This window comes from Ictidomys tridecemlineatus, chromosome 2 (genome assembly GCF_052094955.1).
Source record: "Ictidomys tridecemlineatus isolate mIctTri1 chromosome 2, mIctTri1.hap1, whole genome shotgun sequence".
Lineage (NCBI taxonomy): Eukaryota > Metazoa > Chordata > Mammalia > Rodentia > Sciuridae > Ictidomys > Ictidomys tridecemlineatus.
Genome location: NC_135478.1, coordinates 119980969 through 120269326, shown reverse-complemented (window position 1 = coordinate 120269326; position 288358 = coordinate 119980969). Strand labels below are relative to the sequence as shown.

General features: G+C 39.6%; 2 protein-coding genes and 3 pseudogenes across 3 annotated transcripts in view; 3 read left to right on the top strand and 2 right to left on the bottom strand.

Annotated features, from left to right (window-relative positions):
- Positions 1 to 86109: 86109 nt before the first annotated feature.
- LOC144375318 (protein TFG pseudogene) lies at positions 86110 to 98351 on the bottom strand (annotated as a pseudogene). The gene is made up of 2 exons (XR_013435004.1): positions 98232 to 98351; positions 86110 to 89539 (listed from the first exon to the last, which is right to left on the bottom strand). The product of XR_013435004.1 is annotated as a protein TFG pseudogene (transcript).
- Positions 98352 to 98651: 300 nt separating this feature from the next.
- Positions 98652 to 250428, top strand: LOC120891272 (uncharacterized). Its single transcript, XM_078039706.1, has 8 exons — positions 98652 to 98786; positions 99434 to 99489; positions 215495 to 215887; positions 216005 to 216156; positions 219354 to 219580; positions 227270 to 227340; positions 240369 to 240529; positions 243354 to 250428. The coding sequence occupies exon 8, from the start codon at positions 245166 to 245168 to the stop codon at positions 246768 to 246770; it is 1605 nt and encodes a 534-aa protein (XP_077895832.1). The 5' UTR covers positions 98652 to 98786; positions 99434 to 99489; positions 215495 to 215887; positions 216005 to 216156; positions 219354 to 219580; positions 227270 to 227340; positions 240369 to 240529; positions 243354 to 245165; the 3' UTR covers positions 246771 to 250428.
- Positions 159073 to 162308, top strand: LOC144370020 (microphthalmia-associated transcription factor-like; annotated as a pseudogene).
- On the bottom strand, positions 174401 to 175081 carry LOC144368519 (testis-expressed protein 38 pseudogene; annotated as a pseudogene).
- A 28315-nt stretch (positions 250429 to 278743) lies between the features above and the next one.
- LOC144368518 (testis-expressed protein 38-like) overlaps positions 278744 to 288358 on the top strand; it is a 10217-nt gene continuing 602 nt past the window's right edge. The window contains exon 1 of the mRNA XM_078027558.1: positions 278744 to 278786. Within this exon, the coding sequence (XP_077883684.1) occupies positions 278744 to 278786 (43 nt within the window). The remainder of the gene's footprint in view (positions 278787 to 288358) is intronic.

Here is a 288358-nt window from a genome sequence, read left to right as displayed (position 1 = left end):
TGCTTCTAGGGATCTGCGATCAACAGGAAGGGAAAGATAAGTCCTGGAAAATCAACTGGAAAGGCGGGCTGTGTTCATATCATGGACTTCCTTGTAGGCCAAGCTAGGAAGCACAGACATTCTGTGGGAGATCAGGAAGAACCACTGAGGATGTGAGCAAAACACACCTCAGGAAAGCCCACTGATAGTAATGTGTTACATGGGTCGAAAAAGATGGAGCTGGGGGAGTAGATCAAGATTAAGCAGTTAATGACCAGATTACAAGATAGAAAAGATGCAACAGGAACCTAGCTTTGGGAACACCAGCAGAAATCAAGAAGAGACATAAAACAAACAGGATGAGAGAAAGCATCTGTAGAGTTTGCAAAAGGATCTCACATTGGGGTAAAAAGAAAGGATCAAATATGCCTCTGGAGATTTGAACATTGATTTAAAGTCAACTAATAAATGGGAGGAATGCAGGAGGAGCAGCTGATAGGTGGAGAGGAGCAGGAGCACAGAGGGCGAGTTGAATTTAAATATGAGATACTGCTAGTGGGACAGCCAGACAGGGTGAGGTGGTAGATCCTAGGCAACTAGTTCTTGAGGTTCAGGTGAGGAAAGAGTATCCCTGACTTGTATCACATGCCTATTTCTGTTGCATAAATAGTGTGGTTAATTTTTGTTCTGTTTATTTTATTTATTTATTTATTTATTCATTTATTTATTTATTTATTCATTCATTCATTCATTCATTGGTACTGGAGATTGAACCCAAGGGCACTTAACCCCCTCAACCCTTTTTTTTAAAAAAATATATATATATATATTTTATTTAGAAACAGGGTCTGGCTAAGTTGTTTAGAGTCTCCCTAAGTTGCTGAGACCGGCTTTGAACTCAAAATCCTCCTGCCTCAGCCTCCCGAGCTTCTGGGATTACAGTCATGCACCATCACTCCTGGCCAGTGTGGTTGTTTTTGAACACAAATGTGACATTACTAACAACTGAACACAGAGTCACAAAGAGATTACAACAATTGGCTTTACAGAGCCAGTCAAGCACAACACTACACCCAGGTAAAAATGTTTAGCAGACATTTTGCAGAGGGGGGATGAGGTTGAGCCAAGAGTGTTCTTTCCTTATCCTCCTGTAAACAAAATGTGGTTCTTTGCAAGACAAAGTTAACACCACAACTACAGACATCCCTGCATGCAATGAGTATCCCTAATGATGTGCTCCGAACTTCAGCCAAAAGCCACAAAGAAGTTCTCTCATTGTCTCTTATAAACATTCATAAAAAACATAATAACAAATGCTGACAGCAATGAGTTTATGCTGGTTTTATTTTTCTTAATGTCCTGGAATGATTCCTCCTTTAAGATTTATTATTGTTTTGCCTACCATAAATGGTACTAAGTGTTTTGCTAAATCAATTTAAAGCTTGCTTTGTTTCACTGCTACCTTTGCAAGTACCTCTGGGCTGTCTACTGTTTTATAATGGCTCATAATGATCCAGCTCAGTCAATCATAGGATGCAATTTGGTCTTTAAAAAAAGAAAAAAAAAACCTTGAAGCTGCTTTCTATCTTTCCAGGTATATAAAATTCCAGCAACATCACTAGATAATGCTGGGGCAGTTAATGATGCTGTGAGGATGATAAGGGGTATTAAGTGGAACAAGATTTAGAAAGTAAGATTAATGAATGGACCATACAATGTTAATGGTTGAAAGTTATGCACTGGGGAAGAAGATAGGAGGAAACAGGGAGAAAAAACATTATCAACAGTGAAAAGTTATAATTTCTCACCTGTGTATTTCCTACTATAGCATGGACATCATCATATGCCTTCCCGAGGACATAACAGTCCGTTAAATATTTTGGGGCATCTATTTATTATAATACTTCGAAGAACAATACCAACAACAACAACAACAACAACAAAAACCTCTTCAATCCCTACATAGCAGCCAAATGTACTTTTAAATGTATTATACATCATAACACTTCTCTAATCAAAGGTTTCCTGAAATATCACACTTAACACAATCTAACTAAGCTCTATTCATGTTCCTCAAGCCCCTGTATGATCTAAGCTCTTCCTACTTTATAATTTCATCTCTTTTTAGCGGACTCAGTCCACTACTTTTAAGCCAGGCTGGTCTTTCTGCTTTTCCTTAAACACACCAAGCTGAATGCTACCTCTGCCTGGAACAATCTTCCAGAATACTGGGGAAGGAGTGGCTCTCCTCTCAAACAAATACCTCCTCCTCACGTGTTCCATCCTTGAGTGCAAGTATGTTTCTCAAGTAATCCTTTGTCCCTACTCCATCATTCTCTCCCAAATCAGAAATTTACCTATTTAGTTGATTGATAGTTTAATTTTGGTCCCACTCTCCAACTTGAATGTTACCATTATGAAAAGCACTGTCTAATTTCTTGCTGAATTTCCAGCACAAGCACATACAAGGTGTTCAGTCAACAAGTGTGAAATGGGGAATTCTCCCACTCCCACTTACTGGACACTTTTTAATGATAAAAGGAAATCTGTGGAAAAAATGATCCCTATTTTTCTTACCATCCTGTCCTTCATTGTATCTAAATAAATCATCCTGACACCATGACGGCATATTAAGCAATGCAATAGAGGGAATAATTCAAATACATGGTTTGGGGTTCTGCACAGGCAGGCAGGCAGGCCATTTTAAAGAAACACAACTAAGAGAGAATGTGCTATTTCTCCCTATTATGCTGCGACCAATTATAGTACCCCAGGAAGACCAGCAGTAGGGCACAGGAAATCTAGGGATGAGTTCCCTCCAGTCTTTCATTCCTCCAACTAGCATTGACTGAGCACCTACTACAAGGATGCGCCATGCTGGGAACTCCCAGTGGTATAAAGATGAGAATTCAAAATCTCCACCTTCAAAGACTTAAAACAGAGAAACAGATGGAAAAAAATTCACTGTGATTTTAATATGTTTTTCGAGATAAACAATATTATAATAGAGACATGAAAACAATACTGAGACAGTGGACGGGGGATGATCAACCAAGTTGGGGGTGTGGACAGTGTATTCTAGAAAACTTCAATGAAGAGAGGACCAATAATCATCTTTCATCAGTTTGAAAGGCAAACAGGGAAAGGAAGGAATACAAGGGAGAATAGCATGCCGAAAGCCAGTAAATCCTGCAACAACAACACCCATTTAGGGAATTATAATTCATTTATGTGGCAGGAGTGGCTGCATGTATATGGGTAGAGCCCATGGTCTTACCAACATATAACAAAAAGAGCAAAGACAAGAGAACTACACATAAATATAAGGGCAAAAAATGCTATATAAATGATATATAAAACATATTCAAGGGGCTGGGATATAGCTCAGCTGGTAAAGTGCTTACCTCGCATGCACAAAGCCCTGGGTTCAATCCCCTGCACCACAAAAAATAAAATAAAATATAATAGTATATTATAAGAATAATATATCAAACTAAATAGTATTCATTTAAGGAGTGTAAGGTATATTTAAAGATATAATTTTTCATATTAATAGATGAAACTATTATATGTTTATGTTTATGACAGATGCAATACATTACATACTACATTCAACATTAATTTTTATTTAACATTTTCTAAACATGGTGAAACCAAAACAAAGAATGTTTATTTAACATTATGAAGAGTCTGTCTCCATTCAGGGACCAGAATTATTCTTAATGATGAAACAGTGAAGTCATGTCAGCAAATTCAAACCAAAGGAAACTTTTTCTTGCTGCAATCAGTATTCTTAAAGTTACAACAAAACAAATAATAGGCTTAGATTTTAGAAAGCAAAGGACAGAATTTTACTTCTTACAAATGATATGTATATAATTGAGAAACCTCAAAACAAAAAGCGGTTGTAAACACCATTTTCCCAAATACCAACAATAATTTCCTAGGAGACACCCTGTACAAAAAGACCCACAACACCAGCCAGTCAGTGTAACAAGAAATAGACTATAAATACAGAACTTGCAAAACAGTAAGCCAAAAGATGTACTCATGTGAATGGAAAGGTAGTTCCTGAGCTAATACAATAGTCTTTTTATTTTTGAATTTTTTTTAAAAAAGGTTATACTGTGTAAGTATCAACATAAGAATCAGAATAACAATAGAAGAAAATAATTTTAAAATATCACTTTGTACAGTACAGTTTGGGAAGAGGAGATGGAGCCCATATACTAGTCCATCATGGAAAGGGATGAAACTGTTGGGGGCAAGCAGACGGAAGCAAAATAGATGATAGTCTACACCAAGGCAATGATGATTGCTAATCAACCAAGGAAACGGACTTTAGATGTGTGGGAGCTTATGCCCACAAGATTCAGAAAGTGTTGAACATTACAGTTAAAATTTTGACAAATATTTACTGAGTACTTTCTATGTGCCAGCACCAAATTAGACTGGGGTACTATGGATAATTAAAAGAGAAGATTCATTAATTCAGTATCTTCCTAGGAAAAAGTAATGATTAAAAGTTTAGTTTCAACCCATGAGAAGTGGATTTAAGAACAAATAAACCAAAAATTCTAACATGGATCCTAATTAGTAGGTAATTATGAAAAATATGCTTTCAAGTGAAATACTAGGCCAGAGGAGACTCTGAATATATTTAATTACTGGATAAGAACAACATAGAATGGCAGGGAAAGGGAGCGATGGCAAACCTATCCACAGATGTGGTTCAGAGCTGGACCCATGATCCAGGAGACAACAGAGTGACTTTGAGATGTGAAAGAGGTCCCATACCTCTTCTCCACTGTCTCAGCCCTAATTATACCTTATAATAACCCCAGAACTTTAGAGAACACTGATGCACATGCCACAACCTGCAGAGATTCTGATTTATATGGTCTAGGAATGGCTACAGCATCCAAAAATAACTCCCAGGTGACCAGAAAGTGCAGTACTGTCCTAGAACTCATCCCAGGCACTGAAGCTCCTGGTTCATGGTCCAGATATTTCTTCTATTCAAGCAGAGCTAATAAGACCCTAATCTTAGTGTCCACAGACTAAACACGAAGCCTATATTCTCCACAAGAATCCTCGTAGTCAGCAAACTCACTTCTTCAGAACCAAAAACTAAGAGATTTTTAGGATCTTCTTAAGTCTAAATCTTCTTTTCTAACTTTGAAAGTGCTGAAAGCACATTACAATCAAATAATTTTCTTCCTACCTCTCTCATATAAATAAAATTGTAGGGTCAAAATGTAAGCTTACATTTAAGGATTATTACTTAATTTTAGAAACGTGGGTTGGTATCAAGCTCTCATAATTTTTTAGTTCTATGCAATATTCTATTAAAATAATATATGATATTAAATACAATCATATGAAAACTGATCTGAGAATTTCTATAGTCTCTAAGAGTAATATTTTCTCACTACCCATTGCACAAGAATCAGGTAAATGTGAGGTAAAAAGTTATTTCGGACCTTTCAAGAAAATCATTCCTGTATAAATATTTTAAACTCAGGAGGAAAATAAATTATTTGGTCATTGTTAAAGACATTTAGAAAAAAAATAACTATAATATTTCCTCGCAAAGTCTTTTACTCACAATTTTCCTTCAACTCAAGATCACAGTAAAACCAAAATTCTCCAGAGAAATCACAAAGGAGCAAAGGGCAGATAACAGAGCTCCAAGAGGTGTCATGTTAGCAGTGATTTTTCTCCAATAAAAGCAATCTCCATTTCTCTGGCTTTGCTCTGTGTGCAGGCAAACCCACTAACAGCTCAAAGTTCAGCTGGCATCTGACCTCGGGACACCTACTCTACTCAAAACTGGCAGTCATGGCCTCACCTGGGCTTCCCCAAAACCAACTGCCTCACATCCTGTGTTTCACCTACCTCAAAGGATTTGACTGTGCACAGAAGTTTGGAGAGCACCATTCTAAAACTGATTTACTGAAAATGCAGTACATATAAAAGCAGCAAAACCATTACCCAGAGCTAGAAGGAAATGCAAATCATTGACTCTGTTCCAGATCTACTTAAGTAGAATCTCTAAGCAGTAAGGTTTGGGCTCCAAGATTTGCATTTTGCCAAATTCTGAAGGGAATTTTTGTAAATAGCGAGGTTTAAGAGGCAATCGTCTAAAACAGGTTTCTCTGTCCCACCCTATCCCACCTCCAAAGCACTGGCCTCAAAGAGTAAAAAAACTCAAAGCCAAGGCACAAGCCAATCCACTAGAGTTTCAAGGGAACTTCTATTTTGTCATTATTTCACTCTATTTAAAAATTATTTCTGCATTTTATAATGGACAATGTACTGATACTAAAGTATATAATTACATGCATGTGTATAATATAAATGTATAATAAATATATATGACCAAACAACTTCTACATAGATGAGCAAGCATTATTTGATGACATTTAGAGACTACTTGCTAACTCCAGTGACTCACTCTGAAACCCAATAGTATGTTGAAATCGGCTTTGGGAGAGATGTCATAATCAATATGTTTCTAATAGTAGTTAAAGTTTTAAAAAATCATAATTTTCTTATTCACAAATTAAAATTAAAATCATATTCAAAATTACCACCATCATAGTATGACTCTTAGTCACTTACATTCTGCATGTTCATCCATTGACCACTTATCCATCCATCCATCCACTCATCTACCCACCTTCCATCATTCCCTGAAAATTATGTGATAATTATGAAATAGTATATTCCAAAATCTGGTAATAAAACAGTGACCTAAGTAGACATGGTCCTGCCCTATGACACTCTTAAACAGTCAACAATCAATCAATTCATCACCAAGATGAGGTGAGGGTTGTGACTGGGAGAATAGATGGAGTTGGAAGGACTAGAAGTGAGAGAAATTTGTTCTAGAACTTGGCGTAGACTCTGAAAAAGTGGAAAATTTGGCCCTAGACCATGGAGTGACTAAATGGAAGAGAAACCTGTTGCTTTAAGACAAGTAATAGTGCATCTCCATCGCTCACCTGTGCCATAACCAGCACCATCTTGATCACCTGAGGATGATCTTCACTGCTTGGAATTTTCACAATAAAATGACATCTTGAAATCTTCCTAAATTGTTTGCAGACTGAATGTTATAATTTGGATCTGGAGTGTCCCCCTACCCCCACTTGCCTTGCATGTTGAAGGCTTGGTCCTTTATACCACAATGTTCAGAGGTGGGGTTTTCAGGAAATTACTGAATCATGAGACTCAAACTTCATCAGTGGATTAATCCATTCAATGATTCATAATTGAATGGACTACAGTAAGCAGTGGAAACTGTAGGAGGTCGGGCCTATTTGGAGGAAGTAGGTCACTATGGCATGTACTGCATTGGAAGGGTTTAACTTATCTCTGATTCCTTACCCTTCACCTTCTCTCCCTCTTTCTCAATTTCACAATGGCTCTAACTCTAGCTCTCACTCTCTACTTCCCAACCACCATAAAATTACCACCTTTCTTCTGCCATGCACTTCTGTCATGATATTCTGCCTTGACTTATTATCAAAGCAATATAGCCAGCCAACCATAGATAGAAATCTCTGAAATGGTGAGCCAAAAATCAATCTTTCCTGCTTTAAATTGTTTTTCTCAGGTATTTGGTTAAAGTGATGAACATCTGACTAACACAGAAAAATTGATCCTGAGAAGTGGGGGCATTGCTATGACTATACCTGACCATGTAGTTCAGAAGCCTTTGGAGCTGGTTTTCAGGAGGGATTTGAAAAAGTGTGGAGGGGCACAATTGTGAAGCCTTAGAAATGTTGCAAGCAGAACTTCATGGGCAATTCTGGTGGGAGCTCAGAAGATCAGAATGTTGGAAGAAAGTGGCCAGGAAAATTCAGGCTCATGAAAATTCAGAAGGAAGGGAGAACTCTGTTGGGAATTTGGCTAGAGGCCATTCATGTGGCATTCTGGCAAGAACTTGTCTATGTGTATTTGAGACTTGATATAAAGCCAAATTGATATAAATCTGGTAGAAGAAATTTCCAGACAGCACAACATTCAGACTGTGGCATGAGTATTCCTCATAACCTTTAGCCATATTTATGGTAAGAATAAGGAGAAAATAGAAGAGTGGAAATGTTTGGGAAACTTGCAGTTTTGGCCAGAAAAGAAGCCCTTGTAAACTCAGAACTGTGGAAGATATGGTTGCTCAGGAGATTAGCCCCATTAAAAAGAAGTCACACTCTTTACACTGGGACAATTAAAAAAGTACTTGAAGCGGATCTTAGGAATTAGTCACCCAGAGCTCAGCCTTCACAAGTTCAAGAGTGAAAATTATAAACTCATTTGAAAGACTCACTTTAAAAAGAGAGATTCTGGGCACCCTGCTCTCAGAAGGCCACCAAGAAATCTTTTCCCCTAAAATTCATATCACTATTCTCAACTGCCAAGACACTCAGAATCTACTGATGCCATGATCTATCAGGGGCCTAGATACTGCTCCCCACCCCAGGCAGCAGACCTTGGCATTGTTCACATGGTGCTAGCTTTGCAGGCATGAAGAATGTAAGAGTTATGGGATCATGGAAGTTTCCACCTAGATTTCAAAGTAAGGGCTGGAAGGCCAGGCAGCATGTGGCAGGGCCAGAATCCCTGCAGGCAGCCCCTAGGAAGGCCACGTGTGAAGCTGTGAAAGTGAATGGAGAAAGTGCAATGGAGACCCAGGAAGGCAGAGATTTCAGAAATGTGGAAGACTTCCTGAGGAAAGTCACAGACAGGTAGCAGAAGTCCTAGAAACAGATCACGTTGGCTGCAACTGGGAAGGCCACAGGGGAGGGACTGCCCAAGGCTTTTGGAGCTCACATTCTGCCACCACATGCCCCAGGACTGGACATGGAGATACAGGATTTAATCATAGGTCTTGCTTTGGTCATATCCCTCCTTTCTATGACCCTATTTCTTCCTTTTAGAATATGAGTAGGATTTCTCTGTGCCATTGTATGTTGGAAATATGTAACTTGCTTTTTTTTTTTTTATCTTTATAGGGGATCAGAGCTAAAAGTGCACTTGAGTCTTAGAGGGTATTTGGGACTTGGACTTTTGAGCACTGCTACAACCATAAAAACTATGGGACCTCTTGGAGATGAATTGAATGCATTTTTTTATTTTGAGATGGTCATGAGCTTTTGGGGTCCAGGGTGGAATATTATTCTTTGGACCTGGAATTCCCCAAAGGCTCAAATGTTGAAGACTTGGTTCTCAATGCAGCAACGTTCACAGTAGAGCTTTCAGGAAATGATTTGATCATGAGAATTCTAATCTCACTAGTGGATTAATCCATTGATAGATTCATAATTAAATGAACTATTGATAGAAAGGTGATAGAAACTTTAAGAGGTGGGGTTTACTGGAGGAACTAGGTTTCCCTTGAAGTATGTCCTGAAAGGATATATCTTTTCCCCAAATGCTTTATCCTCCACCCCTCTGCTTCCCACCCACAATTATGTGGGCAGCTTTCCTCCACCATGCCTTTCCACCATCATGCTCTGCCTAGCCTCAAACCCAAAACAATGGAGCCAACTGACTGTGGACTGAAGCCTCTTAAAGCATGAGTGAAAATAAACCGTACTTCCTTTAAGTTGTTTTTATCAGGTATTTTTGTCACAGAATCAAAAAGGTGACTAATAAACAACGTGGTCTATTCTTTCAAACTCTCTTTTTATCAGTTTTTTTTAATCAAAAGTTTGGATTGTAATTTACTTTCCCAAGAATGTCTCCACTAAAGATGTCTACAGAGGATTAAAAAAAATTTTTCATGATAATAGGAATCTTCTTATACGTGTATCTCTAAAATATCCATATTATCAATGCTGTTATAAAAATATTAATTTGTTCATATTTTCATAATGTACTATTTTAATTTTTCCCATATTTTCATAGAAGATTTAGATGATTTCATAAAGAGGCAGTTGTATTCCTCAAAGAGTTTACTATGTCACTCACTCACTCACTCACTCCTGAATGTGTGCTCATTGTCCTTATGTGCTCATTTACTACCAGAGGACAGTGAGAGAATAGCGAGCGGGCAGACCAGCCCCAGTCCTCAAGGAGCTAAGGATTGGCCAGAGAAGAGCCGTGTAGTTAAGCACATAGCACACTAAGGGATATGTGAAGAGCTACAAGGAATGAGGTAAAATGAACTGCCTATGAGTTTCAACCCTGAACTAAGAGCCCTAGGAAGGAGAACCAAACATGCTCTGGGAAGTCAAGAATGTCAAGGAACTCTGAAGCTGGCCCTTGGAGGAGAAAATATCTCCCATTCTCAGTGACAGATGGCTTGCCTAGCATGTGTGAGAATGTGTGAGGTGCTGGGTTCAATCCTCAGCACCACACAAAAATTTTTAAAAAAAGTCATTTTGTCTATCTACCACAGCAAGAAAAATAAAATAAAATAAACGCAATTATCAATGTTCTGTTATCTCTTTCCAGCTCTGTATTTTCCTTTCTAGGGAAGCCATTTAACTTACCATAGTGTTATGTAGGCAACCAAAAGCAGTAACAATTTTTTTTTTTTTGAAGACGGAAAAAGTCCTTGCCCTGTTTTTCTTTGGGCCTGCACAATGCTTCAGATTTAAGGCACTATGCTGAGCACATGGTAGGTATTCAACAAACATATGTATTACTTGATTGAAAAGTAAAAGGAGGATGAAATGTTTTTTTCCCAAGACCTGGGTAAAAGTCACTGAATGGCAATCACTCTTTAATGCAGAGTGCATTGTGTCATTGATAAGGCTGGATTTGTATTGCAGACTTACACAAAAGGTCCACCTCTGAAAGCTGACTCTATAATTCTTTTTTGTTTAATATTCATAACCAAACTCTTAGGAGCCAAGGAGAAGGGGAGTAAGAATGCAAACAAAGAATAAACCTCGAGAGTGTAAGACTAAAATCAAGTCACATTTCAAGTATAAATAAACCTAGGAGAAAATGAAAGGAATTCAGTTTGGAATTATAAACATGAAAAACTTTTAAACAACAAAAATAAGAAAACCAAAATATTGAAACTAAAATATGAACTTCTAGCTGACATGTAATTCAAACTTTGGTTCATGATGCACTATTTCAAACAGAAAAGAGCAAAGATTAATATAACACACACTTATATACCCACCACTCAAATTAACAAATGTTAACATCTAGCTACATTTGTTTATGTTTTTAAAATAAATTCAATATAAGAGGTATAGTAGAAATCTCTTTGATATCTTCCATTTCTATTTCCATTCTCCTTCTTTCCTCCCTCCACAAAGGCAAATGACTATCCTTTCTTTGTAATAATTTTATTTTATTAGCATACTAAAATTGATATTAAATAATTATTATATATCAGATAATTTATATCATAAAGTATATAAATATAACTTACCTAAACAGAGACTACATGGAAGTATTATCTACAAATAAGTAATTCTTAACATAAAATTACATATTAAGTTATATAGGTTTATTACATATAACTGAAGGTATGGATTATATATGATATTCTTTTATTCTTTTGAGTTTACCTAAATGATCCCTCTGTATATATCCTTGAACTTGATTTTTCTATGAAATAGTGCATTGTCAAAATTTATGCTTGATAATGCAGTTTAGCTAGTTATTCACTTTAACCAATAAATTAATATTTTTAAGATAGTCTCTAATTATGAACAATCATGAATTTTGAATTTCAGAGGTACTGTTCAAAATATTATAGATATACATTTTTGCTTATGTTTTCTTGCTATCATTTTTAAGAATTTTAAAAGTCTAATGGCACTATATGTTACATCAATTGTTGGGATGTGTTGAGGCTTTTTGGAGTCAAATCATAGTGAATGTTGACTTGCTTTAATAAATGTGTACTTTTTCTCTTGAAAATGCTTTTGCATATGTCTTTTAACACACATGATTCCAGTTATTCAAATTTCTAACATTCTTACCAATTTTTCAGCTTGAGCTGTTCATTGCTGACAGTACAGTAAAATATTTACTTATAATGAGAAATTGTTAAATTCTCCATATCACATTGTGTATTGTTTGATACATAGTGTGAAATCAATAGTATTCGGAATGGACATATGCATGACTGATTTTTTTTTTAGCAATACTGTTTCTAATATCACTTTTTACCTGTAATTTCATTTTGTTTATATATTATTGCTATAACAGTTTTCACTGCCTATTAAGACACATTCTTTCTCTATCTTTACTTTCAGTTTTTCTGTGTTATTCTGTTAGGCATTCCTCTTTCAAACCACATTAACCATCTATAACTAGTTTTTCAGAAATTCAGTTTGAGTTTATCCAGTTTTTAATAGGCAGCTTTTAACATATTAATAATTTTTCTGAGCAATGACCTATTAGATTTTCCTCTTTTACCTTTGTGTTTTCTGTGTATAATGGGTTTTCTTCTTTTTTGTTCTTCTTCCTGCCTTCTACTTCCTTTTGGAAAATAAAATGTGTCTATTATTTGACCTAGTAACCTTGTTAACAGTTGTTTGCCCTACAGAAATAAGAGATCAAGAAGCATATGTACATGTAGATGTTCCATGAAAGAGTATCTATAATGTTGAACTAGAAACATGTCAACAACAGAGAAAATGATTAAATATTTTATAATTACTAGAAATATTCTGCAGCTTATATAACATAATGAGAAAATGCTTAACAGTGTTCTTTAGGACAAAAAGCAGAAAACAAAATTCCACATACACTGCATATACCATGATTTCATCCACGACAAAGTACGTTGGTATTTGGCTAGAAGATGTTCTGCCCATCTGGTTCCATTGCTCATCATTGCCCTCCTCTGCCATGGGTGCTCTGTTTACCCTGGCACATGCAATTTGAGCATTTGACTCAGCCTGGGTCACTTATCCCTCAATGCCTTTCACTCTCAGAATTCCTAATCACTGATGCATGTAGTCATCAAAAAAGTCTTCCTGAATTCACTGCATTAATTCTCAGCATTCTCCAAGGAAACAGAACCAGTGTCATGCATGCATATGTGCTATTGTATCACATGTGTGTGCGTGTCTGTGTGAGAAAGAGAGAGGGGTAAGGAGGCAGGGAGATTAGTTTCAAAGAATTTTCTCACAGGAATATGGAAAATGGCAATTCCAAAATCTATAAGGTAGACCAGTGGTCTGGAGACCCAAGGAAGAGGTGATGTTGAAGTTCAAGAGGACAGCCTGCTGGCAGTACTCCTTCTTGTTCAAGGGAGGACAGTCTTTCCTATTAATACCTTTAATTAATCGAATGAGACCCACCCACCTTACAGAGGATAATCTGCTTTACTTAAAGTCTACTAATTTAAATGTTAATCTCATCTAAAATATACCTGCACAGACACACCTAGAATAATATTTGACCAAATACTTGAGAAGTGTTTCCTAGCCAAATTGAAAGATAACATTAACCATCATACTTTGTTCATGCCATTCATTCATCCCCCCATGTAGGCAAAAAAAAACTTTCACTTAATACCAAATATATGCCAAACATTTCTGTCTTCCTACTCCTTCAAGATAATATTCCTTCCTCAAAGCAGAAAATCCCAGATCCACTGACCACCCACCCACCCCCAGGAGTCGGCTTTTGGAGAAGATCTTCTCCTTTAAGCAGGGAAGACCCTTACAAAAACAGAAGAAGAAAGATGCAAATATGAATAGAGAGTATGTAGAGAGGAGGACAATTTCTCTTATATTACCTTCTGTGACTTTAGATTTTATTTTGTTTTGTTTTAATAAAGTGGAATAAATGAATTCAAGGCTTTGTTAAGAAAATGGAAATTGGAAAATGCATCACAAAGAAATGTATTCAAGGTAGGATTTTAGTTCTCAGGGATTTTCAGAGATTTATGTTTAAGTCTTTAACACAAGATATAAAAGTTCTGGAAAATGCTTCCTCATCCCCTCAGGAGGCCTGCACTTACTGCATTAGCAGAATGTCTTTCTCACTGGCCTTACAGGCACCTCTTTGCTGCCAAATTGGCAGAACCCCTTCTATCCCAATCTTCTGTTTCTGGGTGAAAAATGATTTTTGAAGCAAGTTTGGCTTATGCTAAGCAAAGACTTTTCAGAAGCAGCTTCCAAGGTATTCGATAGCAGATGAAAACAATGAAAAAAATATAATAGTAAACAAAGAAATAATAACACTTTTAAAAATCTTACTGCTAGTTATCATATAGATTCTGGGATTGGGAGAATAATTGCATTATTATCCCTCTATAGAGAACCGTATATCAGAGTGATTATCAGGATAATAGCTTATCCCTGTTTCCTAATACATCTGACTTTTTGACCTAGAAGGAGCCTGAGACAAGAAATGGCTCCTTGATATGTCCTTCTGGAGAGCTGAGTTCAGTGCTTCTAACTCTAAACCCTTGAGACATCCTCATGCAGTTGTGAACTTAGTACTTCTGATTCTGGTGGTCTTGTAAAAATGGCTGTGACCAGTGGAAAGAGCACACCTTTATATTTGGAATTATCTAAGATTCTGAGGTAACTTCCCATTGATGAATGAGGCCATCTGACCTTTGGTATAACTGAAGTTCTGACATTAAACTTGATTAATATCAAGTTTGCTCCCAAACTTAAAGGTAGATGAGATTCTGCTGGAGAGGGCATGGATTTGCATTGATTTTTAAAGAATCTTTCCAACATTCAATAATTGTTATCTATATACCAATAAGTATACCCATTAAGAAAAAAATCATGACTTATATACCAATGTACTTCTGAAAATTTATTGATACATGATTGTTGGAACAAGATAACCTTTATTGTTATTGTTTTTTTATTATTGTTTAGATTTGATAAGAATCGTGAAAACAGGTAAGCAGTTCAAAGAATGTGATGATAGTTGTTTGGAAAAATAAAAATAACAAACCATTTAATTAAAAAACTTGATTTCTAGAGTCTCAAAATTCTCTCTTAATTTCCACCAGGTTTGCTATAACCAAAAACATCAAATAATAGCAGGTATTGGCAAGAAGGTAGATAAATCAGAACATGCATATACTCCTGAGGACAAGATAACAGCCACTTTGGGAAACATTATGGAAGTTTTTTGAATAATTAAATATTATAGTAAGCATTCAATCCAGCAACTCCAGTTCTTTCTATAAACCCTAAAGAACTTAAAACAAAGTATTTAAACACATGTGTGTATAGCTCTTCATATGCAAATATTGTATATGACTATTCACAATAGTCAAAAGTGGAGACAACTCAGATGTCCATCATCTAATAAATGCATAAACAAGATATGGAATAACCATGCAATGGAATATTATTTGACTAGTAAAAGAACTGAAATACTGATGCATGCTACAATATGGATGAACCTTGAAAACATCATGATAGATGAAAGAAGCCAGTCACAATAGATGACATATTATATAATTTCATTGATGTAAAATGTCTAGAATAGAGAACTCGATACGACAGAAAGTAGATTAGTGGTTGCTTATGGAGGGGTTTGAGTGTGATAATGGAGATGGGTAGCTAAAGCGCATAGGATGTCTTTTTGAGGCAATAAATATGTTCTAAAATGGATGGTGGCATTGGTTGCACACATCTATAAATGTAATAAAAAATATTGAATCATAATTTTAAATGGGGAATTACATGGGTGTGAATTATATCTCAATGATACTGTATTTTTTTTAAAAAAGGAAAGAAATTATGCTGTGGCTATTGTCTAAAAAGATCAATCACTTCTCTCCTACAACAATCATTCCATCTCTGAACACTTGCACTAGCTTAGCTGCATTCTTGCTTCTATTCTGTGTCATTTTGGCACATATTTATGGTTCTTGGCTAGAATGTAAGCCTAAGAAAGACAGCACACATATCTCCTCCTTCTTGGTAACTCATGAAGCCCTGGTATAAGGTCATTTGTATAGTAAACATTTTTGTGTTACTGAATCATTCATTTGTTCAAAATTAAGAATTATGTAATTTAGTAGTTGCTACTTGGATAATGTTTTGTTTTTGTTTTCTTTGGTACTATGGATTGAACTCAGGGGCACTTGAGCACTGAGTAACATCCCAAACCTATTTGTATTTTATTTAGAGGCAGGGTCTCACTGAGTTGCTCAGCACCTCACTTGTGCCAATGCTGGCTTTGAACTTGTGATCCTCCTGTCTCAGCCTCCTGAGCTGCTGGGATTACAGACATGCACTTCCATGCCTAGCTTGGATAATGTCTTTAAAGGTAGTGAATGACCACCTTTCCCACTCAACATACTTCCTTAACTCCCTCATTTTGTATGGGATGATGATCTGAATTGTGACAATGGTCTATGAAACCTGGCCTGGACTTACCTCTCCAGCTTCATCTTACCCACCTGTCCTCTGCCCTCTCCTTTCATCTCCTGAAATGCATCCTGTATTTTTCTACCACACAACCTTTGCATTTGAGTTCTGCTCTGCCATACCCTGGTTCATGCCCACTTCTCTTTGGATGGCAGCTTAGGTTTCCCTTTCTGAGGATGCCTTCCTTGTTACCCAGGACCACATCAGGCTTATGTTGTAGCATCTCATAACTCCTCCCAGTTTTCCTTATGATACTTTTCACCTGTCAAAGTATGCAAAGATACTTACTCAGGTGATTCCCCGTAATGACTTTCTTCCCTATAAACAGGAAAATCAGTAAGAATACACAGCCTTCCCCTTTTATTTGCATATGCATCTCCAAAGCTTCAAAAGTTCTTGGGAATGAGGAGGTGCACAGAAAATACTTTTGAATGAATTAATGATTGGATTCTTAAGAATCAATAAAATCAAAGTGCTGAAGAACCTCAGTGCTATATGTGAGACTTTATAAATTAATAATACTTGTTTCAAATCTGGTTTGAAGAACAGAAATAGAAAGGGATAATGAGCATCCATAAATGACAAACTGAGGACATGGTTAGGGTCAAAGTAGAGTATTGTAGGACCTTGGAGGGCTTAATTTGCTGCAGCACAATCTGGAAGTTAAATTCTCAGAGCCTTGGACTTGGTGGGAATGGAGGTGAGCTCCCAGAGATCCTGGAAAAAAAGTGCAGATGTTGGTGCTTGTGGTAGAGATTACAAGAGGAAGAGGATGAAACACACCACATGAAGACAGCTACCTAAAAATGGAAAACCAGGCTGGTTATACAGGAATCATCTCCCCATAGATTAAAAGCAGAAAGGCAATAAAAATGCCAATCTAGTCAATAAATGCTGTCAGTAAGAGAGAAGAGGACACCCGTACACATTCACAAAACATCTGCACTTACAAAACCAGTATAAGAAGAATCTGAGGGGGAAAGGAGACATAATCTAGACTGCTATTCCAGCAGCAGGGGGCATGGGCAAGAAGAAGGAGTCACAGAAGAAATCATGCTCCTCACCAAGCATGGGCCACTCAGGAAGACCCCTGGTCCCCATGACACAGCCTTGATAACAAGAGGACATTTATTGTTAGAAGCCCATGAAATAACCCCCACGAAGCTCTTAGCATGCTACTTGGCACATGGTGAAGTACTTAATAGATGTTAATTCTTTAAAAAATTATTATTATTAAGTCCAAGGTTTTAGATTTTATTATACAACTTATTCCAAAACTGCATGGACAACATTTGCTCCCATGTACTGAAAGCATTCTAAATGGTTTAAAAAAATGTAGGCTGACCAAAATAAATTCCAAATGGATTCAAGATTTAAAATAAAATAAATGAAACTATAAAAGTTCTTTAAAAGATTGATGTGCATTTTTTATAAAATCCAGGGGCATATAAATCCCATATAAGCATAAATGCAAAAAAACCCCACAAAGAAAAAATAGATATATATGATTACCAAAATAAATAACACTTGCATATGATAATAAATTCTGTAATCAGAAAAACAAAGGAAAAGGAAAAAAGCAGCATATTGTAAAAGGCTAATATCTTCAATACTTTAAAAAGTTCCTTAAATCAGTAAGAAAATGATGAAAGAATGAGAAATTGATTTTTTTCCTATTATTTTTTTTTTACCATTAAGATTTTTAGAGTTTTATTGTTTGTTTTGATGAAAAAACTATGTTAACAAGGAGGCCTGAAGTAACTGTTTGCTCACATATTACTGATTAAAATTTAAAAATGGCAATTGGTTTGGCCTTTCTGGAGGGGGGTGTGTGTGTATTAAAATTTGCATGTAATTTGACCTAGAAACTCCATTTCTAAAAGTTTAGCTGCCAAATATGTCTGTTGTAATGATAGGTAGATCATCATAAAGCATTAGACATATTCAACATTAGTGGGATGCTAAAATTAACTGTCACATCTATGTTTATATTAAGAGTTAATATTTGTAAATCATTTGGACACATAATAAGCCTTATATAAGTATTAGTGAAATAAAAACTAATGAAATACTGTATAAGACATTAAAAATAATACTACAGAAGAATATTTACTAATATGTAAGAATGTGAATAATATATTACTATACTGTATAAATAGGTCAAGCAGAATATATACTCTGATCAGGTTATTATAAGATTAATGTATGTGTATAGACATGGACATGTGTACCTCAGAATAATAAAAAATAGTGTCTAGGTGAGGTGTTTTAACTTTCTTTCATTGTCTGTTATTTCCTAGATTTCCTGAAGCATTGAGAACATACACATAACACATTTTGGATAATAATGAACTGGTATTTCAACTTGTTAAAAGGAAAAATTGTATAAATCTTATGAACTCCTCCAAAAGTTTAAATGTGAAACTCATTTAAAAGTTTCTATAAATTCTATAAAACAATAGCTATGTCCATGTGCTAGTAACTATTCAGATGATACAAGTGTTTTGTTTTAGGTTCATTTCAGAATTGACAGCAATTCCCAGAGACCATAATTTTTCTATGAATTCTTTTCTCTTCAGGGGTCCAAAAAGGTTCTTAGACTGTGAGATTCACCCAGATTACCAAGGAATTAGTTGTCATCTTGTTATTCCAATGGAGATCCAAACCAAAGTCTTAAATCGGATTTACTCCACCTTGTTATCCTCAAGTGAGATTTACTTTCCACAGACCACCCAACTGCCTTCAAATGACTGTAACATTCAGGCCATGGCCAATCAACAAAGACTTTATGACCCAACTGGATCAACAGCCAAATCCATTTGATTCATCAGGCAGACAAACCATACTTATGGAAAGATAGCAGGTAGGGGGAGAGAAATTAAATGTGAACAATAACAGTTGATGCAAGGCAATGGATAAGTAAAATGTTGGGTACAGCTCACGAGGGCAAAACCCTAATGGATAATCTAGAACCCAAAAATTATACTACTGAGTCTCTGATTTCCCATTTGAAATTCTATGAAACAGCAGGAAATTCCGTGAAGGCTTAGAAAAAGTAATAAAAAGCTGTCTCTCTTCAATAATTTTTCCAACAAGTTGTTAACAGGACCATGCCCTTGAAAAGTAATTTAAGCATCAATCTTTCTTATGGAAATCCCAGCATTCACTTGTGCTGCTTTGCTTTCAAAGCCAGTTCAACTAGTAGACCTAAAAAGAAAACTACTGAACCAGGAGGACATTCTCTCTTGGAAATATTTAAAAAGCAAAAGCAATTTTTTATCTTTCCACAGAATTCATAAAATTCTCTCCTATTCCTTAATCTGGAGGTCTACAAAAAAAAATCTTACCCCACTAAGGTGAACATCAATTATTCCAGACCTCATTTTTCAAACTTTTATCTGACTACTTAATGTGGGTGAATTTCTCTCTCAAATTATAAGTCTTGAAATTAAAAAAAGAAAAGAGAATATGTTCTGGATTAAGAAGAATCATTTTGGGGTTTGGGGCCAGCACCTTTGGCTCCCATAGGAAACCTCCCCAGATGCAGCTAATTCTGGATCTCCTTGGGACACCGCTAAACCTTTTCACCAGAAATCCATTTGTACAGATTCTTCCAAACATCAAGGAACACACAGTATATAAAGCCTGAAAGCACATACAACAGAGATGAGGAAAGTGACAAACACACTGCTCATGTGATTCCAGACCAGCAGGCCAGCCTCTGTTCTCATCACTGCCTCCTTTCTGGAACCCTCCAGAGGTTCTGCAATCTGGTACCAACCCTCAGTGCTAAACTAATCAAACAAGCAGGAAGCAAATGCTAACCTGTGCATCCACTGTCCTTCTCTCCTCCCCACCCCACACCTTCACTTCTGACAAATTCAGACACTGAGCAGGTGAGAAGAGCAGGGCAGGTTCAAGGACAGACCATGGAGAAGTCATTAGAACAGGATGGCTTGATATGGATAGTTTGAGGTGTTATATCTTTGTGCTTATAAAGCCAGGTGTCCTTTGCCTATGAGAAGAGCAAAGATGATAAAAATGCACATGCAGCACAGAGCCAACCAAGGCATGGCCAATAAAGTCCACTCCACCCAAGAGCCAATGGAAACCCTGACACATGGTTCAAATTCAGGGCGCCACTTCAAAATCTCATCAGGAGCATGATTTCATTTGAAATGTTTTTGGGGCAGCCAAGGATTTTCCTTGGATGGTATTCCCCTTCCCCGACACCACACAGAGACTGTCAGCAAGATTCTACATAATGTTAAAAATCAGAAGCATAAGAAGGGAAGAAAATTTTGCAAGGATGAAAAAGAAACTAGAGTGAGCAGAGAAGAAACTAACCCATTGGTACTGGTGAAACCCAATCAAGTTAAATTTTCAAAGAAACCTTTTCAAGGGCTAACATGTTTAGGATTGATTAGATTAAAGAAAACGAATTTCTAAAACGAGGATGGCAGCAGGCATCTGGGTATTATTCTTCAAAAAAAATACCAAAAAAGAAATAGTCTGAAAAATAAATATCCTTTTTCCTATTCTTCTAATCAAGATTTCTGTAAAAGTTTCTAGAGATACCCCCAAGGGAAATTTAGGAACAAGAAGTACCTACCTTTAAATAAGGAAGTCAACAGCAAACACTTACTCTATATTTCACTCAACATATCATGACACTTTCCAACTTAAGCCATTTTCCTAATGGTACATATTAATGATGAAGCCAGAACTTGGGTCCAAATGGCTTGACAATTTGCCCTCCCTTTTAGACATTACACTAAACCTGAATACACTGGAAAAACAAATGTGTACAACCTCACAATGCTGAACACCAAAACTCATACATCACACAGCTTCTGCCAGCTCAGGGTCTGACATGACATGAAATTCAAAGGAGTCCCACTGGAGAAATAATCCTACAACACAGAGATCTGCCCCCAGTTTATTGTTTAAGACCAGAACACAGAAGAGAGGAGAAAAACACCTGGGCCCAACTTAGTTTCATATTTCTAGTTTACTTCAGAAAAAAAAAAAAAAACCTAAATCTAAGTCCAAATTACATAACACTCCAAATGGCTTACTTAGCCATTTGCCTTTATTCCAATTTAGTCTCTGGAGAATGTCAGCTAGAGCTAGGCTCCAAAGTTTGGCAGGAATTATAAAGTCAGGGAGAATTAGCATTCTAATGTCCAGAGGATACAGTGACAAATTAGTTTGCAAATGCTGTTTGGTTAATAAGGTGATTCAAATTGGTTTCTCCCGATTGAGATTAAGATGCTTGCCTGTTAAGCTGCCACACCTACTGCTCATGTATGCTAAAAAATCCCAAAGAATTCTATAAAGGAATGATCTATGCTAAATCACATGAACCTGTCTTGTATCAAACCAACTACTGAGAGTCTCCAGTGCAAGGAAGCTCAGGCTAAGAGAAAGGAAATATAAGTAGGATGTAAACCCTCACTTTGTAGTACTTTTACCCTCTAATTGAGGAAACAGGAAATAAGCTAAAGAAGGGGAATAAGCTAAAGATGGGACAAAGAGCAACACAAGACCTATCAGGTTAAGGAACACACAAACAATTACATAGTTAGGTTAACAAGCAAATCAATGCAGTGGTTAGTTCGTACATGATTTCTTCTGTGGTTGGGATCTAGAATGCACCCCAAAGGTCTATGTGTTAATTGTTTGGTCCTCAGCTTGATTTTATTGGGAAGCAGTACAACTTTTAGAGGCAGGGCCTACTGGGAGGTGTTAGGCCATTGGGGGCATTCCCTCAAAGGGAATTGTGGGACACCAGTCTCTGGTTTTTCTCTTCCCAGCTGCCAGGAGGTAAGCAGTTGCCTCTGCCATGTGCTCCCACAATAATGGGCTGCCTTGCCACTAGCCCAAAATCAGTAGTGTCAACTGACTACAAACTGGAACTTCCAAAACTGTGAGCCATAATAAACCTATCCTCTTTTTAAATTGATTATCTTAGGTATTCTGTAATAGTAACAGAAAGTTGGTCAATACAAGTTAAGAAAAAGCAAGTGTCATGAAATCTGAAATGGAAATGAAAAGATGGGTAGGATTTGGAGAGGTAGGAGAGAAGATTCCAGACAAAAGGCCTGAGGAACAATAGAACCTGGTACACTCATTGTCTGTCAGTCTGACTAGACCAGATGTTTGAGAAATAAATTTTATTTGAAGAGGTAGGCATGGTAGAGATTGAAGTAAAGCTAAGAGATTAAGGTAAAGAGTTTAGAAATTGTCCTACAACTAAGGGTGACCACTTAAGGTTTGGCGAGAGAACCAAAGAGTTTAACCAAGTAGAGAGGTTTGGAGGAGAAGACAATGCTACGGTGTGAATGTGTCCCCTGAAGCTCATGTGCTGGAAGTTTAACCCCTCAATACAATCATTCTGAGAGCTCATAGAAGATGATGAGGTCATGAGGCCTCTGCCTTCATGAACATAATGATGTCCTTGTTGTGGGAGTGAGTTAGTTATCCCAAGAGTGGGCTTGTTCTTAAAGCAAACGCATCTTGCTCCCTTAGCTTTCAGTACATCTTCCTTTCCTTCTGCCTTTCACCATGGGATGACACAACAAGAAGACACTTGCCAGATGCTGGTACCGTGTTCTTGGACTTCTCTGCTTCCCAAACCATGAGTGAAAGAAACTTCCATTATTTATAAATTACTCAGTATCAGCTATAGCAACAGAAAGACAAATTTAGGAAAAGAAGATATGTTAGGAGTCAAGCAGTTGGTGGGAGATGGGGCTTGAGCATTTCAAAGTGTCTCAGGAAGTGAGGAAGGCAGAGAGAGGAGAGCAATACTGGCTGAGCCCTACACCCATGTTCCTCCATACTTTACCTCCATGGTCTCTTTCGGGTCTCTCAACCTCTCAGGGAACAGCACATATCAATCCCACATTGCAGAAAATAAAAGTTCAGGCAAGTTACACAGTGTTATATCCAGTCAATGTAATGTGTGTATAATTTCTTAGACCAATAGACCTTTTAATTGGTTGAAGAGGATAAATTAATTGGTTGAAGAGGGTAAAAGGCAAGACGGAGTCAATTATGCCTATAAAGTTCCAAGCAGAAAAGGCTGAAGATCTTTCCTAGTAACAACATAAACCCAACAAGAATGCATAGGAATATAGGGTAAGCTTTCTAGGGTAGTTTTCCCTTTGAGAGTCTGGAGTTTTCCCCATAAGAATGACAGACAGAACCCCACTCATGCATGAAATTAGCCCTGCCTGGCACCTAGTCTGTGGCACTTGTGCTCAGGCTACTTGGTAAGTGTTTTGCCAAGAAAGGGCAGGACCATATGGAAGAGAGACTATGAGGTCTGGGACACCAAAGGCCCAAATACCAACCCAGTTCTCATTAAGCACACATACGCTGGGAAAGCAGGACTGCAATCTGGTTTTCTATTCCCCTAATTAAAGGTCAGCAATGATAATTAGCTCAATGCTCCTCCAGCTTAGGAACAATGGTGATGAAACAGTGTCTTCCATGCATATGAGAAATAGATAACCTACTCACTTCAAGGAAAAAATGGACATTTAGAAAGGAAACCGCCACCTCTCTTAACTGGGAGCATGAATTCCACGTGCTTCTGCACTTTAATTTTCTGACTCATAGGCTGTACATTTAGAAGGGGCTAGCTTCATCCTCACTGAGGAGTCTACCCATCAAAAGTTATTTCATTTGTCACTGGAAAAATAACAAGGCTCATGAGTCAAAGATCAAACTATTCTCGTGCTTGGTGAGCCCATACATCTCTGATTGGCCTTCCATGGCAAACTTCATTTCCAAGCAAAAATATGATTCCCTTTGACAGGTCCTCAGATGCTTTTAGTTTTCTTCCAACATCATCTAGAGGGGAGGAAGAACAAAGCCCAAATTGAACCTGTCTTCTCAGACCATTCTTAAGAAAAATCCAGTGCAGGACATGCAGGCATGCATTATTCTAGTGGCATGCTCACAGACTGCTGCCAGCCTCTGCCAATGTATGGGAATGTGTCTGGAATTCCCGCAACATGATGGCCCTGACAGCTTCCATTGTACACAACATGTCTCAAATTGTAATTCATCTGTGAGATGAGACTCTCAGAGGACTGGCAGTTAGGAGAAACATGATTCTACCTAACATGCTCACAAAGAGCTATGAACACCAGGCAACTGGTGTGCTCCTTTGCCTCCTCCCTCCTCCCACTGAAGGCTGGGTACCTGCCACCCTCACATAGTCCAAACGTGGCCAATTGATGCTGCATGAGAGATGTAATAACTTCTAATGAAGATAAGATCATTGAACAAAAGAAAGCAAATGAAGGCTGCATGTGTGTAGTAAGGGACATCCCTGGGAATCCACAGATCTTGAAAATGTACCAGCATCAACCCTTCCCATTCCACGTCTAAACTAAAATGTGTTTCTAGACACCCCATACAGGTCTGTCAGGTTGGTGGCATCTCACATCCTTTCTTGCACCTAGTAAGTAGGTGAGGGGAAGACAAGTTCATCCCAGAGGTCAGGGAATTGAGAATATGTAGGAGCAGAATGTGTCTGAGCTCATTTGGGGGCCTCCTTGATCACCACTGTTTACTGAAATTTCAACCCTAGAGGCAGCTAGGTGTTTGGTTGTGTTAAATCATATTTCTCTTTCTCAAAGATAGTTCTGGAAATTTCTACAGAAAGGAAAAGTGTCCCAAGCGTAGGAGTTGCAATTCAGTTGTCCTAAAAGAAAAGAAGCATTTGCATAAAAATTTCTAAAAGAAAGATTAAACAGAAATTGCTTGACAAGTCCCAAGACTGAAATACCCCATAATTATCAGCATGCAACCAAAGCTGAGACTCAGTTCAGCACAACTTCCTCACTATGTCTTTGTTGAATAGTCCTTCTAGCATAGACTGGGGCGTGTTGGGAGGGTGGGCAAGGGACATAAACCTGAATGACAAATGGCTTCTCCCCTCAAGCGCTTCTCTCTCTTGAGGGAAGCTATCATGTAGAGGAATAATGGCAGTATACTCAAGGCCAAGTGGAATTAGTGCATAAAACAGAACAACCAGAGTGTGAGAGAGAAAGAGTGGGGGAGGGAGAACCCATTCATTTTAGCTGAGAAAAAAAATGGTCCTTAGAGTGGGCTGGATCAGGGAGATACAGGGAAGGGAAGTCCCAGCAAATGACATAAAACATAAACAAAGGCACATTCATTGGAAAGCATCTAGGAAATTCAGAGGTTTCTAGACAGAATAGAGAATAATGTAGACCCAAAATGGGCAAATTGGAGAATATAAGCCATGGCCAGGGCCACGAGGCCTGGGAGGTCATGAATGCTCCTGAGTATGAATTTGCAGTTGCTGACTGCTGCTGAGCATGCACGGCAGGCACTGAGCCTTATGACAGCCCCACCACCACCACCACAGATTCAAGGTGTGCTTGGAGCCCTGGGGCGAGCTTGCCCTCCTGAAGGCCCTTGGTTCTCCACATTCATATTTATTGAGAGAGTCAGTCTTACAATTCATTCTCTTGAAGGTCCCAAGAGGTCTCCCTTTCCAGCAGTCCTGCAGATCTGTAAATATGTTCCCTGTTGCCACACCTGCATATGGATTGGAACTACTTTTTTAATGTCTTCCTTTTCTTTGAAGAGAAACTGTGTTTTAAAAATTCAGTGTGTTTCTGAAACTTTTTCCCTGACAGAATTCAATGGTGTTCCCCTTACTCCTCTGCCTGAAGCAGGAGGAATAAAAGAAATGGCTGAACTTCAAGTTCATATGATGCTGAGGGAACCACTCATTTTAAATATGCAGGAAAATAATCTTATGTTAGACTTAACTAGAAAGGAACCCAGACTAGGATCGAGAGGCACTGACTGAAGACATAAGAGTAACATATTCCTGTCTTTGTAAAATATGTAGCTTCAAAACATATGGTTACAGAAAACATGTGGGGCAGGGAGCAAAGATGCCAGGTCCTCACAGAGCCCTGGGCTGGCTCTTTAGTAGTTGGGCATTAATTGAATATAAGGGCACAGTTCACACTCTCTTCATCCATATTTATTCCACCCTATTTCAAATATCTTCCCCTGGCCATGTTGCTCTTGTCTCTCTCACAGTAAAATCCAGCACCCTTACCACCATCTACAAAGCCTATATCTTCTCCTCACTACCCTCCTCGATCCTTCTGGACCAAACATGGTAGACTTTTGTCATTCCACAAACTCTACAAGTTTTTTTTTTTTTTGCACTCTGCTTAAAAAGCATTTTTTTCCCTGTATTTGAGCCCAGATAATTCCTTCACTCCCTTCAGGTACCAGTTTGAATGTTCCCTTAATGGATAGATCTTCCCCGGCCACATCGTGTGAAACAACTCCCTGACTTCAGTGTCATTCTTGATGAAATCACCTCATATATGGTTTTCTTGCTGTCATTCATTCACACCACCCTACCAGGCCAGGGGAACACAAACTTTATCTTGTGATCACTACTGTGTCCCCTGAGCCTAACAGACCACCTGGTACATATTATTAGGAGTTGTAGTTAATTCAGAGCACAACTAGTAGAACACAGGAAGGACTGGAGAGGTCCATTCTCCCTTCTTCAGGCAAAAGTGCACCTAGAATTACGTTGGGAAGACCCCCATCCCCTGCTCTGTGTATGAGTGGTTATGATAAGCCTTGACTGGTCTAAACCAGTGGTTCTCAAAGAATGGTCCTCAGAACCACAGCATTGGCATCACCTGAGAACTTGTGAGAAATTCTCAGAACCCACCTTACACCTGCTGAATTAGAAATTCTGCATGTAGAACCAGCAATACAGGCCTTCACAGACCCTCCAGAGGAGTCTGATGCCCACTACAGTTTGAGAACCACATGTCTCAGCAAAGAAACACATTGTACCTCCCAACCATGGTGACTGATTTAAAGATGGCCACAAAACCAAGTCAGAACCAATGAGGAGATAAGACCCAACGGGGTCTGGGGAAGAAAGACTGGCCCCGGCCTGCATAATTTGTCTGAAGCTGTAATCATACAGAACTGGCAGGAAGACTGAGAGCCTGGGTAGCACTAGAGCCAACACAGAATAAACACATGCAAGAACTGGAGGAAGTACTAACTCAGGGGACCCACTGAAACAAGGAATCAGAACACTTGTGATGTGAAATCCACCCTGGCTTTTTTTGGGTATGTGAGTTTTATAACTTAATCCACTTTAATCTTGGTTATCATCATAAGCAACCAAAACAGAGACTTAATCAATACAAAGTAAGCAGAAGTACATGTAACAGTTAAACTTGAGAAATAAGGGATGCTATCAAATTACAAAGGAAGATGATTGTGTCCCATGAATACATGGATTTCTGTTGCATCCTGTCCCAGGTGTGATTCTCCACCTGAGGAGCCATGAGCCTGGGACTGGTGAGGCAAAGACCTTTTACCCATTGCTGTGGGTGATGCTAAGACCAAGAATATGGAACAAAATGGGTGGTCAGATGACTTGTCACAGTTTTGAAGAATTGAAGGATAGAAATTAGGAATCAGGTACTGGCCTTCACTCTCCAAGAGGAGAGTGAAGGCCAGTACCTGAGAGGACTGGTGCTTGGGGCTGCACTTCACTGGAATGTCATGGCTCAATTTCTGTGAAGAGCTTTGCAAAGCTCAAGCATGAAGCAAATACAAGCAACCTAATGACTTATAAATATTAGCAATTTCACTGATTAGTGCATAATTCCCTTGCCTTGCCCAATTTCTGCATTGTCAATCATTTATTTTAAAAATTCTATCAAGAGATATGCCATCCAATGTAAGTAATGAAGAAATGTGAGTGGCAAATGGGTGACCAGCCCATGAAGGGATGGAAATCTGTCTGCACAAGTGTGGTGGTATACCTTTGGCACCATGCAAGCATGCCCATCTGGTGTACATTAGAGTCAAATTCCAACTGTCTCACAGAACAGTTACCTGGACTCTTTTTCCCTGTTTGGAAAAAAATAGTGATAATTCTATTAAAATATAAAAATCCAAAGCTGTCAATGTGCTATCAAGACTTAAATGGAAGGTTTTGGACTAAACTATTCAACAGTACAGATGAAGCCAGAATGAAAATGGAGACGACTCAACCAGCATCACTCAAACATTAATGCATACACAAATCACCCAGGAACCTTGTCAAAACTGCAGATTCTGATTCAAAGATTTAGGTTGGGGACTGAGATTTTGCATTTCGAGTGAACTCCCATTGCTGATCCAACAGTGGCATTTTGAATCTAAATATCATGGATCTAAATATCATGCTGGTGTAGTGACAAATGTGCATTAGAGAATGGATGCTGGGGGTGTGACTGTGGCTGGGCATTATCTCTATGCATGAGGTATGAGTAGCAAGTGTGTCCTCATCATCCCAGATGCATTCTGAAAAAACAACATACCCCTGACTTCAAGAATACCATAGCAAGTAAAAACAAAACAAAACAAAACAAAACAAAAAACTGGAACAGTTGTTGGAACCTGAGGTCACTGCCCCAGATGGAACAGTCTCAATATAGTAGCCCCCTGGATCTACAGTGTTCATTTACATGGTTTTAGTTCCCCTTATTCCAAGGTGGTACAAAAAGATGAAATGCAAAATTCCAGAAATAAAAATTCACAAGAAGTTCTTAACTGCACAGTTTCTGAGTAGTGTGATGAAATTCCATTCTGTCCACTCCATCCCACCCAAGACCACAGTGCACGTTCTGCTCACCCTTAGTCACTTAGTAGCCATCTTGGTTATCAGACTGCTGCAGTATTACAGTGATTGTGTACAAGCAGCAGCCCCAAAGTGCAAGAGAAGTGATGCAAAAAAGTCATCTGGGCATAAAACTTGGAAGGGTAGAAAAAGGTCATTCCATGTGCAGGACAGACAGGAAAAAAACATAGAGTATACAGGATTCAGAAACATCTGTGGTTTCAGTCATCTGCTGGGGATCTTGGAAGGTATTCCCTGCAGATAAGGAAGACTACTGTATTTTTTAATCCCTTTGAGAGCAAAGAGAAAACTCAACTTTGAAGTTGCATAAGAGGGACTTATCTTGGGGCTAAATGTGATTTGAGCCATAGCGTTAATTAGTCATTGGCCAGGAGAGTCTATACAATGGACTGCATTAGAGAAGCTTAGGAAGCACACCGGATCTGACAGTCACCACACAGGTGGTCTCCATCAGCATTTCAGAGGCTCATTAACATGGCACAACATACCCTGCTAGAGGCCCCTCCCTGCTGTACCTTAAACTGGTTCACTCCAATCTAACCTTTTGATTTCGGCTCAAACATCATTTCCTCGTGGGGGAGCTTTCCTGACCCATCTGCCTCCCCCTCCCTCTACACTGCACACACTGGGTCTGATTTTCTTAAAAATGATCTTATACACCAAACTTTTCCTTTACAGCACATGCATACTATAGCATATACACTTTTATTTGTGGGGATTGATTTTGGGGTTAATATCTTCCTCACGCACTAGACTATTAATTTCATGAACACAGAAACCATGTCTATTTCACTCACCACTAACACACAGCACAGCACTTGGAATTGAATAGGGTTCAAAACATAATTATTGAGGAGTAGAAGAAAGAGAGGATGTAAGGGAGGGAGCAGGGTTTCTTATCCCAGTCTCCACTGACCATGAGACAGAGAACCCCTTATTGTATGTACCCAGGTATGGTCACTCTTCCAGGAAAATGAGTCTCAGCTTTCTTCAGAATCCCCAAATAGATGGTGGGCTCCCTAAAGTTAAGAATCACTAAGTCTGGGCTGGGGTGGTGGCTCAGTGGTAGAGCGCTCGCCTGGCATGTGTGAGGCCTTGGGTTTGATCCTCAACACCACATAAAAATAAATAAACAAAATAAAGGTATTGTGTACAACTTAAAAATAAATATTTTTTTAAAAAAGAATCATTAAGTCACAGTATCACATCAATTGTAAACATTGTACTTAACATGTGAAATTTAAAAGTTACTTTCTTTCTGTAGAAATTTCTAAAGCATAAGAAATTTAAAAAATTTTAAGCAGTCTCTAAGGTGAAAAAAAAGGACACAATTTAAAAATACACAGCATTAGAATTACAGATCCTAGTTCCATGGTAAGCTTTATCTTCCAGAGCTATGTCAGTCATTATTGTGAATTACATCTAGAATTAATAATGTAGAACAGAAAAAAAATGTGCAATTTGAGAAAGGCCATCATTTTTAAATCCATATTGTCTATTTGTCTTTAAAAGACCAATAGGATGAAATGAAATTTGTTTAATTTACATACATTTATTTAAAATTCAACCAACATAAACCACAGCACATTATTTTTAATGTCTGAACAGCAAATTTGGTTGGGAAAAACCTTCTAGAAAATACTTCACAGCGACCAGGTGGAATCCCACCAGCCAAGCCCGCACTGACCCCCCGGGCTGAGTACGGGAGTTTAGACGGGGAAGGAAGCGGTACAGTCCCATCCCCCGCAGCGGACACTCCACCAAGGGAATCAGCAGTCAGCATCTTGAGCAGCTGATATATCCACCCATTCTCCGACAGATCTCAACAACAAAACAGGTGTGTGGCACTCAGCCCATCCCCCATACATCGGGAACTCGCATAAACTCTCTCCTAGGCTTGCCGGGGGAGGGAGAATCAGAGTGAGCCTGCATAAAGACTAGGGGGGAACTAGAGGCACCTGACCTGCAACCCCCCCTACCCATCTGCAGCCAAAAGGAAACCTGTCTGGCTAGAGCTGGGGGTGGGGCAAGCAGGAAAATCCAAAGGACAGAGTGCCTGGGATCCCAATTGCCAACTGTGGGACCCCGGAGATCCAGGCCCACTGATTCCTGCGGCCTGCCCTGCGGCTACAGAAGGCGTGGCGCCCCAGGGAAGCCATTAATTAGCAAGCAGGGAGAGGCTCGGCTGCGACCAGGTGGAATCCCACCAGCCAAGCCCGCACTGACCCCCCGGGCTGAGTACGGGAGTTTAGACGGGGAAGGAAGCGGTACAGTCCCATCCCCCGCAGCGGACACTCCACCAAGGGAATCAGCAGTCAGCATCTTGAGCAGCTGATATATCCACCCATTCTCCGACAGATCTCAACAACAAAACAGGTGTGTGGCACTCAGCCCATCCCCCATACATCGGGAACTCGCATAAACTCTCTCCTAGGCTTGCCGGGGGAGGGAGAATCAGAGTGAGCCTGCATAAAGACTAGGGGGGAACTAGAGGCACCTGACCTGCAACCCCCCCACCCATCTGCAGCCAAAAGGAAACCTGTCTGGCTAGAGCTGGGGGTGGGGCAAGCAGGAAAATCCAAAGGACAGAGTGCCTGGGATCCCAATTGCCAACTGTGGGACCCCGGAGATCCAGGCCCACTGATTCCTGCGGCCTGCCCTGCGGCTACAGAAGGCGTGGCGCCCCAGGGAAGCCATTAATTAGCAAGCAGGGAGAGGCTCGGCTGCGACCAGGTGGAATCCCACCAGCCAAGCCCGCACTGACCCCCCGGGCTGAGTACGGGAGTTTAGACGGGGAAGGAAGCGGTACAGTCCCATCCCCCGCAGCGGACACTCCACCAAGGGAATCAGCAGTCAGCATCTTGAGCAGCTGATATATCCACCCATTCTCCGACAGATCTCAACAACAAAACAGGTGTGTGGCACTCAGCCCATCCCCCATACATCGGGAACTCGCATAAACTCTCTCCTAGGCTTGCCGGGGGAGGGAGAATCAGAGTGAGCCTGCATAAAGACTAGGGGGGAACTAGAGGCACCTGACCTGCAACCCCCCCACCCATCTGCAGCCAAAAGGAAACCTGTCTGGCTAGAGCTGGGGGTGGGGCAAGCAGGAAAATCTAAAGGACAGAGTGCCTGGGATCCCAATTGCCAACTGTGGGACCCCGGAGATCCAGGCCCACTGATTCATGCGGCCTGCCCTGCGGCTACAGAAGGCTAGCAGGAGAAACCAGGAAGCTAGAGGCAAGGCCCTCAAGACTGGGCAGCTGGAAATTGCAGGCCCGCCGGCGACAGTTCACCCACTGCCCGCATAGCTGGGTGGTAGGAGAACACCCGGCCACAGGTGACCGATCACCCGCCCGCGGCCTGTGATACTGGGCGGCTAGAGACCGCCTGCCTGCCGCGACTGGGAGCTGAAATCAAACAGAGACAGTGCAGTCACACCACCTCATCAGGACACCCAGGCAAGGAACTGGGGCCAGTCATAGCAAAGTAGTGTCGTCACTGGAGCTGGGACGTCGGATCTTCCTTCACAGTGGAATCCACGTCAGCAGGCATAGTTTAACAACACTAAGGAGAGGCATCAGAGTAAAACAGAACCAAAACAAATCTATAGAAGAGAACAGAAACACGACAATCAAATAGAGCTGGAAAGCAACGGGGACAGCATGAGAAAACAAGGGAAAAAAGGAGTACAAACAATGCAAGACAACTTAATTCTACAAGAGGACATAGAAACATCAGAAGCAGGGATAGGGAAAGAACTCAAGGCATTCCTAACTCAAATGGAAAGGAATATTAGAGAAGACATGAGACAGCAAGTCCAAGCAATAAAAATATATTTTGAAAATGAATTAAACAAACAAATTCAAATGGCAAAGAACGAGCTCTACCAGGAGATAGAGATCTTAAAAAAGAATCAAACTATAATCCTAGAATTGCAGGAAACTATAAACCAAATTAAAAACTCAAACGAGAATATTACAAATAGACTTGATCAAGTAGAAGTCAGAACATCAGATAATGAAGACAAGGTTTATCAACTTGAAAAGAGTATAGTCAACACAGAAAAGATGCTTAAATCCCATGAGCAATCTATTCAAGAGATATGGGATGTCATTAAAAAACCAAATTTGAGAGTCATCGGGATAGAAGAAGGCACAGAGATTCAAACCAAAGGAATGGACAGCATATTAAATGAAATAATTGTAGAAAACTTCCCAGAGATGAAAGATGGAATGGATTGCCAAATCCTGGAAGCCTACAGGACCCCAAACATTCAAAACTATAATAGACCAACTCCAAGACACATAATTATGAAGATAGCCAACATACAGGACAAGGAGAGAATATTAAAAGCTACCAGAGAAAAGAGACAGATTACATTCAGGGGTAAACCAATTAGGTTAACGACTGATTTCTCAGCACAGACTTTGAAAGCGAGAAGATCCTGGAACAATGTATTTCAAACGCTGAAAAATAATGGATTTCAACCAAGAATACTGTATCCAGCAAAATTGAGCTTCAGATTTGACAACGAAATTAAAATCTTTCACGATAAACAAAAGCTAAAAGAATTTGCAGCAAGAAAACCAGCACTGCAAAGCATTCTGAGCAATATACTACAAGAAGAGGAATTGAAAAATAGTGCCCAAAACTAACAACAAGAGGTATCTCAGTAAAGGAGGAGGAAAATAACCAAAAAAAGTAAAACTAGCCAAACTAAAATAAATAAATAAAGAAGCATGACTGGAAGTACAAATCATATCTCAATTGTGACTTTAAATGTTAATGGCCTAAACTCACCAATCAAGAGACATAGGCTAGCAACCTGGATCAAAAAAACAAATCCAACAATATGCTGCCTTCAGGAGACTCATATGATAGGAAAAGACATACACAGGCTGAAGGTAAAAGGTTGGGAAAAATCATACCACTCACATGGCCCTCGGAAGCAAGCAGGAGTGGCCATACTCATATCAAATAAAATCAACTTCAAACCTAAGTTAATTAAGAAGGATAAAGAAGGACACTATATACTGTTAAAAGGGACCATCCACCAACAAGACATAACAATTATCAATTTGTATGCACCAAACAATGGAGCTGCAATCTACATAAAACAAACGCTCCTCAAGTTCAAGAGTCAAATAGACCATAACACAATAATTACGGGTGACTTCAACACACCGCTCTCGCCATTAGACAGATCCTCTAGACAAAAACTGAATAAAGAAACTATAGAACTCAACAGCACAATCAATAACCTAGACCTAACTGACATATATAGAATATACCAACCATCATCAAGTGGATACACGTTCTTCTCAGCAGCACATGGATCCTACTCAAAAATAGACCATATATTATGCCATAAGGCAAATCTTAGTAAATATAAAAGTGTGGAGATAATACCATGCACCATATCTGACCATAATGGAATGAAATTGGAAATCAATGATAAAAAAAGGAAGGAGAAATCCTACACCACATGGAAAATGAACAATATGTTATTGAATGATCAATGGGTTACAGAAGACATAAAGGAAGAGATAAAAAAATTCTTAGAGTCAAATGATAATACAGACACAACATACCGGAATCTATGGGACACAATGAAAGCAGTTTTAAGAGGGAAATTCATATCCTGGAGTTCTTTCATCAAAAAAAGAAAAAACCAACAAATAAATGAACTCACACTACACCTCAAAAACCTAGAAAAGGAAGAACAAAACAACAGCAATTGTAGTAGAAGACAAGAAATAATTAAAATTAGAGCAGAAATAAACGAAATTGAAACAAAAAAAACCATTGAAAAAATTGATAAAACTAAAAGTTGGTTCTTTGAAAAAATAAATAAGATAGACAAGCCCTTAGCTATGCTAACAAAAAGAAGAAGAGAGAGAACTCAAATTACTAATATACGGGATGAAAAAGGCAATATCACAACAGACACTACAGAAATACAGAAGATAATTAGAAAGTATTTTGAAACCCTATATTCTAATAAAATAGAAGATAGCGAGGATATCGATAAATTTCTTAAGGCATATGATTTGCCCAGATTGAGACAGGAAGACACACACAGTTTAAACAGACCAATAACAAAGGAAGAAATAGAAGAAGCCATCAAAAGACTACCAACCAAGAAAAGCCCTGGACCTGATGGGTATACAGCGGAGTTCTACAAAACCTTCAAAGAAGAACTAATACCAATACTTTTCAAACTATTTCAAGAAATAGAAAAAGAAGGAGCTCTTCCAAATTCATTCTATGAGGCCAACATCACCCTGATCCCAAAACCAGACAAAGACACTTCAAAGAAAGAAAACTACAGACCAATATCTCTAATGAACTTGGATGCAAAAATTCTCAATAAAATTCTGGCGAATCGAATACAAAAACATATCAGAAAACTTGTGCACCATGATCAAGTAGGATTCATCCCTGGGATGCAAGGCTGGTTCAATATACGGAAATCAATACATGCTATTCACCACATCAATAGGCTTAAAGACAAGAACCATATGATCATCTCGATAGATGCAGAAAAAGCATTTGACAAAATACAACATCCCTTTATGTTCAAAACATTAGAAAAACTAGGGATATCAGGAACTTACCTCAACATTGTAAAAGCTATATATGCTAAACCTCAGGCTAGCATCATCCTAAACGGAGAAAAACTGAAGGCATTCCCTCTAAAATCTGGAACAAGACAGGGATGTCCTCTATCACCACTTCTATTCAATTTAGTTCTCGAAGTACTAGCCAGAGCAATTAGACAGACAAAAGAAATTAAAGGCATAAAAATAGGAAAAGAAGAAATTAAATTATCGCTATTTGCAGATGACATGATAATCTACTTAACAGACCCAAAAGGATCTACAAAGAAGCTACTAGAGTTAATAAATGAATTCAGCAAAGTGGCAGGATATAAAATCAACACGCACAAATCAAAGGCATTCCTGTATATCAGCAACAAAACCTCTGAAATGGAAATAAGGAAAACCACTCCATTCACAATATCCTCAAAGAAAATAAGATACTTGGGAATCAACCTAACAAAAGAGGTGAAAGATTTATACAATGAAAACTACAGAACCTTAAAGAGAGAGATAGAAGAAGATCTCAGAAGATGGAAAAATGTACCCTGTTCATGGATAGGCAGAACTAACATCATCAAAATGGCGATATTACCCAAAGTTCTCTACAGGTTTAATGCGATGCCAATCAGAATCCCAAAGACATTTCTTGTAGAAATAGATAAAGCAATCATGAAATTCATATGGAAAAACAAAAGACCCAGAATAGCAAAAGCAATTCTAAGCAGGAAGTGTGAATCTGGAGGTATAGCGATACCAGAGCTCAAACTGTACTACAAAGCAATAGTAACAAAAACAGCATGGTACTGGTACCAAAACAGGCAGGTGGACCAATGGTACAGAATAGAGGACACAGAGACTAATCCACAAAGTTACAACTATCTTATATTTGATAAAGGGGCTAAAAACATGCAATGGAGGAAGGATAGCATCTTCAACAAATGGTGCTGGGAAAATTGGAAATCCATATGCAACAAAATGAAATTGAATCCCTTTCTCTCGCCAGCCACAAAAGTTAACTCAAAATGGATCAAGGAGCTAGATATAAAAACAGAGACACTGCGTCTGATAGAAGGAAAAGTTGGCTACGATCTACATATTGTGGGGGCGGGCTCCAAATTCCTTAATAGAACGCCCGTAGCCCAAGAGTTAATGACAAGAATAAATAAATGGGACCTACTTAAACTAAAAAGTTTTTTCTCAGCAAGAGAAACAGTAAAAGAGGTAAATAGAGAGCCTACATCCTGGGAACAAATTTTTACCCCTCACACCTCAGATAGAGCCCTAATATCCAGAATGTACAAAGAACTCAAAAAATTAAACAATAAGATAACAAATAATCCAATCAACAAATGGGCCAAGGACCTGAACAGACACTTCTCAGAGGAGGACATACAATCAATCCACAAGCACATGAGAAAATGCTCACCATCTCTAGCAATCAGAGAAATGCAAATCAAAACCACCCTAAGATACCATTTCACTCCTGTAAGATTGGCAGCCATTATGAAGTCAAACAACAATAAGTGTTGGCGAGGATGTGGGGAAAAGGGCACACTTGTTCACTGCTGGTGGGACTGCAAAATGGTGAGGCCAATCTGGAAAGCAGTATGGAGATTCCTGGGAAAGCTGGGAATGGATCCACCATTTGACCCAGCTATTGCCCTTCTTGGACTATTCCCTGAGGACCTTAAAAGAGCACACTATACGGATACGGCCACATCAATGATTATAGCAGCACAATTCACAATAGCTAGACTGTGGAACCAACCTAGATGCCCTTCAATAGATGAGTGGATAAAAAAATTGTGGCAGCTATACACAATGGAGTATTATGCAGCACTAAGAAACGACAAAATCATAGAATTTGCAGGGAAATGGATGGCATTAGAGCAGATTATGCTAAGTGAAGCTAGCCAAGCCCTAAAAAACAAATGTCAAATGTCTTCTTTGATATAAAGAGAGCCACTAAGAATAGAACAGGAAGGAAGAGCATGAGGAAAAGACTAACAGTAAACTAAGACGAATGGGGGGAGAGAAAGCAAGAGAGAAGGGAAAACATATGGAAATGGTAGGAGACCTTCAGTGATACACAAAATTATAAGAGGTTATGAGGGGCAAGGGGGTGGGGGGAAAAAAAAAAAAGGGGGAAAGAATTGAACAACAGCAGAGGAGGTAGAGAGGGAAGATGGGAGGGGAGGGGAGGGGAGGGGGGATAGTAGGGGATAGGAAAGGTAGCAGAATACAACAGTCACTAATAAGCCATTATGTAAAAATGTGAGTATGTAACAGAAGTGAGTCTGTATTATGTATTTGGGGAGTACAAAACCCAATTGAGTCAAATGTATGAAAGATGATATGTCTTGAGCTCTGTAATGTTTTGAACAATCAATAAAAAAAAAAAAGAAAATACATCCTTGAAAAAAAAAAAAAAAAAAAAAAAAAAAAGAAAATACTTCACAAAATTAATAGTAGTATGTGAAATGTTTGCAAAGTCCAAGCATTTTAGCTCAGTTTAGAAAGAGGGAAAGCTAGCATCAGAGAATGGTTTAAGAGAAACTATTATCAGATTATGGTGATATTGGTCAAAATCATAATCTCTGGGTCAGCAAACATTTGGTTTCAATCTTGGCTTTGCTTCTTTTTTGCCTTGCTATTGGACAACATTATTAACACCTTTAAGCTGAGTTTCCTGATTCACATGAAGAAATCAATTTGTGTAGATACAGCACTTATCTGTCCCCTGGCACAGAGTGAACACTGGAAAACATGCACTCTTTCTTACTCCCTCATCTGTGACAATTTGTCCATTCTTATTAACACCATAGAGTCTTATTAGACTTCCTCCAAATGCAGGCACTTAATACACACTCAACTAATAATTGCTATTTATTACTTCCTACTTCCAAGGACAGTGGACCCACAGGCCTCCATTTTGAGTTAACATATGATCTCTTTTCTCCTGGAGTAAAATACTAACCTCAGACTTCCCACAGTCCGAGTTTTCTATCCAGGTCAATAAATCCTCACAGTGGCTACAAAACTTCGGGTCAGTATCTGCTTAATATCTTTCCTCCCTGGCTTTGATCACAAAGACAAAATGAAGACTCTAATTTCCTGGTTTCCTTTTCATATGGAAAAGCTTTCAGGGTTTCTAAAAGGTCTTCTGGCCCATGTGCAGCTCAAGTGTATCCTACCTTCTTACTCACACATGGGCCATTTGCTAGGGAGGCAATGAAGAAACCAGCTCGTCCCCTCTCTTTAAACTCCTAATACTAGGTAAGACGGTAAAGATCATAAAGAACAGCTCTTTCATGTTAAAAGAATTATTAATTCCAGTATTGTCACAAGATTTCCTGATTTCCTTGCAAAGTATTTATTTCGCTACTCTCGGTGCCCATTGACCAAACTCTTTAAAAGCCTGATGCTCATAAAAAGGAAACGGAGTGTTACAAACACATCCTGTTGGCTGTTTTGAGTGCACAGGCCTGGGCTCCTAGCTTTGGGCCTCCCCATCCTGCATATGGGGGAGGAGAGGGTCCTGACAGCTCAGCCTCTGCACAGGAATGCTGGGTTTCAACTCTATCCATCAACAAAGCTGCACTGTATCCAGTGTTTTCTCCCCTTCTCTTGCAAGGTCCTGGGTAATTCATCTAAAAGTCTCCAGAGTGACTCCCCATGTAGCACCTACTGTGGGAAGTATCTCCATGACCAGGAAAACTGACTCCAGATTCTAATTCTCTCTCACAAATGACCCAGCTAAGCAAGTCACTAGGAAGTAGTAAGATTATTTTTCTTCCTTCCTTTCTTCCTTTCTTCCTTCCTTCCTTTCTTGTTTTGTTTTGTTTTGTTTTGTTTTCTTTCTTTCTTTCTTTCTTTCTTTCTTTCTTTCTTTCTTTTTCTTTCTTTCTTTCTTTCTTTCTTTCTTTCTTTCTTTCTTTCTCTCTCTCTCTCTCTCTCTCTCTCTCTCTCTCTCTCTCTTTCTTTCTTTCTTTCTTTCTTTCTTTCTTGATATAAAGAGGTTGACTCTGTGCCCTATAATTTAAACTACGCACCAAGAAATTACCACTTTGGTCTAGGTAGACATATCCTTTGTCCCCCTCACTCATGGACTCATTCTAGATTCCACTTGGAGACAGATGATATAGGGACCAAAGAAAATTATGCCCCATCAGTCAAATAAACATCTTTTCAGAAACAAATATTCAGAGAATTAAGTCCCTACAGGAACCTGGATAGATTTTTCTAGTAATCCGTCCACCTGAGGCAATGGTTCTCAGGATAGGATGTGTCCCACTGCTCAGGATTAGTTAGAAATGCAAATTTTCCAGGCTCATTTAGGCCCACTGAATCAGCTCTGTAGGTGGTTCTTATTCTTGTGAAAGTTTAAGAACCCGTGTAATATGCAATAGGTAATTTAAAAACTATTGAGAAATAGATAATAAATCAACGGTCTTGAGCTTTAGTAAACCACTGCTCAGTATGACCTGCTCTCAGGTAAGGGTGAAAGTTATGCCCCATTGTGTCTGATAAACTTGGGGGTGTAAATCCATAATGACTTAGCCTCTGCCTCTGATTTACTGTCCACAAACCTTGACGTCAGTGGCACAGCCCACAGAACTTCTTTTCTTTGGCTGTTGGTTAATCATGCCACCTCCTCCAGAAAGCCACCCCCCGTTACAGTATGGGTTGGGTTGTCAGAGCACCCAGCACATCCTCCATCAGAAACTATCCCTCCTTGCCGACACCTCAGGTCCCTCATCTTTCTTATTCACTTGCCTGACTTGCTAGCTCCTGAAGCCTCAGGACTTCTTTATCTGATTCACTGCCGTGTCTCCAGCACCTTGAACAGCGCCTGTTGTAATGGTGTAATCAATCAATCACAACAACAGAAGAGCCTATGAACATTCTTTTTCACAAGAGGTAATATATACCTACTGTAATTTATTACTGATTGATCGATTGCCTGTTAGACATGAATAATTGACCATTAACCTAGAAAAGAGGTCTGTGGATCAAATAATATAATTTTCTCAGCACTTTCTTTCCCAATAAAATTGCCAACCTCCAAGTCTATTTTTTTTTCTTTTTTAAATATATGCACACTTATGAATATTTGGTATTTAGCAGCACCACAGCCCATCTGTGTATGTGAGTGGTGTGAACAGTTCAGCATCCGCATCCCTGCTGCTCCTCTGACTTACCATGTCAGAGGAGGGATGAGACTGAATATTAGATTTCCATGTAAACTGAGAACTGTGTTGGAGCATCCAGGAATGCAAACACCTCCCTTCAGCCCTGACTTTGGCATATGCCCCACAGAATCTAACTTTGGTCAACTTGATTGGGAAATGAAGAGAGTCCTGGTGGCCTTCAAACCCAGTCCAGATCTGAGCCTTATCCTGGATCCCTGACATTCTCCCAGACAGCACAGGGTCCAGCATGCCTACTTTGAGAAGCATATGATGCTGCCAGAATACCAGCTCATTTCACAAGACGCTGTGTCTGACCATGTGGTTTCTCTGAGTCACGATGCTGGACTTATAACACATCAAAGTCCCAACCAATCTGTATGTGGCTTGATGGAAACCAGCCCACACAGGGCTGCCACTGAGGACACCCATCCCCAGGTGCTCCTGATTCTGAGGAGTCTGGCTGGCACTCCACTGGGCATCTTGACTGTCCAAAGGGCAAGCTGAAACCACAGGCTCAGACGTGAATTCTTGACCAGTGGCCAGTGTCAATAGACTCCTTTTCACTGTGTCTGGGATATACAAGAGAAACCTCATCTAGTCTCATGAGAAGCTCTTGGGTAAAGATATTATCACCACTTCACAATGAAAAAAATAATGGAAGCAGAGAGAGATTAGATCCCTTGCTCATGACCACTGTCACTTATTCCTTAACTGGTTCCAGGAAAGATTTAAGTCAGCTTGCAAAACTACATGCAGAATGAAATACAATGAAATTTAGTGAATGAAGAAAACAGGAAAGAGAAAAATGAAACCAGGCTTGATATTAATTTTAAAATAAAATCCATGCATTAATCTTGTATATACTTGATAGAAATGTTTTACAAACTTGGCCCTGAGTTGTCTGATAACCACTGTGAACAGGAAAGAAGGACAGTCCAAGGACTAAAATTCCTAAGAACTTTTCTCCTAAGAACCTTGGGTCTTCTTTGAGAACCTTTGAATAATTACTTTACAAACAACATTAGATAACACGACTTTCTCTGTCTAAATAAGAGAATAAAATAGGACGGAGAAAGCTATAACAAGAAGACTTAAGCCAATAAAAATATCTAAATACCAAATTGAGCTCAGAGCTGCTTCTTCTCCATCAAGTGTCCACCAGGAAAAACTTGCCTACCTGCAGGTATACCCCAATATTACCCTTGAGTTACTATGTAAAGGTTAAATGAAGCTCATGTCATTAATTTAAAAAAAAAGGAAAAAGGAAACTGGCATCAAAAAGTTAAAATATGTCCAACATTCTTTTCCTATACCCTGTGTCCCAATAAAAATTAAATCCAGACACATGACTTTCTCATCTAGACTTCCACTCTGTAGAGCACAGAGAGGACAAATATATTATTTTTAAGTTCAAATTCATCTTTCAGAATTAAATATTCCTTTTGCACCTTCCCATCCAGCTCAAATAATTTATGAAAAGCACACTGTGGAAATTTTAATTAATTCCAAAGTAGTGTCTGGTTTTGTTTTGTTTTAGGAAAAGTATCAATTACTACACAAGATAGGAAGAAGCTCTTCCAGATGGTCAGAAATGACCATGTAAAATAAAAGAAAAACACTTCTTCAAGTGCTAGCACCAGATGGCATAGGTCACTCTGCAGGCAAGTTCCACACAAAGCAGGTTTATATTGCAGTACAGTGAAATGATATTAATAATAAAACTAGCTTGACTGAGCATAGTCCTGTGCCAGGTCTGGATGAGTCCCTCACAGGGAGCATCTAATGCAGTCCTCACCCCCAAACCATCTGGCCACATGGGAGACACTCCACCTTTCCCCCCTGACACACAGAGCATCCATCCTGGGTGTCACATGTGAACTCACCTGCCCAACAGCAATGACATATAAGTGGGGGAGCTCAGAAGATGACCTGGCCCGCAGCCTGGTTGCAGAGCCTCCTTGACACCCCACCATATTCACTGGGTACCATACGGCGTCTCACTTTCTAAAAGCACCAGCCATGGCAGCCTTCTTCCTGGACTTCAAATAGGCCTTGTCCTTTCCAGCATGGGGCCTACTTCCCATGCCCTCCATGGGCCTCCTCACCAGCTCCTCTCATGGTTGGTGGGCCCCACTCACAGGAGAGTTCCCCAAAAAGGCTCTTCCTGTTCATCTAACTCAAAGTAGACAGACCCCGGTGACACCTATTATATTATTCTATCTCCTCCATTACACTTCCTGCCATTGGAAATGGCCTTATTTCTCATTTATAGCTATGAATTCTCTGACGGAAGAGCTTTGTCTCCCTTGTTTGGTCCCCACTCACCACCCTCTCACCACAGTACCTGACACATAGCTGGGGCTTCATGGAAAGTTGTAGAAAGAAGCAATTTAATTAATATAGTTTTTGGAAGCTCATGACAGAAGCAGGACGTGTGAAAACCTGGGTGGACAATAACAAGATATAGAAGCAGGCATATGTGACAGCCCTGCCACATTCTCTAACAGAACTAGACCAGGTGTTTCTGTCAGGCTAGCTGCTCGGGCTCCTCAGGGGGCCTGGAATGAGTCCTTTCACCTCTTGGTGTCTTGATTAGATCCACAGTGAAATGCGGAAATCATTGCTCATGTCAGGCTCATTCTCACAGAAACAAAGGGCTTTACACACATAAATAATGAATCCATAATGAAGTTACACACATTCTACCTCCTGCTTACTAAGAAGTAATCAAGGAGCTCCCTAAGCAGCCAAGAGAGATGCTACAAAATAATTAGTGTTTTACCTGCTACAATGACACTCATTCAAATCTGTGTTCAAAAGCCTCATCTAATTGCATCTCGGAAGGTAATTTTCTGAGGAGAAATGCCGCAGTTTTCTAGAATGTTTATGCTTAAAATAAACTCAAGCTAAGGGCTGGGGATGTGGCTCAAACGGTAGCGCGCTCGCCTGGCATACGTGCGGCCCGGGTTCGATCCTCAGCACCACATACCAACAAAGATGTTGTGTCCTCCAAGAATTAAAAAATAAATATTAAAAAAAATTCTCTCTCTCTCTCTCTCTCTCTCTCTCTCTCTCTCAAAATAAATAAATAAATAAATAAATAAATAAATAAACTCAAGCTAAAATTATACAATCAAATTGAAATCGCATTTGACCTTGAGCTAGGAAGGTTATATATGAAAAAAATTAACCTTGCCCAAAGAGTTTGGTCTTTGCCTTTGAGTACTAAGAGGTGATCCTTAGGCCCCTGGAATGTTTCGCTTGACAATGACTTTTGGTTTTTTTTTTTTTTTTTGGCCTGAGCACTGTGATCACCAGCGTTTATCAGTGGGATTTAGGATGGAAGCTTTGGGCCATGCAATAACAGTTCCAACCTTCAAAGAAATTGGAGTCCAAAGGTATTACCCACTAGGCCTCTCATAAGGGCTGGAGACTATAGGTCAGCCACAAGGGCAGCATGTGACCAAGTCCTAACAGGAACTCGACTTGGGCTAGCTTCCTGGTTGGAAATACCCAGTGAAAATGGCCACATACTGTGGCTGAGAGGAGTTAACACCAGTCCAGGATGCCATGGGGAAAGAACAGAAAAGCTCTACATTTGGGTACTTCCAGGACCGTCTATCCTATGTGTCCTTTTATATTTTAATCTGAATCCTTTCCTATGTTAAATTGTCCCCATGAGTGTGATGCCTTTTTGTTTGTTCTAGGGACATTATTGCCCCTGAGGATGGTTAGATGAGGCCAAAGTGAGGGTGGCCTTGTGTGGACTGGGCTCTCTCTGTCTCTAGCTGTCAGTTGATTCAATCTCTCCCCCTAGGTTAGCCTGTCTTTTTAAGACAGGTGCAGTTTTCTTCATTTCTTCTTCTTTGAGGAATAGTATTTGTCTCTTCAATATGAAAAATTAAACATGACAAGATTGTAGATTTGGGTAAAAATGAATTTCTAAACATCTTCAAATTTTTCTGAGCATTCACATCTTTCTTTCTACTTTGTCTCTAAGAAAACTGAACTAACCAGGATGGCCCCTTGAAGCTAAACTCCAGGCAGCTCTTGGTCAGTTTGGTGGATCCAACAGGGAAAACTTTACCTGTGGCTAAGGTAGAGTTGAATGAAAGGTTGAAAGGAAACTATCTCAAGGCTTTGGATCTGACCTGGGAAAAATAAATAAATAAATAAATTCAATGACAAGGCAGAGTGATGTGACTTCTCTGTGGGAATGCTTAGTAACACCAGGAAAGAAGACCAGCTGGACTTGGCAAGATCACCTCTTCAAAGGAATAGCCATTGTGCTGCCATGAAAGGAAGTTGATTTTAAGTATTAAGATTTCCTGAGAAAATCCAGGCAAAAACATCTCTGGGTCAAAATACCACAGATGATACCAAGGCCAAACACCAGTGGAGGAATAGAACTGGAGCTAGAAAGTTCAAGTGGCTTACAAGTAAATTGTAACAGACAGAGGCAGACACGGAGGCTCAGAGGTACCACCTGGCCTGCCATGGGCAGATACAGTATAGATTCATCCAGTAATAAGTGTTCAGTTTTTGTAGCATTAAAGATGGCCCAGAGGCCCTGCTAACTCTGACCAGTTTAATCCCTGAAAAGACAGAGACCTGTGTACATTCCAATTATAAGTGCATAATTGAGCATGAAGTTGAAGACCTGAGGTTAGCCCAGAATGGGGACCAGCAAAAGCCACAAGTAGATCCTAGAAGATGCAGCTATGAGGCTGGCTGGGAAGAGCAGCTCTTCCAGGAGTAGTGCTGCGTGAATTGTGAAGAGTAGAAAAAGAAAAGACAGCCTCCATTTCTCAGGGAACCTAAAATCAATGCTGGAGAAAGGCAGTAATAATACAACATAGGATATGTGATAAGTAATGACAAACATGATCAGAGAAAGTAAGAAACTAAAGAAAGAGCATTTATAGAGGCCTGGAATAAAATTGGAATTGTGTCTTCAGCTTAGATCAATGCAGAAAACAAGGACCATCAGGAAGACAGGAGAATGACCAACCCAGATGCAGAAACATATATTGTGTATTTTGATAGTCAAAGGAGTAGCTTAAGGTATAAGTTGAGAGCGAGAGTGAGAATGGAAAGAGAAAACGCTGGGCTAGGGTTGTGGCTTAGCAGTACATTACTCTCCTAGTACCTGTGAGGTCCTGGGTTCAATCCTAAGCATCACATAAAATAAATAAATAAATAAAATAAAGGTATTATGTCCAACTACAACTAAAAAATAAATATTAAAAAAAAAGAAAGAGAAACCACTAACTAGTAGAGAGGATATTTTGAACTTTAAGGACAGAAGTTGGGAGGGGAGAGGAGGGGGGATAGTAGAGGATAGGAAAGATAGCAGAATACAACAGTTACTAGTATGGCATTATGCAAAAATGTGGATGTGTAACTGATATGATTCTGCAATCTGTGTTTGGGGTAAAAATGGGAGTTCATAACTCACTTGAAGCCTATGTATGAAATATAATATGTCAAGAGCTTTGTAATGTTTTGAAAAACCAAAAAAAAAAAAAAAAACAAACTGAACTTCTAAGAGCTGAAGTCTGGTAGGTGGAACAACTGAGGTGTCTACTGCCACCTGGTGTCAGCATACCTTAATTACAGATTAGGGTGACAACTTGTCTTAAAAGCTGAGTCAGCCAAAGGAAAAATAAAAAGTAAGACCTATAATGTCACATTTTAGAATAAAGACTTCATTTGATTTAGAACTCTAGTTTTAGTGGAGATTGGTCTCAACAAGGTAATTAAAAGAGGAAACAAATATGTTCCAAGCAGGTCCTTCTTTGAAGTAAATTGACTCGATTTTAATTAGAGATCAGCAGTAAGTTTTGATTCTCTCACACAGGCACAGAAAATGTGCACTCCTTGCCTGGATCCTCTCCTCTTGTTTTATAATAAATGATTAGCTTCCTTCATAGGGAACACAAAGTGGGTTATTCAGGAAGGCTGTGATCTTCCCCTGGAAGAAAGACTCTGGCAGTCCCAGGATCCCAGTATATCCAACACCATTGTGGCTGTCCCTGTTCCAAGGTTCTCCTCTGCTACCTCCTGTCTCCTACCTCTCTGTACCTCAGCAGGAAAGGACACATCTGTGAATCCTCTGGCGTCACTGCAATTCCTTACAGCTGTAAAAACCACTGCATGCAAAGAAAAGAACATTTCCTAGACTGGGAATCCCCAGACACTTTCCCAAACCCAATGAGTGAACAGAATTGTTGCTATGGTGAATTACAACCCATTAAGGAGAGTGCGGGAGGACAGTAGTGCAGAGAGGCTGGCAGTCTGAATGTCTGGGCTTCACCACACTCCACCTTCACTGTCCTGACTTCTCTGCAATGTGGTCCTGCCTTGATTTAAGAGTCCTGCTTTACTGGCAGGGTATAATCAGTTGGAACTGTGTCATCTGAGATGTGCATCTGAGTTAGGCAGAAAGCCCAAAGCTGGTGCTTTGCAAGCACGAGGAATAGAAGGCCCTCCAGGTCCCCGCCTTGGCCCACACAGCACCAGCCACCCCCCAGCATCTGTACCTTGGGCCTAAGGCAGAAGCAGGCAGATGGGTTTGATATTGGCTCCTGAGGATCTCAATCCCTTTTAGACTCCTCAGTTGGCAACTAGGACACAAAGGAGAAACAGTATGAGACTCAGGGAGGGAAAGGGAAATGAGAAATGAGAAGAGACAGGAACACCATCAACATTTTCTCCTCAGAAAAGCCTGCAAGTCAATCATATATCATCCAAATGACTTCAAATTAATAGAGCCATAGTATACTACGTCTGTACCCAGCAGGAATTTCCCATAGCACACCAATAAAGAAGAATGAAAACAAAATTGCTAAAGGGGATTATTTAATTGAAGGAAAAGGCGATTAGCAAAGCTGAGACTTAAAACATGCTATCAACAAAGTCAGCATTTTTATGTGATTCATTACTAAATTATTTTGTGCCCCCACAGAATCAATGGGTTAATTAAAGGAAATTATCCTGATTACAAATAACTTGGTCATATCATGTTTTTATACCAAATTAGTCAAGAGGGGTCAAACCCATACGCAAATTTTAAAAGTCAGCAAATCTTAAAAAGTTCCTGAAAAAAAAAAAAAGCTATTGACTCACCTGTAAAGATTTCTTATTCACTGACAAATGGTAGTTTTTCAAGTATTTAGACAATGGCAAGTTTTCTATTTTAAAATATAAAAGACCAAAATAAGAGTTACAAATTCTAGACATTTCAAAAATGAACTCTAACTCAGAGGAATATTAATTATGATTTTGATTCTATAAAAGTGTTATATTTGTAATAGAATTTGCCTAGTGGAATGTATCATCTTATTAAAGAAACCCCAAATTGGTAATATTTGTACACAGAAATACCTTCCTTACTTTCTCCCTTCTCTCTGTTGCAAACACAAGCATCTTGAAAAGTTGTATAAATATGTTTAACTACTTTATTCTTTGTCCTTAAAGAAAAATATAGACATTTATGTGAAGGATGAGGGGGATAAAAGGAATCAAATTCCAAGATTACCTATGTATATATCTGTTCATGATATCAAGATAATATTCTTTAGTCCGGTAAGGACTGAGAAAAAATAGATCTCAGCCATGGTCCTGAGTATATTTTCAGATTCCTTTTAGAAATTTCATCAATTATTTTAAATACATGAGCAAAAATGGACATGTCTGTGATGGCATGTTTTTTTCTTTGGGTCAGAGTCATACAAAGCATCAGGGTCACACAGATCAGTTGTCCATGATGAAAGTGGGAGAGGTCTACAAGCAGAAATGTAAGTGGCTGGGGTGAGGGGTTTGAATTTGTCCTTGGAAGACAGGAGTGCAGGACAATGGCACCCAAGCACCAACAGCACACTGTCCATGGACTCTAGCCATCAAAGCAATAGTCCTACCATGTAGTCACTGTCACACAGATGCTATAGATAAAAGATCTGGAACTCAGCTGAGCCTCAGGCTCACACAAATTGAAAGCAGTAGACTCGGAATTGGGTCCAGTCTGGTTTAACCAGGGGCTCCTTCTCAATTCATTGCTTCATAAAAAGTGACCCTAGAATCCCAGATATTTGATCCTCCTGGAACTTCCTTGAGAAGAGAATCACCTTTCTATACAGCACCCTGTTTGTTTTCTTCTCTTGCTGCATAAGTGCTTGGAAGAAAGGAGAAAATTCCAGGGTTTGCCCAATGTGAGCCACCTCACTTCAAAATGCTTGAGAAGCATTGTTTTATTGGAGACTGAGATCAGCAGCAGGGTATATGGGAGACATAACTGCCCTACAGTCTAGTTCTCCCTTCTTGAGTTCCTCTGTCCTTCCCAGGAAAGGGTGGCAGGCTTTGGAGGACACTCTGCTGCTACACCGATGAGCACAGCACAAGCCCACATCCCAACCTCTGAGCCTACATGCACTAAATCCCAAGAGCTTGCTCAGGAGCTTCCCAAACTGAGCACCAAGTCCCTAACTCGTATGAGCAATTTCCACTGTGTATCTTTAGTTTCTGTGGCACCTTTAAAGGGCAGAAGTGACCACCACCCTCTCTGCTCATGCATGTCAAAGTTATCGCTTCTCACAAATTTTGCTAAGACATTCATCATATTCTTGCTGTAGTCCAAGGATCATAGCACTAATTAAATCACCAAATGCCAAAGCAATAGAAATTTGGAAAAAGGGACTAATTTCTGCAGGCCTGCTCTCCAATTTTTGTTTCATGACAATCTTCTGAAATGGGATAAAAACCCAGTGGTAGACAACAGAAGCTCTGGGAGAAGCACAACGTTTCCTCTCTATTTTAAACAGAGAAAAATCCAATCCAAATCTGTGAGTGTAATGGAAGAGCTTCCAAAAGAAACCTTCTTCTTGTTTGTTATTTAAGTGCTATTGGGTGCAGCAGTGAGGTATTGGGGAGCACTCAATGTGTGTGGGCTCTTTGCTGAGCACGTTTTGGCCATCCCACTCAATCTGAGTGGCAATCTTTCAATGCAGCTTCCTTTGTTATTCCCACTTCACAGATAGGCTAACTGAGGTTTGTAGAGCTCAGGTAATTGTTCAAGGCTGTACAACCTGTCTGAGTTTCAGGCTGTGGGAAACCACATAACTCTAATTGCTGTACTCTACAGCTTCCTATCAGATCTTCAAGGGGAGATGTTTAATTCTAAATGAAGCCAGGTTTCTCCAAGCACTTAACTCACTTAGTCTCAAATTCAGATCCTTCGATTTCAGTAGAAGAGGGATGCGGCCCATGTAGAGAGGGAATGCAAGGAGGAGAAAAAAGGGAACCCAGAAAACTCAAATTATAGCAGGAAAATATCTTGAAAGAGCTAAATGTATGACTTGGAGCCAAATGGTTTGGCAGATGCAGCCATGTTCATGGATTTGTGATGAAAGGGATAGTCTTTTTTCCACCCCACTTTAAACTGCCTTTATAGAGCTTTATCTTTCATGTCCAAAGATCAAATTTAAAAATATCACATTTAATGAGAGCTAGGGGAAATAAACTGGTGGCAATTAAAGAGTAAAAATAACCTCTCTGTGGTTGCAGACCACAGGAGTTTCCTAATTTTAAGAGGCACAGGAAAATCACTTAAACAAGGCCTTTTGGGATGTGTTCAGCTCATGTTTCCTGCCCCACCCATCATGGTTAAAGTTATAGGCAGCCATAGCCCTTGAACCTGTGGAATTGTGCAGTAAATGGAAGTACAACCAGGCCAAACTCATCAAGTCACAAATGCAATCTTGTGGCACGGATGTCAAATTCAAGATGTCTTTGTAGCCAGTTGCATTGTGTAGGAGGTAGCTAAACAGAGTCAAAAGAGGTCATGGAACTGACTATTGGTGAGAGCCCTTCCTTCCTCCAACCTCAAGCTCTTTATTTTCCTTGTACAGATTTGGTCTGGATGAGGCCATGAGGCTGATGTGAACTCTTTCTCAGACCTAGAATAAAAGAGTTCATGCAAACCCCCAAACTGGCCAAAGTGATTTGAGATTCCATTTGAGGAAATCATCTCTGCCCTATATCACTGTGGTTTAGGCCAGAACTTGGGAAACCCTCCATAATCTTAGGGTCAAGCTAACATCCTGGAAAAACCCTGGGGTGTCATTAGCTTTTCCAAAAATCTCTAGACACACAAAACTATAGAGTGGCCTAGAAGTTTGCCCTAGAACACTTCCTGGGATTTCCCAAATGGGACATCATGTGAAGCTGACTCAAGACAAGATCAAAAGAAAGAATTTGAGAGGCCTTGTTTTGCATAGCAGGAGATTTGACAAACTCTATTCCAAGATCAAGTCTATCCTAGATCCGTAACCCCACCCCATTCCCAGAACATTGTACTTACCTATAGAAAGTAGCATAGTCCACTGTTGAGTGGCAGGTCTGAAACTCCCAAGATTTGAGCTTCTGGCATTTCCGATGGGCTCAGAGCTTTACTTTCACCGTCCCTTGACACAGCTCAGGAACTGTTTTCCTCTGGGGTCTGTTGCAGAACTCGTTGGACTCCACCCTCCAAGATTCAGCAAAGTCATCCACATCAAGTTTGAAGTTTCCATCTCCACCAATTAAGTCATCACGTTTGTGTCCATTGTAGTTGCCACACAGGCCACACAATTTGCCCTTGAGATGAGGGGCAGCCATGACTTCTACAAAACTGTCTCCATCCCAGGATATTTCCAAACCTGGAGGAGAAGAAGGGGAGAAGGGAGTTCAACCACTCCTGAATCTCCCGATAATTCCCATGTGTCCATAGCTTTACTTGGTACATATAGCCATTCTCTTCTAACAAGGAACACTTCAAGTCTGACCACATTAAATGTTGTATGAATTACATAAATCACTTATTTGGGGGTATTAGGATTTTTAAATTGAATGAAGTTTGCTCTTAAAAAATCTATGTACCCCTGGTTTGATCACCCTACTCTGAGGTTTATATTTTTGTCTTCTTCTAAAGTAATTATTTTAGTTCAAATTGTGCTTCCTTTATCCAATGGCTATAGTGTGGAAACAGAAAGAAACAAAGACTATAATTCCTTATGTTATTTTTGTTTCTTTATCCAAAAATTTCTCCATGTAAGTATTTACTCCAAATACCACAGGATATTAAAGCAATAAATAGATAGCTTCTGAATACATCCTCCTCAAGGGATGATACATTAATGCAAACATGTGCTCCTTCATTATTTTATTTTTATTCCTAAGACATGAGCTTCTGACCGACCCATGTTTCCTGGGGTTTAGATGTTGGGAAATCTTTACAATCTCTGGGGCCTCCAATGCAAGAACACTAATGAACTTCAACATTTGAGGCAGCACTAGAGGTTTTCAGGCCATGGACAAAAGTTCCTCTTGTGCATCCATCATCAGGCCAATACTTCCTTGTTCATCAAGGAAACTGTCTTCACTCCAGGAGGCAGATGACCAAAGACCCTTCTGGGTTTGCTGAAATAATTATCTAAAATGTTGGAGGGTTTGTCTAAAAACATGCATATTTCTCTAGATAGACTGTCCCAAGAGTTCCCGGAGCCACTCCAGCCAAAGATTACTCTGAGGGAGGCATTTTTCTAGTCTCATGTAGGACAGCCAGCTTATGTCACACAGCACAGCTACGTTTGAATAAGAAGAAACACTCTCAACTCCACTCTGATGTTTTCCGTGGAGACACTAGTCACAAGAGGGAGGTCTTTGTGAAAAGCCTTTTAAGGTTCAACCCAAAGTAAATGACTATTTTTCCTAGTTTTTCTTTCTTTTGTGTGTGTTGTAAACTTTTCTTAACGGTTCTCATGATGATCCCCTGGCAGTGCCTGAGCTCTCCTGTGGATGACGGCACTATTTACCAGGGAATGCCCAAGAGTAACTCATGGCATGAGCTCTTGGGAACATCTACAACAGGTCAATGTGCATTTCCACACTGAGACTTCTCCTTAGTCACTGTCACTGTCTCCCAAGAGTGGCAACCACAAAGGAAGTCTCATTTTTACAGAAAATTCTCTGCTGATTTTTTAAAAATTTTACCCTTTGGGGTTCCTGACAAAACTAGTCTTTTATTTTACCTGTTATGAGCCTCTGGAAAGAGAAAATTGTCTTTTCTCCTCAAAGGCTTTGTCTTTTATATTGAAAGCTCAAGATTAGCCTGATGAGGAAATTTTCAGAAGTTGGGGGATGAGATGGTGAGGGGACAGTAGAAATAGGGGAAGAGAGGAAAAGGAGGGTGAAGAGAGAGAGACTGAGAATGGCTCTTGTTGGTATGTGAAATTGGCATATGGCAAAAATAGTAGAGTAATGGAAGTGAGCTCAGGAAGAAACACTCAGAGGTAAGACTCTTAAGCTAAGTCTGAACACAGTCTGAGAAGAGAAATGGCTGCCCAAAAAGCTTTCCAGTGAGAAGCCCACACAACCATCACAGGACAGTTACTTTAGGGAGAATTTATTGGTAAAATAAACTAGTGGTCTAAAACTGGGCTTCTTGAGCAATAAACAGAAAGGCTTATAAGGAAATCATTGTGTAGTAAGTGGAAGGAACAGAAGCATTTTTACTCCAAGGTGAATGACAGAGAAGATTTCTTGGTTAGGAGAAAGAGGCTGGATTCAGAAAAGCAATTAAATAGATCTGGAAAAAGGAGGAAAAGGGCAGCCACAGGGAGTGTTTTCCTGGGAGTAGCATAATAAAGAGAAAATATTAAGGGGACCATGTAAGGAGAGAAGGGACACACTGCTAAGACATCCACACTCTGGGCTGACCTCCCAACATGGATCTCTGTGAGAAAGTAGTGTCAATTCTGACAACCGCAACTTTTGCATAAAACAATTTCTCTTTCTTTATACTCCATTAACTAACACATTATCTGGCACACAGTACATACTTAATAAGTGAATAAATTACCCTTGTACTGGTGATGCATTGAATCTGCAAAATCAAAGAAATTGTAAGTTTCATGCTAGTTAAGACACTAAAATAACCATTTTGAAAGAAGGCAAACAAACTATAAAATGATTTGTAATACACTCTCCAAGGTATAGAAGAAACTTGACCTCACAAGCCTGTAGCTGGGCAGCTACTCAGCAAGAGAAATGAGGGAAGAAAATCAATTCCAAACAAAGTCTAACTTTTAGAGCATGATTCCAAAGACTTTTCCATGTTGCAAAATTTTCCAAACTACAAATCTCTTTCCTAGACAGCAGGCAAATACTATTCTTCCAAGTGCCACAAATAGTTGAGAATTTTACACCCAATGGAACTCCAATATCATTACTGACAATGATATAGTAAGTTTGAGATTTTGGGCAACTGAGTTCATTGGAATTCAACTCACAGTGAACAAATCAATCACTGTGTTCTTTCTTCACAGTGGACTGGTGGTCCACACATGCTTGGAAAGTTGTAGACCCACTGTGTTTTAGGTAAACACTCCTCAAAACCCATGACAACTCATTCATAAAAACATGGTCTCCAAAGTAAGAGAATAATTTGTTATTCACTCTCTTTTTCAATCTCATTGTTATTATTTTAAGATTTTTACAGAACAATGCTAGGCTTCACACTGGGAAGAAATGACTTATTGGAAAGACATGGAATGATTTTGACTATCTCTGTATCACTTACGTATGTGTCTACGTGAGTCTTTTGCCCTCTGAAAGTAAAATCCATGCAAAGTTGATTGCAGTCATGAAAGGCAAAAATACTAATAAGTCGTAATTTAGGCAAAAATACTAATAAGTTGTATTTTAACTAAGGACCTTATGAGAGGAAACCATCATGGAAGTGTTCGTGGGGCTATGGGTAGTCCTTCCTGCAGCTGGGTTAAGTTGACCAATTCTCTGCATGGGAAATTGGGTAGAAATAACTGGCAGAGTCAGAAGACTAAAGCTGAAGCTTATGTCCCATCTGGGGATGTGAGCAGCAGCTACATTCCTTCCACTTTAGGAATGACCTTCCCATTTCCCCTTGTCTGAGTAACTGCTTTACCAACTTACTCCTCACCCTCAAGAAGAGTAGACAAGGCCACAAGCTGGGTTTGTTGTTTGTGCAGTTATTCTTTCCTTTGGGGGATGTTTGTTTGCTTTGGTTTGCTTATTGATGCTTTTGCTGCTGTCTACTCAGGGGAGTAGATCTATAGATGCAAAATCTATAGACATATCACAGTAATGTGTGAAAATGGATTTTTTTTCCTGCTCAGATTTTATACCAACAGGATAGCAATAGAATACATTTTTTCACTTCAAAAACTATAGAGAAATACCAAGAATAAAATAAAAAGCTGCTTTCCAGTGTGTTAAAGATTTTAGGATGAGCTGATATACCTCTTCCAGGTAGAGATGATGTAGTACAGAGTTGGCAGAAAGGAAATATATTTTTAAATTATTTGCTAAGTGTCGAGAGTTGGGGCAGGGTATGTGGTGGAGGTGGATAATGCTTAACCCTCCAAGCCTTGTTACAGCCCACTTGTTAGCCTAATTCTACCCAATCTCCATGGCCACCTGTGCAACTCTGATGGATATAGCATCATGAAGTGCTGAGTCCATAAATCAGAGAGGCAAAAGACAGGGCTCTCCATCTCCCTTCCCCCAGCTGCAGGCCTGATTTAAGCTTCTATTTTGAAGACAGTACCCTTTAATCACATGATTTTATGAAATAAAACAAAAACCTGGTGGAATAATACCCTAAGGAAATACTGTGATATTTTAAACAGATAATCGAGATAGTTGATAAAAAGAAAATGTTGCTAAGGGGTAGTTGAAACTAAGATGGTTAGACCTGGGTGCACACACTACTGTCTAGAAATCAAGTTGTGTCATTGAAAGGATAAGTTTAGTGCCCAGAGGAATGCAGCTCTTTCCTAGGAAACAGGCTTGTGCAATTTGTGCACTACAGAAAATCGTTTATCTGGAGTGTTAGGAATGCCATAAAAATGACTTACATCGTGGAAACATAGATGGAAAAATAAATTGTAAGACTGAGTTCAAGGCCTAGAATAGTTGAATTTACTAATCGAATTATGGTATTTATGGCCTATTATTATTTTCTTAGCAGTCTCATCCTTTTGCTCATTTTTTATGAAATGGAATCCTTACAAAGAATACACTTATTCCATCACATTTTGCCAGCTGAGCATGGAACATATTTGAACCTCCTAGGCTGTTAGTAATCTTCAAGTACCCAGGATTCCTTTGAGAACTGGGCTGTGGCTGACTAATAATTCCCATATCAGTAGACTTCACTGTGTTTGGACTGACTTAAAAATGAAAGACAAGGTGCTTCTAATTAGTGCTATGTAATAATGGGTCATCTTGTACGTGTTTTATAGGGAGCCAAAAAGTGTTTGTCTCCTTTAAAGAAATTAACTGGGGCCTATATTTGTAGAGCAGTATATCTTTTGGATACAAGAACAGGTGTCTGGATTTTTCTGAGCAAGACTAATGTCTTTAAAGTTGAATCAGTAGACCTCTTCACATCTGCAAAGTAAAGAATGGGAATTTTTCCCTTTTACTGAATGCTCCAATACATAAATACTTAGAGTTGTCTCACTGAAACTATGATATATTCACTAACTGAAAGCTCCTTGGACTTTCCTTGGTTTCTTGCCTTTGTTCAGCTAAACTGGCATGCCACAGGCTCAAATCAATTTATCAAAATATATTCTGGCCTTAATTGAACAATTACCAGGGTCCAGGTATGGCAGACATAGTTTCTATGGACCCTCTAAAGTGCCTATTCTATCAAATGGTTCCCTTTTGAATCTACATTGTCCAAAAAAACTAGAACTCACTCAGTTGATGCCTTTACACTGTTAAATGCTCTCCAATGCAAAAGCAAAAGTTCGATGATTTCCTTGAAGTTTCATGCTTAAAGAAATAAGAGTGCACAGGAGAATATGCAACCCAACATCCAACTAACTAACAACATGTGTTAACCAAAGGTGGGAACCATACACAATGTCATGAAATGTGCAAATAAGCTGAATTCATTCTCTAGGGATGAAAATCAGGAACCTAATTCCTCTTCTAAAATGGTTTTCTTAGGTAGCACCTATCAAAGACTTGAGCCTCAGAGATCACTAGCAGCCATGAACAGTGGCCTAGTGGGAACAAATCTGCTCATGGAGTATAAATGCAATCCAGTGGGCATAAGGCAACAGAGGATGCTAAGAGAGGACCTCAATCACCAGCTTCATGTGCCCAAGCCCCAGCTGAGGGTGAACTTTCAAAGCAAGCCTCCTAAGTATTCTCTAACAGAAGACAATGGTTTGGGTTATCAATTCATTGAGTAACCTTCCCCCAGGGGATGGGACTGCTGTTCATATGGGGTTCTGGTCACCCCCCACTCCCATCTGCACACTCACACGTTGCAGCCTCTTTTTCCTTAATATAGGATGACCCAGCGGGATGAAGGCAACCGGCATCCTGTGTATATAGCAAAAGTATGCAAGAATCAGCTCTTCTGATGTGGACATTTTATGTTTCTTTTAAACACCACTGACACTAAGCTGTTTGCTTTTGAGGATTCCTGCCCTACTTCTTGGACAGAGGCTAACAAGGAAACCTTCTTTCTCACAGAAGTGCAACTGTTATGCATAACCCGCTGAGCTGGGAGAGACGCTGACAATTCCAAGGTGAACATTAACGGCCTAATATAGCCACAACACTTGAGAGAGGTTATTTGATGAGTACAACGGATATTTTTAGAATGAGGATGGAAAGGGTTCTGGATGTCAGAAGATTGCAAGACTGGCGTCCAATTGCAAGGATCCACGTGGTACAAACATCCTGGGTCATTCTGTGGCATCTTGGGGATGTGCCTTTCCCATGGGCAGGGAGGAGGCAGGTAAGGTCAGAACACTTTTCTGACTCTGGGTTCCCCTCCTGCAGGAGGAGCGCTCTAACCAGGGCCTGCTGCTGCTGGCGATGGTAAGGTAAGTAAGAAGGAGGCCACAGAAGCCCCACCTGCTCTGGTGGTCACTTTCAAGAGGTAGCCGTCCAGGTCGATGTGGAAGTGCGGTGCGTGGCAAGAGAGCGCGATGCTTGAGCCGTTCCGTGCACAGTGAGGTGCTGCTGAAGGCTGATGGTGCTCTCGCTCAGCACCAGCTCCACCCACTTGGTCCAGGAGAAGGAGCAGGTCCTGCAGGCATCGTTCTTCACCAGCACCTGAAAGGGCGAGGCAGGAGAGGAGCAGTCTGTGTCAAAACGTACTGAAACGTCCCCTGAAAGTTAAATGTCCGTCTGTCAAAAGTGTTGTAGTGGGGATCTCCGAATACCGTACAAACGCCAGGCTCTGCGGATGAGTGAAAGATAAAACAGGGTCACAACCAAGAGAAGGATTCAGAGAAATCAGGGGTTCCTGCAATAAACATGAAAGGGGCACCTGCCGGGTAAGGGAGGCCATAACAGAGATGTGCTAAGGGAAATCAACTTAAAAAAAATGAGTTGTTATAAAAAGTTTGACTCATTTTTACTTCTGGTGCTTTTATATTTAAAAGTTATTTATAACATCTCTGAAATTTTAAGGCATCTCCATTTGTAATCTCCATGTGCTTCTTTAGATAAGGGAAACTAAACTCAGGCCATTAAGAGCTAGCCTTACTTCATAACTGACATAAACAAGGGCAAATTAAGTGCATAACTAAAAATGGCAACTAGTAAATGACACAACTAAAACTTAACCAACTGGAAAAATTCAGAAACATGATATTCTAAATGTTACCCATAGTTCTAAAGATAATTACGATATTCAACTCTCACGTATTTGCTAAGAAAAAAAAAGACAGCATTGCCAAACAGATGAATGTCTACAAGTGTCAGGAAACAAGTTATTGATCAATATTTGCAGATTTGTTTCATAAGTTTTCTAGAAATACAAGTTTCTTATATTTTTATCGAATACAAAAATCTAAAGTTGGAAAAAATATAAATCACAGAGCCCATCATTTAGTACATTTAAGAAATTCCAATGAATTCATCACCCTGAAATATCTTTAATTCAAATATTTATGAGACCAAGGAAAAGTTTTATACTTTGGAGCATCTCAAAAGTTATATAATAGAAAATTAAATATTGTTCCTTTTTTAAAACCAAACTTGGCATTGGTTTGTTCTCTGTGTAAAGATATTTTGTCTGTTTCCAAAGAGGCATGAACAACCAGGAAATGAGGAATTTGTTTAGAGAAATTAGGCCAAATGATGAAAGAACTATAATAAAAAGAGCAATTTCCAGTCAACATCCAAATAATAATCATGTCAAGAAAAAGAACCAGAATAAAACACCAGGTCAAGAACTTGAGAATGTCCTACAAACAACTGCCCTAAATATCTCCAGGAAGGACTAAGCCCAGACAGACCACGAATATGCCAACTGGTCTGATAGGATCAATGGGATCCAATGTAAACATTTGCTTTTAATTTCAAGGTGTTTGGAGAGTAATGTTTTATGTTATGGTACATTATGTAATTTCAGATGTCAATTTTATGTGACTCCACACAAATCATATATATTTGACATTTGCTAAGTTAATTATTCTAATTGGTGTTCCTTGTCAATATTTGATGGTGATTCATGAGAGAGAGAGAGAGAGAGAGAGAGAGAGAGAGAGAGAGAGAGTGTGTGTGTTTAGGGTATGTAGGAGAGTTTCAGTGAACAAATACACTGATGAATATATAAAAGGCACTACCCAGAAGGGAACGGTAGAAGTGGGTGGGTTCAGCAGTCATATTTGAATTCCTCCTCCATTTCTGATCCTTTCTTATTTTTCTCTTGGCCATATTTTCCTGCAGCCCCAATTTTACTCTGCGTATTGCTTCACATTGTATGAGCCCCCCCACCTTCCTAATTCCATATATCCTCTACTAGTATCTCCCATCTAACCTCTGCCTGGTGCATTTTCTAATCATTCTCAGTGGGTTTACTTCTGGAATTCTCCTACCACACATCTCCCTCACATTCTGATAAAAAAAAGTCTCTCCCTGTCATCAAAATGTTATCTTTTGGGGTTGGGCAAGGTGGTTCTTTGAGGTGCCTCAAGTGATATAAGGAGAATGATGGTTCCAGTTTAATGCTGCTATGAGCCACAAAAGGAATGTGTCTTAACCTGATTACCCAACTCAAGAGAAGGTTTTTTTTGTTTTGTTTTGTTTTGTTTTTTTCAGGTTCCTAATTACCTATTCAGCAAGAAAGCCCAAACCAATCAAGGCTTCTAAGCTTGGAACAGATGGACCTCAGCTTGGAAAAGCCAAAGCACAACGTGCTGAAGGAGCTAAAATTACACTCCCAAGGGTGTTCTCTCTGCTCTGTGCAGAAAGGACATGCCCACAGCTGCTGTCCATGTCCTGATGTGATGGCCTATACAAGGATGTTCCTACAAGGAACAACCAAGTATCACTTCTCTTGATATCCTAACTGCAACTACATCAAAAATATCATTAATGAAAACATTTGCCAAGCTAACATGTACCAAGAATTCACTACATACCCCAGCATTCTTCTACATACCTATGATGATGGATACATCATCAGAAACTATATTTAGATTATCTCCTAACATTAAATATATGGCTAAGCACTTTGTAGTACATCATAAAATGAACTATTAAAAAGTTTGTGAATTATGTTCATGACTGAGGAAATGCTTATAACATAAAGTGAAAAATAGGCAACAAAAGTCTATGCTAATATGTTCTATGATTTTTTTTCTTTTTCTTTTTGAGATAGGGATCTTGCTATGTTTCACAGAGTGGCTTTGAATTCTCAATCCTCCTGCCTCAGCCACCCAGGTAGCTGGGATTATAGACTTATGGCACAGCACCCAGTTCTTTTGAGGATAATAACTATATTCAAATAAATATATCCACACACCAAAATTACAAACAGTGGCTATTTCTTGATAGCAGAATCATGATTGACATTTGCTTTTTTTTTTCTTTATTCTGTGTGTTTTTTTCTGGTTTTATTTTGTTTTATTTTTGGTTTTATTTTAGTAGTCAAACTCTAGACTCTACTAATTTATTTACTCATGTAGATAAGACCAATTGCATAAAAAAGCAAATCCTCAAAGAAGCAAAAGAAACTGTCCCTAGTTGCCCTAGGGAAGCCCAAGCTTGCTCCTAGCTGAGAAAGAGGCAATGGGGTAGGTCCAGAGAGACCCTGGGTAAGGGAAATCATGTGTGAATTTGACCCTTAAGAGAGAGATTTTTCAAGTGTGCCTCCTTGTGGAAGAGAAGGATTTGGAAATCTGAGTGATTTCTCTATGTAACAGCAACACAGACGAGGCCAGCAAAATTTCATGACTGTGGGGATGCTTGAGAATCTGTATCACGAGCTAAAATAATTTTGAAACTTTGGCCCCTTTCCCTGGCACCTCAAGGTCCCCATGCCAGATCCTGCTGGAGCAGCACACATGTGCGCTGGAGAACGTCTGAAAGTGAGAATCTCAGGATTACAGAAATCTGCCTCACTGAAAAAGAAAAGAGTCAGAGAATACTTAGAGGATAAAAATGAACAGTGTATTCTCATATTTTTTTCCAGCAGACCCAGTAAAATGAACTGCAGTCCAACATGTCCAGATGTCCAGTCACACTCTACTGGAAATTTTGGCCAATAGTTAGGGAGAGAGGGAAAGAAGCAGCTTAAACAGACCATCCTCAAACTTGCCTTATTTGAGAGAGCCTAAGTCAGAGGAAGGGGAGAAAAACACCAGTGTCTCCTTGTGTCACTGTTTCAGACTCCTGAAGGCAAATCATGAGCTCTCATTTTTGTTTTGGATTGTTTCCCACATATTGGTTTGGTTTGTCTGTATACAAACACATAGGTATAGGGGAAATAAAGATCGGAAATGTAGAAACCCAAATATTAAAAGTGCATTTATTTTTCTCCAAGGTAATGGAATGATGTTGGGACATCTTTTCCTCTTTTATGTTTATGTATATTTAGGTTATTATTTACATTTACATTCCATTGTTTACAATGACTATGAATCCTTTTGGAATAATAATATTCACTTTAAAAAGTTAAAACTCATGGATGAAGCTATATCACTTTGATGTTCTGTACTTTAATAAGACTGCTGCCTCCAGAATATAGTTCCAATGCTTTTCTCTCAACTGTATCAGGTACATTTGTCTCTACCATGGATGTATGTATTCCAATGAAATGCCTTTCTTCTGAGAGCAGCGATTGTTCTCAAAACATCCATCAAAAAATTAAGGAGAAATTATAAAACCTTTTGTTATAAAGACTAAGAGAAACTGAGCAGACTGTAGCCACCCCTCCCCCAACACACACACACACACACAAAAGAAAAACAGAAAAGCCTGAGAAAGGGTAAAAATTATCATTCATTTCTCAGCCACCAGAAAACAATCACCATTTACAATTTTGTGTGTGTGTGTTAACATATTTAAGAAAATCCTGTGCATAATATTTTATTTCCTATTTTTCACTTAACATGTCATTAGATTTCCAGTTATTCAAATGTGTTTTGCTTTGGAAACACAGAAGGGAACTTCTACCTTCAGTCCATTACTCCTGCAAAGAGGACTGTGTCCTCAGCCCCTGGTACCATTCCACTACATACATCAGTATACTCCCAGAGAGTTCTTCTAACCATGAGGAAGCCTATAAAATAAATAAGACTTTAAACTTTCCTCAGCACACACTGCAGAAAGACAGGGAACTGGGCCCCAAAAGACTAGGTCACTGTGCTGGGCAAGACACCTAGAAACCCCAGAAGGGCAAGAGTCATTCCAATGCCAAGTCTGGGTTAGAAAGCAAGGAAGTCTGGGACCAGGAACACTGCCTGTGACATGGACCTTTCTTCTCCTTGCTAATCTTTCCCCTGAATGGTGATGGAAAAAGTAGAAAGAGGCAGGACCTGAAGTTCTCCATGCAGGAGCTCTGGCCCTTCTTTGGGGTGTCACCAACAGCTGTTGGCCCACAAGGTGCTGAAGTTCCAACAGATGCTCCATTAGGTGGCACCTGGATGCCTATAAGACTTATATTCTTAGATTTGTAAATCTAGAACTTCATTTAAATTTTTTTGGGAGGTGGGTACTGGGGATTGGACTCAGAGGCATTTGACCACTGAGTCACATTCCCAGCTCTATTTTATATTTTACTTAGAGACAGGGTCTGACTGATTTGCTTAGCACCTCTCTTTTGCTGAGGCTGACTTTGAACTCTCCATCCTCCTGTCTTAGCCTCCTGAGCTGCTGGGATTATAGGTGTGCACTTCTCACCCCCAGATTCATCTAATTTTACTGTGTGTTTGGGGAATGGGGGCAGGGAAAGTTATGGTATTCTCTTTCCACCCATCCATAATCTGCTAGAAATAGTAACTGGTCTGCATATGAAATGCTGATTCTTCAAAAAGTCTCATAAGTATTTCATTTAGTATATAAATTTGTTTTCACATATTTCCATAACCCCATATACTCACCAACTCTAAACAAAAGAGCAAACAAAGGAAACAATCCCTAACCTCAAAGGTCTAAATTAAAATAAATCCACATTCAAAGCCTGGAGTGCCAGCACCTCCCCCAGTGGAGCCCAGTGCTTCCTACCTCTCACCTCAGCAGCCCAGTGGGCCTGTGCCCTCCCAACACTTCCTCACAGTTCACACAAACACAGGTCCTTCCGCCCTCAGCTCCAACACCAGATCCCCGTAGTCACATCCCTGATGCCTCAGTCAAGGTCATTTCCTTCCTCTAAATTCCCAAAGCAAAACTGATAGCATAGCTGAGATATTCTGGGATGGTTAATTTCTAATAGCGTATTTGAAGTTATACTATGTTTTTTTTTCATTTGGGAGTCCAAAATAAAGACACCAAACCCATCATCTGCCTATGATAGATCACTTTCCACTCTTGTTTATATTTATAATGTATTCCTAACTCTTTAGTCAGACCTTGAACTCCTTCCATGTAAATTTTGTATATACTTCCACATAAGGATATATCTATATCTATATCTATATCTATATCCATATCTATATCTATCTATCTATATCTATAATAAAAATGCCTGTGGTACTACATATCAGGTCTCAATAAATGTCTGTTGAATTAATTCATCAATTCATAATTAATTTTGGTGAAAAAATAAATCGCCTACACTGAATTTATTAAAATACACACACGTAAGGTAATCAACAGAAATTTGCTTAATCAATTAATTGAATATTTATGAATACTTTCAGAACAAAGAGATTATTATAAAAATATGAAAATTGGGAAATATTATACATCTGGTGCCAAGAGAGTATACTAAGAAATTCAAATCCATGAATTCAAATACATGGGCAGCAATATCATTCCCCTCTCTGTAAATCTGATGTTTTTTTCCTGATGAACAGAGAAAACTTACCTCACTAAAATGTATTGTAAGAATCAAAAAGCAGGAAGAGAAATTATCTCTAATTCGTAAAATGGCAAGTGTGATAGGCAGAGTAATGGTTCCCCAAAGATATCCACATACTAATGCCCAGAACCAATGGATGTGTAATGTAAATGGCAAGACAAAATGAAGTCTAAAGATGGAATCAAGGCTGCCCATTAGCTGACCTTTATCAGGGAGCTTATCCTGGATGATCTGAGAGGGATAAAAGCAATCACAAGGATCCATAGAGAAAGAGGAAGGCAGGAACATAAGTGTCACAATGATACAATATAAAGACTATTCCATGCTAGCTTTGATGATGGAGGATGGGGCCAGGAGCCAAAGAAAATGGGGAGCCTGTACAAACTGGAAAATGAAGGAACACAGTCTTGCCAAACACTTTGTTTTAACTTTTTGAGACTCTGACTTCTGACCTCTAGAACATATAAGATAATAACTGTGTGTTGTTTCAGCCATTAAGTTTGTGGTAATTTGTTACAGAAGCCACTGGGGACCTTAGCAATAGCTATGGCATCTAGTGTAAAGCAACCGGTCTATGCCAGGTACCATGCTGGGGTGCTTTCTGCATTTTCAGTACCTCCTTTCATCCTCACTATATCTCTGCACACTATATATTATTACCTTAATTTCTCAGCCATGAGTTTAGGAGGGGTGCTTTATGGCCCATTATCACTCAGCCAATAGCAGTAAAGACAGAGTCCAACCCAGTCTCTCTGGCCCAAGACTGGTACCTTCCCCACTGTGACTTGATGTTTCCACACAATCTATGCCCCAGCATCCTTTGCAGTTGTTGTTGTTAACAAGTTGGAAGTCCCAGAGCTCTTTGAGAATCTGAAGAAATGTTTAGACATTCATTCCCCCAAATGCATATGAGTGTAGCCCCTCAAGTGAAGAGATTTATAGACACTCTGTCTCAAGGCTAATCAGTGACCCCTGAGGAGTCCATGATTTTCAAATTAAGAATATGTATCTAGAAGTTAATTATAAACTATTATAAAGAGTTCCTATCTCTTCTTTCCAACTATAAACCCTAAGGTCAGGGTCAGTTTCAGCCTTTTATCCGTGAGCTCCAAGAGCACCTTCTAGAATGCTAAAATCTCAGCAAATATTAACATAAACTTGTTATGGAAGATGTATTTTTTCCACCCTCATCATCCAAGTTCTGACCTTAAATTCTCCTTTTATCCCCAGTACTGGAAATAGAACCCAGGGGAGCTTTATCACTGAACTATGTCCCCAGTACCCTTTTCATTTTTTATTTTGAGACCAGCTAGCTTCAAATTTGTGATCCTTCAGCCTCAGCCTCCTGAGTTACTGGGGATTGCAGGTTCGTGCCACCATGCTTAGCTTAAAATTTCTTTCTCTTTGCACTAGAACTTTGTATTTATCAATTAAGAAAGCTGTGTACCTGAGCTAGAATTGGATTTCACATCTCTAAATTAAACTGGCTCACAGAATTAAATCCCCCTTTGAGCATTGCCAACATTGAGTTTATTGTTTTAAAGATAGTCTTTTGTTTGAATCCTGGTCTTGCCATGTACTGACTGTTAAATTATGTACCGACTCCCTGCATTCCTCGTTTTGTTCATGGATAACATGTATTCAAGGACAATCACCTTGCAGGTAGAAACCCATTATTAGTTGTATTATGAAAAATACATTTTAAGTGTTATGCAAATTCAGCGAATAGATATCTATGGCTGGGAAAGGTAAGGTTGAATAAGACTATAATAGACACATTGAAGATGTGAGTTGAACTAGTCTATAAAGACATATGAAGTATCAATTAGGAGCTAAAATGAAGTTAGCCTTCTAAACCAAAAGAAGAATGTAAGTCACAGACATAGAAAGGAAGAGAGTTTGTACAAGAGGAAGAGGAGACCAGTCTGATCAGAATTGGCACTTGTAGACCTTTAGTAGATGTCAGGTACTCATGCTGTCTAAATAAGTTGGCCTGAGATTTATGGCCAGCCAGAGAAGTTTAAATATATCCCAAAGAACCACCATTTCTTAACGTGTTTCCTCTGAAACATCAATCCTGCCTGTTACACTGCCAAAATAAGTATAAATTTTAAAAGCTCTGCAGCTCAAATTAGTTTGGGAGGCACTTTCTACTCCATCACCCTCCTAAAAGTTTATCATGCCCACTGGCATGGAAAGGGCACTGAGGATTCTGCAGCAAGGAACCATATTTATGTTTACTTGACCCAGCATTTCCCTAATGTATTTAATCATAGGACCTTGTTTTGAAAATATTACTCAAAACTATCACTCAACTCTAGTGTTTTATAAAACAAATGTGGGGAAACTGCAACAGAAAAGGAAGATGGAGGAGGCTCTTGTGAAAGCCAAGTTTGGGTTCTGACAGTGGGATGCGAAAAGAGCTGAAAGAGAGTAGACGGGGTGAGTTGCCGGCGATAGGATGAGGGTCTGGCTGTTGTGGGAATGAGAAAGAAATTATTTTTTAGGAAAACAATAGAAAGAGACAATCAGCTAGACTTGATGACTGATTATCAACATGGGAAAGAAATGCCAGAAGTATGAGAAATAACATTAAGGCTCAAAACCTGTGCAGCTGGGATCGTGTGGATGCCAGAATTCAGTCAATAAATAGGGGTGGGAAACAGCCATTAACCCCTCCATCCAAATTTTCAACTCAGAATTTGGTGACTCAAAGCTACCAACTTGTAATAGAATTCAAATGCAGTACTCTTCTAGAAGAACATGTTCCTCCAAAAGATTAGAAGTTGAGATCTACCATATTAGCATCTTATGAAGAAGAGATAAATGTTAAGGACCTCTAATTTTGGATAAATTTGAAACCAGAATGAGAAAAGAACTATGGAAGAGGGACTGTGAAGGTGGAACTGTTCATTTACACAAGATTTAATTAATGAAGAAAAGATCTATGTACTCAAATGAGATCTGAAGGGTACAGCAGAGGAGGGGAACAGTGATTGAGAACAGAGGGTACTAACAGAGAAAGGGACAGTGGTAGGAGAAAGAAGGAAAGAATGCATAAATATGAATTTCATAGCAAAGAGAAATAGTGCAGCCAATGAGTCATGTCTCCATACTCTTAGCATAGGGGAGAACATACGATTTGTAACCCCAGAGACTGAAGTGACTTCATAAATGCAGATGTTTTCAAAGGTAAGCAAATACAACAGCTTTCAAAGAGAAGTCTCCATTCCTGAATATAAAGAAGGAAATTGGAAAAATCCAATGTATATTTTGAAGCAAACCTCCCAAGTGAGTAAAAATACAGTTAAGAGAGAACACAGAATAGAACACTGAGAAGTCTGAGTTTTGGCATCTCAAAGAAGAAGGAGTTAGCTGAACTCATGCTTTTAATTTATCTGACTTTCCTATCTTTCATTTGTTCAAGTTGAGATTTCACAGCTATGAGATGGCTATGAGATTCAAATGAGATCAAATGGAAAAACCCACACAAAGTTTAGATATGTAGCAGATGCTAAATAAATACTAACTACTGGTCCAGCTACCCTTGCTACAATTATTGCTGTCATTGTTATTGGATGATGATGAAGACAATGATGATGATGATGATAGTCGTTGTTAAATGTATGGTTTGGATATGAGGTGTCCCCCAAATGCTCCTATGTTAATGCTAGAATATTTGGAGGTGGAATGATTGGATTATGATAGCTGCAAGCCTGATTAGTTCATCCTAGTTTGAATGGACTAAATAGAATGTAATTAAGTTGGGGGCGGAAGGTGACATGGCTGAGGAGGTGGATCACTGGGGATGTGTCCTAGAAGGGTTCATCTTCTGAACCCCCTTCTCATCTGCTCTCTCTGCTTCCTGGCTGCCATGAGCAGGGCAGGTTTCCACTACCACATCCTTCTGCCACGATGTTCTGCTTCACCTCAGGCCCAAAGCCATGGATGGAGTTGGCCCATCACATACTAAACCTCTGAAACTGTAAGCCCAAAATAAACTTTTCCTTCTCTAAATTGTTCTTGTTGGTTTTTTTTTCCACTGCACTGAAATGGTAACACTCTAACAGAATACTAACATATTGAATATTTACCCAGTGCTAATTCCTACTAGTACCAGTAAACTATCTATAATTTTACAAGTTGCTAAAATTCTGTAAATGGTATTATCTAGTACACCCTAAAGAAAGTAACACTAGGTGGTGGTTAAAAGATGATCCACTGAAGTTATGAATCTCCTCCATCAACTCTGCCCCCATTTACAGCAAGAAAATCTGAAGGAAAAGTATCCTTTAGAGCAGTACAGCAGGTAACACAGAAAACAAACTGATTTCCTTAAACTCCCCAGTGTTGTTTCACCCAGTGTGGGATCTCCTGGTCACTGCGTGTGGCACGGTCGGGTTTCATTTGCCACCTCTGTCTGCCACTGGCCTCAGGAGAAGTATCAAACCCCAACTCCAGATGCAGAAGCAGAAACTTCAGTGGCCACTTAGCTTAACACCTCCTTGGCAGCGCTAAAGTCAACACCAGAAATTCTTATTCTACAAGCATCTTGAGCTCTGGTTTCAAATTTCCTTGCTTTCCTGAATTAAGGACAGACTCTCAGGGTTAAGGAACCTGGAGATGCTTACAGACTCTGAGGCCAGAAACCTTGCTCAAACACAGAATCACTAATTTGCAGAACCTTTTGTCAGTGGAGATTTCTCATAAAATAGGCCCCAAGGTCATTGTTTAATTATGCTTTTTTTCCAGGGGAATAAATGAAATTGTTGTTCTATTCCCCCCTCCTACATCTACCCTATTTAATTGAGGATACCTGCAGGCATCCCAGGGGCTTAAGTAAGACCTGCCAAAACTAGCTGGGACCTGTTACACCTCTGCCATGGGTGCAGGCAGCAGGCATGGGGTCCTTGCCAGTGAGCTCACACAGATGCACCAAGTTGCACACAGCTGGAAACTAACCCTTGGAGGGTATAAAAAGTCACCTGGCAACTGTGAGACTCCTTGCACCCTGAGTTGCTGAAATTTGATATTTCCTGTTACTTGTGGGATGTGCAGTTGAGGTTATTTCAATTAAATGCACATCTGGGCTCAGCATACCCTACCAGCTTCAGTGTTATATAATCTGTGAACTTTGGTTTTAGGTAGCTCTAAGTACAGCTGAAGCAATCTGAGAGACCTGGGGTGGCAATCCACTTCTGGGCTGCCTTTGGTTGCCCCTGGTCTTATAAATAATTAAGAGATTAAATTCTCTCATATAATCAAAATACCTCTCTCTCTCTCTCTCTCTCTCTCTCTTTCTCTCTCTCTCTCTCTCTCTACACACACACACACACACACACACACAACTCTCTTATCAGTGAAAACTTTGACAACTAAGTGTTATTTCCAAGTCTGAAAACCCACATTCTGCCAACAAAGAACTATTCAGATTCAGGTCCCTGTGGGGTGGTTAGGTCAAGATTCCACCTAGTATTTGCTAACACACAATAAAAGAACATTTCCATAAACCAAAAGCTACACTCACACAACAAAAGTGGCCCTTCTGACACCTAATTCATGGTCCCGTGACACTCAGTCAAGGCAAAGCCAAGTTGCTTCAGGCGATAGCCTCATACCTTGGCAGAGACCATAGTTGCCGAAAGCTTTATAAAGTTTGTTTAGCTCACTTCACATATTTTATTTTAAATAAATCATCCAAACCAAATTTAATTCTTTTCTGTTGGAAAGGGAGAAAGATAGTAGACTCCAAGTTACTAAAAGACAGCAATGCTTTTCATACTTTTTTCAGGTCTGATTTTAAGAGGATTTTTTCCCCCCAATGTTGAGAAAATCCTCATTGACCCTCCAGAACAACCCTAAAAAGACTGTCCTATTATGGGGACTACCACAGTTTTGTGCCTCCCTTATTGGGCTCTACCCACAGAATTGCAAATTACCATCATCACTGACTACTGCAGAGAGGGGCCTATTGAAATGTGTTTCCATTTACTTCAAGTTTCCTCTTTGCTACTCCTTTCAGAGATCTGACAGGGCCTCCAAACACTCCCAAGACTAAGAAGAATCCAGGCAGAAATAAATTCTGTGAGAGTTTAGAAACAGTGCAATGGCACCTCTACTAGAAATGATGGAGCCTTCATTTAACCACTAAAGATGATCAAAATAAATGTTAGAGTATTTGATCTCTGTAACCAATCTATTTCAGTTTTGTGTGTATGTATAGATTATTGCCTCCTCTCAAAAAAAGGATTAAAGAAATGCAGAGGCATATTTACTAATAATTCAAAATACTTAAAAGTGGATACATACAATGAAGTCAGAAGTAAGCTTATTATTCAAAAACTGCAAGCCATTAGGTGGGCCACACATTTGTTTCTAATTTCCTAGCCATGAAAGCAAAGACAGCCACTTTTAATCAATCAAGTTTTAATTATTAATTCATAGGGCTAGAGAATTAAAACACAAAAGCATATGAATAACTCAGAGGCTTTTGTTCTTTCTTTTTTGTTAATGTTGTTTTGGTTTGGTTTGGGTTTGGGTACTGGGAATTGAAATCAGGGGCATTTAACCACTGAGCCATATCCCCAGCCCCTTTTTAAATTTTTTTATTTTTTTATTTTATTTTATTTTTTTAGTTTCTAAGACAGAGTCTCACTAAGTTGCTTAAGGCCTTGCTAAATTGCCTAGGTTGGCCTGGAACTTGTGATCCTCCTTCTTTAACCTCCCAACTCACTGAGATTAGAGGTATGAACCATTGCACCTGGCTGGTCTTTCAATTTTTACATCAGAAAAAGGGTACTTTACCCTCCTGCTGTATCTAATCAACAAACAGAGAGAGTAAATCATTGCCACTAACCTCAGGGGAATTTATTTTTCATTCATCCACACCCTTTTCACTGTTTGGGAGTGTCTTTGGTTCTCAACCAGGGCAATTTTGTCCCAAGAACACAGTTTGAATTGTCACAAACTTAGGGAGGTGGTTACTACTAGCATGTAGTTGGTAGAGTTCAGAAATGTGACTGTTCAAAAGAATTTTCTGTCCAAACTGCTGATAAGACTGAGGTTGAAATCCCGGAGAAGTGTGTGTGTGTGTGTGTGTGTGTGTGTGTGTATGTGCCCTTGCAAGAGAGAATTTTTTGTTTTTATAAAATATAAAGCATTATCCTGGTTATAGAAAACATTGGCCTTAATTTATAGTTTCAGCCTCGGTTTCTCTATTGTAGAAATCCATATCTCAGAAGAGATTTCATAATTGACAGAGGAGGAAAACAATTAGTCCTCAGGTTTGTTCGGGATCCTAAGTATAATGATAGAGAAATTTCAAAGTAGGAGGTCTTTAATCCATATATAAAGGGCAGCAGACTAAGTCTACCTGAATGTGTTAGGAAAAGTTGGGCACTGCTTAAAAAACTGGAAGCCATCCCATCTCTTAACTGAATCTGCAAAAATGAGCCTTGCCAAATAGAATGTGTTTTACAGCAATGATGGAAGAAGTGCTGGAGAGCAAGTGAGAGTAAACAGATGGAAAGAACACCAAAGGAAATTGAGAAATAGCCATCTGATGAAATAATTTAGATTTGGACAGAGAACTGCATGCCTGGGCTCTTCCAGCTCTGGCCTGCTAGATGCAGGTGCAGCCGGTGGCCTCCCAGTGCCCCTCCAGCTGGGTGACTTTCTCCCTTGCCAGTTGCCTCTCTTAGTGATGGAAGGTATGGGCTCATTTACATGTGTCATGCCACACATGATGTAATAGAACAGGTCACAGACTCAGTTCTATTTGATCAGGCCCATGTTTCTATTCTTCTTCTTTTCTTTTTTTCTAAGTCACCAGTCTTCTAGATATGCAAAGGCCAGCTCATAAGGGAGAGAATAATAATGAAATTTAGCTTTGATCTCAACTATCTCAATAGTCAGTGATCCTTGCAACAGAAAGTCAGAAAATTTAAGATTTGGGCTATTTCCATACGAGGTCACCATGTGTTCTTGCGAAGCTGATAAGCAGTGATCTTGCCTAGCAGCCACATAATGGCAAGTAGAATATGATTGTGCTCAGGCACATTGAAAGGGTGAATTAGAAAATATTAGGAGTCCTGATGAGATCTTTCTGCTTAAATTAGGAGACACTTTATAGGAAAATGCAAACCCAACTTTGGGCCTGAATACAGAGGAAATCTTCCTCAACATAGGCTTAAGACTGCTCATCCAGAAAGAATTAAGCTAAAGGCAGCCTGTGAGCCATGTGTAAGCAGTTTTTTTTTGGGGGGGGGGTGATTAAATCTAATAGTTTATACACATGCTTTTAAATCAACTGATGTGTTAATCATAGTGAATTATTCTTTCTGCATTAATTTCTGAACTCTAAAAGTCATATTTCATTGGCCTCCTTTGGGTTATTTTATGTACTTCATTATCTTCAAAGGGAGGCTCTTTTATTAAATTTATAATTTATTTTATGTTTATTCAACCAGCACTTTTATCCAGCACATAATTGTTTTATAGCTATTTCTAAAAATAGTAATATACATAGTAGATATATGGTAAATAACAATTATATATAATATTAATGTATGCATATATATATTGTATATATATATATATATATATATATAAAAGACTCTGCCTATCTATTGTCCAAAGGCACTAGCCAACCAAAAAAAAATTTACTCTTAGCAATGTAAACACTGATATTTAGATAAATGGAAGAAACAAACCGGTTCCCATGTGAAAACTGGTTTCTACTGTCATGAACGTTCACTTCTCTAAGTCTAACTGGCTCATTAAATACTTTCTAATAGATTTTCTGGCTTTGTTTATCTTGCTTATCATATATCAGAACTAATTTGACAAGGCATTACTAATCCCCCTCTTTCAATGAAATACTTCCAAAAGCTATCTCAAAATCACCTGAATTTGAGGAGGACTAAAATGGCAATTTGCTAATAGGTCTAGTCATATATCTACATGCGGGGCCAACATGACACCTGTTGCTATGCTCTGTCCCTGTGATCAGTAGTGCTGTCTCCAGCAGCTTTCGAAATAGGCCAGGTTTAGATAGAACCTTCAAGAACTCAGTTAAATATAACAACTGCAAACCCATTGTCAGCCTGATGACCTCTTGTGATCTCTTTGCCAACAGCAACTGTGTGTGCAGCCAGGTGAAATGGTGAAGAGGTGGGGGTAGGGGTGAAGGAAGAGCAAGTGTAGCTCTTTGGTTTTATACTGAGAGAAGGAAAATCCTTCCTAGATTATGTATGTTTGGTTTTACTGGATATCATTATCTTAGCCGCTGTAACTGCAAATGCTATTAGCAGTTAAAATGTGCATTAAGTTACCTGATGTTTTTTAAAACCTCATCATATCATTTATCTTCTTGATTTCTCATAGCAACAAATTCTAATGGAAATATCCACATTTGTCTCAATTGTGCTTCTGTGAGAGTATTACAATTGATTAAAGTGTCTGTAGGGAGAGAGGATAATCCCATCCTATACCTACAGAATTAAAATGTGCAGAAAACTCACACCACTATTTTTCTTGTTATATCATAAAAAGTCAAACAAATATTAATAGCACATTTTCAAAGAGATGAACTTACTTTCAGTGCAAAGAGGACAGCATCCTTTTCTGTAGAGAATTTTACCCTAATCAGGAAAAAAACAAACAAAAGGTCAGTGCTAAGAAACATTGTCTGCTAAGGACAAATCTCTTTTTTAAATCTAATACCAGATAAACCAAAGAAATCAGTCCAAGCTGTATTTGAACTCTATACCCAGATGGTGATGATGCTGGTGAAAATGAAGTTTCAAGTAACAAATTTTAAGACCCTGCAAAGTCATTCAGGAAGCTTTCCTATTTTTATCCTCCAAGAAATATGAGACCTGAAGGACTCACTGGCGTGATGTTTCTCACATGGAGGGAAGATGGAGACAGTCTGGGCTCAACATTTACACTGATATCCAAATTAACTCCTCTGGGGACCAAGTACATATACATCAAAATGGGAATTGTCTGTCAATCCATCAGACCAACCATGGCCTTCTGTCTTCACTTAGTAGAGGAGCCCAAACAATAACTAATCCAAGCTCACAACTCATTTGTCCTATGGATCCCAGTGGGCCACCAATCAAATTCAGTCAGATTTCTCCTTTCCAACTTAAGTCATTGTTATGCAAAGTCAATGAAGCTGAGAGTTCTGAAATGCTGAGTAATTTTCCATTAACTTTCTGGAAATACATTGCAATATTCTACATTGCCTGTCTTTTCATTTTTTATTGCATGACATTTAAAGGAGGAAATATATCAGAGAATGGCATTGCCTTATTTCTGACTCAGTGGTTAATCACAGAGAAAAAGAAATGCAGAAGAGATTGACATTTAGAGAGAATTTGTGATATAACCAATACCATATTGAAAGGGTAAAGTTTCTAAGCTGCAAGGCCTGAGTTAAAAAGTGAAGGACCAGGTATTAAGTTCCTCTGCTACACCCAGAACCTGAAATTCCTGAGGCAGTTAAGACAACACCCTACTGGCCATTTAGCCTAGGACCCTGTGCAGCTTGTCACGTAGGCATACAGGGCCCGAACCAATCAGTTTGAATGTGTACCCCACTTAGGAGTGACCAATCACCCTGTTCCCACCAATGAATGTGCTAATCATGTATGAGAGTTGTTGTTCAATTTTCCCATGCCTCATGCTGATTTGTTCTGATGTATACAAAGCCCCCACCCTCCCCAAAAAGTGTACCTAAGCACTGCTTAACCTCTGCTCTGGGCTCTGGGCTGCTCTCTCTTCTTGAGTGAGCCTGGAGCCTCAGTGCGCTGAATTGGATCCTGAATAAATCCCCTTCTGCAATTGCATGAGTCAGGCTCTTGGTGGTCTCTTCCTCCGACTTTTCGCTGGACCCTTACAATATTAGATATTTTATTTATGTTACCTAACATCAAGTTAGTTGTAAGGATTTAAGGAGATAATACTGTAACACACTGTTTGATGAATATTAGAGATTTTTATAATCACTATTATTAAGATGTACAAGAATGTGAGCTGTTGTGAGCTGTTTCTCTTTTCATAGATGAAAAAAATTGATGTTATGAAACACAGTGGTAGAATAGAAAATTAAGCCTAATTTTGGTAACCCTAAAGGTCATATTCTTTCCATTGCAGATATTTACCCTCTGTAGTTCTCAATATTTATGAAAATTGAACATTTATCAATTATCTGCCAAATACTGGACAGGGTACTATCCATTTCTCATACTTTATTTCATTTAAATTTCACGACACCACTCCAAATGCAAATGACTTCATCCCCTGTTCACAGGGAAGCAAGGAAATAGAGGCCACACAAAGGCTGCCCAAGGTGTGGCACACAAAGCTCATACACTACTCATTCACTACAGGCCATTTGCATCAAGAGTAGCTTCAGGTAAGTCAAGTAAAGCTATGAAATCAGCTTCAGGTGTTTTAAAAATAAACAATTACATTGATTTTTTTAAAAAAAATTAAATTTATTAAAGAACGAGAACTAGGTCTCACTCATTTTTGTTTTTTACATTAACTAGACCTAAAATGGTACATTAAAGGCTATGATTACTTTGAATGAAACTTCAAATTCAGCCCCATTCTACCATCCCATCATTTGGAGGCATCACAACAAATTCTCACTGTCCAAAGTTGTGTTATCCATCACCATTTGGCATGGAGTTCTCCTTTATTTTTCATGACCAAAAGTAGTTGAAGACAAAGCCAAATGAGTTCAGCCCAGGCTCACAGAATGGTGTCCCCAAGATGGAGTCAGGTGCTGGATCCCAATGGAGATTGGGATCTGTTTAAAGTCAAGTTCCTAACCAAATGTGACTTGACTCTCAACAGCTACATCTTGGCAGGACCTGCCACCTCCCTTCTTCAGAAAATGCAAGTAGCAGTGGTCATGTGAGGAAGCCCCCCTAAAAGGGATGGCGACCATGAGAGTTCCGGAGTTGAACACCTGATTGGCAAACAGTACAGAAGGTGGTCCCCAGTTCTCCTGGAAAACACCTCACTAGTAAACAGTAAAGTAATAAATTTGGAGACAGCATTGTCTCCTTTGTTGTTCTCTGCTCAGAGATGGCCCCTCTCTCTCTTGAGAGTGAGTGCTTTCTGCTTAAGCTTCACTTTGCTTTTACTTTACTTATACCTGTAATAAAGTTCCCTTGCCTGGCTTTTTGTGTCTGACTTTAAATATTCTCTCATGAGAATACAAGAACAGAAGTTTGGAGTTTCAACTCTGCTTTCTGATGACAATTGGACCTGCCTGACTCCTGGACCTTTCAGATTTAATAACCAATATCCTTTCTCAACTCAAGTTAGTTTCCTCTCAATTTTTTTCACACAAGAATCCAGGCTATTGTAATGCAAGCTCAGGTGCACACACACATGCTCACTAACAACACATTCTACTACAGTAGCCCCTCTTATTTATGGTTTTATTCTCTACGGTTTTGGTTTTCTGAGATCAAATGTGGCCCCAAAATATTAAATGAAATACTCCAGAAATAACTACAATCTTTAAGTTTAAGTACATTTCATTGCAGCAAATCTTTATTCTTATAATCTTACTGTGACTAATTTATAAATTAAAATTTTTCTTTGTAATTTTATACATATAGGAAAAATCAGAACATGTAAGATTTTGTACTATTTGTGGTTTTAGGTACCTGGGGGGAACTATGGTAACTCATTACATATATATTATTTAAATCCATAGAATGATCATAGAGCAATGCTACATGAAGAGGTGCAAAAAATTGTAAGATCTACCGTTTCTTTAAAATAAGTTTTTTCTTCTTTATGAAACAAGATATAATGCAGGTTATACAATAAAAGATTCAAATAGCAGATCAATATGGAAGAGGAGATTAGTGCCAGAATGTAAGCCTTCAAGACATTTTCATTTCGGTTTAAGATGAAAACAGTGACTAGTTTCATTGAGTAAAATCAAAGGTCATTTTTCATTTCAAGTACTTAACAGAGTTATAAAATATCCAGCATCAGGCCTCATATGCTCTCATTTTTTGTAAAGGAAACTGAAGTTCAGGATAGAAAATTCCCCAGGGAATGTCCAAAGTAAATTGTTAGCAGATCTGGAACTTGCTTGTTTTCTTATTCTGACAGAATGTTGTGTCACTATTTTGCATTTTGTTGGTATGGATTTAATCAAAGGATCTGCTATGAACATGATAAAACCACTGCTAAAATTAATATCAGATTAACATCATCATTATGATCATTAACATCAAATTATTGCTAAGTACTATATTATCCAAATAGAAGTCTAATTTCTACTTTACTAAGGAACAGTACATTAAATTGAATATGGTCATTGTGTTTGTTTGCAAGGACAGCCATGACCACAGATTGGATGCCTTAAACAACAGAAGCTTACTGTCTCACAACTCAGGAGACAGAAAGTCTGAGATAAAGATGTCCACAGGGTAGATTTCTTTGGCAACCTCTCTTTTGCATGAAGATGGCTGTCTTTCCTGTGTCCTTACATGGTCTTCTTCTGAGTGTGCTCATGTCCTAATCTCCTCTTTTTATTAGGGCACATCACATTGGGCCCGTGTATTATACTTCATATGCTGAGGACTTTGTCTCTTTATCTCCTCTCATTTGGTTTTGTTGTTGTCAAGGAAATAGCAATGTATATGAAAATATAAATAAACTAATATGCATACTGTACTAATACATGACATGTTAACCTATTAATTATATATAATTTGTCTACATTAATCATTTATTTGGATATTTAAACACTCTATGTCTCCGAATGTCACAGTTAACGATGAGTATACAGTTGATGCTGAGCAAAACACTTAGCTTTTATGAGACTTTCTGAACCCTGTTCTGTGTTTGTATAATGAGAACATTATCTATCTCCCTGTGAAAAAGAGAAGTGGTAGCCAGGCGTGGCGGCACAGGCCTGTAATCCCAGTGGCTTGGGAGGCAGAGGCAGGATTATTGCAAGTTCAGCCTCAGCAACTTAGTAAGGCTTTTATAAACTTAGCAAGACCCTGTCTCAAAAAAAAATAAATTAAAAAGCGGGAGGCCTGGGAATGTGGCTCTGTGATTAAGCTCCCCTGTGTTCAATCCCTGGTACTAAAAAGTTAAAAAAGAAGAGGAGTGGTGACAGTGATGGATGTGTCATGGGGTTGTTGTTTTCCTACATATACTCTGCCTGTACTTTTTTATACAGTTGCTTTGTTCAGTCTCCAGTGACACAGTTTGAACCATGTGTCTCACATCAGGAGGTAAATTACTTTGGGCTGTGGTTTAGATCTTAAAAGTCCCCCCAAAGCTTGTGTGTAGGAAGCTTGGTCCCCTATTGACGACACAATTGGGAGATGTTAAAACTTTTAAGTAGAGAGCCCTGGTTGGAGGAAATTAGTCATCAGGGGTGTGTTGTTGAAAGGCACATTGGGACCTCTGCTCCTCTCCACTCTCCTCTCTCTACCCCCCCACCTCCTTCCTTACCACCATGAGGTGGATAGTTTTGCTCTGTCATGTGCTCCCTGCCATAATGTTCTGTCTTACTACAGGTCCCCAAACTAGTGACCATGGACTGAAAATCATAAGCCAAAATCAAACTTCCTCCTTAAAAGTTGAGATTCTCAGTTATTTTGTTACAGTTTGGAAAATTGGCTAACATACCATGTTCTCCTCCTCTTCCTTCTTATTTATTTATTTTTCTAACTTAAGTGACTGAGAAAAGAGAAATGTTCTTTATTATAACAGCTCTGTGAGCTGACATAAGACTGCTTTCACAGGTTGATACATGCTTTGTGTTTAAAAGTAGATGGATGGAGCACTTCTTAATGTGTGGGTTAGATGAAGTTTATTTTTAATCACTATTTTATTCTTTTCATATTTTTTTTTACTGTTGAGAAGCTCTGTTACCTTCAGAGGTATATCAAAATATTTTACTTTGATGATTGATTTTTCTTCTTTTTCATCCATTCTTAATTTTTGTACCCAATATTCTAAAGCTATTTTATTACTGTCCCTATAATATATAATATTATTATATCTACTCCTGCCTTTCAAATTAGTTTCATTTGTCTACTATTAATATAGTGTTTCTTACTTATCCTCTACTGACACATATTTTGGAATTTTGATTCTTAGCCAAGTCTTGAAATTTTTTTAAAAAATACTGGAAGATTCTTTGTATTTAGGATAGAATTTTTCTATATTGGACTCACTTCTACAATATTATTTTGAAGTATTTATTTCCTCCCCATTATTCTACCCACCTCATTTCTTGCAATTTTTAAAGTTCATTGAGATTTCCCCTCTTGCAAAATTTTCCTCATTTGAATCTTTTTCTGTTAAGTAGGTACTTCAGAAGTCTTAAAAATGAATATTTAATGACCAAAGTATAAAATTAACCATTATCTTTATCCTATTGTGGAACAACAAAAATACCTTAGAATTCTTTAGCTCTAATCAATTATCTCCTTTCTTAGTGGTTTGCAAATATTGTCTAATATTTTAGAATATCTTAATATTTTATCACCTCAATTTAAATGTTTTCCCTGGCCATCATTTCTTCCTTCTCTTTTGTTAAAATAACTTCTGGAGATATATCTAACTTTCAAAATTACCTTTGGTAATTTTGGTAGCAGATTATCTAACAAATTCTGAAATATGTTAAGACTTTTTCACTTCTTCCTCTTCCATTTCTTTTTTATTTTGTATGTCTTTGTCTCTCTATGATGCAATCTGGACTATTTATAGATTTTTCCAATTCTCTGGCTTTTACTTTATCTGAGCTTAATCTGTTGCTTAAGTCATCCATAGGGTTTCTAATTTCTATTATTAGATTTTCATTTCTAGGAAATCCTTTGTTACTTTAAAATCGGCTCTATTTTTTACAGTTTCCTCTTCCTTTATCCTACTTTCCACCCCTTTTTTATGTCTTTACATATATTAAATATGTATTTTATATTCTGCAGAATAATTCCAGTATCTCAGGCTTGATGAATCTGATTCTGAAGTTCATTGTTTCTATTGATATGCATTCATAATAGTTTTTACCCTGAGAGATTTAGTAATTTGTGAGAATTTTTAGGCCTGTATTCAGGGCATATTATTGCAGAAAGGACTTGTAGACATATCTTTTTTTGGTAGTCTCTCCTGAGCTGAGCTTGAGAGAGCCACATTTCACCCATTCTGGTGCACATCAACGAGGTGGTTTTCAACCAGCCTCCCCCTCAGCCTTGTATGCAGGCTACCTTTATTCTTCTGCTCTGGAGTTGCATGTTAAAATTCTTGTTTTATGTCAATGATTTTCTTTTTTTAAATTTTTTTAAGTTGTAGATGGACACAATACCTTTATTTTATTTATTTATTTATTTTTATGTAATGCTGAGGATCAAACCCAGTACCTCACACATGCCAGGCAAGCACTCTATCACTGAGCCCCAGCCCCAGCCCAGGTCAATGCTTTTCAAATAGAGTGTTATACCTCCTTTTATTGCTCATATTTATTTTAATGGATTACCAAGAGTATTTTAATAAATATATCAGAATGATATATTGTAAAAACAAAACATTTGAACACATCACAGAAAAAGTTGTTTTGTATCAATGTGCATGCATTAGTGTTTGTGCGTGTGTGCATGCATATGTGGGTGTTTTTTTTGTGTGTGTATGCGCATTTGTATATATGTACATTAAATCAATGCATAAAAAGTTAGAAAGACACTGCTATAGACCAATAGGGACCAGAATATGATCCCAGGACAAATTTCAACTCCCTGCAGATTTGTTTTTTTATTTCTGACTATCTGATATCACTTAAGAAATCTTTACTACCTTATGGTTATAATATTAATTTCCTATACTTGCTCTTTAAATTTCATTGCTTTGCTTTTCACCTTAGGTTTATAATCCACTGGAAGATGACTTTTCAGTGGACTGTAAATTAGACATACAATATCATTTTCCTGCATACATATTTCCCTGTCCCAGCACCATTTATTAGAAAGCCCATACTCTTCCAACCATTCTGCAAAGCCATCTTCATCAAACACACACACACACACACACACACACACACACACACACACTGCATTCTTAAGTGTCTGATTGTTTCCTTATGGTATCATCTAATGCTGCCATTTTTCTGTTTTTATTGTGTCATTCCTTGCCTTTCTTCCTCCCCTTTACCTAATTTTCTGTAAACAGGCTTGATTTTGATTCCAGCTACTATGGCTTAGATGTATTTTTTTCACCCAAAGTTTCACTTGCTGAAAGTGTGAATCCCAGTGTGGCAATCAAGGTGGTGGAAACTTTAAGAGGTGGGGGAGAAAGGGAATTAATTTGGTCACGTGGATGCTACACTCACAAAGGAACTTATGCTGTCTCACAAGAATGGGTCAAGTCTTGTAAGAATGGGTTGTTATTAAGTGAGTTTAACTTTCTTAGTTCACTTTCTTGCTATGTGAACTCTCTCCTATTCTCTTCTGCCATTTTTTATGTTGTGACTTAGTCAGAGGGCTTGCTCCAGATATATATTGGTACCATGCTATTTGGGCCTTCCAGCTGCCAGAATTATGAGTCAAATTAATCTCTTTTCTTTATAAATCAGCAGTCTCCGTGTTTTTATTTTTATAGCAACACAAAATGGTCTAAGAAACTAGCTTAACTTTTTGGGGAAGAACATGTCACAGGTACTGTGAACTTCACATGGGTACTGTCACATCATGTCAGAGGGTTGTCCCATGTTTGATAATGGTAAGATTGATCTTTTAGAGATTATTCAGCTGATCCTCCATTATGAAGTCCTCTGCCAATCTTTTACCTAAAAGCTTTATTTTTGTTGTTGTGTTTTCAGGATTGACCATTTCCCATTTCCATTATTTTATAGTGAATTATGAAATTTTCGTTGTTGTTGTTTGTTTTTTGCATTTCTTCTCTGTTTTTTCCTGTGAAGAAGAATTTTCTTTCATCATCTACATAGGTAGCCTGAAAAACAATTCACACAAGAAAGGCAAGTTAAATGTGTGATTCATTTTGTTGTCAGTTTTAATAGTAAAGTGTTGGTACCCTTGTAATTTCTAATGGTAACTGGGTGTGTGTGTGGGGGGGGGTGTTAAAACGCTTTTATTTTAAAATTATTAAGTGTTATAATAAAATTTTGAATATAGACATAGATAAAGTTATATCAAGAGCTGTTTTACTTTCTGTGAATCAGTTATTCTTCTTAGGCCTCAGGTTGACTCCGATATCTATTTTTGTTGTTGTTGTTGTTGTTGTTGTTGTTCTGGGGCTTTACCACTGAGCTACATTCCCAGTCTTTTTTATTTTTTATTTTGAGACAGGGTATGATTAAGTTGCTTAGGGTCTCACTATATTGCTAAAGCTGGCCTTGAACTTTGATCCTCCTGCCTCACTGGCAATACAGGCATGTGCCACTGTACCTGGTATCCAAAGTCCTTTTGGCATAGTCCTGTTAGTCTCTAATAGCTTACTTGCTTTCTGGAACATAAAGAAGCCTCAGGATTTCTATTTTTGTTTTTGTTTGTTTGTTTTTACAGTTTTTGTCCCAGCCCTGTAATCATCCAAAGTTTCTGGTTCTTCTTTTTTGATGGCAAATGACAATTTGTATTGCAACGATGATGTTTAATTTTACTGCACAGTCATTGCTCTGGTGTTCACAGCTTTATGTTATTCATATACTTCTATAAAATGAGAGATATAAGGCAGGTGTTTATACTAATATTTTCAACTCAGATTTAGGTCTATAGGATTTTTAACTTCTTACTTATATGAGAGATTTTGGTTTCTGATAATAATTTGTTTCATTATCTATATAGTCACATAAATTTCTTTTAAAACAACACTGTTAATACTAAAATTATGCTACCTTTTAATATTATTTTAAAGTTCTTTTAGTTGTGCACATGTATCTTGTGAAGGATGTGAAGTTAAAATATTGTGGTTTTGTGTCACTTGAAATAAATCTTTTCAGTAGGATTTCGTCACCGACTTCTATACAATCACAGTTGTTCACAGTCATTTGTCCTTATTGATGGACATTCATGTGGTCAACTATCAGTGATAAATAGTGCTACAATAAATAACATTGTGCATATATTATTTCATATACATTCCAATTTGTTTTGGGATAGATTCCTAGACATAGGATTCCTGGGAAAAACATTCAGAATTTCTCCTGATTTTCTCCAATATTCCTCTATAAGAATGGAGGTTATATAATCCCTCTTTATGAGACTGGGAGTATCAATTTCTTCACAGCTTCACCAACAGAATGTATTTTTAGATTTTTGCAATTTACCGTTCTGATAGGTGAGAAATGGTATCCCAGTAGAGCTTTAATTTGCATTCTCTTATTATGAGCTGGGTTGAATTCCCAGTGGCACAGAGTATATAGTATTAAGGTGAAGGCATTGGTTGGGAAGGGATGGTATCCTGTAATTTGGGATGTGAACATGAGGGAAGACTCTGTTGTAGCTGGGCATGTTAAAATCACAAATTTGATGAGTCCTTTGTTGCCAACAGAAGTAGAGTGCCAAATCCCAGGGGCAATGGCATTTCCTCTCATAGTGATAACACCTTTTCTCCTCTGCCTGAAGAGATTAACCCTACATTGCCTAAGGAAATTATAATGATCTCTCCTAAGGCAGTTGTCAAGCAAGACAACGCTCATTTTTCTCAATATCTCTGCTCCCACAACCTTCTTTGCTTCTAAACCCATAACCAGATTCATATCCCAGCAAGTCCCTAAAGGTGAGACACAAAGTGTGACTGGGGAGGAAGACTGCTAAACTTCAGAAACAATAATTCAAATTCTTGTTTACAAGCATAAATATATGGAACGGGTGTGGGAATGTAAGGTAAGAATGTGGGATAATGGTGGAAGGAACATAAAGTTTGATCAGGCCAAATTTATATATCTGCGTCCATTAAACAGAGATTTAAGCAGAGATTCTGCATTTAATGTTGTATCTCAGGGAGTTAGAAAGGGCTGTTTGTTTGATTGAATGAAACATTTATCAAAACATGACCCACTGTGAATTAATTAGAGATGTCCAATATTTCTTGGTTTAACACAGAGGAAGAGCTTCAAAGACAGATAGATTGGAAGGCTAGAGTGGATTTGCTACTTCAAACCTACTCATCCACACTAGAAGGATCCAGAAGGTGGACCTTTCTTTGAGAAATAGGTTTGTAAAGTGATCCCTTGCATCCTTGAAGAACTACATGGTTGCTAGACCTTCTGTGGAAAACACTATCACTTGGGCTGGGGATGTGGCTCAATCGGTAGCGCGCTCGCCTAGTGTGCGTGCGACCCGGGTTCGATCCTCAGCACTACATACAAACGAAGATGTTGTGTCTGCCGAGAACTAAATAAAATGTTAAAATTCTCTCCCTCTCTCTCACTCTCTCTAAAAAAAAACAAAAAAAAAACAAAAAAAAAACACTATCACTCAATTGGAAAACTTAAAAGCAATGGAAATAATTGGGCCACTTAACCACCAAAGACAAAGTGGGTATAATTTTAGTTATAGACAGCAGGAACAATGCAACAATGTGAGTAGTCTTGCTTATGTAAATCCACAATGTCAGCAAGATAATCATGCTTTTCTTCAAAGCTGAAGTACATATAAAGCCTAATAAATTCTTAAACATATATTTGCATATGTATATATGTTTTAATCTCCTCTAATCATTTTATCAAGTAACGTAAGATAACATAAGAAACACTAACTTTATATCAGTATTTAAGTATTGTTAATTTTACATCATAGTATTAAAGTTAGGGAATGTTAAGAGAAGTATAAACATTACTCAAGAACTTTACCTCCTTTATGGAGAGAGGATTAGTGCAGTTTTACTTGTAACAAGATAGTCATATCATATTAGGGGGAACTATGATGTAGTTATTGGCTCTATTTAGAGATTAAGTATGGTTTAAGGAAATATGTATGATATGGAGTTGACAAAGGATAGACTCTTTATAGATATCATAGAGGGTAACTTAGGTAATTAGGGTTTTGTTTTGTTTTCTGGGAGTATCTGTGAAAAGCTTCCAGAAGCAATTGACATTTAAGTCTCTGCTGAATGAGGAAGATCCAACCTCTCCCAATATGAGCAGAGAGACTGGATAGAATAAATAGGCAAAGGACAGATAAATACACTCTCCTAGAACCGGAATACCCTTCTCATGCCCTTGGATATCAGAATTCCAGGATGCCTATCCTTTAGACTCAAGGATTTGCATGAGCAGGGCTCCCCAATCCCTCCCAGTTCACTGACTTTCAACCTAGAACTTAGAATTACACCTTTGTCTTTACTAGTTCTGCGGCTTTTTGCCTTGAAGTAAGCCATACTGCATCCCTAGCTCTCCAGCTTACACTGCCTATCATATAACGTCTCATTCTTTATAATTGTGACAATCAATTTCCCTAATGAATACTCTCTTATCTCTCTAGTCTGTCACCTCTGGTTATTAATGTACCATGCTCTTTCAATATGAGATGTATAGTATATTTCTTTATCAAATCAGACTAGTCTAATAATCTAATCTCTCTGTTGCAACTTTTTTTGATTCAATCACTTTTATTAACCTATTAATGTTACATTTTATACATAATATCTAGTCATCTTCTCTACTTTAGCACATCATGTTAACAGTAAAAAGCCAAGTAAGATGGCTAAACCTCAACCTAGCATTTTAATATCCTCTGGACAAGGGAAGCTAGAAAGCCAATCACTTTACACACATGTAAATGTAGTGTTCCAAAATAACTAGAAAGTTGCTACACTTTTAATCAGGGGAGGAAGAAAACCAACTTTCATTTTGGTCTTTTGTTCTCAAAAATTATACTTTCAATTAACAGCAACAACGATATAAAAATGCTCTGCCTTTTGTATTTATTAACTTCAATACAAATTAAAATATAATATTGGAGCCTTTTACGAGGTAATAGCTAGCAGCTATATTCATCAGTGCAGCTGGCCTCCTTATCAATACCCAGGTCTAGGTTGGGTATAGCCCTGACCAAAATTTCATGCACAAGAGTCAGGCCCACTTGGAGGAGGGGCCATGGTACTTCCAGAAGGTGTACTAAATCTTGGTCTTGGTTGATAAGCCCTGGGTTGGTTTGGAGCCATTCCAGGCTGAGAGACAGGGGCCACAGTAGAATTAGTAGGCTGAGACATTTGGGTAGGATAATGGCTCACCTAGTACTGCTGTGGTGGTTGAGCAGCCAGTTGCTGAGGCTGACCAGAAAATGTAGGAGCTGGTGCCTGGGAAGTTGGTTGCTAGCCATATCCCTGGAACTGCTGAGGTTGTGGTGTCTAGTCTACTGATTATAGCTAGCTGAATACTGCATACCATACTTCTGAGGTGGCTGAGGTGGAGCTTGAGGCTGTTGGGCACCATAGCTGGCTTGCTGCTGGTACTGTTGGTACATCTGACCTTCAATCTGACCTGCTTGTGTTTGGGCTCCTGTATATGGAGGCTGTTGTAGCTGAACTCCTGGTTGGTGAGCTGCTGAAGAGGAGGAAGCAATGCTGTTGTCGGGCCTTCCTGAATGGTTGTCTGTAGGAGCACTGGGTGGCCCTGAAACCTGATCATCTGTTAAATCAAATGCTGACTTTACATTTTTGTTGATTTCATCTTGGTTTTTCAAACGATCAAAAGCTGACATACTTGCTGCCACAACCTGAGTAGACTGTTTTCCAAAAGAATAAGAAGCAGCAGGCTTTTCTTCCCTACCATCCACAGTAACATTTTCAGGAATATTGGTGAAAGGTCCTGGTTCTCCAGGTGATTCCAAGCTATCCAATAAGTGATTCACTGTATTCCTAAGTTCTATCAGTTCTTGACAGAGAAATTTCACCTGACTTGATTCAAGGAGTCTTGGTTGGCCATTAACAAATAATGTCAGTTTCAGTATCCTACTACACTGAATAGCAAAGGAAAGTCAGAACTATCAAAAATTGTTATAAGATCTCCACTTTCATCGTTATACTTTATTGTAACTTCATCATTACTTAGAAGTTTTCCTCTGAAAACTTGATGCATCATTAGCACTAATTCATCATATCTTCATAAGTAATATCTTCATTATGAATGGGAATTCTTCTAATATCCTCCCCAAGTTGAGCTTTGATAATTATCTTCCCTCTTAGGTCCAACTGTCCATTCATGATGGACTCCAGGATATTCTTATATAACTCTAGAGAAAAACAGCTTACAAGGCCTTTGCTCGGGACTCCGTTGACAGGCTGATGAGAGTCCACCACCATAGACCCTCCGCAGCCACTGCACCTAGCTCGCAGACTGCCATGGGCCCCAGCCAATCACACAGACCCAACTAGCCTAGCCCCCACCCCTTTTTTTGACATGTGTATTGGAACGATTTTATTTAAGTACAGTGGGCCCCACCAGGCAATGTGGTTTGTTCAAGGCTGTGCGAGGGATGGGTTTGAGCTAAGAGAAGGTGTGTGAGCTGGATAAGCACACTGTGGGTTGCCACATTGCTTTCACACATCTGCTTCGGCCCACATCTGGCAGGGGCCTTTGGTCATCGGATGGAGTAGGGGAAGAATACTGCCTGGAATCTAAGACTAGGTTGGGACTTGGTGTCACAGGTGAGGGTCCCAGTGAAGACAGGCTCCCCCAGCTTTGTATCATTTGGGTTAATACAGCCCTTAGTAGTGGTCACTACTGGAGCCACTACTAAGGGCCAGGCCTGAGCCCTCCTGGCACTCTGGTCTGGCCCTTTCCTGCACTCCCTTCCCAAATGGGTCCAAAGATGAGAACAGCACATGATCAACCCAGAGGGGGCATTCTTGCTCTTCAACCAAGTCCCTATACTCAGCTAGAGTGCAAAAGGCAACTTGGTTAACTGCAGCTTTTTCCAGTCTCATGGAGACTGTCCCCAATGCCCCTCTCTTACAAGGGGCCTATGCTGAAGAGTGATTCTGCCTCCTATTTCAGAAAACCCAACCAGAAACCAGACTGTTGGTTTCAGGGTGGTGAGTAAGTGCAGAAGGGAGGGAAAAAAAGGGGCTGGTGAGGAGAGTGTAGCCTTCAATCCTGAAGGGTCCTGAGGCCTATGGATACTGTTAGTTCACCATCAGTGGGGAGTGGTGAGGCCCTGAATGCTACACTAAACCTAGGTGCTGTAAACATTAGTTTGAGCATAGTGACTAGTAGGCAGGAAGCAGTAAGCCCCCTCCCCAGTCCCCTTACTGAACAAACACTTCAATAAATAAAATTGTTAAGATGGAATTGAAACAAGGATGGATGAGAAGTGAGTGATAAGACCAGAGCCAACAGGCTCCTTAAACTCTCCCAAGACCCTCTGGATGGAACTGGAGCTTGAAGCATTAATTCTGCAGCCAATCAGAGCTGGTCTCTTCAAGTGTCCAGTGTGGTCCTGGTGTCCAGGTGGACATGAAGGCTCCCTGCTTTCTCCTTACCCCAGTCTCTATAACCATAATGGAGAGCTTCTCAGCCTCCTAAACCCAAACCGCAACAAAATGAGAGGGACCTAGTCCCAGTCCCAGTCCTCAGTCCATGATCAAGAGACACCAATAGCAGAATAAGGAGGTAGGGAAGGCAGCAGCTGCCTTGGACCTGCACCTTGAGGTGGTAGTAGGGTGGGGCCAGCCCAGCCTAGGCAGCACAGCATCAAGATCTCCCTCTGGTGGCCACAAGGGTCCCACACAGCCAAGCAAAAGCCCTGCTGAGGAACAAAGTGGGGTCTCTGCCAGTGCTCTTCCCTGTCAGGGGCCAGTTAGTGGTCAACCCCAGGCCTCAAGCCATCACCATCGTGGGTCTGTAGCAACTCTTTAAGGATGAACTTGTCTATTCTTCCTTGCATATTTTTAATAATATTTATTTTTTAATTGTAGTTGAACACGATACCTTTATTTTATTTATTTACTTTTATGTGGTGCTGAAGATTGAACATGCTAGAAAGCGCTCTACTGCTGAGCTACAATACTAGCTCCCCTTGAGTATTTTTTTTTGAGAAAAAGGAAAAATAACTTTATTGCTTTGCTAGCAAAGGAGAAATACAGGGGACTCTGTCCCAAAGGCTGTGCTTTTGACCATCAGAAGAACAGAGAGCTTTTAAAGAGGTGAGTGTAAGGTCACATTCCGGCTGTACCCTCTCAGGGGTCATGATTCACTTGTAGACTTGAGAGAGAGCCATTTCTTAGTCTTCAGGAACCATCCCCAAATCCAAATTACTTCAGTATGGTGTGTGTGTACATAAGGATAGATAATTCTATCTAGGATGGCAGGGAGAGTAATCTTGCTTTTCCTGAGGTTATGGAGGGGGAGAAGAAAGGAAAGGAAAAAAATAATTAAGTCAATTTAAAAATAAGTCTCAGTGGCAGAATAGCAAGAGTTATGTTCAAAGCATGAAATGGAGTCTATTACAAATACAAACTCTACTGAGTGATTGACAGGCAATATAAAGACTACCATCAATTAATAGTCCCATCTGATATAGAAAGAAAAAAATAGATTCTAGTATTCCCCAAAATCCCAAATGCTAGTTTTGAAAGGTAATTTTCTGGTGGTTTTCCAGTCTTACTCTGGGCAGTTCTTCTTTCTCAGCTTCTGGATTCTTTAAGTTAGTCTAGAGGTAAGAAAGTTCAATATAAAAATAGCCAGTAGCCCTGCGTGGTGGCACAATCCTGTAATTCCAGCAACTCAGGAGGCAGAGGCAGGAGGATCATGGGTTCAAAGCCAGCTTCAGTAATTTAGCGAGGTGCTTAGCAGCTCAGTGATACTCTGGCATGTGTGCGGCCCAGGTTCGATCCTCAGCACCACATACAAACAAAGACTTCCTACGCAATCTACTTTACCTTCTTTTCTGGAACCATAGTTACACTTTTTAGCTTGCATTGACTTCTAACTTGAGTAGGCCTAGAAATAAGTATGTTAGCTATCAGCTATCACCCCTATTTTAATTAATAAAGGAAATCCTCCATCCACAGAAGCTGCATGCAAATATTTTCTCATTCAAGCCACCGCATCAATAATTTTAATAACAGGCACAATAATTAACTTCATAGACTCAGGTCAATGAACCCTATCTAACTCATATAATCAAATCTCATCATTCATATTTGCAATTGCACTCTCAATAAAAATAGGACTTGCTCCATTTCACCTATGAGTCCCAGAAGTCACCCAAGGAATTCCACTTAAATTAGGCCTAATCATGTTAACATGACAAAAAATTGCCCCAATCTCTATCGTGTACCAAATCGCACCCTCTATAAACCCTACCCTTATATTATTTATAGGAACCCTATCAATCATACTAGGAGGTTGAGGAGGACTTAACCAAACCCAACTACGAAAAATCCTAGCATATTCGTCAATTGCCCACACAGGATGAATAATAGAAATTGTTACATATAATCCAACCTTAACAATATTTAACCTAATTATTTATATTATTCTTACTATTAATATATTTATACTTCTCCTTTTCCATAAAAAACTACTACCCTCTCCCTATCTAATTTATGAAATAGATTCCCTCTTTTAACACCTACAATTTTAATTGTACTAATATCACTAGGAGGATTACCCCCTCTAACAGGATTCACACCAAAATGAATTATCCTTAAAGAACTTATTTCAAATAACAACATTATTTTCTCTACACTAATAGCAATACTCGCACTCCTAAATTTATATTTCTATACTCGACTTATCTATTCAACATCTCTAACCCTATTCCCATCATTTAACAACACCAAAATAAAATGACAATTCAAAAACATAAAACTTATACCTCTTCTACCCATTCTAATCATTACTTCTACCCTCTCCCTCCCATTAATACCCCTCTTCTAACTCCTGAACTAGGAATTTAGGTTAATTTAGACCAAGGACCTTCAAAGTCCTAAGCAAGTACCTAATACTTAATTCCTGCACTAAGGACTGCAAGACTTTATCTTACATCAATTGAATGCAAACCAATCACTTTAATTAAGCTAAGCCCTTCATTTCTAGACTGATGGGATTTAAACCCATAAGATCTTAGTTAACAGCTAAACGCCTTACTCAACTGGCTTCAATCTACTTTTCCCGCCATTAAGGGAAAAAGGCGGGAGAAGCCCCTGCAGAGTTGAAGCTGCTCCTTTGAATTTGCAGTTCAATATGAATATTCACCTTGGGACTTGGTAAAAAGAGGGCTCAACCTCTGTCTTTAGATTTACAGTCTAATGCTTACTCGGCCATTTTACCACCTACCTATGTTCATCAACCGTTGATTCTTCTCAACAAATCATAAAGATATTGGTACACTTTACCTTCTATTTGGTGCTTGAGCTGGAATAGTAGGAACTGCGCTTAGTCTACTAATCCGAGCTGAACTAGGTCAACCTGGAGCTCTTTTAGGTGACCATCAAATTTACAATGTTATTGTCACCACTCATGCATTTGTTATAATTTTCTTTATAGTTATGCCAATTATAATTGGTGGATTTGGAAACTGACTAGTTCCCCTAATAATTGGAGCTCCTGATATAGCATTTCCACGTATAAATAATATAAGCTTCTGACTTCTTCCCCCTTCTTTCCTCCTCTTACTCGCTTCTTCTATAGTTGAAGCAGGTGCAGGAACTTGTTGAACTGTATATCCTCCATTAGCTGGAAATCTTGCCCATGCAGGAGCTTCAGTAGATCTAACCATCTTCTCCCTTCACTTAGCAGGGGTTTCATCAATTCTAGGTGCAATTAACTTTATTACAACAATTATCAACATAAAACCACCTGCCATATCTCAATATCAAACCCCTTTATTTGTGTGATCCATGTTAATTACAGCAGTACTACTACTCCTGTTTCTTCCAGTTCTTGCAGCAGGAATTACTATGCTGCTTACAGACCGTAATCTTAATACTACATTTTTTGACCCTGCTAGGGGTGGAGACCCTATCCTCTATCAACACCTATTCTGATTTTTTGGACATCCTGAAGTTTATATTCTCATCCTTCCAGGATTTGGTATAATTTCTCACATTGTAACATATTACTCAGGAAAAAAGGAACCATTCGGTTATATAGATATAGTATGAGCTATAATATCTATTGGTTTCCTTGGATTTATCATATGAGCCCATCATATATTTACCGTTGGAATAGATGTTGATACTCGAGCTTACTTTACATCTGCAACCATAATTATTGCTATTCCTACAGGAGTAAAAGTTTTTAGCTGATTAGCAACCCTGCACGGAGGAAATATCAAATGAACACCAGCAATACTATGAGCACTCGGCTTTATTTTCCTATTCACTGTGAGAGGCCTAACAGGAATTGTCTTAGCTAATTCTTCACTAGATATTGTTTTACATGATTCATATTATCTCATTATGTCGTAGCCCATTTCCACTATGTGCTATCAATGGGAGCTGTGTTTGCCATTATAGGAGGATTCGTTCACTGATTTCCCCTTTTTTCCGGTTACACACTAAATGACCTTTGAGCTAAAATTCATTTTACTGTAATACTTGTCGGAGTAAATTTAACTTTCTTCCCTCAACATTTCTTAGGATTATCAGGTATGCCACGTCGATACTCTGATTACCCAGATGCATACACAGCATGAAATACTGTATCCTCAATAGGTTCATTTATTTCTCTTACAGCTGTTATAATTATAATCTTTATAATTTGAGAAGCATTTGTATCAAAATGAGAAGTCCTCACCATAGAACTAACACCAACTAACTTAGAATGACTACATGGGTGCCCTCCGCCCTATCACGCATTTGAAGAACCTACTTACATTAAGGCCTAAATCAAGAAAGGAAAGAATCAAACTTTCTAAAAGTAGTTTCAAGCCAGCCTCATAACCATTATGACTTTCTTCATGAGATATTAGTAAAATAATTACATAACTTTGTCAAAGTTAATTTTCAGGTTAAATTCCTATATATCTCTATGGCATATCCACTCAAAATTAGGATTTCAAGACGCCACATCTCCCATTATACAAGAACTTCTACACTTTCATGACCATACTCTTATAATTGTTTTCTTAATTAGCTCCCTAGTCCTTTACATTATCTCATTAATATTAACTACAAAATTAACTCATACAAGCACTATAGATGCCCAAGAAGTAGAAATTATTTGAACCATTCTCCCCGCTATTATCCTTATTCTAATTGCTCTTCCCTCCCTACGTATTCTATATATAATAGAAGAAATTAATGACCCATCCTTAACAGCAAACACTAATTATGAACAAATTCACAGTCGAACTATAACACTAGCCCGAGGCTTACAATCTATTCTTCCCCTTATAGCAACATGGTGAGTTCTAGCTACCCTGACCAATCTAGCCCTCTCACCTTCTATTAACCTAATTGGTGAATTATTTATTATTATAGCATCATTCACTTGATCAAATATTAAAATTATCTTAACTGGACTAAATATATTAATTACAGCCCTTTACTCATTATGCATACTAATTATAACACAATGAGGAAAATTTACATATCATACATTAAATATTAATCCTTCCTTCACACGAGAAAATACACTTATATTTCTTCACCTTTTTCCACTTGCCATTCTATCAACAAACCCTACCATTATTCTGGGCCATTTATACTGTAAATATAGTTTAAGCAAAACTTTAGATTGTGAATCTAACAATAGAGAATCGTAACCTCTTATTTACCAAGAAAGCATGCAAGAACTGCTAATTCATGCTCCCTGTAATTACATCCATGGCTTTCTTAACTTTTATAGGATAGTAGTAATTCGTTGATCTTAAGAACCAAAAAATTAGTGCAACTCCAAATAGAAGTAATAAATATATTCTCTTCACTTATCCTCACATCACTTGTAACTCTTTCATTTCCTATTTTCCTCACCATAACTGACTACTATAAACACATTAATTACCCAAACTACGTAAAAATCTCTATTATTTGTGCACTATCACTCTGCATAGTACCAACACTAATATTTATCAACTCAAATTATGAACTCGTTATCTCAAACTGACACTGAATGACTATTCAAACATTCACCCTTTCCATAAGCTTTAAGCTAGATTATTTTTCTATATTATTTATTCCCGTAGCATTATTCGTTACATGATCAATCATAGAATTCTCAATATGATACATGCACTCTGACCCTTTTATTAACCGTTTCTTCAAATATCTCCTTTTATTCCTCATTACTATAATAATCCTAGTTACATCCAACAACCTATTTGAACTATTAATTGGCTGAGAAGAAGTAGGTATTATATCTTTTTTATTAATCAGTTGATGATATGGTCGAACAGATGCTAATACAGCAGCCCTTCAAGCCATCCTGTAAAACGGAATTAGAGACATCGGATTTGTTCTAGCTATAGCATGATTTTTACTCAACTCAAACTCATGAGAACTTCAACAACTTTTCATAATAGACGTGTCCCTACTTCCTCTACTAGGACTACTCTTGGCCGCCACAGGAAAATCTGCCCAGTTCGGCCTTCATCCTTGATTATCTTCTGCTATAGAAGGTCCAACTCCCGTATCAGCTTTACTTCACTCCAGTACAATAGTAGTAGCAGGAGTTTTCCTCCTCATCCGCTTCTACCCGCTAATAGAACATAATAAGACTATCCAAACACTCACTCTCTGCTTAGGAGCTATCACCACTCTATTCACCGCCATTTGTGCTCTCACCCAAAATGATATCAAAAAGATTATCACATTCTCCACTTCAAGCCAACTAGGACTAATAATAGTAACTATTGGGATTAACCAGCCCCACTTAGCTTTTCTCCATATTTGTACACATGCATTCTTTAAAGCCATACTATTCATATGCTCAGGATCAATTATTCATAACCTAAACGATGAACAAGACATTCGAAAAATAGGAGGACTATTCAAGGCCCTCCCATTTACCTCATCCTCACTTATTATTGGCAGTTTAGCACTAACAGGAACTCCTTTCCTAACTGGATTTTACTCTAAAGACCTAATTATTGAATCTGCAAACACGTCGTATACCAACGCCTGAGCCCTAACTATTACTCTTCTTGCTACCTCTCTAACTGCTGTCTACAGTACATGAATTATTTTCTATGTACTAATAGGACAACCTCGATTCTCTTCACTAACCTCAATCAATGAAAATAACCCTCAACTTCTTAATTCAATTAAACGCCTTCTTATTGGAAGTATTATTGCAGGATTTATCCTTTCATATAATATTCCACCTATAAATATTCCAGTCCTAACCATACCCACCTATCTAAAACTTACAGCACTATTAGTAACCGTTTTAGGGTTTGTCATTGCCATAGAACTAAACTCAATAACTCTTTATCTAAAAACCAAAATGTACTCAAACACATCAAAATTTTCAACCTTACTAGGCTATTTCCCTACTATTATTCATCGATTTAATCCTCATCTTAATCTTGTTATAAGCCAAAAACTTTCATCAACTCTATTAGACCTGGTCTGACTAGAAAAAACTATTCCCAAGTTTACCACTAACTTTCACTCAACAGCCTCCACTATAATCTCTAATCAAAAGGGTCTCATCAAATTATATTTCCTATCGTTCTTGACTTCAACACTCCTAGCAACCATAACCGTATTCTACTTCCACGTGTAATTTCAATTACAATAAAAATACTAACAAACAATGACCAACCAGCTACAACCATTAATCAACTTCCATATTTATATATAGCTGCCACCCCTATTGAATCTTCATGAACCAACCCTAACTCCTCCCCGTCAAACACTATTCAATTCCCTTAAACTCAATTACAACTTCTATTTCATCATATAAAACCATAAACATGATAATTAAAAACTCCACTAGAAATCCTAATATCAAAATCCCTCAAATAACTACATTTGGTCCTCATGTTTCTGGATATTCCTCTGTCGCTATAGCCGTAGTATAACCAAATACCACTAATATTCCCCCTAAGTAAATTAAGAATACTATTAAACCTAAAAAAGACCCTCCAAAACATAGTACAACCCCACATCCAATTTCCCCACTAACAATCAACCCCAAACCTCCATAAATAGGAGAAGGCTTTGAAGAAAACCCTACAAAACCTAAGACAAAAAGTATACTTAATAAATACGTAACATACGTCATTATTTTTACATGGAATTTAACCATGACTAATGACGTGAAAAATCATCGTTGTTATTCAACTATAAAAGCACTAATGACAAACACTCGCAAAACTCACCCTTTAATTAAAATCATCAACCACTCTTTTATTGATCTACCTGCACCCTCCAACATTTCCGCATGATGAAACTTTGGATCTCTACTAGGCCTCTGCTTAGCTATCCAAATCCTCACTGGGTTATTTCTAGCAATGCATTATACATCTGATACTATATAACAGCCTTTTCATCAGTTACTCACATTTGCCGAGATGTAAATTATGGCTGACTAATATGCTATATACATGCTAAAGGCGCATCTATATTTTTTATCTGCCTTTTTCTTCATGTAGGCCGAGGATTATACTATGGTTCATATACTTACTTTGAAACATGAAACATTGGAGTTATTCTCCTGTTCGTAGTAATAGCCACAGCTTTCATGGGCTATGTTCTTCCCTGAGGCCAAATATCATTCTGAGGAGCAACTGTAATTACTAATCTTTTATCTGCTATCCCTTACATTGGTACAACCTTAGTAGAATGAATTTGAGGTGGCTTCTCAGTAGACAAAGCTACCCTAACACGATTTTTCGCATTCCACTTTGTTCTTCCATTTATCATTGCAGCTCTAGTTATAGTTCACCTTCTTTTCCTCCATGAGACTGGATCAAACAACCCTTCAGGCCTTATTTCTGACTCAGACAAAATTGCTTTTCACCCATACTACACTATCAAAGATATCCTCGGAGTCCTTCTTCTTATTTTAGCTCTAATGACCCTAGTTCTATTTTCACTTGATCTTCTAGGAGATCCTGATAATTATACACCCGCAAACCCCCTAAGCACTCCACCTCACATCAAACCAGAATGATATTTCTTATTTGCCTACGCTATTCTCCAATCTATCCCCAACAAACTAGGAGATGTCTTAGCCTTAGTATTCTCAATTCTTATTCTAATACTTTTTCCACTACTCCATCTATCTAAACAACGAAGCATAATATTTCGACCATTAAGTCAATGCATATTCTGAATTCTAGTAGCAGACCTATTTACACTAACCTGAATTGCAGGACAACCCCTTGAATACCCATTTATTATTATTGGTCAACTAGCATCAATCCTATACTTCACCATTATTCTCCTAATCTTACCAACCGTTAGCCTAATTGAAAATAAACTTCTTAAATGAAGAGCTCTAATAGTATAAATATTACTTTGGTCTTGTAAACCAAAAATGAAGTTACAAACTTCTTAGAGCAGTATATCAGGGAAGAAAATAGACTTTCCACCTTCAACTCCCAAAGCTGATATTTCTTACTTAAACTATTCCCTGCACTCAACCAGTTGCTTAAATTTTAACTTTTATGTCACTATTAACTTTTATTCAATAATCCACTCCTATGTAAATCGTGCATTTAATGCTCTCCCTCATTAAACCACTATTAATTCATGTACATAGGACAGTATATGTTTAATCAACATTAATATTATACCCACCATGCATATAAGCACGCTCATAATACTAACATAGTACATAATACAGTATCTTATTATTTCACATTAACTGCTTGTCAATATGACTGTGATATACCCAATAACCCCTGTTTAAAGTACATAGCACATTAACATCACTGGCGGTACATACCACATTCAGTCATAAATCTTCCTCGTTCCAAATGACTATCCCCTACCAAATTTGGTCTCATAATCTACCACCCTCCGTGAAACCATCTACTCGCCCACTCCGTGTCCCTCTTCTTGCTCTGATCCCATTTTAACTTGGGGGTAGCTAATGATGAACTTTATCTGGCATCTGGTTCCTACCTCAGGGCCATAAACTGCATAATCGCCCCCTCGTTCCCCTTAAATAAGACATCACGATGCGTCTGCAGCGGCGGCGCCCCGGCCACTGGAACACGCCGTCGACGAACACGCCATTCTTCCCCGGGCAGCGCAGGTACAAGTCGCCGCCCGTGTCGGTCCGGGGCTGCGCGGGTTCGGGGGCCGCCGCCCGGCGGCGTGAAGATCTCCAGGTGGTGCCGCGAGATGAAGCTGGAGTGACCCATGCTCACGTCCACCGAGCCCTGCAATGAGTTGCGGCCGATCGTCCCCGAGCGCTTCTTCATGAGGTGAACTCCCGGCCCTCGAGTCGCGCCACGGCCCAGCCGCCCGGCGGGGACCCGCCGCCCCCGGCCCCGCCTCCTGCGGGAGGGGCGCCCACGCCCAAGATCGCCGCCGCCGCCGCCGCCATCGGCTGCCAGGCCTGAGCGATCCGCGCGGTCGCCCTGGCGAGGCCGAGGCCCAGGCGTGGTCATGGGCCCCTCGAGCTGAGGACGGGCACCGAGGCCGCAGGCCGACGAGGAGACGCATATTCTTAAGGTAAGCTTTATAATCACCTTGTCCAATTCATTCATAATACCCCCACACACACACAGTCTCACATTAAATTGGAAAAAATACCATAGAAGTGATATCTTTATGATTCTGTGCTTTCCTGTTTAACAACCTGACGTGTTTGTATTTGTTCAAGTCAAATTTTGTATCTGTCTAAAGATTCTTGTTTTTCAAATAGTTTTCCTCACCTAGGTGTTGCTGTTTTTGAGTTAAGGCACTTTCTAGTACTTTATTTTATTTTTATACTACAAAAGGCATATTATCTTTTATTTATAATCTAGCTGACTATTTTTGTGTATATGAAAGCTAATATAAATTTTATTTTATAACTCTTTATGGTGGGTGAACAAAAATACAATTAAGATTTGTATGATTATAAATATAAATTTATTCCCTGTAAGAGTTTATCTTTAGATCCTTTTGAATTTTCTATGTACATAATAATCTGCAGTTAATGGCAGTTGCATCTGTTTGTTACTTTCTAATCACTCTTTTTTTTCTGGATAAAATATGCTAGTATTTTATAAGCATAAAATACTATAAGCAAAAATCCTTGTTTTACTTCTGATATCCAAGTGTAAGGTTTCAATATTTCTTCATTAAGTTTCCTTTTTGGTTTGTCATTTTTATAGTGCTGGTGATTTGAACCCAGGGCCTCTACTGAGCTACAGTCCCAGCCCTTTGATAAGTAAGTTTACTGATTCTTCCTTTCTATCTTCCTAGTTTTTGTTTGTTTTGGCACTGGGGATTGAACCCAGAGTGCTTTACCACTGAGCTACCTCCCAGAATGTTTTATTTTTACTTTTTATTTTGAGTCAGGGTCTTGCTTAGTTGCTCAGGGTCTTGTTAGGTTGTTGAGGCTGGCCTTGAACTTGCATCGGCTTCCCAAGTCACTGGAATTACTGGCATTTGCCACCACACTCAGCTATTTGGTTCTTCATATAAGATCGATACTGCAATCCTGGGCTAAAACCAACTTGGTTTATAAAACTTTAAAAAAATTTGATTGATCTAAATTTCCCATATTTTAAAGAATATTTTACTTAAATGCATAAGGAAAATGGACTTTGAATCATTCTTTTTCAATTTAACCTTGGAAGGTTTTGGTATCTGGATTTTGCTAGCCTCATTATTTGTAGTGAATGGATATATGTATGTATATATATATATATATATATATATATATATAATATAAAATATATATATATGTTTATTATATATATATAAAATTTTCTACATTTCCTTACACATATATACATATATGTATATATATATACATGTTTTTATATATACATATATAAAAAATACTATGTTATGGTTTAGATATGAAGTGTCCCCAAAAAGCTCATTGTGAGATAATGCAAGAAAGTTCAGAGGGGAAATTATTAGATTATGAGAATCTTAACCTAAGTAGTGCATTAATTCACTGATAGGGATTAACTGTGGGCAAGTAGGGTGAGGTGCATCATCTGGGGTGTGCCTTTGTGGTATATATTTGTCCATGGTAAAGGGAGTCTCTCTCTGCTTCCTAATGCAATGTTCTTAGCCACTTTGCTCTACTACATTCTTCTGCCATGATGTCCTGCCTTACTTTGAATCTTGAGGAATGGAATCAGCCATCTATGGATAATTGTAGGGAGACACCATCTCAAAAATTATATTTAAAAAGGGCATTGGGGGGATGGGGCTGTGCTTCAGTGGCAGAACACTTGCCTAGCATGTGTGAGAAATGGTTCAATCCTTAGCACTGCATACAAAAAAATAAATAAAAGAAAGGCATACTGTCCATCTACCACTACAAAAAATTTTAAGAAAAATGGCTAGTATGCACAAGGCCCTGGGTTCAATCCTTAGAACGGAAAAAAAAAAAATGTTGGTTTTATTTTTCCACAACTGTTTGATAACTTCCAGGGTTAAGAAATCAGGCCTGCATTGTTTTTATTGGAAGGCTAATTCATCTATATTTAAATGTTTGTAGGGCTCTTCATAGTTTCTTAGCCTATTTCAAGTGTGATAGTTGGCAATTTGTTAGTTCTGATTTTTTTGCTATTTTATTTACAATTAGTTTTATCAAGGATTTATCAATTTTTAACCTTGAAAGGTTTTGATATCTGAATTTTTATTGATTTTTTTTAAATAATGATAATGGAATGCATTATAATTCTTATTACACATATACAGCACAACTTTTCATATCCCTAGTTGTATATAAAGTATGTTCACACCAATTCGTGTCTACATACATGTACTTTGGATAATGATGTCCATCACATTCCACCATCCTTGCTAATCCCCTGCCCCTCCTTTCCCTCCCACCCCTCTGCCCCTTAGAATTCATCTATTCCTCCCATGCTGCCCCTCTCTACCTCATTATGAGTCAGCTTCCTTATATCAGAGAAAACATTCGACATTTGTTTTTTGGGGATTGGCTAACTTCACTTAGCATTATCTTCTCCAACGCCATCCATTTACCTGCAAATGATTTTATTCTCTTTTATTGCTGAGTAAAATCCCATTGTGTATATATATCACTTTTTTTTCTCCATTCATCCACTGACGGGCATCTAGGTTGGCTCCACAGTTTAGCTATTATGAATTGTGCTGCTATAAACATTGATATGGCTGTGTCCCTGTAGTATGCTGTTTTTAAGTCTTTTGGGTAGAGACCCTGATAGCTGCGTCAAATTTTGATAGCCTCATAAAATTATCTGGGGAGTGTAGATAAAACTCTGACAAAGCTTCATAAAAATTGGTATTAAAAAAGTTAATTTCCCATATTTTATGTTTACTTTCTATTAATTTCTACGTTTTCTTTATAGCTTTCTTTTTTCCATTACATATGAAAAATATAAAAATGTTCATAGATTGGAAACAATATTGCAACATTATCCCAACTAAAATTTCAGCAAATTTGGTGTGTTGTGAAATTTGACAAGTTGATTCTATGCTTTATGTGCTTAGTATGGCCAAACTAAAATAGAAATTACACACTGTGGAGCATATGTGCATTTTATATGACAGAAAAAAATATTCGTTTTTTTAATGCTTTCAAATCAATGAGAAAAATATCAACAAACAAATTTTAAAACATGCAAAACACATAATAGTTGATTCACAGATATGACTAAATAAATGGGTTTTAAACATAGATATGATGTTGAAATATTCACTTAAACCATGCAAATTGAGCATTATTAAAGTAAAAATGTATAGAATCCCTACAAAATTTGATATACCGTTAAGTTTGCAGAAAATTTAGTAATGATGAAGTAAATCAGACCAAAGATTAGTAAGAGTGAATAAACATTTGAAAAATACAATAAACAAGCTTGAAATACCACATTATAGCATAATTGCCACCGCCATATTAACTTATATTAACAAATATTTTGTGTATCCTAATCTTGCACCAAAGAGAGATTATTAATAAATGATTTTAAGTAATACCAGCACATATATTTTTTAAAAAGCTTCCCATGATTCTATTCTACTTTTTGAAAAAAGTAGCATAAAATCTGCAATGATTATGCAGTGAAATACAATAATGAGTATACCTATGACTGCACTCAATTAGAGACCATATAATTTTTTTCCCCAAAGTTGTAAGGTACCAAACCTCAAAGCCAACCTCAAAGAATACCAAATAATCAATTTAATATACATAAGAAGATAGTCTTTAATGACTATTTAAAGATAAAAATCAATGGTAAAATATAGCTAAAAAGCCATATTCCTTTGGATGTGAAAAAACACACTGCTAAATAATTCAAGGGGTTGTGGAATAACAATAGAAATAATGAAATATATATGAGTGAATGATAAATAATGACTACATATCAATATCTAAGTAATGTTGCTAAAATAATAATTAGAGGAAAATTTAAAACTTCAAGTGCATCCATTAGAAAAGAAGAAAGATTGACCATTATTGAACTAATTTTTCAAATCAAAGTGTAGAAAAAAAGATAAAAGAACCTCGATGAAAAAGAGAAAAATAGATAAAACACAAACAGATATTAGTGAAATATTAAGCAAAGAAGTTGTGCAGATGTCAACCAAGCTGAGAACTAGTTTCTTAAAACAGACTAGTTATTTACTAGACATCAGCAAGACTTATCAAAGAAAAGAAAGAAGGTGCCAGTAAATCATATTAGAAGGACCATGTCATCAGATCAAGTAGTAGATGAAAAGGTATAAAAGATGAGACAATATAGTTTGTCATTACAGAGAAAATATTAAATACATAATGCTCTAGAGCATATATATAAAGTGCAGTCCAATTAAAGTTACAGGAATTAAATTCTGAACCTCACCTACATTCTCTCATCAAATGGCAAACTTACAGTGTTTCATGTAAGGCTTATAACACTTTCTAATAATAAAGAGATTATCATTTTAATCAAATTGTTTCATAGAATACATAGAGAAGCAAAGGTATTCAACTGATGTCGTGAGGCTAATAAAACCTCATGCCAAAACCTTCAAAAGATAGACTATTTCATTTTAATTAAATATAGTAATGTGGGGGAAGTCACAATATGAAAATATAGGGTTCATCCCAAGAATAGTTTAACTGAAAAAATTTCTCAGTGTAACGTATAGCATTAACAAAATGACAAGAACAAAAGATTTGAATATTTCAATCATTCTTGGAAATGTTCATAAAGGCCATTTCTGATAAAAAGTTCATTATAATAGCAGAGAATTTAACCTGACTTATGCTATGATCATTTCTTTTTAACAATATCCTAGATATCACCAAAAGCAATGAGAAAAGAGTCATATGAATTAGAAAGAAGCAGGAGAGTTGCCATTTATAGACAAGTTTATTTTTTTTTACATAATTCCTTAAAGAATCTAAAGATAACACATTTAGAACTAACTATTCACTGAGCTCAAGTTGTCAGTTGCTATATTCAAGCTCAATCTACAAAAATCAATAAAGTACCAACACATCGACAATAATTATTAATTTTATCTTCATTTAATCCTTCCTGATTGGGCTTCTTTTATGTGGATCAGAGTTTCTAAACTATCATTTTTCTTCTCTCTTGTGAACTTATTTTAACATTTCTTGCAAGACAGGTCTATTCATGACAAATTTATTCAATTTTTGTTTGTCTAAGTAAGTCTTCACTTCTTTTTTGTGAAGAATGAATTTACTGAGTACAGAGTTCTAGGTTGGCTTTTTTTTTTTCTTTGAACACTAAACACGTCAATCCAGTCTTCTTGCTTGAATGTTTTCTGAGGAGGTATCAGATATCAATCTTATCCTTGTTTCTTTATGGATGACTTTGCTTTGTTTTGTTTTTGTTTGTCCTCTGATAACTTTTCAAGATTTCCTTCTTGTCTTCAGCTTTCTGCTATTTGAATATGACATACCTAAGTAAGGTCCTGTCCCCCACACCCCTTCCCCCACATTCATTGGGTGTGGTGCTCTTTGAGCTTCTTGGATTGGTGGTTGGTGATATGGTGTTGGTTTTTAATTCTGGAAAGTTCTCATTCATTATTACCTCAAATAGTTTCTGTCTTCCTTTCTCTCTTCTCTTTCTGGCATTTTCATTATATATTTGTTATACTTTTTGTAATTGTCAAACACTTCTTGAGTATTTTGTTGTAACTTTCTTGTTAAAAAATTTTTGGTTTTGGTTGTTGTTGTTTATGTTTGTATTTCAGCTTTGGAAGTTTTTGGTATTTCCTCAAGTTCACTGATTATTTCCTCTACTGGGTCCAGTATACTTAGGAGCCTAGCAAAGATGCACTTTGTATCTATTATGGTGTTTTTGATCTCTAGCATTTCCTTGTGATTCTCAGAGTTTCCAACTCCTTGGTTACATTATATATCTGTTCTTGCATATTGTCCACTTTTCAGTTAGAACCGTGACATATACTCCTTGCTGATTTTGATTCCTGGTCTGATAATTTCCACAAATTTTTGAGTCTGGTTCTTATGCTTGCTCTGTCCCTTCAAACTGTGCTTTGTCTTTTATTATGACACATAGATTTTATTGAAAGTCAAGAAAGTGAGACCTGGTGTTTCAGCTGACCTCTTATGGAGACTAATAATGAGCAGGCTCCAAATGTTTATTACATATGATTTTACATCAAAGACATTCATTGTATTTTTGAACTGGGTTGTGATAATAGTTCATGTAAACCGGTCAGAGGTATGAGATTAAATAATTGTTCACCAAAATATGTCACCAAAAGGGCAGGTAGGTCTTTCCCCTTGAGAACTGAAAACCACATATGCTTCTCTTTCCTGAAGTCCCTTCTCATTTCCCACCCCTGCTTATAGGGATGCAGGTATCAATAAATCCTTTTGTAAAATCATATATAATGCATTTATGTTCTTCATCATGTCCTGTTCACATGTTGATCATTAAAATAGAAATTGGTTTTAAACCAATTTTAGTAGACTAAAACAGATATAATATGCTTTCAGAATTATTAAAAGTATATATTTTCTTGTAGTTTTTTCATGATTTAATTTTTTACAGTTACTCTTCACCTTTTTGTAAGATTGGAAATTGATATCTAACTTTTAAATTTCTAAATAGCCAGCATCTATTGTTATTTATTGAAAAGCCATTAATTTTTTCATTACTAATTTGAAATGCCACTTTAATGATGTACTCTTTATTATATTTTTTTGATCTGTTTTTTGAATTTACTCTTCTACTGAACAGTGCTAGTAGAGCACTGTTTTACATGTTGTAATTCTACAACATGTTAATATCTACCAAGATAAGTCACTACCTTTAGAATGTATTTCAAAAATTTCCTGCATATTTAGGAACATTTTGTAAAATCCCCAACCTCCCCAATGAATTGGGATTATTGTTTTTAGGAATAGCCTCCATTTTCAGATCAACTTGGAAAGAATACTGCATCTATACAGGACAGTGATAAATGTATGTTGTTTATTCAACATGTATGGCTCAGTAATATGTTATAATTAATATAGTTTTGAAAATTTTTCTTTAGGTTTATTTATGAGCATTTTATATTAGCTAATATTATTATTTTTTTAAAGAGAGGGGGGGGGGAGAATTTTAATATTTATTTATTTTTTAGTTTTCGGCAGACACATCTTTGTTTGTATGTGGTGCTGAGGATCCAACCTGGCCACAAGCATGCCAGGTGAGCGCGCTACCGCTGGAGCCACATTCCCGGCCCAAGCTAAGGTTATTATTAATAGACTCTCTCCCATAATATTTTAAGTTAATTATTTTAGGTATGCTGAAAAATTATCAATAATTTTAAAATAAGAATTTTAAATAGCACTTTTATTTACTAACCACTTCTAATGAAATTTTGGATGATTCAATTATTTTTTTTTCTATGTAACCAGTCATATTTAAAGGATAATCTTGTCTATTCCTTCATATATTCATCTCTTATTTCTTTTACTTGTCTTATTTGCATTGGTTGGGACATCACAAATGACATGGAATACGATGATTATACCAGACACCCTTGATGGTAACATTAATGACAATATTTTTGTATAATGCTGTTGTTGATTTCTAATAGTTACTGTTGACAATGCTAAAAACTACATCTAATTGTGATTGCTTCTAAAAATGTGATTCAATCTGAATTTTGTCAGTTGCTCTTTTTTCACCTATTGCCATATTTTTTCTTTAATTTATTAATACACTTATTTCTTAATGTCCTAACTTTTCTTAATATCTTAACATTCTTCTATCTGTGGACTAAATGATTCTTTAATATGTTATATTGTTCTTTTAATATAATGCTAGATTTAATAATCCTTAAGATTTAATATTTTATCAAGGATTTTTTCATTCATATTAATAAATGAGACTTAGTTACAGGCCATTTTTCTTTTAATCTTTTTCCTAGCAAGTAATTTTTTTTAATTAGGAAAAGACATAATACATTATTATGTTATCAATTTTATATATAAAGTAAAAATATAATGAAGTAAAAGCAAAAAAAAATTACATTTTGCTAATCTTTCTTTTATTGCAATTTCTAGTTGATGTAAAAATGTCTTTTAATATTTCTTAATGATTTTGTTTCCATTTACTAGAAAGGACATTGCCCTTTATAAAGTGAATTAGTGAAAAAGAAAAAGATTGTCAGTAAGATGAACTAAACATAATGGATTTTGCTTAAATATTCATTCAAAATAAACTGGATTATTCTTTAATTTATTGATTCAGAATACAGTGATTCAATGGAAAGTATTACTCATTTAAAAAATTAACAATAAAGCAAAAGGAAAATAATTCCTTATATCCCTATTTTCCATAAATAGATATGCTATATAATATATTTTATCAGGCCTTCATCTGTCTTTCAATGTCAACTAAGTGAAATTCTTAATCTGATTTATGAAGTTCTTTGCATGCTATATTAATATTCTTGATGAAACATACAAAATTTTGTTTTTTCTTTCATGCTCTAGGTGATCATTGCTAAATAGGATGACTTCACTAAAATGTCTTTCATTAAATTAAGATAGCAATTGATTTTACTAATAATTCTCAAAGGACATTCACATGAGATGTAAAATTCAAAAGAATAAAAAGAATTTGTTAATTGTAAACATAATTTTTCTCAGATGATTTGGAGACATTTGCTGTTGCTATGAGTGGATATAGAAGACTTAATTACATGATTTCTTAGATTTCCTAATGTGCATTTTAGTTTTTACAACAGATGTTCTTTTATAACTGGTCTTTTATCATCCTTAATAACCTGCCTGCAGTTTTTCAATTTCATAGTTTAAATTAGTTTATTTGAAATTATATTAAACATCTAATATGGGAAAGGAACATATGATCATATTTGTTCTGGCTATGGACTAAATTTGGTTAATGACTGTGTACAAGGAATAGCTGCTGGCACATTTAACTAATTAGGGTTTTGGTGGTACTTTCATACTGAGTACTAGTTATTATGGTCTTTCCTAGCTGCTTTATGCCCCATGGCAGTTCTAATATCAAAGGAGGTTAGATCTCCCAAATATGAAATGTATAACATCTCTTATTTAGCAGAAGCTTTCACAACATTACACTAAGAAAACTTTATTTTTAAAAATACAAGAAATATGCCTTATTTCTTTAATAATACAAGTCATATACCTGATTACTTTAATAATATAAGTGTATGCCTGATTACTTTAATCAGTTATTTTCTACTTATAGATAGACATTCTAGAAAATAATAAAATAAGATTTCCTCATTGTCTTTTGGGGAATGTTTATATCCACAATTTATATGAAAACATATGTGAATTTATTAATATTTATTTCAGTAATGGTGAGTATATTATTAAAAATATTCTAATCTGAATTTGAGCATTTGCTTCTAGTGATGCAGTGGGATATTAGTATATGTTACACAATGGAGTCACGAGTGTAACATTTGGGATGTCTAAAATTGGGCTTTATTATTAATAAAATGTCAGAATGAGTTAGAATGAACAGTTTATTGAAGGGGTCTTCTCCTCTTTTTACTATCTTTGGGAATATTCAATCAATATTTCTTTAATCTCTTCTTATGGAAAATTATAAAACTAAGGGTCAAAGAAATAAACTGAGCAGGTAGAAATGGAAATGAGAAAACCATAAAATGATTCTTCAAACTTTGAAATGATTTAAGCACTAGGGTAAGTATTTAGGTTGAAATTGGGTCTTGACTTAACTTAGTTATACAATAATTCTCAGAACATCTAGTGACTCTTTTCTATCTCCTGAGAGTGACCAGAAAATGAGACTTAGTAACAGCTTCTCTGTGTGGGCTCATTCTAGTTCATCAAAGTGAAACTTTCTGAAGAGTGTCTTTCTCCATGTTGAGTGTCACATTTAAGCAATTACCAACTACTTTTCATTTTTGCTGTCACACTATTTTCTCCATTTTACCCTTTCTCTTTTTAAATCTTTTATATATTTATGCCTCTTTTTTTCATGAGTGCACAGATTAATACCTCTTAGCTACTTACCGTCTTTTATGTTAAAAATATTTGACAATTCAGTTTCATTCACACACACACACACACACACACACACACACACACACACACAATTCTAAATTTCCTGGATTGAAATCTGGTGTCCACCTACCATGGTCCACCTCAAACTTATTTTTCCAAATTTCCCTTTGATCTCTCTTTTTAATTAATTAGTTAGGTTTTTAAAATTTGGGTTTTATTTATTTTTGGTGGTCTGGGAATTGAACCCAGGGCCTCACATATGGTAGGCAAATGCTCTTCCATTGAAAGCTACATCCTCTTTAACTAAGGGTTTTTTTTTTTCCATTGCCTCTAAACTTGAGAGATATTTATTTTCTCATTTCTCATCCTTATAAATACAAAATAATTGCCAGGATATTTTCAGTGCATGTTGTTAGGGGTTCAAGGTATTTCAGGGCTTGAGGTTTTCTCTTGTGAGAAAAACATCACATAAGAAACATGATGATTATGTGCAGCACAATAAAGTGATGTTCCACTTTATTCAGGGATAGTCTGGGCACTTCGTATCTGCCAAACGTGGGACTGGAACCTGAAAAACACAACTTATGCCGTGGGGCTTAGTGAACTTACCTGTTTACTGTGCCCTGGTGCTGGAGGCTGGAGTTTACCCACTTACCACACAGGTGTTGGCAGCTGCCCCAGAGGGCCAAGCCCCGTGAATCTCATACTACATGGAGGTAGGAAATAAGAATCTAGGGATTCCTTTCTTGTAAGGCACAGGAGACAATCTTCTCATGAGGAAATTGTGGACAGAAAACGTCCTCTGTTCACACAGATGATGTTGGCTTTTCTCTAGAGAGCTCTGAAGAGGATGAAGAAAATAGAAATAACTCTTTAATAGGTTTTCTCATTTTTTTTTCTTACAAATACTTAGAAATGTAGATCTGCCTACTTGGCCCCAACTTATTTTTTAATATTAAACCTATTCGTCCATTGGTTATTATTATCATTCCTATAAAGCTTATAGTCTGTGAACAACTGGGGACTGTTGCAGACTCTGATGTAGAATTGGCCTCAGTTGTTGTATCGAGGTATGAGGAAGATATTTAGCATCAAACTCTCATCAGAGTGTGGAGACCGTCTGTTCTCTAGAGTGTAAACTTGGCACTCTGGCCTGCCTTGCACAGAGGCTGAGCATGTTCCCAGGGCCAGAGGACCAATTATAGCTGTAGAGTGCATGTGCTTTTGATGTGTAGCCATTGGAGGGCACAGGAATAGTGAGTGCTGAGATGGGGAGGCATCGATAATGTTGGCTACAGCTGGTGCCAAATGAGAAAAGTGAAGCAGAGTGGGTAAATAATCTTCTCAAAGTTGCACAGCAAGGAGGGATAGAATCAGGCCCTCACTGTAACAGACAGCCATGGCACTCAAGCGCTATGAAGATTTATGGCAGACTAAGGCAAGAAAAGTGAAGGAAGTTATTGTGTAAGCAGGTGGAAAAGGAAAGGTCTTTCTGCAGAGGATGTGTATGACGAGAGGCCCAAAGAAGTAAGAAGGGGAGGCTAGGGATTGTCTCAGGAAAGTGCCCACTATGTTAAAGGCACAGCTGGAGTGGGGTAAGAATGGGAAGGTCAGGTGTCTGGGGCCACATCACACAGGTCCAGAAGCTAGCAGTGAGCTTTCTTGTGTCCCTCAATCATTGATGCTGTTTCCTCTTGTCACCTGTGGAGTTTATTGATTTTTCTAAGATGTTCACCTAGCCCCCCAATTGAGACTTTTCCAAATATCTTCCTATAACTTTTCAAAATCGAGTGCTTTCCCCTTGATTTGAGGTGTTTTCCAAAGGCACTCTGGAGTTATAGTTTTTGTGCATTTGTGTAGAATGAGCAATCTTTCCTGAGTCAGAGGGTGTATTGCTTCTCTGTGATTCTTTCTTTGTGTGTTTGGCTTTTCACAGATTGAGAAGGCCACAGGGAATGCATACAGCATGATTCCCAGTACCTAGGAGATTTTTCTTGCCCACAGTATTACTGGTTTTCAGTGGGATCTTTTCTCCTGCTCCCACTGCCAGCCAGCCAGCTGGGGTCCATCTTTCTTCAGGAAGCAGAGGGGAATGTGGTTACACACAGACAGCAGCCTGAGCAGTGCTTCAGGCTAAGGCAGGGGCAGGAGGGGCACAGCACTAAGAGAATGGCTTTAGACCATTTACTTCTCCTCTCCTTCATTTGTTGTCACATGGTGCAATGCCATGCTGGCTCTGTGAAGAGGCATGCTGATGGCAGTGGGGGCGGGAGTGCAGGGTAGGGAGTGGCAGACATAGATTACTTGTGCTGCCTCAAAGAGCAACGGCTGGGGAATACATAGGTTCTCCATGACGATTTTCTTCTTTGGCATTTCTTAAAGGGATGTTCCCATGCTTGCTCCCTGCACCCCAGCACTTTGCATCTATAGGGGTTTGTGCAATTCCGGATGTACTAGAGCAAAGTAGCATACCAAACATTTCTTTTCCTATGAGTAAATGGTATCATAATGCAAGCCCTAAAATGAGATCTTAGACATAACTGTGCTCAAGTGTACATGGCAGTCACATTACCAAGAAGCTACATACTGCAAACCTCACAGCTGGCCCCAGTACTCAGCTACTCATTTTTTGCCTGTTGTCAAAAAATCTGTGTCTGAAAGGTTGTGGGGTGGGGGCAGAGATGGAGTGTGGGGAGGCAAACAGCATGGGAGAACCTGTGGTGTTTTGTTTTTGTTTTAGTTGTTTTGCATCATTTAGGTGAGCAGGTGTTCTTTCTGCTGGGTGCACCACTGGGTATGCTTTTAAATCCACTTTAAGTCATTTTAAAATTCTTTCATCCTGGAATACTATTAATATTTGCTTTAGATGATATATTTCTTTTCTCTTTGTTTTTCTTAGTATTTATAGCTGTGTTAGTGGGAAATTGGAAAAGTCTATGTAAAAGACATCACCTGAATGATGATTTATTTCATTGAGGGTTTTGAACTCATTGTATCAATTCAGTGGCATAATGAACTTAAATTGCTTCAAATTTCATCACTGTATTTAAAAATCTATATTTTTCTGAGGCAGTAAAACTTGAAATCATTTTTTTCTACACTTACACAGATCTCATACATTAATTTATGAATATCAATGATTAGAGTTTTTTAAAGTAATTTCTTATTAATGCACTCACATGTCTCATACCATCCCCAGAGAAGTATATAGGATATTCTAAATCCTGTCTTATTGAATTTATATATTGATACAAATTAACATATAAATATATTCCACATATATCATTCTGAATTTAATAATTTTATTTTCATAGATTTAGGTACTCTTTGAATTGAAAAAATTATAATTAGTATATATATATATATATATCTTTATATAGTTATATGAAGAGTTTATTTTACATGGTAATTTGTAAAATATAGCTAATCAAATACTGTGATATACTTGGGATCTTATTAAAGAGGAGAATAATAATGAATACATGTGTATGTATTTGTATTTTTAAGTGCTTGATAATATATTTATGAGTGGTGGTGCATTACTCATGCTAATTAGAAACTAGTTACTTCTAAACCTCTTGGAACAGATCTTACATGGTTTGTCATAGTTTTATGAGAATTTTCTTGGAATGAGAGTTTTGTTAGGTTTGTATTTACAAATATTTTAAACAATTTATTTTATTTTTGTATAGCTCTGCAGTGAAACTCACATAAAAATCTGAAGATTTTTCTGGGAGTTAGGGGGAAATACTTTTCAGCTCCTTGTTTTTGTATTATACATTAGAATGGAATCAGAATCAGTAGCAAGACAAGGTCATCAACTCCTGAAAGGAGTTTTAGGAAGGTCAGGGCAATAGAACCAGGACTTGCCCTTGTCCTGGGGCAGGACCGTGAGTGACAGGAATAGGTAGGCACTTGGAGGATTGGGAGCAACTTGCCTGAGTGGAGCCCTGTAGCTCAGATCAGAGGTCAGAGTGGGGAACCAGTCATCCCCATAGGCACAGAGATGTGACATATCCTTCAGAGTCTGGATCCATATGCCTATGAAATGGTCTAGATTAGGGTATCAAAGTTGACTCTGAATATCTTGGCCAGTCAAATAGCAAGCAACTGCAACAGGAGCCTGCTTACGCTCAAAGACTCATAGAGCAAGATATCTGTGCTTGTCACTGAAATAGGGAACAGGCCTCCCCTATTTTCCCCATGATTCATAATTAATAATGATGATGGCTGTTGACAAAGTTTACTACAGGGGTATAACATGTATTAATTATATTCTCACAAAATGCTATGAGGAAGTGTTATTATTTCCATTTAACAGAAGAATAAATTGAGGCACAGTGAGTCCCCCTAATTGTGCCACCTGAAAATTGATTGAGTGTGCTTCATTAGCTCATTTCTAGGTCATGTCTGTCTGTATTAGAAACTAGTGGACCTTCTATTGCAGACAGTGCGTTAAGCTCGGAGGGGTTCAGATTAGCTATTTCTGTATTTCTCCCACTTCCAGTCTCTCTGTTAAGCAACACAGGCACTGATGACCTTTGACTAGTGTAGAATAAGACTTAGAAGGGATAGACAGGAACTCCTGCTGGTGGAAATTTGGGTCACACAGTCTGAGGTCTGAGCATCACAAGGTGGGGCATATATTTTTGTGTTCCATAAAGAGGAATGTCATGGATTGAAATACGCATGCATCATATGTATTTATGCAGATGATCTTTAAGAATCTAAGTTAAAGGTGTAATGGAAAGCAGATCACTTTCCTTCATTATTGAGTGTAGTAAGATTACCCTTGGAGAGGCTAGCTTTGCCTGAAGATACAGATCTGAAGGCTGGCATAGCCAACCTGCCTGTTGATAACTTGTAGAGTCAGTGTTTTGATGTTTTCAGACTTATCTTCAGTCATCTAGAGCAAACATGTGTTCTTATCATTCACTTTGCAATTCTCTTTCACAGCATGTACCTCATCTGAAAGAACCTACATACTGTAAAAGCTGACATGAGGGTCTCGTCCATTTCTACACACAAGAATGTGCATCAATTTAAGTTTTGTTTCACTCCTTTCTCTTCCCCAAACCAATGTTTTCATTTCTTTTTAAAAGTGATACTTAAAATCAGGTTTGAAGAGAATTACAGGAGACATGTATTAACATTATCAGAATCCCAAATAGATTTTTTATGAAATAGAAGTTAATTATACATATATACAATATTTTAAGCTGTCTCTTGACAGACGAGTTTTTGAAGTATTCTTTATATCATGTATTTTCACAACCAAAAAGGAGGCAACAGAAAGGGAACTCCATGAACCATCTTTATGATACTTGTGGTATGTTCAGGATAACCAATTGTTGTACTAAGCAGTGCTAGAGTCTCAATGGATCAACATGAGAAAGGTTGATTTCTTTATAAACATCACAGTCCAGTGCAGGTTGGTAAGGCTGGGGGAGTGCACTTTCCTGTAAGTGCAGTCCTTTAGGGACTCAGGTTTGTTTTACAGGATCCTAGAGCTTCAAGGTTCTGGATCTTTGAATGTGGCTAGTTGATGAGGGAAGAGTGAAGGCAGGTGAGATACAGCAGGAAGTCTTTGAGAGCCAGGCCTGTGGAAGTGTCACTCTCACTTCCAATCCCATTTCATTGACCAGTACCGAGTAAGGGTTGCACCTAGCTGCAAGGGATGCTGGGGAAAGATCTACCTGCCCTTTTGGTGACATATTTTGGTGAAAAAATATTTAATCTTATACTTCTGACTGCAGAGACCTCAGAGCTTCTGACTGCAGAGTTGTTGAGTTAGCTCTCTCCTCTAAGCCTTGAGAACAGGTCTCTAGTGAATGAAGGTATCTCCATGTAGAGAAAACATGAGAACATATTCTCTTAATGACCTCAGTTTCCTGTTTAAACATGCATGCCTTTGATGTAAATGTGCCCCTGGAGGCTAGGGGTGGTATCTCATATATAGGCCCTGACTTTAGTAAAATGAACCATTTCCTTTTTCTTTCTTCTTCTTCTTGTTATTTCTGATCATTTCTGTTTTGACCATGACCCCAAATTCTTCAATGCTCTGTCTTTTCACTCTTTGCTCATAGTGGATGAAATTAGGTAGAGGTAAGCAGAATACTAATTTGTTTAGATGGATAATTCACATTAAGATATAGTTATTTGTAAGTGTATTTGTAAATGTCAAAATGGCAATATCCCTTGACATTAACATTTTTACTTCTCACTTACACATATTCAGAGCACCTCTATAGACTGTTGGTTTCAGCATAACTATACTTTCACTTGCACATATCTGAGTCCAAGGCTGCCCCAAGTGTTGCTGTTGATATGAACTCTGCTTCCCTTGATCTCTTGGGTCTGTTATCCTCTTGCCTAAAGTGAGGCTGGTTTAGTTTACCCCTAAGCCTTAGTAACCACAAGTTTCTGAGACATCATTTCTTTTCCATGGTATGCAATTTCCTAGTATCATGGCAGTCTTTATTGTTTGGCTGATTTGCTCTTCAACCTAGATAAGTTTGGGGGTCCCTGTTTCCCATATGTGTTCTCCTGTCTGCAGGAATAACTTTTCAAAGACTCCACTTAATAGCAAAAGGAAACCATCAATTGAAAGAATTTTTAAAATAGGTAAAATGTTGTTGTAGATGCATTTGGGATTGAACTGGATTGATTCAGTGAGAATAGGTAGGAAGATTAGCTGGGATCAAAAGATCAGCAATACTAAAGTATTTGAAAATTATCTCGAAGACTATAGGAGAGAGCAAAGACTTTTAGAGAATAGAGTGATGTGAACAGTTAGTCTTTGAGAATGATCATCCTCATAGCCCCAAGAGGGAATGATCATGAGATAATCTTGGAAGCAGAAAGGTCCTAAAAGCTGTGGCCAACATCCAGTGGGTGTCGATGATTATGGGTGGCAGGTGAAGAGGCTGGTGCTGATTTCATTGCTATATAGGAGACAGGCTTTACCAACTTAGTAACACTTACTTAGATGGTAGGACAAACAAAATGGACTCAGGATAACCCATTTTCTTAGGGCAATGGAAGGGTTATTGATTAAATAAATATAAAAGGAGTAGCAGATCATAAAAGAGAAAATGCATTTTGCTTTGGACATGTTGTGTTGAATCCCCCATTCTGGTTAAATCCAGTTGAAAACATAAACAAGCATGAATTTTAGAAGAGTAGTTAGGGAAATATAGTTTAAATACAGATTTGATGCTCTAGTGCCTTCTGATTGTCAGAATACCCAGTCAGGGTCATAACTGTATACCAGATACACATGTGTCAGTGAGCTACATCCTGATATCCTTCTCTTAAAATGACTGTAACTACAATTCCACCCTTCAAATTCTAGGGTCAGGAGGTCTGGTCCTAACTTGATGTCAAAAATCAAATAACAACAACCACAAAATAATAGCAATAATATTTACAAAATGTGGTAAAAAGAAGCTCTGTGGTCAGGGAAGCACTGTTCATAGACAGAACTTGGCTTTCAACGAATGATATTATATGAAAGCAGGAGGGTTCAGGTCTAACTAGAGGGAGGTGAAGAAAGAGCATGGGAGAAAGAGACTAGATTAGGCAAATTGAATGTCTTAGGAAAATAAATTAATGATGTTGATTTTCTGATGAACCTGGGAAACTATCTTTGAATTCGTTTCCAAAGAGGAATTAAAACATAAATGTTTTATACAATAGCCATACCATCAAGAAAGTATTTGATCTGCAAAGGGGTCAAAGATGAACATTTCTTTAGATGCATACATGATAGTACTGGCAAAATATATCTGTTTCCTTTCTTTATAACATCATTATGTTCATTTCTAAAATGCTTAAAGGAGAATGTGCTTTAGTGATGGCTGCTCTTCACTATTGAGGACAAAGTGCAGGGTTTGAGTCTGAACTGAGAAGATTTTTGATTGGGTAGATTTAGATCAAACCCCAAATTGTGTGCCTTTGAGTCTGATCACCATTCAAGTTGAGCTCTGAGGCATTTCACATTGTGAGGGAACAGTGACAGATCAAGGGATAAAAAGAAAAATCACTGCAGATAAAATTCGGCTCACACGTTTTAAAGACAGGTATATGCTATATACTACCGTTTGGCGCATGGGGTCAAACTGTTAGTGCTGATGAGAAGCAGCTCAAGAGAGCAGAAAGCATTTTATGTTGTGATGACAGTAGATGACCAACACACTGATCTTTAATTCCTGTGTTTGCTAGAGGGAAAAAGCAAATGAAGGCAGCAAAATAAACAATCACAAAAAAAAGCTTCCTATAAAGGATTGCCCAGACTCTCAGGGATGCTAATGAAAATCCCAATACCATCCAGGGAAAATGTGCTTTATTTTTTCTTATTTGTAACAACAATGGAATAACTTTGTTCAAGGAATATTTTCTGCATTATATTAATTAAGTTTTGCATAAAAGATACATAATATACTTCTCCTAATTTATTTATAACTGCTAAAGCTTTTATTTTTATTAGCATGTTTCTTAGAATTATGAAATATTGAATTTTAAAGGCATTATGTGTGTTGGGGTGGGGATACTAAAAATCATTTATTTATCCTTTCTGTCATTTTCTTCAAGTGAATGTACAGGAATGGTTCTGGGTAAACATCAATATTTGCTTGCTTTGTATTTATATACAGTACCCATATCAAGAAGATAACATCATAAGAATGATTACTTCTTTTAATAACTGCCTATTCATTTAAAAGGTCACTTTTGAGGGTCACATGAGTTAATATTTATAAAAAAGGAAACAAAGGAGAGAGAGAAGGAAAGAGGCAGGGAGAGAAGAAGAGACAGGAGAAAGTAACAAGAGGTATGTTTATGATATATTGATATAACAACTACTCAGTTTTATTAGGTAAAACTGAGTAGTTGTTATAAAATTGTAAATTAAAGATCTGGGTAAAAAATGTGACTGTTGCTTTAAAAAAACAACATTGGGATTAGAAGGGAAGAGAAAAAATAGAACTTGATATAGAAATCAGTAAACACCTTGTATTTCTTGATTTTTTTTCCTTTAAAACTCAAGATTGCCTTTTATCCTAACAGCTGCTGCTTTGAAAGAAAAAAAATCCACCCATTCCTCAAATCTCTGTCTATTTGTAATTTCCCAGTTCCCTGGAGACTTGGGGAATTGTGTGGCATTTTTCAAGAGAAAGATTGCCCAGCTAATAACTACAGCATGTTTTAGCCTGGGTGCGCCTCAGCTTTCCAATACCACAGAACTATAAGTTATCTGGGTGATTCCAATGCCCATTTTGTCATGTCACACAGGTTGATTGTCACAGGCCATGTTAGCATACATGGCAATGGATGAAAATTTGACAAAAATCCTCCACAACCTCTTTTATGACTCCTTTTAATTCAACTCCTGAAACATACCTTCTTATTTTCTGGTTATAGTAGATTATAGTAGAATTCCTATGAGTTTAGAATATTTATACCTGTCAGAGCTTTGTTTGGTAAATATTTTATTTTGATTATTTAATATAGGCTAGAAAATGAAATCTGCATTTATGTTAAAAACAAGTGCTTTAAAAAATATCCATATTGAAGAACTCATCAGGTTTTAAAAATGACTAATATATTGGGACAATTTATTATGTTCCCACAATTTTGCAAAATGTTTTAATAAATTATCTTATTTATTAATCTATTCTGTCCTTAGCTTTGTTAAGTATATCTTATTATAATTACCGTGTTTTGGGTCATAGATTTGGGGTTCACAGAGGTAAAATAACTTTCTTAAATCCTCCTGCCTTTTAGGAAGCTAATTTAGGTTGAACTCACATCTAATTGACTTTACAACCCAAGCATTTCTATTCTCTCGCAATGTACAATATTGATTACACATTAAGGATTTTTTGAAGTAGATAAAATTATGTGAAAGATGATCATAGAGAGCCTAGGATTTTTCCTTAATGAAGTAGGGGATGAGGCTTTTTGATTGGAAGGGTTGGCATATTATATAAGACTTTGGGTCACCTTCATGAGAAATATGTGGGGCATCCATAAGGAGTTAGTGATTTTGGTGAGAGGCCAAGGAAATGCACTTGTACACGTGTGTATTGATGAACTCACTGGAGTTCTGTGGCCTTCAGGGAATTCTGAAAAGGAAAGAGAAAGAAAGCATAGGTAACAGAGCTGAGCCCAGAGGCAAATGATCCCCGAGTGTTGGCCATAGAAAGTAACTGGAGAATCTAAAGCTCACTTCTGGTTACATCTGCTGTGACTCTTACCTTGACCATGACCCTTGCAAAGTAGCCAGTGGAGGTAAGTGCTGGCCTCTACCTCACATCAGAAAAGCAGGTCATCAGCATAGAGGCAAAGCCCATGAGTACATTCTATAACTCTGACTCATCCTAGGTTGAATCAAACCTAAACTTTTGTGAATCAAGTATTTTCCCCTGTTCTAGAACTTGAGCCTGAAATATTCAGGTATAAACACAATTGGTCTCTGAAGAATACATTTTTTTAGCCTCACAATATGGAACAAGCTTACCCTTCCCTGTGGAAAACTGAGTAATAGCACAGAAAACTAAGGTTATGACAGGCATCATTGATCCAACTAAAGAACCCACCTATCTATGTTCTTTTGAGTTACATCCAGAAAAAGTAAATAGTTTGATCTTAAATTTATGTTCTTTGTGTTTTTTCATAAAATTCTTTAGATACTATCCAAAAGAGCTGGTAACTTAAGTTCTGTTGTAATTTTGATTAAATAAATAATTTTGCAAATTTTATTTAAATATTTTGTAAATTTTATTTACATAATCACAAGTAAAACATATTTTCAAATATTAGGTCCCACGGTTGTTTTTAGGAGAAACACAGATTATGTTAAGAGATGTAAGTTCTTTCAATTGTATGTAGAAAGCATAGTTATTGACCTCCACTGTTTTTCCTAATTGTCTCTCTTTGTGGAAGTTTGTTCATAATGATATATCCCAGTCAAGTCTGACCTCTTTTATCATAAAGAGGGCAATGGAGTCTGTGTCTGCTATGCTCTGTCACTCCCATCTCACTCCCATCTCTATTGACCCTGGATAGCTCACACTCATATGTAGGCCCTGCAAGCTCCTCTTTCACCCCCATTCTCCTCTCTCACCCTCCATCCTCCGTGCCTGACTCTTCTATTCAGCCATGCCAATGACTTCCATTTCCATCACTCCAGAATTATTTGCCCCCATGATTGGTGCCATTGTCTGTGTTTTCTACCCCTTCCCTGTCCAGATTTGCCCCAGAGCCATGTAGTTCCAGTGACTACAACATTATAGGTCTGTGCCAGTAACTTTCACATGGCTCTCACCGCAGCTATTAACTTCTTATATATACCCGATTACATTTCTGAGGAAGGAGTCTTTTTCATATTCCACTGCCCCTTGCAAGCAGGTGATCTTTTTTTAATATATGAATTCCAATATTATTTTATTTTTATTTTTTAATTTATTTTTTATTCTAATTTGTTATATATGACCACAGAATGCATTGCAATCCATAATACAAATATAGAGCACAATTTTTCATATCTCTGGTTGTATACAAAGTATATTCACATCATTCGTATCTTCATACATGTACTTAGGATAATGATGTCCATCTCACTCCATCATCTTTCTACCCCCATTCCCCCCTTCCTCTCCCAGCCCTCTGCCCTAACTAGAATTCATCTAAACCTCCCATGTTTCCTCTCCCTACCCCACCATGAATCAGCCTCCTTATATCATAGAAAACATTCGGCATTTGGTTTTTTGGATTGTCTAACTTCACTTAGCATTATATTCTCCAACTCCATCCATTTACCTGAAAATGCCCTGATTTTATTCTCTTTTATTGCTGAGTAATATTCCACTGTGTATATTTACCTCATTTTCTTTATACATTCATCTACTTAAAGGTATCTAGGTTGATTCTACAGTTTAGCTTTTGTGAATTGTGCTGCTATAAACATTGATGTGGCTGTGCCATGTATAATGCTGTTTTTAAGTTTTTTGTGTATAGACTGAGGAGTGGGATAGCTGGGTCAAATGGTGGTTCCATTCCCAGTTTTCCAAGGAATCTCAATACTGCTTTCCATATTGGCTGTACCAATTTGCAGTCCCACAAGCAATGTATGAGTGTGCCTTTTTCTCCACATCCTCACCAACACTTATTATTGTTGGTATTCTTAATAGCTGACATTCTGACTGGAGTTAGATGAAATCTTAAGAGTAGTTTTTATTTGCATTTCTCTAATTGCTAGAGATGCTGAACACTTTCTCATATACTTGGTGATTGGTTGTATAGGTTGTATATTATCTTCTGAGAAATGTTTGTTCAGTTCCTTGCCCCACTTATTGATTTTTTTTTGGTGTTTAGCTTTTTGAGTTCTTTATATATCCTAGAGATTAGTGCTCTGATGTTCGAGTGGTAAAATTTGCTCCCAGGATATACGCTTTCTATTCAACTCACTGATTATTTCTTTTGTTGAGAAGAAATATTTTAGTTTGAATTCATTCCATTTATTGATTCTTGATTTTAATTTTTGTGCTATAGGAATCTTAGTAAGGAAGTTGGGGCCTAATACTACATTTAGCTTACTTTTTCTTCTATTAAACTCAGGATCCTTAGTTTAATTCCTACATCCTTGATCCACTTTGAGTTGAGTTTTGTGCATGGTGAGAGGTAGGGGTTTAATTTTATTTTGTTGCATATGGATTTCCAGTTTTCCAAGAACTATTTGTTGAAGAGGTTATCTTTTCTCCAGTGTATTTTTTGATGCCTTTAAGTGGAGAAAAATTGAAAGCATTTCCTCTAAAAACTGGAACAAGACAGGGATGCCCTCTTTCACTACTTCTTTTTAAAATAGTTTTTGAAATACTGGTCAGAACAATTAGACTAAAGAAATTAAAGGGATATAAATAGGAAAAGAAGAACTCAAAATAGCACTATTTGCTTAGGATATGATTTTATACCTAGAAGATTCTATACCTAGAAGTTTTTTCTATCCGAAAACTTCTAGAACTAGTAAATGAATTCAACAAAGTAGTAGGGCACAAAAATCAACACCCATAAATCAAAAACATTTCTATATTTCAGGGACAAATCCTCTGAAAGGGAAACAAGGAAAACTATCCCATTTACAATAGCATAAAGAATACTTGGGAATTAACCTAACAAAAGAGGTGAAAGACCTCTATAACAAACGTTATAGAATACTAAAGAAAGAAATTAAAGAAGACCTTTAAAGATGGAAAGCTCTCCCTTGTTCTTGGATAGGCAGAATTAATATTGTCAAAATGACCATATTACCAAAACCCTATACAGATTTAATGCAATTGTAATCAAAATCCCAATGAAATTCCTCATAGAAATAGAAAAAGCTGTCATGAAATTCATCAGGAAAAATAAGAGATCCAGAATAGCTAAAGCAATTCTTAGCAAGAAGAGTGAAGCAGGTGGCATCACTATAACAGACCTTAAACTGTACTACAGAGTAATACTATCAAAAACAGCATGATATTGGCACCAAAATAGACTAGTAGACCAATGGTACAGAATAGAGGACACAGAGACTAACCCACGTAATAACAGTTATCTTATATTAGATAAACGCGCCAAGGAAGTGATCTTACTCCCAATTTCTTTTAAGGAAAAATGTTAGGCTATCTATGGCCATTTTTAATGTAGCTTCTTTTCTCCACCTCAAAAAATTTAAGAAATCATTATCCTGTTTCTGCTCTCTTTTATACCTTAATTATCCCTTCTTACTCATGTCATAAGAATTCTCTGGTTTCTTTTATAAGATCCTTCCACTCATGTCCATGATCCTTCCTCTTCTCTCTCATGCTCTTCTTTTTCAATTACTCTCATTTTCTGCATCTCTCCATTATAACTGATACTTTATTATGCAAATATTCTAAATAATTCTTGGTGTGCATGAGAACAGAGAAATCCTTACAAGCATCCTCAGGGAGGATGAAAGTTCTTGGCTTTTGAAGATTTGGACACAGGCACAGATGGATTAGACAATGCTATAAATTTTTGAATAAAGTGAGGTGTGAGACAAGAGGGTGGGTGTGAGAATCAGCACTCCATAGAGACATTTTACAAAGGATTATTGAAATATTAGGTATGATGTATCATGAGGTACTTTATAGACATGTCTGTGTTTGGGATCCCGGGGGAATAATATAGGCAGACACCATGGGGAACAAAGGATATTAGGAAAAAACAGTAAAAATTACAAGACTAACTGAGCCCTTTTCAAATTTCAGTGCATTTCTGGAGAGAAATAATTCAGGTGTCAAATACACTTCTCTGGATAACTGCTTCATAACTCTTGATAGTTACAAAAATTGTTGCTGCCAACATGATTTTTAAATTAGGCCAATTAGACTGCAAAGTCAGAAGTCTTAAACCTTAACTGTATGTAAGGAAGGAAAAAAATACCATTTTGAAAAAGAATCCAGGTTAGACATTTAGAGAGAAAGAATTCATGTGATAATTCAATTTTTATGCCTAAATTTAACTGTTCCTTAATTTAATCCTATGGAATAATTTATTGTTAAACATATGCTATAAGTCTAGATATTCTGGAGGATGCAAATGTATTTCTGACAAGGTGATATAAAATTTGTTCCAGGTGAAGAGATTTATGCATGTGAAAAAATTAGAGAATAGAGTTGGATTTTAAGCAACTATGAAAATATATGCTAGTTAATTACCCATAAGTGGTTCAAAAAGAGAAGTTCAGTGTTGGCAGGAATTATCTGAAAAGGAAGTAGAAAAGAAAAGCCATTGGAAAGGATAGAAAAATATTTTGAGAGAGAAACAAGGATATTTCAGCCTAGAAGAGAAAAATGTAGGATATAGCAACGTGGATAGGAGCCTAGCCTACTTATTGCAGTATTTGAATATTGGCCTTGGAGAAATAAGGATAGAGACAAGCAGATAAATAAAAAAGAGGGGAGTTACCTTTTAATGATGTTAATTCCTATGACACTCTTCATTTAGACTCTCATTCACTTCTGGACAAAGCTTCTTTAGTACATTTTATAGTAGAATTTGATGGTTATAGGCTCTGGAGCTGGAGTGTGCTTGCAAAGCCTGGTTACAAATTATTCAAGTATTCTATTGTTTAGGTTTTTCATGCATAAACTGGAGACCATAAGAGAAACTACTTGAGAGGGTGATTGTCAAAATTAAATGACAACTATGAAAAATGTTAAGCACAAAAACTGGCATAAAGTAAGTGCTCTGTAAGTAGATACTCTCATTAAGTTACTTTCTGCTAGTTTCTGAGCTCCATGAAGTGAGTGATTGGGCACTATTTATTTAATTTAAAAATATTTGTCAAGGGCCTGGGGGTGTAGCTCAGTTGGAAGAGTGCTTGGCTTGCATGCATAAAGGCCCTGGGTTCAATCCGCAGCACCAAAACAAACAAACAAATAAGTAAAATTAAAAATAAATAAGTAAGTAAAAATATTTGTCAAATAAATGTTCAATGTGTAAAAGATATGCATGTTATCTTACTATGACAAAATGCTCCAGGTTTAGTAACTTATAAAGAAGTTTATTTGGCTCATAGTTTTAGAGTTTAGGAAATCAAAACAGTATGGCACCATTTTTGGCAAGGGCTTCCCTGGCTGTGTCTCATGTGGTGGATGGAATCATGACAGTAGTGTGTTTGAGAAAAAGAGATCATGTGGAGTTATGGTTTGGATATGAGGTGTCTCCCAAAAGATCCTGTGGTAATGCAGGAATATTTAAAGGTGAAATGATTAGATTTTGAGGGCAATAGCCTAATTGGTCCATCCTACTTTGAATGGACTGACTGGGTAGTAACTGTAGGGTACCTTTAGGCAGGTGGGGAAAGACTGGAGGAGATGGGTCACTGAGTGCCATACCCTGAAAGGGTTCAGCTTCTCTCTGCGTTTGTTACTATTCATATTTATTTTTTTCTTTGGTCTGAAGTTTAAGTAAAGACAAAAGATCCTGAACTTGAAAGAAGAATGTTGAACTACTTGATGGCCAATTTTGGTGTCAATGTGGCTGGGCTACAGGGTGCCTAGTCAAAATTTTTTTCTGACTTTTATCCTAAAATAACTTGACTTAGTATAGAAGATGTTCTCTAGAACCTCATCTATTCTCTTTTAGACTCTTGTCACCACCTTCTCCTGGGCATATTTTTTTGGATGACCAGTTGGCATCTCAAATAAGACTTATACAAAACAAAAAATAAAATAACAAAACAAAACAAAAAATTGATCCCGTTTCTGTGAACTATACCGCATCTACCTTTTGATCCAGCTGAAAGCTGAGGACTTATCTTGAATTCCTCTTTTCCTTTACCCTATCATTGTTACTAACATAACACATAACTAATCTTTTTTCCTCAATTCTATGTTCACAAGGTGTCCAGAATAACATTCTTAAAACCATATCATGCCTAATTGAATTCTCAATTTACTTAGGATAAAGTTTGAATTTGTCTGTCATGGACATGATCTTGACCTGCCTCCTACAATGTCTCTTCCTTCCCATTCCCATATCTTAGCTCTGCTCCAGCAAAAATATCTTTCCTTTATTTCTTGAATATGTCAAGACCTTTTGCAATCTCAAGAACCTTTGCACCTGCCTAGAATTCCTTTCCCCAATTTATCTCATTTTTCCTCTTCATTTTTCAGCTCTTTATCACTTTGTGACAGATAACAGAAATTGCTCCATTTTTAGTATATTTACCAAATTAGTGATTATTATTATTATTATTATTATTATTATTATTATTATTATTATTATTTGTAACAGCTTGAGAATAGTTGCAGATCAGAGCTTTGTGACTGACTCCAAGAACAACCTCAAAACTGATCCACCAGATCTGCCTCACCAAGAAATTGGGAAGTTGAGAAACCACTATTCCATCTGCTGGCTTCAGTGCTGTGCCACCATAACCATGGGCAGCAGACTAGGAGGTTGGGTCAAGTTGTTAGCTGCAGGAATGCAATACCTTATGTGCTATCTGACAGGAGGCCAGGCATCTACACAAGCAAAGTGAAAATGTTCATATGCCAATGCCTTCTCCTCCCTCAATTCATTGATGCCTCACACAGGTATATCTGGTTGGCATGGGCTAATTATGGAACCCTTTCTATTAAGGAGGGTGAGAAAGACAACTTTTAGTTTTCTATAGAGTATAAGAAGTTTTATTAAAAAAGAGGTTGAGGCAGATGATGGTCTTCCAGAAGTCATCCCCCATATTACCTGTTCTTCTGATAAAATGGTATCATACATATCACCCTGGTTTTACCTGTAAAAATTTTTATTGTAATCTCTAATTATCTTTTTTGTTGATTTTTCATTTAAATATTATGAATATCCTACTACTAGCCTAATAAGCTCTATAAGGAAATAAACTCTCTTTGTTTATACATGATGTGGCATCTGTAAAAACTGACACAAATACATTGCTATATTGAATGAATGAGTGGAAGATAGAGCCTACCTGTTATTGCTCTGCCCCCAGCTCACTGGAGGATACTCATTGGTCTCTGACAGGTTTTCTGTATGGTGAGCAAGACTATATAACTAATTGTCCAAATAAGGACACTTAAGAGAGGAACAGATAACACAACTAATAATTATAATAAGACATTAGGCATGGAATAGGACTGTCCAAACAGACTGAGACAGTCAGCCTGCTTGTTATTATCACTGTTCTCTGCCAGACTGGTTGCCTCAGAGGGATCCAGATGTCTCTACCTGATATATTCTTTTAGTTATCTTCCCGTGATTGGTCAGGGATTTTGGTTATAGGGACAATGATAGCAATTTTCTACCTCTTATAGTATTTCTGACTGCAATAAAATCTCACAAAACCTTATATGGACTCTTTGGACTTGATTCTAGATTTTATAATAATGAAAATAAAAATCAGGGTTATACTGTAAGGTCTTTCAATATCATTTTATACAAAATTACTGGGAGAGTATAGTAGAAACAAATAAAAAAATCATGTATATACTGATTTCCTTGGGGGAACTAAGGAATCAATTTCTTTATAAAAATTAATAGTGATTCTAGTGCATGGTGAGATTTAACAACTATAAGACTATACAGCTCTGAGATCCCTTCCATATTTGGTACAATAATAAATAAACTTATCATATAATAATCACTGACATTAAGTAAGATAATAGCTATAAATGAGCCAGCAGTATGAATTAATAAGGCCACTGTAGTCCCACCATCTGCATTGGGTGTAAGGCATCCCACCTCCAATATTCTGGGCTTGAGGTTGGGATCAGCTGTGACAAACTTGATTCCAAATCTAGCTGACTCATTTTATTGTTTCAGGGTTCTCTTATTATATCTTGAAATATTTGCAATGGAGAGCCCAGCACTGCCCCCTGTGCTGGAAATGTAATTCTAGGATACACACACACACACACACACACACACACACACACACACAAAGAGAGAGAGAGAGAGAGAGAGAGAGAGAGAGAGAGAGAGAGAGACAGGAAAGGAAGGAAGGAGTGGGAAGGAGAAGGAGGAATCAAGCTATGAGATGTTGTAGGAAAAATAGCAGAAAAATAAATTAACTATTCTTAGGAAGCAATTTTGATTTAAGAACATAAAACTAAGTCTCCACTTGGGGGAATGACAACATTATGTCCTCCTTTGTTTTGTATGATTAGTTCAAAAATGAAATTTTGAAATTTTGTTAGACTGGATTTTAGGTGTCTGAAAGCTAGAGTAATTTGCATTTTTGACTGAACATTAAAAATAAATGTAATTGACAATTTCATTTCATTAGATGATATAGCAGGTTGATGTAAGAAAGGCTTTCAGCAGGATGAACTAAATTAGGACTGAAGTTTGAGAGGCCCCTCCACCACCCTTATTAAATTATATGTTTCATTTCTTTCAACTTTTTAAATTCTAATATGTAAATTATAGTAACTTTTTAAAATTTTAGCATTATTAGAATATGAGCATCAACTGACTTAATGAATGTGAATCATTATTATGAGAATGAAGTGTACTAATGAATGAGAAAGTACTTATAAATATTAAAATTGAGATATAAAGAAAGATTACTTGACATTCTTACAGAAAGACAGTTTCTTAAAAATCAATTATTAATAGAATGCAGAGGCATGCTATATTCAATTCTGGTAGTCTTTAGCCTTTTTTTTTTCATTATACTAAATTCTTGATGTCCTGGTTTTCTTTAGGTCCAGCATGCTCTCTGTTAGATAATGGCACATGAAACAGCTTTTCCTGTTCATTAGTTGTCTAGAAATTGTGAAATTCCAGTTGTTCCATCTGTGCTATGCCAACCTCCTACTTAATACAATCACTGTGCAAAGCTGGATGATTAAGATAACTATTAATGATCTGAACAATATGTGCTCTGGTTCTGAATTTCTTCTGTAACACTGTGGCACTGATAGCAGTTCAGTTAACATACTCCATTCCCTCAGAAGGCAGTGCTTACCCCCTTGCCCTGAATAGATGTTAGTGCCTGACAAAAAGAAAAACAAACAAAAATATGTAAGTTTATCTATCAGTAGACCTGTGTCTTAGTTCACTTTCTGTTCTTATAACAAAATACCATAAGGATAGATACTTTAAAAAGGAAAGAAACTTATTGAGCTCACAGTTCTGGAGACTAAAAGTCCAAGATGAGGCTTTCACATCTATTTGGCCTCTGCTGAGGGCTTCATGGCAGATGATATGATATAACAATGGTGGATGTACTTGTGGAAAGAAATCACATGCGAAAGAGAAAGCCACAGAGATTCTGGGGCCAGGCTTTTTTTTTTTTTTTAACAACTACATTAATCCCTTCTAGTGTGCCACTCCCTAGTGTCCTAGCTACTTCCCACTAGGCCCTATCTCTGGAATGTTCTGTAATGTTCCAACACCAACCAACACACTAGGGACTAAACTCCTACTATATGGACCTTTGTGGGACAGACTCAAACCATATTCAAACCATAGAAACCTAGATCTTATTTCACAGAGAAATGCACTTTTTATTGTTGTCCTGAAAAAAAAATGTATTGCAACTAGAGAGATGTAGCTGGCTCTGGCCAGCAAAACCTTAGTGGGCTTCAGGCATATCTGGACCACACTGGGTCTTTGTCTGGAACCCAGAAACGACAGACACCAAAGGGAAAACCTCATCAGAGACTGAAAATGGCACCTCAGAGCCTGAAAAATATCTTTTGATTTCTTCAGGGATTGGGGGGGGGGAAGCAAAGAAACATGTCAAATTTAAAGTGTAACAGAAAAGTGGAAGTGAAAATAAAAAAGAAAGAAGGTGATAAAAATAAATGTATGAATTGCTTTTTTATTTATCTGTCTAATCAAAGTTATGGGGTATGTGTTTTGTCTACCAGCGTCAAAATTCCTTGGGTATCAAATAAATACATCATGAATTTTCAAAGTGCTTTCCATTCTACATTTTTAAAGCAAGTGGGTTTTACATTTAGTATCAGCCCAGCAGGTACGAACCAGCACCACAAAACTCTTAGAAGCTTATTTTTATTGAATTCACTCTTCATCAAAGCAGTACAGTTACAATGGAGGGAAGGAATGGGAAGTGGCTTTGCCATGAATTCTGATAGCTTTGTCAGATCTTTAAATCTACCTTCATTCCGTCATTAGTCTTTTCCTTTCGAATCCTTTGATGGCAATCCTATTTTACAGATGAACCCATTAATTCTCTGAGAGGTTAAGTGATGAGTGCTGCCTAGCAGTCAGGTGCAGGATTAAGATTAGATAAAGTCCCTCAGGTTCTAGTGATTGCTAAACCTAGACAGCAACCCTCCTTATTATACAAACAGACATTCAGAAATTTATCTACTGATTCCTCCCTCCACATTCAAAAGAAATTTGAATACTTTTATAGAGGAAGTATGAAGTTTTCAAATATCGGGTGCTAGACCATGTTCTTTCTCCTTCGAAACTAACATAACTTAGAATTTCGTGAGGAAATATATTCCACTTATGCAAGGCATATGTAATTAATAGTATGGTGACTATTTATTTGGCCTGATAATAGTTCAGGTCCTATAGCAGGCTCTACTTGAGATTGCAAAGAAGCCCTTAGAATCTTTCCACATTGTTGTTTTTCATTGTTTCATTCATCTATTTATGGTAGTCACTAATGGTTATTAAGTTTTTGAAAAGAAAAGTAGCTTGATTGGAAACATTTTTTATGGTGTAGGTGGCACCAGATGAATGAAGTGTTAACAGGAACAGAAGTCTGGGTACTTGCAGGTATAGAACATAATATGACACACTCTTCCTACCCAGGAAATCCCAGAGTAGCAAGGAATTGCAGTGATTAGCACAGAGCATACACACTGAAGGCCTGGATTGTTCTGTGACCTAAGTGTGACTGAGAAATAACTTTAATGTAGTTAATATTTGTAAAACACCTTACGTTATCAAAGAAAAGCATTCTTTTTCTTGGCTTTCCATTTTTCTTAGTTTTGCTGCAATTTTATGACTTGGTTTTGTTATATTTCAGCCTTTCCACAACACTCTAAATAAAGTATAACAAAATAGCAAGCCACTACATACACTTTAAAAGATTCACTTTCCACTTACTTTAGGAGAAAAGAAACTCCTATTTTAATTGTAAGGTTTTCACCAGAGTGTTGCCTAATTAAAGATGACCCAAAAAAAAAAAAAAAAAAAAAGCGGCAGCCTCGGAGACTCCTTTAATTTGACAGGCTGGTTACTTAGCATGTTTGAGAGGTAGTTCTCAGGGGCAGTTCTGCAATCTATTCCATTATTATAGACCTCTGCAACTTCACTCAAACAATAGCAAAGCACAAAGGAAAACAGGTTTCCACGAATAACAAACATTCACTGCATTTGTTTGCATTGTTTCTCACCATTTGGGTAGGTATTTTATTGCTGAAATGAAAAGAAGTGTTTTATGGAAAAATTGCTCCAAGGTGTAGACTTGAGTGAACTTGGATATCCGGCTATGGCGGCCTGGAGTATAATTTCCACCTGACAGTTGGATAAGAATATTTTGGGAATGCTGAGCTGACGTGGATCTGGAACGAGCAGTCTGGGCCTCTCAGAACACACACTGAACCTGGATCGGCTGAATTCAAGCTCCCATTCGCCTGCTTCCCGCAGACAAACAGCTGTGACTCAGCACTAATCCATCCGGCTGAAACAACTGGTCAGCCCTTCTGATCCTACGGAGGTAAATGCCAACCGAGCCTTCATAGGTAGTGGCCACAGGTTTGAAACGGGGCTTGGGAGAAACAGTAAGGACCCACCCATTGCATTGGTCACCCGGCAAAGGGAAACGAACTGTCGCCATTTGAAAGAGATACCACCATGGCAGACAACTGACGTCATCAGACTGCGGCGGAGGAGATAACTTCATTGAAACCTGCGGCTACAGGTGTGTAATTCCCTAGCCTTCCCTCTCCACACATCGGGGAAACCTTAAGGGCCAATCTCAGCTCTCCTGTAAGGGCCTCTCCCAGCTCTCCCATGAGCACGGTAGTCAGACCGAGGGAATTAGAGGTGGCGCGGGACCCGTGGCGCGGGACCCGCGGGACTACCGCTCCCACCAGTGCTGATAGCTGAGGTCTCTTGCACCAGCTACCGGGGGTGTGGCTACCAGAGGGGCAGTAAAATTCGCTGAGGATTCTCAGCCCCAAGCTCTACAAACTTAGGGTCTGAAGGAATGGCAAACTGGAAGAGTGTGCCCAGTCATTCATGACAACAGGGCTCCCGGGAGCAGCAGACCTGGTGTGTACCCAGTATTGTGGTGAGCGGCACCCGTGAGAGGGGCCTGGCTAGAGGAAAAGTGGGGAAGTGACTAGACACAAGAGGATGCCCTAGGCACCCAGGATTGGAGACTCGCCCAGTCTGGGAGGAGGAGCTGCTGCACAGTGATTGGTTTCCGCGTATTGATAGGAGAAACTTGGCCTGATGGTCACAGCGCCACCTACTGGAAGAGAAGTTAATCAAACTCTAAGACTGCATTTATTAGTTTTTTTTTGTTGTTGTTGTTTTTTTTTGTTGTTGTTTTTAATTTTGATTTGGGGTTTTCTTTCATTTTCATTTTTCTTTCTTGTTTTTTTAATTTTTTTTTACATTTTTTTTTAAATTTTTTTTCTTCCAATTTTAATTTTTTTATTATTTTTAAATTTTTTTTTCTTTTTTTATTTCCTATTTTTTCTTCTTTTGTCTTTTCATTTCTCTTCAATTATCTTATCCCCCCTTCCTTGAATTCTACCTGCTTACTCTCATTCTCTTTAGTGACTTTTTCCATTCCCTTCTAATACCTTTTCTCCCAAGCATCAAATAAATTTATAGGAGTAAACAGTAACTCAGCAGTCAAACAGAACAAGAAGTAACATGAGCAGCTTCAAAAAGCAAGGAAGAAAAGGAGTACAAACAATGCAGGACAGCCTAAATATTCAAGAGGACCTAGAGTCATCAGAAAAATGGTCATATAAAGAACTCAAGGAACACCTTAGACAGATGGAATGGAACCTTAAAGAGGATACGAGACAGCAAATTCAAGCAGCGAAAGAACACATTGAGAATATATTAAACAAACAGATAAAAGAAGAAGTTAAGCACCTTTATCAGGAGATAGAGATTATAAAAAAGAATCAAACCATAATCTTGGAAATGAGGGAAACTATAAACCAAATTAAAAACTCAATTGAGAGTATCACTAACAGAGTGGAGCAAGTAGAAACCAGAACTTCAGATAATGAAGACAAATTATTTCATCTTGAAAAGAGTCTAGCCAACTCAGAAAGGCTGGTAAAAAAATCACGAGAAAAACATCCAAGAGTTATGGGATAACATAAAAAAGCCAAACTTACGAGTCATCGGGATAGAAGAAGATACAGAGATTCAAACCAAGGGAATGAGTAACCTACTGAATGAAATAATTACAGAAAACTTTCCAGAAATAAAAAAGGAAACAGATATACAAATTGAAGATGCATACAGGACACCGAGCACACAAAATCACAGTAGACCAACGCCAAGACACATTGTTATGAAGATATCCAATATACAGAACAAAGAGAAAATATTAAAAGCTACAAGAGAAAGGAGACAGATTACATTCAGGGGTAAACCAATAAGGTTAACAACGGATTTTTCATCACAGACACTGAAAGCAAGAAGGTCATGGAACAATGTATTTCAAACACTGAAAGACAATGGATGCCAACCAAGAATTCTGTATCCAGCAAAATTAAGCTTCAGGTATGACAACGAAATAAAAATCTTTCATGATAAACAAAAGTTAAAAGAATTTGCAGCCAGAAAACCAGCATTGCAAAGCATTTTGAGCAAAACACTACACGAGGAAGAAATGAAAAACAATAACCAAAACCATCAGAGGGAAGTGCCTCAGTAAAGACAGAGGGCAAGGGGAAAAGTAATCATGGAGAAACATACTAAATTTTTTTAAAAAAAGGATAAATAATCAAACATGGATGGAAGTACAAACCATATATCAATAGTAACTCTGAATGTTAATGGCTTAAACTCTCCAATAAAGCAACATAGGCTGATATCATGGATTAAAAAAACAAATCCAACAATATGCTGCCTCCAGGAGACACATCTGATTGGAAAAGACATACACAGGCTGAAGGTGAAAGGATGGGAAAAAATATACCACGCACACGGTCCTCGTAAGCAAGCAGGGGTGGCCATCCTCATATCGAATAAAATTGACTTCAAGACTAAGTTAATCAAAAGGGATAAAGAAGGACATTATATACTGTTAAAAGGAACCATTCACCAACAAGACATAACAATTATCAATATTTATGCACCAAATAATGGCGCTGCGACATTCATAAAACAAATTCTCCTCAAGTTCAAGAATCAAATAGACCACAACACAATAATTATGGGTGACTTCAACACACCTCTGTCACCATTGGACAGATCCTCCAAACAAAAGTTGAATAAGGAAACTATAGAACTCAATACCACAATCAATAACCTAGACTTAACTGACATATATAGAATATATCAACCATCATCAAATGGATATACATTTTTCTCAGCAGCACATGGATCCTTCTCAAAAATAGACCATATATTATGCCACAGGGCAACCCTCAGTAAATATAAAGCGGTGGAGATAATACCATGCATTTTATCTGATCATAATGGAATGAAACTGGAAATCAATGATAAAAGAAGGAAGGAAAAATCCTACATTGCATGGAAAATGAACAATATGTTACTGAATGATCAATGGGTTACAGAAGACATAAAGGAGGAAATCAAAAAATTCTTAGAGATAAATGAAAATACAGACACAACATATCGGAATCTATGGGACACAATGAAAGCAGTTTTAAGAGGAAAATTCATCGCCTGGTGGTCATTCCTCAAAAAAAGAAAAAACCAACAAATAAATGAGCTCACACTTCATCTCAAAGCCCTAGAAAAGGAAGAGCAAAACAACAGCAAATGTAGCAGAAGGCAAGAAATAATTAAAATCAGAGCGTAAATTAATGAAATTGAAACAAAAGAAACTATTGAAAAAATTAACAAAACTAAAAGTTGGTTCTTTGAAAAAATAAATAAGATCGACAGACCTTTAGCCATGCTAACAAAGAGAAGAAGAGAGAGAACTCAAATTACTAACATACGGGATGAAAAAGGCAATATCACAACAGATGCTACAGAAATACAGAAGACAATTAGAAATTATTTTGAAAACCTATATTCCAATAAAATAGAAGATAGTGAAGACATCGATAAATTTCTTAAGTCATATGATTTGCCCAGACTGAGTCAGGAGGATACACACAATTTGAACAGACCAATATCAATGGATGAAATTGAAGAAGCCATCAAAAGACTACCAACCAAGAAAAGCCCAGGACCAGATGGGTATACAGCGGAGTTTTACAAAACCTTTAAAGAAGAATTAATACCAATACTTTTCAAGTTATTTCAGGAAATAGAAAAAGAGGGAGCTCTTCCAAATTCATTCTATGAGGCCAACATCACCCTGATTCCGAAACCAGACAAAGACACCTCAAAGAAAGAAAACTACAGACCAATATCTCTAATGAACCTAGATGCAAAAATCCTCAATAAAATTCTGGCGAATCGAATACAAAAACACATCAAAAAAATTGTGCACCATGATCAAGTAGGATTCATCCCTGGTATGCAAGGCTGGTTCAATATACAGAAATCAATAAATGTTATTCACCACATCAATAGACTTAAATATAAGAACCATATGATCATCTCAATAGACGCAGAGAAAGCATTCGACAAAGTACAGCATCCCTTTATGTTCAAAACACTTGAAAAACTAGAAATAACAGGAACGTACCTTGACATTGTAAAAGCTATCTATGCTAAGCCTCAGGCTAGCATAATTCTGAATGGACAAAAGTTGAAGGCATTCCCTCTAAAATCTGGAACAAGACAGGGATGCCCTCTATCACCACTTCTATTCAATATAGTTCTCAAAACACTGGCTAGAGCAATTAGACAGACGAAAGAAATTAAAGGCATAAAAATAGGAAAAGAAGAACTTAAATTATCACTATTTGCAGATGACATGATTCTATACTTAGAAGACCCAAAAGGGTCTACAAAGAAACTACTAGAACTAATAAATGAATTCAGCAAAGTGGCAGGATATAAAATCAACACGCATAAATCAAAGGCATTTGTGTATATCAGCGACAAAACTTCTGAAACGGAAATGAGGAAAAACACTCCATTCACAATATCCTCCAAAAAAATAAAATACTTGGGAATCAACCTAACAAAAGAGGTGAAAGATTTATACAATGAAAACTACAGAACCCTAAAAAGAGAAGTAGAAGAAGATCTTAGAATATGGAAAAATATACCCTGTTCTGGATAGGCAGAACTAACATTATCAAAATGGCGATATTACCAAAAGTTCTCTATAGGTTTAATGCAATGCCAATCAAAATCCCAATGGCATTTCTTGAAGAAATAGATAAAGCAATCATGAAATTCTTATGGAAAAATAAAAGACCCAGAATAGCAAAAGCAATTTTAAGCAGGAAGTGTGAATCAGGCAGTATAGCGATACCAGATTTCAAACTATATTACAGAGCAATAGTGACAAAAACAGCATGGTACTGGTACCAAAACAGGTGAGTGGACCAATGGTATAGAATAGAGGACACAGAGACTAATCCACAAAGTTACAACTATCTTATATTTGATAAAGGGGCTAAAAGCATGCAATGGAGGAAGGATAGCATCTTCAACAAATGGTGTTGGGAAAACTGGAAATCCATATGCAAAAAAATGAAACTGAATCCCTTCCTCTCGCCATGCACAAAAGTTAACTCTAAATGGATCAAGGAGCTTGATATCAAATCAGAGACTCTGCGTCTGATAGAAGAAAAAGTTGGCTCTGATCTACATATTGTGGGGTCGGGCTCCAAATTCCTTAATAGGACACCCATAGCACAAGAGTTAATAACAAGAATCAACAAATGGGACTTACTTAAACTAAAAAGTTTTTTCTCAGCAAGAGAAACAATAAGAGAGGTAAATAGGGAGCCTACATCCTGGGAACAAATTTTTACTCCTCACACTTCAGATAGAGCCCTAATATCCAGAGTATACAAAGAACTCAAAAAATTAGACAATAAGATAACAAATAACCCAATCAACAAATGGGCCAAGGATCTGAACAGACACTTCTTAGAGGAGGACATACAATCAATCAACAAGTACATGAAAAAATGCTCACCATCTCTAGCAGTCAGAGAAATGCAAATTAAAACCACCCTAAGATACCATCTCACTCCAGTAAGATTGGCAGCCACTATGAAGTCAAACAACAACAAGTGCTGGCGAGGATGTGGAGAAAAGGGTACTCTTGTACATTGCTGGTGGGACTGCAAATTGGTGCGGCCAATTTGGAAAGCAGTTTGGAGATTCCTGGGAAAGCTGGGAATGGAACCACCATTTGACCCTGCTATTGCCCTTCTGGGACTATTCCCTGAAGACCTTAAAAGAGCATGCTACAGGGATGCTGCCATATCGATGTTCATAGCAGCACAATTCACAATAGCTAGAATGTGGAACCAACCCAGATGTTCTTCAATAGATGAATGGATAAAAAATATGTGGCATCTTTACACAATGGAGTACTATGCAGCAATAAAAAATGACAAATCATAGAATTTGCAGGGAAATGGATGGCACTAGAGCAGATTATGCTTAGTGAAGCTAGTCAATCCCTAAAAAACAAATACCAAATGTCTTCTTTGATATAATGAGAGCAACTATGAACAGAGCAAGGAGGAAGAGCAGGAAGAAAAGACTAACATTTAACAGAGTCATGAGATGGGAGGGAAAGGGAGAGAAAAGGGAAATTTCATGGAAATTAAGGGAGACCCTCATTGCTATACAAAATTACATATAAGAGGTTGTGAGGGGAATGGGAAAATAAACAAGGAGAGTAATGAATTACAGTAGATGGGGTAGAGAGAGAAGAAGGGAGGGGAGGGGAGGGGGGATAGTACGGGATAGGAAAGGTAGCAGAATACAACAATAACTAATTGGGCATTATGTAAAATTGTGGATGTATAACCGACGTGATTCTGCAATCTGCATTTGGGGTAAAATTGGGAGTTCATAACCCACTTCAATCTAATGTATGAAATATGATATGTCAAGAGCTTTGTAATGTTGTGAACAACCAATTAAAAAAAAGAATATTTTGGAAGTGATGTCAGAAGCACTTAAGCACCACTTCTTTTATTTTCAGCAAACAGTGTTTCTAATGCTGCTTTGTTCTTCCCTTGTTACAGCTTCACATTAGTAAATGCTGACTGATGTTCAAAAGAGAGGATTTCGGGAAGATAAGCATTGCATACTAATTCCTCTAAATTTGGGGATGGGGAGAAAGGTGGAAAGATGTGAGTAAATGTTATAAACAGTTCAGAAGAAAGAGAAAAATGACCCACAGGAGGGAACTGTGCTGATGTTATTCACAAAACAAAGGCATCTCTCTCCCTACATGCCCTTTTCTCTCTAGCTCATTTTCTTTCCCTTCCCTTCCCTCCTTTCTTCCTTTTCTCTTCTGATTTCTTTGCTCCTTCCTTCCTTTCGTCCTTTCTTCTTTCCTGTTTTAGACAGCTGTTTTGCTGCTATGACTAAAAGAACTGACCAGAACAATTTTAGGGAAGAAAAGTTTATTTGAGGGCTCCATTTCAGAGGTCTCAGTCCATAGAAGGCTGGTTCCATTCCTCAGGGCTCAAGATAAGGCAGAACATCAGGGAGGAAGAGTGTGGCAGAGGAAACCAGCTCAAATCATGATCAGAAAGCACAGAGAGAGGTCTCCACTTGCCAGGTACAAATATATACCCCAAAGCCACACGCCCAATTCCCACCTCCTTCAGCCATACCTACCATTTCAGTTAATCCCTATCAGGGAATTAATTCACTGGTTAAGATTCTCACAACCCAATAATTTCTTCTCTGAACCTTCTTATGATGTCTCACATGTGAGCTTTTGGGAGACACCTCCCATCCAAACCATAACACTTCTTTCCTTCTCTTTCACTGTATTTCAACTGTGCAACATAGTGTTACACTACACTTTTTCATGTATATAATGAAATGATTATTATAGTCCAGCAAATTAACATATCCATATCCACAGACTTTTTGTGGGGGAGGCAAGGACACTTAATTTTATTCTCAGCAAGTTTCCAGCATATAATACAATATTATTAACTGTAATTCCTTATGCTGTATATCTCTAGACTTGTTCTAACATTACTGCAACTTCATACATGTTGCTTAAGCCAAGTTCATCTGCTTGTTGCTTGAACAGGCCAGGGACTTGAGGACCAAGTTTTTGGACAAGCAGGAAGATTTATTCAGAAGGCCAGCAAACCAAATTAGATTGGGGATATGCCTGTTGCCAACAAAGGCCATCTTAGGGAACTAGGGTTAGTGGGCTTTTGTAGGAAGGGAGTGGAGAAGCAGGGAGGCCTTGAACATGGAAACCCATGACTAGAAGTTTCTAGGTGCTTCTCCAGGGGCCTGTTGCTATTACCTTGTTGTCTTCAGCCTTGGAAGGGGAGGAAAGAGATGAGGTAAGTTTAGGTCAAATCAACCTTGTATTATAGTTCTAGACTAGTCATTTCTTAAATGAGTAATATGTCCACATGCAGGGTTGAGCCGAAATCTGACCTAAGGGTTAAGATTGCGAAGGAGACAGATATGATGTGAAGGCAGAGATGCAGATGCCAGGCTCCTTCATCCTCTTTTACTCACTCATCAGACATGTGGAGGCCCAAGTGAAAAATCAGTGCTTTCAGAAAAGCCAAATTAAAGTCCCTGAAAAATATCCTAGGTGGCCATTATCATCATGACCCATGGTGTCAGAGGTATTATCTACAGCACAGTTGGTGAGAGACTAATAATGTGTTGCTTCTCTGCATGACCTTCAGAATTAGTGATTTTTAAAGTCAACTAAAATCAGGTGAAACTACAAGGGTTTATTTAGATTTTGTCTTGATTCCATACATACATCTCTCCATTAAAATTTGTTCATTACAGTAGTATTTGCTACTGAGATTTTTGGCTTTTTTTATTTTAGCTGTTGTTCATTTTGGGTTCTTTTATTCCTAAAATTTTGCACCCAATGAAATGCAGCACTCATGTCACTAGTTGTACCCTCTTCCTGGCCCTGCATATCATCTTGTACTTTTCACAGTAAATGGAGCTAATTATGTCTACCTTCAATCCCATCTTTCTTCCTGAAGTTGCTCCTGGTTCACCATGTTGCTGAGCAAGAAGTCTGGGGCATCTCAGACATACACCCCCTATCTTCCCAACCAAATAATCAACTGTCATATTTTACTTCTTTCAGTTCTTTTATAACTTTCTTCAGAAACACTGTCTTTACTTAACATCCCTCATCAATTCTTTCCTGAATGTCTTAACTCAGGTTTTATGCAAATGTGTTCCCCATCTTCTCCAATCTTATTCACACAGTTGCAGTCACAGAAATCTTTCAAAAAATGCAAATCTGATCATACCCCCTGACTTGGTTAAATCCTTCAATACCTACTTATTGACTTAGAACAGAATCCACAATCTTTAGCACACCACTTGAGAACCTTAACCACTGGGTCTTGGTAAGCCTTTCATTTTCATTTCTTTCTCCTGTCCAATTACTTTTGCTCAGATACTTGCAGGACAGTAAATTGGCTATTTTCCTCACAGCTTTGGTCCTCTAATCTTCAATTCATGCTGCTTGAAATTTTCTTCCTTTAGAACTCAGTTTAGAGGGCACATGCCGTAGCAATTCTTGCAGATGTTAATATCTGAGATGAGCATCCATAAGATCTGCTCCCTGGCATTTAGGACTTCCTCCGTACAGCTCTGACACTATTTCTTAGACAGCCGGCTCACCATGCTATGAGTTACTTGGGAGCAGGGATTGTATCTTCTAGCCCTGTGTTGCTAGTGCATGATAGTTTTTGGTAGAAAAGAGGTATTTCTCCAATTACAGAAGACATTGGTCTGGATAACATTTTTTTTCTCCTTTTCTTTCTAAAGAAAACAGTATTCCCTTTAAAAACATCTTCACATATTACTAACCTAGTATTTAAATGTGTCATGACTTATCTGCCTAAAGACTGTTATTCTTGAGTATGCACATCTCAATCTTTCCTCTTCTTGTTCATCCTTATTGGAAAGCCCATCCCATTCTGAAAAATCATGGCATTTTTAGCAGGAGACCCATGAGGCAAGAGGAAGGGTGCAAGGAAAGGACCACACAAATTCTGTTTCTCCAAACTTAAGCCCAGACCACCAAGTATATGGTATTATCAAGGCAAGAAGCCATTGTTGGCCAGATGAGATGCCTCTGGTTAGAATATAGAGCTGGACAAAAACTGCCCAGACTTTTCAAGGAGCCTAGAGGGACAAACATATTTCAAAGGTGTGACTGACCCAGATTATTATAGTTTAAAAGCAGATACACAAAAACATTATTAAATCTAACTCATTTTGCCTAAGCAGAACCCAGACGAGAAACGAGATCTAAAATAAGCTTTCAACACTCAAAAGCTTTCTTGATCACTCTGAGGCATGCTAACAATTTTCCACAGATATGACAGTTATGAGGCAATTAATGGAATACTTTGCAAATCAATTGCAAAAAAAAGAGAAAGAAAACCTAGGAAAAACTGAGTAACAGCTGAAGTAAAAAATGAAACTGCTATAAATATAGATAATAGCTTCCATTAAAAGTGTCTTCCAACACTGGAAAGTTTAATCACACTTATATTCAAATCATTGGTTACACTCTATTTCACAGTTATCCAGCTTGGGAAAAATCTATACACCATTAAACATGAACGGTTCCATGTTTTTTAAAATATCTGGTCAGCAGTGGAAAATTTTGTTAGCTAATTTCATTAACAAGTTTTAGTTTCATTTAATTCTGACTATAATAATTAAAGAGCATTTTTTAAAGATAGTGGTCTAATCTGTAGGAGGAGAGGATTTATTTTTAATTATGGAAAGTTAAAAAACAATTACACAGGGAACTATAAATGGATTTAACCAAGTAAAAAGCTTACACATCATGACTGAATTCAGAAAAAAAAGTAGAAGGGTGAAATATTTACTTCAAATATAAGAGAGATGTTTCATATATTGAATATTCACAATGATGACATATATTTGTAACAACTTCCTTTAATCTCCTTAAGTCTTAAAATATCAATCTACAAGAGCATATTCCAACAATTCACAAAAGTAACTACTTTTGAGTGAGCCATTTTCAACAGTGTAATCAAGGAAGCACTATAACTTGAGGCACATTTTTCACCTTCTGAATCAGAAAATATTTTCAGAAAATGTACGTTGGGTGTATAAGAGGGACAGAATCAGAGTATTCTTCTCTGTGTTTAGCAAAAGATTAAGCAAAATATAAAATCATTTGGCAGTTATTCTCTTAATGCCCTTCGTTTCAGAAACATTACTTCTAAGAATTTTACTCTAAGAACTAATGTTATATTTAAAATAAAAAGTATTTATGCTTAAGGATTTTTAGAAGACTTTTAATGTTAGAAAAAACATGCATAAATGTTAATGAAATTGAATATAATATGGGCATCAAGATTGACAATTATCACAATTTAACAAAATTAAAACATATAAATATCAAAGTCAAAGCACATACTTGGTATGATGTATGCTACTTACATATAACCACAAGACTAACAAGAATGCTAATCCACTATAATGAATATCTGTGGTTGGCAGTCTTATTATTATTATTGTTTTCTTGTACTTTTCCCTGTCTCCTTGCTTTTCCAAAAAGTGAACTGGTTACTTCATAATCAGGAAGGAAACATTGTTAATAAAAGGAATTCCATTGGAAATGATTCACAAGGGAATAATATTAATATAACACTGTCTATTATCCACTAACCTACAGTAAATTTGTAGCTTCTTTTACCCATGTTGACAGTTTGGTTTTCTGCCTTGTCATTTGTTATTCTAGTAAATGAGGACTGCAATCTTTAGAGGAAGTGGCATCACCAATTAATTTTTGTCAAGTTTCAGGTGATTATGATGTCTCTCATACCTATTGAGTGTTTGGGTAATGGGATGGGGTGGCACCATTCTTGGTGAGGAGATAATTTAAGATGGATAGTTAAATAAACAAAGCATTAGGTTTTGAAAAGAAATTTCCCATAAAGTATGACCTACTAATTTTCTGATTTTGCATTTGTTACATAAGATAGATATTTGAAAGGTGTTTAAAAAAAAACTTTTTCAGGAATTAAGTTTGATAGGAATCAACTCCTGAAGGAGTAGTTCAGTTAAAGTTAAAATACCCTTTCTAGAATTCAAAGTTAGCAAGGAACTCATCTATAATAGGGAAGAGAAAATTGCAGTATGTGTGTGTGTGTGTGTGTGTGTGTGTGTGTGTGTGTGTGTGTGTGGTGGTTTTATTTTTTTTCATTCAGAAGAGCATAAAATTCTATATTTTACCATTAAGAGAGGTGATGCTAGATGCAGTCTCTGGGATCCTGCTATATTCTCAGTTTATTGCTGAGAGCCCTGGTAAGTTTCTGTTATGTGCTGCTGGTCTTCCCAGGATGACCTCTGTGATAGAAGACGTAGTTTCAAGATTGTAGTTCAGTGTTCCTCAGCTCTGTCACTTCTACCTTAGTCAAAGCCCTTGTCACATGGAAAGCCAACTCACTATTAGACAACCTTGTCTCTTCCAGGCCTATCTTTCACTTCTAATTCTCTAATTCTCTTTTCTCATAGCCTGTTGCTCTTCCCCTCAGAGTTCCAGAGCTCTGGTCTTTCTATCATGCTATCCTATAACTGCCATTGAGAGGAAAAAAAAATCCTGAAAGTCAGACCTAATAGTCACTTAATTTATAAGGTTTCTATCACTCTTGGTTCTACTTACATTTAGAAGGACCCAAAGATCTGAGTCCTCTACATAAGTAAATTCGGATTGAATAAAATTTAAATTCCTTGAGCTATCAAATCTGCCCTGCATTTAGGAGTCAGAGCCTCTTCCTCCTCTCCAGCCAGCTCTGGTCTCAGTGGCGGGAAGCTCATGTAGACATTGAGCTGTCCATTTTTACTTTCCTACTTCTGTTTAACTTCTCTCCTTCCTGAGCCTCAGTCCTACCTCTTCAGGTGGCCCCAAGTGGAGTCTCATTACTCCAAAATTGTCTTAACTCATTTCTCAAATTTTAGTCCTCTGACTGGCTTGAGAAGTGGTAGCAATAAATTCAGAAGCAATTCCCAGCAGCAATGTAAGATGGTTAGCACTAGAATTTACTATTGCTTTAACTATTTTATTTGCACAATTAGAGCTTATCTTTTATGTTTTCATCTGTCCAGCTTCTTTAAAACCTGCTCTATAGAGAATCGCTTCCTACCTCACAGTTCTGACAAAGGAAAACAGACCATCCAAAGAGTATTTATTTAATCCAACAATTGTTATAGACACTCACAATCCTCTGATTCTTATCACATAAGCACAAACCCACTGACCATCATGAAGAGACTTTTGGACATGTATTTGGTATATACATAAATTGTATATATATCCACTAACAAAATAGCCACTGGATCATTATTATAAGTGAAAATGCAATCTCTGATTGTTAATGGGATACATTTGCCCAGTACATCTACTTCCACCTAGTTCACTTTTTGCAGATCTCCTTTCTAGCTCTACCCAGCACCTCCCCTCACACTCTTAGAGAGTCATTTTGTTGAAGTCAGGACTGTGGCATTATCATTCAGTTGAGAAATTGAGACTTCTTGGCTTTAATTATTTTAGCCTAGTGTTGAGTATCTTAAAACACATTAATCTGGCTCACCCTGCACAACAACTCATTTTTGTAGTTGGTGTGATTCCTGTCTTATGGAGGAGGATACCAAGGCTAAGAATAGTTACCTGCCCAGGCCACTGTTTGGCAACATGGTTCAAGGTGAATTCCACAGGATCACATGGTTAAGGGAGAGGATTTATTAGAGAAACTACCAAGATACGGTCAGTGAAGGAGGAATGCCTCTCTCCATCCCACACTGATGTGGGCCAGGCCAGGCTATTTCTGGAGACACAACATGTTTATGTTCTACTAAAGGGACAGTGCCCTTCATTGCTTACCTTGTTGTTACCGTGCCTGTAAGGACACTGCAGTTTATTTGGTTGAAAGGCAGAGTTATCAGTGGTTTCTAGTAGCTGTTCTGTACCTGTTCTCTGAGGAAGTCAGCTGCTCTGAATTTGAGGACTTTGGAACTCAGGGAGAGGATGATGTTCTTCTTCTAAGAGTGAGGAGAACATGGTAGCACCATCTCTTGGCAAAGCGAGAGCTCTTACCGCCTGCTCATTTATTGTCCAGCAAAGTACGAGGAAGCGTTTCCAGTCACTTTTAGAAGGTTCTACTTTATATACTATATTCACATTGTTGTGGGGGTACAGAAAGAGTTGTTAAAGCCACATCTCCTGGACTTCAAAGTTGATAAAATTATCTATAGCCTACAGTGCCTGCCTCACTGTTGTCTTCTGTTTGCAACTCCCAACGTTCCCTCTCACTGTCATCAAGCTCAGCTCTGCACCCCAGGACAACCATACTTCCCTTATGTTCACCCATTTTCTTACACCATTGGGAATATTTATTTAAAGCGAAACCATGCTTCTAAATCTTAGAGATTTCTTTTATCTCTCCTTATTTATACTTAGGGCTCTATTTATCACTGAAGTTCCTTGAAACCTTCTCTAGCCAAGAATACTGCTCTCTCACTGAGTTGCATGAATAAGGCAAGAGAGATTTCTCTATGGCATTTGCTTGATTTTATTCAAGGCTTATTACACTCCCTCCCAGTAAGCTTTATTCTACAGCCCATTATCCACAAAGCTCAGTCTTCAGTATCAGTGATGGTTCTTATCATGACAGACAATGTCCCATGATGTCAGGCTGTTGACTGGATAAAGCTTACAGGCATATTGTGTTTGCCACACGTGGTGTTCAACTTCTTCTCCACTGGGAGATTTAATAGCCAGATATGGATTTGGTGTAATGTTGAAAAGTTAGAATCCTAGCCATGCAGGTATTAGATTTGCATTAAAAGTGTTCAGCAATCAGCTAAGTTGGTCGTAAGACTATAAAGACCAAATACTTTAATTTGGTCACAATTTTGTGATTCTTTCAAATAAAATAAAGACAGTTATAGCATCAATTGCATAATCAAAATTTGATGTTCCTTTACTAAAGTGCTTGTGGCCCTTTGGTGTGCAGCAGTAATATGATTGAAAAGATTTACTTTAACTCAAGATGTTTAAATCTATTTTTCTCTACAGATTGCAAACATTTCACATTATTTTTTTTCTTGATAGAGACTCTGATGCCTGTTTACCAGAATGATATTTATTGATTGGTAACTGTTGCTTTTTTTGCATTTAGGATATTTTGAAATCATTTTATGGCACTTCAGTTATATCTATTTCTTTCTTTCTCTCTCTCTCTCTCTCTCTCTCTCTCTCTCTCTCTCTCTCTCTCTCTCTCGGTGTCTTTTGGCAGAGACTCTTCTGAGGGTTTCACATGGATTATGCCATTTAATCCTCAGCATTGCAAAATGAAATAAATACTCTTTTAATCCCCATTTCATATTTAAAGAATTTGAATCTCAGAAAGATTAGAGGGCTTGCTTCTAGCCACATAGCCAGTGAGCAAGGAATGAGAATTCACTCCAGGTTGGAACCGAGACCACTCATAGCCATATAACTGTTTTTCCAGGATTTTTTGTTGTTGTTGTTGTTGTTCTGGAAAAGAAGACTTTGCAGCCAACCGAGAACTACTAATTAGGTCAGAGCATTTTGCGAAACCATTTATCCAGGCAATTAATTTGCTCAATTAATTTGATAAACAAGTTCATTTATCAGTCAATAGTTTACTAATCAACCTCCTGACCTGGTTATCTCCACCTGTTTCAAACAATTATACCAAAAAATTACTCCAGATTCAACCAGTTCTGACTTTGAAAGGCCCACCTTAAACACTGAGCCCAGATACTCAAAGCATAGAGATTCCTTACTGTGCCCCCGCTTGTGAAATATTCTTAATATCCTCTGAAATCCTCTTTCATGCAGTTGGGTCATTACTGCCATCTTTGTTCCTTAAAGAAGATCTTTTCTGTTGGTCTCTGTGGGTAAGTAGACAGGCCACAACAGGCAGCAACCTCATGGTCACAGTCACTGGCTGTCACAGTGACCATATTCTGGTGCCACCAATAGGCTAGACCATGAGATCAATGCTTGAAGGTGGAGCCAGCCATTTCCCTATCACTCCTCCTCCATCATCTGTTTCTCTCACTCACGGATCATTTAGCTGTGACTTTGTGAGCAAGTAACAAGCAAATATGAAATTATTTTATAGACAAATGACAAGACTGTTGTGATCTAAACATCAGGAAGAATAGAAAACTTGATTTAAGAAAGAACAGCCCATAGGGACTCTGAAATAAATGAGTTCTACAAAGAGCTGTCACCTAATGCACAGAGAGTTGAATGTCCGCTGATCTGGGGTCCTAAAGGGCCTGTTTCCTGGGTGTTGACTGTCCCATGGATCGATGTAAACATTAGGTGTTGCAGCAGCTTCCTCCAGGGAAATTTGACTCTCAGCCAACCTGAACTCAAAAAGGAATTGTAAGGAATTTTTAGAAACAAAGAGAAGACAGGACATTTGAATAGAAAAATAAAAGCAACCCCTATAACATTGCCTTCAGGAAATTTAAATAATAATAAAAGCCCTACTCATAAAATTACCCTCTGCTTTTTGGGAATGACACACTGAAGCCAAATTAGCCCATGTTGCCTGGATTTCACTTTCTCCTAGGATGATCCTGACTCATGTAAGAGCTTTAAAGTGTCAGAAGCTGTGAGAGTTCAGCAGGTGGTGATTGCTGGGCATGGGGGGGTCCAGCCTTTGCCCTCCTCAGCAGTGGAAGGAAGTACTGGAAACTGTTAGTGCCCTGCACATTTTCTTTTCTGACATGAGATGGATGTTGTCACATAAAAGCATGTGTATGTGTGTGTCCACAACACAGGCAGGTGGGCAGCCATCCATGAGCCATGTGGGAACTAAGCAATGTCTAAGCCACTAGGCAGGGAAGCCTGGTTTGGGGAACTCCCAGTCCAATTCCACTGGTCGGAGAAAGCCTGATTCCTGTGATGTCCTGTTGGAGCTCACCCTTCACATCTAAGCACAGCCAGGGAGTGTCCTGCCGAGAGCCATATAGCCTGCTTCTCCCCACCAGTACCCTGCTCTTTGTGAAGAAGCAAGCAGGAAGACAAGACTCCTCCCACCTTATACCTACCAAGTCCTTTTATCTGCACTGCTATAAATACAGCCAGCTGGGCTCCATCTTTGTTAGAAGCCATATCCCTCTGGTCAGCCTAACCTATCCCTGCTATTTAACATATATTTCTTTTACTGCTGAGTAATGTTCCATGGTGTATCTATACCACATTTTCTTTATCCATTCATCTACTGATGGGCATCTAGTTTGGCTCCACTTTTTAGCTATTTTGAATTGTGCTGCAATAAACATTGATGTGACTATGTCCCTGTAGTATGCTGTTTTTAAGTCCTTTGGGTATAGACCAAGGAGTGGGATAGCTGGGTCAAATGGTGGTTCCATTCCTAGTTTTCCAAGGAATTTCTATACTGCTTTCCATAATGGCTGCAACATTTGCAGTCCCATCAGCAGTTTATGAGTGTGTCCTTTTCCCCACATCCTCACCAACATTTATTGTTGTTTGTATTCTTAATAGTTGCCATTATGACTGGAGTGAGATGAAATCTTAGAGTAGTTTTGATTTGCATTTCTCTAATAGCTAGAGATGTTGAACATTTTTTCATATATTTTGTTGATTGATTGTATATCACCTCTGAAAAGTGTCTGTCCAGTTCGTTGGTCCATTTGTTGATTGGGTTATTTGTTATTTTGCTGTTTAGCTTTTTGAGTTCTTTATATATCCTGGAGATTAGTGCTCTATCTAATGTGCAAGTCGTAAAAATTTGCTCTTAAGCTGTAGACTCTCTATTCACCTCATTGATTGTTTCTTTTGCTGAGAAGAAGAATGACATTTGCAGATAAATGGATGGAGTTGGAGAATATAATGCTAAGTGAAGTTAGTCAATCCCAAAAAACCAAATGCTGAATGTTTTCCCTGATATAAGGAGGCTGATTCATAGTGGGGTAAGGAGGGGGAGCATGTGAAGATTAGACGAACTCTAGATAGGGCAAAGGGGTGGGAGGAATAGGGAGGGGGCAAGGGGGGTAAAAAGATGGTGGAATGAGACGGACATCATTACCCTGAGTACATGTATGAAGACACAAATGGCATGAATGTACTTTGTGTAAACCAGAGATATGAAAAATTGTGCTCTATATGTGTAATATAAATTATAATGCATTCTGCTGTCATATGTAACAAATTAGAATAAAAAAATAAAATTAAAAAAAAAAAAAATATATATATATATATATATATATATATATATATTTCTGGTCTTTGGTGTCTATTTCGTGGTTCCACTTTCATAGCTTTTATTTTGCAGCCAGCCCATCTCTCTGATGGAAATTCATTCTGTCACCCACACCAGATGTGAGATAGGCAGATATGTGCATTTTTGTAAATGCATGCATGCACAGATGTATTTGATATCTAGAAATGCCACACACACATTTGACATCTAGAAATGTACTTTTTAGGGAAATAAACCTGTTTATTTTTCACATCTGAAATCCTCATTGCACTGCTGACAGCATGTCCAAGTTTATGTCTTCTTCATTGACCACCTCAGGTGCTGCCTAGGACACCTCTTAAACCTGTTCATCCCAGACCTCCTTCCTCCTTTAGCTGTGAGGAGTTCAGAAGGCACCTCGTTCCTTGGTAGGTAGGAAGATACCTGCTTTGGTCAGCCTGGCACCCTCTTCAGAACTCCACAGCGCCACAGGAGTGCCCAAGCCTGGGGGCATCATCTTCCCTTCAACTCAGAGCTTACTGTGGCAGAGACTGGAGCTTGACCAGGAGGTCACCCCATCGCCTCTCACCTCTGAGCCTATTCCCAAGAGTGATCCCCTTAATCTCTTCTAGTGGCTGGAAGTGGAAGAGTTGAGGCTCCAATGACCATGCTTGGCTCCAATGTGGACCATCCCTATGGTCCTCAGAAGCTGGAGAATCAGTGGAGAAGCACAACATGCCCTGGGACCATCTGCAAACACCATGCATGGAAATGTCCTGCTTGCCATGGATGATACGAAATCTGGTAAACTGTGCCACCCCTGCCAAATACGTGCATAAACTAGCTTTTGCAGAACTTGTTATTCCCACCGAAGTTTCCTTGCAAGTTCCCAAGGAAGAAATGAAGCAGTTAAGATATAAAAGCTTCCCTGTGGGTCCTTCTGAGGCCACCACAGATTTCCACCAATGTTCACAAGCTGCTTGTGTAAAACAGCTTGCAAGTTGAGCCTGAGAAGAGATGGGGCTTTCAAAAGCAATGCAAACAAAGAAACAAAAAGCTTAAACAGCGCATCTGAAATACATAAAGTGTTATGTTGCAAAGCATCCTACCTCCCACCAGAGACTATTTCTAATTTTAGTAGAATAGATCTCAAGGGACATGTCCTCTTAGTATATACTAGCCTCATGTGAAGTGGTTCTTTTTCTATCATTTATTCTAAAACTATAACCTAAGCTTAAAGAAAATGAAAGAGAATGAAGGGGGAATCCCAATAATTGGAAACATTGTATTTCTAATAAACATTCCATTTAATCCTCAGAGTCAAGTTTACATGAGTACAAAGTAAAAATGAAGAAGCATCATGGTAAATGTTCTTGGTGAAGAAATAATGACTTATAAGCTAATGTGGGTCAGCAGAGAAGGAGGAAATAGTTCTTATTCCCAGCCACAGGGAAGATGGGTGCTTTTAACCATGTAGCGTTTTACTTAATCATAAATGATGGAATCCTCAAACTGTGGTCCTAATATGGTCATTCACATTTGCTCAGATGTCTATCCCAATCTTTCTGCAGAGACGTTTAAGGTGTAGCAACAGCTTTGGTGGCAGTTAGAAAGCAGAGATTCTGCTATGCTAACACTCAATTTTCAGGTGCGTGTGGCCATCTCCTCCTTTGGAAAACATCTACACAGCTCATCTGCATGCCCTCTGCAGGCATGTTTTTCTACAAATTAGCTCATCCCCACCCCCCTCGTCCTCCTGGAAGTGGTTATTGGCCTCGCCATTTAAGGAAGGAATATTGCAGATTGCAATTTGCATAAGGCCAGCTGACAATTAGGAACTAAACATGGACATGCATGCCCTAGGCCACCAGCTCTCCAAACACTGGGCAGTGTTGATGTAGGGGCTTGAATGCCCTGTGGCATTGCAAGTCCTTGCTTCCTTCATTATTTGCTTTCTTCTCTCACTTGAGTATCTACCAAACAGAGAACCCTTCAAAGTAAGGCCAGACCCATGACATCATACACTTCCCCTCCTGTTTTACTTATCTTTCAGTGAGATCTGAAAAAAAAAGGTCTTCAGTTATTGTTTATTACTTCAAGGTAAAAATGATGTTTTTTTTTTGAAATGACATTGCAATATTATGGGTAGTTGGAAAGTAAATACTGCTTAGCATGATGATTAATCATTTCTTAAAGGAGAAACATTTGCTTTGACAAATTAGTTCTGAATTCTGAAATCCTATTGTTTTATGTATATGAATAATTTTTGTAAAATGTAAAAGTCATTCAATTTTTTGATCTCCTGATTTCTTTATTGACTTAGTTTTGCCAAGTACATATAGTTAACCATTTATAAGCAATTTTATTCTGAATACAACTTTCTTAAACTACTTCCAGTTAGTAATAATGATATCCATGCCATTTTAGCCTGCTTCTTCTTCAGATGAGACAGTGTGACTTCCTGGTTTATCAGAGACCCCAGGTGGATCCTGTGGGTGTCCATTGTGCACTATCTGCTACAGTAGGTAAGGGTAGAGTTGTAGAAGTACATAAGATACAGCCCAATATTTACTCAGTGGTAAATATGCTAACACCCTCAGAAATAAATGCAAACCTGGATTAGTAATTATTAAACAATGTAGGGAAGATCAGTACCAACCACGACACTCAGCCTAGAGAAGTGGCCCAGCAAGGCAGGAAGAACATAAACCCGGTCCTCAGTGGGAGAGAATCTTGTGGTAAACATATTCATTGCATGTCCCAGGTGCCATCACCTGACAGATAATATTTCTGATCTCAATCAAAATCAGCTGAAAAGTCACTTGTGTTTGAAGGATGTGAGTGGTAACATTACATCACGTGGGACCATGGTTTTGGTGTCCCCAGTAATATAGAAACTCTAGGTAAAGACCTTATAAGCATAATGTTTGATAAAAACAACTACCAGGTTGCTTGTGTCTTCAAATCTCCTACCAACAAGAACTCTTTGCAGCAAATGGATTTGCTTGGGTGTAACTTCAGTTTGTTGGACAGGCATAAGAACAGGGAGCAAATACATTAGACACTAAACTACACAGGGGATCTGTGAGGGTGCTGGGATCACCAGGGACTAAAAGTGTGATTGACCTCAGATTCAAATGTCCTCCAGCACCTGGATTTCAAAGGCAAGAAAAAAAAATAGGAAAACTGTTATTGAAAACGTTTCTCTTTTATTCTGTTTGCAGAATTGCCTTTGTGGGAAAGTGTTTGGTATGAAATCATAATCATCTGGTGAAAGAAAAGTTAAAATTTATTTTTCTTTTTGCCTTGCCCATTATCTGTATCTGATAAGACTAAGAAATGGAGATAATTATGGACAGTAAATTGAGACTGTACTTGCAGATGTGTGCCTGAAGATCAAGGTTATAGTTTGTATTTTACTAATTTTTTTTCATTTGGAAAACTAAAGCCGAGAGGAAAGGCAGAAATTAACTCCACTACTTTAAGCCATTGTTCGTGCTTTTCGTTGTTTACTTAAATCACTGAGGAATGCTGTAGTCTGCCAGAGCTGGGGTCCTGGAGAAGTGTCCATTGTTCCAAGGCACCATTAGCTCTATTTTCTTCAAGCTGAGATGAAGCACATGAGGAGGTAAGCCGTCCCCAGACTCAGGTTGGCATAGAAGCACCTTGTTACTCCAGGAAAAGATTCACAAATAAAATAAACCTGAATGTTGAGTCTTAGTTCCCCAGGGGACTCTGGTAACAGGGCTTTCAGCCTGGGGGTGTGGTGGGACAGTGCAATGGGTGCAGATGTTATCTTCACCCTGCGTGTCCCCAGCTCCTTTGCAGCTAGGTTGGGCCATGTGACTAAATCTGGCCAGTGGAATAGGGGAGAAATTGTCATGTGGGATGGACCATGAGACCCTACGGGATTAATGTGCACATAATTGCACAGCTCTCTGCATTTCATCCCATGCATTTGTGGCTTGTACTTTTGTTTAAGCAGAAAATGCCTCTGAGCACAGCAGCATAGTCTCCTTCCACCCTCTTGTTTCAGCTGTGCATGTCAGAATTAGGTAGCACTCAGTTACCTCTGGAGCTATTTCTATCATAAAAGAAAAGTCAACCATGGAGACTAATAATAGTCAATGCCATCAAGACCTATGAAGCATAGGTTGGCTTCTTTCTTTTCTGTGCTAGATATGGAGGCAGCCCCGGTGGTGGGAAATCCTAACATGGGCAGCTGAGACTGTAATCTCACCAGTGTGTGTGGGGAGTGGGGGCGGGGGGGGGGGCGGCGTGGTGTACTTTTTACACCCTGGTGGATAAGGGTTTACAAGGCAGGAGTGGAATAAGCAATTCAGTCTGGACTTCCAAAGTGACCTCCCTCCTCCCTGGGCAATCTTTATCCCAGACTTCTGTCCTGCCAGTTATAGAAGGTAAACCTAGTGAGGCGGGGTGGCCCTTGCCTGTCATCCCAAAAGATGAGGAAGCTGAGGCAGGAAGATTGCCCTAAGCAAATTAGTGAGACACTCTCAAAATTAAAGGGGGAAAAGAACCCCCCAAACTAGGGGCTGGGAATGTGGCTCAATGGTTAGGTACCCCTGTGTTCAATCTTCAATACCAATAAAAAAAGGAAAGAAAGGTAAACCCACAGAAACTCTGTCCATCTGGGAAAGCAGGTGAGCATGATGTGGGAGGGGCTCCTTTGCCAAAGCCAGCAGCTTGGTTTGTTGGATATTGTGCCTTAAAAGTTTGTAACTCAGAAGATTCATGCCACTGACATTTCTCTTTCTTAGATACACATAAAAAATTAGTTTATAATAGCTGGGGCTCAGTCATAGAACTCAAATTTTACTTTGTAGAAAAGGAGCAACATATTCAGAAAACAAATTACGGAAGTAGATTTTACTTGATGATATTCCCTCTTAATATTAACTACTGTAATTCCAGATTTCCAATCTCTGGCCTTGGTTGTGTGGATAAAATGACTATATAACATTCATAGTACATAATTACTTAATAGCATAAAATACATTTAAGTATTTCTTTAAGTTTCAGAGAAAAATTATAGCAGAAAGTGAGTTAATAAATTTTTATTCATGAAAGAAGAAATTTTAATATACTCAATACCCTAGGAATACAGTGGCTCATTTTATTTAAGTTACTAAATAAATGTGGAATTAATGAGTTGAACAGAATATAACTTGGAATAAAAATAGAAACAAACACTGACTGATAGGCCTACCAGATATATGAAATCAATAACCCATTGATTGTTAAAATCTGAGATTTGCATATTTTAAAAATGTGATTTTTGGCCTTTAGAATATTTTTAGATTGGAACAAAAGTTGCACAGAGTCAACACAGTTTCCAGATGCACAGCCTCCTTCCTCCTACATCTTACATCTTACACCTCTGTGGCTTATTGGTCAAAATCTCTCTGCTAATGTTGATGTGATTAGTAGCTAAAGTTTGTATTTAATCGTGATTCATTAGAGTTACTCAGTGCCCCCTTCCTGTTCTAGAATTCTCTCTAGAAAACACTGCGTTTTGTGTCCCGACTGCCCTGTGGACACAGCCTCTGCTCTAATCCACTATGTCATATGCCTCCCTGTGCAAAAGGTGAGACAGGAGCCATGCAAACCCTGGGCAACACTTCCTTTGCAGTGAATCCTGGGCTGGAGAAAGCAGACCAGGACTGAGATAAAAGGACTATATAACATTCATAGTACATAATTACTTAATAGCATAAAATACATTTGCAACTCAGAAGATTCTGAGACAAGACAAGCTCTTGTCCTTGGGAGCTCTGACTCATCAACTGAATTTGGTTGCTGAAAAAATATCTTGAGGCAAAACTTGTGTCCTGACACTTTTGTTGGTTGGTTTGTAGAGTGTGATTCTCAGGCAGCAAGTGTGACTACAAACCAGAAATGGAGCAGGAAGGAAGGAGGACCAGCAAGAGACCAACTGGGGGGAGGTCAAGGGGACTCCAGCTTTCCACCAAGGGGCAGTTGACCACGGACACACACAGCATCCTTTGATCGCTTCTCTAGAGTTCCTTTTGGGAAGAGTTTTCTTGACCCCTGGGACAGGTCCAGGATGACTAATGTGACCAAGAGGCCTTCAGGGAAGGCCTTGAACTAGGGCCTTAGTGGGTCTCCCTCCAGGTTGCCTTGCTACAGGGTGGAACTTGGACATCATGCTGGGGAAGCCTGAGGTGACAGATGTCAGAGTTGAGGTCCTGGTGAAGGCAACTGGAGCTTCAGACACAGGGAACCACCAAGTGGGACTGCAGTTGGTGGAGGGGCGAAGACGCCTTGTGAGTTTGGAGGGGGACGTCTAGCCGGTCTAGTTCAAGACTGATGTTTCCATCTCAGGCTCACCTTTTAGACCAAGGCCTGTACACTTTCTTGCTGGCTGTTTTGCAAGGGCACAGTTGTGCCTTAATCTAAGGACAGATTCCTTATGAAGAAAGCATCACTGTGCAGACATCTCTGGTACGTATAGAAAACTGAGAAGGCTGGGGAAGCATTAGGCAGTGTAGTCTTGGGGGGACAACCACAGCATGTGGGGTCCATTGCTGAGCAAAGACAGCCACAAGATGCACAGGCGTGTGACACCACCTGCCCTGCCTTTCTTCTCTAGAATTAGGTGCACCAAAAGTTTTGCCCTTTTACAAGTGTCTGATTTCATTGGAAGACTTGCATCTCGTGGCTGGAGGTGCAACTTCTGATAAATGTTGTCTGTAAGAGGCTCCAGGGATCAGATTACTGATGGAAAAATGTCAAGCCTGCAGGAAAAGGTAAACACGCCATGAAATTCACTATGCTTCCCCAGTCTAATGTGCAATGCCCACCGAACCACACTTCATACCCATGTCTGGAAGCTGAGGAGCCAGGGAGGGACACTGCTTCACCAGGAGCAGAAGCCACCACTCGGGATTCAGAGCCATGCCTGGCCTTAATATCACTTCTTAGCTTTGTGAACTTGTTCGCTCTTCTTCTTCCCAATTCTCAATTGCTGCAGCTTTGTGAGGGAGATGACACTATCACTTTCTGTGTGGGACCCTGAGGGGGAACTGGAGATGCAGCACTTAGCACGTGAGAATTCCTCACTCGATAAAAGTGGAGACAAGCTGTGGTCCACGGGCTTAGCAGTCATCTTCAACTCATTTATTCAAAGGTATTTACTAGGTGCCTGATCTCTGGATCTGTTCTGGGTGTCACCTAATAAACAAAAGAGAAATGTTTCCATTCTCCCGTTGCTTATTTTCCACTAGGCGAGTCAGAGAACTAATGAAACCAAGAGAGCAAAGTCTTCCATTAGGCAGCAACAATGCAGAAAACTGAGACCAGGTGAGTGGTGGAGGCCATCTGGGGCTGGTCTGTTCAGGGACAAGTGACAAGGTCGGGTACTACCACAGGGATGGAAAGGGGCACCAGTGACAGACTACAGGGTGGAGAGGGCACGCTGGGGACTGGCAGACTGGGCTTTGCATTGTGAGGACCTGAGTTTAATTCTGAATAGGATGAGAGCCCGATGGGTGTTCCCATGAGAGGAATGAGATCAGGTGTCCTGTATTTAAAGTCTTGTCTGGTTCCTGTGTGGACAGGAGAGTGGGGCTTCTCTGCAATAACTCGGGTGGCTGTGGTGGCCAGTAGTGAAGCCAGTGGGTAGGAGAGGCTGGCTCTCTGAGGAACTTTGGAGAAGGGCCCACAGGTGTACTTCTTGAATTTGCAGGTTTTTATTTCTCTTGGCAAACTTAGGATGTTTTCAGCCATTTCTGCAATTATCTCTGACCCGCTCCCTTTTCCTCCCGGAGCTCTGAGGACATTAGACATTCACACAGCCCCTGGGGCCCCGAGAGTGTGGTTATTTCTGGGTTCCTCTGTTAGCCTCTGCTTTTCTGGCTGTGTGATGGGTGCTGTTCTCCTCCAGCCCACCCATTTGTCCTTCTGTCCCCCCCGCCACCATTCTACAATCTACCATCGAGTGCCCATCTGTGAGGTTTTTGTTGTTGCTACTGTGATTTCGCTTCTGAATTCCCATTTAATTCCTTGCTGTATCTCCTACTTCGGCTAAGACTGTTCCTTGGCCGAGGCTTCTTATTTGTCTGTGTTAACTGGAGCATGGTGGTAATTGCTCACGGGAACATTTGGATCAGAGCAGCTTTAAAATCTAAGTCCAACAGTCCAGCACCTCCTTCCTCTCTGCCTGGACTCCTGCAGATGTCCTTTCTTCAGTTGTCTTTTGATCTTCCTGGTTCTTTTTCTGGCAAGTGATTTTCATTATGGCTTGTAATTTGGGGCATTAAGCTCAGAAGCCCTTTGTCTTGTCCACACGTCCTGTCCTAAGTGACTTTCTTTGACACACCTTGTGTGGAAAGAAGGGAATATTTCCTGGTGTCTGCCATGCAGAGGTGGATGTCCAGGACCCCAGCGAGGGAGTCCTATGGCTTCTCTTGTCCTCTGCTAGCACCTGAGGGGAGACCCACGACCCCAGGTTGTCTCTGCTGACACCCAAGGAGGTCACATTTCAACTGTTTGGTGGGGGTTTGTGTCAGTCACCATTCTCTCCTTTTGACAAAATCCCTCAGAAAATTAACTTAAGGAGGAAAGATTTATTTTAGCTCATGGTTCCATAGTCACTTGGTCCCATTTCAGGGGTCCAGGGGGAGGAAGAATAACCATGGTGGGGACACATGTGACAGAATAGAGCTGCTCACCTCATGGCATTCAAGAAGGAGAGAGAGAGAGAGAGAGAGAGAGAGAGAGAGAGAATGAGAAAGAGGTAGGGGGGGGACAATGCCAAGTTCCTACACATGTCAAGGCCACACCCCTAGTGACCTAATTACTTCAGCTAAACCCACCCTCTGAGGCTTCCCATGGCTCCCAATAATGCCACCAGTGAAAACTAAGCCCTCAACCCAGCAGCCCTTAGGAACATTCCAGATACAAACTCTAAAAGGGTTGGAGTCCCAGTTCCCCACAGGCCTTCACCACTGGGGTAAGGTGGCCCCATCACCATGGGCAGTAGTGGATTCTTCACTGCCCCCTAGGGCCTGAGTGGGCAGGCAGGGATGGGGAGAATATCTCATTACTGCTGGGGGGGGCTGCAGTCACCTCCTCCTGCGCAGTTCCCAGGGAGGCTTTAGGAAGGGATAGGGATGGTGGCTTGTTACCAGCCAGCAGGATGGAGGTCTCAGGACGGAAAACACCTGGCCTTCTCTGACCCCAGCACAATAGGGGTGTTGAGGCACCTCGCTACAGTCCTGTGAGCATGCAAGTAGGACCTGGGCACTGGGTCTGGGGGTCTGGCGTGGGCACAGGATTTTACTTGGCTGTTGGATGGGCATGGAGTCCTCTGGTCTATGGTGTCTTCACACCAGGTCTGCTTTTCTAAGTGACCATGTTTATCAGGATGGTTTCCTTGTCCTCCCTGCCTCCCTCCTCTGCCTCCCTTTCCCTCTTCTTCCCTCCTTCCTTTCTCTGCCTGAGCTCATCGGGAATTCTCGTTTTCTGGCTCCTTCAGCTCCAAGATTAAGATAGAAAACAGAAAGGAGAGCCCAGGGGACTGACCACCACCTTTTCCCTTAGGTCCTGAGGTCCTTCCCAGGGGCCCTCTCTCATCTGCCCATTTTTGTCCATGGAATGTCTGTGGGCCACGGGGACAGGGAAGAAAGCCGCAGCTCTGTCCATTTGTTGAGAAGTGGAAGTATCCTCGTGTCATTGACCTGTTTACTCATGTTCATCCATGTCTCTAAGCCATCTCCAGTGAGTCCCCCAGAGGCTAGGTGAGGGGGCAGGGAGTGGAGCCTAGCACACAAGCCTTTCCTAGAGATGTGTCATGGTGACACTCTGGCCCCTTCCCTTCAGAGGTGACGACCCTGCTGGCAGTCTTCAGACCAGGGTTTGTGGTTAATTGGCTGGGGGTCGCCTTCCTCTTTCCATTTGTGCTGATCCTGTCACCACAAGAAACTGAGTGCTTCCTTTCTGTGCCCCTCTGGGCAGTACTTCTACTACGTTGGGACGGTGGGGTTTCCCTAATCGTCCATCTTCCATAATTGGCCACACCACCAGGACAGTACTGTTTATGGCAGCAATTACACAGCTGCTCCCAATTAAGGCTGCAGCCAGTGCTGCAGGGACCTGCTCTAGGATGGCGGCCCGACAGCCGGCTGTTCCTCAAGCTGCAGTCACTGCCGCCCTCCTCACCCCGGGTGCCAAGGGTGGCAAATCCCATGGCAGCCTGTCTGATCACCTCAGCTGGTCCTGAAGGGTCCCAGGCCAGGGAGGTCACGTTCTCCCTAGGGTCCAGATGGTGGGCACAGCAGAGTGAAGGGGGCACTCAGAGGCTCAGGGTGACCAGGATGCAGTGTGACATGGCTGCCATCAGGGAGAGGGGCTCCTCTTTCTCCAGTCCTTTCATTTTTAAGAGCAGAAACTGTGCTCTTTTCCCCCCACATTCTCTCCAGCATTTATTATCTTCATATCCTTGATGGCTGCCATTCTGACTGTTGTGAGATGAAAACTCAGTGTAGTTCTTTTTTTTTTCCATGTATTAGCTGGCCATTTGTATTTCCTCTTCCAAGAAATGACTGATTAATTCATTTTCCCATCTATTAATTGGGTTATTTGATGTTTTGGAGTTAAAGTTTTTGAGCTTATTCATATATTCTAGTAGCTAGCAAATATTTTCTCCCATTCTGTAGATGTTCTCTTCACATTCCTCTTTCCTTAGCTATGCAGATTCTTTTTAACCTCATGCTTTTTAATTTGACAGCATCATTTCCTGAGCTTTAGGATTCCTATTGATCAGGTCACTACCTGTGCCTGTACATAGGTAGTGATTGATCAATGGGAATCTATGGGAACCTGGGGCAGAACTCAGTTTTTGGAAAATGAGGTGTATCCCCCAAACTCCTGGATTGATGCAGGGATATTGAGGTGGAATGATGAGATCATGAGAGCTGTCACTGAATCACTTCATCCTATTTTGAATCAACAACTGAGTGGTAACTGTAGGTAGGTGGGAATTTGCTCCAGGAGGTGGTTCACTGGAGGTGTGCCCTGGAAGGGTGCAACTTCCCTGAAGCTTCCTACCCTGCCCCCTCTCTGTTTCCTAGCTGCCATGAGGAAAGCAGCTGTCCTCTGCCTTACTCTTTTGCCATGATGCTAGGCCTCACCTCAGGCCGAGAGCAATGGAGTTGACCAACTGTGAACTGAACCTCTAAATCATGAACCTAAAGTAAACTATTCTTCTTTTAAGTTGTTCTCATTAGGTATTTTGAAAAAGCTAACTAGCAGAGAAGGCTACAGAACAATATCCTTGATAAACAAATGTGCAAAAATCTTCAACAAAATAGAGAATAAATTCCATCAACATATTAAATAATACATAATGGTTAATTGCAGTTTAGCCTGGGTATATAAAATTTCAATATATGAAAAATAATGTGTCTACTAAAAATCTGAAGAAGTAAAACTACCTGGCCACATCAATTGATTCATAAATTACTTGACAAAATTCAATATCCATTCATAATAAAAACTCATAGAGGCCAACTTGGCCAGGTGGGCTGTGCAGAGCTCTGCAGGGCATGTCAGGACCAGCCACCACCTCCCTGGGCGCCCTGCTCTGCCCTGGCTCAGAGCATCGCTGCCCTCTGAAGCTGGAGCCATGCAGTGGGAATCTGGGATCATGCTGGATTTCGAAGTCAGGGAGGAGTTTCAGGAAGAGCCGAAAACCTACTAGGAACTCAAAAGTCAGCCCCTGAAGAGCAGCAGTTCTGTGGAGCATCCAGGGGCCTCCAAGCCTCTGGTAAACTCCTCCAGTATGACATCAGGCATCTTGCTAAGCCAGCAGCTCTGGCTTGTACAGATACAGGAGCAGGAGTGCAGAGAGCAGCAGCAAAAGCTGCAGGTGGCCCAGTTCCTGCAGCAGAGAGTGCCCGTGAGCCAGACACCAGCCATGAACATCAGCGCACCCACAACCCTTCTCTCTGCCACCCAGGTGCCCATGGAAGTCCTTAAGGTGCAGACCCACCTCGAAAACCCCACAAATACCACATACAGGAAGCGCAGCGGTAGCAGATAAAACAGTACTTTTCTACCAATTTAGCAAATAAACATGCCAACCAAATCCTGAGCTTGCCATGTCCAAACCAGCCGGGCGACTGCGTCATGCCACCGGTGCTGGGAAGCAGCATGCCCAACAGCCCCATGGCCCTGCTCACGCTTAACTCCAACTGTGACAAAGAGCGGTTATATAAGTTTGAAGAGCAAAACAGGTAAAGAGCGAGTGCCCCAGAATGAATGCACACCATGGGCTTCATGCTGCAGATGGATGATGTCCTTGATGACATCATTAACCTGGAATCAAGTTATAATGAGGAAATCCTGGGCTTGATGGACCCCGCCTTGCAGATGGCAAACACAACACGTTATCTGTCTCTGGAAACTTGATCCACCTTTAAGGCAGCCAAGGCCTGCAACACCCCAGCCACCCCCCCCACTCCCCCCCACCTCAGGATCAGAAATTCCTGTCCTGCCAATCTCCCCAACATCAAGCGGGAGCTCACAGAGTCGGAAGCGATAGCTCTGGCAAAGGAGAGGCAGGAGGACAATCACAACCTGATTGAACGAAGAAGATTAACATAAACGACTGCATTAATGAACTAGGTACTTTGATTCCCAAGTCAAATGATCCCAACTCGAGCTGGAACAAGGGAACCATCTTGAAGGCGTCCATGTACTACCTCCCGGAGCTGCAGCGAGAGCAGCAGCATGCCAAGGAGCTGGAGAGCCGGTGGAAGAAGCTGGAGCACGCCAACTGCTGCTCAGAATCCAGATGCAGGCCCAGGCTCACGGACTCTCCCTCATTCCATCCACGGGTCTCTGCTCCCCAGATCTGGTGAACCAGATCATCAAGCAAGAGCTGGTACTGGAGAACTGCAGTCAGAACCTCCTGCAGCACCAGGCAGACCTGGCGTGCACCAGCCTGGACCTTACAGATAGCACCCTGGCCTTCAGCAGCAGCCTAGGGCCCGCGGCCGAGGGCGTCCAGGCCTACAGCATCCCCGAGAAGATGGGGTCCAAGTTGGAAGAGATTCTGACGGAGGACACCCTCTCTCCTGCCCGGGTGACTGACCCACTTCTGTCCTCCGTGTCCCTGGGAGCCTCCATGGCCAGCAGCTGGAAGAGCAGCATGAGCATGGAGGAGGCCAAGCTGGCAAGTTAGATCACCTGCCCCCCGTTTCTTCACATGGCCCCCTTCCCTGACTAGGACTCGCGGCATTACCCTGGAGGGATTTTCTTGATAATTTTCCTTTAATATGATTTTTTCCATGCTTTATTGATAGCCCAGGATACATTTTATTTTTAGAATTTTGTGAAACGGACTTGTATATTCTATTTTGCAACTCCAAATGCCTCCAAAGTGCTGTACAGGGCGTGTGCAGTATCTGTGAACTGAGCTCCCTCAAACGCCCCTCCCAGCCCAGAAGTGCCTGTAAGGGCAGCGTCTGTCCATCCTAATTCAGGGGAAACTTGATTTGAGGTTTTCATGCCTGTGACTTCCTTGGCAATTAAATGTAGAATTTAATTGAAAGAATGTAAAGCAACCCCCCCGCCCCCCCAAAAAATCATAATTTTATTAAATTAATAAATAAAAACAATTAATAAAATGAATTAATGAAATAAATTAAATTTGTAATTTAATTAATGAAATAAATTAAATTTGTAATTTAATTAATGAAATAAATTATTGAAATTAATTCATAATAAATTATAATTTGATTTATGTTAAATAATTTAATTTATATTAAATTTCATTTGAATCAATTTTAATAAAAATGTTAATGGTTTTAGAAATTACAGGTGTCACTGAAGCATTTGCTACATTATCTGCTTTCTCAATTCTCTGATATCACTTGAATTAAGCTAGAAACTTTTGATTTATCTTTTACATTAATTTACCAAAATAAGAAAGGATTTAATTGCCCCTTTGTTAACTTTTTCATCTTTCAAAACTTTGAAATGTTTTATTTCTCTATCCCACTTTTTTCTTGATCAAATGTTTTTAAAAATGTGTTTATAAGCATTACTGAAGGGCCCAGAGCAAAGTATGTAAACAGTCCAGATTATTTAATGATACATTCTTACAAATTAAAAAGGATGCATGTGATTATACTTTGGGTCTGACAAAAGCCATCTTCCTTCTGGACTTATTTAACATCTAGAAAACAAAATGAACATCAAATGATTTTTATACAATGAAGTAAAATGGATAGGTGTTATAGTATTTGCATTAAAAGAATCTTAGAATTTATCCACTAAACTTCCTGTTCAGGCCCTCCCACTGTAATTTTCTTTTAGTAGTTATACAGTGTTTTCTTTTATTCACTAAAGAATTCACAACTTTTTGCTACATCATATTTTGTTTTCAGCTAGCCCAAATTCTGAGGTATGTATCTTTTTCATAGGGGTTTCATATGGGTTGGATGTTTCTTCTACTCTGTTATATAAATGTATCATTTTTATCTTAATATAATTGAATTTAACAAATATAATCCTAAGAAGGGGGGTTGGAGCTATAGTTATTATTGCTGTTGATTACCTGATAGCATCAGAACAAAATATCATATGAAAAAAGGGACTACAGTAAACAAAGAAAAATTTATTTTAAAACAGTGCTACAGCAAACAAACACACACTAAAAATGGGGAGGTGGAGACAAAATACCTGGTACTTCTATGGATCAACTTTTTTTTTGTCCTTACAAATACACAACTTCTTTTTGTAAAGGCCACTTTATAAAAAGAAGAAAATGTTTATTTCTTCTTCAAAGTGCTAACTCATCTCTGGCTTGAGAATCACTTTGAATTGCTTTCAAAGGTCCTTTAGTACAACCCTGGAGCTATTGTCCGGCGACACTGGCAATGGTGTAAAGGTGGGCATGAAGTCTGTGATGGGATTCAAAAGGAGATTCTCAGGTCCACCAGGTCCAAGTCCAGCTAGGCTAATCAGTGGCACAGCCGCAGAACGCGGTGCCAAGAATGGATTCACAGCCTCTCTTCTACTAGCTCTGAATTCTGAGGCGTCTGTCCCACTTCTTGGTACATTTGCACGTTCCTTTCTCCTTCCTCTGGAGTCTAGAAACTTCATGGCATGAGCAGAAAGTTTTGGTGATGGAACAGATGAATGAAATTCTGTTTCCAGAAATTTGACAAAAAGTTCTGAAAAAGAACTATTAAGCCCAGGTTGCTCATATGGTGTCAAAGGTGTGTTGAGGACACATTGGGATTCTCCTGCAAGCCAACTCTTCATCCACTTAGTAACACCACCATCATCTCCATTCAACAACTGCTCCCTTTCCTCCTTTTGAATGCCCAAGATGCTTCCTATTAACCTTAACACTTTGGGACGCTGATTTTTCGGTGTCTGGAAATGCCCAATGAACAGGTTTCTCATTAAGGCTTTGTCCACTTTTCCTTCTGTACCATTTTCCGAGTTCATCAGTTTCTTTTGGGCATTGTCCAATATTTCACGTGGGAGCTCACTTTGTTCAATCTGTTCCTCCTCTGGATGGAACTGTTGTGTAAGTCTGGTTGCTGAATCCAACACATGGTTGGCTTTACCCAAGCGTTCCTGTAATAACAATGCCTCTCTTTCTAGATTTTCTGCCTTTTCCTTCCATTCAGTTGTATGTTGTCTTTCCTTTTGTAATTCAGTGGAATACATAGCTTTTTCTTCTTGTTGGGAATGCTCTAGAACCTTTTGCAGGTTAGTGAGTGACATGGCATACTGCTTTCCTTGTTCCTGGTAGAGCGAAAGCTGCAGTGTATTCTCATCCCTCTCTTGGGAGAGGAAGCACACCTGTTTCAGCAGGGACTCTACCTGCACACTGGCTTGATGACTTGCATTAGAAGAGGAGAGCAGCTTTTCCTCCAGTAGTGTGACTTTCTCTCTCAGGTTCCTCTCTCTCTTCTCTGCAGCTCAAATTTCCTGGGTGTAAGAATCTTCTGATTCTAGAAGATGGCTCCTCAGGCTTTGTACCTCCTGCTTTAAGTGTAATTCTTTGTCACATAAGTGTTGAACCTCTTGCTCTAAAGTCCGGTTTGCCATTTGTTGGTGCTTTAGAGACAAGGTGACTTGGTCTCTCTCCTGCTGAATTAGGATGGTCTTCTCCTGCATGGATTCAAGTGCTTTTAAAAGCTGACTTAAGTCCCCAGCTTTGCCATCTTCTTTTTCTAAAAGTAACAGCTGCTCAAAGGCAAGAGCTTGCTCCTTCATGAAGTGGCACTTGTATTCTTGTTCTAGAAGGATCACAGAGAACTTCATGTTATTCTCTTGTAATGCTTGATACTCCATTTCCTTTTCTTGGGATGTTTCTATCATTTTTTCATTTTCACCTTTGAGTTGAGAAATGTCCATTTCTAAAATTAATATTTTCTCTTTTAGGTTTGTTATTGCTTGCCTCAATAACTCGTTTTCGTTCACTTTGTCAGTGAGCTTTTCATTTGAAGAAAGTACCTGATCACTTTTGGCTTGGATGAAGAGGTCTTTTTCCTTCAGTAAAGTTTTTAACACATCTTGTTTTTCCTTGAGCTCTTTAATTTCAGAATCCATTTCTTCATGTCCTTTGTTTTCTCTCTCTGTGGCGGCAACAATTCCATCAGACAACCTGTGGTTATTTTCCTGGAGCATCCTAATGGTGGCCATTTTTTCTTGCAGTGATTGTCTCAGCTCTTGGACCTCTGCTGACTGGGAGGTACGTGATGACACAGCCAAGAGCTGGGGTGGAATCATATCAAGTTTTCTTTAATAAATTTTTGCCTGAAGAGCTTGTATCTCCATGCCTTCCTGCTGAATAGCTTGAGTGAGTTTACCAACTTGAAGTGAGTTTACCAAATGCTGATTAATCTGGTTGGTTAAAGATCTATTCTTTTCATTTACAAGTTGCATTTCAAGTTCTCATTCTTGGATTCCTTTCACTCCTTTTTCAGTTTCATAGTTGTGTTTTTCACTTCCGTTTTCTATATGAAGATTTTTGACTTTTGTTTTTTGAAAACTATCAGAATTGTCTGCTGGAGTGTTGTGTGTGTGTTCCTGCAACTGGGCTTTTATTTGTTAACTGGTTTTCTGCAATTCTTAATTTCCTCATCTTTCTGCTCTATCACAGCAGGCTTCAATTGACTACATTCCAGCTTCAAGTTTTCACACTGTTCCATTATTTGTTGCTTTTGCACACTGAGCTGCTCTTTTTCTCTCTTCAAGACCTCTATGTCATTTTGTAACCAAAGATAATTGTTTATTTATGTCTTTTAGTTGATCCTCAAGTTGTTCTATCTTCCTGGCAGAGTCTAGTTTTTCAGTTTGTAGAACCTGAATAGTTTTTTTCAAGTCACAGATTATAGACTCATCAGTTACTGTTACTCCAGAGTCATCTTGTTGTAACTGATTTTCAAGTTTTTTAATTATTTCTTCAGAGTCATTTAGTTCCTCTTGATACCGGCGACTCATCTCTGCCAGTTTCTGTTGATGTACATTCTGAAAAACTGCAATTTCATCTTTATGATTATCAAGGTCTTGATTTTGGTTTTGTTCAAGTTGCTTAATAGTATTTTGTAGTTTGCAAATTTCACTTTGATCAGAATTATGTGTTGCCTGTACCTGAGCTTTAGCGCTCCAACTTCCAATTCAAGTCTTGAAACTTCAATTGAAAGTCTCTTAATTTATTGTTGTGCTGAAATGATGTCACTGAAGCCCATGTCATCACCAGGAAAAGCTGAACAATGACTGATCTCATGACCAAATGAAGACGGGGCAGTGGTTGATGGTACACCACCAGCTCCTGAATGTAGTGCTTGGGCAGCTGACTTCAACTGCAACAACTCATCCTCTAGTACAAACTGCCTTGCTTTCAGTTGCCTGATTTCTACTTCTTTCTCTTCCAGTTCATTTCTGTAATTTGCAGATTGATGTTGGATCTGTAGCTCGGATGCTGCATACCTTTCTTCCAGATCAGTACAATAGTTTTTAAGTCTTTCATTGTCATATCTGATCATCCATTTGGTATCTTCAATGTTCTTTCTCCAATAACTAGGTAAAACTGCTTCTACATCCTCGAAATCATCTAGAACCATGTCCTTGGTGACATTCAACATATGGCCGGTGAGGGAAGCCAAGCTGTTCCCCACATGACCCAAAGTGTGGCCCAAGCTGGAACCTAGGCCTCTAAACCAGGATGACATCTCCACAATTTCAGTGAGCCATCAGACCCACTCTGAAAACCACCTCTGTCTCTATCCACCTCTGAAAGCCACCTCTGTCTCTAACCACCTTTGAAAACCACCTCCTTCTCTATCCACCCCTGAAAACCACCTCTGTCTCTATCCACCTCTGAAAAACCACCTCTGTCTCTAACCACCTTTGAAAACCACCTCCTTCTCTATGCACCCCTGAAAACCACCTCTGTCTCTATCCACCTCTGAAAACCACCTCTGTCTCTATCCACCTCTGCTCTGAAACTCCTGGAATGCTGGGGGGGGGGGGGTCAATTATGACCCAAGCACTCAGATTCCACAAAGGGCGGGGCTGCAGGGCTCTTGCCAACCATTGTTATCTGCCTAGAAATACAGAGGCCTGGCCTGGGCTTGCACCAGGGACTTGTCACCAGTGGCCTAGGCAACCCTGTGGTACCTGAACCTCCTTCTCATCACTTTTCACCCTTGGGCTTGGGTGACGTCTAGTTCAATGTTAGCAACTTGACACAGTTGGCGGGCTGCCCCTACCACCTGGGCGCTGGCTGTCCTACATCACCCCTACATCATTCTTAATGATAATAAACTTAAAACTTTTCCATTAAGATCAGGAAAAATCAAGAGTATCCTCCCCTATTACTTCTTTTTAACATCTTGCTGAGTTCCTAGCTAATATCTTAAGTCAAGAAAATGAAATTAAAGACATAGAGGAATGGAAAGAAAGATAAACATGCTAGTAAGGTGTCTTCTACTTAGGGATCATCTTATAATTTTTACCTTATTCTATGTTGGTAATTAATATCTTTACAGCAAAAGGAAGGTTACATTCAACTTCTTCAGGTGTCAAATAAGTTTTGACCCCTTTCTAACATGTTGAGCTCCTATAACTTGATATGTGAGGAAGGTGTCAAAACTGATATATATAGTTTTAGATGGACACAATACCTTTATTTTTTTATTCATTGCTAAAGATTGAATGCAGTGCTTCATGTATACCAGGTGAGCTCTATACAACTGAGCCCTAGCCCCAAACCCAAAACTGATTTTTTTAATGGGTTGGGAGTATATCTCAGTGGTAGAGCACTTGCCTACTAGGTAAGCAGTCCGGGGTTTACTCTCCAACACCAAAAAAGATAAATTTTATTATTGATTTTAGGATCACCAAGAAGATGGCTAGGAAGCTGGCTCCAGGCCGAGCCACACAGGAGCCAGGCATCATCTTGACTTGGTTGTGGCTCTCAGCAAATAATTACAAACCTCTTTTAGGAAAAGACATGTATACCTGCATCAGTATCTTAAGAATTGAAACTAGGAGGCTAGCTTAAGAAGAATAATCACAAATGCCAGATTTGAAGTTGTCTTCTTTGAGGTGTGAGGACTCTTGAACTTCCCAGGTGCTTAAGAAACACCCGGTGCCAGAATCTTTGTGACAGATTATCATTTGCAAGGTCCTTGTTGATGAGTGATGTGGAACGCTCTAGCAGAATCACTATTTTTTGTTGGGAGGAAAGGCAGTTTGCCATTTGAGAACTGCAGGATAAGTGTAGGAAGGTGTTTGTGACATCTTGTTTTAAAAATGTCTTTTCCTCCTGGAAAGAGGAACTATGAGCTTAGGGGGAAAGACCGAGAAGAAATGTTGGGTGTAGATCTGTAATTGAAATTTTAAAAAGGGGTCAGGGTTTGCCCTTCCCCATGAGTGCAAGTGTTCTTAAAAGTTTTCAGAGTGCTTTAGGAATTTTCAAAGCAAGGTCAGTGAGCCCTGTATACTCTTAAGTGTCTCTCAGCCATCACTGCATACAAGGGTAGAAAAGAGAATAGTCACTTTAGTGTAATTATTTGTGGGATGTATGCCATGTGGGCCATGTATGCCAACAGGAACCACAATGATGGTCTCTTGGTCAGCAAAGGCAGATGGAAAAAGTGCCATAGGCTTATTCCTGGTTCACATGTACATCTTGCTGAGCTGTGCTACCTGACAGGTAATGGTGACTGATGTCGTCTCTGTAGAAGACAACTCTGTCTTTAAAAGTTAGATTTAGCTGCTGTCATGGTGTGCATCTATAATCACAGCTACACAGGCCAAGGCAAATTTGATGACAAATTTGAGGCCAGTTGAGGCACATTAGTGAAGCCCTGCCTAAACAAAGGGGAGGGGCAAGGATGTAGCTCAGTGATAGAGCCCCTTCCCAGTTTAGTCTCTGAATATTAATATCAAAAAGTATAAGTCACTATTTAATCATGATTTAGAAATAGTGTTTTTGCAGAAGTCTATGACCCAGAATTGTAACACCTAAGTTGGTTGGGTGGGGCTCCACCACTCTCACTACCATAGTTTTCTCTAATATAAATGTATCCTTGCTTGTGTAGCCATATTTTTAACTTTTTACAAAATGGTCTAATGGATGCAATGTGTAAAGACTGTAGAATGATGAGGTCTGGTCTAAAGGCATGAGACAGTCCCATGAGAAGGATGACAGTACTGAAGGAGTTTGTCAAGTCAAGACTCTAGTAAGTACTATTTTTCTGACTGTGCTTGTGCCTGCTTGGTGTGTGCACAGAGGTTGAGCTCTGTGTATATCCCTTAGCATCTTAGATTCTTCTATTAAAAAATGCCTATGGCTAATGTTTAGAACTTTTTGTTGTTGTTGTTTTTGTACCAGGGTTGAAATCTGGGGCAATCAACCACTGAGCCACATTCCCAGCTCTACTTTGTGTTTTAGTTAGAGACAAGAGTACCACTGAGTTGCTAAGCCCTTTGCCATTGCTGAGGCTTGCTTTGAACATGGGATCCTCCTGCCTCAGCCCCTCTAGCTGCTGGGATTACAGGCATGTGCCACTGCACCTGGCTGAGAAAATGGTTTTCTTTTGGGGAGGAGAGTGAGCAATTCCAGGTTTTCTGATTCTGTAATGTTAGGAGATGCAGGAATAATGAACGAGAGATGCTTTTGCCTGAACAAATGTGAATCCAGGGACAAGATTATTTCAGAGTTCTATATTGTTACCAGGGTTAAGGTCCAGCTTCTTGCCCCACAACTGACCAGTCAACTGACAACTAAGTAGTTGAGGCAAAGAAAGTGATTGTATTTAAAAAGTGGTTCAGTGAGAAGAAAGAGGGATTCTGTATCCAAATCCCTACCTCTTAGGAAGCTGATCTCAGGGGGCTTATGTTAGTGATTCATGGATGTTTCCAGATGGGCAGGTGTTCTGCAGAGGGAAGGCTGGATAATGGCATTCATGTCATGATATTTTCTAATTTCTTAAATTTCAACAATAAAGATCATGATTTTTTTTATATTATGGACTAAGTGCATATTATACAATGATAGGGAAAGATAATTCTTCCCAGACGCTCTTGCTGAGCTGCTACCTTAAATCCCTGTAATGAGGGAGAACATCCTTCCTCAGTAACATACTGTAAACTGCCAGCAGGGAACACAGAGCATCCTTCCTCAGCTAGCTTCTCCCATCATGAAGAGAAACACATCCACTAGTGAATTTCAGTATTTCAACACTGAGGACAGGCAGTAATTTATTCAAGGAAAATAGTCCTGATTTGCAAATATCTAATTGTCATTGATTATTTTCCTTGGATTGATCACAAAAGGAATGTTAATTTTCAGATCCCAGAATGCACAAAGAGAACTTAAAATACTAATGTTTTAGGTTTGACCTAGATTTTCTTAGGAGGAACTTTGAAAGAAGTAAGACTCTTCCAACATTACAAATCAGTAAGATGGATTTTGAAGATATTCATGTCATTGTGGGGTCAAATAAAGAGGAATGCACAAAGGAACCCATGCAGTCATGTTTATAGCTATGACTGTTGCTCTTTTCAGTATCCCTGTTTTTTTTTCCTTTGAGACAACAGGCAAACACTGAATCAGAATGTATGAAGAGCACTTTGCTATAGGGAGCTATGTCATCTCTTTATCTAACATTGTAGACATTTGCTCATGGCAATTGGAAGACTGATCTCCCAATTGTATTCCTAAGGATCAAATACATAGAATCAAAATGATGCAGAGGAACCTATGTTAAAAGGAAAGTCTAAAGTTTTAACAGTATCAGAGCAAAGAAGGATTAATGAATCAGGCAGCACTGAGAACCAGAAGAGGTTCAGGGTTTCATGGCAGCAGTGTGGGCAGTGAGCTTCCATAGGCTGATGTAGAAGTAGAATGAAAAAAAAAATATTTGACTAGAGTCAAAAGACCCTACATAGGTGTTGGTTGGCAGTTTCTGTAAATTGGTAAATTTCCTAGTTTCATTTTACTAAAAACTTAAACTGTTTCCTAGTTTTCGTGTAACATTTTTACATTAATTCTCCATGTACCTGTAGAGGAAGCTGAAGCCCTGGAATCATCTCAGTCTAATGGACTCTCAACGAAAACTTCATATCACCCAAGATAGAATCCAAGTTCCAATCCACTCATTGTTAAGACTAGAATTATGAGATTTCAGAAGAAAATAGCACCAATATACACTGTAAATGCCCTTGGATAATGTTGATCTTGAAAAAGCAGTAATTTATGTCTTGTGATTCTTTTTCAGTTTGAGGCTGATCCACTAGCAGATTGTTTAAGAGGATCAACAATTACATCCTTACTTAGAGTGATGTCACTAAATGACTGGATGTTTCTTTATACTAGGAGCTGTGTTGAAATAGTGAGTCATGACTATGGGAAAAGCAACTATGTAAGTACAGTGGCAATTTTAAGTTTCCAATTTAAAAATCCATAAATAATCAATTATTTTATTTTACCCAGCCTAGTCCTTGTGTTGAGCTATAGTCAAGCATCAACTGCCACATTCTCAGCTCTCTGAGAAAGATTGGGTAGTGATCTGAGTTTGGATTTCATTTGCAATCCTTTAGCTCTTCTGTGTGGCAGCTCCTACTTCTTCTTTCTTTAGTTTCCCAAAGCATTGCTTTCTGATTATATATATATATAAAATCTGGAATTATAATGTTTACTTAAAGAGCTTCTTCATTATTCAGAGAGGTACCAGGTCCTGTAGAATTCCCAGAGGAATAAAGTGCCTGGCTTCAAGATGCTGCAATGTACCTGGCACCCAGGAGTGGGTCTGAGGCAACAAAGCTGAGGAGTGGACACCCTTCCTCTGCTGCTGGCTGTTTTGCATTCTATAGCAGTTTCCTTTCTTTGCATTGCTGCACATAACCCCTCCTCCCCCCTGTGCTAGTGCTGCTGGTCACAGTGGAGAATTTTGACTCCCATGGGATCAGTGTCCTGTCAAGTTGTTTTCATTGACAGCTTTTTATTTGCTGTGCATCTCATTGGCTTGCTTACCATCACCAACTAGATTTTGTTTCTATCATATCCAAACCAGAACATATTTGGGTATTCTGAGATTTTACAGAACATGTATTTTTTGTTACATGAACCTAACCTAACTTGTATTCTTATATGAAATAATGCAAATCTACTTTTGTTCTAGTGCAGCTGTTTTTGTCACACATAAGCCATTTTGGTTCATTTTACAGGGTGAATTCCAGTTTTTTTAAAAAAAACTCAGTTTGAGCTTCATTTTATATCAGTGCTAGCCATTTCAATTTATCTGAATAAAACATTTTGGTTTTTTTTGTCACTGTGTGTTACAAAGCCTCCCCCCACTCCCTTGATTTTTAAGAGAAAGCAAATCTTCTTTGATTTATGTTCATGGCTTCTGTCCTCCTTTGAAAGCAGGGGCTAACTGATCATTGACACAAATTAATGTCCTAGAATGTACCTTCAGAATTAGAGTCTTGGGTGTGAAGCAGTGAAGACTATATGTCAGGGGCTTTAGGTCTCTGCAGAGTTGAAGGGGGCAAGGTGACCAGGGGGCAAGGTGATGGAGAAGTGAACCTCTGCCCTTGTTCTTCCAGAGAAGATTTGCGTAGTCCTGTTTTGTATTTTGAGATACAATATAAGATCATGTTTATACAAGGAAGAAATGGTTCCACTTAACTTTAAAAAATAAAAATTGCTTAAAATATATTGCTAGAGGTCATGTGGATAGAAATCAGGCTTTCTTTGCAGTTGCTGGATCTAAGCCCTTCAGCCCACACACAGGGGGTAAAAAAGAAAAAAATTGGCTACATGTTTACTAACTTCTGAGAATCACAAACACACACACCACACACCACAAAATAGGCAAAAACAGACACTTCTCTCAGGGACGTGTACATTTAAAGTTTAGATGAAATATGGTAAGTGGTTTTGCTCATTTTCAAAGTAAATGGGAAAAATTTGTGTGACAGAATCAGGCTTTCAGGCTTTCTTTTCTTTAAACTGGGGCCAAATATCTGATAATTATCTTTGTGTCTCCTTTTTGGACCTTATTCAGAAAGTATAAAAATTATTTATATTCCCATGTAGAAGAATGACAAAAAGTTGGGACTCAACTTTTGTGCAGCTGTGGATATCTTAAGATAGTGCTTTGGATGTGTTACTCCATATAATATTAGGTGGTTACCACCAGCCCTTTCAGTAAGCAAATCTGTAGACCAAGCTGATGACACTCCATACACAGTGAAGCATTCATTCACCGAGGATGTTTTAAGAAGACATGATTAGGGAAGGGATATCATGGGGTGGAAAGACCAGGAATTGTAATGCCAGGCAGACGTACATGGGAGAAGAGGATCAGCAAAAATAACAACAAAAAAAGAAATGGCATATTCCCTTGGAACCTGTCTCCTCATCAGAAAAAGAAAAATCATAATAACCATTTTGCAGTGTTGTTCTGTTAGAAATAATGTAGAGAAACAACCAGCTAAGAATCGATACATCATAGACATCGCCCAGTCAGCACATAGTGTGGTGTGGTTCACTGACCTCATGATGACTTGCTTGGCCAGTGGCATAGCCACTGTGGACGGCTGTAGCTGTGTGCCATTGGCAATTGTTACTCTTGTGGCAATTTGACTTCCCATCCTGCAGAAGAGCAGTGCCTTTGGGGACCTAGCCCAGGGTCTTGAACACATTGAATACTTGATGGAGGGAATTGAGCTCATCCACAAGTATTGGCTCAATGTGTCTCTTCAGAGCCCAGCCTCCAGTTCTCACTGTATTGGTGAGACTTGTGCCACCATCACACTGGGGAAGGACATTGCTTTCCTACTGTCAAATGAGACACAAATGACTCTGACTTTTCAAAAAACTTTACTATGTAACATCTATATGGGTTATGACCTGTGTATCAGGAACACAGTCTTGACTTTGACTCCTTTTTATAATACCTGGCCCCTGAATCTCTCACGTTCAGTGACAGGAGGCTTCGACACTGAAGTAAAAGTCTACACATTGGTCAGTTCACCCCTCTGGCCAGTGTGGGAAGGGAATAGAAGTGGACCTTCCTTTTAGGAGCCGTGAGAAAGGGGTAGGAGGCAGAGTGGGACAGCATGGGAGGAAAGTTCAGGGTGTGGAGGGGAGGGGCAGAGGGGATCTCTGGAAAGTCACTGGGGAAGGGCGATGGGGTCTGGCGCTCTGGCATCCCCTTAGGTGAGGGCTGCTGTGGGACCACCAGAGCAGGTTGGAGGGTAACAGGGGCTTCTGCCTCAGGGCTGCTGTCTCTGAAGGCATGACACCTGTCTTCACGGGGGTGCGGCTCTGAAGGAAGATCCGGAATTTGGAGTTGAATGTCAGTATTGTCAACAGCCCGGGGAGGGTCTATTCTGATGGCAGCAGTCATGCCATATCTGCGTCGTTTGTTGACCCAGTACAGCAGTGGGCTGTAACTGAAGGTGGCAGCTTTCATCACCTCCACCCACTGCTGGGCACGCTGTCTCCTCCGAAGGTTCTTCCTCCAGTGGAGTAAGAGGATGCAGCCACTAGTTATCACGGTGCAGAGCCCCAACAATCCGAAGTACCATGGGACCCACGCTGAGGCAGTAAAAAAAAGAAAAACAGAAAAAAAAAAAAAAACAAAAGAAAAGAAAAGAGGCAAGCTGACTGACAGCTCTAGTTTGGGACCTGAACTGTGTCTCATTCCTCTCCTGGATTTGGCTCATTCATCCTCTCATTCCTTCCCACCCTTCTCAAAGACATGCCTAATAATTTCCTGATTCAGTCAAAGCTATATTTGCAGGGCACATAAGAGACCCCATTAGCCTTTTTCAGATAAGGAACATTAGGTGTAGAGGGGCCAGACCTGCCCAGACTCCAGTCAGGCCTTCTGGCTCCAGTCCAGGACCCATGCAGTCATTCAGACCAAGAAGCTTCACTAAGGGCAAGGACCTCAATTGTATCTTTTCTGCTTGGGCAGAACATGGTCTCTGCCTTCCAGGAGTCCTTAGTTTCCTAGAGGAGTCTGTCTCTTAACTAAATAGCACTCCATTCAGGCAGCCACCACCCCATCCATGCAAAGGGTCTTCCCTGAAAGTTTGTCGCTCACACTCAAAAGGACTGGGTGTACTTACGGCCAGGGAGGCCCAGGTCCTCCTTTCGCGAATCCATCAGGTTCACTCTGGTTACCAGGCCTATAGCTCTGCAAAGAGTGAACTGACCCACTACTCTCCCCACCAATGGGAGTCCCTAGAAGGCCCCATTCCCATTGTTCTCTAAAGATGACATCACCGGGTTCTGAGCATCAGCAATTCTTGGGCTGGTGCTTGTAGAGTAGTTGGCAGTTGATGGAATAAGGGACTCCATCTTATGACATCTCCTGAGCATGTTGTTTTCCATGAACGACTGGTCCACCATAGAATTGTCTGTTCCCAACTTTGTGTGGTGAACTCACAGGCCGCTCTCAGGAAAGGGTTCTTACACCCTCAGAAGCTTCTACTTGTGTTTTCAGTTGTTAGGGAGCCATTTTCCAGTGGGGAGTGAAGCAGGGAGTGAAGCAGTGTGCATTGGACATCCCTACCCTGGAGAAGTGTCTTACCTAGTTGTAAGGGAACAAAATGGCTTAGAAGAACCATGTGGTCCACACCTCCTCCTTTGGCTCCTACCATCTCTGTTTTGTTTCTTCAACAAGTGTTTTTTGGGCATCATCAGGTCCTGTGGGATCTCCCCTGTATGTGATCCTGCTTCTCTTTCCAGCTCCATCTCCCTTCCCACCCATCATATACCTTTCTGCCCTGGACATGCCAGATTCCCACAGACCCTGCTTATTCCCCTCTGGACTTTTTGCTCCCTCACTCAGGAGTGTCGCTTACCACATTTCCACCACTGAACACCTCCTTATCCTCCCAGGTGGTCAGCTCCCCAACTCTGAAACAAATAGTTCTTTCAGTTGATTCCCCAATTTCTAGAACTCTGAAGCAGATTAATTTGAAACAAATTGGTCCCAGGGACAGGAATCAAATTGATTTCAACAACTATAAATTTGTATAAAGTGGAAAATATAGTGTTCTACAGATTTAACATATTATTTTTAGAAAGTTGCTCTATTTGAACTGGTATAAAAGTGATGCCCTTTTAAATAATACCACTCATCTACCATGAACAACTAAAGTTCAGTTAATTGTAAATTAAACTGAAAATATTAACCTGATGCTCTGCCACTGAGGCTTATTTTAAAATCAACATATTTTCCATCCCCTTCTCCCCATCCCTAACCTGGAACAGGATTACTTTTTGACCCCATTCAGTTATCTGTCCTTGAGCACACACCCACCACAGGAGTGAAGAAATTTAGAGTTGGAGATGGCAGCAGAAGAGTTAAAAAATGATTATATCCCAGATTAAGAAGTGAAATAGGACCGGGCACACCTGAAATCCCATCTTTCAAAACACTTTGTTCCCCCTGTTGTGCAGAATCACAGCCTCTGGGACAAGAGTTCCTTGCATTTTTCCTTTGCTTGCAAAGTAATTAAACTTCTGTCCATCAACTTATATATAAATAAACAAATGGGTATATCCATTCAACAGAAAATATGTGTGGATTCATGTGTATATATACACATTATATTTATATAAGATTTTGATATTAGGGATGGACCCCAGTATTCAGTTATTGAATAAACAATGTACGAAGCCTAAATCAACTAAAATTTGAAAATTATTTTCTCTCTGAAAAAATTTTAATAGCAATTTTACTTATTTTCTACATCTATATTATTTGTTGAAATGTGCATATATGTTTGTGTATAATATATGTATAATATAAAATATATAATACATATATATGTCTACATATATTTATATGTATATATGTATCTATATATGTGCACATATGTATATATATATATATATATATCTACATATATATGTGAAATTATTGCTAAAATTAAGAAATCAAAACCAGTTGACTTTTATCTATTTTAGACCCAGAGCTCAGTCCTTGAAACACTTTGCTTAATGTGCAGAGCTTGACCTTCATCCTGTCCTGCAGTTTTTTTCTGCTTGCTGGTTGGAAATCTTGTCTGGTTATATTCCTTGCATTCTTCCATATGAAAGCAGCCTTACTCTCTGTGCCAACCTGAGCCATGAAGTACTCTGAATGGAAACTACTTATGATTTTGTAATGAAGATATTTGAAAAAAAAAACTGCAAGAAATACCAAAGAGAAGGTAGTCAAAGAATTCGTTGGGTTAATTGTTTTTACAAAGTAAGTCTAAGTTTTTAAAAAATATTACACAATCATCAATTTGATTACTGCTTCTGCCCATACAAAAGATGTTCCTATATTTGTTGAATCACTGAAGGTTGAAGTTTAGATCTAGGAATAGTATGAACTCTACCTCATAAGAACTATTTGCTGCTCATCTGGTTACACAGCTGGTAGAGGGTCTACTGTCCCTCAGTCCCTGATGCCCATTCATTGGGTCTGCTTGCCCAGAGCAGCATGTTTTTTCTGCATTTCTTTTCTCTCTTTATTTTTTGGCTATTTTAAAAATCAGCACTTAAGTATAATGCATTGGCTACTTTTTATTGGAATATTTTATCTTAATTTTTCTCTTACACAAGAAGTATTAACTTGATAAGACAGTGGATTTGAATAACCAATTACTTTACCAAAGCAATCTTCAAAGAACAAAGTTGGAGAACTCACTTTTCCCAACTGTGAATTTGTTAAAAAGTGACAATAATTGAGACAGGGTGATACTGGCACGAAGATTGACCTGCGGGCCACTGTAAAAGAGCTTAGTCCAGATGTTGGCCCTCATCTTTGTAGTTACTTAGTTTGACAGGAATGTCAAGATAATTAAACAAGGGGGAAAAGTCTTCTCAGTTATATGCTGGGGTGACTGGATATCCACCTGACTCCTCACACAATGCACAGAGTTTACCCAAATTTAATTCCAGAACTAACTCAAAATAGACCTATATGTACATAAGAGCTAAAGGGGGATTTTCTTTAAATGTATAGGAGTAAATTTTGACTTTATTAGGCAAACTCTTCTTGGATAGGACACCAAGAGCACAGTGATAAAGGACAATATGAAGTAGATTGAACTTCAAGTTAACAACTTTTGTTCAAAGTATCTTGTCAAAAATTTGGAAAGATAACTGACAGACAAGGACAAAATATGTGCAAGTAACATGTCTTAAAAGAAAATGTATGCAGAACAAATAAAGAACAGAACCCAACACAAAGATAGCCAATGTTTAAATAAAGGACACATCATCTGAGTAGACCTTTCTCTAGAGACCTTCCTCTAAAGCAGATATTCTGGGCCAGTGAGCACATAAAAAAGAATGTTCAACATCATCAGCCAGTGAGACTCAAAATAAGGTACTACTCCACATCCATGAGGATAGCTAAAATAAAACCAGATATTAACAACTTGGTAAGTAATTGGGAAATGTAGAACCAACCTTCCTACATTGCAGTAGAAATGTAAAATAATGTAGTCTCTTTGAAAAATATAATTTGAGGAAATGTCAGACTAGAGATAGCACACCACATGACCCAGAATTCCACTCCTAGTTATATACCTAAAAGAACTGAAAACTTTAAAAATATTTTGAAAATATTTTTATTAGTTGAGAGACCTTTATTTTATTTATTTATGTGATGTGCTGAGAATCAAATACAGTGCCTTACACATGCTATGCAAGCACTCTACCACTGAGCCACAGCCCCACCCCAAGTAATGAAAATTTTTGCCTGCCAAAATTGGTACTAGATTGTCCATAACATTCTTCATAATTACCAAAAGTATAAATAACCCTAAGGTCCATCAAGTGGTATACAGATAAACAAATGTGATACAACCATCCAACAGAAAATATGTATGTATTTGTGTGTATACATATGCATTGCATGTATATAAGATTTTGATATTAGATACAAAACCCAGGGCCTCACCCATGCTAGGCAGTGCTCCACCACGGAGCTAAAGTCCCAGCCCCCTCTTTCTTTGTGACAGGGTCTTGCTAAGTTGCTCAGGACGGCCTGGACCTTGCCATCCTCCTAACTCAGTCTTTCTAGTCTCTGGGATTGTACACATGGGGCATTGCTTCTGGTTATAATAGGACATTAATTGGTAATAGAAAGAAATCAGTTACCAAGACTTGCTACAGCCCAAATTAACCTTGAAAACATAAAGCTAAGTGAAAGTCAGGAAAGATTACATGTATAATTCAATTCACATGATACTTGAGAAGGCAAGTCTTAGGAGGTAGGAAGTGGATTTCTAGCTGACTTAGGGTTAGGAGACTGGGGTAGAAATAAGTGGTTGCTTGTGGTTCTGATGCTCTTTCTGTGGAGGTAGAAATATACTAAGATTGTTGATTGTACAACTCTGCAGATACACTGAAAGCCATTGGCTAATCCACTTAAATGGGTGAGTTGTACAGAATGTAAATTGAATATTAATATATCCTCCAATTACTTGGAGGATTAAAAATACTTTTTAATGCAATGACTAAGTCAGGAATACCCTCTTATGTTGGGATTACACCACAGATACAAGAACAGAACCTACAGGGTGGATGCCGTCAATTAAGATCAGACTCTCCGAGATACATTTAAAAAAAACAGATGGCAGCCAAACCAGCATTGTGGACCTCTACCAGCAGGTACGAAACTTTATTTATAAAACATATCTGAATCTTAGAATTTTTAACCTTAGTAGAATCAAATTCTCTGAAGTCTTATTTAGGAAGCATAGATATAGATATACAGTATTAACATAGTCTCCTTTGTGGACTAGGACAGCTTCATTCATTATCCATGTGTTCAAGTGCCTGTGTAGGGGGCAATATGGCATCATTAGACAGTTCTAGCAGGGCCACTCTGTTAGCATTAGAAGTGGCTAGAATAGTTTTCAACATGTACATGTACTATTGGATAAAAATAAAATATGGTCAATCTTCAGATAGAAAAATGTACATGTCTAGAAGTCTTAGCTCTGTAGTACATGGTGCAAAAAGAGTAAAAATGATCAATTACATTTGATGTGATGTCAATTATGTGCTAAGCCTTACAATTCATGGGTTCCCCAATCTCAAATTTGAGAGTGCACAAAGAAATAAGTAAACTTAGCTCAGTAAACCATGAAGCGCCAGCTGACATGGTTGACTTTCTAGTTTTGACAAATGAAAGAATGATCAGACACTTGGAGCCAGACACTTGGAGCAATTAGAAATAAGTTGCAGATGAATGATATGGAAAAGAGTTCTATTCGTTTATAACAATCCAAAATATAGTCATGTGGAGCCATTGGAAATACACTGCACTCTAATGGGCATCCAAGGGAATGGCCCAGTGACAACATTACCCTGGCATGTGGGCCACCTTCAGTGCTTCTGTATTTTCTCCAAAAGGAGTTAGGGCCTCAGTTGCATCTTGGCTGTGCATGCTAGGACAGTTGAGTCTCCTGATTGAGGAACTTGGGTTCTCACAGCAGGCAGATAAGATGGATCTATTTCATGTTATGGGGACTCTCTCATGGCTCTTTAAGTTGTGTGGTCATGGAAAACTTGTGAGAAGCTGAAATATACATGTCAGGAGTGAGCTGTATGCAAATCAGGGAGAGGAGAAAGAAGGGGATGACAGAGGCACAAAGACACACTTTTTAAGATGGGCCTGTTGTGACCCTATCTCAAACAGCTGAAGTGTTCTCTAGAGAAGTAAGGTGAATACAGGACAGGGATGTAGGAGCAGGCAAGTGCTGCACCCTTATTGGAGGGTCAGGTAGGGAGCCCCTTGTGTAGAACTTTGTTCTGTGGGACAAATTGGACTTTACCAAGATCATGTAGTGTTATGTAGATTAATCAAGTGATTCTGTTTTTTTTTTTGGGGGGGGGCGGAGGTGTTATTGTTTTGTTTTTCTTAATTTTATTGTGGCCCTGGGATTGAACCTGGGTCCTTGAGCATGCTAAGCAAGCACTCTACCACTGAGCCACATCCCCAGCTCAAGAGATCTGTTTTTAAATACTATTTTATCAATATGTACAAAGTGTGGGCAGTGTCTACATGAAAATGGAGGTAAGGTACCCAATGAGGTGGTTGTTAATGGTACTCATGTAAATGGTGTTGTCCTGGCTTGGAGAGGAATGGGCAGGACTTGTTGATAGTGTGGATCTTTTGGGTGCCAGAAAAAGGAGAGGATATGGGTGGATGATGGCATCATCCTCTGGGATTGGGGAGCCTGGAAGAAGCTGGCTTGAATGGGCTGGAGATATGAAAGGCTCTGATGGAGTTACAAACTGCAGAATCAGTGAACTCCATACCATGAGAAAGTTCTAGGACAGGGACACAGATGAATCCCAGGGGTTTTTCTAAATAATTGTTGCAGTCTGGCTGGGCAAAATAACCAGGGGTTGACAAGAAACTTGTGAAGGTTGATACAGGGGGAGTCGCTTTATTGTAGGATGGCAGAGGTATTTATACCTAACTGAACACACAGCCTGTTTCAATTTAGCATCATCCAGTTACAGCAATCCTCATCATCTTAACAATTATACACATCTTAACTCAATTAACTTCATCTAGGTACAGCAATTAGCCAACAAGGAATCTCTATCATCTTAATGGCTCGCTGGCGTTACTTCATCTTAATAATTATACACAGCTTAACTCAATTAACATCATCTTAATAGCTCCCTGGCATTACTTCTCAAACCACTCCCTCTGGCAAAGTGCCAGGCATCATCTTGACTTGGTTGTGGCTCTCAGCAAATAATTACAAACCTCTTTTAGGAAAAGACATGTATACCTGCATCAGTATCTTAAGAATTGAAACTAGGAGGCTAGCTTAAGAAGAATAATCACAAATGCCAGATTTGAAGTTGTCTTCTTTGAGGTGTGAGGACTCTTGAACTTCCCAGGTGCTTAAGAAACACCCGGTGCCAGAATCTTTGTGACAGATTATCATTTGCAAGGTCCTTGTTGATGAGGGATGTGGAACGCTCTAGCAGAATCACTATTTTTTGTTGGGAGGAAAGGCAGTTTGCCATTTGAGAATTGCAGGATAAGTGTAGGAAGGTGTTTGTGACATCTTGTTTTAAAAATGTCTTTTCCTCCTGGAAAGAGGAACTGTGAGCTTAGGGGGAAAGACCGAGAAGAAATGTTGGGTGTAGATCTGTAATTGAAATTTTAAAAAGGGGTCAGGGTTTGCCCTTCCCCATGAGTGCAAGTGTTCTTAAAAGTTTTCAGAGTGCTTTAGGAATTTTCAAAGCAAGGTCAGTGAGCCCTGTATACTCTTAAGTGTCTCTCAGCCATCACTGCATACAAGGGTAGAAAAGAGAATAGTCACTTTAGTGTAATTATTTGTGGGATGTATGCCATGTGGGCCATGTATGCCAACAGGAACCACAATGATGGTCTCTTGGTCAGCAAAGGCAGATGGAAAAAGTGCCATAGGCTTATTCCTGGTTCACATGTACATCTTGCTGAGCTGTGCTACCTGACAGGTAATGGTGACTGATGTCGTCTCTGTAGAAGACAACTCTGTCTTTAAAAGTTAGATTTAGCTGCTGTCATGGTGTGCATCTATAATCCCAGCTACACAGGCCAAGGCAAATTTGATGACAAATTTGAGGCCAGTTGAGGCACATTAGTGAAGCCCTGCCTAAACAAAGGGGAGGGGCAAGGATGTAGCTCAGTGATAGAGCCCCTTCCCAGTTTAGTCTCTGAATATTAATATCAAAAAGTATAAGTCACTATTTAATCATGATTTAGAAATAGTGTTTTTGCAGAAGTCTATGACCCAGAATTGTAACACCTAAGTTGGTTGGGTGGGGCTCCACCACTCTCACTACCATAGTTTTCTCTAATATAAATGTATTCTTGCTTGTGTAGCCATATTTTTAACTTTTTACAAAATGGTCTAATGGATGCAATGTGTAAAGACTGTAGAATGATGAGGTCCGGTCTAAAGGCATGAGACAGTCCCATGAGAAGGATGACAGTACTGAAGGAGTTTGTCAAGTCAAGACTCTAGTAAGTACTATTTTTCTGACTGTGCTTGTGCCTGCTTGGTGTGTGCACAGAGGTTGAGCTCTGTGTATATCCCTTAGCATCTTAGATTCTTCTATTAAAAAATGCCTATGGCTAATGTTTAGAACTTTTTGTTGTTGTTGTTTTTGTACCAGGGTTGAAATCTGGGGCAATCAACCACTGAGCCACATTCCCAGCTCTACTTTGTGTTTTAGTTAGAGACAAGAGTACCACTGAGTTGCTAAGCCCTTTGCCATTGCTGAGGCTTGCTTTGAACATGGGATCCTCCTGCCTCAGCCTCTCTAGCTGCTGGGATTACAGGCATGTGCCACTGCACCTGGCTGAGAAAATGGTTTTCTTTTGGGGAGGAGAGTGAGCAATTCCAGGTTTTCTGATTCTGTAATGTTAGGAGATGCAGGAATAATGAACGAGAGACGCTTTTGCCTGAACAAATGTGAATCCAGGGACAAGATTATTTCAGAGTTCTATATTGTTACCAGGGTTAAGGTCCAGCTTCTTGCCCCACAACTGACCAGTCAACTGACAACTAAGTAGTTGAGGCAAAGAAAGTGATTGTATTTAAAAAGTGGTTCAGTGAGAAGAAAGAGGGATTCTGTATCCAAATCCCTACCTCTTAGGAAGCTGATCTCAGGGGGCTTATGTTAGTGATTCATGGGTGTTTCCAGATGGGCAGGTGTTCTGCAGAGGGAAGGCTGGATAATGGCATTCACGTCATGATATTTTCCAATTTCTTAAATTTCAACAATAAAGATCATGATTTTTTTTTATATTATGGACTAAGTGCATATTATACAATGATAGGGAAAGGTAATTCTTCCCAGACGCTCTTGCTGAGCTGCTAGCTTAAATCCCTGTAATGAGGGAGAACATCCTTCCTCAGTAACATACTGTAAACTGCCAGCAGGGAACACAGAGCATCCTTCCTCAGCTAGCTTCTCCCATCATGAAGAGAAACACATCCACTAGTGACTTTCAGTATTTCAACACTGAGGACAGGCAGTAATTTATTCAAGGAAAATAGTCCTGATTTGCAAATATCTAATTGTCATTGATTATTTTCCTTGGATTGATCACAAAAGGAATGTTAATTTTCAGATCCCAGAATGCACAAAGAGAACTTAAAATACTAATGTTTTAGGTTTGACCTAGATTTTCTTAGGAGGAACTTTGAAAGAAGTAAGACTCTTCCAACATTACAAATCAGTAAGATGGATTTTGAAGATATTCATGTCATTGTGGGGTCAAATAAAGAGGAATGCACAAAGGAACCCATGCAGTCATGTTTATAGCTATGACTGTTGCTCTTTTCAGTATCCCTGTTTTTTTTCCTTTGAGACAACAGGCAAACACTGAATCAGAATGTATGAAGAGCACTTTGCTATAGGGAGCTATGTCATCTCTTTATCTAACATTGTAGACATTTGCTCATGGCAGTAGGAAGACTGATCTCCCAATTGTATGCCTAAGGATCAAATACATAGAATCAAAATGATGCAGAGGAACCTATGTTAAAAGGAAAGACTAAAGTTTTAACAGTATCAGAGCAAAGAAGGATTAATGAATCAGGCAGCACTGAGAACCAGAAGCGGTTCAGGGTTTCATGGCCGCAATGTGGGCAGTGAGCTTCCATAGGCTGATGTAGAAGTAGAATGAAAAAAAAAATATTTTACTAGAGTCAAAAGACCCTACATAGGTGTTGGTTGGCAGTCTCTGTAAATTGGTAAATTTCCTAGTTTCATTTTACTAAAAACTTAAACTGTTTCCTAGTTTTCATGTAACATTTTTACATTAATTCTCCATGTACCTGTGGAGGAAGCTGAAGCCCTGGAATCATCTCAGTCTAATGGACTCTCAACGAAAACTTCATATCACCCAAGATAGAATCCAAGTTCCAATCCACTCATTGTTAAAACTAGAATTATGAGATTTCAGAAGAAAATAGCATCAATATACAATGTAAATGCCCTTGGATAATGTTGATCTTGAAAAAGCAGTAATTTATGTCTTGTGATTCTTTTTCAGTTTGAGGCTGATCCACTAGCAGATTGTTTAAAAGGATCAACAATTACATCCTTACTTAGAGTGATGTCACTAAATGACTGGATGTTTCTTTATACTAGGAGCTGTGTTGAAATAGTGAGTCATAACTATGGGAAAAGCAACTATGTAAGTACAGTGGCAATTTTAAGTTTCCAATTTAAAAATCCATAAATAATCAATTATTTTATTTTACCCAGCCTAGTCCTTGTGTTGAGCTATAGTCAAGCATCAACTGCCACATTCTCAGCTCTCTGAGAAAGATTGGGTAGTGATCTGAGTTTGGATTTCATTTGCAATCCTTTAGCTCTTCTGTGTGGCAGCTCCTACTTCTTCTTTCTTTAGTTTCCCAAAGCATTGCTTTCTGATTATATATATATATATATATATATATATATATATATATATATATATATATAAAATCTGGAATTATAATGTTTACTTAAAGAGCTTCTTCATTATTCAGAGAGGTACCAGGTCCTGTAGAATTCCCAGAGGAATAAAGTGCCTGGCTTCAAGATGCTGCAATGTACCTGGCACCCAGGAGTGGGTCTGAGGCAACAAAGCTGAGGAGTGGACACCCTTCCTCTGCTGCTGGCTGTTTTGCATTCTATAGCAGTTTCCTTTCTTTGCATTGCTGCACATAACCCCTCCTCCCCCCTGTGCTAGTGCTGCTGGTCACAGTGGAGAATTTTGACTCCCATGGGATCAGTGTCCTGTCAAGTAGTTTTCATTGACAGCTTTTTATTTGCTGTGCATCTCATTGGCTTGCTTACCATCACCAACTAGATTTTGTTTCTATCATATCCAAACCAGAACATATTTGGGTATTCTGAGATTTTACAGAACATGTATTTTTTGTTACATGAACCTAACCTAACTTGTATTCTTATATGAAATAATGCAAATCTACTTTTGTTCTAGTGCAGCTGTTTTTGTCACACATAAGCCATTTTGGTTCATTTTACAGGGTGAATTCCAATTTTTTTTTAAAAACTTTGACCTGCGTGGGAGCATAAGGTGATACACTTGAGATTACAGCTTGGTTCTGTCACCCATCCTCAGGAAACTATTTTAACTGGTGACTACCAAAGAACAAGCAGCAATTTCAAAAAGGGAAAACAGTCTAAAAACTACGTTTCTAGAAAATCTGCCTTACTGGAGAAGATACTCCCTTTTCCCTTTTTCTTTGTAGAAGCAGAACCAAGAGTATTCCAGTTTGCTCCCTGTTTGAAGTTGTTAAATAAACATACCTTAGAACTAGAATTATCATTTATTTTTATGGATAATTAAACATGAAATAAGGCAAGTTGCACTTCACTCAGTTCATAGAGGAATGTATGAAATGCCATGTGTTTGCTAAGGTGTACACCAGCAAGAATATACACCTCATCAGACAGTTTGATGTGTGGGGTGAGTTTGTATGAACCTGAGCATGCATCTTTCAACAGTTCAGGAAGAAATAGTTTAAGAAGGAGCAAAAGATGCCTCTTGGAAGAAATTTTGAAATCTTCAATTTGATCTAGTATGGACATACGTTAATTCTTCCAAAATCTTTCATATTGCACTAATTTATTAAAACAACTGTGTATTGGATTTTCAATTTAAAACTAACTGAGGCACTATGGACTTGTTTAAAGTATTTTACTTGATTATATACATATACTCTTTCCAGAATTCACATGTAATCGCTATTGAACTTTTAAATGACCAAAACTTGTGTTCATGTGAATCTTTGCATTTTTTATTTGTTTATCTACACCTACAGATCTTCTTAGTAATATTTTGAGTTGCTGATATTTACTTTGTTTGCATTTTTCCTTGTGCATGCAAAATGTGCATTGATGCCTGTGACTTTAGGTTTATTAAAGAATAGGTTTATTTGGACAGTATTAGAAAAACTATCATGAATCAAGAGATACTCTTGAGAATTTTCATAGGGCCAAAACAAAGTTGGTGATCAAAGGCTTGTTAGTGATGAGGAGATTCTACATGAAGTTAGTGAAAAATTAGGTTTGTTTTCTGTTAGGAAAATGGCAGCTCTCTCCAGCCTAATGTGTATTTTTAATGTTAATCCTGATCACCAAATAGCTTGTAATGGAAAAGTAGGCAGTTAACATCCTTTTAGGAATGTTTCATATGTTGTATATTATTTGGTTTCTTTTACTTACCTGCTTGAATACTTGAATAAACTATTCACCAGTTTTAATCCTACTATTTTAAGCCTTTTACATAAAATATTTTGAACTGACAGTGTGCAGAAGCTCTTCGGCATTACTCTAATTTTAATGTACTGATAAAAACAAACAAACATGGATTTACTTTACTTTGACAAAATAATGCAATTTCTACTTTATTTATCTGTATGAAATTCCAGCAATTAATTTGAACATTTATTTATATGATGTTTGTATTTTTAGGTCTTTAATACAGTGTCTTTCTACCTCTCATTTGTAATTGCATGCGTTATTCTTGAAACTAGTTAAAACTCACTGAATTGTGGTGTAATAGCCTTTTTATTATTACCTATACAAATGTATATTAAGGTAAAATAAAACTGACAATGTTTCTAAAAAAAAACTCTAGGAGTTCTTAATTTTTGTTTTGTACATTTATTTAGGTCTGTGATTTATTTCACATTAGTTGGGTGAAGGGTATAATTTTTGTGTGTACATTTATCTTTCTGCTGGCATGTGGATATCCAGTTATTCTAGGATCATCTGTTGAAAAGATTATCTTTATTGCATTGCCTTTTTTCTCTGTCCAATTATTTGCCTAAGTGTAATTCTGGCTATAAAGTCTTCTCCATTTACCAATTTGTGCATGTTTTCCCCCAAACCATTGTAGTTTTCTGTTAAGTCTTGATATTGGATAATTCTTTCCTCCATATTTGTTCTTTTTCAATATCGTATTATTTAGATGTAATGTACCAATATAAAAATGTGAAAAGAGAAAAATAGATTGTATTGTTTATAGTGGAAGTTTTGCTTCTCCTTGTAACTTGGAAAAATTATTTTGCCACTATTCACAAAATACTTCACTGATTTTGATTAGCATTGCACTAAATTAAGTGGGAAAGAACTCACTGACATCTTGACCATAACGAATTTTTCTATCCAGGAACATGGAATGTGCTCCATTCTTTATTTTTTTATTCATTGGAATTTTAGTTTCCCTCAGATAGGTCTTGTACACCTTTTATCAGATTTACACCTTAGTATTTCATTTTTTGTATTTCAGTTTTTAATTTCAAATTCTCCTTTTGTTAATTGATAGAATTAAAAGAAAGGCATTTGGCTCTTATGTATTAACCTTCTATATTGAAATCCTTCTGTAAAATCTTATTCATTCTAGGAGGTTATTGTTTCTAATTATTTTCACAGATGTCATCTGCAAACAAAGACAAATTTATGGGTTTGAATTTCTTGTGTAACTACATGAGTAATTTTTACTTTAAGTAAAATGTTAAAGGATTTCATGAGTGAGGACAGCACTGATTTTTAAAGATTCAGTTTTCTTTTCTCAATCTTTTTGGTTATGAGTGCAGTTGAGCTAAATTTCTGAGAGTTCTGACACCTTCCATTGTTTTATCTGGTGTTTAGTCTGTCTCTTCTGAATGTGTTTTTGCCTTTTGGTATGCCTTGTAATTTTTCCTTGATGGCTGGATATGATGTGCTGGGTCAAAGTGGGTGCTGTAAATGGTTATGTGGTAGCAAGGTGAAGGGAAACTAGACTCCTATAATTAGGTCTCATTCTCTGGAGAGGTTGAACCTGTGGACCTTGAACTTCACAAGTTCTTAAGTTCTTTTCTCTTTGGTTAGGTAGGACTGAATGGCTAGAGTGTGCTAGAGTGGCTATTTCCCTTACCTTATGCAGGTTAACTGGTAATTCCCCAAAGATCAGGCTCTGATAACTGGTTTCTCCTGCAGGCCATCCTTGCTGGGAAAAAGAGTGCTATAGAATATTTCAGAAGGATTCTTCTTTCTCCCTTTTTCTGGAGGCATAAAGGAGTTTTTCTCTGGTATTTTTATGAAAATCTGGTTCATCTAGAACTCAATCTTTAAAATTATGAGGTCCTCCCTGAGCTTGCATATACATTTCATTTTTAATTTTCCACAGATGTCCACACTGAACCTTCAGAAATTTCAATGAATTGTCAATTACATTTGGTGTCTGTTTTCTTTTCCTTGGTTGCATTCTCGGAGGAGCTCAGGTAAGCCCTGACTCCTGTGCTACCTGCTTTTTTTCTTGGTGGCAGCCATTTGCTCTGGGTCTTTACCTCTCTTAGAGACCCCAGAATGATCATTCATTTTTTTTTCAGTTGGTCTATTTAGCTTTTTACTTTTTAAATATGGATGGTGACACCTAAGCTCATTAGAAGGGAAACCTGATCTACAGATTACTTTTAAAAATAATTAAAATGCACATTTTGATATTTATATCATAGCTCCTTTTTGCATTTTATTCATGCATGAAGTGTTATATTGTGTTTTACTGTTCTTTGCCTCTTGAGAACAGATGATACACTTATTTTCTAGGTACAAAGTAAATGAAAACCCTAGCTTACATATAATCGTGTTATAGAAGCATATCACACGACATACACAGATGGTATCTACTTTGTGTGTCTTCTGTTTTAGTTCTAAATCTGCATTTACAAGTACTTTAAAATTCAATATGCTGCCCATCTTTCCCTAAACTAGCCAACAAATGCCAATGTACCTTTATAGTTAGTTAAATACACACTGTCAGTCTTTAGCTATAACCTTAATATTACCATCTTTTGCTAATGTTCTCAAACTTGAGAACTGGATATTATTTTTAAAAGAGAAAAGATATAGAAATGTAATATAATATGGGTTATTGGTCAATGGAATTCCTCATCTTTCCTTCCATCCATTGTCTTAGACCAGGTTGTCATTACTTGGTGTCTGAATGTCTATAGAAAGATCCCATCTTACTCCCTTCCTTGAATTTTTGTCCTTAATTCATCTTGCATTCTCCTCTTGCTCCTAGGATAATCTTTGTCTAGGGAGGCTTTCTTAATCATGAAGCAAGCATGTTTTGTTTTTTTGTTTTTTTTACATGGATCCTAGACTTTCTCGTTTTAATGCTACAGGAAATCCTGGGATGCTACACTAAGAAACACCTTTTCTGGGCCATATTTATTTACAAATAAAATAACTTAGCTCTTCAGATAAAATGGTAAATTAATATATAGAAATATATATTTATTGGATACAACATGTCTAAAAGTATACATCCATAGCATTCATTACCTAAATAGTTGTGTTTGTGGTGAACACTTAATATCCACATTTTTTTAAAGAATGTAATATGCACCATTATCTGTACTTGCAGTGTTACACATTAGATTCTGGAACTTATTGCTTCTGCCTAACTGTAATTATGTGACATTTGACTAACACCCCAACAGGCTCCTCATTGTTTCTAACCAGGCCACCTGTGGTAAACACTTTCTGACTTTCCACTCTTGAGATTAATATTTTTAGGTTACACACATGAGTGAGGTTTATATGGTGCTTTTCTTTGTGTGCCTGACTTATTTCATTTAATGCACTATCCTCCATGTTCACCCATGATATCAGAAATGACCAGATTTCCTTCTTTATACAAAGAAGGAAATATACTGAATATCATTAATTGTGTGTATAGCACTTTTTGTGCATTCATCTCTTGGACTTGTATGTTGATGCCACATCTTGCCTATTGTGAAGGTGCTGCATTAAACATGGGAGGAGAGCTACTTCTTATGAATTGATTTTGTTTCCTTTCCATATATACCCAGAGTGGGGTCATTGGATCAAAGGGCAGACCTGCTTTTAGTTCTCAGGAACTTCCCCTCTGTCTCCTATGATAGGCTGGAGAAGTTGACATTCCCACTGGCAGTGTGCGAGGGTCCCCTACTTCACAAATTTGATCATGGCCGTTCTTACTGGAGTTAGGTGATACCTCATGTGGCTTTGACCTGCATTCCCTGATGATTAGTAATGTTGAGCATTTTTTCCACATGTGTGTTGGCCATTTGTAGCCTTCTTTTGAGATGTGTCTATTCTGGTCTTTTGTCCATTCTTTCATCAGGTTTCTTTTTAAAAAAAAACATTTTTATACCATACAATTTATTTTTATTTTTTTTTAGTCATACATGACAGCAGAATGTATTTTGACATATAATACATACATGGAATGTACATACATCAATCATATTGTCTATTCCACTCTTCTGCCCTTCCTATCCCCCCTACTTTTCCCCTCCTCTCTCATCCTTTCTCTCTATCCAATCTAATGTGAGACACTTTTTTTCTTTTTCTCATCACAATATCATATATGTAGTCTGTATAACAATGAGGTCCTCCTTCCATTTTCCATGCAACTTCCCTTCTCCCTCTTTTTCCCTCCCACCTCTCTTCCCTATTTAGTGGTAGAATTCTTCTCATGCTCTTCCTCCCTATCCCTATATGAGTCATCCCCCTTATATCAGAGAAGACATTTGGCATTTGTTTTTTAGGGATTGGCTAACTTTACTTAGCATAGTCTGCTCTATTGCCATCCATTTGCCTGCAAATGCCATGATCTTGTTATTTTTTAGTGCTAAGTAATATTCCAACGCAGAAAGCAAATTTCACCCAGAAATAGAATAGGAAGCAGAGAGTGGCCCAGAGGAAGTGTCCAACCAGGAGTTGATTTAAGCCCTAATTGCTAGAAAGATAGGAAGCTCATCTGTTTCCTGTGTCTGGTCATTGAGGCTCACAAGGGCCAGTTCTCCACTCTAGGTGAATCCTTCAAAGAACTAAGAGTAAGTATTGGGCATTGAGAGCACAGGCCTAGGGGTCAGGACAGCTGGGTTTCAATTCAGATAACCTAGCAGTGACTACATGGACTTGTCCCTCAAAAGCTCAACTATTCAACTGTTGGGAGCTGTTCTTATTCACAGCTGTTCTTTTTAGTTGACCAACTTTGAGAATCCCATGAAGGTATGGACTTTAACCTGAGAAAAACTACAGTACATACAAAACCTAGTATATAATTTCTAAAATATTGCAAGCCTCTGGTCTCTGGATCCCAGGCAAAGCAATCCTTGAAAGTTTTTAACTCCACTTTGGGCAATGACCAAATCATCACCATTGTTAAAACTAGTGCTTTGACTGAGAGTTCTTGATAAGGGGATTTCTGCCTACTTAAAAACAGGTAACCCTGATTTTATCAAATTAATCTAAGGGGTGATTCCTCCCTAGGGTAATGGTTTGATAATGACTTGATGTGTGCCTTACATTGCTGCTTTTAGGTTCTAGGTGTGTAAAACTTGGTAGGAGAGTAAGAAGACCAAGGCCAAACTGGGGTGAAAATGAAAGTTCTCAGGTTCTCTGTCTGGCCTTTTACTTTGTACCTTGCTGGTACCCTGAGAACAGTCTTTGACAAGGCTTAGAAGTTGGTAAATATTTGTTGAAGGAATGAACTTGCAAATGTATTTGTATTATGGATTCTTACAACAAGCAAGAGAAACTGCTGTTGTTAATCAAGCTGAGAAGTTTTGTGTGATTAGCATTCAGTGATCAGCACATTATAAATGTCCTTTCATGATGGCTTTTGCTCCCTAAGCCACCTTAGAGTTACTGACATTGGGATCATAAAAATTGTGCTAGTATTGGGAATTGCACCCAGGGGAGATTTACCACAGACCCACACCCCAAATTTTTTTATTTTTTTAAAGACAGAACCTTGCAAATTTGCTAACTTGTCATCCTCCTGCCTCAGCCTCCCTGGCTTCTAGGATTGTAGGCATGTGCCATTGCACCTAGCTGGATAACAAATATTTTCATAATGAAGAGCCCTTGTAATCCTATTATTATTTTAAAGTACAAATTCAAAAATGTATAAAAACATGCACAGTAACAACTATAAAGTAAATAGTGTTGTAACCTTCACCCAGGTAAGAAGTAGATTATTACTAGCAATGTTGACACCACCCATGTCCTTTCTCAGTTACATCCATCTGTCTCCACATAGGTAACCATTCTCTTGACTTTGGGGTAGTTTCCTTGCTTATCTATACTTCACCACATATGTATGCCTTCCTAAATTTACTTGAACTTGTCACATACTGGTCTTATGTTTTTATTATGCATTCTTTTGTGTTTTGCTTCATTTTTTAAATGTTTGTGAGATTCCAAAATTGAGTGTGCTTTATCTTCTTTGCTGTATTGAAGTCCATTTTATGATTATGCCACAAGTTATGTATTCAGTAACAAATGACCATTTTTGGAGCTTTGGACTGTTACAATGTAGGTATAAACATTTTTGTGTATGTGTCCTGGTATGCAGCTACTTGTATTTTTAAGATTTATGATGAATCTAGGAGTGAAATTGCTGAGTCACAGACTATTCCTATCTTCAGTAGTACTAGATGTTACCAACTGTTTTCCAAAGTGGTTGTACCAATTTGCACCATCATCAAGAGTATGAGTTCCTGTTGCTCAACATCTTCACCACCCACTTGCTGTTGTAGAGTTTTTATTTTTTGTCAATCTCAAGGGTATTTAATGAGTGGTATCTTATTGTTTTTTTCATTTGCATTTCTCTTGTTACTCATGACTTAAAATCTGTTTTATTTCCTCTTTTTGAAGTATGTAGTCAGGTCTTTTGCACATTTTCTATTAGATCATGTACCTTTTCATATCCTCATTATTTTACAGGTGTTGTCCATGCATTTGTTTTTTTTTACTACTTTGTTGTTTTATGTGAATTTCAAATATCTTCTAATTTGTGTATTTTTTCTTTTTTTTTAAAAGATAGTTCCTTGAATGAAGATTTTAACATGCTAAAATTTATCAATACTTCTTGTTTATGGTTTGTGTTTTTTTGATCTTATTCCACTTAGTGTCAATTTTTGTTTAGTGGAAGTAGAGGTCTGTTTCATTTTTCCTCCACACAGATAACCAGTTGTCTAGCAACATTCACTGAAAAGAACACCTTTGGCCAGGTGTGGTAGTGCTCACCTGTAATCCCAGTGACTTTCAAGGCTGAGGTGGATATTTTTAAGTTCAAGGTGATTCAGGGAAATTTAGTTGTATCTTGTCTGAAAAAAAAAAAAGGCCTGGGAATTTAACTCAGTGGTACAGTACCCATGTGTTCAATCCCCAGTATTGCCCCCCCACCTAAAATATTGCTTTATATACTGATCTGTTGTGCCATCTGTGATATATCAAGTATTTGTGAACATGTTTCTTGGCTCTTTTTTTCTGTACTGTTGTAGCATATTTCTTCATGGGATCACCCTAGGAATCTTTGAGCAAGATACTTAAAAGAATCAGTCTTCAATTTCCTCATATGTAAAATACAACGGTAATATTACTAAAACTAATATGTTTGTTATGAGGGCTGAATTAATATTTCAAAAAGCTTAAGGCTTTAATATATATATATATATATATATATATTGATTAAATAAATTCATTTTTTTCCTGTGAATAGAAAAAATTGCCATGGATTTTAGAATTTATATTTATTCTTACTTTAGTAGTTCTAAGCTTATTTCTGTACATGTAAATCTTATTCATCCTTCAATGACAAGAGCAAAATATTGCTTGAGTAGGTGGCAGAGAAATTAATATTTGTAATTAATTTGAATTCATTATTTACCAACTATGTGTTTTTGTACCAGATACCTACTGAGTTCATACATGTTATTAAAATGTATATGGAATTACCTACTTTGTATGGTTTTAGAAAGAAAATGAAACCCAACTTACTTTTAGGCCTCTATAATTTAAAAATACATTTACTGAGAACCCAATACATATTAACACTCTTCTAGACATTGGAGCCAGAGGATTAGATACTATAGACTATAACCTCCCTTTGATAGAAATTATCTTCTAGTGGGGAAAGATCAACAGTTAGAAAATAGGAGATAAAGTAGCCACCAAGTAAATTAAATGGTACACTTGGATGTAGGTGTTTCAGATAGCATAGTAAGTGGGAGTGTGACCAAGGTGGGGGGCCACTTAAGTAGAGACCAGAATATCTGAAATGGGAAGATCCAGTGATGGTCTTGGAAGAATACATGGTTGAGATATAATAAGAATTATATATAATTAGCTTTGCCTTCAGTTCTGGACACAGTACTGCTAAAACCTTTCTAATTTTCTGAGTAATGAGCTGATAGTAGCATCTTTTGTTTGCTCTTAATTCTTGGTTTCTAACACAAGAGCTTCTAGGTCCCTTGGGTTCTCCAGAGTTATAGTATTTGTTTATGGCCTAGATAGGTATCTTGTGATAGAAGAGCCTTAGTTGGATTAGCATGCGGGCTGGTTGACAGAACAACTATGAAATTAGAGGGCTAGATCTTTCAGCCATACCCCCTGATTTCTGGGGAAGAGATGGACCAGAAATTAAGTACAATCATCAATGGCCAGTAAGTTTATTTAACTGTGTATTTACAATGGAAACTCCATTAAATCCTAAGTGATAGGATTTGGAGGAGCTTCTGGGTTTGTGAGCACATGGATGTGCTGGGAAGGTAGAGTGCTCAGAAAGGATGTAAAAGCTATGGCCCCTTATGACACACTGTGTTCTATGCTTCCCTTTCATTTGGTTGTTCTTGGGTTGTTTTCTTTATAATACACTTGCAACAGAAAGTCAAGTGTTCCCCCACTGTGAGATGTGACAGCACATTATGGAACACAGTGAGGTGGTCATGGGAAACTCCAAGGTGTAGGTAAATTGAACAAAAGTGTGGGTAACTTGGAGACAGCTACTTGTGAGTATCATCTGAAGTGATGGACAGGATGGTATGACTGAGCCACTGATCTGTGGGGTCTGTATTAACTCTTGGTAGTGTCAGCATTGAGTTTAAATGTAGGATATACAGTTTGTGTCTGGAGAATTAGAGATTTATTTGGTGTGAGTTCAAGAGAAAACAGCTTATTTTCCTTTTATCAGGAAAAGAACAGCAAGTTTAATGATCCTTGACTCCTGAAGACCCCCTATAAGGTTGCAAGTGGTTGAGGGAACTTGGTAGAGACTACATGACCCATGTCAAATGAACTTAGTAGGTGTAAAAGGGAGGTTTAAAAGTGAATGGTTTACATTTTCAAGGAGATAGCTAGCGTGTAGAATAAAAAGTTATAGGGCAAGGATAGAAGCAGGAGACTTAATGAGGTCAAATTGCAATTGTCCAGGTTTGAGGTAAAAGTTAGTGAGTTGGAGTTAGTTAAAATTTGTAAATTAGGTTATATTTTGAAACATATGTCCATGAATTGAATGTTGTGGTGCAGAGACCCAGTAGTACTCAGTATGACTCTAAAGTTATGTCCTAAACCCATAAGGAAGTAGTGATGACATTAATAGTAGTGATAATATTATAATTATTACTAGAGTCACAGAAGTTTTAAACTGATTTTTGCATAATAGCTTGCTTAATCTTCACAAAAAATGCTATGTTAGGCACAATTATTTTCTCATTTTGTACTAACATAAAGAAATAAGTATGCTGTCTATTTTTCCAAGTCTTCAAAATGACATATAAGTTTTAACCATAGAATCTGGCTTTAAAATCTCTGATTTTAACTATACAGTGCCTCTGATTCAGGAAGAGTAAACTTGGCAGGTTTACTAAACAGTGTTGAGTAGACTGTTAGGTACATGACTAATCATCAAAAGATTCATCAGGGCTCAAAATGAAAATTTAAGAGAATTCAAATTAGACATGGTGAATAAAGCAAGAAACTTGGTGTGACACAAGGGATGAAACCGAGCTTCAAATGTTCCCAATCCTTGAATTTTCTTTTTTCTTTTTTTATTTTTTATACTGCTAGGGATAGAACTCAGGGCCTCACACATGCTAGACAAGTTCTGTACCCCTAAGCTGTACCCCATCCCTTGAAATTATTTTAAAGGTGATTAAGACTTTGTTTCTACCTACCTACAACATGTTGCAAATATAAGTTGTATGTAAATGAAAGAAATATTGTCTTAGAATCCCAATTATTTTTAAAATTTTATATGCAATGATGATTCAGAAAATTTTAAAAAATGACACTTTGTGACTAAAACATCCACAGAGACTCCAGGTAATAAAGTAAATAAATGTAGCTATTAAAATAAATCTGTTAGTGTATCTAAGGAAGTCAATGAAACACAGAAAATTGTGTTAAGTACAGTGGAAACTATTAAAAAATAATATCCAGGATGAAAAAAGTAAGGAAAATTCAAGAACCAATTAATGAATTTAAAAGTAAATTAGACAGAGTCAACACGTGAGTTTGTAAAATGGAAGGTCATTAGGAAGAAAAGGAACAGAATAAAGTGCAGAGAGAAAAAGATGAGTGATGAAGTAGAATGGTAAGAAAAAAAACAAAACAAAACAATGAGAACCCTAACCTATTACTTGGCACTGAAGAATACAGAAAGATTAGAAAAACAAAAATGTTGAAACAATAAATGAGGATTTTCTCTGATGAAAAATTGAATGTTCATTTTTTGGAAGCTCCATAACATCTAAACTGAATTATAGGAAAACCTCCCATTATAGATAAAGTCCCATTTAGGAAACTGCTGATAGTAACAGCAATGAGAAAATCTTAACACACAAAAGCAAGGGAGAGCAGGGAGAGAAAAAGGTGAAGGGAGAAATATTATAAAAAGAATATTGTTTTAAAAATAGTAAAATATATTAGCTTATTGGATTGCCAATAGAGAAATGGCAGACAGAAGTTAATGAAATATTTTCATAGACCTTAAATAAAATCATATGCAGCAACTAAGCTAGTATATTTTTAGTTCAAAAGTGGAGGGAAGACAATTTTATGACACATGAAAACTGGGCAAAAGCGTTACTGGCAGACTCAACCTAAAGTTAAAAGGTTTTCAGTTAAAAGGTAAATTATTAAATGACAACATTATCATTAAAAGATTTAGGGATATATGAAGTAATAAAAATAAATAAAAAAGGTAAATTTATTTGGCAAATCTGAATTTCAGTGTTATAAATACTAACATAAATATGTAGACTTGAAACACAAGCATTTAAACATAAAATCTAAGGAACAAAGCAACTGGGAACAAAGCAGTTGTTTGAAAGTTCTTGTTTTACTAGAAAGAGAAAAATAAAACCACTAATTTATATTTAAACACTACTAATCTTGGGTGCATTTTGCATCTCTGTACTAATTTAAATGAATATAAAAAGATATTTTAGTGAGCCAGTCAATTGAGGAAAATGAAATCATCATCAGAGATCAATCTAAAAGAAGCTAAGAAAAAAATAATTAAATAGGACAAATAAATAGAATAAGAGGCTTCCACTCTGTGATGTCAAAATTTACATTAAACATGTAGAGTCTGGGTTTCTGGAATGGTAGTAAGCTCTTTACAGTTTTATGATGACACATAAAATTATTTTAGAATCTGTACAAAATAAAAAAGAAAACAGTACCAGAGAGTTTTGAAGGGGGAGCGACTTTTGAAGGGAAATAACATTTGCAAGTATGAATCAGTAGATGGAAGGCTCTGCATTTGGGGGTTATGACCTGAGAATGGGTTTTAGTTCCTGTACAGTGTGGGGGAGCTATGTTTCAATAGACTGTTCTCTTTTTGGACTAGGAGAGTAAAGAACAGACCCTAGGGTGGTTCCCACTCCCCACACAAAGAAATCACAGCTACACCTTAAGGACCTGAGACAAGAGTCAAACTGCATCTATCAAAGGCAGCTCAGAGTTTGCAGTTTAAGTCTAAGTAAGGCAATTGGTGAAACAGGCATATCATATTCTTTCAGAGGAATAGTTCAATATCCAGAACATAAAACTCACAATGTTCATGATATGCTATTAAATTACTTGACATAAGAAAAAATAGCAAAAATCTTACTCATTCTCAAAGGAAAATTATGTGAGCAACATAAACTTATAATAAAGTTACTCTTCCCCCTGATGCCCTGATGAATGCCTGTAATCCCAGCAGCTCAGGAGGCTGAGGCAAGAGGACCATGAGTTCAAAGTCAGCCTGAAAAACTTAGTGAGGCCCTAACCCATTTGGTGAGATCCTGTCTCTAAATAAAATATAATTAAGGGTCCGGGATATGGGTCAGTGGTTAAGCACCCCTAAATTCAATTCCTGGTACCTAAATAATCACTTTTCCATACATTCAAGAAGTGGATTTTAAAAGTCCTTTCATATGAATGATTGGTTCACTTGTTCAGCACGTCTTTCCTGTGCATCTTCTATGTGCTGGTCAAGGCTGCAAGCTGGAGGCTCAGTGTCTCTCTCCTTGATGAGCACTTATCACAGTGCACAGGGAAGATGTTAGATTTTAGAGAGATGGATATGTCTAAAACACAGAGAAAAATATCTCCAGTGGTCCAATGTATGGGGAGGCTCCCAAATAGGAGAGGTGGGCTGAGTTTTGAGCAGCAGGAGTTCGATAAGCAAGAGAAGAGGAGAAGGCGAGTTCAGTAGAGGAAGGGACTTCCTCAAAGGTACAGGAGCTTAAGACAGAATGAACAGTATATATGCAGGGAAGGTCCAGCACAGGGTATTCAAGGAACACTGGGTGTGTGTGTTTAGAAATGATTTCAATTCTGGGAAGCATTGTAAATGTTGTCTGGCATGCCAAAGAGAGTTAAGTTTATTCTGAGAGTAATAGTGGAGGTCTAGTTATATAAATTGCAGACTTTGAAGCAGGTTACAACATTTTAGGATCTTCTTTTCATAAATACATAATTTATCTTCATTGTACAGTAAGGTTAGAGAACAGCTAGGGATGATAGAAATAAGAGAGTCAGTCGTATGTCCTTTGCCTTCAAATCTAGTTCATTTTCAGAAACCAAAGAAAATGTTAGGGTAGTGAATGTGTACACATCCACTTGTGTGTATTAGATGCCCTGTTGATAATTCAAGAACAATTTCCAAAGGGCTTGCATTTAAAATCTCTTTGAATCCATCCTTTATGTTCATGCCCAAATAAGGTTTTAAATTTGGAGCTCTGCTCAGACCCATCTCTGGCCTCTGGCCTTATGGACCATCTCAAATCTCCATGGCTCAAACTGTTCCACAGGGGCTTCGATGATCTGGTACTTAACCAACTCTATCAACCTCAATCTCTGGTGATTCATCTAGCCCTTATGAGCTATAGAAACAGTGCTCCTTCCTCAAGGATCCTTATTACTTTTGTCCTTATTACAGGTACCTATAAATCCTGTACCTGGCTTAAGAAATAGCTTTATTAAGTCAATTCATCCAATTTAAGTGTATAATGTAATGATTTTTGTGATTTAAAGAGTTGTGCAACCCTAAATACATGTGAACACTCATGTTTCAGAATGCTTCTAATACCTGAAAAATATCCCTTTCTTATTTGCAGTAAATCCCTATTTGCCTTTTGTCATTTCTTGGAAAAGCAGTGATATGCTGCATGGCTGACATCTAGTAAAATTTATTTGAGCTTCATCCACATTCTGATGGTAATATATTCTATTATGTTTCATTCTTTGAATGTACCGCTTTGTTTATCCATTCACCAGTAGTGGACATTCAGATGGCTTCCACTTTTTTTAGTTATTATGACAAAGGTGCCTCTGATCATTTGCATAGACATTTTATATGAATATTTATTTTAATTTATCTTGGGTGTGGAGAATGGCTAGGCTATATGGCAACTTAAGCTTAACATTTTAAGAAACTTTCAAACTTTTCTGAAGGGGCTACACTATTTTGCATTCCTACCAGCAATGTTTGCAAGCCCCAGCTTCTCCACATCCTAACCAATACTAATTAGTAACCATATTTTTAATTATAACCATCCTACTGGTTGTAGATTCATGTATCATTATGATTTTGATTTATTTACATTTTCCAAAATGCTAATGATGTTGAACATCTTGTTCTATTGATGTATGCGACTCCTCTTCATCAAATACCATACTGTTTGGATTGTGTAACTCCTTTGGAAGAAAGATTTCTCTATGTTATATGTTTTTGCTAAGATTGCTTTAATTATACAGTCTGTGCCTTTTCACACATCCTGTTAAATAAACTTTTTCTATGTCTATAAAACTTGTAGAGACTTTGTTAGACATTGCATTTAGATTACAGATTGATTTAGGGAACATTTTCCTCTATACTATGTTTGGTCTTCTAATCTCCATTCATTTAGGTTTTCTTTCATTTATTTGAACAGCATTTTATGGTTTTCAGTCTACAAATCCTGTACCTGTTCATTAAATTTACACCTAGTTGTTTCATAGTTTTTATCTATTATCATTGACTTTTGATTTCACTTAGCATGTATTTAGTGGATTTGTGCTATTCATTCTGTTTATCACACACTGTGGCTAGGCCATCCTAGTGTAGAGGAGGAACCATCAGGAGATCTGAGCTGAGGTAGGAAAATGTGGCTCAGACTCTACTTCTGCCTCTTCCTGGCTCTTGATCTTGGACAAGATACTAGATTCTCAGGTAATTAGTAGCTACATCACTAGAGTGAGAACAACTCAAATTATATTTCACATACCACTTATTATTGGTGCTTTGCCCTTAGTAGATTTCTACTTTAAAATAGATATTCACATGTTTATCAAAATGCTTTGATGAACCATTTTGAAAATGAAAGGCAAAGACCATGGAATCTGGTTTAAATGGAGAAAGTCAAACAAAGTCTTCTACCTATATTCTGACTGCATAAGAAATAAGTATAAATTTTGAGATAGGCAGTGATGAAATGATAGGAGAGGTCTGCACAACATCATTGCCCATGAGAAATCTAGTTCTGTATGGAATAGAGACACACTTCTCTCACTCTTTCTCACCCTTCTGCAGTCTCTCTTTTCTACTTTATTTCTGTCTTTATTTTTGTGCTGTTCCATTTTGTCTTATTGTCCATCACTGTAAACTTCCATTAGAATCTGTAATGCTCAAATGCTCTAGATAGATGGAAAGGGGAGCCAGAATAATTGAAGGGATAAATAATATCACAAAAAATGGGACCAGACTCCATGCCTTCTGGGTGCAAGAAGAGAAAATAAATCTTTTGTGAGTTGAGAATAAGTTAAAGTTCTAGTTTAAGAATAGAAATCAAAACTAAGTAGTATAATCAATCAGGAAGTGATAAAATCTTATAGAAGGCAGACTTAATGTAAATATCCCAGGGCAGACAAGGTGATGTAAATCAGCATCTATTTTTTAAGACACACAAGAGAAATGTGGATAGAAATGCTCACCTGTGGCATGCTGTGTTCTCATGTTGAAAGTCAAGGCTGCCTGAGAGCACATGCCAGTCCTGAGCTGGGTGATGGTGGCCAGCAGACAAACACAGTGTGGTTTAGTCTCTTCAATTGTGATATGGGACAACACACACTAACTTTACAAGAGTGTGTTGAGAAAATAAAATAGGGCAATGCCTCATATCTAATGTATGTTCAAACACTCTTGACTATGAATTGTATTAAAATTAGATTTAATTCCTAGGGACATTGATTATTTTATTGAACATCTTCTAGCTCACAGAGAAGTGCCTGGCACAGAGCAAACATAGATAGCAGATAGTAGAAGTGTGAAGAGAAAGGGTTAAATTAATTAATGTGGGTAATTTCTGACACATCAGATTCTTGATATCTTTGTTAAATGACTGATTAAGTAGATAATTATGCTACATATTATAAACATCTGTTTTAAATCCCAAAATCCACTTACATGAACTAGGCAAACCCCTGTGAAAATATAGATCTGAGGAATAAGAAAGAATGCTCAAGATTACTTCAAGCAATATGCACAGGCAGCAGGGGAGACAGACACATTCACCTGCTAGTTTGGCCTCTCACAGTTATTTCCTCTGAGTCTTTGAGTATCACCTAATTGCTAAATATCAAACAATTAAGAATAATAAGGAAGTTCAGGCTTTATTTCTATGCCCATAGGACACTTGGGTCTGTTAATAGCCCTGCCATGCAGCTATCTGCTGGATAGTGTTATGGGTGAGGAATCTAAGGCTCAGAGAGTTCCCACTGATTTATCCTGTATCTGAGAATAGTGTCAGAAAACTGGGGCTTGAACTTGAATCTTTGGACTGCAAATCCTGTTCTCTAGTTTCCCAGCCAAGTCTGGTGGCTACTGTTTATGTTAATTAATTTTCCTTCCAAGCTGATAAGGAAATAGCTCAAAGAACAGAACATTCTTGATTGCAGTGAGGTTTCCTTCCAAGCCTTCTCTCACTTTGCAGAATGTTTTCCTAATTTGGCTTTATGTGAGTGCAGCTCCTGGTGGCCCTGCCCACTGACTCCTTCTTGTGAATAGTCTGGTCCATTTTCATTTGGTTGGTCTACACCCCCCCCAAACAGTTGTTGTGTCTGAGGCTTTAAAACCAGGTGGCTCATTTCCCAGATATGTGGTTGGCAACTCTCCTTTCCCAGCATTGTCTCTACGCCCAATCAGAAGTTCTGACCCCACATTTTTCTGTGTTACTTCTCATTGGTATTTCTCACAGTGTTCTAGTTGTTAATTGCCACAGAGAACTATTGTGGTTAAACAGTATTTTATAACATTTCCAACTGGTTGTGGCCAGGACTTAGGGAGGCAGGAGCATTGCTTTCTCACCTCCCATCATTGCTGACCATGGATTTGGGTTATGAGGAAGATGTGCATGGGTGTATGTGTGTGGGTGCTGCTGCCCATTGCAAAGGAATGTGTTGCTTTCCTGTGCTGATCAGTAGAGATGCTGTCAGGGGTGATCCTTTCCAGAGGAGTTTGTTTTTGCACCCTGTCACCTGCATGATTCAATTCAGATGTCAGGGCCCCTCATTCATTGAAATAAGAAGAATTTCTGGGGATTCTAGTCTTTCACAGCTCTCCTGCAACTTGTCGAAGTATCACAGTCAATGACTTAAAACATATCTTCACTTGGTTAAAATTGATATTATCATACTTGGCATGTCCTGGTAATAACACAGGGTTTCAATCTGATGATCTGGTGTCTAAGTAGCTTTAGGCTATTCTAACAGAGTAATGCAGGCTGGGTGACTTCTAACCAGTTAGAGGTTATTCCTCACAGCTGTGGCTGTGGGAAGTTCAAGACCAGGAAGCCAGGATGTCTGAGTTCTGCTGAGGGCTCTTTTATGATTGCAGAAGGATGCCTTCTTGGTGACCCCTCAGGTGGCAGAAAAAAGCAAAGGGAGCTCTTTGAGTTCCTTAACAAAGTCCTCAATCCCTTTCATAAGGACTCTACCATTCTGAGTTAATCATCTCTCCAAGGACCCATCTCCTAAATTTTGGGATTCCAGCATATGAATTTAAATGTGTACAAATATTCAGTGCATAGCCTCTGAGATTCCTTGTCTCATCAGCTTCATGGGCTATGTGACCTTGAGAAGGGCATACTGCTTGAGCATCTGTGTATGAACACATGCACTCTGCATACCTCCCAGTAGTCCTTAACTAAACGCTAGTTGATGGACGAGAATAGTCTGCTACTGGGGTGCTGTTAAAATCATGTGTAAGGACACCTGCTGCAGACTTGGTACAAATGCTCCCTTGGTGAAGAAGAAAGAGAAGAGTAGGGTGCTTTGGGGGATGCCTGCTCCTCAGACCCTTCATTTTTGCCTTCCTGTTCATAGGGATATTGATGCAGATAGCATGACCAACATTCTTCTGGCTCACTCGTGAGGGCTGCTTTTGGATGGCTCTCCCACAGCAAGCCCTAGCACAAAGTTGTCACATGCATTCTTTCTTACCTCATGGTTCTGGTGATTTTAGACAGGTGGAAGGAGGGCTGCATCAGACATCCTCCTTAGACATTTACAGCTCCATCACACTGGGGATTTGAGCCAACCTCTGCAGAATTAAGAATCTACCACGTTTTCTCATCAAACTAAACAACTCCTAGTGCAACCTTTGATGATGTTTTACAAAGCACAATGTTTTTGTTTGATATTATAAAAATACTTCATTAACACACTGATTTGCTGTTTATTGATCCTCTTGTGATCTACTCTGATAAAATTCTCTACAGAAAGGGGAATGAGGTGGGAAATGCCCTCAGGTTGCCCTAGTAGAATACGTCAGCTAGCAATAATAACAGAATCGCTTCATCTATTAGCCTGTTTATATATGCAAGCAACAAAAGAGTTAACTAAGTGACTAAATTGTTTAAGGTCTCTGTTTCTTCACTTGGCAGTGCAGAGGGGAGTGAGTCCAGGTGAAATTTCAGCTCTGCTCTTGGGGCTCTGACTTGTCTTGTTTATAACCCTCTGGAACAGTGGCTGACAGCAGAACCACTGGAGTAGATGTGATCAGCCCTCATGAGCTGTGCGGTTTGGACATGCTACTTTGCTACTTATTCTTACTTGAGTTCTTCATCTGTGCAAGTGGGCTCATGGGACTGCTATGCAGTTTCCGTGAGTTAATCCATTAAGGTGTTTTTGAATAATAAGTGCTTTATGGATGTTATATAAGCCATTCTACGCACTGTCTCCAAAAGCCATTCTAACACAGGCAGGTAATGGTCCCCTCCCATGAGTGGGCTCAATTGAAGAAAGGTGAGCCAGGCTCTCTGTGGTTTGTACACTCAGAAGATATTGCCTTTGGCCCAGCACATTGTCCTGAACTTGAAATTATGCCTGACGATATTTTTGGTTTTGAAATAATTCCTAAATATTGTCAAAATATTGTTTTCAAACGAAGAAAGAATTATTAAGCACCTATTGTGGTACTGGTGCTTATCATCGAGTACTAAGGACAACTGATAGTTGAAATACATTTCTGACTCTCCCTTACCTTCCAGTGTAGCACAAAAACAGACATGGTGAATTTTGGTCTCATTTAAGAATGTTCTAGAAGGATGTAGCTGTCAGAGTAAAGTGGAAAAAGGATAAGGCAACGAAGGAGGCAGACATAGATGCTGAAAAGCAACCCGCCATTACCTTTACTTATGGGACATGTGTGCCTAATGATGTACCTAATGAGCTCCATGTGTCAGACTCCAAAGTCCCATAAGATGAGAATGTATCACAGATGACAGTCACCAACCATTGTTGCGTCTCAAAAGTACAGGAGCCCATGGTCAATTTTGAGATTGACTGATGTGGAACCCAAGATGAACCCATCCTTTTATCAAAAGTGCTGATGAAAATCATCCTCAGACTGGGATTTGGGGTTAATAGGGAAACTGAATTTTATTTTAAGAAGTATCCTTGAAAAGAGAAAAGAAGATGAAAACAGAGGTCAAGGTGAAAGAGAGGACGTAGAAGAGATTAAAATGTCATTGTACTCTGGCTTTGGACCTGATGGCAGGACAGTAATACAAAACAACCTTCCCCCTGAGGACAAAGAGTCTACATGGAATATTGGACAGTGGAGAATGTTCTGGAGTAAAATAAGAATGGAAGGAAGGAGATAATGTGTGGGCTTATTTTTCAGCTGAGAGAGAAATAATAGTGACAGAAACCATAATGGTAGCAATGAAAAACAAGTGTTTGAGGAATAATTGGCAGGACTTGCCAATATTGAAATAGGGAGTTATAAAAAAATTACTTCTAGCTTTAAATTTTGATCAATGAGTTAAATGTTTATATATATATATATATATATATATATATATATATATATATATATATATATATTATATCAAGAGATTGAACCCACTGAGTGACATCACTAGTCCTTTTAATTTTTTTGAGAGTGGTTCTTATTATTACATTTCTTAGGGCCTCTCTAAATTGCTGAGGCTAGATTATACTTGACATCCTCCTGTCTCAGCCTTCCTAGCGCTGGAATTATAGACATGTATCACCACTCCTGGCTAGTATGTTTTTTACAACATGGTGATTTGAAATGGATAGACATGGTACAAGGATTACTAATCTCAAATTAACATATCCACCTCTTTCCACACGTAAGTGGGATAAAAGCATCAGAAAACTAATTTCTTGAGTAAGTTTCCAGTATACAAACAATAGTATTAACTATAGTCTTCAGGTTGTATGGTAGAATTCTAGATCTTGATTTTAACAACTGAAACTGTTTACACTTGGACTACATTTCTCCTCCCTCCCACCCTATGCCCTTGTAACTATCATTATGTTTTGTTTCTATGTATTTTATTTCTTTAGATTTCATATATAACTGACATTGCGCATATTCTTTTTTCTGTATCTGACTTATTCCACCTAGCATAACATTCTGCAGCTTCATTCATGCTTTACATGGAAGAATTTTTTTATAGGTCAAATAATATTTGACCTTAAATTAAAAATAATTTGTCTCATATTTTTAATAATCATATACATCTCATCTTTTACTATTGCAATAGATAAAGGGCTACTGCAGTAGGGGGATGAGGACTTTCCTAAAAGGTTTGAAGGGGGCTATTGCAATAGAGGGCGAGAGCTGTTATAATGGGAGAAGGGGCAGTTATAAGAAGGGGAGAGAAATACTGCAATAGGGGATAATGGAGGAAGGAGGTCATTGCAGTTCAGAATCTTTTGACCATGAGGTCTGTGTCTCAAAGGCAAACAGAAAGGGGCCTTCTTTTACAGGGAGCAAAAATAGGCTGTGAAGAACCTGGTTTGGGGTATAGAACAAAGGGTGATTAGACAATCACAGTTTTGGGGAGAAGTTGTTCTGGAGTGTTTGCTCCTCATTCCTCTGTTCAAAGGTGGGCCAAAGCTCAGGGACCTGGGGGAAGGAGGGCCTGATGAAAGCTGAACAAGTCATTGGTAGGCAGTGTCCAATTTGGGCAGCAGGGTCACAGAATTCAATGACTTATTCATGAGCTATGGCAAGGGAATTTGGAGGGTTTTGACCTAAGTAAACAGGGGCATCAGAGTCTTGACCTGAGACCTATGGAGAAGGGCATTTCTTTGCAGTGAGCCATGTCCTAGAACAGAAAATGAGCAACATTTTGTGGATCACAGGATCACAGATTCATGTGAAGATCAACAACGGCACTTATGGCATGAAGTAGTCATTGCATATTAATCATTGTTACTTGTGTAATTTTGCTTTTTCTTTCCTGCTACTGGGTTATGAGGGGAGCATTACAATCCTTGGCTTCTGGCAGATACAAACTGGAGGTGTTTTCCACTTTGTGTTATGGGCCAGATGTTTCACCATGAGTACAACTATGGTAACAAAGCCTGCATTGGTCTTGGAATTTCTCTTTGCTGTCACCTTACCTTTTCACGTGGCCTCTGGACTAATCTCCCTTTCCTCACTCATTGCTGAAGTGGCAAAAATGACTGCAATTTACCCCATTCCTTCCCATTATGAGAGAAGTACTCAGCCGCACTTCTCTTCTGTTTACACCCACCAAGCATATGCTCTGCACATGGGCTCCTACCTTTCCCATGGGGTTTTGTTCTTGATATTAATCTCCAGGATTCAAAATCATATACATTTTAGTATCTAGTGAAAATAAAGAAAATAAAGAGCTTATTTTTGAAATTATCCTAACTGCTGGCCTTCAGAGAAATGTACAACATTGTTTTTGTGCATTCATCTCTTGGACTTGTATGTTGATGCCACATCTTGCCTATTGTGAAAGGTGCTGCACTAAACACAGGAGGAGAGCTATTTCTTTTATGAACTGATTTTGTTTCCTTTATGTATATACCCAGAGTCAGGTCATTGGATCATAAGGCAGACCTGCTTTTAGTTCTCAGGAACTTCCCCTCTGTCTCCTATGATAGGCTTGAGAAGTTGACATTCCCACTAGCAGTGTTCGAGGGTGCCCTGCTTCACAAATTTGATCATGGCCATTCTTACTTGGGTTAGGTGGTACCTCATGTGACTTTGACCTGCATTCCCTGATGATTAGTAATGTTGATAATTTTTTCCACATGTGTGATGCCTTTTGTAGTCTTCTTTTGAGATGTGTCTATTCTGGTCTTTTGTTCATTCTTTCATCAGGTTTCTTATTTAGGTTTTCCAGTTCCTTGTATATTTGGGTTATAAAGATTTTATCAGATAATTTACAAATATTTCCCTTTCCTCCAGGTTTTCTTAGGTTGTCTCACAGAAGCTTTTCAGCAGGCCTGACCCAGGGAAAAGCCCAGTGCTTGCTTTCCTCTTTCTCCTAATCAGACAGCATCTTTGCTCTGTTGCCCAGGGTTGGGGAGAGGTGATGTAGGTGATGCCCAGCTGTCCTTCCATCCCTCCAGTGCATCCTGTGTTGCTATGGTCAGGTGCTGGGACCTCTCAGCTGTTTTTTGTTGTTGTTGTTCTTCTGAAGGTGGTTTTGTTTTTTCACAGCTGATTTATTAAATGTTTATTTAAGTCATTTAAGCTCAAAAGGTATTTAGGTTAATTAATCTTGACAGTTTTAATTTATGTTACTATTCATTAATCTGTAAGCTGATTTTTATAGAATTTTTTAAAGGAAGAAAGAAATGAAACACACCATGTTTGCCTATGTAACATGCATAAATACCTATACATACATTTTATAGCTCACATTCTAGAATTTTAGTTGTAAGAAAAAAATCAAGCTCATCAGCTTATAAAATATGATTGATTCCAAATGACATTTTCAAACTGTTTTTTATTTTTATTCACTTTAGTTTTACATGACAGTAGAATCTATTTTGATATGTTTATGCAAATATAAAATATATTTTACTTTAATTAGAATCCCAGTTTTGTGAATGATTACAATGGTGAGATGCACCGTGGTGTATTCATATATGTATATATTAAAGTTATGTCAAACTCTTTCCACTGTCTTTTCATTACTATTTTCCCTCCCTTCTCTTCATTCTCCTCTGTCTGATACACTGAACTTCTATTCCTGAAGGAATTTTTTCATCAGAAATTTTCTTTGGTCTGTCTTTATCTTTATGGTCTTGAAATTTTGCAAGTATGCTGGCCAGATATTATTTTAATAGAGTGTTCCAGGGGGCGGAGCTACAATCCCAGACCCCTGGCCAGTTATTTTGTAGAGTGTCTCTCAATTTGGAATTGTTCATTTCCTCATAATTATATTCAAGTCATGCATTCTTGCAGAATACAATAGACATGGTGATTGGTGATTGGTTTTTCTCAATCTGTCATACCAGGAAACACAGGATGTTGATTTAAATAGTAATTTTTATTTTGGTCATTTGATGAGAGGAGGACTGGTAGATTTCACTGAATTTTTTTCCTCTTATGATGTTTTTTGAGGGAAGACAATTTAAGGCAATGCAAATCTTTATTTCTCATTAAAGTTTCACTCATTTTCAGCATTCATTGACTCTTGCCTGAGACAACTGCTACTAACTATAACTTTGCTTACCACAAAATGATATTTTTTTCTTCTCCCAACTTTCCTACTGTATTTATTGGTATTCTGTTGCAAGAGAAAACACAACTATTCATGCTTTATTTTCTCATTTGTTTTTAAAAATATTGGATTTATTTTTTCTATTTTTTTAGTTGTAAATGAACACAATAAATTTATTTTATGTATTTTTATGTGATGGTGAGGATCAAAAACAGTGTTTCACACATGTGTGAGGCAAGCACTCTACCACTGTGCCACAATACCAGCCCTGGGTTCTTATATTTAATGATTATGATATTTTACTTTTATCATTCTTGTTCAGTTTGTCCCCCTCAATCACTATCCAACAAATACAATATTATCCTCCTTTCTGTCACTATATCTTAGTGATGCTTGTTTGTTAACTTTAACTAAACAGAATCTTGTATGCATAGTCTTTTTTGTCTTTTGCTCAACCTTGGAATTCAGTTTTAAGCACAGCCTTAGTTAATTCCCTTCCTGATTTATTTAGTATTCCATGTACTAACTGTAACACATTCTGTTGCAGGTGAACATTTGAGATGTCTTTAGTCTTGCTGTGACTCATAGCACCATTAGAGATACTCTTGTGCACATGATTGTATGCACACAAATATGCATTTTTTTTGTTGGGGATACACCTGGGAATAGAAAGTTCCAGGTCAATAAATAATACTAATCATTTTTCCAAAATATTTGTATCAGTGTTTACATCCACCATCAGCTTTCACATTCCTCTTGTCAAATGTCATCTTCAGCACTCAGTGTGACTAACCTGGTTAGTTCTAAGTGGTGAATGTTCAAAATGTAACTCGAGCAGGCTTTCCATGATAGCTCTTGGTCTTCAATTTCTATATTTCTTCCTCTATGGGGCTTTTCAGTTTCTTTAAATTCTCCAAGACACATGTACTTTTATCGGCAGATACCATGGGAACCACAGCCTTGCTTGCAGGGATCATCTCTCTGAGTCCCCATTCTCTCTTACCCTAGCCCTGTGATTCTCTATTCATTATAAATCAGGTCGAGCCTTAAATAGCACATTCTTATACTTTGATCCAGATTCACTCTATCCTCTCAGGGAGCAACAGGTGGTGACACGGTTGCAAAAAAAAACCCTGAAATCTTAGGTGGTTTCCAAGCAAGAGCTATGTTAGAAATTACTTTACCCAATAAGGAGAAAACTTTGAACTAAAAGACTATGAAAGTGCTATGCATCACAGCTCTGTAGGCCACCTGGGCAATTCAGCAAGATCTCAAAATACAAAGGGCTGAGGTTGAGTCTCAGTAGTATAGCCTCTTGGGTTTCATCCCAACTACAACAAATGAAAAACAAATTGAAAGGTAATTTTAGAAAATATTAACATTTAACATTGTAAAAATGGAAGAAATAAGAACATTAGAGGCAAGCTGAGAGTTCATTATTATAGATATCACTGGAATTTTAAAGAAATGTTAAAAGAACATTACAAGCTACAGTGTGCCAGTTATTTAAAATCTGAAAAAGGGTAACTTTTCGAAAAAGAAGAATGATTATATAATGTGATGAGTAATAGAATTTATCTTGATAAATGTGATAATGTACTTAAAATTTTTATACCCTTTCAAGTGAAATGAAAAAATTTTTGCTACTGTCGAATGAAGATTTTGATCTAATGAAAGAATAATGTCCCACAATTTCCTATAGCTATCACAGGATTTAAAATTTTAAAAAGATTATTTTTCCCATTGGGTAATCTCTAACATAGCTTAGTGTCTTGCTGGAGTTCATATGCAATGTTGGGCACCTTTTAAGTCAGATGGTTACCTTGAATTCCCAAGCTAGTTTTCTCAGTGGTAAAATGGGGATAATAATATTATTAATGGGTCACTGAAAAAATGAACTAGGTCAAGTAAAACATTTAGCAAGTGCCCTACATACAATAATCATCCTGCAAATGGTGATCATCCTGATCCTGGTATACTTCCAGAAACACTTTCAACCCATCCTTTTTAACTTCACCTTAAATTCTTGGAACCTGAGTCACTGGGACAAAGGATTTTGCATGCTTAACCATTGGATGTACATTGCCAAACTGCCAATCCTATAGCCTTTTTCTTCCACCCTCACAGTTGTGGGATAGAATAGGATTCTGCACCCTCCACTTTCTTAGACTGCAGTAGTCACCTAATAGACTCTAGTTTGTCATTGTTCTGCCTTGAGATTATTTTCCTTTCTTTTATCATTACTTCATTTTAAAAATAGAATTTCATGTCTTCTTGCTTTCACAGTGGTGTGTATATTACCTAATGGAGTGAAAAACAGGTACTATTAAATTGAAAAAAAAACGTAAAACTTATGTGTTCAATACTTGACTCCAAAGAAGTGCATGGTGACACATCCCATGGACAGACCCTGGTTATTACTATCCATAGCCACAAAAGTTACCCAGCAGATAAATAGAAAGACAGGAGGAGCCCTACTTCTATGGAGACAGGGGTGTGCTTGATTTCATTACCTTTTCTTTTATTTATTCCTAGTGAGATTTAAGAGTCTACATTTTTGTTTTCTCAGAACATCAAGCTTTCCTTTATTCAGTACTTAGCAGTGGAGTCAGTTGGTTGAATCCTGACCTGGCTAATTTTGGGGGCAGAAAATTGGGCTTAAAAGTCTACATTTTCATCTAATGATTAAGCTTTGTTCACATTGTGTTCTAAATTTATCACTTTTTTATTGAAAGAAAATGTTCATCAGTATTGATTGTTTCCAAGATATGATAAATCAGTGGAAGACAAGTGAAGGATTTGGGGCAAGCATGGATGGGGAATTAACCAAATGAATAAGTTTTGGCAGACATTTAGTTAATAGCTATTTGTGCACCAAACATATGAGATGGTCCAGACTCCTGTTTTTAGGGGAATTCAGACAAGTAGTTGTTATTTTTTTTTTTTTGCCAAAATTATGCCCCTGAAATATTTTACATGAATGGTTGGGTTTTGTTTTGTTGTTGTTGTTGTTGTTGTTTTGTTTTGATTTTGTTTTTGCCTACAGAGAACAAAACTATCAGTTGAAAATACCTGGTTTTGTGTAGTTCTTTGGGGGAGACTTTAAAATTATGATAGAAATTAAGATGTCACCTGAGCCACATTCTCTTCTGGATGCTTGTGGTCCTCTTCCAGGTTATTGTGGGTGTGACAGAAGTCATTGCCTTGTGGCAGTAGCACAGAGGTCCTAATGCCTTGCTGGCTGTCAACTGCAGGCCACTCTTGGCTCTTTTGTGTTGTTCAACTTCATTTTCACATGCTCCTCCCATCTTCCAACCAGCCAGGACTCACCAATCCTTCTTCTGCCAGACAGCTGGAGGTATAGAATCTTGACTTCTTTACTCCTTTTTATGTAATATACCCACAAGTAAAGATGTGCCTCTAGTTCCACACTTTATTTTTCTCCTGGATCCATTTTTTTCATCCTTAGAGTAGAAACCATATTACACCTTAAAATTAGTTTGCAAGTCTCTGTGTATTATGTGATATGTGGCCCTCACAGATCCCCCCCAATGATGTCTGTGGGCCACTAGAGAATAATTCCATAATGTTCATTAGGAAAAATACATTTCATTTACATGGATGACATCATTTTCTCCAGTCATTCTTTATTTTAACATGGTAACATTATTTTGTATTTTTTTTATTAAAATTAATGTTGCAATAATGGGAAGACAGTGTCACCACAAACTGAGTGGACATTCTGAAGCATTTTCTAGGTCCAAATACTGGCAGAAGAAGTGGAAATGTATAACCAAATGCTGATTGTATCTAATGGATGTTATATCCTGATAAAGAGGCAGAAAAATATGTATAGCATATAATGTCAGGTGGTCAGGTGAGATCACTCTAGACCACTGTAAGAGTAAACACTAAGGGGATAGAAGCTTGAGGCATTTTATGTTATTTGGGTGGGGAGTTATGGGAATTGAACTCAGGGGCACTCAGCCACTGAACCACATCCCTGGCCCTATTTTGTATTTTCTTTAGAGATAAAGGTCAATGAGTTGCTTAGCATGTCACTTTTGGCAAGGATAGCTTTGAACTCATGATCTTCCTGCTCTCATCCTCCTGAGGCATGGAGTTATAGGTGTGTGCCAACAAGTCCAGGCATGTAATAATTCTACTGGATATGTTTAAGTTGGCACAATATCTATCACTCTTGCAAAGAAATTTCCTTCTTTAGATGATTATTCTGCATCTACTCTTTCCTAAGACATTGATCCTCAAAGCAGGAATCTCCAGTAGTAGAATTTTGGTCACATTCCCAGCAGGTGAAAAAAGAGTAGTAATGCATGAGTAGTTTAAAAAAAATACTTTTTGTAGTTGCAGATGGACACAATACCTTTATTTTTTAATTTACTTTTTATATAGTCTGAGGATTGAACTCCATGTCTTAAAAGTGCTAGGCATGTGCTCTATCACTAAGCCACAGCCCCATCCCCAACATGAGTAATATTTTCATAATGGTAACAGTTCTTATTCAAGTGTATTCAGAAACCCTTATGCCTAAGATATCAGAAGAGACTTATACTTGATCACTGTAGATATGTGAAAAGACTGATCCTTAATTGGATTCTTTGGTTACTGATATGTGTATGTGTGTATATATGTACACATACACATGTATACATTTTTGTCATAGTGTACTTTAGAATCCAAATAAAGAAATATTAAGATTTCAGCTGATTTATCTTTTCTTCAAACAGGTAATACTCTCAATGCATCCTCCAGGAACCAGGAGAGGAGCATGTGGATGGATTGAAGATCTATTTGAAAAGTCAGCCTCGGGTTGGTGTGCCAACTCTACAAATCAGTAGTTCTCCACAAGTGGAGATAGTGTCCCCTAGAGACCATTCATTTGTGACTGAAAAAATTTTTTGTTGCCACACCAGGATGATGTTGTTGGCATGTAGTCTAGTGGGTAGAGACCAGCAATGCTGCAAAACACCCCACTGTGCATGACACAACCACACACAGCCATACCACCAAGAGTTGTCTGTCTCAAATTTCAATGGTACTGTTGTTGAGAACCTCTGGATTAAAATAAATAAATAAATGGATGAAGGAGACCCCTGGACTACTCTGAAGTTGGAGGCCAGGTATGAAACTGTTCTGAAAGCTACAGTCTTGTAAGGGGAACCCTGACATTGGCAAAGTAGCAGAGGTCAATTTGTCTCAAGTGGGGGTTTACTTACATGTTTCTGGGTTCCTTTCAGGTGTGCTGAGTTCCTGGCTTAGAAATGTACCACATGCTACACAATCTATTGTGGTCTATCAGAATGGAGTGGGAGATGGTCAGCTTTGCACCTTGCTTGACCATGAAATACTCCAGCTTATGAACTACTTGGAAAAATTACTGAACACATAGGCAAGTACATTAATTGTCCCCTTCAAATGAAGCAAGCTGTACTGAGAAAAATATGTTCTGGGGGAGAAAACTACAAAAGTGAAGTGAAGAGAAAGGTAGGAGCTTCGGTGGCTGATTGGGCAGATCATAGACCCATCCCTTTGACTTTGTGGTTCACACTGAGTCGGGTGTAGAGTCCAGTGTGGTGGCAGCATCTTTTTCCTATTTTATTTCATAGAGTGCTGTGCAGAGTGCTCCTCAGGCTTGGAGATTCACAGTTGTCCATGCACACAGTGTCCATGGTTTGCAAGTATCACTTCTTTGATCCTGGAGTTTTTAAGTCTCTGGGCTGGGGCTCAATCCCAGCTGTCTCCTTGGCCTCATCTGTTTGTGGAGCCTGCTGCCCAGCAGGGATAGCAGGAGTGGTCCTGATGTTGAGAGGAAGGGTCCCTTCACCTAGGATATGGGTAGCTCTGAAAAGACTCCTCCCTTTTAGTGCCCTACTTGAGTAAATGCAACTAAGACTGTAAACTGTGCTGTATGGATGTGTGGCTACTGTCCATGGGCTTTTGAATAGATTCTAAGTGTGTAATGTTCTAGCACCCTGAATGATTCTAAGATGATTGAGTAAACATCTTATCAAGCTAACTTTCATTGTTTTGAAAATAACAGATAAATACCAGGTTTTTGTTTTTGTTGTTGTTAAAAACAATCATGAACTTGGAAATCTGCAGGGACAATGCATGGAGTACTGCATACATGGCATACCTTAAGGGTGTCTGAGGGGAAAGCACTCCCCTGTGCTAGGCCTGTAGTGGCATAGCATTCACCCCATAGTCACAGCCCAAGGTGTGAGGCCACATGTTGCAGTACCAGCACTTGGTCCATGGCCCAATACTTGATTGGTCACTGCAAGGACAGTTGGCCAGAAATTGTATTGGCGTCTGCCTATAAGCTGCTTAGCTACTGCCTGAATTTATATACATGGTAACTGTGCAATAAAATCAGACCTTCCTCCTGCTTCATCTCTGAAGGTCTTGGTTATCGACTGTACAGCCACACTTTCTTCTACCCTGTATCATGGACCTCCTCACTGGATGAGAGAGAGCCCACAGATATTCATCTCTAGGAACTGTGATTGACACGGTGATAACCAGGAAGCAATAGTATGACAGTTTTAGATTTACATCTGAATCTATAACTTTGTCAGTTCACCTTGGCAAAATCACTTAATTCCAATAACTTCACCTTAGAAGTATTTTCTGATCCTTGACAACGAATTTGGTCTATACATTTTTTACTCTTGACCAGGAACTCTTCATTTGGATTTAGAAATTGTGGTTGACCTTGTGATTGATTACATTTCCTAATGAAGTATTTGTGTCTGTGACAACAAAATCAAGGTTAATTTTAGTGTGCCCCTAAAGCCCCTTCAAGTATGAATATGAAAGTAGCAAGTTATGTGTTTATTGCCAGTTTGGAGTCATCACAAATCAAATATGAATTATGCCCTATTAAAATGTTTAATTATTAAATAGCCTGAAGAGGTTTCCTGTTTTGAAAAAAGTTTTGCTGTTTTTAAAAGGGACAATATAAAACAAAACAATTTCTCTTATGCCACTTAACCTGTAAGAACATGGACACATGATGCATTATAAAGTAATATGAACATTGGATAAGCCACAAAATACAGAGTTATTCATACACTGTCAGCTCTACTATTCATGAATATAAATCATAGAAGATACTTATAATTTTTTAATGTAAGGAAATAACCCACCATGAGTGAGAATCATCAGACATTCAAAACTTTTAGAAAATATAATGGTGGCAAGCATTCCATAGTAAAGTATACCTAAAGGGGAAGATTATTAGTGGAATAAAAGTCATAAAAAAATAAACTAGCAAATGTTGAATTAACAGGTTAATTTAGATTTTGAAAGTTAACAATGGTAAACTTCTCAAAAATGAAGAAAAATTGGAAGAAGTACCAAAGAGCAGTTTACACCTAAAGAAAATGTTTAACTAGAAATACATGCAAATATCCATGATTTAGTTGAGAGCCATGAAGATATGGAAGGCAAGAAAGTAAATGTTCATCAAATTATAACACAAAATAAGACTTGCTGTATATTAAATATAATTTTCTTTAGAAAAAAATTTGGTTGGGAATAATGATCAAACACAGATTCTGAGATGTTTGAAAATCATAATTTGAGCAAGATCAATAAAAATAATTCTTCACTTACATATATTATAGACTTAAGAATACTACGAACAAGAAAATTTTACAACAATAAGAATAATAATATGTTTATAAAAATATTTATTTATTATTCAATACCAGTAGTAGAAACCAGAATACAGTTATATTGTATCCATAAACTGTGCCAAAGTAAGCTTATCAAACTAGAATTTGATTCCTAGCAAAGCTATCATCAAGGTGTCTAAAATACAAACATGCTTACATGAATACATAGTGCATACACAGAAAGCCTTGATTTCATAAGTAATGAGTAACTGCTAGGGTATATTAAAACAAGAAAAAGTCCTATTCTTATTGATATGTGTGTGTTTAAAAAAACTCAAAAAGATAGATCTAAACACTACAATAACATTGGCTAGAGAATTAAAACATTTTAAGGTTGTTCAGTTACTGGGGAAAAAAAAGAGGTGCTGGATAACTTTAGACTTAATGTTTCATTTGCGTAATTCAGTTGTGTGAAACCACAATAGGAAATAAAACATATCAATAGAAGGGAAGAAATGAAGTAACATTAAGGAAGGACAGAAACATTGATCAATATAGTAGTGTGCAGGGAAGGACTAATTTAAAAAGCAAAAGTATAATAAAGTCTTACCTAGGATTGTACACAGCCTCTTCAGTTACTGCCATTTGCACAACGCAGCCTAGACTTTGAACTCTCCTTCTGCCAAATGTTAGCTGGGTGAATTATCTGAATCTCAGTTTCTTTTTCTATCTTCTATAAAATGAGAATAATACTACTTATCTTAAAGGGTTGTCTTCAGAATCCATAATAAAGTAGGACTTTACCATAATCCCTTACTTTGCATCCTTGGCTTATCATTTAAGCACCATTTTTTTTAAATTCTTAATGAAACAGCATTTAACATTACCACTCAAATTTTGTGTAAAAATATCTATGTAAACTAGCATATTAGGATTTTATTTTCTATGTCTTTCTTTATTTTTCCAGATCATTTCTGCAAGGATTGGCAATGCCTAGACCATTTTGCAGATTGGCAATGCAAAACAGGGTGCCTGGGACTTCAGAATGAAGTGAATGGAATAGACGGATGATAACTGACCTTTCCCACCATGTCCTCTTTTTTTGTGGTTTTGTTTGTTTTTATTTATTTTTTTATTTGTTGTTCAAAACATTACAAAGCTCATGACATATCATCTTTCATACATTTGATTCAAGTGAGTTATGAACTCCCATTTTTACCCCAAATACAAATTGCAGAATCACATCAGTTACACATTCACAATTTTTACATAATGTCATATTAGTAACTGTTGTATTCTACTGCCTTTCCTGCCCCCTACTATCCACCTCCCCTCCCCTCCCATCTTCCCTCTCTACCTCATCTGTTGTTGTTCAGTTCTCTCCCTTGTTTTTTTTCACTTTTCCCCTCACAAACTCTTATATGCGATTTCGTATAATGTTGAGGGTTTCCTTCCGTTTCCATGCAATTTCTCTTCTCTCTCCCTTTTCCTCCTACCACTCATCTCTGTTTAATGTTAATCTTTTCCTCATGCTCTTCCTCCCTGCTCAGTTCTTAGTTGCTCTCCTTAAATCAAAGAAGACATTTGTAATTTGTTTTTTAAGGATTGGCTAGCTTCAATTAGCATAATCTGCTCTAATGCCATCCATTTCCCTGTAAATTCCATGATTTTGTCATTTTTTAGTGCTGCATAATACTCCATTGTGTATAAATGCCACATTTTTTTTTATCCATTCATCTATTGAAGGGCATCTAGGTTGGTTCCACAGTCTAGCTATTGTGAATTGTGCTGCTATGATCATTGATGTGGCAGTATCCCTATAGTACACTCTTTTAAGGTCCTCAGGGAATAGTCCGAGAAGGGCAATAGCTGGATCAAATGGTGGTTCTATTCCCAGCTTTTCCAGGAATCTCCATATTGCTTTCCATATTGGCCGCACCAATTTGCAGTCCCACCAGCAATGTACAAGTATACACTTTTCCCCACATCCTCGCCATCACTTGTTGTTGTTTGACTTCAGAATGGCTGCCAATCTTACTGGGGTGAGATGGTATCTTAGGGTGGTTTTGATTTGCATTTCTCTGACTGCTAGAGATGGTAAGCATTTTTTTCATTATACTTGTTGATTGATTATATATCCTCCTCTGAGAAGTGTCTGTTCATCTACAGCAACAACAAAATTTAAAATATGCAATCTTTGAAGTATATATGGTCCTTGAGTTATTTTTTGGTTAATTGAAATCAAATTCACGTAACAGTCACCCTCTTAAAATGTAAAATTGAGTGCTTTTTGGTATATTCACAGAGTTACACAACAATTACCACTATCTAATTCTAGAAAATTTTTGTCACCCCAGAAGGAAACTCTAACTATAGAACAATCATTCATTCCCTAGCTTCCTTACTGGGTTTGGGATATTTTATATGAATGGAATCATAATAAGTGGCCTTGTGTATAATGTTGTCCTGGTCTGTTCATATTGTAGCATGTATCAGTACTTCATTTTTTTTTTTTGGCTGAGTAAAATTCCATTGTATGGACACAGCCCATTTTATTTATCCATGCATGTGTTGATTATTGTTTGAATTGTTTCCAAATGGGGTCTATTAGTAATAATACTGGTGAGAATATTATTGTGCAGGGTTTTGTAGATATGTTTTCTTCCCCTAAATATATGCCTAGAAATGGAATCACTGGGTCATTGCCAGATGCAGTGATTCTGCACTCAGACCTGTAATCCCTTGTCATCCTGCCTGAGAGACTACCATGTCATTATCTCAACTGCCTGAGAGACTCACAGGTCATTATCTCAACTTCCTTTGTTCTAGTCAAGAAGATTCACCAGCTTACAAGCCCCAGGAACCAATTTCTTAGTGTTCTTGTGGGATTTATATCTGTATGGGGTCCTCACTTACCCAACCTAGTCTTTGTGTTGAGCTATAGTCAAGCCTCACCTGCCAACTTCTCAGCTCTCTGAGAAAGATTGGGTAGTAATCTGAGTTTGGTTTTCATTTGCAATCCTTTAGCTATTCTGTGTGGCAGCTCCTACTGCTTCTTTCTTTAGTTTCCCTCAGTACTGCTTCCTAATCCTTTTATTCTACTGATATATGCCTGGCATTATAATGTTTACTTAAAGAGCCTCTCCATTATTCAGAGAGGCAACAGGTCCTGTAGAATTCCCAGAGGAATAGAGTGCCTGGCTTCAAGATGCTGCAATGTACCTGGCATCCAGGAATGGGTCTGAGGCAACAAAGCTGAGGAGTGGACACCCTTCCTCTGCTGCTGGCTGTGTTGCATTCTACAGCAGTTTTCTTTCTTTGCATTGCTGCACATAACCCTCCAACCTCCTGTGCTGGCTCTGCTGGTCACAGTGGAGAATTTTAACTCCCATGGGGTCAATGGTCTGTCAAGTAGTTTTTATTGACAGCTTTTTGTTTTCTGTGTATCTCATTGGCTTGCTTACCAAAACAAACTAGTTTTGGTTTCTTTCATACCCAAACCAGAACACATTTGGGTATCCTGAAACTTTATAGAGCATGCATTTTTTGTTATATGAATCTCACCTACCTTGTTTTCTCTTATGAAGTAATGCAAATCTACGTTGTTCTAGTGGAGCTATTTTGGTAACATATAAGCAATTTTGGTTCAGTTTAGGGAATGAATTCAAGGTTTTCAAACTCAGTTTGAGCTTCATTTCATATCAGTGACAGCCATTTTAATTAATATGAATAAAACATTTTGTTTTTCCCTCACTGTATCTTACAAAGCACCCCCCTCCCTTGGTTGTTAAGAGAAAGGAAATCTTCTCTGATTCCTATGTTTATGGCTTCTATTCTCCTTTGAAATCTAAGCCTAACTGATCATTGGCAAAAAATTAGTGTTCTAGAATCTACCTTCAAAATTAGAGTATTATTGGTTGTGAAGAAGTGAAGACTATAGGTCAGGGGCTTTAGGTCTCTGCAGGGTTGAAGGGGGCAAGGTGAAGAGGGGGTAAAGTGAGGGAAGTGAACCTCTGCCCATGTTCTCCCAGAAAAGATGGGCTTAGTCCTGCTTTGTATTTTGAGATACAATATAAGATCATGTTTACACAAGGAAAAAATGGTCCCACTTAACTTTAAAAAGTAAAAGAAAATGGCTTAAAATATATTGCTAGAGGTCATATAGATAGGACACAGGCTTTCTTTGCAGTTGCTGGACCTAAGCCCTTTAGCCCATACATGGGGGAAAAAATGAACTACATTGCTGAGAGCCATAGCGGAGTTGGAATGATGCATGGCATTTTTGCCAGAATGGAGTGGTTGAGAGGTGATGCCAGCAAGCCATTTTGATGATAATGGTTATGTTAAGCTGTGTATTCAATCATAAATTAGATCCCTGCTGTCCCCCTGGGCCTGCTAGTTTGGAGTTCTCCCGGGATTCCGGAGAGTTCCTACTGGTTGGGGAAGAGCCAGAGGGGGGATTTCTGGAGGAGGGATTTCTGGTTGGTGTGTGGTGTGTCCCAGGAGAAGGCCGCGTGGGTGGCGTTGGTGGAAAAGCGCACATGCAGTGCCAGTGAGAGTTGAAATAAAGTAGTTGCTGTTTGAACCTACAAGGCTTTGTGGCGGCTCGGTTATTCATGCCCAGCCAGACAGTGGCTCTACATGTTTACTTACTTCTGAGAATCACAGTCATACACACCACACTCCACAAAATAGGCAAAACTTGGCAGTTCTCTCAGGGACATCTACATTTAAAGTTTAGATCAAATATGGTTAGTGGTTTTGCTCATTTTCAAAATAAATGGGAGAAATTTGTGTGACAGAATCAGGCTTTCTTATCTTTAAAGTGGGGCCAAATATCTCATAATTATCTTTGTGTCTCCTTTTTGGACCTTTTCCAGAAAGTATAAAAATTATTAACATTCCCATGTAGTAGAATGACGGGGGACTCAACTTTCGTGTAGCCATGGATATCTTAAGATACACGCTTTGGAGCTTTGGATGTGTTACTTCATATAATATTAGGTGGTTGTCACCAGCCCTTTCAGTAAGCAAATCTGTAGACCAAGCTGATGACACTCCATACACAGTGAAGCATTCATTCACCAAGGATGTTTTAAGAAGACATGATTAGGGAAGAGATACCATGGGGTGGAAAGACCAGGAACTGTAATGCCAAGCAGATGTAAATTGGAGAAGAGGCTCAGAGAAAATAACAAAAAAAGAAGAAAATGGCATATGCCCTTGGAACCTGTCTCATCAGTAAAAGAAAAATCATAATAGCCATTTTGCAGTGTTATTCTGTTAGAAATAATGTAGAGAAACAATCAGCTAAGAATTGATACATCATAGGTATCACCAAGTCAGCACATAGTGTGGTGTGATTCACTGACCTCATGATGACTTGTTTGGCAAGTGGCATAGTCACTGTGGACTGGCGTGGCTGTGTACCCTCAGGCACTGTCCCTCTTGTGGCAAGTTTACTTCCCATCCTGCAGAATAGCAGTGCCTTTGGGGACCTAGCCCAGGGTCTTGAACCCATTGAATACTTGTTGGAGAGAATTTTGCTCATCCAAAAATATTGGCTCAATGTGTCTCTTCAGAGCCGGCCTCCAGTTCTCATTGTATTGGTGAGACTTGTGCCACCATCTCACTGGGGAAGGACATTGCCTTCCTCCTGGCAAATAAGATGCAAATGACTCTGACATTTCATAAGCTTTACTAATTAACTTCTAAATGGGCTCTGACCTGTGTGTCAAGATCACATGCTTGACATTGACTCCTTTTTCTAATACCTGGCACCTGAAACTCTCACTTTCAGTGAGATGAGGCTACAACCCTCAAGCAAAAGTCTACACATTGGGTCAGTTCACCACTTGGGTCAGTGTGGAGAGGGAATAGAAGTGGAAATGGCTTTCAGGACCCTCGAAAAAGGGGTAGGAGGCAGAATGGTCCAGTATGGGAGAAAAGTTCAGGCTGCAGAGGGTTGGGGCAGAGGGGATCTCCCGAAAGACAATTGGGAAGGGGGATGAGGTCTGTCACTCGGGCATCCCATTAGGTGAGGGCTGCTGTGGGACCACCAGAGCAGGCTGCAGGGGAACAGGGGCTTCTGCCTGGGGGCTGCTGCCTCTGAAGGCATGATGCCTGTCTTCATGGAGGTGAGGCTCTGATGGAAGATCCGGAATTCGGATGTCAATATTGGCAACAGCCTGAGGAGAGCCTATTCTGATGGTGTCAGTCATGCCATGTCTGCGTCCTCTGTTGACCCAGTACAGCAGTGGGCTGTAACTGAAGGTGGCAGCTCTCATCACCTCCACCCACTGCTGGGCACGCTGCCTCCTCTGCAGGTTCTTCCTCCAGTGTAGTAAGAGGATGCAGCCACCAGTTATCATGGTGCAGAGCCCCAACAATCTGAAGAACCATGGGACCCACACTGAGGCAGTAAAAAAAGAAAGAGGCAAGCTGACTGACAGCTCTAGCTTGGGACCTGAACTGTTTCTCATTCCTCTCCTGGATTTGGCTCATTCTTCCTCTCATTCAAAGACATGCCTAATAATTTCCTGATTCAGTCAAAGCTATATTTGCAGGGCACATAAGAGCCCCCATTAGCCTTTTACAGATAAGGAACACTAGGTGTAGAGGGGCCATGACCTTCCCAGACTCAAGTCAGGCCTTCTGGCACCAGTCCAGGACCCATGCAGTCATTCAGACCAAGAAGCTTCACTAAGGGCAAGGACCTCAATTGTATCTTTTCTGCTTGGGCAGAACATGGTCTCTGCCTTCCAGGAGTCCTTAGTTTCCTAGAGGAGTCCATCTCTTAACTAATAGCACTCCATTCAGGCAGCCACCACCCCATGCATGCAAAGGGTCTTCCCTGAAAGTTTGTCCTCCACACTCAAAAGTCTGGTTGTACTTATGGCCTGGAAGGCCCAGATCCTCCTTTTGCAAATTCATAAGATTCACTCTGGTTACCAGGCCTATAGCTCTTGAAAGAGTGAACTCACCCAATACTCTGCCCACCAATGGGAGTCCCCAGAAGGCCCCAGTCCCAATGTTCTCTAAAGATGAGGTCACCAGGTTCTGAGAATTCTAGGGCTGGTGCTTGTATAGTGGTTGACAGTTGATGGAATAAGGGACTCCATCTTGTGACATCTCATGAGCATATTGTCTTCCATGAAAGACTGGTCCACCATAGAATTGTTTGTCCCCAACTTTGTGTGAAGAACTCACAGGGCAGCCTCCAGGAAAGGGCCCTTACACCTTCAGGGGCTCCTACTTGTGTTTTCAGTTGTCAGGGAGCCATTTTCCAGTGTGGAGTGGGGCAGGGAGGACAGTGAGCATTGGACAGCCCTACCCTCAATAAATATCTTACCTAGTTGTCAGGGAACAAAACATCTCAGAAGAACCAAGTGGTCCAAACCTCCTCCTTTGGCTCCTACCATCTCTGTTTTGTTCCTTCAAGAAGTGTTTTTTTGGGCATCATCAGGTCCCATGGGACCTCCCCCCATGTGATCCTGCTTCTCTTTCCAGCTCCATCTCCCTTCCCACCCATCATATACCTTTCTGCCCTGGGCATGCCAGATTCCCACAGACCCTGCTTATTCCCCTCTGGACTTTTTTCTCCCTGACTCAGGAGTGTCACTTACCACATTTCTACCACACTGAACACCTCCTTATCCTCCCAGGTGGTCAACTCCCCTACTCTGAGACAAATAGTCCTTTCAGTTGATTTTCCAGTTTCTAAAACTCTGAAGCAGATGAATTTTAAACAAATTGGTTCCAGTGACAGGAATAAAAGTGATTTCAACAACTATAAATTTGTATAAAGTGGAAAACATAGTGTTCTACAGATTTAATATATTATTTTTAGAAAGTTGCTCTATTTGAACTGGTATAAAAGTGATGCCCTTTGAAATAACACCACCCACCCACCATGAACAACTAAAGTTCAGTTAAGTATAAATTAAATTAAAAAAAATTATCCTGAAAAACCCCAGCATGATGGTCTGCCACTGAGTCTTATTTTAAAATTGACATTATTTTCCTCCCCCTCTCCCCATCCCCAACCTGGGGGGAAACAGGATTACTTTCTGTCCCCATCCAGTTATCTATTCTTGAGCACACACCCACATGGGAGTGAAGAAATTCAGAGATGAAGATGGCAGCAGAAGACTTAAAAATGATTATATCCCAGATTAACAAGTGAAAAAGATCTGGGCACACCTGAAATCACATCATTAAAAACCCTCTGTTCCCCCTGATGTGCAGAGTCCCCTGTGTTTTTCCTTTGCTTTCAAAGCAATTCAACTTCTGTTTATCAACTAATATACAGATAAACAAATGGGTATATCCATCCAACAGAAATTATGTGTGGATTTGTGTATGTACATATACATTGTATTTATATAAGATTTTGATATTAGGGATGGAACCCAGTATTTAGTTATTGAATAAACAATATAGGAAGCCTAAATCAATTATTAATTGATTAGAAATTTTCTCTCTTGAAAAAATGTTAATAGCAATTATACTTATTTTCTACATCTATATTACTTGTTGAGATGTGCATATATATGCGTGTTTGTCTATAATATATGTATAATATAAAATATATAATACATATACATATATCTATATCTATTATCTATCTATATCTATATCTATAACTATATCTATACATCTATATCTGTAACTATCTATCTCGCTATCTATCTATCTATCTATCCATCTATCTATAAAGTTAGGGCTGATGCATTAAGACTATATAGGAATAACAGTTAACAAAGAGATGTGCTCCTTATAAGTAATCTTTATTTGAAGGTCCTTGGAAAGATCAATTATTGCTACAATTAAGAAATCAAAACCAGTTGACTTGTATCTAATTTTTCCTATTTTATTTCATAGAGTGCTGTGTGGAGTGCTCCTCAGCCTTAGAGATTCACGATATTCAAGAGCACAGTGTCCATAATTTGCAGGTATCACTTCTTTGATCCTGGAGGTTTTTAAGTCTCTGGCTCCATCCCAGCTGTCTCCTTGACCTCATCTGTTTGTGGAGCCTGCTGCCCAGCAGGGATAGCAGGAGTGGTCGTGATGTTGAGAGGAAGGGTCCCTTCACCTAGGATATGGGTGCCTCAGAAGAGACTCCTCCCTTTTTATTGCCCTACTTGTGTAAATGCAACTAAAACTGTATGGGTGTGTGGCTACTGGCCACAGGGTTTTAAATAGATTCTAAGTGTTTGATGTTCTAGCACCCTGAATGATTCTAAGATGATTGAGTAAACATCCTAATTTTTAAATTATCAAACTAACTTTCATTGTGGTGAAAATACAGTTACACACCAGCTTTTTTTTTTTTTTGGTTATAAACAATCATTAACATGGAAATCTGTGAGGAGAAGTACATGGAGTACTGCATATATGGCATACCTTAAGAGTGTCTGAGAGGCAAAGCACTCCCCTGTGCTAGGCCTGTGAGTAGCATACCATTCACTCCATAGTCACAGCCCTAGGCATGAGGCCACATGTTGCAGTACCAGCACTTGGTCCATGGCCCCTCCTTGATTGGTCGCTGCCAGGACAGTTGGACAGAAATTGTATTGATGGCTGCCTATAGTCTGCTTAGCTATTGCTTAAGTTTATATACATGGTAACTATGCAATAAAATCAGACCCGCTGCTTAGCTATTGCCTAAGTTTATATACATGGTAACTGTGCAATAAAATCAGACCCACTTCCTGCTTGGTCTCTGAAGGTCTTGATTAGCGACTGTATAGCCACACACTCCTCTACCCTGTACCACGGACCTCCTCACTGGGTGAGAGAGAGCCCACAGATATCCATCTCCAGGAACTGTGATTGACATGGTGATAACCAGGAAGCAATAGTATGATGGTTTTAGTTTTGCATCTGAATCTATAACATTCTCAGTTCACATTGGCAAAATCACTTAATTCCAATAACTTCAACTTAGAAGGATTTTCTGATCCTTGACAACTAATTTGATCTATATGTTTCTCACCCTTGACCAGGAACTCTTCATTTGGATTCAGAAATTGTGATTAAGTTTCTTAATAAGTATTTGTGTCTGTGACAAAATCAAGGTTAATTTTAGTGTGCCCCTAAAGCTCCTTCAAGTGTGAATATGAAAGTAGCAAGTTATGTGTTTGTTGCCAGGTTGGAGTCAACACAAATCAAATATGAATTATGCCCTATCAAAATGTTTAATTATTGAATAGCCTGAAGAGGTTTTCTGTTTTTAAAAATGTTTTACTGTCTTTAAAAGGGACAATATAAAAAAAGTTTCTCTTATGCCACTTATCCTTAAGAGCATGGACAAATGATGCACTATAAAGTAATATGAACATTGGATAAGCCACAAAATACAAAGTTATTCTTACACTGTCAGCTCTACTATCCATGAATATATCAGAGCAGTTACTTATAATTTTTTAATGTAAGGAAATAATCCACCATGAGTGAGAATCAGCAGGCAAATGACATCAAGATCAGACATTCAAATATTTTACAGAGTGAAATGGTATAAACATTCCATAGTAAAGTATGCTTAAAGGGGAAAATTATTAATGGAATAAAAATCATAAGAAAAGAAACTAAGAATGTTGAATTAAAGGGTCAATTTAGATTTTGATATTTAGCAATGGTAAACTTCACAAAATTAAAGGAAAATTGGAGGAAGCACCAAAGAGCAGTTTACACCCAAAGAACATGTTTAACTAGAAAATACATGAAAATATCCATGGTTTAGTTGAGATCCATAAAGATATGGAAGTAAAGAAAGTAAATGTTCAGCAAATTATGGGACAAAATAAGATCTTGCTGTATATCAAATAGAGTTTTCCTTAGAAAAATATGTGGTTGGGAATAATAATCAAAAACAGACTCTGAGATGTTTGAAAATCATAATTTAAGCAAGATCAATAAAAATAAGTCTTCACTTAGGCATATTATAGATTTAAGAATACTAGGGGGCTGGGGGTTGTTGCTCAGTGGTAGAATGCTTGCCTAGCATGTGTGAGGCACTTGGTTTGATCCTCAGCACCACATATAAATAAAATGAATAAAATAAAGGTCCATCAATGTCTAAAAAACATTTTTAAAAACACATTTAAAAAAGAATACTAGGAACAAGAAATTTTACAACAATTGGAAGAATAATATGTTTATGAAAACAAATCATAAGTGTATTATTTATTATTCAATACCAGTAGTAGAAACCAGAATACAGTTATGTTATATCCATAAACTGTGCCAAAGTAATCAAACTAGAATTTGATTCCCAGCGAAGCTATCATCAAGGATGTCTGAAACACAAACATGCTTACATGAATACATAGGGCATACACTGAAAGCCTTGATTTCATAAGTAATGAGTAACTGCTAGGGTATGTTAAAACAAGGTAAAGTCCTATTTTAAAATTGATATGTGTGTGTTCAAAGAAAACTCAAAAAGATAGATCTATAATACTGTAATAACATTTACACAGTAAAAGTTTGGAGGATTAAAACATTTTAAGGTTGTTCAGTTACTGGGGAAAAAAGAGGTGCTGGATAAATTTAGACTTAATATTTTATTTCCATAATTCAGTTGTGTGAAACCACAATAGGAAATAAAACATATCAATAGAAGGGAAGAAATGAAGTAACATTAAGGAAGGGTAGAAACATTGATCAATAGAGTAGCATGCAGGGAAGGACTAATTGAAAAAGCTAAAGTATAATAACGTCTTACCTAGGATTGTACACAGCCTCTTCAGTTACTGCCATTTGCATCATGCAGCCAGGACTTTGAACTCTCCTTCTGCCAAATGTTAACTGGGTGAATTCTCTGAATCTCAGTTTCTTCTATAAAATGAGAATAATACTACTTAACTTAAAGGGTTGTTTTCAGAACCCACAGTGAAAGTAGGGCTTTACCATAATCCCTTACTTTGCATCATTGGCTTATAGTTTTAACACCACTTCTTTTTTTTTTTTTACTTTTTCTTTTTTTGTAATTCTTAATGAAACAGAATTTAACATTACCACTCAAATTTTGTGTCAAAAATACATTTGTAAACTACTTGCATATTAGAATTTTGTTATCTATGACTTCCTTTATTTTCCAGATCATTTCTGCCAGGATTGGCAATGCCTAGCTTATCTTGCAGACTGGCAATGCAAAATAGGCTGCATGGGATTCAGAATGAAGTGAGTGGAATAGACAGGTGATAATTTACCTTTCCTACCATGTCCTCTTATTCCCTGTTTTCCTGCCTCCATTGATAGTACATATTTTGAATCTTCTGAAGTTTACATTCTCCTTATATTTGGTGTTTGGACAAATAAAAATAGGATGATCACTCCAAAAAGTATTTAGACTCAAACACAATTCACATTACACATTGTTAAAATAAGTTGCTTACTCTTAAGTCTATGGATCACTATAGTTTTAATGACTTACAATTCAACATAACTCTACCAAAGCCCTAAACTTTAATTTTCAATGCATTCAGTGAACTAATAATGTATATGATAAGGGGTTAAATGCAAAAATTGTTTTCCTGATGCACATACAACTGAAATTTTATCCATTCACTTGTTTTTATATTTTCATCTCCTCCTCCATATCTCATACTTCCTGACATAAGGAATACAAACGTTTTGGATTGCAAAATTTTCACACAGGAAGTTGCAAGGATGATGGCCTTTAACCTATAAAATCTTGGCAAAATATAATGAAGAAGTACCAATGTTTTAAAATGAATAAATCATGAAGAAAATTCAGCAAAAGAATAACTATTATTTAATTTTCAGTTGCTTTTAGGACAGCATTAGAAAGTGCACAAATATAGGGGCTGCTATTTTTTAAGGCCACAACAGTTAGCCAAAGTGGAATCCCTTCCTGGGATGCACAGTACTAGTAGGATTTATTGCTGGTGAAAAAGCATCATCTTATGATTTTTCTCTTTCCTTCCTTCCAACTGAAAAATTAATCATGATACTGAAAAAAGGAAGGCATGGAGAAAAGGAAGGGAATTACAAAAGCAAGAACACATATCACACACTACAGTGCTGCTATTTTAAAAAGAGTCACATAGATTTGTGCACCAGATAGCCCTGAAGATGACAGTGGCCTTGTCCAAATCAGTGTATTGCAATCCTAAACTACATTTCAGATAGAAGAATGACCTGGCTGACATCAATGTCCTGCAAAAGGTGCCAGATGAGCTGACCCTAGCCAGAGCTGAACTGGAGATGCTGACTGAGAACCTGACGAAAGAGTTGGCCTGTCTGAAGTAGAATCAATCATGAGGAGGCCAAAATTTGATTTTTCCCCCCAGATCTCAAAATTAAAACATCAGGTTTGCAAATCTGGAGTTAAAACACGACCTGTTTAAGTGACCATTTGTTTTGGATGTGCCTGTGCATGTACATTTGCTGCTATTGCTGTTTATAATGGTTCTTACTAAAGTTTAATTAATCAGAGACACATTCTGATTTTGTCATTTTCATTATAGGTAATAAATTAGGTAATAAGAATTTTAACTCTCTTGATTTAGTGATTTTGAAAACATACTCTCTCTCTCATATATATATATATATATACTCTGATGGACCACAGTGTATACCAGTGACTGGTGTAGAGAATAGACACTGGCAGTAAGTTTTTATTCAATTTTCAGTGATTCTACCAATTCTGCAGGATTAGACACTTCTTGCAGCCCTTGGCTTAACAGCTGTAGATGAAATCTCTCTAGCAACTTGCATACCAAGCCTCCCCTTCCTGTACACACAGGACAGTGGATTCTCTAGAAGGAGGGTTAACTAATTCTTCTGGCCCATAGACACAGCATATAGAGTCCATGGTCACTTAAGTATCCTGTGAAAATATCTTTAGTTGTTATTATTTTTTTGTTGTCGTTTGTTTTTAGTGTGCCCAAGCATTTACTTTTATTTGTTCTAATTAGTTATATGTGAAAGTGGAATGCATTTTGACACATCATACTTAAATTGAGTACAAATTTTCATTCTTCTGGTTGCACATGATATAGAGTTATTCTGGTCATGTAATTATATTGTAATGGGCCAGGCTATATGGATAATAACCAATCAGACTCCATTTTGCCCTGAGACTCCACATCATGTAAGAAATGCTTCTCTCAGGGAAATCTCCACCTCTACTCATCAACAGTTGGTTAGCATAGCATGTTTGGCAACACAAAATGGCAATTCTTATACAATGTAAAAGTGTTTTCTTTTTGGTTCCCATTTTTCTTGGACAGTGTGTTCTGTCAAAGATTGATTATCTAGATATTAGTAAGCATTCTTTACCATGTACATGACATTTTTGTCCATGCTGGGTGAACAAACAACAACAACAACAAGTAACATTGTCTTTAAAGTTACCAATGCAGTTTTGTTTCTAGGTCATCAAACAGTTGTTGAAAAAATGTGAATGTCTATAAAATGTCTAATATCCATTGTTTCTAGGATTTTTCCTCAACTGAAAAAAAACTGATACTGTGCAGTGCACTTCTCTGATATCTTTGATTTTAAAAATAAGTAAATTTTATTTAACATATATAGAATTAATTTTAAATAAGTTTGTTAGAGACAACTAATTGGCTTACAAAGTTAAAATGTTAACTGCTAAATATAACATCAAGTATTCTTGACTCCTAAATTTTATAGGGTAACATACTTAAACACTAAAAGTGTTTTCCTAAATTGATAAATAAAAAGAATTTAAAATTATTTTGTGTTGTCACTAAAAATGTGTTTTCCATTCTGCTTATGATTTTAGATCTCATGACATTTGTTTATGGTTTTGAATTATACAAACAGCCACTCATTCTATAATGTGGTTTTGGACTACAAAAGGTGTACTCACACCCCAGGTGGGGGTTGAAGGGTATAGACTTGCAGCCTACCTATCCCTTGGATGGTGGATCTGGACTACCATCTGGTGAATAAAGTTTCCATCTCTTGCTTTAAAATCAACTCAGTAATTTATTGCAATGTCACATTTACAATATATGCACAGAGTAATAATTTGCAATTCATTCTGTTCTTTTTCCTTTCATACCCCTCTCCCCTTTCACTCCCCTTTGTCTAATCCAAAGTATCTCTTTTTTTTCCTAGCTCCACTTCCTTATTGTGCATTACCTCCACATATCAGAGGAAAAACATTGGGCATTTTGATCTTTGGGATTGGCTTATTTCGCTTAGCATAATATTCTCTAGCTTCATCCACTTATTGATAAATGCCATAATTTCATTCTTCAAGGATGAGTAATATTCCATTATGTATATGTATTACATTATCTTTATTAATTCATCTCTTGAACAGCACCTAGTTTGGTTCCATAGTTTGTAACTGCTTTGCAAATATAACCTCATGACATCTTCACCTTATCATTGTGGAGAAGGTTCATTTACTAGGCCCAGTTGCTGGATGAGAAAACGGAATCTCAGGGAATTCCACCTAATTATTCAGATATATTTTGTAAAGCAGAAATAGAAATATAGTTCTATCAGCACCCCCAATGCATCCTACTTCTACACAGTTCATGGCTGACCTTATCTTACCAAAATCTTAGCCACAATCCATCCTGAGCAGGTCCCAGAAGGAAATCAGGCTGGCTCTTCCCAGAGCCCTCTGGACAGAGGTTGACCTCCTCCATTCTTAGTGTTATTTTTTCTCTGATTGCCTGGCTCCTCTCCAGGCTCTTCAAGCTGTCTTCTCCCATCTTTGTTGTTCAGTGACATCACCTGTCATTCATGTTTTTATAGACCTCTGAGGAAGAGAATATCCACATAGATTTCAGAATGGCTCAAGATGTAAATGACTGGTCATAATTGGACACCCCAAAAGGGGATGGTATTGATGGCACAGGGGTATAAATCTCATGATGGGCCAGAAAACTCATTTACAGAGCAGCCAAAGGTTTATGTAGATCTATAAAATGGCCACAAACAACCTGAAAATCTAGGTAGTAACTCATCTGGAGCAGTCATAACCTCTTTCTGCTGGAGAAATATCAGTGGCTTCTTTTGGAATTGAATTAGGTGTGAAAAATACCTCCTATGCCATTTGGCTAGGAAAAATGGTAATGATGATGAAGGTGATAATGCAATAGCTTATATTCATAGACCACTTTGCATACATTATTTCACTGAATATTCACAAAGTCCTTTCACTGACTGTCCTAGTCAGTTCTAGTGGCTACAACAAAATACTCTAAGCTTAAGAAACATTTATTTCTCCCGATTTTGGAGGGTGGGAAGTTCATGGTCAAGGTACTGATAGATTGAATTCTTGGAAAGAGCCCTCTTTTTGCTCATAGCTGGCTGCTTATCACTGTATTCTCACTTGGTGGAGAGCAAGTAAGCCCTGGTCTCTTTTTCAAATTCTGTGAACACTAATCTCATCTTGGGAGACATGCCCCTCCTGGCCTATCGAAATCTGATTTCCTCCCAATGGCCCCACTTCTCATGCCATCACATTGGCATTAGGGCTTCAACATAAATTTGGAGGAGACACAAACATTCAGTAGGGAATGCACTTGGAGACTTGGGCATATTCTGTATCTTCTCTGTACTTCTTCTGCCTCATAAAGAAAAAGGATGGTAATAACTCCTTATCAATGTGTGTGTGCGTGTGTGTGTGTGTGTGTGTATGATTACATTGAATTAAAAACAGGTGATTAGATGACATATGCAAGTAATCCTCAATTAAAAAAAAAGAATATAAAAACACAGGTGTCAAAATAAAAGCTGAAACCAAGTTTAAGAAAAAATTTCAGTGTGGGAATAGAAAATATTTCCCAGTAAGAGGATAAAAATGGAGTTTTTTCCTGATGATATCAACTTTTTAGGAGATCTAATAGATATTTATGAAATTTAACATGATAATTTAGAAACAATGATATATGCTTATATTATACATGTATTACTTTAATCTGATTCCACATTTAGAAATCAAGTTTTAAATAAAACTCATAATAGTCCTCTCCAACATTGGTGTTTTTCTTTTATCCTCCATAAAACAAATTTGGAGTCTTAAAAACAATTTCCAGGACTTGGGTTCTGTTCCCTCTAAGGTGAGGGAAAGACGGGTCCTTGTGAATCAGGATGATCTTGACAAACCACAGTGAAGTCTTCATGTGGCTTAGTATATTTGCAAGTTCATCTTACAGGTGTATGTTTGTGACCACCACAATATGTATTCCTTTTAAATGACTGAACAACACTTGTACACAACACTATCCATAGACTCAAACCCAAGGCCACATTCCAAGGAATCCTAGCAATCTGTAATTTCTATCTGATCTACCCCAAGAATGAATTGCTGATTTAATAAGAAATAAAATAAGCAATAAAGACTGTGTTTACCTTTGTTAGTAGAAAATAAAGAGTTTGGCCAACCTCAGACTCCAGGACCACTCAGATGTGGCCCACATTTGGTCACCCTGTCCATCAATGAACTCAGTTCCCTGACTCCAGAGGCAGGCAAGAACTAGGAGGGTGTCCATTTTTCCTCCTTATGCAGCAGGAATTGGTGACAGAAAGAGGAAACTGAGAATTTCCCAGCCTGTAAGCCTGTGGGGAGGCCTATGGTGGGGAACATAAACCCATCTTCCAGCCATTTTCTCAAAAGCACTATGATTTCATGACACTCGGGAAGTGGAGGAGATTCTGGTTCTGGCCACTCCAGAGGAAAGTTCAAGATAAGTGCCAATTCAGCTGTGTGGCATGAGGAAGGACCTATAGACTGAGCCCCAGGACCATGTTCTTGGCAACCCAACTCCAACTTTGTCACCCACTGCAAGTCTGTGCTGCACTGGCCCATCAGGTGATTCCATTTCTTCCAGGACCCTGATTCCCAATGCAGCCTAGTGGGCAGCACCTCGAACTGGGTTCAGAAGGATACCATGCCAGGAATTATCCTACCAGGAGAGATGAGCACTGCCACAACCTCTCCCAGCGGCCTTCACTGATTACTGAAGGTCCAGTGGACCCAGAAAAGGCCATGGGCAATGCAAGGGTCCCAAGGAACACCCACTTGGGACAACAGTCCCAGGTGAGGCTCCCTCCAACCTCACTGCTCCAGGTCCCCTCTCACTGATATTTTGCCCAGTTCAGAAGCAAGCCCAGAACTCCCCCAGTGAGGAGGGGGGACAGTTCTTAATAGCTGAGCATGGAGGAACATGCAGGGCTGCTTAGTGGGTTATGGAAAGCTTGAGCTTGAAACCTCACAGCTAACCCTGGCAGGGTGCCCTTCCATCCAGGAAAAGCCAAGACCCATGACAACTGGAATCTCCAAAGAGTGAATGCTGAGTGGATCTCTGGGTCTGTAGGTGTCTGTGTTGGATTGGACTGGTGAAAGGTAACATATCTTACACTGTAGGAACAGTAGGAGGCCTAGTATTGTCCCCAGAACAGCTAAGCAATGAAGACAGACAAAAAAATTGGAGAGCTGGGGTTGTGGCTCAGTTGCAGAGTACTTGCCTAGCACATGGGAGGGGCTGGGTTCAATTCTCAGCACTGCACAGAAATGAATAAAGGCCTGTTGACAACTAAAAAAATAAATTTAAAAATGGGAGAATCTTGATAACCAAAATTCAAAGAAAGCAACCCAAATATGAATAAAACTCGATTTTGTGAGAACACAGCTGGGTTTTTCTGGTTTCCACACAAAGAGAAAGGACTTTGCACAGAGGGTAGCATTCCCTCCCAGCCTGCCCTGCTGAACCCCTCAGCCAGACTCTGGGAGATGCCTTAAATGCATTCTCAGCAGCTGTTCCCTCCACTGTTTCCAGAGCAAGTGCAGGAAGACACACAGGCCATGACAGCTCAGGGATGGGGCATGGGCTGAGGGATTCCTGCCATTGCAAGAGCTCCTGGCTGTCAAACTAAGTCCCGCCCACCCTCACCAGAGCAAGGCTAGATACAAACACTAGCTAACACCTTCAAGGGAGGACAAGATGTCCTTGCCCAGCCCCAGCAAGCGAGATCCTGGAGATGCCACCACCACTTGCTCCCCTGCTGGTGCACCGCCTATCTAATGACATTGCTTTCCCCTTCAGAGGCCCAGGGAGGCTACCCCCTGCTCCAAGCTTGGAGGTATGGGGGGCGCTTCTATTGGGGCCATGCCACTTCCAGCCTTTTCAGAGAAGAGCACTCCTGAAGAGGCACTGACCTGTCCCTGCACCGGAGGTGCAGGTACTGCCAGCCAAACACCTGCTCATCACCCTAGTCCGCACGTGCTCCATGCCCCAAGAGCTACCCTCAACCCGCAGCAAGAGCCTGCTCAGCCCTCTGACTGCCCCCCCCGCCTCCATTGGAGTTCAGCCCACCTGTGCTGCCATCCTGGCTGCCTCTGGGGAGGGGCAGGGTCGTTGCACCAGTCTGAGGGGAGAGATCCCTGGCCTTGCCATAGCTGTCACCCCTCAAACCCAGCACCTACAACACTTCCGAGATGATCCGGTAACCTTACTGGGTCAGGAGGTGGACTAGCAGGATCTGAATCACATCCCAGTGACAGCACTCAACAGTCGCCCCAGGACCCACACACGCACCAGGCACGCAGTTCCCTTGCCTATTTCTTCTGCATCTGGTGCAAGCACCTGGACTTTGCACGCACACACGGAATTTGCACTCACGCATCCGTTCCTGGCGCAAGCCTGCCTCTTGTCCAGTATTAACAGTTTTCCTCACGTGCTAGCGTGTTCTCCACTCATTCCTTCCTCAGCTGTGCTCTGGCAACAGGTCTGACAGCCATTTCGCCTGAAGCTGCGTGAGCAGCCGAAGGAGGCCTTCTGCGATCAACGCTAGAATTACCCACTAGCGCCTTCGCTAAGACTACCATGGAGACTTCCCATAGCAAGTGTTGTCCCTCACCCCTGCCCCCAGCACTGAGGGGCAGAGACCTGCCAGAAGGTGAAAGGTTAATAAAATAGGTACTTGTCACTCCGTTTCTCTATATGCTTAACAAAACACTGTTGAAATCTTAAGAACTGTTTGCTAATCTTGTTCCCAGAATGTGCTGTCCCCAACTGTGGACTGTCTGCTAATCTTGTTCCCAGAATGAGCTGTCCCCAACTGCCAAGCTACAAAATGTAACTTCTCTCCCTGCCCTCTCCAAGGAAAGTATATAAGCTCTGCTCAAGCTGTTCTCAGGGCTCTATCTCTCTTTGCTATAGAGGGAGCCCCAGCATGCTGGTCTTCAAATAAACCCACCCTTCTGCTGTTGCATAAGATAGTCTCTTGTGGTCTCTTACTCCGATGTTTCGCCAGACCCTTACATTTGGTGCATTGGCCGGGAACTGTGCATTGCCGGACAGGGAGACCTCAACAAGACTCTTTAGGGGGGTAAGTAAGGCGCCTTATCTTCTTCTTCTTCTTCTCCTCTTTCTTCTTCTCCTTCTTGTTTTTCCTTTGCGATCGCTCAGAGTCTGGTTTTCGGCTGGAGAGCATGAGCTCTCAGAGCCTTCTGGTTTTGGGCTGGAGAGCGTAACTCTCAGAGTCTTCTAGTTTTGGGCTGGAGAGCGTAAGCTCTCAGGGCCTTCTGGTTTTGGGCTGGAGAGCGTAAGCTCCCAGAGCCTTCGGTTTTTCTGGTTTTCTGGTTTTAGGTTGGCAGAGTGTGGTTATCAGCGGAGAGCATAAGTTCCCCCTGGCGGTGGTGGATAGACATGTCCCTGAAGCTACAGACCACGTCTCCTCAAAAGACGCTTTGAGAGACTCTGGGGGGGACGAAGGTGCCCCCATCTGGGAGGGACAAGGTGCCCTCATCTGTATTCTGCTGCCAACCCGTCTGGTCTTGCCGGCATCTATTCTTTCTCTCAGGTTGAATTCACTATCTATTTTTAATCTTTGCCTCTGAACTTGTGTTACACGTTTACTATTTACTGTGTGTCCGTGTTTGTGTCACGTTTGTATTGTCCCTGTCTTTGTTCAAGTAACTTTCATTATGGGACAGAGTCATTCACTGCACTAAAGTCCGCCCCCATCTGGGAGGGACAAGGTGCCCTCATCTGTATTCTGCTGCCAACCCCGTCTGGTCTTGCCAGCATCTATTCTTTCTCTCAGGTTGAATTCACTATCTATTTTTAATCTTTGCCTCTGAACTTGTGTTACACGTTTACTATTTACTGTGTGTCCGTGTTTGTGTCACGTTTGTATTGTCCCTGTCTTTGTTCAAGTAACTTTCATTATGGGACAGAGTCATTCACTGCACTAAAGTCCACTTAAGGGCTCAGAATCTTTCTTTTTCAGTAAAATGCCGGACCTGGCAGACTCTCTGCACCACAGAATGGCCCGCCTTTGGAATTGGATAACCTCCAGAAGGATCTTTCTACTCCCCATTGATTCAAAAAGTCAGAGATATTGTTTTTCAGCCGGGGCCACATAGCCATCCAGATTAACAGCCGTATATCTTAACTTGGCAGGACCTTTGTGAATCTCCTCCTCCTTGGGTGAAGGCTTTTCTTGTCCCTGTTCCTGCTCCTACCCCTCCCCCTACGATTCTATCTCTCAAACCTCCTCCTCCACCCTTTGTTCTCCCTAAATCTCAAGATTTGACTCTGCTGGACTCTCCTCCCTTTCCTTATCCCCTGCCTCCGTTCCCCAACCCCCAACACCCTCTAAGTGATTCCCCTGCTCCTGACTCAGCTTCTCCACTATTGAAGGAGGTTAAGCAAGCCCAGCACCCTTTAGATGACTTCCCTGAGGCACACATAGCCCCTCCTCCCCGAAGGAAGCTGGCCCAGCTAAAGGAACTCGCCGGCAGCGAATAATTAAAAACCCTGAAGCCCCTGTGATACTTCCCCTCCGTCCTCATGGGCCAATAATAGAAGATGACCATAATGGAGAAATGCAAATCTACCAGTATTGGCCTTTCTCCTCTTCAGATCTATATAACTGGAAAAATAACAATCCCCCTTTTTCCGAGGACCCCACCCGGCTCACAGGTCTGATCAAATCATTGATGTTTTCACACCAGCCTACTTGGGATGACTGCCAACAACTCTTAGGCACTCTCTTCACGACAGAGGAACGAGAGAGAATCCTCCTGGAAGCAAGAAAAAATATCCTCGGACCAGATGGGCAACAGACACAACTTCCCCTTGAACCGACCTAACTGGGACCCCAAAACCTTTGAAGGTAAGGAGCATCTGTCCACTTACCGCCGGGCTCTAATAGCGGGTCTCCAAGCAGCCAACTAATTTGACCAAGGTAAGGGAGATTATTCAAGGGCCTAATGAATCACCCTTTATGTTTCTGGAGAGGATCAAAAGGCATCTATCATGATGGCCTTTATTAGGCAAGCTGCCCTAGATATTAGAAAAAAGTTACAACGCTTAGATGGATTACAAGATATGACTTTGAGAGATTTAATCAAAGAAGCTGAGAAGGTATACTATAAGAGAGAAACTGAGGAAGAGAAGGAACAAAGGAGGGAGAAAGAAAGGGAGCAAAGGGAGGATGAAAGAAGCAAAAGACAGACTGAGGCATTGACTAAGGTCCTGGTCACAACAACAAATAGGCCAGAAGTTAGGAGACAGGGAGACAGAAAGGGATACCTGGGCCCATGCCAGAAGCCACATCTAGCCTCAAATCAATATGCCTACTGTAGAGAATTAATATCAAAGAGTGCCCTAGAAAGAAACAGCCACGCCAACCAGCCATTCTAACTCTGGAGGATGACTAGGAAAGTCGGGGCTCGGATCTCTCCCCTTGACCACCAGTGGTCCTAACCCTCATCAGCCCATACAACAGTGATGGCTAATCACAAATCATGTCAGCCTGCTATAGATCTTTCCTATTGGGTATCCCTGATAAAAAATCCCACTAAAATTCCATTAAATCCCTTCCATACCATAGATAATAGAAACAAACATTATGGATGTAAGGACACGAGAGCCAGATACAAGTTGGTTAACCTAGATTACTATGTTTGTCCGGTGGACTATCAAAGCCACAAACAGTCATGGCTGTGTGGGGGAAAAACCGACTTCTTCTGTAAGTCATAAGGATGTAAACATACAGGGGCTACCTGATGGAACCCAAACCTCCACCGGTTCTCAAATTATTGCCCCCTTGCTGAAGTAACAGATACTGAGGTATTTCTCCACCCATTCACTCCTCTTTTCTCCTGTCAGTGCCCACACCGGGTCCCACCAGGTCCTCTTACCAACTAACCCAAAGCTCAAACCAGCTGAGGAAAGTCCTCAGACCCCTATCCAAGATGTAATGAAAATGGCCTTTAAAATTGCTTTATCATTACTAAAAATAGGTTACTAAAAATTTAAAGTCCCTCACAGGCTTTTTGTGATACTCACTCCAGTCTTCCCCTCTGCTCTACCTTTCTACTACTCAAGTTTTTGTTGCTAGAAAAATCCCAAACCCCTTTTCGCATTATTCTTTTACATCTCTCCTTCCTCTTTCTCAGATCCACGGAGCTGCTCTCAGCACCACCTTCCCCGTCCTCCCCCTCTGTACCAGGCCCACAAAAAAGTCTTAACTGACCTTCTCCCGAAGTCTTCACCATGGCTGACTTTAGGACTTTGAGCAAAAAAGTCCCTATAAAAGAGTTCAGTATAGATAAACTTCCTCTTTTCATGTTGCCCTGTTCTACTTGTCCATTGGCTGGAAAAATCAGCACTCCTAAGCTAGACACCCCTTACTAGTTTTTCACAAAATATGTAAACAACGTCTCTGGCCTTGAGCTGGGGCTTCACAGAGATGACTACATTTCTAAGATAAAAAGTTATCAACTGGGCTCCATGGTAACAGCTGGCAAAAAAAAAAAAAATTCTCCCCCTCCCAGGTGTCCTTAAAAAGTTAACTTGCCCAGAACAGAGAAAAAAAATAACAGAAACAAAAACTGCTTTTTGTGAACTTCTTCAGACTGTGAACTTCTAAGCCCCTTCCCTTACATGCTGAGTACAAAATTCTAAAACTACCTAAACTTGGGATTCAAGGGATTAATTGACTACAACAGAAGCAATGCCCTCTGAATCCAGTTGCAACCAAATAATACTGTTTCCCTGTCTTCAGTGCTATCTTAGGTGCCTTGCCTTGTCCGTCCCTACAACAGTATATTTCTATATACTTAAACATTATTTATGTTTTCATAAATTGGTCAACAGATACAATTAATTGTGTAATGATGCAGATGTTTCCCAGAGTGCTCCATCATGACGCAGATTCATTTAAAGATCAAATAGAAGAACATACAACCCGGTTTTGCTGAGAACCTGTATCCCTCACTCTAGCCATCTTATTAGGAATGGGAATTGCTGCAGGGGTGGACACAGGGACTACTGCCCTGGTCCGTGGGACACAACAAATGACCCAATTAGAAACAGCAATGGACCAAAACTTAAAGATATTAGAAACCTCCATCACAGCTTTACAGGAATCTTTAACCTCTCTCTCTGAAGTTGTTTTACAGAACAGGCGAGGGTTGGACCTCCTCTTCTTGAGAGAAGAGGGCCTTTGTGCTGCATTAAGGCAAAAAAAATGTTGTTTTTATGCCAACCATACTGGAGTTATAAAAAAATCTATAAGTAAATTAAGAAGACGCCTTGAAGAGCGTCAAAGAGAGAGAGAAACCCAAAAAGGGTGGCATGAGTCTTGGTTCACACAGTCCCCCTGGTTAACTACGCTTTTATCAGCCCTGGCCGGTCCTCTAAAAATTCTTATATTGTTGCTAACTCTAGAACCCTGTTTGCTCAATGGTGTAGTTTCCTTTCTCTAGGCCCAAATTGAACAAATCAAACTTATAGTAATCAGACAACAATATACCCCACTAGCAGACACGGAATGTGACACCCCCAAATGATCACTTTTATGATTAAAAATAACCAGAAGAAGAAGTGGGGAATGAAAGGTTAATAAAATAGGTACTTGTCACTCCGTTTCTCTATATGCTTAACAAAACACTGTTGAAATCTTAAGAACTGTTTGCTAATCTTGTTCCCAGAATGTGCTGTCCCCAACTGTGGACCGTCTGCTAATCTTGTTCCCAGAATGAGCTGTCCCCAACTGCCAAACTACAAAATGTAATTTCTCTCCCTGCCCTCTCCAGGGAAAGTATATAAGCTCTGCTCAAGCTATTCTCAGGGCTCTATCTCTCTTTGCTATAGAAGGAGCCCCAGCATGCTGGTCTTCAAATAAACCCACCCTTCTGCTGTTGCATAAGATAGTCTCTTGTGGTCTCTTACTCCGACGTTTCGCCGGACCCTTACAAAGGGTCCCACCAGAAGCCCGGTCATAGGCTGCGCCAACATCCCTATACTGGTTGGCCACTAAGGGCTTCCTGGGCTGGTGGCACCACTCGCAGACCATCTTGCCGCCATCCTGCAACTGCTCCTCAGCGGTTGCGCAATGTGCCTGCTGGGTGCTTTTCCAGGGTCCTGCAGACCCTGCGATCTTTTCTGGGAGACTTGGATATTGCCTCCTCCCTCCGCATGCCAGGTCTCCTGAGGAGGACGCTGCTGTCAACTGCAGCTTTCATGAATTCCTGCATCCCAGGCTGCAGACTCAGACAGCCGCCTTGTAGGGTGCAGGGGCAGGAAGTGGCTCCTTGCCAGCTTCCAGCAGCCCAAGAACCCTGCCCAGGGAGGACTGTGATCACAGCCCCTGGAGACAGTGGCCAAGTGGTGGCTGAGCAAGCAGAGCACCCTATAGACAGAGAGCATCAGAGGGGGCGCCCTCAGGTCACTGGAAGATCATCTGCTTTTAGGCCCCTGGGGACCCATAGCTGTGTGGCTGCCTTTGTGCCCAGGCCTGGGCCTCTGTGGAGTAACCTCTGCACCCAGAGCTCCCAAGACAGAGCTGAGAGCTCCCGGGCCATCTGCATGAGCTCCTGCCCCCAAAGAAACCCCATCAGCAGCTCCTACAGCTCCACGCAAGGTCTCCGAGCCTTGAAGAGGAGGGCTCCAGACCCATCCAACGGGGAGCCACCCCTGAGATGTTCTTCATCCCCAGGGATTCCCCCAAAGAAGGCCCAGGGTGAGAAGGTGGCAGAAGGCAGGGCGGGACACCCATTTCCCAAGAAGTCCTTACCCACGGGAGACACCAGTAGGCCACGGAAACGCAAGTTTCCTCTCCTGCAATGCCACCAAGGGGAACCTCTGAAGTTGCCACCACCTCTGGAACTGGCCTGTGCAGTGACTGCTGAGGACCTAGACAGGGAGAAGAAGAAAGCTCTGCAGCGCATCAACGGTCTTCTGATGGGTGTGACCCAGGCCATTGGGAATAGCTGTGCCATGGCCCCACAAGCTCATCGGGGGGTCTCATCTCCACCGGGAGGGGCCAGGCCTCTGGCATCAGTGGGCCTCAGCCAGACCTTTCCCCATCCCCCAAGCAGCACAACCTTGGTGGCCCACACCCCAGTGTGGGTCAGCTCTGCTGTCTCTTCCCAGAGCCATCCTCCCATCACCAATGTTGCAGGACCGCTCTCCCCCAGCCTGCCCATTGCTGCTTTGGCCCTTCCTCCCAGGCCCTCTCTCAGCACATTGGCAGGCTTGGCTGCACAGCCAGTGGCCCCCTTTGGGGTGACACCCGTGAACACCACTCTGCCTTCACAGCCCCCACATCTGGGGCCTCCCTCCACCTTGGGTAGGAGCTTCCGGCGCTCTCTCCAGGGCCCAAAGCCCTACTGTACTCACAGGCCCTCACCTGTAGCAAGCTCCAGCTCTCCAGCTCCAAGGGTGTGAGGACACATTCCACAGGGGAAGCAGCCTCTCAACCCTGAAGCCACCGTCCTACTCAGTTCTGGGCTTCCTGGTGGATGAAGCCTGGAGCCCCTAGCTTTGTCAGCTGTCGTCAGCATGGACACATAGGAGCTCCAGGTCTAGGGGCAGCTTCGATGCCACCCTTGACTGTGGGCCCAACAACCATGGGCAGCCTAAACTACTCAGCCCTTGGGTCTGCCCAACATAGAAACTCCACTGTGGGTCCTCGTGGCAGCACCCAGACACATTCAGTGACCTCAAAGGCAGATGGGAGGAGAGACTTGTCCTTGGGTCGGACATCACGCAAGCAAATATTAAGCTCAGAAAGTAGAGAAACCCCCAAAACTAGTGAGCACCGTGGGGCAAGTTTGGGAAATGACACCTCCAGTGGCCCTAGCCAGAGCACCACCATGGCACCCAGAAAACACACAAAAGAGGGTAAAAAAGGTCAAGGAATGAGTGGAGTTCCTACCCCGAGTGCCATTCCTCAAAGTCTGCCCACCCAGAAACACCTAAGCTCACCTCAGGGGACAAGTACTACCACTGAAAAGGGCATCTCTAGTCTCCCTATGGCCCCTGTGACATCAAGGAGATCAGAGAGCCCAGACTTGCTCCCTGAAATGATGTCAGCCTTTGGGGCCTGGTGTAGCTCCTCCCAAAGAGGAGAATCCCCAAGCAACAGGCAGCAACATGGGGCAAGGTTGGAACGGAAAACCTCCAGTGCCCCTAGCCAGAGTACCACCATGTCACCCAGGAAAAACACAAAAGAGGTTAAAAAGGGCCAAGAAAACAGTAGAATTTCTATCCTGAGTGCCATCCCTCAAAGCCTGCTCACCCAGAAACACCAAAGCTCACCTCAGGAGACAAGCACTACAAAGGGTATCTCTAGTTTCTCTTTGGTCCCAATGACATCAAGAGGATCAGGGAGCCAAGACTTGCTCCCTGAACTCATTACAGCTTTTGGGGCCTTGTGTATCTCCTCCCAAAGAGGAGGTACCCCAAGCAACAGGCAGCAACATGGGGCACAGTTGGTACAGAACACCTCCAGTGCCCCTAGCCACAGTACCACCGTGGCACTGGGGAAACACACAGAAAAGGGAACAAAGGGGCAAGGAAACACTCGTGTTCCTACCCTGACTGCCATCCCTCAAAGCCTTCCCACCCAGAAACACCTAAGCTCACCTTGCGGGACAAGAAGTACAGCCAGTAAGGATACCTCTAGTTACCCTTTGGTCCCAATGACATCAAGAGGATCTGGGAGCCATGACATGCTCCCAGAACTCATCATAGCTTTTGAGGCCTTGTGTATCTCCTCCAAAGAAGGAGGTACCCCAAGCAACCAGCAGCAACATGGGGCACAGTTAGAACAGAACACCTCCAGTGCCCCTAGCCAGAGCACTACGGGACAGGAAGCAAGGCATACCCCAGGGAAAGCAAACTCTGGTGTGGCCACAGTTACTGCCATTTCCCAAAGCCTGCCCACACAGAAAGGCTTAAGCTCTGCTGGGGGAACCAGCACCACATCCTCAAAATCAACCTCTACTTTTATGTCCACCCATAATCCATCTATGAGCCCTGGGAGCCCAGACTGGCTCCCAGATCTGATCTCTGCTTTTGGAGCCATGGTCATCAGCCCACGTGGAGAAACAAGAAAGCACTAAGAACACACTTGGGCTTTAACACCTTCAGCCCTCCTACCCAGGATAGGATGATGCTAACTTCTTTAAGGACTGACACTGCCTAGATCCCAACAGTCCTCCACTGCCCTCAGCTGTGCCTCAGCTGGCCCTGCCTCCACTCCATGGGGCCACTGGGCATCCTATCACCTTCATCATAGGATGGTGAGTCTGGCATGCTGTAGCCCTTGAAGACCTGTGAGGGCACTCAATTTGGCCAGGGCATCCACCCCAGTGAAGCTCCATGTGTCACTCAGCAGGAGTGAGACTTTTAATATCACAATCTTGAAACTTTTCAAAATAATTGTGAGATTTAGTGGGGTTATATGGGATTTTGTTTCCCCCTTTTTATTTTTAAAATCGTAGAAAAAAGTTGATATAAACTGGACCACCATTAGCTTTAGAGAATGGCCCAACACTGTACAAGTATTTAAACAGCAAGAAGTGACAATACATATTTTTATTTGGCCAGGAAAATTAGCAAGAGGGACCAGTGATGCAAAGGAGGATTGTTAAAGTCCATGCTGTCGAACTAAAGAGGGCACTACAGCAAGCAAAAGGAGGCCTAGATTTTTGTTGTTTTGTTTGTTTTTATGAGTCTTATGGTTTTCCTTTGTCTCTACTACTGGGCTAAGCAATAAAAGTATAAACTGGGGCCAGTATGGATACTAAAATACAGAATTACAACTTGTTTGTCTTATAAGTAATCACCTTATTATTATAAATTACCTTCCGTTGTTACATTAAAATTTGTACTTGCATAAGGCTTTATGAGATAATAGTTTTAAAACTTGTAAGGATAATACAATATAAAACTAATAAGAGTAAAAGATTTAATTTTATAATAGTTATAAATTAAGGAATATAATTTTTATAATTTGAAACATTTACTTATTTATATATAGTGTTTTTGTTTACTTTATGAATAGAGTAATCTTTATAACAAAAGCCTATCTTCTGAATTTAATTTTAAATAAACCTGAATAATTGTCTTAACTTGGAATGATATGAAAGAATTTTAACTTAGGTATGGTGGCCACTTGTTCAGTCTTAGGCAAGATGTTTTGATTTTGAAACTAATCTTAATTTTTTACTTGAATATTATTTTATAAAAAATTATACAGAATTTTTAAATTAATATTAACTAGTGAATGTAATTTATCATTATATATGAAACATGAAACAGACAAGGTAAGAGAGCCTTTAATTCCCTCTTAAGGGAAAGAGGCAAAACATTTTTAAACTTTAAATAAGTTAGGCTCTCTTTGTTGTCTTTTAGAGATATATTTAAGTTGACTTCTCAGGAGAACATAAAATTTTATAACATTTCTCGGTAGTCATCATGAACCATAGAGTGAAGCTGCTTGAAGAGGTATCCCATCGGTTTACAGGAGGGTGCAGTTGACTGAGCGAGCAGGCCAGTGGTGATACCCTGTCTTTCATCCATAATGAGGTGGAAAGGGTGTTTAGGGTTAGGAAGAGAGAGAGTGTGTAAGAATATGTAAGAGCATTCCTGAGCTTTTAAAGGGAATTGGCTACTAGCTAAGAGGAGGTGAGGGTCCAATGAGGGGTCTCCTTAGTGGTCTTGTATAAGGGGTTGGTAAGAAGTGCAAAGTGGGGAACCCAATGCCTGAAAAAGTCTGCCAGACCCAGGAAAGAGAGGATGTATTCCACTGTTTTGGGTGGTTGTAGGTCATGGAGAGCTTGAATTCTGTCTGATGTGAGGCTTTTAGAGGTTGAAGTGAGAAGTGTGCCTAAATAATTAACTGAAGAGGTAATAAGCTGGGCTTTGGCTGGAGAGGCCCGATAGTCCAGGGACCCCAGGAAATTGAGGAGCTGAGCAGTGTGAGTTCACAAGCCTTGAATGATGAACTGCATAGAAGGTCATTCACATATTGTAAGAGTGTGCTGCCCCCTAAGTCACAAGCAGTTAGATCCCATTCCAAGCCTTGCCCAAAGAGATAGGGACTGTCCCTGAAGCCTTGGGGTAGGACTGTCCATGTCAGCTCATGATACCTTCCCATGTGAAGGCAAAGAGCTAATAAGAGTCAGGATGGAGAGACACTATAAAGAAGACATTTAAGATCCAGGACAATAAAGTGAGTGCTCAAAGGGGGGACATGAGAAAGAGTGTCAGGGTTGGGAACCACCAGGTGGATGGGAAGAACTGTCTCATTCATTAGGCGAAGATTCTGGACTAAGTGATAGGCTCCTGAGGGTTTGCATCCTGGCAATATGGGAGTGTTGCAGGGGGAGTCAGTAGGAAAGCGGGGTCCCTGGGCAAGTAAGCAGTCTATAATGGGTTTAAATTGCTCCCTATAGGTTTTGGAGATGGGAAAATGGGGACATAGAGGAAGTTTAGTTTGCAGTTTCAGCGAAATATGTACTGGCTTGTGGTGGGAGGCTATGACCGGCTTGAAGATGTCCCAGTCCTGGAGATCGACTAGATCAGGGGACGATGGCACAGTAGATACTGTCTGGTTATTAGAGAGGTAAAGATTAGAGGCAGAAGGACATGGGTGGTAGTATTCTCTGGATGTATTTTGGACCGTGGCTCTTAGTAATTTGAGAACATCTCTGCCTAGGAGAGGAATTGGACAGGATGGAATGACTAGAAAAGAGTTTGTGAATGGGTGTCCCTTCAGGGCACAGGTCAGCTGAGCAGTTAAGCTTGGGGAGGAGGGTTTGCCTTCAATCTCCATAACTGAGTCCTTGGAAGAAAACACAGGCCCAGAGTGGGCAGGCAAGACCAAATAGGTAGCCCCTGTATCCACAAGGATGGTTGTGGACTTAACCAGTACCTGAACTGTTATCCTGGGCTCCGTGAGTGTAATGGAGGTCCTCAAGTCTGGGCTTCTTCAGTCTTCTGTGAACCCCAATAGTTTAAGAGAAGATACCACCTAGCTGGTAATACTCCGATGTAGAGGCAACAAGGAAGGGCCAACCATGACGAAGTCACTCTTCAAATGTTCTGTGTGCTTACAGATAGGGCATGGCCTGGTAGGAGGGTGTGGCTTTGGGCATTGGTGATTTCAGTGACCTTTGCATCTACATTTGAAGCAAGTACCTGGTGTAGAGGAATGATGGAACCTCCATGGAGCTCTTGCTTGAGCTGTAGGCCTCAGGGCTCTGATAAGGCCTGGGTTTGAAGTGTTACCTTTTTCTGTAATTGAGCCTACCTAGCTAGTTCAGCTGACTCCTCCTGGACATTATAAACTGTAAAGGCCATTTTCACCAGATATTGGATAGGGTTCTGAGGGCCCTCCTCAGCTTGATTGAGCTTTTTTCTGATATCATAGGTTGACTGAGTCTGCTAGAAGCCGGCTCACTCATGGGGGTAAGGATGGAGGACAGAACAACAGAGATGTCATGCCAGATAAGATCATAAGTCTGGGAAAGGTATTGGCATTTTGAAATATAAGTAGAAATGTCAGCAGAGAAGGACCCAAGTTGCTCTTCAATCTGGGAAAGATCTTGAAGTGAGAATGAAACATGTACTTGGACAATCCCTTCAGCATGAGCCACTTCCCTGAAGCGACAAAGGAACTTTGGGTTATCTGGTAAGAGGATCTGCTGGGAGTGGGTGTGGGCACTGACAGGAGAAAAGAGGGGTGAGTGGGTGGAGGTAATCATGGCTTCAAGAGAGGAGGAAGGAGGAGGTGAGAGGGATGGAGGGGGAGGGGAAAGATTGTGTCAGTAGAAGATGTGGGCAGAGGAGCCTTGGCTGCAGGAGAAGAGGGAGTTTTATAGAGCTAGGGAGGAGGAGCTGTGGTGGCAGGAGGAGGGGTGGAGGGGTAAAAGGGGTGGCAGGAGCAGATTGGTGTGTATTGGGAGGGGGAAGACAGGTAAGGTAGGGCTGGGAGCAGCTCGGGTGATTCTGAGGATGTGGAAAGAGAGGTTGAAGAACAATGGGAAGGAGTTTGGGATTTTCCTAGCAAGGAAGACTGGATCAGGAGAACAGATAGAACAGAGAGGAGGACAGAGCAGAGAGTAGAGGGAAGGACAGGATCATATCTCAAAAAGCCTGAATGATTTTGCCCACTTTCCTGTCCAGCAACAAAAATTGTCCAATTCATTGAGGGTTTCAAATCAAAGTTCCTTCTGGCAGGCATTGTGACTCATTGTTTAAGTCTGGTTCTTTTTCAAACATTCGCTCTCTGGGTTCATGTTCTTTCAGCTGAATTCTCTCAGATTCCATTGATATTTTAAAAAGATCAATGTTTTGCATAGTTTGTCTGGCAAGTTCAAATATTTGGCATCAGTGCCAAGAAAGTTATAGAATGTAGGAGGTGTCAGGTCTCCTTGTTTTGTGAAATTTCTTGTATTTGTGCTAAATTTGCCCTGCCGATGAGATGGATGTGTCTCTGCTATTTATTTATTTATTTATTTATTTATTTATTTTTAATCTAGGATGGAACACAGAGGAGCTTAAGCACTGAGCCAGCCAATTTTTTTAATTTTCATTTCGAGAGAAGCTATCACTCATTTGAATAGGGCATCACTATGTTACAGAGGCTGGATTTGAAATTTCAATCCTCTTACCTCAGCCTCCTATCTTCTGGGATTAAAGGCAGGCACTGCCATGCCCAGTTGTGTCTCACATTTGTTTTGGATCCATTCTTATCATCTGCCTTCTCCTGGTGCAGTCAGCTAAGGATGGTTTGGTGTGTGGTGTTGAGTTTCACTGCAGATGCACTCCATCGCCTCTATTCCTTGTTGCATCTCTAGCTGTGACTAGTGAGGACTGACCCTGGGCATTGAGTGTAAAGGAGTGGAGTTCTCTGTTTGTCAAGAGAGTGGGGAGCCTCTGGTGTTCCTGTGGTATGTAGACAGAAGGGTCTGTGGGTCATGCCCCTCTACTTTCTCCTGCAGTTGGTAGGAAAGTTCCTACCACTAGAAGAGGTTTTCTTGAGCACTGAAGGACATTGGTTTTGTCCCTTAAAATCTCATTTTGGAACAGATATGTGTATGCAATTATCCAGACAGCTCTTCTGAGGAATTGGAATGCTTATGACAGAAAAAAGATGTGACTCAGATGCCAATTCTGTGTCCAAAAGAGACTGAAAATGAAAGAGCTGCCAAAAATAGTGGGCCCAATTTGAGGGCCATGTTGTTTTGAATATTGGCAATGAACTTCACCTAAATGTCCAAGACTGGTAGAAAATTGAATGGAAAGGGGCTCAGAAGTACCTTGAGAGTGACTATTGGGAGACAGCTTCCCCAGGGAGAGTATAGGTGACTCGTTCAATGTAATTACGTTCTCACCTTTGTCTCCAAAGTAATTCACCAGTTGAGCAAATCTTGAGGAGTTCTTTGGAGACTGTGTGATGCCTGAAGTCTCAATCAACATGGAACACACAAAATATGACTCACACCCTAAAATGTAGGTAGGGAAAGAGCTGGGTAGGCACATAGGAGACTTGCACTCACCAAGGTCAAGTTTCTCCCAACAGAAAGACGACAGTGGAACAGAATACAAAGACCACAGATGCAAGGCTGAGCTTCAAACAAAAGGTGAGACATCTGTTAAAAAGGGATAAACTTCAACACAGTGACCTTATCATGAGGGGAAGAAATGGCACATGAAGTGCACATTGTCCCTGAATGCCTTACCAAGAGTGGGCTGGAGGCTTATTTTCTTAACCCTTAGATCCTTATAAAACCTGAGACAATTGCCACTCATTGGCAACCCTCCCTTGGAACCCCACCCATGCAGGAGTTCTGCTTTCTTTATATTGTTTTTGTATAATCTGACACTTTGCTCTCACACTTTCACTATTTGTGCCTGTGAAATTCCTTCAATGGATGAACAAGGCAAAGAATGCAGTCAATTCCATGGTGTGTGTCACAAAATCACTGAAGACTGATTATGTCAGGAAACTAGATTGATAGGGGAAATGATATTACCTACTGCCCAGCTCCACATCCTGTCTGTCCCCAGAATGGGGCTGCAGTTGAACCCTTATGAGATCATTCAGACCTCACTAAGAAGAATGCATTCTCCATTTTGAAAATATGAAGACAGTACTCAATATTCTTTACAGCTGCCGAAACGAATTCTGACCTCCATGCAGGAATTTCCTTTTTCTAGGACAACACCCTCTCCTCAGGACCCTTCTCATACATTCTAGGCAGGAGACTCAATCCTACTTAAGACATAGAAAAGCCAGAGATCAGAAGTGCAACTCATGGATAAGTGGACAGGCCCTCATGAATTTCTCCCAACCACGCACTCACACATTTCTAACCCTCCTTCACCACATCTGAAGAGGAAGGACACCACCAGAAGATGATTGTCCTGCTCATCCTGGGAATCCACAGTCCCTGGTTAGCTGACAACCCCTCTACAAATCTCACATGTCTGTTCAGGAGACAAGCCCCAGATGGAACATACCAAGATTTCATGTGTTCAATTACTGTTCCTCTTGACCTTCTCTATCCCTCCCTCAATCCAGGTCAGATTCCTTTCTGCCTGGTTACAGATTGGGCTCTCAGTTTCTGATCTCCATCATCAGGTCGATGGCTGGGACTTCAGAGAGCTCCCTCTGCTGGACACTGACTAACTTGGAAAATTCAGGCAGCCATTCAAAGTACCTGGCAGCAGTCTCCTAACTGGCTCAGATCAGGGGAGAATGCTGCCATGCTCAACCGAAAATGCCTCCTTCCCCCTTCTAACCAGGAGAATCCTGAGATGTTAAAAATCAAGGCTGAGAAGAGAAAATATGTCTCTTCTAGAAAGAGAAGGATTCGACACCACTCCAGACAAAGGCAATGGAGTAGGTAATGGAGCCAGATGGCTACTGGCAGGAGAAGCTGAATGGGTGAGAGATCCACCTCATGTATTGGTGCCCTACATGACTTTTGTGGGACTCTCCACCGAGAATATTGGGCTCCCTAAAGATGTGGAATGCAACCATCACCCCAAAGGAGACCGTGTGCCTTGGCCTATAGATGCATTCTTGCAAAATAAAGCATCCCCTTTTCTGGCCTATTCAAAATATTTCTTGAGTTGAAGGGATGCTGGCCCCTGATCTCTTGCCCCCACTGGAAGTGTAAAGGGAAGACTCACACTTGCTGTACGAGCTGCCACCTGTCACCCACTTCCCTGGTCTTGAAGGGTCTGAATCATCTGTCACATCCACTAGGGGCCCCACTGCCCACACTTTTCCCTTTCTGAGGTGGCCTCTTCTTTTTGATCCTTTGTGCAGTTTGTGAGTCTCGGGCCAATCACCATCACAAACATCTTAAAAGAGAGTGCAGGCCTGGCATCAGAACACCTGGGCCAGGAAGAACAAGAAAAGAAAACTCACTTTTTTTTGAACCTAGGAAAAAATTAATTCAAGGGTGTAACATATTCTTGAGGCATTGGTGTCATTCTGCTTTGACAGAGGAAGAGTGCCCCCTGAGTACATCTTCCCACTTTCTGGAATTGGGATGGTAGTAGAGTGTTTTCTGTGTGAACACAAAACTTAATCACAGTAGAATACACTAAGATGGTTATTCTGCACCTATTTTATAAATTTCATGAGAAAAAATTAAACGATCATAACTACTACCCAAAGTGGGGGTGGGGGAATGTAGTATCCAGGAGCAGCTCTTGGTTGGGCCATCACCTCTAGGATTCCAGCTCTCCTTTAGCTTGATTTGGATCACTTCACATTTCTACCAGGACACTTAATTTACTGAGAGCCATGTTGCCTGCCTCAGAAAGCTGACACCTGTGAAGACTTGTGTTGGAGTTTCTTTTAGGGCTTTCTCCGATGTCATCAAACAAATATCTTGTGGCATTTTTTCTACATTAAAGGGTAGGCTAATTGACAAGTCCCCTCTCTCCCCACCCCCCAAAACAAGCAAACAGTGGTTTTATATAAAATGAGATACCTCTCAGTTTTTGAGAGCTGTTCCATTCCCTTAATGACTGGTTGTCTCAGTTGTTGGGGTTAGTATCAAGACTTCCTGGAAATCTTTATCATTTTCCCCATATTTTTACTGATGCAATATGGCTCAGTTCCCCTACCCCTACCACTTGGTCCCTTTTCTCTACTCATCTTTCCCACATTCCTTTTCCTTTTTGTTCTTTATTTTTTGCATATCAGAGAAAACGTACATCCAATATTTGTGCATCTAAGTTCTTTGGGGATGTTGATGTGTAGGTTTTTTTCCTTGATGTGTCCTTATCTGGTTTGGGTATGTGTGCAATGTTGGCTTTATAAATGTGGAATGTGTTCCATCCCTTTGTATTTCATGGAGTAATTTGAGGAGTTTTGGCATCACTTCTTCTTCAAAGATTTTTGGTAGACCTCAGCTGGGAGTCCATCCAGCCCTGAGTTTTTCTTTGTTAGAGACAGTAATGAAAAGCCTTCCATCTCATTACAAGTCATTGGTATGCTTGGGTTTTCTTTTGCTCTGGATTCAGTTTTGGGAGATCCTATTTATCTAGAAATGTATTCATTTCTTCTAGGTTTTCCAATGTATTGGAGTACAAGTTTTCAAAATAGTCTCTAATGATCCGCTGGATTTCTGTGATATCTATGGTGATTTCACCTTTTTAATCTCTAATTTTATAAACTTGGCTTTTCTCTGCTTTTTTCTTGGTTATTTTAGCATGGAGGCTTTTCAATCTTGTTTACCTATTTAAAGAAACAACTATTTCATTGGTCCTTAGTGTTGTTATGTTTGTTGTCAAGTTCATTAATGTTGGCTCCGATTTTATTTGCTTTCTTCCTTCAGTGTTTGCTCCTCCACCATAGCCTGGCTTTTACACCATTTCCCATTTACACATTGCATGCTGTTGGCTTCCTCAATAGTGGGCGCTGAAGTGACACCGCAGGAAGCAGAGGCCTCTTGTGGTTAAGCTACTGCACCTTTGCTCTGTGATGCTGGTATGAGTCCATGTGAGGGCAGCATGGATCAGGTAAGAAGATCCTCAGATCCTGAGGAAGGCTTTGGTCTCCAGGAAAATTTCCCAACACTTTCCAAGCTGATCTTAGGTGATGGTGCCCTCCTAGTGAATGGTCCAACTGTAGTGGGAGGCACCTGGCTCTGAGTTCAGAACTTGGCAGTCCTTGGCTCTACCCATGCCCACCTGAGTTGTAACACACCAAACACACTGCCCTTACCAGGCACATATTCCCAAGGGTCCCCCATCCCTTTCTGTTCAGAGGATGCTGTGAGAGCCATAGCTGCTGCTCCCTCAGGTAAGGAAGGTCAAGGTGGGCTGGGGAGTGGACAGCCCTGGATGCTCCTACCATGTGGCCACCCATGCCCACCAGCTTATCCCCTAGAGATGAAGACCTGGCATAAGGCAGAAGCTTCTGTAGAGTATTTAAGCTGCTGCTGACTTTGAGGAAGAAGGTAGGTGAAGGCCGCACATCTGGGAAGGCACAGCCAACTTGGGTGGGGGCCAATGGTTCCTGGAGGGGTGCTCCCTGGTAACAGGAGCTGCCACACTGTAGGCAGGCTCATCCAGGGTGAGCATCTACCTCTGGAGGGCTGGAGGGGTGACCCATGTGTTTAGGGTTCTGGGGCTGGAGGTATGGGGTACCTGTGGTGTCTTTAAGCTGTGTGCAAGGGTGGGTGCAGTGTGAAGATCCTCCAGGTTGGGGGCATACCTTGAGGTGTCTGGTTGGGACCCCCTGTTGTGCAGGAACAGTTGTGTGGGTCTCAGTGAGGGGGCCTTAAAGGAGAGATAAGCCCCTGGGGACAGGTAGGCCTGTTTGGGGAGGACCATGTTGAGTGGGCCTGCCAAAGAGGGCCCAGCATTCAGCAAAGGAGAGGTTCAGTTTGGGGACAAAAAGACTCCCTCCTGCACGCACACATTCGCAGTACCCAGAGCCACCACCACCAGGAGACAGAGGCCACTTCTTGGGGTCTCAGGTCTGTGGACTGCTCCATTGGCAGGCAGCGTCCCATCATCTTAACCACCTTACACAGGAGAATGACAAACAGACTTCTGCTGCCCTGCTGCCCATTTACTGTCCCTTGGGCCATGGTGGAGATTAGTCCAGCCTCTGGATTTATAGCTAGTCACCTCTGAGGTCCCTGTAGAGGTAGGGAACATTTAGAGTGGCGGGACTGAGGATGGCATCTGCAGGTCTGGACTGAGTGTGCATGGGTACACACATGGCTGTGTGTGTGTGTGTGTGTGTGTGTGTTTGTGTGTGGTGTGCATATGGCATATGTGTGGAGTTTGGGCTGCAGAGTGTGAGTAAGAGAATGTATGTGCATCTGTCTGCAGATGTCCAAGTGCATTTCCAGACATTGCATGTGAATCGGTGTGAACTGTTTTTGTGAGTTTGTTTAGTGTAATGTATGAGTATATATGAACAAATAAGGCTATGATTTGTGTATGTGTGTGTGTGTGTGTATGTGTGTGTGAGATTTGCCCTTCTCTTGTCACCCCCCACCATTGCTCAGCCTGGCACCCCTTTGCAGCCATGTTTGCATCTTGTGAGCTGTCAGCTCGAGATCTTGCATGGTGTAGACATTTTGGGCCAGCATGGTCTCTCTCTCTCTCTCTCTCTGTGTGTGTGTGTGTGTGTGTGTGTGTGTGTGTGTGTGTGTGTTAGGGGTGGAATCATGTGGTAGACGAACTGAGCACCTCTGAGGCTCCCCATCTCGTGCAGATGCAAATTGAGCACTTACTCACATGCTTTCATTGAGAGTACAATCCAGTCTGAGGACAGGTAGATAAATAATAAGTTCCATGGCAGAAATAAAGGTCAGAAAGACAGGGAAAGGGCTCACCAGAGGTGGAGATGAGCTTGGCCTCGCTGAGGGGATAATGTTTGAGCAGAGCATTGAAGGAAGGGAGGACATACACTTGTTCAGGAAGGGTGTTCCTGGCAGAATTATCAACACCTGCAAGATCTTGAGCTGGGAAGACAAAGTAGCAAGGTGGCCAATGAAACCAGAGCAAAGTGAAGGAGAGTGATGATGCGGTCAGAGAAAGAACAGGGTCCACCTTGCAGAGTCTCGTGGCTGCTGAGGTGTTTGGCCCTTACCCTGGGTAAGATGGGAGCCCTGGGGGAGTTTGGACCAGAGGAGGAACATGGAAGTATCAGGGACCAGTAGGAAGGAAGCACGGTCACTAGGGTGACAGGCCAAAGAGGAAACTTCGGCCTATTCTTTGTAGAATTTTGCCTCTGGGCTGGGAACCCCAGGCTCAGCCTCCACTTTTCAGCATTCAGAGTAGGGCTGGCAGAATCCTTGTTCATGGAATGGGCACAGAACTTCCAAGAAGGACATTTCTGGGTCCCTTGAGTCCTGTAGAATTGACTCAGTTGAGCCTGTGTGTAGGCTCATGGGGACAGAACTTCTCATGAATAATGCAGTCCCACCCATATGATGTGTTTTGAGGCTCTTTCAGGACTCTGGAAGAACAGCTCCTGGGAGCTTTGCATAGTGTTGGGTGTCTGGTAGCCTTGATCTTCCTGGTTATCAATAGTGAGAGTGGCAAGAGGGGCCTGGCTTTCTTGTTTGCTTGTGTCTCCTGTGCCATGCTGTTGGGTCTCCCTGCAGAAGCCTCATGAGGTGCTGTAGTAGGTTGGGGGAGGATTTTGTCATGGGTTAACAAGTAGGAAAGGGCACTTTTGTCACCCCCAGGGGCCTGAAAAATTGCTAAGGCTTCAGGCACCTGATGCAACAGGACATGGCCTGAGCCTTGTTCCTAGGCCTCTGTCCCTAACAACCATGTGATTCCCAAAAAGTCCCTGCTCACATCCCCCTGTTCCTGCTTTCTAAGCACAGGAGGTTCTAGAGCTGACCACCACCTCTGGTGAGCCCTAGGTTCTAGCCACCAGCTGGCACCACGCTCTGTGACCGATCCTCCCTGGAATTTGCCAAGGCTGTACTTAAGATATAATAAAACAGCAGCTGATAAGGCTTGCTCCCCTCCAGGAAGCCCAGGATTCAGTTAAAGACATCCTGAGTAAATAAAGGCATAAAAACAAACAAACAAAACAAAAAATCACCATATGATACCTAGCTGTTCAATAGACAATCTCATTTAACCATCCCCATGCTCTGTGGAGTGAACAACACACCTTCACTGGTGCATTAGAAAACTGGGACAAGGACATGGCAGGTATCTTGCCTAAGGTCACAGAGCTAGTGAGTGATTCACCCAGGAATCTGGCTGCAAACCATGGTTTACCTTGCTCTGCAGCTGCAACCAACAGCCCACAGGTAGTTGTGACCTATGCTGGGAGTGTGAGTTGGAGTTGGCAAAGGGCCAGAGTTTGGAATCAGACAGTCCTGCGTTCAAATTGTGGTCCTACCCATTTAGTAGCACCTGAACCTCTGGGATGACAGTCTCTTTTCCATTGTGCAGCAGTGTTGCTGACCTGTTCTAGTGGTGCCATCTGTATTCAGGAAGGACTGCTTCACTCACTCCAGTGGGAGCAAGATGGACTCAGCTGCAGGGGGTCAGTTTCTGCCCTCTGCTTACAGATGACTTTGCAGATGCTCTCAGAGCATGAGCTTGATCACCTGGATAAGCCCTTGGTAGGGGTGCTGCAGGCCCCAGAGCTGTGCTATATGTTGAATGCAAGGGGTATTTCTTGATGTCCAAAGGGACAAGCTCTTTGGCAGGAGCCTCCTGATCCTGCCATGGAGTTGTCCTGAGCCCTTGGGTAGGGGTTTCAGAGTTGTAAATTCAGATGGGTCACTGTGTTTTTCCTTTAGTGATATGAGAAGATGGAAGATCCATATTTTTATGCTTTTTCTGTTCCTGATATTTTAGGAGCTCAGATATTGGGTATTCTATGGAATGCAACAGTTGCTGCCATACCGAGGCCACATTGAAAAATCAGATAGCTGAGGCCCTAGGAGTCAGACACTCAGTGATACTTGGGTCTTTGAAAACATTCCCTGTAGTTATTCTTCAGTCAATTATGCTTAATTAGTAGACTAGAATTATAGAATCCTCAGTTCATCAAACATCAATCCTAAGTGCTTTGCCTTGTCTCATATCATCTACAAGGCTGACTTCCTCTTGTGTAGGTGAAAGTAGCAACTCCTCTTTATTAGCAAGGAAGTTGAAGCTCTGAGGGTTTAAGGACTTGAGCCAAGGCCAGACAGCTATGAAGCAGCAAAGCGGTCCACCTTTCAAATTGGATAAATCCTAACAATGTTAGCTAGATCAATAAGTAAACAAGCATAAGTTTACAGGAAAAATAAAGGCTGACAAGTGGATTGCTTTGGTTCACATGTTTGGGAATTGTGGGCTGAACACAACAGATTCAGGCACAGCTTTATCCAGAGGTTGCAGTGTCATCATCAGGACACTGCCTCTCTCCATCTCCCGACACTGCCTTCTTTGCCCACCCTGTCTCTGGGGGTGGTGGCATGTTGCCAAGCAGCTTTAGAGACACAATCTTCTAGTTTGGCATTGGAGGAAAAGACAGTGTCCTAATGATGATAGTGAAAGTCATGGGCCAGCCTGGGTCACTGCTTCTTTCTGCCCATCATGGTGGGATGGATTGATCTCAGTGGTCAAGCCTGGAGGGGCTGAATCATTGTGTGAGAGAAAGAAAGAGTCACCAAAAATATTCAAGGGTAAATTATGAGACAGGGAGATGGAAGCCAAGCAGGCAAGCCACAGATGTCCCCACTGAAGGGGTGAGAGCAGCTGCATTTAGAACACAGCCCCTTGCAGTAGAGGTGGCTGATTTTGCCCCTGTGCCTGTCTTTGGTCTTAAGTGCTGCCTGCAGGCTTACTATTTGCCAGGTGTCCACTAGATCATGTGAGCAGACCCTGATATTGTACAAACAGACACCAACTGGCTGCATGGAGAGAGCATCCTCAGCTTTCCTGGGTACCTCCAAGTGTCCAGAGTGCAGTACCCAAATCTGGCTCAGATTGCCCAGGTCTTTATCAGTGGAGGCAGTAACTATGACCATCAACTGTGTGGCTTTGAAACATCAGAAACTGATTTCTCACAGATCTGAAGGTTGGCAGGCCAAGATCAGGGGGCCAGGATGGCAGAGTATGGTGCCTCCCTCAGGTTGCAGTCGACCCACTTCTCATTATATCTTCACCCTATGACTTTTCCACAGCTTCCAAGCCCTCCTTTCCAATCCTGGGGGAGCTGTGGAGCACAAGGAAGGCCCCTAACCTCTTGGAGCCCACAGTCTAGAAGGAGAGACCGAGCAAGGACAAGTAAACTGATGAAGAAATAGGATGAATTCAGAAATGGTTGAGGAAACAGAGGAGACAGAGGGTCAGGGTGTTCCTAGGTGGCAGTCAGAATGGGCTTCTCAGAGGAAGTGTTATGAGCGCTGAGAGCTTATTGATGGACAGGAGCTGCTGGGCCAAGAAGTGGGAAGGGCAGCTCAAAGGTGCTCAGGCAGCAAGCAGCTGGAAGCCTCTGAGGGAGCAGGGGTGGAATAGAGAAAAGTAGGGACAGCCCAGGGACAGAGAGGGAGAGGTGGGCCACCCTAAATTTGAGTCCCCCCTCAAGGCCTTCTGAGGAGGTGTCAGGCAGGGTTTCTGAGCTGTCACCATCAGACAGCTTCTCTATAAAGACCCTAAAGCCCCTTGAAGACCATGCTGTGCTGAGCTTGGAGAGAGGCAGGTGCTGGGTCTGTTTGCCCCAAGCTCTGGTTGCCTGCCCTCAGCCTCTCCCAGTGCAGAGTGACAAAGCACACTTCTTCCTCCTTTTGTTTTTTACTTGACAACTTTTTAGAGAATTTTTAAGCTCAAAATTGAGGGGAAGAACAGAGATATCCCAAATGCTCCCATCCCTGCCCAGCCTCTGCCTCTGTCACCATCACTACCCACTAGAAAGGCACATTTGTTCCAGTTCAGAAACCCACAACATTGTCACCTAGAGTCTGGAGCTAACCTTAATCTTTCCTCTGGATGATGCACATTCTGTGGGAATGGACAGTTGTAGAATGACATGAACCCACCTTTGGCCATGACCATGATGTTTACTGGCTGTGATCTGAGGAAGCAGGTGCGTTGGCCATCAGGTCAGAGCAACCTGAATCCATGTGGAGCTTCACTGATGCAAAGTGCAGTCTCCTCACAGGCCTGATGGGCCTTGCCTTCCTAGGCCAGCAGCCTCATTGGAAACTTGGGAATGGTAAAAGTGACACCTACATTTCACGGGTGCTATGAATCTTTGGGCTTACACAGGAAGCACTCACTTCCAGGAGGCACACATAGGGGTTTATTGAATGAGTGAATAATGATACTCTCTTCCAGACTTGGTGTGGGACAGCCTGGATTTGAATCCCCCCCCCCCGGCACTTGTAGCTGAGTATTCTGTGGCAAGTCATTTCATCTGACCATGACTCAGTTTCCTCATCTCTAGAGGGGGGATATACCCATCACATTGAGTTACCATGAATTGTTGAAGAAACCATATTCATGAGCATGGGCCAGATACCCAGTGGTAGGTGGTGCTACTAAAACAAATGTATGCACACTTCCTATGCAGCAGCTACTGTCTTCAATTCTTGAAAGGTACTGTATTCCTTTCAAAATTTGGACATTCCTCAGAAGGTGCTGGAGCTGCTGTATAAAAGATGTGTATTGCTTCCAAGCCCTGGCACATGGCCATCTCCTGCTTGGTGCTGGGAATTCTGGGAACTCAGTCAGCTCTGGGGAAAGTAGATTTTTCAGAGGAGCATCCTGCCTGGATGTTTATAAAACTGAGTAGGATGAGCCCAAAGAGTGTCTGCCTCAGGTCTGGTTCTGTGTAACTATAGGCAGCCTATAGCTCTGGCCTTACCCTGTGGGCATATCCCCTCCCTGTGAGAAAGTTCTCTGCCTCAGGCCTCACTACTCTGAGGCTTCAGGAAAAACAATTTCCACATTTAGGAAGGAGTCTGTGGATTGCATCTTGGAGCATTCCAACCTGCATGTAGCCAGAATAGGGACACCTGGGGGAAACGAATAGGGTCCTGGCCCTGAATAGTGAGGCAGTAGGTGGTTTGGCTCAGTCATCACTCAAATGTATGTGTAGCATCACCATGGGCCATCATTTGGCCTATTATTTAGGAATTAAGGCAGACAAAACTTCTAGTCCTCCTGGAGTTCCAGTATTGTCAGGAAGTTAGTCAAGCCCACCAGCCATCTTGGCAGATGAGGGACACAGGATGTTAGAGGTGTCAGCCTCCTCACCATCTCTAGGTATAGAAACCTGCAGCCAGATGTTTGTGAGGAGTAGCTTCAAGGAAAGAAGGGAGCGTTCTTTGGGCCAGTCAGGAAGGCTCCTGTTTCATGGGGAGCTTTTATAAATGATGGCTGGGCAAATCCCAATTTCCACACTGTGTGATTTCCCGCAGAGGACTCAACTCTGGGGTTTACCCTGTAGAAAGAACATATTGTTCTGCATTGGATTCAGGGCACCAAAGGAGCAGAGTAGTGGTTGGGGCCTCAGAGCCAAGCCCTGTGTGGATCCCTTTCCAACACAGCCAATCCAAACCCAGGTTGCCACTACTTTTCTGTACAGAGACCGGAGAGCAAGTGTGGGGAGCCCCTTACCCACACATGTGCCTCACAGGTTGCCCATTTGATCTGGTGCATGGACTTGCCTGGCTACTCTTTGGGAACCCATGATGCAGGGACCTTGGGAGGTTCCAGTTAAAAGAGAGGCCCTGTCCATCATGACTCCCTGTTTCACTCCACATTCCACAGCACCCTCTACTCCATCATCAAAATGCAGCTGTACCTCTATCCAGAATATTTTTGAGGTCCCAAGACTTGGACAACCTGAAGCTTCTCAGGACCTTCCTGTTGACCATTATGCCTGAATCAGAGGGGAACTTCCATGTCCTTCCCCAGCTGAAGAACACAGATCCTGTAAGACTGAGCTCTCTGATGATGGGGTCTGGGGCAGATGACTGAAGGTGTGTGCAGAGGAATCTCAGCTGGTGCCCCTGGGATCTGCCATATGTTCCCAAGACACACAACTCTGACATCCTTCAGCTGGTGGAACCTAGTCTGGGAAGATGGCCAATTGTGGAGGAGGGCCAGGACTATTATCAGAGGCAGGGTTCTCGTGTGAATTGGGAAAGGCCCAAGGAAAGTCAGTCATGATGGGTGTTTTCTCCTGCAGCTCTAGCACCATATCAAATAATATAATTGCCTCCAGCAGCTGTGGCCCAATTTACTTGCTTACATTTGGGGGAGCATATCATCACATTCCCTTTGAAGGAGGAGAAATAGCCCTCAAAATCAGAGGTTGGTTCTACACCAGCATTGACCACACAGGAAGATATGGAGCCACCAGTGGCCACTGAAACTTCAAGAAGAGGAGGAAGCTTAGCTGCCAATAAGCAAGTCAGTGGATACTGAACATTATCTTCCACTTGGTATATATGTATGGTACATATGGTGCTCCAAGCTGCCATTCCATCCTCTGAAAGAGAACCACCTTTCCTGGCAGCAATATAAATTCAGGGTCCAAAACAATAGAGGCAGGAGGTCAAGAAACTATTAGGCCATAGCCCTCCAAACATCTCCTAGAATGTGTCCTCACTTCCCTAGTTCTAAACTTTTCAAAGGCATCACCCACATGTGAGCTCCTGAGCATTACCCAGTGCCAGAACCCCCAGCACAGCTATCCTTTTTCTCCCCTCTGAGATCATCTATTTTATTTTATTTTTTAAATTTTTATTGTTGGTTGTTCAAAACATTACATAGTTCTTGATATATCATACTTCACACTTTGATTCAAATGGGTTATGAACTCCCATTCTGACCCTGTATACAGATTGCAGAATCACATTGGTTACACATCCATTGATTTACATATTGCCATACTAGTGTCTGTTTTATTCTGCTGCCTTTCCTATCCTCTACTATCCCCCTCCCCTCCTCTCCCCTCCCCTCTTCTCTCTCTACCCCCTCTACTGTAATTCATTTCTCCCCCTTGTATTTTTTTCCCTTTCCCCTCAATTTCTCTTGTATGTAATTTTGTATAACCCTGAGGGTCTCCTTCCATTTCCATGCAATTTCCCTTCTCTCTCCCTTCCCCTCCCACCTCTCATCCCTGTTCAATGTTAATCTTCTTCTCATGCCCTTCATCCCTATTCTGTTCTTAGTTACTCTCCTTATATCAAAGAAGACATTTGGCATTTTTTTTAGGGATTGGCTAGGTTCACTTAGCGTAATCTACTCTAATGCCATCCATTTCCCTGCAAATTCTATGATTTTGTCATTTTTTAATGCAGAGTAATACTCCATTGTGTATAAATGCCACATATTTTTTTTATCCATTAGTCTATTGAAGGGCGTCTGGGTTGGTTCCACAGTCTTGGTATTGTGAATTGTGCTGCTATGAACATCAATGTAGCAGTGTCCCTGTAGTATGCTCTTTTTAGGTCTTTAGGGAATAGACTGAGAAGGGGAATAGTTGAGTCAAATGGTGGTTCCATTCCCAGCTTCCCAAGGAATCTCCATACTGCTTTCCAAATTGGCCACACCATCTATTTTATTTCTCTTCAGATCATATAAATCATTCGCCTTTTCTATTTTATTTTTTGTGATGCTAATTCTTATGGCATTGTAAGTATTTTAGTGGCATTCTTTTATGTTGACCTAAAAGTGCTTAATCCATTCACCAGGCTGTGCCACCACCAGTACTGCGTAGCTGCTGATGGAGCCCATGTAGAGCTCATAGGTACTGTGAGAGAGGATACAAAAAGCCATCCAGGAGGAGGTGAGATAGATGCCCTAGTTATGGAGCAGAAGGGACTGACTATTGAGTGTTGAAGATTTTAGGCCATTAAAACTCCTACTATGATCTATTTTAACTGTCATGTGGCACTACAAATCCCACTCATATAAGACAAAAACCTTAATATGTACATTCTTATTGCTTCACAGATCATGGCTCACCATCCTCTTATTCTTGAAGACACAATATTGAAGTTAGAACCGTTAATGACTCAGTAATGGTCTGTACTGTTTAAATAAAAGGAAGAGTCTTAGGTTTTGCACTTCAAATAAAAAGCTGTGCATCTTACACTTCTTTGTCACACTGAGAATGCAAAGGAAATGTTCAAGAAAAAAATTAAAGTGCTGCTCGAAGGCATATGTAAATGACCAGAAAGCAAAAAAAAATGCCTTATTCCTGATCTGGAAAAACTTTTTATATTATGAAGAAAAGAAGAACACCCCATGTTCTATGAAGATGAAGCCAAATCCAGATAAGGCCACACTTTAGATTGTTATACTGACAAGAGAAGTGAGAAAGCTGCAGAAGAAGTTTGAAGATGCCAGAGTTTGGTCCATTATGTTTTTGGCAAGAGGCCCCTCTCCATAAAATAAAAGTGCAAGGCAAAGAAACAAGTGCCGATGTAGAAGCTCTTGCAAGTCATTAGGAAGGTCTTGCTAAGCTATTCGATGAAGATGTGTTGGGCTTTAGGTAGTAGGTGTCCCCAGGAGCTCATGGGTGAGCCAATACAAGGATTATCAGTGAAATGATTCAGTTCTGAGAGCTTTAACCCAATCAATGGTTAATTCCCCTGACAGATGTGAACAGGCAGCAGGCATGGAAGAGCATGTGCTGGACCCTTCCCAAGCCTGGAGGTATAGGTGGCACCTGCAAAGGCATCTAGTCACTGTGAAAAATGTCTGCTTTCTAGGACTGAAGCATATAGAAGCCAAACTCAGCATTCCACAGCAGGGTTTCCATTGGAGGTTCCCAGTGACCAGGACCAGTGTCAGAATCCTGTAGCAGGGGCACCCATCTGTGGGGAGAATGTCAAACAACGAGCCTAGGTGTCTTAACGCAGTTTGAGGAGCCCAGATGTATCAATGACTGGACGGATATTGGCCTCAGGCTTGAAGGACAGGCATGGGCAGGAGCCTGTGCAGTGAGGCCTTGGCGTTTAGAATCTGTGGAGGTATTGGTGTCTGAAGTTCAGTTATGGCAGTGGTGGCAAAGGCAACTGAGGAGTCTGTAGGTGGCAACGTCAAGCCAGGCATCCAGAGAGTTGCATTCTCATCCTCTGTCAGGGGCAGGAGTCTGGTCCCAGTTCAGTGATGGTGGCTGCGGCATCACTGGTGGCCCTGTGGGGACTCCAGTGGCTTCAGTGTGGAGCTCTGTTAGCGGTGATGATGACAGCTCGGGACAGCAGGCCTCAGAGTCAGAGGGCGACTGGAGGCTGTGATGGCCTTTGAAGTAGCTCCTCCAGGCAACTGGTATTGCTCCTGACAGGGCCTGCCTGCACACGAAGCAGGGCGCAGGAGCTGGTGGTACCTAGACACCTGCCTAGGACCTCATGCTGTCCATTCCATCAATGCCTGGCATTGGCCTTGAGTCCACCAGGCTGCTCACCTAATTCTTGAGTTCACCCTGCCCCTCCTTGAGTTGCAGCCTCTGCGGGATGAGTAGGCCTCCTTCCAGCTGGGGCAGCCTTGGGAGAAGGCCCCCCACCCTCCCCAGCTACATCTCCCCTGGGCTGTGGTAGCAGAGCGCAGAGCTTGGAGGTGGGGGGGCCTAGAAAATCCTCACCCTCCAAGTGCATTTCTGGGGCAGGACAAGGGTGGAGCGCACAGGTTGCAGTGAGAGTGTAAGTGCAATGAAGTTCTCTGCCTTGGTCTTCTGCCACCCCCAGCCACAGAAATGCACTTTGGGGATGAAGATGTCCTAGGATCTCTGCTTTCCGAACCCACAGTCCATGCAGGAAGTGGCTGGGGATGGTGAGGTTCTCTCCAAGACCGACCCAACCTAGCAGACAGCCTAGTTCCTCAGTAGAGAGGCTATATCAGGCGATGGGGTGAGCAGACACACAGTGGGCTCATGGCCAGAGCCAGACATGGCAGCTGTGGAAAGCATAAGGTCCAGGGCAGCTGCCTGGGTACCACCACCTCCCGCATTCTTCTTCCTGAGCAGGCCAGTCAACCATGGGCAAGACCAGGGCCTGGAGCCTCCACCACAGAGGACATCCCAGCTACTGGTTACCTTATCACTCTGACACCCATTCTCATGCCTTTGCTGCCATGCCAGCCTGATGCTCTTCGCTGCAGCCAACCAGACTCCCCACATGGCCACTGGATTCCACCTTTACTGTCCTGCAGATGGACCCCAGTTAACTTCTGCAGGATGAAGATGCTCAATGCTGGACACTGCCTGTTGTTGCTGCCCCTGCTTCTGAACTCTAATGGTGCCACCACCATTGTGCAGCACTCAAACTTCCAAACTCCAGATGGACTCCAACAATGCCCACCAAGGCCCCAATGTCATTGTACTTTACCCCACACCTGGTGCCCGACCCCTATACTGAGGCTGGACCTCTGATGCAGCTGCATGTTGCTCCTGTGCCTGCCAGACTCTGGAGCTCCACCCTGCTGCCACCAGACTTTAACATGGATACTAGACAGTGACACTCAGTACTGGGGCCAACTTCATTGCAACTGCAGCCAGACCCTTGTCACTATGGCAGATGAAAACACTCATGGCTGATCCATCTGTTGTTACAACCACTGTTTCTGGATTCTTCCACTGTCATCGCCACCATGAGTAGGAAGCAAGGAACTGCCAAATCACAGCTGCATGCTGACACCGCCACAGTCGCCCCCACCTCACACCAATACTCAACTTCTGACTTTTGACGCCTGATGCCCTATGCCCCAAACAGATGGATGCTTCTCTTGCCACCATTTGCCACCATTTCATGATGGTGCCATTGCAGTAAATTGACCCCAAGGATGCTTCTCTGCTCAAGATGTATAAGAGCTGGGAAACTGATCATTCTCCATTACAGTCACCTCACCAAGTTCCACTGCATGCTGCCTGCCTTTTGTCACCCCAGGACCAGACACCAGTCCTCAGGACCCTTGAGGAGTTGTGGCTCTAACTCAGGGAACTCATCCAAATAAACAAGTGAGCATTCTAAATAAAGCCTGCAGTCCTCACAGCAGGCAGTGGGTGGGACTAGGTGGATCCAGCTCACTGGTGAGAGGGTGGGGTTAGAGCCTGAGAGCTGCTGTCCAGGTCTAGACCTGATCCTGTAGGGCAAGATAGAGAGGGATCTTTAGCTGCTCTGGGAGTCTAGCCCTGGAAGAACCTTCTGGTCCTTCTGGTCCTTTCTCCACCTTTCCATGGTGTCTCCTTCTCCTACTCCTCCACTGTTCCCTAGGAGACTCTGTGTCCTGGACATAGGGTCATCTGGGCACAGAGTCTCTGGGCAGTGGTGTGAGGCCCAAGTACATTGCAGCAGACTGGGGACAGCCAGACTGGTAGGAAAAATAGCCTATTGGGAAAATACCCTCCTAGATCTACCAAATTTAGCCTAACACTGGCTTCTTCCAAGAGATTATCAAAAAAGGAAAAATATAAGTAAGCAAATTTGGCTAAGTGGTAGTGTGAGGAGAAGTAAAGACTTCAGATTGGGTAGAGCTGGATTTAAATCCCTCTTAACTGGGTGACCTTTACCAGGGTGCAGAACTAGGTACAACCTTGGGTTTGCATCTGGTAAAGTAAAGTTGGTGAGGAGGATAAGCCAGGGGTAAAATTAAGCTGTTGAGCAGTACCTAAACTTTGGGAGCCAGAAAGGCATTTGACATGATTTCCATGCAGAAATATATTCTAAGTCAACCCACTTAGAGATGCACCTTTGGAAGGCAACTAACCTGTGAGCAGGTGGTTGAATTTACTTCATTTTTTAGATGAAATAATATATGGAAGATCATAAGCCAATGTTGGGTCGTGCTTGTGAAATTATAGGCTGTTTTCAAATTTGTTGAAAGTTACATTGAGTTAAATCTACATAGTTCAAGCCTCCTGGGATATCCCCCACCTCTTGTCACACCCCCACATAGAGCACTATCTACAATCCCTTACTCTAATTTTTAGAGTGTCACCAAATATGTCAATGCATGTATGTACATATGCAGAGATATACATTATGTAATACTTTGTTCCTTTTAGCCTGCTTTGGAACCTTCTGAAAATAAAATCTCTTATTCTTACGTACATTCTTTTGCAGCTTTCCCTCCTTAATTTGTACCCCTTAAGCTGAGCATCAGGAAGAAGGAAACACCAGAGAAACTCAAAGATCCAAAGGACACCAGCCCTGCTCAAGTCACTCTGGAAGCTGCCTAGCCTGAATGTGCCCAAAGCTTGAGGAAACATCAGCCCTGTTCAGCCACTCTGGGTTGGATGTACAAGGTGAAAGATATACTAACCAAAAGGAAAATGGACTGTTTCACTCTTTAAGACAGCTCTTATACTGTCATTGCCACCCCTTACTTCTGTCATATACAGAGTCCTTTGTTTTGTCTTGACTCTAGGACTGATAACAATCAAACACATAGTTAATAATATCAGAAAACAAACACATGTACCAGTTCAATCCTGAAAGGGCATTGCAGTTGAGATCCAAGCTCACTATTTGGAGGATGGCTTCCTTTTCTTGGTGGATTGAAAGCTTAATTGACATAGCATGGATTGTGCTATGAACTTGTGTATTGCTTCCATGTTTGTTTCCTCTTTTCATTAAAACTATTGGTTCTACAATAGAAGCAGGTTTCCTTTTTAAAAAAGAGAAACAACAACTATGATATTACATTATATAAAGCTTTAAGCCAAGAAGATAATAATGCCCTTTGACTTAGAGGATTAAATAATGAGCATCAAAGGGGGTAATGCTGTAGTTTCCAAAAGACTCCCACCTTAATTGTAACACACAAGTCTCTCTCCTAATCAAGAAGAGATTATTTTAAGAAGTCAACAAAATTTTCAGAGCACTCATTGTGCTTTGAGATCCTTTTTGTTGTAAAGGCCAGGTTTCTCTTTCTTGTAAGAGTTAGGCCTGCAGGGCTGGGGGTGTGGCTCAGTGATAGAGCACTTGCCTCGCACATATGAGGCCCCTTGTTCAATTCTCAGCACCACATAAAAATAAAGGTATTGTGCTCATCTACATTCTTAAAAAAAAAATAGTCTCCAATCAAGTTTTTTGATGTGCGAAAATTTCTGCTTTCTGTGTAAAAAATTGTGAAACCTCTGTCCAACCTATGAACGTGGAACAAAGTTAAGTTATATTAAACATTGTGCTGTGTAACCACCCACTGCAATGTTAGAGAATTTCCAGACCTGGGGTCCAGAGCTTGTTTGGTGTTATCCCCTCTGGGTTGTTGCAGCTTAAATAAACCTGCTTCCTCCAAATTCCTCAGGTGTCCAGACTCATCTTTTCTGCATCAATGCCTGCTTGAAATGCTAGAATGTCCTAATTCTTGAAGGACCTGAAGAGACAGTCTCTCAGACTCTGTCACAGTATGAATTCTAGGAAAAGTAATTCATCACAATGAAACTAACTCAGATTGACAGCCATCTACAGGAAGGAATTTAAACTTCACCTTATTCCTCTCCCAGCTTTTGTTGAGATAATGTCTAACTTAGCCTCTGATATCTTACAGTTTGCTTTAGTTTCTCTGTCTTCACTTTCCTCCGATGAAACCTCTTCCATATGTCACACCCATTCTTTGTCTAATGTCATTTATGTTGTCACTGTTCATCTTTTTTCCCTCTTTATAACAGTGACATTTTGTTTTCCTGATGACATATAGATATACACTTTCTCTTGCTTTTTGTGGCATTCTTTTGAGCAAGGCCATCAGAGCGGCAATGAGGCTCCACTGTTGTGGCTGTTGCCTTATGGTGTCCCCCTGTCTCTCTTCAGTAATGGGCATCACACCACCATTTTTATAGGTTACTTCCAGAATCTGGAGGGCAATTAATTAACCACCTTTATCTACTTACAAATCTCCTCATGGGGCACTAGTTGAAGATCCCTCATAGCTAAGAAATATATTCTCAGTTGGTATCTTTTTTTCACCAAAGTGACAGTTATGGTCCTTATTCTATAGTGCCTTTGCATGGACCCCATGTCCTCTCACATTTATTATTCCAAAGGAAAGTCAAGGAATATAATGATTCTTGCTCTTTTCTATGTCAGTAATCCTGTTGTTATTTTTGGACTATCTATGTTTCCAATAGAGTGACACAAAAACTCTTGCTCCCCTCACCCACTTTTCAATATCATGCCCATCCTATTCTGATGAGGCCTTTCTAGCAATGAGTCAAAACATTACTGGCCTACGGACCCCCAAATCACACCTTCTTTCCTCTCAACAATGTACCTAACACTCATCTGTCAATATCAAATTTTCCCACTCTTTTCTGTACCCACCCCCATTCCCGCAACCCTGGTTTCCCTCATCATGAGTCTGTCCCTACTTAGCCTACTACCAGTTTATACACATTACAAGAGGAAAATGGAGAATACTGACTGGTAAGAATGCAGGTACCTTTTTCTATGCAAGATCTAAAACAGGCCCAACAGGATTTAGGAAGATTTGCTGATGACCCTGATAAATATATAGAGGGATTCAAACTAAGGCCTTGAGGTAATCTGGAGAGATATAACAATAATTTTGAGTCAAACTCTAACTGAGACCTCAGTTTGCTAAGGTTTGGAGGATGATTTATATTTTCCTAATACTTTATACCTTGTGTGCCCTTCTGCTGTTCAAACTGAGCATCCTCATTGGAGTTATGATAAATCACTTTGAAGGTGATACAGAGATCACCTGATCACTTGTCTCAAGGCAGTACTTAAAAATAATAGGATGAAACCTATTCTATGACACTGTCATCAATTGATCAGGGGTTGGGGTGAAATCCCAGGACTTTTGTAGAAATATTGAAGGAAGGCTTAGTAAAATATACATTCTTAGATCCTGCACCTCTTGAAAGGCAACTTATTTTAAAAGATATATTTATTCTTCAATTTGACCCAGATTTTAGAAATTACAAAATTGGTAGCAGGCCCTTGAACTTCCCTTAAAGTTAGCCATGCAGGTCTTTTATGATCAAATCAGGAGGAAACATAAAGGGACCTAAGAAAGGAGAAAAGAGGGCCAAGAGACCAATACAATTATTGACTGCAGCTCTTCATGGCCACCCTCTTTTCTTCCCCACAGAAGCCTTGAGCATCTGAAGGTGTCTGTCATCATTACAGAATGTGAGGGCACTAGAAGAAAATCTGCCCAATTAAAGGCAGGCTTCCAAAGACTTCTTGCCCTGTATGTGGCAGGAGAAGCCACTGGAAAGTGAAGCACATGCCTGAACCCCAGTGGCTGGGGAGGCTCAGGCAGGAAGACTGTAAGTACAAAGCCAGCCTCAGCAAAGTAGCAAGACCCCAAGCAATTCAGAAAGACCCTGTCTTTGAATAAAATATAAAAATGGTTGGGGATGTTGCTTAGTGGTGAGTTTCCCCTGACTTCAGTCTCTGGTAACCCCTACCATAAAAACCAGATTTGCATTCCCCAAAAGATGCTCTGTCCTCACCACCCTTGCCATGGAGAGAAGTTTTTAGTTAGGGGTTTTATAGAACTTTTTGGTGGAGGAAATTTCTGGTTTTTGGAACAGCTCAATGTATCTAATATTTCTCTGTCTCTTGATATATCAATTTTATGGTGATAGTTGTATCTTGTTGTTTTTCTCATAGGGCATTTGCCTCTAAATGATTTCCTCTATTTCAGATATTGAGGCCCCCTGGATAGAGCTTAACTCATAATCAAGAGCATTTCACTGACAGCAAGTATGGGAAATACCTACCCTTATCAGCAGAAAGTAGGCATTAGTCACCCTTGTCCCAGATATGATTTAGGGTCTTGAACCTTGGCAGGGAGTATTAGGTAGCAGTTAGTAGTGACCAGTGAAATGCAAACCAATAACATGGCAAGGTCATGGGTTTCCTTTAAAGTTACTTTTATAGTTTTCTTTACGTTACTTTTAAGGCAAATGGGTAAACAGATAACTTACAGAAAAACAACAGGTGTGGAGACCTTAAAGAATAAACAGGTAAAAGAGGGCCAATCAAGATATATATCCAGAAAGAAAGATTAATGGGGGCTATTCTAACTCTTGACAGGGTCAATTGGGGTCATTGTAAAGCTAGAAATTATGGCCATAGTTGTTGCAATATATATCAGAAGAAAAACTTTCTCAGTATTGCAGGGGCTGTAAGGTAAATTCTGCCTTGTCATTAACCTGAATATTCATATTAACAGAAAACTGACTTATAGATGAAGTCCTCTGAACAAGAAGGCCACCATGACAGTTCTGGAGAGGACCAACTAAGGTCAAAACTCAACCACTCAACACGAAGGAGGTGAACACTATATTGGCAAAGGGTGCTGAAGGTAGACCCAGTTCTCAAGGCAACCACAAAACACCAAAATATTCAGAGAAAGCACTGTTTCCTGTTGTTCTTTGCTGGGAGATGACCTACCCTCTTGGGAGTGCTCTTTGTTTGAGTCTTAATTTAGTTTTACTACTAATAAAATTCTCTTTTCTGGTTTTCAGTGATTGACTCAAACTCTTATTTCTTCAGAACAGAAGAACTGGGGTTTGGAGCTTTAGCACCCCCCTCCCCAGTCTCCTATGACAGGAGAGACTCCTGGCCATCTTTGGCCAGGACAGTTCCCAGTAGGAAATAGGAGATTTAAGGTGATGCTGAGATAGGTTTTCTTGAAAAGGTGGGGAGCTCTGCCCTGAGCTCTCCAAAGTCTCCAAGAGTTGGGTTCCACTGAGCAGCCTGGTTCCCAGCACAGCTGAGGTGTGGGTAGGGGCCAGCTGTGTAAGCATCTTCACTCCAGGGTTCTGGCTACCTTATCTCTAAGCAGGCCAGCCCCTGGATGTGTGACAGTGAATCCCTGAATCTCCCAAACAGAAACCTCTTGAGATATGCCCATCTTGGGAAAAGAGACACAGTTGTTGGCCAGTTGGTGGTGTTTCCTTTGTCCCTCATGGACAGTGTTTTGCAATAGATTGTCTTGCCTGTCTTCTCTATGCATATAGAACTAGTTTATACCCCAGAGGGTTGCAGGGGTCAGGTATCCCAGTCCAGAGGATTGTGTGGTGCCCATAACAACCAAATCTTTTTAGGAGAAGGATACCAGTCCAGTCTCAGACAGGAGTAAACATCAAAGGAGATTTGCAGTGCCTTTTCTTCATGATACTCATAGGCCCACTCTCACTTCTGTAGCCAGGCCTCTCACACCTGCCCTGTCCCCATGAAAATAGATGCTTCCTGTGTCACCTCCCTTCCCTTCCCTTCCAAACTCCCCACAATGTTACAAGTCATCCAGAAGAATAGCCTCACATTAAGACACAGAGTGCACACAAGCCAGACATAGCACAACTGTCCATCAACAGAATCAGGATGCATAGCTTGTGAGACTCTCAGGCACAAAATTTAATGCAGGAACAGTGAGTAAACACGCTACATACAACTCAAAGATGACTCACAAAATACTGAGTGGAAAGAACAAAATGTGCTCTATGTTCCCATCCTTAAGACCTTCAAAACCAGGAGACATACAATTACTCTTTGGGGCGTGAGGACATGGTAATGACAAAATTCAGGGCCAAGGCCACCTTAGGGATGTAGCAAGTAGGTCAGGAATAATATGTGTGTGATTCTATGGTGCTGGGGATGCTGTAGGTCCTGACTGGGGAGGTGGGTGTCAGCCCACTCATGTTATAATTCATCAATCTCCACAGATACATTTCATGTACTTTGCATATGTATTTTATTTCACAAAGATCACACAAAAATAAGCCACCCCACCTTTAGGCCTGTGTTGGTCTTCTCAGGGCACTGGCTCCTCATGTCTTGCTCAGATGGTCTTAGTGGAGAAGACAGGGTGGGGAGCTTCCAGGGCCAGAGGACAAACAACTCAGGTGGCCCTGAGCCAAGGAACCTACTAATACTACTTTCATTCTTTCCCCTGGGGTTTCCTCCTGCCCTCTGCACTACCATACATTTGCTCCATACCCCCTGTGTTCTGTTGTGTTGACCTGGGAATCTGGCTTCCTGACTCTGTCAGGCCTGCCTGGAGTGGTATTTTCTGACCAAGTTCTCTTTCTTATAAAGGATTGGCTCTGGTGAATCAAGCACCCCAGCATCCATGATTAATGAAATCTTCAGAGTGGTATTTTAGTGTGAATTTACTCACTTAGTTAAAGCTGACTATGTATGAATTTATCAGTTATATAATGATTTGAACTCCATCTCCTTGTCAGGCCCCTCATTAGGTATACAAGGTCAGAATACTTGTCCTTTTGGAGAGGACAGGTATGAGAAGACAGATTCATGTGATGAATGCTGCAGAGCAGTCTGGGGGCCTGTGAGAGCCATCACTGAGCAAAGCAGAAAAGGGATCCCTAAAGAAGTGATATTTAGCTGGGCATAATGGCAAACATCTATAATCCTAGTGGCTATAGAAGCTGAGGCAGGAGGATGGTGAGTTTAAAGCCAGCCTCAGAAATGATAAGACACTAAACAACTCAGTGAGATCCTGTCTCTAAATAAAAATACAAAATAGGGCAGAAGATGTGGCTCAGTGGTTGAGTGCCCCTGAGTTTAATCCCTGGTTAAAAAAAAATGATGTTTATAGGAAATCAATAAACCTTAAATTATACTACAAGTAACAAAAACAACATGGTATTGGCACCAATACAGACATATAGATTAATGGTACAGAATAGATGGCACAAAGACAAACCCACATAAATTCAGTTATCTCATACTAGACTAAGTTGCCAAAAACATATATTGGAGAAAAGATAGCGTCTTCAACAAATGGTGCTGAGAAAATGGAAATCTATATGTAGCAAAATGAAATTAAACATGTTTCTCACCCTGTGAGAAACTCAACTCAAAGTGAACCAAGAAGTTACACACTAGAAGAGAGAACCTGTGCCTAGTAGAAGAAAAAGTAGGCTCAATTCTTCACCACTTTGGCTTAGGAGCTGACTTCCTTAACAAGATTCCTAAAGCATGAGAAGTAAAATCAATAATAAATAAATGGGATGGAATTAAACTAAAAGGTTTCTTAATAGCAAAGGAAACAATCATTAAGATGAAGAGAGAGTCTACAGAATGTGACAAAATAGTTATTATATGCATAATCTCCAGGATATATAAAGAACTCAAAAATCTTTACACCTAAAAACCAAATAATACAGTCAATATATGGGCAAAGGAAATGAACAGACATGTCAGAGAAGAATAAATATAATCAGCAAATATATGAAAAAATGTTCAACATCCCTAGAGATTAGAGAAATACAAATCAAAATTCCTCTAAGATTTTATCTCACCCCAGTCAGACTGGCAACTATCAAGGATATCAGCAACAATAAATTTTGTTGAGGATGTGGGGAAAAAGGTACACTCATACAGGGCATGTGGGGCTGGAAATTGGTGCAACCATATGGAAAGCAGTATGAATATTCTTCAGAAAAAAAAAGGAATGGAACCACCTTTTGACCCAGTTATCTCACTTCTCGGTTTATATCCAAAGTAACACAGCAACATCAAAGTTTACAGCCGTTCAATTAGCAATATCTAAACTATGGAACCAAACTAGGTGCCTTTTAACAGATGAATGGATAAAGAAAATGTGGTATATATATATGTTATGGAATATTACTGAGCCATAAAGAATGAAATGATGGAATTTGCTAGGAAATGGATACAGCTGGAGAATACTATGCTAAGTGAAATAAGCCAATCCCAAAGAACCAAAGGCCAAACGTTTTCTCTGATATGTAGATTCAAATTCACAGTAAGGGAAGGTGTCTAGGGAAGTGTAGAGACACTTTAAATTAGATATAGGGGAATGAAAGGAGGAGGGGGTATAGAAGTAGGTGGGTTAGGAGAATAAATCACACATTATTACCTCATGTGTAAATGTGAAAACACAACCACTGTAATTTTATGTCATATACAATCAGAAGAATGAGAAGTTATACTCTATGATACATGAAGTGCCAAAATCCACTCTACTCTCATATGTAACTAATTAGAACAACAACAAAAAAAGGCAATATATTTGAGCACGATAAAAAATAAAAACTTAAGATATTTTCACTGGTCCTTTTAGTGACTATGACCTTACATGCTGCACGTATGGGCCATAAGGGTTAGTTGGCCCTTTTTCTAGAGAGTCCACTATCTGTACAGAAAGGGGAGGCCTGGTAAGTATGTTGCTGGAAGGATTTCAACTATACTTGTCAAACTGAGGACTGAAAACAGTGCCTAGGCCTGCAGGGTTTGCAGAGTCATTGAAAATTGAGTGGAGTCCTTTAGGAATTTACTGCCCGTGTCCATTCTCTACACCAGCCCCTAATATACACCATGGCCAATCAGAGTTCCATGTATGGCATAGATAGCATTTTGTATTATTGATACACTTGTTTATTTTCTAACTTTTGAAATACCATACATATACTATTTTCAAAATCACTAAATCAAGATAATTAGAATTCTCATTACCCAATTCATTACCTAAGAATGAAAATGATAAAATCAGAAAGTTCCTCTAATTTGTTAAACCTTAGTCGGAACCATTATCAACAGCACCAGCAGCAATGTTCATACAGGCTCATCTAAAATAAGTGACCACTTTAACAGGACATATTTTAACTCCAGATTTGTAAACTTGAAACTGTAATTTTGGGGTCTTGGAGGAAAGAAACAACTTCTGACCTCCTTGTGGTTCTTCTTCAGATAGGCCAGTTCTTCAGTCAGGTTCTCAATCTGCATCTCCAGGTCACCTCTGGCCAGGATTAGCTCATCCAGTACCTTGTACAGGCCAATGATGTCAGACTCCAGTCTGGCATACAGCCAGGTCATTCTCATACCTGAAAATTTGTTTAGGGAATTAACACAATGAGTTGGACAAGGCCAACATTTCCAATGCTGGCAGAAATGATCTGGAACAGGGATCCAACATGGCGGCCCGCGAGGAAGCAGCGATTCTAACGTCTCCACTTTAACCGGATAAGAAAGACCCATCGGAACAGCGGCAGCCTACCTACGGAGGAACTTCTAGCATAATTCCCTTAAGAAGAGAGCTGCCGTGAACTGGTAGGATTATTGGAATTGACAGTTTGTCCCAGAGAAGTGGATCTTGGACGCCCATGCGGGCACAGAGATCTGGTCCCTCAGCCATCAGCCGATCCGGCAAGCGGCTCCCCCGGGAGGCTTAGCTCTCGCTCTGGGAGGAGCCGCCTAACCCACCTGGTCCCTAATCACGCGCGGCCACAGCTACCCGGCTAGACAGGTGGCCCTGCGGCGGGTGCAGAAATCAACTCCTGCAACTAGCGGCCGTTTTTGCAAGGGGCTGACACCCGGAGCGACTTGGCCCGCCCCACCCGAACCGTAATTCGGCCTCCGCCATCCGGGCTCCCCTGGGGGGCCTAGTGCTCGCTCTGGGAGCAGCCGCCTAACCCACCTGGTCCCTAACCACGCGGCCACAGCTACCCGGCTCTACAGGTGGCCCCCCCGGCGGGCGCAGAGGTCCAACCCCGCAACCACCAGCAGCATCTGAAAGCGGCGGCGGCCCGGAGAGGAGTGGCAGCCCAAACCGGCAGACGCCTCCGCCATATGGGCTTTCCCGGGAGGCCCTGCTCTCGCTCGGCGAACAGCCAAATCACCCGCCCAGATCTTAACCACACAGACACAGCTACCCCACTCTTCACGTGGCTCCCGGTGGCCCGACTCAGCTAGAAGGGTCCCCGCATGGCCCCGCACATGGCCATGCCCTCCGGGCTCTGCTAATAGCCCCGACCACCTGGCAAACAACCGGGAAACTTCAAAATCTCTCTGTGGGTGTGACCGCAAGGACCAAAGGACTCTCGACACCCAACTCCCCTTACTGCCAGAGTCAGGCAGACCTGAGACCCACCAACGGATCAGGCCTAGAGGCCTGCCAGCATGGTAGATACGCCACTCCAATTGGAGTAGGGGGGCAGAGCAGAGCAGCCGCCCGCATCCAGATCAGGCCCAACGACCCGAGGGGGTGATAGTCATATCGCCACAATTGGAGGGGGGGCAGAGCAGAGCCGTCACCCGCTCCCGAAGGGTGGGCAGACCCGCGAACAACAGGCAGAGCAGGCCTAGCGGCCTGCCAGTGCGGTTTTGAGATCACCCCAACCAGAGAAGGAGCACAGCCACTACCCGCCCTGCAAGGGAGATTTTTCAACTATACAAGAGCAATATAAATAATTAGGGGGAAAAACTCATAAACACAACAGTTCCACCAAGCAGAAAGAAACGTGAGCAGCATGAAAAGACAAGGAAAGAAAGGACCACAAGCAATGCAGGTCAACTCAACTTTAGAAGAGGTAATAGCTTCAACAGATGGAATGTCAGATAAAGAGTTCAGGATATATATGCTTCAGATGATCTGGAGTCTCAAGGAAGACATGAGACAGCAAAATCAGACAATGAAAGATCACATTGACAAACAAATCCAGGAAGTAAAAGATCAATTTCACAGGGAGATAGAGGTAATAAAAAACGAACAAATAGAAATTCTAGAAATGCAGGAAACAATAAACCAACTTAAAAACTCAATTGAGAACACTACCAGCAGAGTACATCACTTAGAAGAGAGAACATCAGACAATGAAGACAAAGTATTTCAACTTGAAAAGAACATAGACAGCTCAGCAAGTCTGCTAAGAAACCATGAGCAGAACATCCAAGAATTATGGGACAATATCAAAAGACCAAATTTAAGAGTCATTGGGATACAGGAAGGCACAGAGCTCCATACCAAAGGAATAAACAGTCTATTCAGTGAAATAATATGAGAAAACTTCCCAGACTTGAAGAATGAGACAGAATCCCAAATCCTAGAAGCCTACAGGACGCCGAATGTGCAAAATCATAAGAGATCCACACCTAGACACATTATAATGAAGATGCCCAACATATAGAATAAGGAGAGAATTTTAAAAGCTGCAAGAGAAAGAAAACAGATTACATTTAGGGGCAAACCAATCAGGATAACAGCTGATCTCTCAACACAGACTGAAAGCAAGAAGATCCTGGAATAACATATTTCAAACACTGAAAGAAAATACGTTCCAACCAAGAATCGTGTATCTGGCAAAATTAAGCTTCAGGATAGAAGATGAAATTAAAACCTTCCACGATAAACAAAAGTTAAAAGAATTCGCAGCCAGAAAACCATCTCTTAAAAAAAATCCTTTGCAAAACATTACAGGAAGAGGAAATGGACAATAACATTGAAAACCAACAATGGAAGGTAGGACAGTAAAGGGGGGAAAGTAGTCAAAGAGAATAACAAATCAGGTTTAGTAACATCAATAAACAAATATGGCTAGAAGAACAAACCATATCTCAATAATAACCCTAAATGTTAATGGCTTAAACTCACCAATTAAGAGACACAGGCTAGTAGAATGGATCACAAAACAAGACCCAACAATATGCTGCCTACAGGAGACGCATCTGATAGGAAAAGATATTCATAGACTGAAGGTGAAAGGTTGGGAAAAATCATACCACTCATATGGACTGCGGAAACAAGCAGGAGTGTCCATACTCATATCTAATAAAATAGATTTCAAGCCAAAGTTAATCAAAAGGGATAAAGAAGGACACTTCATACTGCTCAAGGGAACCATACACCAACATGACATAACAATCATAAATATATATGCCCCAAATAATGGTGCAGCTGTGTTCATCAAGCAAACTCTTCTCAAGTTCAAGAGTCTAATAGATCACCATACAATAATCATGGGAGACTTCAACACACCTCTCTCACCACTGGACAGATCTTCCAAACAAAAGTTAAATAAGGAAACTATAGAACTCAATAACACAATTAACAACCTAGACTTAATTGACATATATAGACTATACCACCCAACATCAAGTAGTTACACCTTTTTCTCAGCAGCACATGGAACCTTCTCAAAAATAGACCATATATTATGTCACAGGGCAACTCTTAGACAATATAAAGGGGTAGAGATAATACCATGCATCTTATCTGATCATAATGGAATAAAACTGAAAATCAATGATAAAAGAAGGAAGGAAACATCAAGCATCACTTGGAGAATGAACAATAGGATGCTGAATGATCAATGGGTTTTAGAAGACATCAAGGAGGAAATTAAAAACTTCCTAGAGTTAAATGAAAACACAGACACAACATATCGGAATCTATGGGACACACTGAAAGCAGTTCTAAGAGGAAAATTCATCGCTTGGAGTTCATTCCTCAAAAAAAGAAAAAACCAACAAATAAATGATCTCTTACTTCATCTCAAAATCCTAGAAAAAGAAGAGCAAAACAACAGCAAAAGAAGTAGAAGGCAAGAAATAATTAAAATCAGAGCTGAAATTAATGAAATTGAAACAAAAAAAAAACAATTGAAAAAATTGACAAAACTAAAAGTTGGTTCTTTGAAAAAATAAATAAAATCGACAGGCCCTTAGCCATGCTAACGAAGAGAAGAAGAGAGAGAACTCAAATTACTAACATACGGGATGAAAAAGGCAATATCACAACAGACACTTCAGAAATACAGAAGATAATCAGAAATTATTTTGAATCCCTATACTCCAATAAAATAGAAGATAGTGAAGGCATAGATAAATTCCTTAAGTCTTATGATCTGCCCAGATTGAGTCAGGAGGATATAGACAACCTAAACAGACCAATAACAATAGAGGAAATAGAAGAAACCATCAAAAGATTACCAACTAAGAAAAGCCCAGGACCGGATGGGTATACAGCAGAGTTTTACAAAACCTTTAAAGAGGAACTAACACCAATACTTTTCAAGCTATTTCAGGAAATAGAAAAAGAGGGAGAACTTCCAAATTTATTCTACGAGGCCAACATCACCCTGATTCCGAAACCAGACAAAGACACTTCAAAGAAAGAAAACTACAGACCAATATCTCTAATGAACCTTGATGCAAAAATCCTCAATAAAATTCTGGCGAATCGGATTCAAATACATATCAAAACAAATTATACACCATGATCAAGTAGGATTCATCCCTGGGATGCAAGCCTGGTTCAATATACGGAAATTAATAAATGTTATTCACCACATCAATAGACTTAAAAATAAGAACCATAGGATCATCTCGATAGATGCAGAAAAAGCTTTCGACAAAGTTCAGCATCCCTTTATGTTCAAAACTCTAGAAAAATTAGGGATAACCGGAACATACCTCAACATTGTAAAAGCAATCTATGATAAGCCACAGGACAGCATCATTCTGAATGGAGAAAAATTGAAGGCATTCCCTCTAAGATCTGGTACAAGACAGGGATGCCCTCTCTCACCACTTTTGTTCAACATAGTCCTTGAAACACTGGCCAGAGCAATTAGACAGACGAAAGAAATTAAAGGCATAAAAATAGGAAAAGAAGAACTTAAATTATCACTATTTGCAGATGATATGATCCTATACCTAGCAGACCCATAAGGGTCTACAAAGAAGCTATTAGAGCTAATAAATGAATTCAGCAAAGTGGCAGGATATAAGATCAACACGCATAAATCAAAGGCATTCCTGTATATCAGCGACAAATCCTCTGAAACGGAAATGAGGACAACTACTCCATTCACAATATCCCCCCAAAAAATAAAATACTTGGGAAGCAACCTAACAAGAGAGGTGAAAGATTTATATAATGAAAATTACAGAACCCTAAAGAAAGACATAGAAGAAGACCTTAGAAGATGAGAAATATACCCCGCTCATGGATTGGCAGAACTAACATCATCAAAATGGCGATATTACCAAAAGTTCTCTATAAGTTCAATGCAATACCAATCAAAATCCCAACAGCATTTCTTGTAGAAATAGATAAAAGAATCATGAAATTCATATGGAATAATAAAAGACCCAGAATAGCAAAAACAATGCTAAGCAGGAAGTGTGAATCAGGCGGTATAGCGATTCCGGACTTCAAACTATACTACAGAGCAATAGTAACAAAAACAGCATGGTACTGGTACCAAAACAGGCGGGTGGACCAATGGTACAGAATAGAGGACACAGTAACCAATCCACAAAACTACAACTACCTTATATTTGATAAAGGGGCTAAAAGCATGCAATGGAGGAAGGATAGCATCTTCAACAAATGGTGCTGGGAAAACTGGAAATCCATTTGCATCAAAATGAATCTGAAACCCTATCTCTCGCCATGCACAAAAGTTAACTCAAAATGGATCAAGGAGCTTGATATTAAATCAGAGACTCTGCATCTGATAGAAGAAAAAGTTGGCTACGATCTACATACTGTGTGATCGGGCCCCAAATTCCTCAATAGGACACCCATAGCACAAGAGTTAACAACTAGAATCAACAAATGGGACTTACTCAAACTAAAAAGTTTTTTCTCAGCAAAAGAAACAATAAGAGAGATAAATAGGGAGCCTACATCCTGGGAACAAATCTTTAATCCACACACTTCAGATAGAGCCCTAATAACCAGAATATACAAAGAACTCAAAAAATTAGACAATAAGATAACAAATAACCCAATCAATAAATGGGCCAAGGACCTGAACAGACACTTCTCAGAGGAGGACATACAATCAATCAATAAGTACATGAAAAAATGCTCACCATTGCTAGCAGTCATAAAAATGCAAATCAAAACCACCCTAGGATACCATCTCACTCCAGTAAGATTGGCAGCCATTAGGAAGTCAAACAACAATAAGTGCTGGAGAGGATGCGGGAAAAGGGCACTCTTGTTCATTGCTGGTGGGACTGCAAATTGGTGCAGCCAATTTGGAAAGCAGTATGGAGATTTCTTGGAAAACTGAGAATGGAACCACCATTTGATCCAGCTATTCCCCTTCTTGGTCTATTCCCTAAAGACTTAAAAGAGCATGCTACAGGGACACTGCTGCATCGATGTTCATAGCAGTACAATTCACGATAGCAAGATTGTGGAACCAACCTAGATGCCCTTCAATAGATGAATGGATAAAAATAATGTGGCATTTATACACAATGGAGTATTACTCTGCATTAAGAAATGACAAAATCATAGAATTTGGAGGGAAATGGATGGCATTAGAGCAGATTATGCTAAGTGAAGCTAGTCAATTGTTAAAAAACAAATACCAAATGACCCCTTTGATATAAGGGGAGTAAACAAGGACAGGGTAGGGACGAAGAGCGTGAGAAGAAGATTTACATTAAACAGGGATGAGAGGTGGGAGGGAAAGGGAGTGAGAATGATATATAAGAGGAAAGGAGGGGTAAGACAAGATAATACAAATGGAAGAAATGATTTACAGTAGAAGGGGTAGAGAGGGAAAAGGGGAGGGGAGGGGAGGGGAGGGGGGATAGTAGAGAATAGGACAGACAGCAGAATACATCAGACACTAGAAAAACAATATGTCAATCAATGGAAGGGTAACTGATGTGATACAGCAATCTGTATACGGGGTAAAGTTGGGAGTTCATAACCCACTTGAATCAAACTGTGAAAGATGATGTATTAAGAACTGTGTAATGTTTTGAATGACCAACAATAAAAAAAATTTTAAAAAAAAAGAAATGATCTGGAAAAATAAAGGGAGATATGGAAAATGAAGTCCTAATATACTAATAGCTTACAACTATATTTTCGACACAAAATCAAGTGGTAATATTAAATGCTTTTTTATTAAGAGTTAAAAAAAAGTTACATTGAAAAGAGGGTTGTCAGTCATGGCCAGGAATAATGGTGGCATCCATGGAAAGTGCCTGTTTTGGCTAAAGAGAGACACTGATAGTAGAAGTGATAGGATATTAGAGAGGTGTCAGAGATGACTCCCTGTTTCTGCCTTGATCAATGAGGAAGACAGTGATTAAAAATTACCAAGGTAGAGAAATGGGAGGAGTAGGTTAGAGGAAAAAAATTATTTATCTAAATTAATTTATCTGAATTTGATGCATTGTACTTCATTAAAAATAAGAAAATAATGTGTGCATGCATGCATGTGTGTGTGTGTGTGTGTGTGTGTATCAAATAAACACACACACACAAATATATATATAGTTGATTCAATGAAAACACAATGGGGATAATTTCCTGCCCAGAATCCCTGTCTTGTGTCTACCCCTTCTTCAATTCCAGCATGCTCTTGCATATTAGATCCTTTCTTCTTTCCAATATCCTCCTGTCATTATCTATTTTCTGATCTTTGGGCCCTCTAGTACCCAACTCCAGGCACATCAGAACCAGGAGAACCACTAGGGAGGAATCTGTTTTTGGCCACCCCCCCTTCTCTCAGAGAAGCCACCCCAAACTTTCTCCTTATCTTCTTACAATTGCCATTGTCTGCAGAGGCCAGGCAAAGGCAAGAGTCTGCTTGGAGGCCTTGACCTTCTGATCCTCAGAGCATCCTGCCTGTGAAGATCTGGCTCTGCAGACATGCCATGTCTGGTCCTACTTCACTTGTTAATCTGAGATACAATCATTTTTTAAATCTTCTGGTGCCATCCTCAACTCTGAATTTCTTCACTCCTGTGGTGGGTATGTGCTCAAGGACAGATAACTGGACAAAAAGTAATCCTGTTCCCCCCCAGATAAGGTACGGGGAGAGGAAGATGAAATAAAAAATGTTGATTTTAAAATAAACTTCAGTGGCAGAGCATCATGCTGGGGTTTTTCATGTTAAGCTTTAAATTTAATTTATACTTAACTGAACTTTATTTGTCCATGGTGGGTAGGTTGTATTGTTTAAAAGGGCATCACTTTTATACCAGTTAATATAGAACAACTTTTAAAAAATCATATATTAAATCTGTAGAACATTATATTTTCCACTTATCCAAACTTATAGTAAAACTTATAGTAAAACAAATTTGTTTCAAATTCATCCGCTTCAGAGTTCTAGAAATTTGGAATTCAACTGAAAGGACTCTTTGTCTCAGAGTTGGGGAGTTGACCACCTGGGAGGATAAGGAGGTGTGGAAAACAGTATATGATGAATGGGGAGGGAGATGAAGCTGGAAATAGAAGCAGGATCCCATATGGGGGAGCTTCCATGGGACCTGATGATGCCCCCAAAACACTTGAAGAAACAAAAGTGAGATGGTAGGAGCAAAAGTAGGGCTCTTCTGAACCCTTTTGTTCCCTGACAACTAGGTAAGACACTTCTTGAGGGTAAGGGTGTAAGGGTCCGGCGAAACGTCGGAGGAAGAGACCACAAGAGATTGTCTTATGCAAAAGCAGAAGGGTGGGTTTATTTGGAGACCAGCATGCTGGGGCCCAAGCTCTCTATAGCAAAAAGAGATAGAGCCCTGAGAACCGCTTGAGCAGAGCTTATATAATTTTCTTGGAGAGGGCAGGGAGGGAAGTTCATTGATGGGTCAGGGCGAGTGAGCAGTTTGCCTGCAACCCAGTGAGGGAGTGCATCCTGCAGTTTGGCAGTTGGGGAAAGCACATCCTGGGAACAAGATTAGCAAACAGTTCACAGTTGGGGACAATACATCCTGGGAACAAGATTTCAACAGTGTTTTGTTAAGCATATAGAAAAACAGAGTAACAAGTACCTATTTTATTAACCTTTCAGGATGTCCAGTGCTCACTGTCCTCCCTGCCCCACTCCCCACAGAAAAATGGCTCCCTAACAACTGAAAACACAAGTAGAAGTTCCTGAGGGTGTAAGGGCCTTTCCTGGGGGCTGCCCTGTGAGTTCACCACACAAAGTTGGGGACAGACAATTCTATGGTGGACCAGTCTTTCATGGAAAACAACATGCTCATGAGATGTCACATGATGGAGTCCCTTATTCCATCAACTGCCAACCACTCTACAAGTACCAGCCCAAGAATTCCTGATGCTCAGAACCTGGTGATCTCATCTTTAGAGAACAATGGGACTGAGCCTTCTGGGGACTCCCATTGGTGGGCAGAGTAGTGGGTGAGTTCACTCTTTCCAGAGCCATACGCCTGGTAACCAGAGTGAACCTTTGGATTCACAAAAGGAGGACATGGGCCTTCCAGGCAGTAAGTAAACCCAGACCTTTGAGTGTGGGAAACAAACGTTCAGGGAAGACCCTTTGCATGAATGGGGGTGGTGGCTGCCTGAATGGAGTGCTATTTCGTTAAGAGACAGACTCCTCTAAGAAACTAAGGACTCCTGGAAGGCAGAGACCATGTTCTGCCCAAGCAGAAAAGATACAATTGAGGTCCTTGCCCTTAGTGAGGCTTCTTGGTCTGAATGACTGTATGGGTCCTGGACTGGGAGCCTGTTAGAGTCTGTAAACAAGTCTGGATGGCGCTTGGCATTTTGCCAGAGGGAGTGGTTTGTGAAGTAATGCCAGGGAGCCATTAAGTGTGGAGATTTCTTATTAGTTGACTACTGCATCTAGTTTATGTTAATTAAGATAAGCTGTGTAGAATGTATAAATACCTCTGTTGTCCTACAATAAATGGCTCCCACTCCTGCTGTATCAATGTACACAAGTTCTTCATCACTCCCTGGTTATTTTGCTACAGCCAGACTGTGGCAGGAGCCAGAAGGCCTGACTTGAGTCTGGGCAGATCATGGCCCCTCTACACCTAGTGTTCCTTATCTGAAAAAGGCTAATGGGGTCGCTTACATGCCCTGCAAATATAGCTTTGACTGAATCAGGAAATTATTAGGCATGTCTTTGAGAAGGGTGGGAGGGAATGAGACAATGAATGAGCCAATGAGATACAGTTCAGGTCCCAAGCTAGAGCTGTCAGTCAGCTTGCCT

Bases quoted from the DNA above. Each gene is read 5' to 3' on its own strand.
- LOC120891272 (XM_078039706.1), top strand. From the start codon at position 245,166: ATGAAGCCTGGAGCCCCTAGCTTTGTCAGCTGTCGTCAGCATGGACAC.